The sequence below is a fragment of the Trichosurus vulpecula genome, chromosome 2 (assembly GCF_011100635.1).
Source record: "Trichosurus vulpecula isolate mTriVul1 chromosome 2, mTriVul1.pri, whole genome shotgun sequence".
Classification (NCBI taxonomy): Eukaryota; Metazoa; Chordata; class Mammalia; order Diprotodontia; family Phalangeridae; genus Trichosurus; species Trichosurus vulpecula.
This window is the reverse complement of record NC_050574.1, coordinates 225,588,968-225,834,093: the sequence shown is the minus strand read 5'-3', so window position 1 is coordinate 225,834,093 and position 245,126 is coordinate 225,588,968. Positions and strand designations below refer to the sequence as shown.

General features: G+C 37.4%; 2 protein-coding genes and 1 pseudogene across 3 annotated transcripts; 2 read left to right on the top strand and 1 right to left on the bottom strand.

Moving 5' to 3' along the window:
* Positions 1-37,771: 37,771 nt before the first annotated feature.
* Positions 37,772-159,489, top strand: SLC25A12 (solute carrier family 25 member 12). 2 transcript variants are annotated; one of them, XM_036746647.1, is made up of 18 exons: positions 37,772-38,018; positions 39,034-39,087; positions 53,803-53,945; positions 68,538-68,653; positions 77,963-78,102; positions 81,997-82,143; positions 85,712-85,850; positions 87,305-87,398; positions 89,173-89,257; positions 127,706-127,787; positions 129,086-129,244; positions 133,799-133,851; positions 134,122-134,202; positions 149,548-149,688; positions 152,914-153,052; positions 156,011-156,169; positions 156,268-156,358; positions 158,347-159,489. In XM_036746647.1, the coding sequence occupies exons 1-18, from the start codon at positions 38,007-38,009 to the stop codon at positions 158,543-158,545; spliced, it is 2,034 nt and encodes a 677-aa protein (XP_036602542.1). In that variant the 5' UTR covers positions 37,772-38,006; the 3' UTR covers positions 158,546-159,489. The 2 variants fall into 2 exon arrangements, with proteins under 2 accessions (XP_036602542.1, XP_036602544.1); XM_036746649.1 differs by lacking the exons at positions 37,772-38,018; positions 39,034-39,087; positions 53,803-53,945; positions 68,538-68,653 and adding an exon at positions 74,178-74,250.
* Positions 159,490-170,162: 10,673 nt separating this feature from the next.
* Positions 170,163-241,419, bottom strand: DYNC1I2 (dynein cytoplasmic 1 intermediate chain 2). The gene is made up of 16 exons (XM_036747646.1): positions 241,274-241,419; positions 230,145-230,261; positions 219,581-219,698; positions 211,156-211,246; positions 202,645-202,760; positions 191,682-191,771; positions 191,292-191,454; positions 191,080-191,179; positions 190,454-190,579; positions 189,350-189,496; positions 188,864-188,977; positions 188,459-188,592; positions 187,418-187,562; positions 179,620-179,760; positions 177,342-177,467; positions 170,163-175,651 (listed from the first exon to the last, which is right to left on the bottom strand). Exons 2-16 carry the CDS (start codon positions 230,250-230,252, stop codon positions 175,538-175,540), a joined length of 1,833 nt encoding a protein of 610 aa, XP_036603541.1. The 5' UTR covers positions 230,253-230,261; positions 241,274-241,419; the 3' UTR covers positions 170,163-175,537.
* A 1,242-nt stretch (positions 241,420-242,661) lies between these two features.
* On the top strand, positions 242,662-244,859 carry LOC118840138 (annotated as a pseudogene).
* Positions 244,860-245,126: the final 267 nt, after the last annotated feature.

Here is a 245,126-nt window from a genome sequence, read left to right as displayed (position 1 = left end):
CCAGACTACCAAGAGTATCTATCACACACACACACACACACACACACACACACACACCGGGTTAAGAACCCTTGTTTCAGGTATTTTTACTTACATTGCAAAGACAAGCACTTAAGCTGTACATCGATTATCCCTTGCTCATTCTACAAGATCAGCTTATCTCTTTTTCTGAGCTCACATTTGCATTATAGTGCAAAGAGCCCTTGATTTTTTATCGGGGGAACTATATTCAAAGCCCAGCTGGGTTACTTGTTGTATGACCTTTTGCAAGTTAATCTCTTTAAGCTTTGGTTTCTTAATTTATAAAATGAGAGATTTGACCTCTCAGGTCCCTTCTATCTCTGTTTTATAGTTTTGTAATCTGGACTTTATACATAGGGTATTGTGAGTCAAAAAGACAAGGGTGGTATCATTATCATATAAGCAAAATGTTGCCCGCCCCCCAGAAAAGAATTTTAAACTCTCTCCAAGTGTCTCCAAAAGACATACCAACATTGCAGTTTTGGTAAAAGTACAACTGTCACCAATTTTGAGCTTTGTAGGTAAGAAACCATTAAGAAGAGTTAGTGTTTTTATTGCACTAAATCTTAAAAAAGATTACCAATCCTGTGAAGTTAGAGTTTCAGGGAAGAAATAATAAATACTGGTTGCAGTGTTGAAGTTTAGGTGTGCTGAGACCCTGAAATAGTGACACGACGATCCTGTCCGAATGAATTCGAGGCATGCCTTCTTTCAGCCAAAGAAAAACAAAGTTTATTAAAGATCTGAAGGATTGGATAGATTCTTAAGGAATCTGGGGCTTTGTGATGTTTGCATTGACAAGGAGGCCAGAACAAATCTGAGCACTTTCATGAGTCAAGATGGATCTTATATACAGAAAGACTATGGGAGGGATGTAGGGGTGGCCAGGTAGTCTGGGATGATGAGAGGAGGAGTCTAAGGAGGATCTTGAAAGGACTGTGGTAACTAGAGGTCAGACTCCCAGAACCAAGGGAATGGCATTAAGGGTGGGAAGTAGCTGAAGGCTACCAGGAGATAACAGACCGAGGAGGGCTAGGCTAAGTTAAAGGTAACTGAGATTTGGGCATAGTGATAATGAAAGGCTTATAGCCTCAGGCCAGATCACGTGGGGAGGTTCCAGGAGAGTTGAAGGGGGTTCCCAGAGCCTTTATCCCATCAGCTGCAGCTACCATCATTTATATATTCTTAAAGGCAGTTTCTTCTTAAAAACCTGTGACGTAGGTAGCTAGTATACCATCAGCCCCCGTTTTCAGTATTACCTATATTCTTTAGAATAAATGCAGACTCCTTAGGCTGGTTTTTAAAGGTCTCCACTCTGGTGTCAATCTGCCACTCCAGTTATATTTCTCATTATTCCCCTTCATGTGCTTTAAAATCCTAGGAAACAGAACTGCTAGCCGTTCCTTGAATTCAGCTTTCCATTTGATACTTTAATGCGTTTGCACAAGCCTTACCCCATTCCTGGAATGAAGTCCCTCTTTACCACTGCTTCTCAGACCCTATTTTTCTTCATAGCTCAGTTCCAGTGCTACTTTGTGAAGTTTTCCTCAAGTCTCCCGTTGTTAGTGGTTCCTCCCTCCTCAAACTTCCTTGTATTAATTGTTTATATTACTAGAATAGAATAGTAGATTATAAGCTCTTTGAGGACTGGGGCTTTCAATTTTATCCTTACAGCAACTTCAGCAACAGTGATTTGCAAATAATAGGCACTCAATAATTATATGTTGAATTCATTTTTCCAGTAAGAAAATTGAGACTTATAGTGATTTACCTAAAATAAGAGGCAGAACTGTGACTCAAACTCAGGTTTTCCGCATGTAGGTCCAGTGAGTTTCCTATATGTTGCCTCTAATGTTATGTAATGTATTTATTCACTGGATTAAAAGCAACAGTATCTACCTAGCATGGCATTTTTACAGGGTCAAACAATAAACATTACTGGCAGTAGCATCTTTTACTCAGCATTTACAAAATTGCCATATAGTTGTTAGGTACATAGTATGCTCTGAAGATAAAAGAATTACTGTCCTCCAAGGCTAATTAATGGTAAAACTGTTAAATGCAAAAGTACGTTATGAAAATTAAAGCAAGAAACTAAATGTTTATAATATTGTTTCAGTAGATGTAATAGTTTCAAATAGAATTTGTATTTCTTGTTTCAAGAACTGCCTCTTCACATTTTGGGGGGCATTTTATTTATTGGAGAAAGGATCTCATAAATTTGGGCCAATTCCTTGTTGATTTTGGATGTCAGACTTCTATCAGAAATGTTTATTGCAAATAATCCTTCATCCCAAATCTGTTTATTTTCTTTTATTCTAAAAATTAAATTTTATTATAAATTTTATTTTAACTGCATTACTTTTTTTTTTGCCGTACCAGAGTTATTTAGTTTATGAAGAACATCTATTTTTGTTTCCTGTGATTACTTCTACTTGAATAGCTGAAAATTGTCTATTGACCTACAGTTTCAATTGATAGCATTCCATTATCTTCAATTAAAAAAATATTTAGACAAATTGACCCATTTGGAATTTATTGTGACATATGGCCAATTATGGATCCTAAGCTTATTTTTACAAACTATATTGCTGTCCAATTAGTCCTTTATTTTATTGACCTGTACTTATCAAACACAAATCTAGTCTCATGCATGCATTTGGAACTAGTTCCTGGTTAGCAAACCTATTTTGTTGATAGTTTTGGTAATTATTTAGATATAATTTGAAATTTGGTAATAGAAGTCCCTCTTTTCAGTTTCCCTCTTCTACAATTTCCTTTTAAATTCTTGACCTTGTGTTCCATAGTAATTATATTAATTTGCCTTTTTCTATCAACTATTCTATGGGTTTTTAAATTAGTATTATATTAAAGTTGAGTGATGTCATCATTACTATATTAGCTCAGACTAGCCTTATAATTTGACTCGTTCTAATTAATTGAGTCTTCCTCAGTTTCTGTAAAAATGACATTGTAGGTTGATACCCAAGTATTTGATATTTTCTCATTGATTTAAATGGCATTTCCCTATCAATTACTTATGAATTTGATAGTAATAAATAGAAATTCTGATGATTTTTGAGTGCTTCCTGAGTGGTGTCCTGAAGAAAAGAAAACTAAGTCAGAAACTACTATTTATAAAGAGCAGTGACCATCATTACAAAACTGAAATTCCTGCTGTCATTCCAGCTGTCATCTAGGCAGGTAGGCCCAAGAGTCTTGGGAATAGCAAAGGCCACCCAAACCACCAGTCTTTCTTGCATCTGGAGTCCCACAGCCATGATCCAGGGAAATAATCCCCATCCCTGCTACCACTACCACTAGATGTCTTAAACTTGGTCTTCACCCCATCATCAGTCACAGCTTTTGAAGAATATGAAAACAAAGCTCTCACCAAAGTCCTCAGCACTGTCAAATGGATCAATGGATACGTTTTTGATGGAAATGACACTAAAGAAAATGTATTACTATCTGCTTTTTTGCTGTGCAGTAAAGACCATTAGGCCTTTCCATCTAACGTACAGCTGAAACTTCTTATGTATTTTTTTCCTTTTATTAGAATATGAGTTACTTGAGAGTAGAGCCTGTCTTACTTTTCTATTTGAATCCTCAGCTTTAGCACCCTGCTTTGCACATAGTAAGAACATAATAATTTTTTTTCATTCATCTAATCTAACAGGAAACAGGTTGTTGATGATGGAATAGTTATCATATATCTGTTTTGTGAGATCAATTGATTAGTTATTTTTTTTGAAAAACCTGAAAATTAGAAGAAAGGATAAAGGTGAATAAACAAGGCATACAACTACAACAGCTCTATCCTGACAATTTAAGCAAAACTCTCAACTTTAAAAAATGGAAAAAGACAATTAAAGACTGAATTTGATCAACATATCCTAGAGAAAACATTTAGTCGGTGCAAAACAGGCATCATAGGAAGAAAACCACAAGAACTCAGAAACTGCATTAGCCAAAAATGATCAGTCTCTTTGCCAAGCAGAGAGACATGGGAGTCAAGGGCATTAGGAATTTAAGAGCACAAACATTTTCAAAAGTGGGAAGGATGACTGAAGATTAAGAAGTAGTATTGTCTTACAAAATAAGAAAGTAATGAAGGAAAATAAGCCAGTCAAAAGTATAACATCCAAATAAGCCAAATCATCTTTAGAATGTTTGTAGATTGAAATATGTTTGTAGGCAGAGCCAAGATGGCGTCTGGAAAGCAAGGACGTGCATGAGCGCCCCCCCAGGTCCCTCCAAACACCTATTAAAAATGTCTCTGAACAAATTCTAGAGCTGCAGAGCCCACAGAATAGCAGAGGGCTCCAGCCCAGGACAGTCTGGATGGTCGCTGGCTAAGGTCTATCCCACGGAGCTGGGAGTGGAAGGGAGCAGAGCCCAGTGTGGGCTGCGCCCAGAACAGCCAGATTGGGAGCCAGGTGGAACAGGCCCTAGTGCCCTGAATCAGTGAGCTGTGGCAGTTACCAGACTTCTCAACCCACAAACACCAAAGACAACGAAGGTTAGTGGGAAAAGCTTCAGGGAGTGAAAGGAGTTCGAGGTTCGGCCAACCATCCCCTCCCACCCCCCTGGGACAGCAGAGGTGGTGCAGCTCTGAGGACAGAACTCCAACTGCAGTTGTTTCTGGCCCCAGGCCCACCTGGTGGGAGGAATTAAGTGGTGGATCAGAGCAGGAGTACAGAGCCTGCTTAAGATCCGAGTCCGGGTCCACTGACCTGGAAAATAGATCCAGGAGAGATAATGTAAAAATTATTGGACTACCTGAAAGCCATGATCAAAAAAAGAGCCTAGATAGCATCCTTCAAGAAATTATCAAGGAGAACTGCCCTGATATTCTAGAACCAGAGGGGAAAATAGAAACTGAAAGAATCCACAGATCGCCTCCTGAAAAAGATCCCAAAAAGAAAACTAGGAATATTGTTGCCAAATTCCAGACCTCCCAGATCAAGGAGAAAATACTGCAAGCAGCCAGAAAGAAACAATTTGAGTTGTGGAAACACAATCAGAATAATACAAGATCTAGCAGCTCCTACATTGAGGGATTGAAGGGCTTGGAATATGATATTCTGGAGGTCAGTGGAGCTAGGATTAAAACCAAGAATCACCTACCCAGCAAAACTGAGTATCATGCTCCAAGGTAAAATATGGACTTTCAATAAAATAAAGGACTTTCAAGCTTTCTCAGTGAAAAGACCAGAGCTGAATAGAAAATTTGACTTTCAAACACAAGAATCAAGAGAAGCATGAAAAGGTAAACAAGAAAGAGAAACCATAAGGGACTTACTAAAGTTGAACTGTTTGGTTTACATTCCTGCATGGAAAGATGATGTGTATGATTCATGAGACCTCAGTATTAGGGTAGCTGAAGGGAATATATATATAGGGCACAGGGTGAGTTGAATATGATGGGATGATATCTAAAAAAAAAATAAGAGATGAAAGAGGAATATATTGAGAGAGGGAGAAAGGGAGAGATAGAATGCAGTAAATTATCTCACATAAAAGTGGCAAGAAAAAGCAGTTCTGTTGAGAGGGAAGAAGGGGCAGGTAAGGGGAATGAGTGAATCTTGCTCTCATTGGATTTGACCTAAGGAGGGAACAACATACTCAATTGGGTACCTTACCCCACAGGAAAGGAGGAGGAAGGGAATAAAAAAGAGGGGGAGATAGAAGGGAGGGCAGATAGGGGGAGGAGGTAATCAAAAGCAAACTCTTTTGAAAAGGGACAGTGTCAAGGGAGAAAATTGGATAAAGGGGGTTAGGATAGGAAGGAGCAAAAGATAGTCTTTCACAACGTATTGTGGAAGGGTTTTGCATAATGATACACTTGTGGCCTATGTTCAATTGCTTGCCTTCGTAGGGAGTGTGGGTGAGGAGGGAAGAGGGGAGAGAATTTGGAACTCAAAGTTTTAAAAGCAGATGTTCAAAAAAAAAAAAAGATTTTTCATGCAACTAGGAAATAAGATATACAGGCAACGGGGCATAAAAATCTATCTTGCCCTACAAGAAAGTAAGGGAAAAGGGGATGGGGGGGAGTGGGGTGACAGAAGGGAGGGTTGACTGGGGAACAAGGCAATCAAAATATATGCCATCTTGGAGTGGGGGGAGGGTAGAAATGGGGAGAAAATTTGTAATTCAAACTCTTGTGAAAATTAATGCTGAAAACTAAAAATATTAAATAAATAAATAACAAATTTTGAAAAAGAATGTAGATTAAACTTGGCAAGTTACAACTTCTCTAAGCCTCAGTTTTCTCATCTGTAAAATGGAATTAATAGTAGGTCCTAGTTCACAAGGTTGTTTTGGGGATTAAATAAGAGAGCATATGGGAGATACTTTGCAAACTTTAAAGCACTACATAAACATCAGCCATCTTCATTAGTGTGTTATATGAAGACATAGAAATAGAATATAACATCACATATAGAAGAGTGTCTAGATCTGCCAGAAGAAATCTTTGCTGGAGGCAACAATTTTGAAGGCACCAGGGATCTATTTTTAAGAGTTCTCAAAGGGAAAGAGACAATGTTTTTAAAAATGCAATTACATCTTCAGTACTTAAGTAGATTGGTGATAGGCAGTTAGGTGATTTAGTGGATAGAGGCATAAGAGTCTGAAAGAGCTGAGTTCAAAATCTTCTCTAAACACTAGTATTGTGAGCCTGGGCAAGTTCCTTAATTTCTTTCAACTCAGTTTCCTCATCTGTCAAATGAGAATAAATAGTACCTTCCTCACGGTGTCATGAGAATCAAATAAGGTAACATGCTTTGAAAACCTCTAAAGAAAATACACCAGCCATTATATCATTTGGTTTTTTCATCCATTTGGTACAGCTCAAAACCTATGTATGACTCTGTATCCCATGTGATTTTTGTTGATGTTCGTCCATAAATCCTTCATAGAAGAACCACTCAAAAGTCCAGGGCCTTTTCCATAGGTGTTTTTACATTTTGTAAGTACCAGTTGACCAGTTGGGCTATCTGCCAGTTACTCTTTGCTCTCAACACATAGCTAGCACACCTCCTTTTCCAATTGTGCATTACTTATATGATATCACTTATACCACTTCTTGTGTATGTAGATTATGGAGTTCAGGAGAGAAAGGAGCCTTGTGTTTTCCCTTTCAACATGAGTGAATTCATATTTAAACTGCCCCCCATTTAGCATAGCATCCATATTCCTGTGTTTATCCCAGGATAAATATAAATATCTACAAGGCTGACCACAGGGGAAAAAATTGCCTTTTTCCTCACTTCTGATGCCAAGGACAGCTTATCAAGCCACTTTCTCTCTTTGATAGAAATAAGCCTCCATTGGCCCACTTCCAAGGCCAACTACAAACCATTTGGAATCCAGTATACCTTCCCTTGTTTTTTTCTCTTCATTTTATTCTGTATATACTTGAGGGAGAAATGCCTTATTATCAGAGTTCAGTTGTTATACAAAGGAAATTTTATGAGTCAGCTGACCTTTCCAGGCCGTGGCTTTAAATCTGAATAAAACTTCTATCTGATTTGTAGCCTAAAGTTTGAGTTCCACCATGACAGTGTCATTGGAGATTTGTTGCAGGCATGAAGGCACAAAGACCGTTCTTAAGAAGGTTTTGTTTTGTTGTTTAAAGAAATTATAGACATATGAGTTAGCAATAGTTATGTGTCTTCTTACTTGCCTTTTTCCAAGAAAAATCAATCACAAATGTTATCATCACTCAAAAAAGGCAACCAAGAATACATTAGCAACTTCCAACCAATATGCTTTCCTTTTCATCTCTAAAAATCTTGCTAAGAATGGTTTATTTAGGTATTTAGGGGGTATCCTTTAAAAATATGAGAAAGTGGCAAGTAGATGATTTTCAATTGCAGACTACATCCTCAGTCATGCAATTTAGTGAGAAAAATGATGTATCCCACTGTATTGATTACAAAAAGCATTTGTAAAACAAATGTCCTTAAGGGTCTCCTCTAACAAGATGTGTCCTAAACATACATTAAGTTCACATAAGATCCTCTGATAGATGCAACTACAAAAATAATCAAAGGATCATTGAACAGAATCACCAATATTAAGATTAAAAGAGGGAACAAGACATAATGATGTTTGTTACTATAGTGGAGGTGGTCCTGTATAAAACCCAAACTGAAGAGGGTTTTCCTACAATTGGTAACATCCTCTGTTTGAAGATGATGTGACTTGCATGAAGCCCCTGAATACTATAGCATCTCCTAAATAGGATGCAATTGGAATAGTCTATTCCATCTTTCTGGTTTGGTTCAGACCATTTTCCATATCTAGAGTGAACTTCCTCATGTCTGCCTCTCAAAATCTTTGTTTTCAGTTAATGCTTGGTTCATTTGTGAGGTTTTCCTAGATCCCACCAGTTGTTCGTGTACACTTCCCTCATTATCTTTTATTTATGTGTACACTGTACACATTGTAAACCCTAGTAAAAAACCCTTTCTTTGAAGGAAGGCACTATTTCATTTTTGTCTTTATATAACCAGAACCTTTGCAACATATTATATATATGCTTAATAAAAAATTATTTAATTGAATCTTTACATACTAAGAATAACACATTTCTGTTTTTAGCAAACATGTTTTTATTCCTTCTATTTTTAACAATTAAAATGTTTAAGGTACATTTTTAAGAAAATGTTAAAATTGAAAGACTGTAGAGTTCATCAAATTAATCCTACCTTTTAAACTAGTGATAGAACTTACTAGTCTTAATTTTCTGTCCCCCCAAACCCCAGAAAATACAGAACAAGGCTGTGCCCTTTTCTTTCATTTTAAAAATGGATATATTATCTTGAAACTTCCCAAACACTTCCTTCTGCCCTTACCTTCCAAGAGAGTTAAGCAAAACTATTTAACATTATTTCAATTGATAATGTCACCTTCACACTTACAGTTCATAAATTAACAGAAAAGATGGCTGTTTTCATTTTGTTAATAGTTTATCAACAATGTCCCTGATACTTGATCTGAATTTGTTGCTTTTACTTTTATAGTTGTAGACTTTGTGTGTTTTGTTCTTTTGACTTTCCTTTACCCTCTTACTTCATGCAATTACCCCCACACATTTCTTCAAATTATTCATTCTAAGTCTTTCTTTATGACATAATAATATTTCATTTTGTATGTATGCTGTTCATCTGATTGTTGGGCACATCATTTCTAGCTTTCTGATATAACAAAGTGCTATGAATATTTTTTGTTATATGTAGGGGTTGTGGTATGTGTGTATGAGAGTATGTTTTGCTTATTCAAGTTATATATGTTCATGTGGGTTTGTCTAGATGTGACTCAAAGGGAGGCAAAAATAGGTATTTCTAGAATCCCCTCTTCTTCCTTTCCCCAAGGGAGACTTTGATTCCTTCCAACAGAAGAAGGAGGAGCTTGGGTCCAGAGGCTGGCCAGTCTGTTCTCAGAGAGAGGTGATTTTAGAATAGGATTATATCTATCTGCTGCTTTTAATAGTTAGGCTAAGGAACATAATTTTTAGATTCAAGCTACCCTCCTGATCTCTATCTCTTATGCAGAAAAAATGTCCCAATCTATATAACCAAAGCTTGACTCCCTTACTACTATATGCCATTTCCACAATGAACACACATAGCAGATAGCAAAACAAAACAAAACAACTTATTTATCCAAACAGATAACAAATAGAAATCAGAGAAAGTATACGTATGAGAATATATACTACATCATACATAGAGTAATTGAGCTCTGAGGTAACTCAGATAAACCAAGAGAGACTCTCCTAGATCTCACCCAAGGGGAAAATACCTGAAGTCTTTAGTGCAGTAAGCTAGGAATAGAAATACAATCAAAGTGCTGGCTCCTCTGATGTCAGCTTTTCCCCTGTCTTTTTCTCCCTTCAGGGACACGAAGAGTCTGTAACTTTCTTGAAGTTTCTTGTGACTTTCTTGAAGCTGAACTCTAGAAGACAAGAATCTCTCTTTTCTCTAACTCTTGCCAGTTTTGCCCCTCACATGGTCCAGGAACATTGCCCCTCACACAGTCCAGGAACATTGAGTAATTAGTCTCTACAAAAAAGAACAGTCCCATACAAATGGGTTTTGAGGCTTGGATTACATACCTATGGATTGTTTATTTTTATTATTGACCTCCTTAAGATATAAACCCAGTAGGAGGATATCTGGGTTTGGAGAATATGAATAGTTAGTACTTTTTCTTACATAATTCCAAACTGTACCCATTTTCTATATGATAGCCCATTAAAATGAAGACCCACATTGCCCTTTAATTCTCTTCTCTAAACATTTCCCACTTCCTTTAGTTGTTCCTCCTGTTGAGATGGTTTCCAAGCCCTTGCCATCCTGGTTGTCCTCCTCCAGAAAACACTAATGTGTAAGGATCCCTCCTATAGTACTTAAGCCAGAAAATATACTATGCGGAGTCTATTTAGGAAATAGTATAGGGGGACTGTTTATTTCTATTATCTAGATACTATCCTATTATTGCAATCTAAGATTGGGTTATGGTTTTTAGCAGCTATATTGCATTGTTGGTATAGAGTCTAGTACTTAATAAAAGTATGGTTAGCTTGTTACAGAACTTTTTCAAATTATTTTATGCACAAAATAATTACATTCGTACCTGAAATTGTTGGTCCTTTCAATCAGTCGTCTCTGAAGTGAGATCCATTGTATGACCCCAGATGATATCACATCTGCTAATTGGAGGGTAGTAAAAATGGATTATAACTCACCCTTGCCACAATAGCTGATAGTGGGGCTTCTTTCCAACATAATCATACAATCTCCTTCAATCGTTATCTCCTAACACTGTGTCATTCAGCCTCCTTCCACAAGTGTTCAAGCTCCCAAATTCTTCCCTTTTGCCTTAGTGTGGGCTTATGACGGCTGTTGTAACCTCCACCAGGATATCCACGTGAGTAGCTACAGAGGTGCCATCAGGAAAATATCCTTCCCCTGCCCTCCCCATACTCACATTCTGCCCCCAGATCAACTAACGACTAAAGATTCCCCCCTCCCCATACCAATATCCTTTTTGTTTTCAATGAGTCAGAGTTAGTCTCACAGGATGAACAAGCATAGATGGGTAATAATTTGCATGGCATATATCATTACATTAGCTTTCCCTTCAAACCTACCACTTCCCTGTTATTTTTGAGGGCACTATCATCTTTCTAAATACCCAAGTTTACAACCTCACTATTATCCTAAACTCCTCATTATCACCCCACATATCCATTCAGTTATCTTCACAACATTTCTCATATCTTTCCCTTCTATCCACTCCTAGGACCATCACATAAGCCCAGGATGTCACCACTCCTCTCCCTGACTATTACAATGACCTTTTAATGGTTCTCCCTGGCTAGTTTCTCCCTTCTCCACATCCTTCATACAGCTGTCAATGATTTTCTTGAAGCCAAGGTCTGACCATGTCAGTCCCCTGTTCAATAAATTCCAATGTTTCCATATTGCTTCTAAGACAAATTATTATTTTAACTTTATCTTATTCTTTTTTGTTTCTATTTTGTACATGTTTTATAATGCCTATCATTACTGGTAGGAATATGTGATCAAAAAAGTTTGGAGACCACTGCTGTACAAGATGCTGACAATGTAGAAAATGTATTCTCCTTTGTAAGATGGAAAATTTTGAAGGAAAGCAAAAATGGTTACAAGGTAGATCAACCAGGTTCAATCTTTCTTGGTTTTCAATATAATATTAATAAAACAATTTGCAGAGATGTGAGAAGGTCTAAATAAAGATTTCTGTTCCCTGCCTTTTTTGACCTGGATGTGTGATTTTATTGGTGAAGAGAACTCCTGTTGAGTAAACTCCCTTTACCAATGAAGCAACTATTCTTCAACTTTCATTCTTAAAAGAGTTTCTTAATTTAGGAAAAATAAAGAAGGTATACGCTGTGTTTTTTAGGTTGTAATAGTAGAACCTGGGTAAATGGATACACTTCAGCTGTCTGGCTAAATATTGTGTCTTAAAAGCTAGGGGGAAAATGGACCTGTGAAAAGTCAGTACCCTACATGTTAGGCAGGGTAGGGAAATACCTGTGGGGTACAATATGAGGGATGTGCTCAGGCTGTGCTGGTATATGTTTAACAACTGGTTCTCCAGGAAAAAAAAACCTGTAATTACAATGCATTTTTAAGTTTAATGTGCATTATTAACATTTTCTCAATACTTAAATCTAGACCAGGGGCAGGGAACCTGCAGCCTTTAGGCCACATGTGGCCCTCTAGATCCTAAAGTGCAGCCCTTTGACAGAATCCAAACTTCACAGAACAAATCCCTTTAATAAAAGGATTTGTTCTGTAAAACTTGGACTCCATCAAAAGGCAGCACCCAAGGACCTAGAAGGCCACATATGGCCTCAGGGCCACAGGTTCCTCACCCCTGGTCTAGATAATCAACAATAATGATTTATAGCATTTGCCAAACAATCAGTCTTTGGAGCCAGCTCCTGATGACTCTGGAACACCATCTGAATGTACACATTATATGTGTTTTCCTAGTATTGGCATAAGAGGCCACAGCCAGTTTATTATATGTAAGCAAGCATCTGTTCATTTGTAACAAATGAAACTATCATCCAATAATGAATATTTAAACAGGAAGGGTAGTACCAAATCAACTTTGAGAGTTGAGAGACAATAGGTTTAATAAAAAGAGAGAGAGGTCAAGAAATAAGTGAGTTGTCAGACTTCTATTGCTCCAGTCCCTGACTTGTTCAGAACAGATTCAAGGAGATGCCTAGGAAATAGTTTAGACTGAACCTCAGGGAACAAGGAACCAAGAGAGCCTCATTTCTTTGAATTAATAAGGGAATGGAAAGAAGTTTGATTTCTACTCAGGGTAGAGCCAAAGAGAGCAGATTGCTGTTTCAGATAGAAACATCGTAGAATTGAATGAGTAGTAGAGACCCTCAGATTCTAGATATCTTCATCTAAATAAAACTTTTGTCTTTAAATACATTCAATAGCTTCTTGTTATACCCATAAAATTATTTGTATTTGCCAAAGACTTATGTAAAACCTAGTGAGCATGTATGTACTTAAGGTATATAAGCTTTTAGGATTCATACTGTATAGAGCTACTTCATACTCACCTTCAAGACCCAATTATTAAATATTTATTGTAAGCATTTTACACCTCAGAAAATGACAAATGCTACAGATCAGAGCTTGATATATTGTTTTGTTAATTTCTAGACTTAAAAAAGTGATGTCATTACTATAGATTCAACTTAACAGAAAGCTAATTGTTAAATATTTCCCAGCATACCTGTGTATAAATCCATTGCATCCTATCTTTTGCCTCAAACTGCAGTCTTGCTTCACCGATAGCCTATTGGACATCTCAAGTCTCTTCCAGCTCCAGTCCATTCTCCACGTGGCTGCCAAAGTGATTTTCCTAAAGCACAGGTCTGACCACATTGTTGCTCCCCACTCCCAACTCAGAAAGCTCCAATGGCTCCCTCCCTCCAGGATCAAATGTAAAATCTTCTGCCCTTTTAAATTCTTTATAACTTGAACCCTTCCTGCCTTTCCAGTCTTAAACGTTAAAATTCCCTCCATGTGCCCTGCAATCAATCCAGCTACACTAGCCAACTTACTGTTCCTTACACAAAAATCCTTCTCCTTTTCTTTGCACTGACTGCCCCCTTAACCTGGAATTATCTACCTCCTAATTTCCCTGACTTGATTTAAAATCTAACTCAAATCCTGTCTTTCCTAGTTTCCTTCCTTTACTCCCAATTACCTTCAATTGCACATAGTTATTTGCATATTGTCTCCCCTATTTGAATGTAAGCTCTTTGTGGGCAGGGATAGTGTTTTTTGTATCCTTAGTGCTTATCACAGTTCCTGGCACATAATAAGTGCTTAATAAATGCTTATTGACAAGTAACTTCTCTGTTTTGGACTTCAATTTCTCCATCTATAAAATAAGAGGGTTGGTCTAAATCTCTAAGGCTGTCTAGCTGTGAAGATTCTATGATTCCCTCACCTCTTGATAGCCAAAGGCAATATTCAGCTTCATCTCTAAGATACTAAGAATTCCCATTCTAAGGGCTGTAGAGGTATGTCATGTTTTTCTTACTTTCCCTGCAATGTACTTTTCTTGGGAATATACCTAAAAGTGTTAGTAGTAAGGGTTTCAGAAATGCCTGGTAGTTGTTTTGCTCTCTTCTTCTAGTGTCTGGTATTTCCTATCCTTTCCCAGACATGACTGTGCCTTTTGCAGATTAAAAAAAACAAAAACAAAAACAAACTCTGGACTGTTTCCTTTATAGACCAACAAAAATGTTGGAGGTTTTTTCTTTAAAGCAGACTTTCAAATATTTGTTCCCACATTTTGAATTTTACATTGTTCTTTTGTTAAAATCTACATGTTTGAATCAGGAGAATCCCAGTAACAGTTCCACATGTGGATATTTTAAGGATTTTCTCTAAGTTAATACAGTTTTATAATATTTTATTTAAATTGAGAACTTGTTTTTCATGCTTCCTGTTGAATTAGGCAATCTATTTGAATTTAGAAAGATACTTCCACTTACTACCATGAAATATTTTAGAAAATTTAATTCTATGAGAACTCATTTCCAACCTTTTTTTTTTTCAAAATTGCCTTATTCATTTGTAGTTCAGTAGATTAAGAATATTCCCCATCAAATTGTTTCATTCTAATTAAGTTCAGTCCTACATGTTTACTTCCATCATTTTTGTCACCAGTGGAAAAAAGGTACAGTCATTTAGTACACACTTTACATAATTTACATATTAAATACTGAATGGATGTTTCTGAATGTTAATTTCAACACAGTTGAAACAAGGGTCAATTCACTGTCTCCCTGTGCCACAGCAGGGCATTCCTTTGCAACTGGGCAAAATCCTTGCTATATGATCAAATGTAGAGGAGTTTATGGGATACTAGCATTCCTTATGAACTCCAGATATCCTTATCTCTCTCCATCTTTATTCCCTTGGTCCTCACTAAGTGGCAGGAAGATTTAGTAAATTATAAACCGACTTTAAGTTCTACCAATGAAACAAACTATAGAAACTGCAGATGAGGAAGAGGCTAAGGTAGAAAATTCTACATCAGGTAGGCCTAAAGGAATCAACACTAGAATATTCACAGAAAGAGCTCATGTATTCTTAGCATGATTAATACTATTTATGGAACTGGTATGGATAAAGACAATAGTCAAAGACAAGCATAATTCCAAATCCCCCTGCCACCGTGGAACAAAGGAAAAACCTCAAAATTTGCCAAGTTAATCTTTCTTACCTTCTTTGAAATATTAGAAGAAAAACTTTTTTTTTCCCTGCTGGTACACAAAAGATGATTTATCCCATAATTAGCATGGTTCTTAAAAATTAAGTATATCATATACTCATGCAATCACTTAATTAAGCTGTTTTACTTAATTGTTTTCACCATATGTACATGGTACGAGAGAGAATTGTTTGAATGAGTAAATTAAAAAATATTTATTGAGTGCTAATTGTGTGCCAAGTCTGTTTGGATATTTGTTACAAAGTAATTTCCTTCTAAACAAAATGTATCCATAAAAATAAAAATAATTCAGCAAGGTAAACCTGCTGAATTAGTTTTAAAGTTCGCTAAGACTTTTGAGACACTGTAACAACAATGTTGATTGCAGCTGCTGTGGAGGTATAAGACCAATAACACCAGCACACAGGAGGGCTATTAGCACAAGTTCTTTGACCTGCTTTTCTAAGGAAAGCAACTTTAAGGGATTTACAATCTCATTTTAATCAAACATACATGTATCATTCACTTAGCTCAGGGGGAAAAGCCAGCACCCTGAACTTCAGAGAAAATACAAACACAAATTACAAACAGAGAAAATATAAACAGAGTAAATAACACTATTCAACAGACAGGCTTTGTCTGATCAAGACATCACATACATAGTTATCAAAAAGGGAAACACCAACATCTAGGTTTTCGGGGGAGGGTGGGGTGCTTCAATGGCTTACTCAGAGTCTCATCACCAATACTCTTTCAATGAATGTGCCCCCAAAGGCAAAAATACCAACCTCAGAGCTTTTATACCCTGACAGGGCCCTGATGGCTCAGAGCCTACTTAGCAAAAAGGTGTGGGGCCTGGGGCCTCAAACCTAGTTAGTGAAAGGGTGTGGACTTGCCTCTAATCAGGCCTCCCTTTGTTGGCCCCACTTGAGGCCTATTCAATTGGCAGAAAGATATTAATGGATTGGCCTTATAGACACCCTGAACCTTAGCTTCTTATTACTGTTGTTCAATCATTTCAGATTCTCTGCAACCCCATTTGAGGTTTTCTTGGCAAAGATATGGAGTGGTTTGCCATTTCCTTCTCCAGCTCATTTTACAAATGAGAACACTGAGGCAAACAGGGTTAAGCAACTTGCCCAGGATTACACATCTAGTAAGTGTCTGAGGCCAGATTTGAACTCAGGTTTTCCTGTCTCTAGGCCCTATACTCTATTCACTGTGTCACCTAGCTACCCCTAGAACCATAACTAGGTTTGGCACTATTCAACACTGTGAAGTAAACACACTGTGAAGATAACACAAACTCTGTGTTATCCCAAGCTTGCCTTTTCTACATTTTAGTCTAACATTATGACTGCCTACTTTACCTCCATATAAGGCTGGTACTGGCCATGATACAAATTTCTTACACTTGGTGCACAAATATCAAATAGAGCCCCACAGAGCTCTCTTCTGGGTCTTCAGTGTTTTCTTTAACAGCAGAAAATGGGCATAGAGAATTGTGTGGGATAAGTAGGATCCCTAGATTTGGAGTCAGAAGACCTATGATCAAAACCTGGCTCAGTCATTTACTTTCCTGTGGCCTTGAGAAATCACAATCTCTCTGGGCCTCACAATGAGAGATTTGAACTATATCACATCAAAGGTCCCTTCCACCTCTAAAACAGTGATCTTATGATCTAGATGTTAGGATTTACTGGTACTTTTGTAGGGAAAATTAGAGATCTTTAAGCAAAAGGTGGATACTGTACCAGAGATTGTTGGACAGATATAGTTTCTACTACATGGCTTCAGTGTACCTTGAAACTCAGAGCGTGTGTTTCTGATTTAGCATAAAAATGATTTTGGACATTTAGAAGTATGGTCTAAATAAAAAAAGATGAAAAGGGAAAATATAAGTTAACAACTTGGGAACCAAACTTAAAATATATATTCATATAAAAAAAAGAGAAGATAGGCTGGTCACATATCAAAGAATGAGAGTACTCCACTGATGTTCTTAAAAATAAGAAGTTGAGAAAGACCTCTACTACATTGCGTAGACGCCTTGTGTTGAACTTTTTGGAAGACGTGGACAAGAGTTGAATAGGGTGGCTGGGAATCTGCACCAATGAAAGGACCATGTATATAAATGAGACTGCATATTTATTTGATTATCTTCATTGAGTACATCTGTGTCAGAAATTGTGTAGGTCATTGGTTTTTTTTTTTAATTTCACATTTACCCTGTCCACAAGGAGCTAACTGTTGTTGTCATGTTGGATTTTTTTTTTTGAAGAAAAAGTTAAGTTGGAATTCAAAAAAGGACAAGATCAAAGAAGACACCCTGAGCTAGACCTTAAGGTATCAATATATGCAGATTGGAGAGAGTGGGAAGAGGGTACAATGTGAATAAGGGTAGCAAGGTGAGAAAGAATGTAGTTTGCGGGCAGCATTAGAGAGTGGCAAGAAATAAAGTAACACAAAATTAAAGAGAGCCAGGCAAAGACATTTGGGTTTTTTTTTAAAACAGGCAACAAGGAAGCTGTTAAAGTTCTTAAGGATTCAATTCAATACAAGCATTTATTTAGAGTCTCCTATGTGAGAAGAGGACTAAGAAAAATACTATTTTAGTATTGTAGCACTTGTTCTCTACTCTTCTCCCAACTTGTACTCCTACTTTCGGTCCCCAAAGGCTGGCAGCGACTCCCAGGTTCTACAACCCTTGTGTGGCTATAGTCCTAAAACTATTGCTCATGAGCCCCCACCAATGATATTTCTCTTAAAAGTCAGCTAAGAGATAATATTAGTTCAAAGCAACGGAATTTACTAAGATGGTGTAATAATAGCAGTAGCTCACCCCCATAAACCTGGGGCACACTTCCCCACAAATACACATAGTATCTATAAAAAAAAGTGGGCACAAATTTAGAATACGATGATAGTGAGGCAGAACTGTAGGGAACATGTAGCCAAAGCAACTAATGTTTTCATACTAGTGGGCCTCAAACGTCTTCTTTCTCCTTATGCTCATAGAATCTCCTCATGAATATAACATCTCTACCAGGGAGCTCATTTGTCTGGGAACTCATAATTCACTCCTCTCTCTACCTTAGATCTGTATTCTCCAAGTTTATTCTCTCAAGTTTACATCATCTCTCCTCTTTACCAGCAGAGATACCCATTCTTGAAGCCACTTCCTACCTCAAGTTGTACCACTCCATTCCCTCTGTGTCTTGACAATATGAATCTCTTCTCTCTGCTGGATTTGGTGTCTCCTACTGGGCTAGGAGCTTCCATGTCATGATATAAAGGGGTGAGGAGAGATGGAGGTGGAGAGAAAGTTTCCCTACTCTATCACATTGCCTTCCAGTATAGGTAGAAGGATCACAATCCACAATGCAGCCCACAGCTTTGAATGACTAGAATTTAGCAAGGTAATTTTTAAAAGGCTACCAGCATTATGGCCAATCTAGCAGCTAATCTTTAATTATCCTTCCAATTCTGTCAAGGAAGACCTCATACTTCCTAAAATGTAGCAAAGTATTAATACGTTAACACCTGTCATCTAATATCTGTCTGTACTTTCTATCATTATATCCCTCTGCACACTTATTTTAATACGTTATTACCAGTGATTCTATCCTATGTCTGAAACAACTGAGAAGGGTCACTCCTTACATTAGGAAGATTAGTTTGATAAACTATGAAAGTTTAAATGGGGATGAGGGGAGAAAAAAGGGATGGCAGAGGAATGAAGAAACTATGGAAATTTTGGCTTAAGTTCAGATAGCCAACAATAGCAAGGGTACTAGCAGCCAGGAGAAGTTTCTGGGTAGGAAGGAAAGAAACAGGGGATGTATGGCCACACAGAATACAAAACACTAGTTTTTGAAAATTTGATCTACGGTTAGTCTGAGTCAGGACCTGCTCCAATACTATTGTTATTATTAGGATCAAAACTATCATTTTACAAAGAAAAGAACTTAAGGAAGAGCAGAAAGAAGCAGGGATAGACACAACAAGTTGAAGTGAGATACTTAAAAAGAAAAGTAAGCTGTATATAATAGAAAGTTTTACACACAACCATTTTCTCTTCTACTGTATACATATATATGCACATGTCCATTTTATTTGGTGTTTGTTGAGTTCAGAATAAAAATAATCACAACAAAACATTTTAAAGGCACACAGACTCAATAGAAGTAAAAAGAAGAACTGTGATTTCAATGGTATAGGGAAAACCCAGGTGAGAAAATTTCTTTAACAGTGCACATCAGTGGAGATGGAGCCAAGATGGCAGGGACCTGCCCAAGCTCTCCCCTCAAACCCTCTAAAAACCTTTACAAAATGACTCTAAACAAATTCTAGAGCAACCCACAAAAAGATGGAGTGAAACAAATTTTCAGCCCAAGACAACTTGGAAGATTGGCAGGAAAAGGCTTTTGCAATATGGTGAAAGAGGGGCACAGTCCAGCACCTGGAGGCCAATGTGGACTGGGCCCCAGCAAACCTGGAGCAGGCAGGCCCTGGGGCAACTGAATCACTAGCAGCAGTGGTGGTTTCCAGACCTCTCAGCCCACAGACACCAAAGACAACTTAGAAGGTCAGCAAGAAAGGTCTGGCAGGAAAAGTCTGTCATACCTGGTTGAGAGTGAAGCACAGTCCATCTCAGGCCATGCCAGCAAAGCCCTGGCCACAGCAAACCAGGACTGGAGCTCTCAATCCACAGATGGCAAGGGGGTCAAACAACTAGTCAGAAGATTACAGGGGTCTTTTTGCTAGCACTAAGGCAGGATTCTGTTGCTTTGCCCATAGATCCACTTCACAGCCCTGGATGGCAGTCTCAGTGAAAGGAGGAGCACTAACATAGCAGAGCTTGTAGCCACAGTGGAAGGGGGACCCTCGTCACAGTTCCAGGACAGAAAAGAGTACTTGTGGTCTCTCACAGACCAGCGCACAGGCCAGGAGAGTAGTAAACACCTCTCTTTAGATCATACTACCTTGGACGAACTGAAAATTTACAGGTCCCTAGAAGTATCTCTGAAAATAACTGCACAAAACACCGGAAACTTGGGACAGCGTGCCTTCCATTCAGGAAGCAGAGCCCTGCTTTGATAAAGAGTTAAAAATCAAGTAATAGGCTGGGAAAATGAGCAAATAATGGGAAAAACTCTGACTATAGAAAGTTACTGTGGTAACAAGGAAGATCAAAACACACATTCAGAAGAAGACAACAAAGTCAAAGCTCCTACATCCAAAGCCTCCAAGAAAAAGATGAATTGGTCACAGGCTATGGAAGAGCTCAAAAGAATTTTGAAAATCAAATAAGAGAGGTAGAGGAAAAATTGGGAAGAAAAATGAGAGTGATGCAAGAAAATCATGAAAAACAAGTTAACAGCTTGGTAAAGCAGACAAAAAAATACTGCAGAAAATAGCACCTTAAAAAAAAACAGACTAGGCCAAACGGTAAAAAAGATCCAAAAAGTCAATGAAGAGAAGAATGCCTAAAAACACCAAATTGGCCAAATGGAAAAGGAGGTCCAAAAGCTCACTGAAAAAAATAATTCCTTAATTAGAATGGAGCTATCCACATCCATATTATGGAGTCTGAATGCAGATTGAGGCAAACTGTTTGCTCTCTCTTTTTTTTTCCTTCTTTTTTGGTTTTGTTTCTTCTTTCTCATGATTCATTCCATCGGTTATAATTCTTCTTTACAACCTGACTATTGGGTAAATAAGTTTAATGCAGAGGTATGTGTAGAACCTGTATTGGATTATATGCCATCTTGGGGGAGAGGGGGGAGGAGAGGGAGGAGGAGAAAATTTGGAACTCAAAAACTTGTGGAACTGAGCATTGTAAACTAAAAATAAAAAAGAAAGGAAAGGAAAGGAAAAAAAATTAGAATGGAACAAATGGAAGCTAATGACTTTATGAGAAATCAGGAAACAATAAAACAAAACCAAAAGAATGAAAAAAAAAAGAAGACTGTGAAATATTTCTTTGGAAAAAATGACTGACCTGGAAAATAGATCCAGGAGAGAGAATTTTAAAATTATTAAACTACTTAAAAGACACAATCAAAAAAAGAGCCTAGAAATCATCTTTCAAGAAATTGTCAAGGAAAACTTCCTTGATATTCTAGAAGCAGAGGGTAAAATAGCAATTGAAAGGATCCACCTATCACTTCCTGAAAGAGATCCCAAAATGAAAACTTCCAAGAACATTATAGCCAAATTCCAGAGTTACCAGTTCAAGGAGAAAATATTACAAGCAGCCAGAAAGAAACAATTCAAGTATCATGGAGTCACAGTCAAGATAACACAAGATTTAGCAGCTTCTGCACTAAAGGATCAGAGGACTTGGAATATGATATTCCACAGAGCAAAGGAGCTAGGAGTACAACCAAGAATCACCTACTCAGCAAAACTGAATATAATCCTTCAGGGGGAAAAATGTATATTCAATGAGATAGGGGACTTTCAAGCAATCTTGATAAAAGACCAGAGCTGAAAAGAAAATTTGACTTTCAAATACAAGACTCAAGAGAAGCATAAAAAGTAAAACAGGGATTTAATACAGTTAAACTGTTTACATTCCTACATGGGAAGATGATATTTGTAACTCATAAGATCTTTCTCATTATTAGGGTAGTAAAAAGGAGTATTTATAGACAGAGGACAGAGGTGCGAGTTGAATATGAAGGGATGATATTTAAAAAATAAAATTAAGTGGTGTGAGAGGAATGTACTGGGATAAAGAGAAAGGGAGAAGTAGAATGGGGTAAAATATCTCACATAAAAGAGGGAAGAAAAAACCTTTACAGTGGAGGGGAAGACTGGGGAGGTAAGAAGGAGTGAGTGAACCTTACTCTCATCAGAACTGGCTCAAAGAGGGAATAATATACAGATGCAATTGGGTATAAAAATCGATCTCATTCTACAGGAAAGTAGGAGAGGAAGGGATAAGAGAAAGGGGCAGAGGTGGGGCAATGATAGAAGGGAGGGAAGATTGGGGGAGGGGGAAGTCAGAAGCAAAACACTTTGAGGAGGGACAGGGTAAAAGGAGAAACAGAATAGAATAAATGGGGGAATACGATGGAGGGAAATGCAGCTAGCAATAGTACCTGTGAAAAAAAATTTAAAAAAAATCTGATAAAGACCTCATTTCTCAAACATATAAAGAACTGAGTCAAATTTATAAAAATAAGAGCCATTCCCCAATTGATAAATGATCAAAAGATATGATCAGTTTTCAGATGAAGTAATCAGGGCTATCTATAGCCACATGAAAAAATACTCTCACTAGTGATCAGAGAAATGCAAACTAAAACAATTCTGAGGTACTATTAGATTGACTAATAGGACAGGAAAAGGTAAATGACAAATATTGGAAGGGATGTGGGAAAAATGAGACACTATTAATGCATTGTTGGTAGACTTGTAAACTGATTCAAACATTCTGTAGAGCAATTTGGAACTATGCTCAAAGGGCTATAAAACCATGCATACCCTTACCCTTCCACCTAGCAATTCCACTACTAGGTCTGTATCCCAAAAGAAATAAAGAAAGACAAAACAAAAAGGAAAAGGACCTATATGTAGCAAAATATTTATAGTAGCTCTTTTCTGGGGGCAAAGAATTCAAAATCGAGAGGATGCCTATCAATTGGGGAATGGCTGAATAGGTTGTAGTGTGATTATGATGAATACTATTGTACTGTAAGAAATGATGAGCAGGATACTCTCAGTAAAAAACCTGTAAAGACTTACATGGGCTGATGCAAAGTGAAATGTAACTGTCTATAAAGTAACAGCAATATTATGAGATGATCAACTATGAATGACTTAGCTACCGTAAGCAATACAACAAACCAAGACAACTCTGAAGGACTTATGATGAAAAATGGTATCCATCGCCAGAAAAAGAACTGATGATGTCTGAATACAGATTGAAGCATATTTTTAAATAAATAAATACACTAGCTACAAAACCAGGAGGAAAATACAACGCAGATCAGTATCTTTTCTGCAGCTTACTGTTAAGAGCATTGCTTGGGGCTCACTGAGAGGTTATAGACAAGGCCACAGCCAGGACATGTCAGACAAAGGACTTGAACCCAGTTTTCTATGCACTGTAGAACAGATATTTATACAGTACTTGAAAGTTTTCAAAGGATCTTATGTACATTGTCTCATTTGAGTCTCACAATATACCTACAAGGTGAATACAAGGTGATTATTTTCATTTTACCTGTAGTGATTATATGCTCTGGACTTACTCTCTCACCTTGTAATTGCATTAGCAGGCTAGGTTTCCAGAATATGGCTAGCTACATCACCCTCTAAGCATTTTAGGTGTGCCCCTGAGAGGCAGTGGGGTTTTCTCTAATGTTATTGGTTCAACAAACTTCTTCCTGGGTACAGCAGCAAGCAGAAACCCCTTAATGTTAATTAAAAATAATAAATCGAGCCCTGATTTGCAGTACTTGTGAATTTTCAAAGTATAAATGCTCAGCCGGAAAATCTAACAATTGGCTTTGGAGAGCCAGGTCAAGCTGGCTCCAACATATCCCTGAAGGTCTATTGCAGAAAAGAGGATTCGAACTGGAACTTAAATAAAGCCAGGAAAATTATGAGGGATATAATTTCCGGTATAGGGGACAGCTAGTGAAAAGGCACTGAATCAGGAGATGAGATTTTGTGTAAAGAACAGAAAGTTGGCCAGTGTAACTAGATTGCAGAGTGCTTGAAGGGGATTTTAAAGTTTAAGAAAGGGGCAGCTAGGTGCCATAGTGAATAGAGCACCAGTCCTGGAATCAGGAGGACCTGAGTTCAAATCCAGCCTTAGATAACTTTCTAGCTGTATGACTATGGATAAGTCATTGCCTTCAATAAGTAAACATTAAACAAAGTTTAAGAAGACTGGAAGTCTAGGAAGGGGGTATGTTATAAAGAGCTTTAAAAGACAGGATTTTACCTATGATGTTGGTGGTAAGGGGGAGCCATGAGAGTTTCTTGAGCTGGGTGTGTGTGTGACATGGTCAGACCTGCCTGTGCTTTAAGAAAATCACTTTGGCAATTGAGTGGATGATGGACTAGAGTTGGGAAAAAACTGGAGACAGGGAAACCAATTAGGAGGCCATTGCAATAGTCCAGGGGAGAAATGATGAGTCAGTACTAGAGTGGTGGCTGTGAGAGTGAAGGTAGGGACATGTATGAAAGATGTTGTGAAGGTTAAAACAATAAGATATGTTGAAAGTTTGGATATGTGAGGTAACTGTAAGTGAGGCACAGTGAAAGACAGAGGTTGGGAGCCTCAGTGACTGAAAGGATGGTGCATTTCTTAGTTGTCACAGGCAAATTGGTACGGGGCTATCTCCAGTCATCCTGATCTATATCTTGCCACTGGATTCAGATGGCTTCAGAGGAGAGAGTGAGGCTGGTTACCTTGCAGTGCCATCTCTCACTTAAATCCAAATCACTTGCAAGTCATGGCATCACCTTCCTGATGTCACTGGTCCTCTTCAAGAATAAAGGACAAGCAACAACAACAACAACAAGACAAGTTGGTCAGAGAAAAGAATTTTTGAGGAAAGATGATGAGTTTTGTTTTGGACATGTCAAATTTGAAAGCTTTACAGATCCTCCGATTTGAAATGTCCAAAAGGCAGTGATATGTGACTATAGCTTGAGAGAGAATATAGCTAGGTATACAAATTTGAGAGTCATTTGTATAGAGGAGATGATAACTGAACATGGGAGCTAGTTAGATCACCAAGTAAGATAATCGTTATTGCCATTCAGTTGTATCCCAACTCTTTGTGACCACATTTGGGGTTTTCCTGGCAGAGATACTAGAGTGGTTTGCCATTTCCTTCTCCAGCTCACTTTGCAGATGAAGACACTGAGACAAACAGGCTTAAATGACTTGCCCAGGGTCACACAGTTAACATGTGTCAGGCTGGATTTGAACTCAGGAAGATGAGTCTTCCTAACCCCAGGCCCAGTGCTCCATCCATTGCGCCACTTAGCTGCACCAAGTAAGATAGTGCAGAAGGAAAAAGAAAAGAAAGCCCAGGACTGAGACTTTCAGGAAGACTTGGATGAAGATTATGCAGAGACAACAGAGAAGGACTGGTTAGACAGGTAGGAGGACAACCAGGAGAAAGCAGTATCACAAAAATCTAGAGAGGACATAATATCAAAGAAGAGAAGGGATTCAACAGTGACGAAGGTTGTAAAGAGGTGAAGAAGGCTGAGGACTGAGAAAAGGCCGTTGGATTTGGCAAAAAAAAAATCTCTTGTATTCACAGCCTTTTTTCCTCTGACACTTCTACCACCCTCTTGCAGGCCATCACCTCACACCTGTACTGTTGCAATAGCCTTCTAGTTGGTCCCCCTGCCAGAAGTCCCTCTCTCTCTCCATTCTAGCTCATCCTCCATTCATAAGATCAAAGTGATTTTCCAAAAGCCCAGCTCTGACCATGTCACCCCATACAATTTCATATAGGTCATACATGTGCAATTATGCAAAACATATTTCCCTATTAGTCATGTTGTGAAAGAAAATGACCACATTTTTTTTTAAAAAACACAAAAAAGTGAAAAAGACTATGCTTCGATCTGTATTCAGGCTCCATTTGTTCTTTCTCAGGAGGTGAATAGCATTTTTCATAATGAGTCCTTTGAAATTTTCTTGGATCATTGTATTGATCAGAGTAGCCAAGTTTTTCACAGTTGACCATCATTACAGCATTGCTGTTACTGAGCCCAATGATCTCCCAGTTCTTCTCACTTCACTTTGCAGCAGTCTGTATAGGTCTTATGTTGTTGTGGGTTCTTTTTTTTTGAAACCCCCTCCCTTGTAATTTCTCATAGCTCAATAGTATCCCATCACAATTTTATGCCACAAGTTGTTCAGCCATTCTCCAATTGGTGAGCTTCCCCTCAATTTCCAATTCTTTGCTACCGCAAAAAGAACTAATATAAATGTTTTTGTACAAATAGTTCCTTTCCACCCTTTTTAAATCTCTTTGGGATACAGACCAAGTAGTGGTATTGCTGGATCAAAGGGTATGCACAGTTTGGTTGCTCTTTGGGCATAATTCCAAATTGCTCTCCAGAATTATTGGATCAGTTCACAACTCTACCAACAATGCATTAAATGTGTCAGTTTTCCCACAACCCCTCCAACATTTACAATTTTCTCATTTTGTCATATTTACCAATCTGGTAGGTGTGAGGTGGTACCTCAGAGATGTTTTAACGTGCCTTTTTCTAATCGATAGTGATGTAGAACATTTTTACATGATTATAGAGAGCTTTAATTTCTACTTCTGAAAACTGCCTGTTGACCTTTGACCATTTATCAATTGGGGATGCATGTCACCCTCTATTCAAAAAACTCAAATGACCCCCTATCATTTCAAAATCTAATCCTTGACTTTTAAAGTGCTTTGTAACTTGGCCTCCTCCTACCTTTCCAATCTTTGTATGCCTTATTCCCCTCCACATACTCTGTAATTCAGTGACACTGATGTCCTTACTGTGGCTTACACAATATTCATTATCACTTGACTCTGGAAATTTTCACTCTGGAATTCCATCTCTGGAATTCTCTCCATCCACATTTTCACTTCCAGGCTTCCCCTGCTGGGAATCCTTCAACAGTGTCCCTTAATGCTAGTGCCTGCCCTCTTGATATTATCTCCAATTTATCCTGTTTATGTCTTGCTTGTACAGTGTTTGTATATTATTGCCTTCATTTGATTCTGAGCTTCTTGAGGCCATGGACTGTTTTTCTCTTTCTTTGTATTCTTAGCACTTAGCACAGTGCCTAGTAATAGTAGGTACTTAATAAATGCCTATTGAATGAATTAAGAGATCACTGGTAATTTTGGAGAGAGCAGTTTCAGTTGCATGATGAGATTTGATGTCAGATTGTAGAGGGATTAGAATTGAGGTGATAGGAAGTAGAGATACCTAATACAGAAGCCTTTCTCAAATTTTTTTGAGAAAGAGAGGAAAGATGTAGGGTCATAGTAGGTATGGTAAAATTAAGTGAGGGTTTTTTAAAGGAAGAGGGAGACATTGGCGTGTTTGTAGGCAGCAAGGACAGATCCAGTATTTGAGACTGAAGATTAGAGAGTTTGGATGATAGAGGGAGGAATCTGCTTCAGAAAACGAGAGAAGATGGAATCAAGGGTACATGTAAAGAGGTCAGTCTTGGTAAGCGAAGGGCCACCTCTTCATCTAAGATGAAGATAAAGGAAGAGTTAGTGGCAAGGTCTCTGAGTGGTATAATATGAGAAGGAGGGAAGAAGAAGAAGAAGCTCTCTTCAAATGGCTTAATTTTTTCCAGTAAACTAGTAGGTAGAATTTTTAGGTGAATGGATGCAGTGAGGGTATATGGCAGGTGGCTTAAGTCAGAATAGCTTTAAGGTGAGTGGGATAATAACTAAATTAGGGAGATGTAAAAGGGGTGCCTTCCTGTGGTCAGAGCCTGGTTGAGATTTTGTAACATAAATTTGTAGTGAGGCCAGTCAATATGTTTTCATGATTTCTAACATTCTGTTCAGTAGCATATGAATAGGTTCAAAGAAGGTGGATATTGGGAATAAACCAAAATTGGGTTTGGCAAGGGGTGATCAGACAAAGAGGCAAGGAATTTGAATGTATTAGAACTTCCAGTTTAGAAACTTCTTCTACCCATACAGATTAGCAATTTATCTATAATTTATAATCTTAGACAGTTGCCAGTCCCTCAGAAGTTAAGTGACTTGCCCTTAGAGCATGGCTCATTTGTGTCAAAGGTGTTCTTTGTCCATAGATCTTCCCGGCTCCAAGATTCCAGCCCACTTTTCACTGTTATGCTGCTTCTCTGACCAGTATTTACTTCTATAACTTGCACAGTGGATTTAATCAGTTCTTCCTTCTTTTTAACCTCAAATATTTCCTCACATCAACTCTACACCTTTGCCTCTATTACTTCTTTTGTATAGAATACCTTTCCTTCTCTTTGCCTTTTCTATACTTTAGTAATCATTCAAAGCTATCTCATCTCTGTGAAAATTATCTGGTTTATTTAAATACACTGCTCATTCTTTTGGAGATGTAAGATAAACTGGGACTTAAATAATAGGGATGGGAAAGTATTCTATACAGAGGGGATGAATCACTCTTCCTTTATTAATAATGTATCCTTTGAACACCAACTGTGTGTAAACTACCAGATGTTCCAGGTACGAGTGTATCTATACAAAAACAATCAAGCAAACTTGGTCCTAGATCTCGAATAATAGGGAATGTCTTAGTCCTGTATTTTGCTGTGGCTGCTGCTTATTCTTATCACCTTCCAAGTAGACTCAAGCTCAAAACTTAGACACACTGAGGTAATTTGGAAAATCTTTCTTCTTTTTCCATATAGTCTCTTTTGCCCAGATTTAGAATTCTGTTAACTGTTAGAAACTTTGAGCCAAATACCAAATGAGCAAGTCCTCTGTAAACAAGTATGGTTATACCTTTGAATATACTAAGTGCCTAGCTCCAGCATTTATCAAGTATTTATCATGCTAAGTTCTATAAGTATGCAAGAGGAATAAGACATGGTTCCTGTCCATAAGGGACTTATAATCTAATTAGGAGAGAATACATATGCATGTGAAAGAATTGGTGAATGAGATATAAATATATATAGTATATATATACATATGTATATATATATACTATATATATATATAGTTAATTGCTAAATAAAATGTTGGTAAAGAAAAAAATACAAAAGGCAATTTGACAAAATTACCTTCTTGTGCCAAGAAGTTTTGAGTTTCAGTCTTTCTACTTCAAAGACTAATAGAACTGGCAGCAGCCATAGTAAAACTCAACTGTAACACACTATTATTGCTATTAGTATTGGCAATAACAATAACTTGAATTCTTATCACCTACTATGTGCTGGATGCTGTGCTAAGTACTTCAAATATTATCTCATTTAATATAGTACATATAGTAGGTACTCAAATACTGTGATAAGAAAAGGAATGACTCATACTATGCAATCTTTCCAAAATCCAATAAAAAAAATTGACTATGTTGCCGCTCATGATAAAAAAAAAAGACAGATCAAGAGTTCATTCATTGTTATTTCCAATTCATTGAGGCATATCAAATTTAGAAATGTCACTCATTTTTTTTAATCTTCCCTTTTCCCACCAACATGTCCTTGGTTTAATCAAGGCTAACCTAACGGAAAAAAAGATTTTGCATTTTGAAGGACAAGAGAAGCTGGAGCCATAAAATTAACCTTATATCTAGATGCATGAGGCATGCAAACTTACAAAGTAACTGCAAAGCTGATATTCTTTCTGATTCACTGACTTTCAGGTTAGCTTGGCTCAGGCTCTACAAAACAGAGGTTGACTTACCTGGAAGCTGGACAATGAGTCTTTCAGTTAAAGAAACAGATGATTTTCCTTGTCCTCCCCATGCCCCCACTCACCACCCCCACCCTAATCCTGGCCACACCCCATATGCTAGTAAGAAATAGACTGAAAACAAAACTTAAATGACAAATTTGGTAATGATTCAAAGGAGTGTAGAGACCACTTTAGAAACTCTAGGCAAAGGTTAGGATGAAGTTACCTTTATAAATCCTGTAAGTCCCTTCAAATATCCTTACTGTGCCAAGGTTAGATGGCTTTTTTGAAATGATGACAAGTGATTTGGGCAGGTTGGATTCAGAATAGAGAGATATAGAGTCTAGCTGGTTCTTTTGTATAGTGGTGTATATGCCTTTAAAAATGCAATCCTACATTATAACCCAAGAACAGCTCCTCTTTGAGTTAGATGAATGAGTGCTATTATGGTTTATAGGCTATTATTGTTTAAGTCTATGCACTCATTGGGTTTATTTCTTACAAGATGAGATGCGACATAGTTGTATAAACTAGGAAAGACAAGAAGCAAAAAAATGTTTTTATTTTAATCAACAAAGTAACTGTGCAAGACTAGAAGATATGTAGGAAACAAGGAAAAGGAGTTGGGGTAAGAGGAGGAGACATTTTAGAATTGTCTCTTTTCTGACCACAATTGTATATTAGTATAATAGTGACATCTCTAGCCCTCACTCACTGAGAACCAGGTGTCTTAAGTTTCTTTCATCAACAAAGATTCTTGGGTACCCTTAGGGGACAGAGGGGTCGTCTGGTTTCTGCCACTGGCTCAATTCCCCACAGATTGTGTTCTCCCTAGTTCCATTTAACCAATTAACAATCAGATTAGCTTTTACAGAGGAATGTTTACTTCAAAGATATAACAAGAGCAAACATAAGCATTCCCCTGAAAACCTAAGGATAAAACTCTCATGTATTTCCTTAGTTCTTGGGGAGGAGAAGAGAATTAGAGTCTTAGCTTCACTTAGCTCCTATATAGAATTAGTCCCACCGAGTTCCAAGTCCAAAGTCCTCCTGGGCTTATGTACCCAGACCCTGCTTTCTCAGGGATTCTTTATTGGACCCTGGCAGCAACTTCTGGCTTGGAATCCTGTCTCCAAGATCACCATGGCTTGATCTCCAGGGTAACAGACTCCTCTCCCTACACCTAGAACTGAAGAAGACAAATTAAGACCAAATCCCCAAGCCAGTTTCTTCAGACTACAGGGCTTAAAGGAAAAAGGAAGGTTGTTCTTCTCCTTGCCCTGTTCAATGCATGGTGCCTATGCAGTAGAAGAAGACTTTCACCTCTGGAAAGAGAGTAAGGCTGTGCTCACTCTGCTAGTTTAAAGATAAAATCAGTTCCAGCTAAACAGTCAGTGGAAGAGTCTGCGATCCCTTACATGGTAGGAGAATGCAAAATGTCTTCTCTTCAGAAACAGGTCCCTGGGGGTCTGCCACATGGGTGCCAACATCTTAAGTGATCTGGGTGTGCAACAAAGCCCGCTTACATTTGTTTATGGGGAGACTTAAAATTGGTATAATTCTAATATGTACCTATGAAGTGTAAAGCTGCTTACAAATGAAATATAAAATGAAATGACTGTTTTCCTTGAATATGCATATTTTTGTAAAGGTTTTGTTTTTCCTTTTTGTTCAGTAGGGAGGGCAGAGGGAAGGGCAAAAAAATAAATGCTTGATAATTGAAAAAATTAATGAAAAATAAATTGACTAGGTTTGTAGGCAAAATATCTGTGGATCTATGTAATATGTTCACATTTCAGTTTTATACTTGCCACCAACAAGTTTTCCCAAGGAATAGTAACTTCACAAGCAGATTTAAATCTAGACTACAGTCTAGTCAAATTGTATATCAGTTCTTCCAGGAAGCCAAGTCTAAAAGAATAGTTATTGGCCTTTTTTTTTTTTTTTAAAGACTCGGGCTCCCTATCTCACCCATTCTGGAAGTTCAAAGGTTCATGGTCCTGGTCTGTCTCTGATTGGCCTAGGACTCTTGAGCTTCTCAGTTTCCAACCTAGGGCAGTTCATCCCTCTCTCGTCAACCTGGTAGCTTTGTGGGGTTCACCATATTGATGTGGGACTTAGTGCAGAAACTGGGTCACCTAAGTGTACAGCAGCTCAGAACTTGCTAACTCAAGAGATCCATCTACAAGCCTCACCCTCCCAGGTAGCAGGGATTACAGGCTAGCAATTGGCTGATTTTATAGTTTTCAGAGGGCAGCAATGAATATATGTTAAAATGGCGACTGATTTTTAAATTTCTCTTCCTGAAAACACTTTCACAGTCCCTCCTCCACCCCCAGTGTTTATAAAAACACTTTGTTGATTTTCTGAAAATTCATTTCCAGGTTAGCTATTCAAATTTGTTGTTATAGTTTTGAAATTCTTTCAATCCAGAAAAAAATAGGCAAAATTCTCATTCACAATAAGACAAGTAATAATTCTGTCCTACATTACTATATTTACACACAATGAAAAGAATAACTTACAGATGAAATTTTGTGAAATGTTCTTCCTAACAGATTCATTTTCTGCTAGTCAACTGGTTGATCAACTCCTGCAAAGTGTACTTATTTTACTGTTTAAACAATTTATAATTCAATTTGTGTAGTTCTACCTAATATTAATACATAATCACTACAATGGAAATTGTACCTTACTTTGCACATTTCTTGGAGCCTAGAACAGTGATTTGCACACTCTAGGCTCTCCATATATATTTGTTGATTTAGTTTGATCACAGTTTGCTAGATCTAGGCAAACGTGAAAAATCCAATGGAGTTTTCATCACCTGAAGGAGGGGAGGGAAGTGATAAGTACTCTTAGCTTTTCCAAAGAGCAGGAGCTTTATTTATTTATTTATTACTGGTTTCTACTGCTGGTGCTAAGTAGGCATCCAAAAAAACCTATAAATTCACACAAAATGTAGATACCTTATCAACAAAATTTTTGTTGTGATCTAGTGTCTTCACTTTTAAATGCTGGCTTTTATGGCAGGACAAATATGGTAGGACTGCCTAATGCTAAGCTTTCTTTCTTAGCAATTTGAACAAGTAGAAATTTTTTCCTTTCATTTGAAATAAATAACTCTTATTACACAAGGAATTTTTTTTTCAGTCTGTAAGATTTTGGGCAGCTGGAAAAAAGGAATGTTTTCATTATGAAATCATATAAATATCTTGATGATCTAGTCTAGAGAAGCTACCTGTAGGGAGAGTATCAGGGATGGAATGAGCTTTCTTGCCAATAGAATATTCTATTTTCATTATTTTTTAAACTTAAACGATATCTATTTTGGAATGGAAATGGGGCATAAAGTACTGATGTAATCAAATGAATTTTATTTTGGAAGAGTGGACTTTGATGATTTCAGAGAAAGGAGAGGCAGACTTCCATTACCTAAAATCTTATAGAGGAAGTTGAGCCAAATAGGATGAGAAGTTTGCAAGAGCATGTAATTGCATTGAGAAATGAAATTCTGAAAACAAAAATAGTTTTGACGAGATGGAAAAGTTTGAGCTGTCTGAATAGATTTATGTGCATGCATAAGGATTTGACTGGCTAAGATTTTTAAGTGACATGTACAGTTGACAGAAGAAAGGAAAACTAAGGGTGATTACAAAAGAATGGCATGGCCCGATAAAGATAGTATAAGGAACTTTAAAGCTCCCAATAGACCACAAATGGTGGTGAATACTAAGGATAATAAAAAAGGGCATTTTGGTTCTGTTGGGGAGTAAAATGAAGTCCAAAGAAGGAAAATGTCTATATCTCAGAGTGGGTGAGTCAATGACAGTGTGGAACAAGAAGAACAATTCAGCTATTTCGCTTTTGTTTTCTCTAAAAAAGAGAAATATCTTCAGATTGGGGAGAAGAGAACAAAAAATGGTTACCAGGGAATTGAAACTCAAGATAACTGAGGAGCCAGTAGGAGAGCACTTAACTGACTTCTGTGAGTTACGGTCACTACATCCTAGGGTTCTGAAAAAGAGCTGGGGGATGCAATTGCTGAATCATTGTCTGTGACCTCTGAAAAATCTTGGATAGGAAGAGTGGTGCTGTAACACTGGATATGGGCAAATGTCCCAATTTTCAAAAAAGGGAAGAATTTGTAGACTACATACTAAAGAGAGACCAGGGACCTTGATTTTGATTACTCACAAAAATCATTAACATTATTTTAAAATGTTTTATTGATATCTTTGGTTTTTATATTGCCTTCATTTCCAAATATGTCCAAGCTTAATCCAAAGAGCCATCCCTTATAACAATTAATTTAAAAAAGAGAGCAATGGCAAACAGTTCAACAAAACTAGCCAACACAATGGAATCTGAGAGTATATGCAGCAATACATAACCATACTCCACCTATGCAAAAAAGGGAGGATTGTACATATTCAAGAATATATTATTTAAAGAGATGGCTTATGATCATTTAGAAAAAGAAATGATGAACATTCCATTTTTTTGTTAAGTTTGCTAAGTCAGAGGACCTAGTTTAATTTAGATTTCAAGAAAGCATTTTACAAAGAGTCTCATTCTATCCTTATGGATCCAATGGATTAATGTGGGCTAGATTTTTTTTTTTGATTCATGTGTAAATTGGATTTAAGTGAGGAAGAGTTGCAGGAAGTCTTTGGTCTCACTCTCTCCTCATTTCTCTAGTGGAATTTGTTCCAACAGCCACAAAGGCAGCTGAAGCAGGTGTTGTGGAGTGCTTAGAGCTTGGTTAGACATCGAAGATGCCAAGGTCATCCACTGCATCTTGTGCCATCACTAGTCATCTTGGCTCTGTCCTGCCACTGGACTGTGATGGCTCTGGAGGAAAGAGAACTAGACTGGGATTGTTTGAATGACTGGACCCTAAGAGCAGTCTGACAATTCTATTATATCAACTTGAAGGGAGACCTGTAGTAGAATAATGCAGGAATTTTATCCTTGACTTTGTATTTAGCATTTTTTCATGAGTGATTTAAAAGATCCTTATCAGATTTTTAGGTGCTGTTGGTAGAGCTATGATTGGAAAGCAATTTGGAACTATACCCCCAAAGTCATTACACATCATATACGCCTTGGCTTAGCAATATCCCTAGTAGGTGAATGCAGTAAGGAAACTAAAGAAAGAAGGACTAACAATAGCAGCTCTTTTTGTAGTGGCAAAGAACAGGGAAGTAAGTGCACTAGTCAGTTGGGGAACAGATGAAAAAATTAGGAAATTCTGGTATATGAACATGTCACAAGAGGTCTGAGGCAATCCTGTACATGGAAGAAATTGGGGAACCTGCATCCAGAAAGGTATGCAACATATAATGGAAGAACTCTTTCCCAAAATGGAGCATATACAGATCATCTATACATTTTGATCTACTACCAACATGATGAAGAGATGGGCTGTTAGTTGGTAGTATAACTAAAGCTGGAGCACATTCAAGGTGAGTCACGAGGTTCGGGCTCTTTCTGGCCTGCCTAGCACTGTATAAAGAGGACAAGCTTCTGGGAGGTTGGAGAGCCTTTGGCCCTCCCTCATGTGGAGCTTGCGTGAGGCTGGTGCTTCTGTCTCTTTTGTGTCAATTCTTTCCTGCTCTTGAGACCATCTTCCTAGTCCCTCAGGCTCACCACCTAGGAGTCATCCTGAATTTTTCACTATCTCTTACCCCCTGTATTCAATTTGTTGCCAAGGCCTGTCAATTTCACCTTTGCAACATCTCTCATATGTCCCTTTCTCTCCTCTGACACTGCCAGCACTAGTGCGGGATGTCATCACCTCATGCCTAGACTGTTACAATAGCCACCTCGTGGGTCAGCCTGCCTCACATCTCCCCATTCCAATCTATCCTCCATTCAGCCCCTAAAATGATTTTCCAAAAGTGCAGGTCCAATCCTGTCTCTCACACACATAACACACACACTCTTCCCCACTCAAATTTCAGTGGCTCCTCTTTGCCTCCAGGATCAAATACAAAATTTTCTGGTTAGCCAAAGATAGCCCTTTATAACCTAGTCCCCTCCTACCTTTCTAGTCTTCTTATGCCTTGTTCCCTAATAGGTACTCTTGAATCCAGTGACACTTCTATCCTGGCGGTTCCAAGACCAAGATAGTCCAATCTCTCAGCTTCAGGCATTTTCTCTGGTTGTCCCCCATGCCTGGAATGCTCTCCCTCCTCCACTCTGACTACTGACCTCCCTGGCTTCCTTTAAGTCTCAGCTAAAATCGCATCTTCTATAAGAAGCCTTTTCTAGCCCCTCTTAATTCCAGTGCCTTCTCTCTGTTAATTATTTCTGATTTATCCTGTATATATACTTTGAATATATTTGTTTGCATGTTGTCTTCCCCATTACATTGTAAGCTCCTTGAGGGCTTTTTAAGGTACTGTTGGTAGAGCTATGATTGATCTAGTTATTCTGGAAAGCAATTTGCCTTTTTGAATCCCCAGTGCCCAGTGGCACAGTGCCTGGCACACAGTAGGCACTTAGTAAATGTTTATTGATTGGTTGACTGATGGTCATTATCAGAGGCAGAATTTGAACCCCAGTTTTCTGATTTTATATTCTCTAATTTGAGTTATGTTAATAGAGGCATAGTGTCAAGTATAAGCGAGATGACTGTTCCATGGTCATCATTCTGGCCAGATCACATCTGTAGTATAGACTTCAGTTACTGATACCAGATCATTAATACTTTAACAATATCACTAATATTGTTGAGCTAGAAGATTTCCAGAGAAGAATGACGAAGATGGTGAGAGCATTGGAGGCCATGCCATATGAAAATCAGTTGAAGTAACTAGGGATCTTTGGTCTGGAGAATTGTAATAAGATAATTAACATTTATGTAGTACTTTAAAGTTTACAAAAATATACATTATGTCACTTGAGCCTCACAACAACACCATTAGGAATGAGGGGTATTATAGTGCCCATTTTACAAATGAAGAAACTGAGGAGCAGAGAGGTAAAATAATTTGCCAGCTGTCCCACAGCTAGCAAGAGTATGAGGCGGGAGAAATGAAGTCTGAAGGGCTGACATACAGAGGGATTTTAGATATGTTCTGCTTGGTCCGGGAAGTCAGAACTAGAAGTAATGAGTACAAGTTGCAGAGAGGCAGGTTTTGATTCAAGATAAAGAAAAGTTCCTAACAGCTTAAGTTTTCCAAAAGTAGAATAAAATCTCAGAAGGTGGGAGAATTCCTTATCATTAAAGATTTTCTAGTAGAGTCTGGATGATTGACTGTCAAGTATGTTGTAGACAATGTAGATGGTACTCTTGTTTAGGGAGTGCTTGGACCACATGACCTGTGATCTTCCTTTCCACTTTGTAATTTTTTTGATTTTATAAAGCTGCAGTAATCTTTAGACAATTAAAGGTATATATCGGTTATCATATGGTCAGGGTGTGGTGGAGGGAGGAATGCAAATCTTTTCAAGCTATAAAGAGACAACGAAAATCTTAATTTAATAAAAATCGAGGAGCTGAAGCTGAAAGTGAATGCACATCTGTTTTCTAAGTTGGATGGGGAATGGACTTTGAGGTTGCTTCTAGACTATCTGTACTCACTGGACACAGGCTGAGTCCTGGAAAGGAGGGGAGGAGGGGCGATATTGCTAATAGGACCTTATAATAGTAAAAGGTTCAAAAGGTAATTGGATTTTCCCAGACGAGGAGCCCAGCCCTACTCCAGTCCGAAAAACATTCATCAAATCTTTTCATTTTGCTTTAAAATCCTTCCTAATATAAACAATACTGAATCTTTGTTATCAGTATTATTTATAATTTTTATTTATTGTGTTATTACACTACTTAGTTACAACACTAAGTAGTGTTCTGTAACCTTTCAGAATCTGGCCCAATGTCGGGATTAAAGGACTCGAAGGTAGGAACCCAAGCCTTGCCGGAGTCAGTGTGCAAAACCACACCCACTAAGAGGCCCAAGGAAAACCGGGGCTTTCTCCGTGGTAGTGGCGGCGGCTTCTGGGTCCCTAAGCCGCAAACTCAGCTCAGTTTCTAGCTTGCTACCCTCCGGCCTGAGTTTGTCGGGTCTGAGCGCTCTATTCCTGACCTACCGACCCAACACCTGGACAGCCCCCTGCCCAGCGGGGTCCGAGCCCTAGTCCTCCCAGGGTTCATTTGCATGGGGGCGCGCGCGCCTTGAGCCAGGGAGGCGGCGCGCGCGCACCCTGACAGCTCTACTCGCTGGCTCGTTCACTCGCTCGCTCCCGGCTTCCGAGCACAGCATGGCGGTCAAGGTGACTCCAACTATCTGCTGCTGCTTATGGCATAGGAAATGTTACCGGAGCTTTTTTTTTTTTTTTTTTTAATTTCTTCTCTTTTCGCATTTCCTTTTTTGCTTCGCTCTCCGCTAAACGCATTTCGGGTTTCCAGCTCCTGGGTCGGGGGGGAAGCTGTGCATGGGTTGGGAGGAGAAGATGCCTGTCTGGGGGAGGGGAGGAGGAGGGACAGGGAATTTGAGGGTCTTGTGTGGACCATGAATCTGGTTCGGGCACCCTGCCAAGGGGGTGGATTCGGGGGCATACACCCCTGAGCCTGAGGAAATTGTGGCGGAAAGAGGGTGGGAGGAAGTTGCATGTCAGGCCAAGGTGGTGGGGGGAGGACTTATAGAAGGGGGAAGGGAATGGATATTTTGTGATTAGGGACCTTAATGCAGTAATTAGGGGCGTTAGTTCAGTAAACAGGGGCCTAGATTGGTATTAGCAGTGCAGGTTGCAGAGTTGAAAGCTTTTGAGAATGCTGCCACAGTCTTAAATGGAAGTAGAAGGAAGACAATTTTTTATTTCATTTCACCGGCATCATGTTTTAAGTAGGATCGTTTTCCACTGGGAAGGCTGGTAGGCCATGAGTTTAACTTGGGCATTTTGACTTCTCTGTTGCTGACCCCTTACCGGCCTCTTGGTGTGGAGGTGGGCGTTTGCTACTGTATTGCTAGCAGAATGGGAAGAAAAGTAACTAATTAATCTTAGTACCTACCTTTCCTGTTACAGAAGCACTGTATGTTCAATTTGCAGCTTCCTCCAGTTTTTCACACTATGTTATCCTTCTGCCCTTCAGGTCACAGCCATTCCACGTGACAGCTGTAATCTACAGCTGGTGTCTTTTTATTTTGTTTTGAATTTAAACTAAATACGCTTATTAAGGAGATAAGCGTATTGATTGTCTGAAAGTAAACTCTTACCTGCTTAGATTGTAGTAAATGTCTCTAGTGAAGCATTAACCAGCCTTTTTTTTTTCTTTTTGGCCTTATAGGTGCAGACAACCAAACGAGGTGATCCTCATGAGTTAAGAAACATATTCCTTCAGGTAAACTTGTTTATGTGTCATACTTTTAATTGGGATTCACATGGAGCCATGGTTAGGCCTTAACTTTCAAAAATGGCCTATTGTTTTTCAAAAAGAGGTGAACAATGCATTCTGTGGTTCTGCTTTTCAGACATAGTAGAAAAATCTCATTAAACATCTTCTACATTTTTTTCAGAGCTGTATATACAGAGACCTCAGGGAAAGGGAATAAAAGAATTTCCAGTTTTCCTACCACCTAGTTATAGAATTTGCTTGTGTTCATTCTCTTAAAAGAATAATTAATGTTATATAGTAGCTGAAATTCTTTCTCCCTTGGAAGTTTGTAATGGTTTTCTTGATCGTAAGTAATCCTTGCCTTAATGAAATAAGAAATGCACCTTGTTACTAAGTTGATAATTTATAACTTTTTTGTTTACTCTGGGTTCATTGATATTTCTGCTTTTAGAAACAATTTCTTATTGTTATCTTTGTATCAAAATGTGCCTTTGTAGAATTCTTTAAAGGACATTCCACAATATATAGCAATCTTGAAGTTTGCTCAGACTTCAGGACTAATGACCTTGGCTCTGACCTTTTTTTTTTAACTTAGGGGTGTGTGTGTCTGTGTCTGTGTCTGTGTCTCTGTGTCTCTGTGTCTGTGCGTCTGTGTGTGTGTCTGTGTGTGTGTGTTTTGTTTTACTTTCCTTTCTTATGTTTCAGAAGTTCTTTGTACAGGAAGGTATTCTTTAGACAAAGAACTGAAAGTGAGATAAGCCGAGTTTGTGTTTTACTGTAGTCTTCTGTTTTTCTTTTCCTTTTGGTTTCCTTAGCACTTAGCATGTGCCTGCTGCTAGCATGTAGTAGGCATTTGCTTAAAATTTGGTGAATGAGTGTTGAATGTTGTAAGAGCTTTCTCTAAGTTGTTGTGATCTGTAGACATGGCGATGGGAGTCAAGAAACCAGAGTTCTTGCCCCAGCTTTTGCCTACTCTTGTGACCCCAGGCAAGACACTTAAACTTTCTGTTTGTCAGTAAAATGAAGTGGTCCTGTTAAGTCCTGTAGATATATGAATATGCAGATATGTAGAAACAGTAATAGGTTCATATATATTTTGTAGTTAAAAGATGTGACTTTAAAAAAATGGGAGACATGGCTTGCTTATTATGTGTAAGTGTACTGTAGACTAATTGAAATACATATATGTATTAATGTTGAGATTTGATAAATAAATCGAGATTAAATAAACAAGGTTATTCTGCCTAGGTTTTAGAAATGTCTAATAATAGATGTAACTTCCAACTAAATATTAATAATGTCAATGAGTGCAATAGAAATGTTAGACTTTATTTGTAGTTTAAAAATCTTAGTTCATAATAAATATTCTTAAAACTATTGAACATCTTCCAGCCATTGACGGTTGTTCACACCATTATATTTGTTTGCCAGATGAAGTTACCAGATATATTTTATAAACCTTTGTATATCTGAGAAATCAACTGAATCCTTTCTGATTAATAGAGACTTTTTTCTCCCTTCATGTAACTTTTATCAACATTAAATTGAATATTTTAGATATAGAATTTTGGCACCTTAATATCCTTTCACGTGGCACAGTGGATAGAGTGCCTGACATGGAGTCAGAAAGACTTCTCTTTCTGAATTCAAATCTGGCCACTCACTAACTGTGTGACCCTGGGCAAGTCACTTAACCCTGTTTGCCTTAGTTTCCTGATCTATAAAATGAGCTGGAGAAGGAAATGGCAAGCCACATTTGGGGGTAATGAGAGTCAGATCCAACTGAACAATATAATCATAATATAAAATATCTTTTCAGATTAAAACTTTATAGTAGACAAGTTGCTAATTTGCACCTGTGAAGGATATTCTCCACCCTGATAAAATCTCATCTGGACACTCTTCCCTTCTGCCCCTCACCAAAAAGTAGTAAGGCAGAACTCAATAAGTTTCTTTTGAGCACTTACTGTTGGTAGATGCATTCTTAGAGGCCAAGCTCTCTACAAGGAGATTACAGCATAGGACATTTCAGAATATTTACTTGAACTGCCTTGAGGACAGTTGCAAAGTAACATGTCAGTAAGTGAAAAATAAAAATACATACTTACTGTGTTATTTTGTATCCTTTTGTACCTAAAGGTGAATCAGAGTGGGGTAATACAGGATGTGGTTAGAATCACATATTTTGAGCTGGAATGAACATTCAAGGTCAAAAACTTGCTTGGTCACAGGGAGTAAGTTGCAGGAAAAGGAACTGAACTGAGGTCCTAAAACTCTAAATCTAGAATTCTTTTTACCGTAGGATATGAGTTTTTAACCACATCTTGAGGGACAGTAATTGTATGCAGGTCAGGAAGAAGAGTGTTTCCAAGGACAAAGAGTTGAATGGAGAGGACAGCAAACAGCTGGTTTGGCTAGAGGACAACAGCCATCTTGTGGAATGCTGAGATGAGGTTAGGAAGGTATGGGATGGGAGATTGTTGGCAAAATGCAGAGGTGATACTTGTTACAAAGCTATTAGAACAAACCCTGATATCAAAAGATTTAACATAAATGGTGTTGCACTGCGTAGTAGCCTTGAATACTAGGCAGAGGACTTTGTATATGAAAAAGCGAAGATGACCTGTAGATTCTTAAAGAGGATGTAAAGAAAATTGGGTTTATAGAAAGCTATTCATAACAGCAGCTGTGTATGTAATGGATTAAAGAGGGAAGAACGTGGAGGGAGAAAGGATGACCACCTACCAGACTCTCTATTGTAATAATGCAGGTAAGAGGCTACACAAATCTGGAAGAAGTCTGTCTGTGGAAATGGAAAGAGAGGGATAAATCCTGAGGCATTGTAAAGTTTCCTGTTTAAAGTGCCCTGGGCATTCTTAGGGTGGAAAGAGCACAGGCCTGGGAAACAGGAGTCTTGGGTTCCACTTATGACTTCATGACTGACTGATTTGTTATGTGAACTTAGGCAAGTAAAAAATCTGAAGCTCAGTTTCCTGATCTGTAAAGGGAGGAGAATGGATTAGATAATTTGTAAGGCACCTTTCAACTTTAACATTTGATTTTTTAAATTTATGGAACTTAGTACCTGGATTGATAGTGAGGAAGCACAAGATGAAAAGGAGAGAAAGAAGTGAAAAAAAAAACAAACTTTCAGGAAGGTGAGAGGACAAGAGGGAGTCCTGAAGCAGCTGTATTGTAGTGGAAAGAACATTGGCCCTAAAGTTAAAAGATCTGGGTTGAATACCCAGTTGCTACTAATGAGCAGTTTGACCTTGGACAAGTCACTTCACCTCTATTATCTTCATTTTCTTAATTTATAAAATGTATTGCCTGTTTTTTGGGCTTGTCATTAGAACACAAAAATGTGAACTGTTATTATTATTGTTAATTTATTTTTAACATTTCAGGTTTCAGTTGTCAAATGTATTCCTCATGTCATGGAAACATGAAACTGAGGGAGTGAAGTTGGAGGTAGAGATTTGTACATACAAGAGTTGAACCCATGAAATTAAAAGGAGAGAGTACAGAATGAGAAGAATTGAAGATCAAGATAATAGATTATCCTATTATCTACTGAGTGGTTGGATTTTTGAGAGGATTCTTGGTAGCAGACTAGGTTTAGAATCACTTGAATGACTTTATACAGAATAAAGGCTTACTTTTAAATTTTAATTTAATAAATAAATTTTAAATAGTTCTACCAAAAGCTCTTCTTTGGGGCTACCTAATTTTGCCTAATTCTGATGATATCTGCCTAAATTCTTGCAGGGATAAGATGTCATATTTTATTTGGGTAGATAAGTATTAGTATTTCAAGACTATTAGTGCACATTGTCAATGGAATTGTGTAAAATCATTTTTCTAAGAGGCAGATGCAGGAGAGTGATAAGTATGCTTATGGAAAGTCATGAAATCTGAGTTCCAGTTCTGTTTCTGTCACAAAGTATCTGGCTGTGTTACCTTGGGTAAGTCATTTGACCTTTCAGAGCTTTGGTTTTCTTGTCTTTGGGACTTGATGTCTGAGGTCCCTTTCATTCTGATTATTAATTGTTATATAAAATACTGTATCAATATGAAGCAATATACAACAATACTTATTCATATTTATGTAGTGCTCATCACAAAAATCCAATGAGGTAGTGAAAGTATTATTTTCCCCATTTTATAGATGAAAAAAAATGAAGCTCTGAGAGGTAAGATGATGAATTGTAGGACTTGAGAGCACATTACGGTCAGGCCAGATTTGAACCTGGGTTTCCTAATGCAAAGTCCAGTGTGCTTTCCACTCTATCATTCTGCCTTGCTGTATTTCATTAGCTTTTAGCATCTGAAGGGACCAGATTTTCTGTGTTCACAAATATCATTAATGGTATCTACTAGCATTCCTCATCCCCATAACCAATCTATCTCCCAGATCTTTGGCCTGAGGGGGCAATAAATGTATTAATGTCTATCCAGGTCACCTGTGCAATAATTTCTAAGCTAATTGTTATGTAAAAATGTACTGTTGTTATCCTTAAGGTTGTTTCTTGGTTTATTGCTTCTTTCTCATCCATAACTCTCACTGACTTGCTTTTTGTTCCATTTACAGTATATGGTAGCAAAAGGTGGGGGGCAGGTAGGATGGAAGATAGTAAGAACCTTCAAGACTCTCTTTGATAATTTAAAGATTGTAGTTTGTAGAATTGTTATGTGTTTATTTACTAAAATTATCAGAAACTATTTTTAGTAAAATAAAATTTTTATAAATGGTATTTTTCATCCTCTTTAACTGAAAGACTTAATGCTACTTAGTATCAAAAGAAATGAGAATTGGGGGGTAAGTGCCCATTATTCCAAGTCTACATATTTCTGTATGCTACAACATAAAGGGAGTTAAAAATGATAGTAGGGCTAAATAACTGGTCTGAATATATTTTTAGTCTCCCTATTACCAATGCAATGAGTAAGGAAAATAATACCAACATAGCACTAAATGGAGGCAGGTGATCATTTCTGGGGAGGTATTCATTAGAAAATGCCTTATTTTTGAAGTTGGAGATATTTCCTCCTCTTTGGTGCCTGAACTAATTATTTTTGTTTTTCCTCATGGATGATCGCCTAATTTGAGTCAACTGGAGTACTTCTGTTTCCTTGGATTTTCCTCACCGTTGTTACCTTTTCCCATTCTTGAGCTGGTCCTAGGTTAGCATCCTTAGGAGTCTTCTGCTATTGAATTGCACACTGATTCTAAGACAAGGTAACTTTTTTCTCTCAATTGTATTAGGCTGTTGTTTTGCTTAGATAGTCAGACCACACTGAGATACTTGAACCTAGTAAATATGTGTATATGCACATAACTGCATATATGTATGCATGTATTTATGAAGATGGATATACTAGAGTGCTTCATTGCAAAATCAAGATGCTGGGCTCCCAAAGGCTGGGTTCTTAGACTGTGCTAGCAGAGGGTAAATTTTGAATAGCTAAAGAGTGTGAACCTGATAATGGATTGAAATCCTGTTCCTTTTCTGTTCTGCCAAACTGCATCCTTCCTGTTATATGTGTCAGAGTCTCTACCAGCATTGGCTGGTCTTTCAAGGATGTGGCTGCTTTCATGAGCTGGAGAACTTCTTGCTTTTGATATACTTCAAGGAGTACCAGCTTATGGCCCCTGAAGGAGGAATATTTTTTTAACTAAAAATGGGAGTCTGCATACCTTCCCCCTTCTTCTTGCCAAGAAAAGGCTGCTTTTAATCAGAAATTTTGGTGGTTATTCAGGCTGATCTATTTCTTACCAATGTCTAAGCTTCACAGGTCCTTATGAGCTTTACCTTGGTTGTCAAGAGCCAGGAATTGGCCAGATACACACACACACACACACGTGTATATACATACACATTCTCCTTGTATGTTCCCATGGTTACCTAGACTGAGAAATTGAATGTTTATTTTGGGAACAATGCAGATTAATTATTCAACTTAATCTGCCCTAGAAACCCTTCTAGTTCTAGTTACTCACCATGGTCACCATTTTCCTTTTCAAGGATCTTGGGGGGAAAATATTTTCAGAATTTGTGTATTATGTATACCAGCAGCTAATTTCATTGATTAACAAGTGAAATTAACAACCCCTCCCCACTTTTCCTTTTTTGGGAAAGCAGTATATATAGTAATTTGGCAGTAAGCTTCCATAAAGTGAACAATACAAAACGTATATATATTTCAAAGGAAAATGAATGAATGAATGAATAAATGAATCAAGCAAACAGCATTTGTTAATTGCCTGCTATGTTCAGGCACTCGGCTTGGTTCTAGGGATTGAAATACAAACATAAAACAGTCCCTGTCCGTAAGGAGCATACAGTCTATCAAGGGACACAGCAAATACACATGTAAGTAAATACAGGATATATGCAGAATTTAAGATTAGGTAATTTTGGGGGGGGGAAGGGAGGTAGAAATGGAGGCTGGAGGGAAGGATCAGGAATAGCCTCATACAGGAGGTAGCTTTTGAGTAGAGCTTTCAAGATAGCAAGGGATTTTGAGAGGCAGAGGTAAGGAAGGAGTACATTCCAGGCCTGGAGAAAGAGTCTGTACAAAAACAGAGATAGGAGATGGAATGAATTTTCAGAGTAGCAAATAGGTCAGCTTGTTTAGAGACGTTAAGTTTCTTTGTGGATTTTATTTGTACAGAACAAGAGTGTGGTATAATAGTCCTGGTTTCGTGTGCATGTGTGTGTGTATGTACAAATGTATATGCATATATATGTATGTTTGTGATATATGTGTAAAATGTACAAGAAAAATCATAGAAATTATGCGTGAAATGATATTAATGTTAATGCATGTGAGGATCTTTGCATAATTTTTAAAATTTCTGCTAATATGAATTGTCTTTCTTGATCTGTGTGGCTGAATAGGTTTGGCATTTACTGCTTCTTGTTAGAATATTTTTTACAGTATAACTTATATTTTCATGTTTCAAAGAGACCAGAAGATTGAAACAGGATGACCTATGTATTATAGCCTTAGAAAAGTTTTGTAGGCCTGCTTTGCTCATAACCGATTGTGCAAAGAGTATGCCATGCTGCTAAAGGGCATACATTCCTGCCTAAATTTGGCTTCTGTTGGAAATAGAGCCCAGGAAAGGGGGAATGACCATCAGGAGGGAATAGCTTTGTGTGTTCAATTCTTGACTCAGTACATGCTGTACCTGTTTTTGGTGTCTGGTCATGTATACATTGCTTTATATGAAATACACAGCAGTTAGCTATTTTGTTACCACGCCCTATTGATATTGTCATAATTTCGCTGTTGAAATCGAAATGATGTTAAGAAGCAAATAAGTTCTCAGGTGAAACAAAGTCATGCAATAGTTTGTGCTCATGTTACAGTTGCACGCTGGAAAAGCAGGGAACTTTACCTAGGCCAGTCAGGACTTATCTCCCTAGTGAGCTGAGTGATGCCAAACCCAAGAAACCTTTTTTTGAAAACAAAGAAAAGTATTAGAATAGCTCTTCCCATTTGTTTAGTAAGCCCAATAAGAAGAGACAGATACACAGATACAGAGAGAGTTATTGGCTATCTTGCCCATTAATATGTTTTAAACTCTTACTCTGGTTTGGTTCTTTAGAGTTTCCAGATTACTTTCACTTACGTTATCTCATTTAATCCTGACACCTCTGTTGGGTGAGCAGAGAATGTTGTGGTATTCCCAATTTCAGATGAGGAAATGGGACCAGAGAAATTAATTACTTTGTACAAGTTTTCTGACTTGGTCTCCATTGTTCATTGGACAATGCTGCCTTTCAATGAATGGGAGAAATGTAGTTTTTACAGTATATGCTTTATGTTTCCAGTGAAGAGGCCTTTCCATTAGAAATATTAAGAAATATTGATCTCTGGGAATATTTTCCCAATTTTTGCTCAGAAGTATTGTTTTTGGATATATGGTTATGTTTATTGTATGCATATTTTTAAAGGAAGTTCTTTCCTCAGGCATATTAGGAAACCTGAAGAAACTAATCAGTCATAGTATATGCCCCAGATTTGAATTCTTCTCTTTAGGCATTGGCAGTTATTTTTTTCCATTCAAAAAACTTTTCCCATAAATCTGAGAGAAAAAAAAATGTGCCTGTAGTTTGTTTACAGCACTTAAACAAAGGTTCCATGAACTTTGACTCCTAAACATTCACATTACTTGGATTTAATTTTCATTTTGTTTCTTACACAGATGTGGTTTAAGATTATATATGGATTGTTAGGTTCAGTCCCTAAGCTTAGCTTGTGATAATTGTTTTGTAAATCCCAAGGTCATTTAAGACCAGATTCAATAACTGATAAATTTAGGCAATTTGCCAAATCAGTTTACTTGGGTAATCAAGGTCTTGATGTGTTGGACTGTTGCCAGATATCATGACCTCATTGGAACTGGAAGTGACTTGTTCTTATCACCACATATTTGCATGTGATATTTACCTTTTTATTTTTTTTTATAAGCAACTACTTAGACTTAATGTACCAATATTATCTAAAAGAAATCAATCTAATTTTCAAGCTTCAGAATTAGGTTTTTCTGTCACCTATACAAACATATCTTTTTTTTTTTTTAGTTTTGAATTGTTTGTCAGAGCATGTACACTTTTGCCTGAAAAATGATTGAATTACATTCGAAAAGTTTGACCAAGAAATATCCTCTCCACTATTTTTATACCAGTGCTGCCTTCACACTGGGATTGTCTTTCATTTGTCCTTGACTTGGTGCCCATTTAAGATTCCTAGCTCTTAAGAAGGCATCTTTGAAATAGCAAGTGATTGACTTAGAAATTAAAGTATATTTAAGTTTATATGAATTGTTTCCATAATCATTTGAGTTCACTATCACTGCAGTCTTTTGAAGCTGGTTGGAATCAAACTGGATATTATTATTACACTAATGCTAAATCATTTGCATACTATTGAATTATTGAAACTCATTGTTGGTTGGCCTGGGAGAGGCAGGCCCCCAGACACTTTTTCTTATCTCATTCCATTTGTAGAATTTGAATCACTTTGATTCATTTAAGGGAGAGTCAGTAAAATAATCCAGATGTTTACCTAAAGTTAAACTATGTTCTATTTCCTAGTAAGAAGTTGTATTGTCATTATAAAATATTCGTAGTGGGAAAAGAGCCACATTGGAGGCATGAAGGCTACTTAAGTATGATAGCTTATTTTCCTAATATTTTATCACCTACATTACAGTAAAATGTAAGCTCCTCAATGACAAAGACTGGTTTTGCCTCTTTTTTTTTTTTTTTTGGTGTGCCCAGTGCCAGGCACATGATAGGAGTATAACACATGCTTGTAGAATTGAAATTAATTTAATGATTAAGTATCATCAATTATCCTGGGTTGTTTCAACTATTTTCTTTTCTTTTGTCTTAATCTAATTCTCACTCCAAAGTCACCAGTGATTTCTACCTTTTTTTAATTTAACATTTAATTTTTTCCCAATTACATGTGAAAACAATTTTAACATTCTTTTTTTCAAGTTTTGAATTCCAAATTCTCTCCCTCCTCTCTCCCCACTCATTGAGAAGTCAAGCACAATGATTTCTTAATGGCCTTTTCTGAACTGTTAGTCTCTCCTCAGGATATTATTCTCTCCTGATTTTCTGCTTGTCTGACCATCCCTTAGTCTCCTTTGCTATATCTTCATCCAGATCAGGATTACTAATTGGGTGTTTCCCAAGGCCTTATTTTGAGTCTCCTCCCCACTCTTTCTCCCTCTGTACTATCTGGCTTGATGTTTCATCAGCTCTCATGGATTGAATGATCATTTCTATGTAGATGATTGACTCCCAGCTCTATGTATCCATCTCTCATTTCTTTCCTGACCTCCAATCCTCCATCACCAAGTACATCTTGGACATCTCTTGAACTGAACATGTCCAAAACTGGACTCATTATCTTTCCCCCATACCTTTGCCTCTTCCTAACTTTCCTATTAGTGTTGTGGGCATCACCTTTGCAATCCTAGTGTCATCTTCAGCTCTTTTTGCACTCAGCCCACACATCCAATCTGCTGCTAAATCTTGTCATTTCTACCTTCACAATATCCTTCATAATTCTCCTTCCCTCTAATCATACAACTTCACTGGTATAGGTCCTTGTTATCTTTTGCCTGGATTATTGCAAAAATCTTCTAACTGGTCTTCACATCTTCTGCCCCTGAAGACCCTCCTTCTCTCTGATTAAAGATATTGGAGAACTCCTCCCAGATCTTCTATTTAGAAAGGGCCCCAAGGCAGCCATTTCATAATTTCCCACCTGCCTGTACTTCTCTGTACTTTATTGCACTCCAGTGATGGGTACCTTTATATCCCTTCCTCCCTCTTCCCACATCTTCTTTTTAAGTGTTGTCTTCCTCCATTAGATTGTGAGGTCCTTGAGGGTAGGGACTGTTTTTCTCCTTTATTTGTATCTGGATCACTTGGCTCAATGTCTGGCACAAAATAGACTCTTAATAAGGGTTTATTGACTTTTTTTTTTTGGAGGGGAGAAGAAAGTGCAATTGGGGTTAAGTGACTCGCCCAAGGTCACACAGCTAGTAAGTGTGTCAAGTATCTGAGGCTGGATTTGAATTCAGGTGCTCCTGACTCCAGGGTTGGTGCTGTACTCACTGCACCACCTAGCTGCCCCAATTATTGACTTTTGAATCCATTCTTTTAATGTTCAAGCAAATTGATTAACAACTGTGAGCCTCAGTTTTCTTATGTGTAAAATAAGTTTGAGGATGAATCTTGTCCTACTTGACTCATAGGCTTATTGTGGTATTAAAAATCTGTAATGTTTGTAAATGTCAGCTGTGATTATTTATTTAAGGACCATGTATGTATGTCCAAGTACATGCATGGATTTTTCAGCTCTTTACTTACTAGTCTTAGACTGCCATTCCTCAGACAAAACACCCACTGAATTTGCCAAGTAATTGCCTTTAATTTAATGAGTTAATTAGTTAACTGCCTCCTGTAGAAGTCAAGCACAATACTTCTTGTGAATGAGAAGACTTTTTCACCCTTCTGAGCCAAACCTAAGACTGTTTACACTTTATCTTTCTCTTAAAATCAAATTAAAATAGATTGGGAGGGTTAGGGAAAAAACACTTAAGGGAGAAAGAAAAAAGGAAAAAACCCCAAGGAAAGTGATTTTTCTCTAGCATCATTTGTAACTCTTGGCACTAGTAGGACCTGGCTTCAATGAGTAATAACAATGAAAGCAATTGTTTTCTTGGTTGTTAGCTGTGGCCTTGGTAGCTTGTGGGAATGCAGCCTCGCTTCTTGGCACTCTGCAGGTCATTGCTTCTCTGACTCCAGAAAACTGTGACGTGCTGTTTCTGCAACAAGTGCAATATGTTTCTACCCTCCCTGTATGTATGTTGGTCACAATGTTAGTAATCAGACTCAGAAATTAGAAGACAGATACCCTCTGGTGAATCAGATGGGTTCTTAGCCTCTGAATAGTAAACCAGTAGTTTTGACAACAGTTAAAAGTAGAAAAAACATAACCAGCAGGAATCAAGATAACCACAGAGCCACATTTTTTTCATCATCCTAATTTTGAGTGCCGTCTGTGTTTATGACATCTTTCTTTGAACTATGGTATTAATTTCAGCAAATATTAAGAGCCTATACTATAAGCAAGATTCCAGGGCAACAAAGATAAAAAAAATTCCTTGATTTCTGCTCTTAAGGAATATACAATCTATATAGATATGCAAATATAGTACAAAAGAGAATGTCATGAGGGAGAGTTCCAGAAAAAGTCCTCATAAAATTTGAGGATAGAGATTACTTTCAGCTGAGAAAATCAAGAAGGGTTTCATGGAGGAGATGGTACCCACGCTGCCTTGAAAGGAGGAGGATGTTAGTCAGAGTTTAGGAGGACAAGTGCTTTCTAGCCTTGCATCTCAGCAGGACAAAATGAGGGAAGAGTGTGTCCATTTTGACCAGAATATAAGAGAACATGATGGTGAGTAATAAGGTTGGAGAGGTAGTTTGGAGATCAAATTGTGGAGGGCCTTAAATGCTCATTTAAAAATGCTTACTTTGGGCCAAATGTGTTATTTTGTCCTATGGACAATACAGAGTCAGTGATGGTTTTTGAACCTGAAAGTGACATCACTGAGTCTATGCATTGTTGTTGAGTCATTTTCAGTCATGTCCAACTCTTTCTGAACCCATTGAGTTTTCTTGGCAGAGATACTGGAGTGATTTACCATTTCCTTTTCCAGCTCATTTTACAAATGAGAAACTAGGGCAAACAGGGTTAGGTGACTTGCCCAGGGTCACAGAGCTAGTGTCTGAGGCTGGATTCGAACTCAAGTTTTCCTGACTCCAGGCCTGGAGCTCTATCCACTGTACCACCTAGCTTTCTATCCATTAGGAAGGTCATTTCAGTAGCTATGTGGATGTTGGATTGCAGAGGGAGAGAGCTTAGGAGGCCAGCTGGGAGGTTATTACAGTAGTTCAGTGAATAATATTTTAATGTTACATTTGACATAGTCTTTAACTTAAGGGATATTCAATCCAACAAACATCAATTAGTGCTTACTTTGTGATAAAAACTATCCTGAGAGGTGGGCTGTCTGAGGATATCGAATTCAAATCTCGTCTCTACTACTTTTTAGATGTGTGGCCAGGAGTGAGCCCCTTAGATTTCTAAGCCTCAGTTTTCTTACCTGTAAAACAGAGGTAATAATAGTTGTAGTAACTGCCTCACAGGATTATTGTTGTAAGGCAGCCATGAGATTACATATGTAAATTCTTTTGCCAATTTTAAAGTGTGATAAAAATGTCTGTTGATATAATAATCAAAGGCATCTGTTGATGGGGACTATGAGAAGTAGGAACCATTTTAAATGGGGATCTTAGGTAACATCTAAGATTATTCAGTCAACAAATATTTGTTAAGCACTTATTATGTGTGCCACAAAGTAGTATATTATATCTGAAGGAAATGGGAAATGTAAAGCCAAGAGAGAGTCCTTGCCTCAAGTCTGTAAGAAAATAATTCTAAGCCTCCTAAAGCTGAATTTAAACCTTTTTTCAGTGGACAGTTGGGAACCATTGAGAATTTTTTTTGAGCAGGATGATGGCATGGTTCAAAAATACACATTAAAATTGATGTACAAAGATTGCTTCAGGATTGGTAGTAACAGTTTAGGTGAGAAGGAATGGAGGCAATAAGTGTAGACTTAATGGGGTGTACTGGTAAATGTTTAATAAACAGCTCAATGGAAAAGTCTAATCTGCATTATTAACATTTTTTCTCCATCACTTTTTTAAGTCTAGACAATCAGCTAAATAATAAATCAAGCCCTCATTTGTAGTTTGTGCTTATTTCTGAGGTCTAAATGCTCACACCGAAAATTTAACATCTATACCCAGTTTGAACTGACCCCAGCATACCCCTGACTACACTGTGAAGAGGAATAAAGGAGATGGTATGGTTACTTTATGGAGTAGCTAAGTTGAGAAGGATTTTGTTTGATTTTTAAGATACGAACATGTTTAAGCATATTTATAAATAGAGGGGAAGGGTCCAATGAAGGAGAGTGGAAGTGTTAGGAAGAGGAGGAATGATTGATTAAGCAGTATTCTGGAGGCAAGAGAGGGTGGGATCAAGCAAGGTCTTAGATGGAGGTATTCATCTTGGCAAGAAGGAAGGTTTCTTCTTCCTCTAAGACAGATGGGAAAGAGGAGAGGGAACGTAAAGATAGAGCTATTTTGAGGTAATGAGCACGGTAGTTGAGAATTGAGCTACTTCTGAAGGCTTTATTTTCGGTTGAACTATGAAATTCATGACATCCTTGAATACTTGCTATGCTGTGGAATTTTGAAGATTGGAACTCTCTAGTTGAATGGGCATATTCTGCAGAATTACAAACAGTTTATTAATTCCTACCTTCAAGGAAGGATTCAAATTTTAATAAGAATGAAAGGTAAACCTTCTTAACAAAAGTACACAGAGACCATTATTATATGATTTTAACTTCTTTTCTATGGCATTTTTGGGTCGGTGATTTGACAAGTCATCTTAGAAACAAGAAGTTACAGAAATTAGGGCTTCTGTTATTAACATTTAAGTAGACTCTGATTAAACTATGATTATTTGTTGGCATTGCCAGATTCAGCAAAAGAATTTCTAGAATGAATTTGTCTGCTTAAGATTGATTTGAATCAAATGCGCAGATATTAATTTAATAAGAGATATTTCCCACAGAGCAGAAGTCTTAGTTGATCACATTGGTCATCCTTATAAATAAAATCCATGATATGATTTTCAAGAAATTTCTTAGAAAAGCATCTTTTCTTCTAATTTCTTGTCACCTACCAGAAATTGGAACTAATAAGAAAATTGGAGTTCCCTAAGCAAGAATTTCTATTATGACTTGCTTCTTGACCTCTTTTATGGATAAGAAAGTCTCTGGAAATTTGAAGATTTCTCAGCTTCTGGCCACCGTCTTAGCTGCCCTTCTACTCTTCGTACTCTGAAATCTCTTGTCTTTCTGACATTCTTAAATTAGTCATTAGAATATTGCCTCTTTCTTTCCTTTCACATGAAAAGAAAAGACCTGTTAATGTTCCTTCATTTCTCTGCTGAATTTTAACTTATTATTTCATGGGTTATTTGGTAGGTACAAAATAACATCTAAGTTATTCTTATTCTTATAATGTTTGTTTCTTCCCTCTGTAGTATGCCAGTACCGAGGTCGATGGAGAACACTACATGACCCCAGAGGACTTTGTCCAGCGTTATCTTGGATTGTATGCTGATAAACATTATAATCCATGGACTGTGCAGCTCTTGGCAGGAGTAGCTGATCAAACCAAGGATGGGTGAGAAACTGAAATCATTTTCTGAAAAAATAAATGTTATTTGGACAATCTTTAAAAAGAGAGAGAAGCTAGTACCCACGTAGAACTTTTAAACAAAATATAAGCAAATAATGTTAAAAATGCTTTTTTAAAATCCTGGTAAGAATTATAGTATAAGAATTATGAATTGATTTTTTTGTACATTGTTTCTTTTAGGATTGTACATAAAATTAAAAATATATGTATGTAATGATGGGGGATATAGCACAGAGAGAGGACACTGAATTTTGTTTACTTTTATGTATATAAGGATGAGACCTAAGTAAGTAAAATATCTGTGATTAAATCATATGTATTTCTTACACGATTGCAAAAGAGAATATCCGTTGTTAATATTCAAGATTGTGAGCAGACATTTGGTTTACAGAAATACACGAAAGTTAAAATGGAAATGTATTATTTTTTATATAATGATGTTATGGTAGAAGTAAGTAATATATAAATAGTGGGATACTTATATATATCAAAGTTATAGTACATTCACAGTTTTCTGAATGGTTATATCATCTGGTAAAGTCACTGTGAACATCAGTAAAGAAATCTGCCAGTCTAAAGATAGGCCTATGAAGACCAATTAAATCTACTACAGATCTCTACCTTAAATTTTTTAAAAGGAGCTTATTATCCTGGTGGCTTCTGGAGTATTTACTGTTAATTGGTTTGTTTGTTTTTTTTAACTGTTCTCTAAGTCCAGTCTGCACAGTGTCCCCATCTTTTCCAGTGCTTCCTTTTGACCTCTTCTGCTCCACTGCAGTTTCACTTATTTTTCAAAGCTTCCTGACCTCAGTCGTGGAAGAAAGAACTCTTGATACAGTCAAGTAGAGCCAAAAGTTAAGTTGTTAGAGGAGAGCAGGTCAAAAATATTATCAGAGGAGTGGGTATTGACTGAAGAAGAGTTGGAAAGAGTCTGTTAAAAATAGGATACTGTCCACCTTTTTTTTTTTTAATTTAAATTTATTTATTTAACATATTTGGTTTTCAACATTGATTTTCACAACAGTTTGGATTACAAATTTTCTCCCCATTTCTACCCTCCCCCCACTCCAAGATGGCATATATTCTGGTTGCCCTGTTCACCAGTCAGCCCTCCCCTCTATCACCCCCCTCCTCTCTCATCCCCTTTTCCCTTCCTTTCTTGTAGGGCAAGATAAATTTCTACGCCCCATTGCCTGTGTATCTTATTTTTTAGTTGCATGCAAAAACTTTTTTTTTGAACATCTGTTTTTAAAACTTTGAGTTCCAAATTCTCTCCCTTCTTCCCTTCCCACCCACCCTCCTTAAGAAGTTGAGCAATTCAACCTAGGCCACACGTGTATCATTATGTATAACCCTTCCACAATACTCATGTTGTGAAAGGCTAACTACATTTTGCTCCTTCCCAACCCATCTCCTCCATCATCACCCCCCCCTTTTATTTTTATTTTTTATCTTCCTCCCTCTTCTTTCCTGTGGGGTAAGATACCCAACTGAGTATGTATGGTATTCCCTCTTCAGGCCAAATCTGATGAGAGCAAGGTTCACTCATTCCCCCCTCACCTGCCCTCTCCCCTCCTCCCACAGAGCTGCTTCCTCTTGCCACCTTTATGTGAGATAATCCACCCCATTCTATCTTTCCCTATCTCCCTCTCTCAGTATGTTGCTCTCTCATCCCTTAATTTCATTTTATTTCTTTTAGATATCTTCCCTTCATCTTCAACTCACCTGTGTCTACTCTCTCTCTTTTACACACACACACACACACACATATATATATATATATATATATACACACACACACATATATATACATACATACATACACATACATACATATACACATAGATATATACATACATACACATTCACTTATATATCTATACATAAACATATATATATATATACATATATATGCATATTCCCTTCAACTACCCTAATACTGAGGTCTCATGAATCATACACATCATCTTTCCATGTAGGAATGTAAACAAAACAGTTCAATTTTAGTAAGTCCCTTGCAATTTCTGTTTCTTGATTACCTTTTCATGCTTCTCTTGATTCTTGTGTTTGAAAGTCAAATTTTCTATTCAGTTCTGGTCTTTTCACTGAGAAAGCTTGAAAGTCCTCTATTTTATTGAAAGTCCATATTTTGCCTTGGAACATGATACTCAGTTTTGCTGGGTAGGTGATTCTAGGTTTTAATCCTAGCTCCATTGACCTCCGGAATATCGCATTCCAAGCCCTTCGATCTCTTAATGTAGAAGCTGCCAGATCTTGGGTTATTCTGATTGGGTTTCCACAATACTCAAATTATTTCTTTCTGGCTGCTTGCAGTATTTTCTCCTTGATCTGGGAGCTCAGGAATTTGGCGACAATATTCCTAGGAGATTTCTTTTTGGGATCTATTTGAGGAGGCAATCGATGGATTCTTTCAATTTCTATTTTGCCCTGTGGCTCTAGAATATCAGGGCAGTTCTCCTTGATAATTTCTTGAAAGATGGTATCTAGGCTCTTTTTTTGATCATGGCTTTCAGGTAGTCCAATAATTTTTAAATTATCTCTCCTGGATCTATTTTCCAGGTCAGTGGTTTTTCCAAGGAGATATTTCACATTGTCTTCCATTTTTTCATTCCTTTGGTTCTATTTTATAATATCCTGATTTCTCATAAAGTCACTAGCTTCCACTTGCTCCAATCTAATTTTTAAAGTAGTATTTTCTTCAGTGGTCTTTTGGACCTCCTTTTCCATTTGGCTAATTCTGCCTTTCAAGGCATTCTTCTCCTCATTGGCTTTTTGGAGCTCTTTTGCCATTTGAGTTAGTCTGTTTTTTAAGGTGTTGTTTTCTTCAGTGTATTTTTCAGTATTTTTTTGGGTCTCCTTTAGCAAGTCATTGACTTGTTTTTCATGGTTTTCTCGCATCCTTCTCATTTCTCTTCCCAATTTTTCCTCTACTTCTCTAACTTGCTTTTCCAAATCCTTTTTGAGCTCTTCCATGGCCTGGGACCAGTTCATGTTTTTCTTGGAGGCTTTTGGTATAGGCTCTTGCACTTTATTGACTTCTTTAGGCTGTATGTTTTGGTCTTCTTTGTCACCAAAGAAAGAATGCAAAGTCTGAGACTGAATCTCGGTGCGTTTTCGCTGCCTGGCCATATTCCCAGCCAACTAACTTGACCTTTGAGTTTTTCAGTGGGGTATGACTGCTTGTAGACTACAGAGTTCTATGTTCCACGTTTGGGGGGGAGGTGCCAGCTCTGCCACACCAGCACTGCTCCTTCCCCAACCCCCAACCCGAACTGGGCTTAGATCTTCAGCAGGCTGTGCACCCCTGCTCTGATCCGCCACTTAATTCCTCCCACCAGGTGGGCCTGGAGCTGGAAGTAACAACAGCTGTAGCTGCCCCACCTCCGCTGCCCCCGGGGCTGGAAGCCGAACCGGGAACCCGAACTCCTTCTACTCCCGCAGCTTTTCCCACTAATCTTCTCTGTTGTCTTTGGTGTTTGTGGGTTGAGAAGTCAGGTAACTGCTGCAGCTCACTGATTCAGGGCGCTAGGCCACGCTCCGCCTGGCTCCTGGTCTGGTTGGTCCTGCCGCCACCCACGCTGAGCTCTGCTCCGCTCTGCTCCAAGCTCCGTGTGGGATAGACCTCACCCAGAGACCATCCAGGCTGTCCTGGACTGGAGCCCTGCTTCCCTCTGCTGTTCTGTGGGTTCTGCCATCTTGGCTCTCTTGTTTGTTTTCAACAACTTGTTGCAAATTGTAAAATTACATAAAAAAGGTGGGGGGGGGGAGCCAAGATGGCAGCTGGTAAGCAGGCACTGGAGTGAGCTCCATACCGAGCCCCTCCAAAAACCTATAAAAAATGGCTCTGAACCAATTCTAGAATGGCAGAACCCACAGACAGAAATCAGAAGAGGGTTAAGAGGCTTTCAATTTGAAATGAATGTAAAATGACTTAGGGAGATATAAATTACTTCTAAAACCAGAGATAATAAATTTTCTAGTATTATTAATATGAGAGGATTTTTTTTTAGTCACTTAACGTGTATTTTTTTAAATGTAGGCTTCTTTTTTGGGTTGCTTATAACCTAAATGTAACTTGGGATAATTCAAACAACTTTCTTAGAATTTACTTACATATCACATTACATAATCTTCTTTGATTACATAATTTACTGTGTTTCAGTGTGTTTTTTGAACCAAAGACAACGAAATCAAGGCTTAGGTAAGCCTTAGTTACCTCTTCTGATTTCTGTCGGATGATTGCATCTACCCCCAAAAGATCCAAACAGTGAAATCTACATAAGAGAAGGACTTAAAAATACTAGGGGTCAAATTACATTTGATAATTCACCTTGAATTGGGTTAGACATGAATGCAGTTCTTTTTGATACTAAACATTTTCAAATTGGTATATTGTTCTTTAAATGTCCAATAATGAGTCAGATTTTCATAGCTTATTAGCATTATTTAATTAGAATCACAAGTTTTCCCTGAGACAGCTTATATATAATCTGTTCACAGTTGAATTTTTAGTGTCTTGAACACTAAATCATAATGGAACCATATGTTTTGACAATGTGTTCCTTGACTAATCTCTATACCCAAAGGGGGAGAAAATAGCAATATCTATTTTCACACTGAAATATTTTACACTGATGACATTATATATCACTTGGATACTCTGTTCTGGATATTCCCCTTTCCTTCCATTTTCTTCCCTCATTCTACATATGAGGGAATAAATTTTCTTCTTTCATTTTTCACCCTAACAAGTGATAGAGGGCTTGATCGTATAATTCAGTGAGTGCATTTACCCAAATGCAAGGTGCTTCTTAATTTCATTTTAGTTGCAAACGAAAAAAATGCCACAAATAATTCTTCTGCATAGCACTTCATAATTATATTTGTGCTCATAAGGGACCAGAAATGAAACACTAAATTTAGCCTACATGCCTCTTAAGTTTTTGAATGAATAGGGATGGGGTGGTTTAGATAAATTAGTCTAGCAGTTCCCTGCTCCATGCACAGATCTTTATTGTACTGATTTTCTTATATTCTCAATGCCAGCAAACCCCCAACTTTACCCCCTGAATGGGCAGAACGTAAAAGCAGAGTGTTATATGGGTATTTGCTATGTCCAACATATTATAAAAGAGCAGTTGGGTATGTTATAAATAGTTCAGTTTATTGTCTAAAAGTGGAAGCAATTAGCCTAATGTATATCTTTCTTAGTTTTAACTAAAATTTTGAAGTCCTTCATGTAAATGAAAAGTAAAATTATTTTATACTTTATATGCAGGTATCTGAGGTACTATTGTACAATTTAGATTTGAAATCTAAAATGTTTAGACAGTTGTTTGTTTTAAGCTGTAACTTACAGAATTGTAGGTTCTATATTTGTCCCTACTCAGGATTTCATGGGAAGGCTCTGTTCTCTCTCATAGAGCAGAAGAATCTGAGTTTTCCCCATTTTCAGAAATTTATTTTGTCAGTGTTTATGATGAAAACAGCAAAAAGCTGTGTGTGTTTGTGTGTGTGTGTGTGTGTGTGTGTGTGTGTTGTATAACAGCTGTAAAATTTATATATCAATTATTTAGGGGGGGCCATTAGGTCTATGTTAAATTGAACCTAGGGGACCTGGGCAAAACAGTGAATGTCATATTGAAGTGTGAGCTTAGTTCTGTCAGAGGTATACACTTGCAGATTATAAATTGGTTAGATTCCTGCCAGTAATACCAGAAGAGAATCTATAACAAGCTAAAGGGGGAAAAATAATTGAAGAAAAATTGTCCTAGGAATGTGTTTCTACTTTCATGAGCAGACTGCTTCTCTGTTTTCTTTTAAAAAATGAATAATATGGTTACCTTGTAACAGATTATAAAATGTATATGGGATCAGAGGTGCAAAAAGGCGAGTCAGAATTGTGAAATGATTTATTTTAAAGTCACAAATGCTTCTGTGCATCATTTGCTGACTATGCTACTTGAAAAAAAATCTTATTGATATCCTTTGTTTATACATCATATTCAGTTTCAGATATTCTTATTTTCCTAATAATCATAATAGTAATTGTGATAACAATCTAATATTTATGTAGCACTTACTGTATGCTAAGCACTTTATAATTATTTCATTTGATCCTCACAGCAACCCTGAGAAGTTGGTGCTATTATTATCCCCAATTTACAGATGAGGAAACTGAGGCAAACAGAGGTCAAATGACTCAACCAGGGTGACACAGCTAGTGTGTGAATGAGCCTTCCCTTGTAATAAAGAAAAACCATTAAGTGTAACTAAAAGAAAGTGGCTGGTGACCATGTCTGTCAGAGTATGTAGCATTCCACAGCCAGAATCTCCCCTGCCCCCTACCTCTCTATCAAAGAAAGGGATGTACTTTCCTTCTCTAGGGCCAAGATTGCTCACTATAATTACTCAGCATTCAGCTTCATTTGATCATTTTTGTCCACATTTTGTAGTTACTGTGTATACTATTCTCCCCGTTCTACTTCACTTTGTATCGGTTCATACATTTCTTCCTATGTTATCCTGAATTCCTTAAATTCCTCACAACATAATAAAGTACTGTGAAATTTGTGAACTAAAATTTGTTCAGCCATGCCTTAGTCAATGCATACTGCCCATTTTGTTTCTAGATTTTTGCTACCACACCAAAATGCCACTCTGAATACTATGTGTGAGTCCTTTCTGTCTTTGACCTCCTTAGGGTATATGATCACTAGTGGGATCTCTAGGTTAACAACATGAACATTTTAGTCAGTTATATAGAATAATTAAAAATTGTTTTTAAGAATGGCTAGACCCATTTGCAACTTCATCAACACTATATTAATCTGTCTTTTTTAGCCCTTCTAGCATTGAATATTTCCATCTTTAATAATTTTTGCCAGTTTGTTGAGTATAAGGTGAAATCTGTTTTTTCCTCAAGATTTGGAGCAAGCTTTCATTTGGTTGTGAATAGTTTGCAATTTTTGGGGGGGAAACTGTTCATATGTTTGATTATTTACTTTTTAAGCAAACCCTCTACTTTTTTAGTTGAACATCCTAAATAAAACAAAGGTCATTTGAGTGTTGAGATTTTCTAACATCTTTGTTATAATCCTCTTACCAAACATATTTGAGTCAGTATAGTTTTCACTTCAGGCACATTCTCAGGGATATAGAATTCATAGGTAATAGTAATAGTAATGATGATAATAATAATAACAGCTATTTATATAGCACTTTCAGATTAGCAAAGTACTTTACATAAATGTTATCTTATTTGATTATCACATAAACCCCATTTTATTCCTGTCTTACAGATGAGGAAATTAAGGCTGATATAGGAACAGCAAAACCAGGTAGTATCTTGAAGCAATAATTAAACTCAGGTCTTCCTGATTCTAAATCCAGCTTTCTATTTACTATGCCACCTATCTTTTTGGACATTTTAGTTGGAAAAATGTAGCTATCTCAAAGATACCTAGTTTTAATCAGTTTTGATTGGTCACCTAATCTCTAGTAAAAAATGAACAATTTGTTTATTTAATCTTTAGCTTCTGTGTTTACTGCCACTTTTAGTCTATCAGAATGATTGTTCCAAGTTGTTCTAAGACTGGCAGAGTTATACATTAGGTTTATGTTTACTTATATTGCCATATGAGGAGAGAAAAAGATACTCCCAGTCCCCCATTGATCAAATTCAGAGAATCCCTAGGAAAGATAGAGCAATGATTCTGGTTGTAAACCAGTCTGTGACTACCAAGTAGTTCTTGAACAGGGCAACGGTATATGAACTATATAGTCCAAGGACCCATGTTCAAATCCTAGCTCTGCTGCTTTCTTCCTATGTGACTTTGAGCAAATCACATGACCTTTCTGATCTGCAATTTTATCATCTGTAAAATGTGGCGGTTGGATTAGCCAGCCTTTAAGATCTTTTTCTATTTCTAAATCATAGAATCTTAATGTATACAGTAGATAAATACAATAATTAACCACTGACAGACCAAATTGTGAAAAGGATAGAAGTACAAAAATTAAATAAGTAAATAAATGAATAAATGGCTTAATACCTTTCCTGTTATTTATTAGGAAACTAGTAGAAAAAATGTGGAAGCATCTTTTATTTTTTCAAATTTTCAAGGCATTAAGCACCATCATCAGAGTGAGGAATGGTTGGAAGAGACGTTTTGAATTTTTGTAATGTAGTTGCTATTATAACAAATGACCAAATTCTCCTCTACTATCTTAATTTTTAATATCTCAAATATCATCCTTTGCCACTCATGTCTTTGCAATATTGAACTGTTTTGGATTAGATCTGGATCCTGTGTGCTTCTATGGGAAATATTCTATGGGAATTCCTTGTTTGACAGATAGATCAAGATATGTACTTTTATAGTATGTAGGAATAGAGTAGATAGCCTGAAAACTGGCATTGAAGGAGATTAGTTGGTTTCCTAAGTAATTACTTTAGGAGAAAAAATAAATAAGTTCAGGGCATTCAATAAATTACATTCCATGTGGAGCAAAAATACATGGTTTTTGACTATTTACCACTACGACTATATTCGGTCCTGTCTCAGCGGGTATTTTTTTTATTGCCTTTCCATTCCTCTCATCAGTGAAGACTGCAGAATATTTCAGGAGTACATGATTGGACAATGGTAGGACATAAAAGCAAAAAACAAAATCTATAAAGGAAGGATACAACAGAAGAGGAACTATATAAAGGGATGGAAATTGTATTATAGAGAAGGTAAGGAATGGAAACTAAGATGGTGTAGGTGAAGTAAGAACAAGAATAAAAATAGATTTGTAGGAGGGGCTTCTGAGAAAGAGTAAAAGATGATCTGTGACCAAGTAGGAGTGGTATGTATGGGAGTCAGATAGGAAATGATGTATGTAAGGGTTAAACTTAATAAAATGTATTGTGTTTTTTTTTCCTCCCAGAAAACAAGTCCTCAAATTTCATGCCAAACTTTCAGGTAGTGTCTTATATACTAAGTATGATAAATATTTCCTATAGAAATTTTCTTTCCTTGAAATCTACCTCTGGAAAAATAGCAGTAATACAAAGAATTAAATTTTGTACAGAATACTATGCTTTGCTACCCTATGAGTTTGTTGTTTTCCTATGAATTAAAAAAAATCCCTTAACCTAGCTAGAACTTGAAAAACAATGATCATTACTTATTGTTATAGGAACCTGGTTTTTGTTCAGTCATTGTAGTCATGTGGAACTCTTCGTGATTGCATTTGGGGTTTTCTTGGCAAAGATATTGTAGTGGTTTGCCATTTCCTCTCCAGCTCTTTTTTTCTTCCCCCCACCCCACTTAGTAGTATTTTTTTTCCAATTACATGTAAAGATAGTTTTCAGCATGTACTTTTATAAGATTGTGAGTTCCAAATTTTTTCTCTCTCCCCCAAGACAGCAAGCAATCTAACATAGATTATACATGTACAATCATATTAAATATATTTCCACTTTAGTGATGTTGTGAAAAAAGAATCAGAACAAAAGGGAAAAAACACAAGAAAGAAAAAATTTTAAAAAGCAAAAATAGTGTGCTTTGATATGCATTCAGACTCTAGCTAATTTTTACAGATCAGGAAGCTGAGGCAAAAAGGATAAAGTGATTTGCCCAGGGTCACACTAAGTGACTTTCTCACAGTCACAGTGTCTGAGGCTTGATTTGAACTTAGGCCTTCCTGACTCCAGGCATGGTGCTCTATCCACTGTAGCACCTATCTGTCTAGTCAGGTAGGGAATTAGGTAGACCTGAGTTCAAATCCAGCCTTAGAGACTTCCTAGTTGTATGACCCTGGGCAAGTCACTTGACCTCTGTTTGCCTTAGTTTCCTCATCTGTAAAATAAGGATAATAACAGAACCTACCTCACGGGGTTGTTGTGAGGATAAATGAGATAATATTTGTGATATTCTTAGCACAGTGCCTGGAATGTAATAGGTACTATATAATGCTTCCCACCCACCACCCACTTCTTCCCTTTCCTATCATTTAATAGCTTTTCTTATGCAGATGATAGTTTTAGAATGTAGTAGGGCTGTTTAGCATGGAATCCAAGTAAAGATTAGGTTTTAGTCTGACTTTTAGTCTTTGACAGTTTTGCCCTGTGCTTTTTACATGTGTATACTTCCTCCTTCCATGCATAGTCCAACTCCTCCTGTCTTTTATTCTGTGATTCTTGTAGATGATTGTCTATAAACTCCTGTAGAATATATACCCACTGCATCTAAAACTTTCCCTTTTTCACTTAGAATCTCACTGATATATGACTCAGTATTCATTGTTTTGGTCTCATTCTGAGTTTATGACCCACCTACCACTTTTCAGGTTGTACATGTCCTAAGTAATATCGTTTATATTACATCATACATGTAAGTCTGATTTGGTCATAACTTGAATTCTGCTAAGATCCTCATGTTTGAAGACTCACATCCATGTAGCATCACAGGGAGAATATGGAGTTTAGCTTTTGTTGCAGTACAGTTTGGGATCATTGAAAGCACCGAGTACTAGCAAGTGAAAGCCAGTCCAATGTTCTTCCCAGGTCTGGGCCCAGCTTATTATTGCCTATCTGCAGTACCAATTCAAAATACTTGTATTCACGAACTATCATTTACTTTGTTTTTTTTCTGCAAACAGATCTTTTGAATTGCTGTTTCTCTAAGGAGGGTTTGTAATATTCTGGGACTTAATGAAATTAATTTGTTATCTCCAAATAGAGCTTGGAGAACTTCACCATCAATACAATATTTCTTTTGACCTTATGTAGCATGTTTTCCATGACACTAGTAATGACATTGGGCCACTGAATCTCTCTCTAACTTTTTTTTTTTTGAGGGAGAAAGGAAGGGAGACTGGGGTTAAGTGACTTGCCCAAGGTCACACAGCTAGTAAGTGTGTCAAATGTCTGAGGCCAGATTTGAACTCAGGTCCTCCTGACTCCAGGGCCAGTGCTTTACTCACTGAGCCACCTAGCTGCCCCTCTAACATTTTCTTAATGTCAGTAATGCTTTTGGTTTAATTTCGTTTCTCGTGGAGTCTTATGACTGTGTGTGTATACACTTGGATTTATATCATATTGCCTTGTAGCCTGCTTTTAATTCTACTGAGCCAAATGCTTTCGTATAAATTAATTAGCACAGTGGGATGTTACTTGCTTTTAATTCTATCAGTTATATGATTGCACGGATGTTAAGAGTTGTCTGCGAAAACTACCTGTTGCCCTTTTGTCAAGCATGCCCATCAAGGGCATCAAGCACTCAGTCTATTCTCAACAATTTTGTAAAGATGTAATAAGCACTATGTAAATATGGAGATGTACATTTTTGACATAGCCAATATGCAGATTTGTTTTGCTTGGTTAAACACATTTGCTATAAGGGTTTTGTTTTTCTTTCTTTCATTTTTTTGGGGGGAGTAGAACCAGCATTAGCAAAGTGAAAAAAAAGAAAAGCAAGAAAAAAAAGATCATTGAAAAACATTTTAAAAATACACAAAAGAAAAGGAAGGTCAGTAGGAAATGCAGACAAGTAGAATAGCTTTGACTATAACATGTTGGTTTTATCGTATATTTAAAAAGAAAAGCAATTTACTCATAATGCAGATTTGTAGCTTCATATGCAGACTTCTTTTTCTGTTCTACTTTGTTGTTTTTTTTTTTGGCAGGGCAGTTGGGGTTAAGTGACTTGCCCAAGGTCACACAGCTAGGACATGTGTCAAGTGTCTGAGGCCGGATTTGAACTCAGGTCCTCCTGACTCCAGGGTGGGTGCTCTACTCACTGTGCCACCTAGCTGCCCCTTCTGTTCTACTTTGTACATGGAAAAATGTTAAGTTTAGAACCAAAAAACCAAACAAACCCAACATCAAAAAGAGAAAGTCATATGGGTAGGTAGTTATTAATGCCTCTTCAGTCACTTTTATTTTCCTTCAGTAAAAACACCATCTTTGATCTTTCATTCTTTTAAAATTATCCCTTCTTTGAAAGATCTTGAGAATCAATTTAAGAATTCATTAATTTAAGTTGCTTCCTAAGTAGTGGGAAATGTGATTAGTAGATATAGCATGCTTTTTAATGCTATTTTATTTCTATCACAGTAAGTAGTTGCACTACTGATACTTTTACATGGTGTTGTCACTTCTGAGGACATGTGATCTTGGCATTTCATTTATAATCTGTTCAGCCTCTAGTTTTAAAATCACATGTGTGTATATACTGTAAATTTGGTTTTATGTACCTATTGATTCACTCATTAAAACCTATTCATTCATTTTTTTGTAAATTTATTTATTTTTAGTTTTCACTTCCATAAGTTTTAAATTTTCTCCACCTCCCCTCTCCCCAAGATGGCATGCAATCCGATATAGGCTCTACATATACATTCTTATTAAACATATTTTCCAATTAGTGATGTTGTATAGAAAAACAGATAGGAGGAATCATGAGAAAGAAAAAACAAAACAAAATAGAAAAAGAGAGCAATTAGTCTGCTCTGCATTCTGCATTCGATCTACATTCAGACTCCATAGTTCTTTCTCTGGATGTGGATGGCATTTTCCATCATGAGTCTTTTGGAGTTGTTTTAGGTCCTTGCATTGCTGAGAAGAGCTAAGTCTATCAAAGTCAGTCATCACACAATGTGGCTGTTACTGTGTACAATGTTCTCCTGGTTCTGCTCCCCTCACTCAGCATCAGTTCATTTAAGTCTTTGTAGGTTTTTCTGAAGTCTGCCTGCTCATCATTTCTTATAGCACAATAGTATTCCATTATATTCGTATACCATAACTTGTTCAGCCATTCAGTAATTAATGGACATCCTTCAATTTCCAGTTCTTGGTCACAACAAAAAGAGTTGCTATAAATATTTTTGTACATATAGGTCCTTTTGCTATTTTTAGGATCTCTTTAGGATATAGCCCCAGAAGTGGTATTGCTGGGTCAAAGGGCATGCACATTTTTATAGCCCTTTGGGCATAGTTCCAAATCTCTCTCCAGAATGGTTGGATCAGTTCACAACTCCACCAACATACTCATTCATTTTTTTAAAAGATTTTCTGGGTGAGGCAGTAAGCTACGATAGAAAGAATGCTCACTTGGTTTGGTATCAGAGGATCTGGTTTTGGATCCTGGTGCTGCCATTTATTTTTGCATTTATGACCTTGGGCAAATAATTTAAACTCTCTGGCCCTCAGTTTCCTCATCTATAAAATGAGGTGACTGGATTAGATCACCTCTGAGACTCCATTCTCATAAAGTTATGTAGCTTCATTTGTCCTGTTAGACTAACCTGTCACCATAAACCTAGGATTCACTTTAGGTGAATTCATATGCTGTAGAGGTGCTTTAGCTATCTAGCCTTTGCACTTTGGTGGGGGTAAAGGGGAGGAAAGGTATATTGGTATAGGGAACTCATGGTGTAGAAACTTCTTCCACTACTACAAATTAGCCATAGTACTCAGTAAATAATTTGTGAGTACCTTTTAGGAGTTCATCTTTTTATATGGCCAAACTCATCCTTTACTTGAAGACTAGGCATTTTTATCCTGGACTCTGATAGGATTTTTAGTTACTTGTTTAACAGAAAATTAGGCAGCATGGTGAAGCAGCCTCTGTGTAGAAGAATTGGGTCATTCTCATTAATTTATGGAGCAACACTTTCATAGAACTGCTTTCTGAGCAAGCACCACAGAAGCAGTGTATAATACTTCTGTTATAAAATATAGAACAGATTATATTGCATTTATGTGGTAGATACAATTAAGCCTCTTTAAGTTATTCCAATAAATGTGGAACATCATGATTTTTTTTAACCTGAATTGGGTTTGGAATTAATATAAAATGTAAAATCTTAAAGTATATTTTTTTTACTAATTTTTTATGGAATTTTTTGCTTCTGTGTCACCTTGATTTCCTTTTACCTGTCTCCCCCCACCCACAATAATCCTTTGAATTATAATATTCATTTTGTATTCTAACTGGGAAACCCAGCTAGGGGTTATAGTTAATTCAGTGTTTGCATTACATTGGGGGATGGGGAGAGACATTTGTTTTTTAAATATTTTTATTATTTCTAAAGGTAGCACTTAAAAATTGCCTGTATTTTCTCCTTTTCGGGAAATTTTTTTTTCCTTCATCCAGGCAGAGATTTTTCCTAAGCAGCTTAGCTTATATATTTATCAAAAAAGTATTTCTGACTCATGGTCCATATCAAATTGCGGACATTGCTATCAAATTTTGCATGATATAGCTTCTAAGAGATGATAATTTGAAGAAGGAAAAACATGAACATACCAATAAAGGTTCAGACTCAACATGTGGATATATGCACATTATGCATAATGTTACTGTAATGCCACTCCTTAGGAATCTCAAGTGTATGAGTGTCCATTAGATCTCTGCAGCAAGGTGGTAAGGGAGGACAATTATGCTTTATGTCCCTTTTCAGCTCAATGAGTGTAGCTTCGTAGCAGTTGTTCCCCAGCTGTAACTACCGCTGCTCTTACTAAGTCTCTAGAAATCTGACATTTTTTTTTATATTTTATTTTAGGTTGATCTCCTATCAAGAGTTTTTGGCATTTGAGTCTGTTTTGTGTGCCCCAGATGCTATGTTCATAGTAGCTTTCCAATTGTTTGACAAGAGTGGAACTGGAGAGGTGACATTTGGTAAGGATATTTCAAGACCAAAAAAAAAAAAAGAAAGAAAGAAAGAAAGAAAGAAAAGAAAGAGAGGGAGAGAGAGAAAGAAAGAAAAATGTCTCTTAAGGACTAGGTAGCGAGGTTGGTCCAGTCTTTAACTCCAATACCTACCAGTGGATATAGATTGCTGTGTATTTAGGACCTCAGTCATTAAGTACAATGCTAATTTCCTAAAAGGATTTATACAGATAAAATAGAAAATCTATTTTCTTTTCTTCAAAGCATTAGACTGTTGCAAAAGATTAAGGAATCCAGGAATGTAATTACTCCAGCTCATTGAATCACTGACACTTTCACATTCCTAAAATAGGTGCTACAAAATTTTCTTGTTCTGGGCCAGCCTGGGCAAAATTCTTTATGAAATAGAGCATGAACTGCCTGGAGTAATCCTCCCCATTCTTTAAGGGATTTCTGGGTAAGAAGTTCAGGACTTTTCTGTAGCATCACTAGAGAACTGTTACTTTGCTATTTGAAAAGAGAAGAATGGGGTATGGAGTGAGGGAGTGAATTAAGGTTTAATTAGCCCTCTGTACACCCAGATTTTAGCTTTTTGTCTTAAAAGTAAGACCAACATAAAATAATTGTTATTCTTTGTTGGATATAGAAATTGATTTTATTCCCTCAGTAGGAATACATGATTTCTCAGCATACAAGCCAGGATAAAGACTTGTAACAATGTGTCAGCATTTAAAAAAATTGAATATCTGCATAGTTACAAAGATTGGCATGTGTATAGTATAAAGAGTAGCTGGGTTTTTTTTCCTAATGGACTGTGAAGTATGGTACCTCAGTGGTTTCATGCAACAGAATAAAATTGTTCAATAAAGATAAATGAATTTATTTTCTTGAATTTGTAGCTCCTTATTTGTTGTGGCTTTGGCACCATTTTTTAAAAGGATAATGACGCCATTCCTGAGCCACATATGGAAAATATCTATTGTGGTATTTTATCAATTAAAAAAAAAATCGAATCATTCTTCTCATGATAAGCACAAAGTTAATTTGCCCTTGGTTCTGGAGGTTTACTATCACCATAAGAAGGGTGGGAAAGCATAGGTAACTTGGGAGAGGGCCACTGAGCGTGGTTGGTAAGCCTATAATTGTACATTTTGCCTTGTCCCTAAATGTTCTTTCTCTTAAGCTAGTTGGATTTTGTGTATATCAAAGATCTTTCTTGACAAATAAATATGGAAAATTAAGATCAGTAATCTGAGAATATCCCATGCCTCTTAGAGACACATTTTTTCTTTTGCTTTGTAGCCTTTGTGGCCTTTCTGTCTCATGAAAAATATTAACTTGCTTTAGGAACAACTTTCTCCTGAGCTAGTAAAAATCACAAACAAACCTTTACCCACTGTCCACTCAGCCTTGAACCTGCACGCATTAATAATGCCGCATTTTCTGTCTTTTCCTCTGTAGGTATCACATAAAATCGAGTGTTCCAGCAAGTCTGGAACAATAGTGCCTCAAAAGTGGTTGGAACAATACTTCAGAATTATTGAGAGGGACCTCTGTTTAAACCATTTGCCTCTCATTTAGGTATTAGAATTCCTGAAAACCTGTGCAAGATTGTCTTCTTTCACCCTTTGCATCCTGGCATTATGGTTCTTTGTTTCTTTTGCCACCCATCTTATTGTTTCTCTCAACCTTCCATTTGAAAAACAAAGCACTTGAGTCAGTTGATCCCAGCAGGCTCTTAACACAGGCCCAAGAAATTGCCACAGCTCAAATGATTAGATTTATAACCAGTGGAGGAAACAGCTGAGCAGTTTCTTGATGCCAATTCAGTTTCACAAATATTTATTGAGTGGTTACTAGGTGTGAGGCACTATTTTAGGGGCTTGTGATTTATGACTGCAATTCTTGCATCTTCCCGCAAAGGGCCTCATTTTAAAATTTAATACATCCCCTCAAACTATAATACGGCACAGTATGCCTAGCTATTCTTTCCTGTGCTTCTAATTTTAACAGAGTAAGATTTAAAAGTAAGGATTAAAATTAAATTGAATCCAAATGTAGTATCTGTAGCTCCTGGCAGAGAGAGAAAGCACTTAAGCATTTTGGATTGTGCAGTGCATACTGTTACCCCTGTGGCATCCTAATTTTCTTTTCATGTTTAGGTCTCATGATTGTGGAATGGGAGGATTCTTAGGGAATACGGGGTGAAGATAGTTGTGTCTTGCTATATTGTGACCCTGGTTCCAACACAATTATTTGATCTTACTGGCCAATAACTTGATATTATTGGTGCTGATATCTTTGTGTGCTACCATTTCCTAGATTCATTCCGTGTTTCCCTGCTTTATACACACAAAACAAAACATTTTAATGATCTTAAGTACATGAAAATGTCAGCTTAAAAGTGTAATAAGAGGTACTGTAAGAGAGAATTTTAAATTTGATTCCTTGAAGCAACATCATTTTTATCACAAATTCGAATTTAAAGTTTAATATTACAAATTGTGACAAATACACAGATATTTTCATTGAGTTAGTAAGCTTTCTGAGAACTGATGCTTTCCAATAATGCTTAATATTACAAAGTTCATATACAATAGAAAAATTTAGATCACTAATTCTCAAAGTATGATCTTGGTATTGTCAGGGGTCCCAGAGTCTTTTTTTTGGGGGGGGGGTCTATGAGGCCAAAACTATTTTCATGATATTAAGTTATTTTAATTTCTAACATGGTTGACATCAGTAGAGATAACCTATATAAAAACTCTTTGGGAAGGGGAGTGGTCCTCAATGATTTTTTAACTATAAAGGAGTCCAGAGGCCAAAAAGTCTGAGAACTGATTTAGATATTTGCTTGTACTTGGTTGTAAGGAGATTTTTCATCTTTGTTTCACATTTATTTTACTGAAGGGAATAACAGTCAGATAGCCAGTAGGCAGTTATTAAGCATGTATTATGTGCCAGGCACTGTGGTAAGTGCTGAGGATACAAACAAAGGTAAAAGTATTATACTTATCCATCATGCACATGTTTATATCTGAGGACATTTTAAACCCAACTGAATCCTACCACAATTAATACAGTCAGTTTTATAGGCTGGCACTTGCTCATACAGCTTATTTCTCTCTCTCTCTCTCTCTCTCTTTTTTGTTTGTGGGAGAGATAGAGGATATAGGTCAGGGGTAGAGAGGGAGAATGAAGAGCGGAATAGGATAGGAGAAACTCTTTGGTCATTGCTACCTCACCTTGATAATGATTGCATTACATAACTGTACTTGGGCACTTGGTTTTCATCTATCTGTATTCTTAAAAAAAATAGATCTGCCTTAATACATAAATATAATTATTGTGTATGTAAGACATATGTACCTTGGCCGGTATGCATATAAATAGTTGTGTTTGTATATACATTACACAGAGTTGGCTAAGCTGTACTAGCTTTTTATAGCCTTTGTTCTCATTTGATACACCAGACTTTTGAGCCAAAATATTGAGTTATTATTTTTTAAAAAAACCCACAACACAACCCATACTTTTATCACTGCCCACTTATTGGGGTCTGGGTCTGTATAGTACTTGGGGGAGGTGTACTTGCATTGCTAGAGGTGCTCACCTTTGGGGGAGAGGCCTTACAAAGAAGTCTTTTTGGTCTATTTATGACTATTTCCTAGAGTAGCACAAGATTCCGTGGACTTCTTAAGTGTGAATGTGATATGTGAATGTGGTAATGATTTCATTGTTTCTCCTTGATATGTTCCCTCAACAAAACTTCTAACATTGCAAGCTGCGTATAACTGCTTGATGGCTTTTATAACTCCTGTCCTTCTAGTAGCCTGAGCGCTTGCCCACTGAGTTTGCTAGGCAATGCATGACAGTTTGTTGTATAACTCACATCAAAACTATCTACTTCTGCTCAGTAGAATTGATTGACATGCCCTGGACTAGCAACTATGCTATATGGTGCAATAGTTATCAATAATGGATTTAGCCAAAATGTGTATCGCCTCAACAGTGAAGCATTCATAACTGAAGTCCTACCTATTTACTAATAAGATGAATGCAAGACATTTTGAAAGTGCTACATTCTCTCTGTAAATTTTCATCCACAGAAAATATTTTAATTCCAAAGAGCTGGGGGTTTTACACAGGAAGTTTTTGGAGAATTTTAGTTATTTGCAAATATTCTCTTTGAGAGAACTCTCCAAATGATCTCTTTGGAAGAAAACATCCTCTCCCCTGAAAGTAGCGTTCTCTAGAAATAGGGGCTCCATTTGGTCATTACTTTGTGGTTTAGGGTACAGTAGCTTAAAATGCAATTTTGAGTTTTCTTTTTCACTTCTGCCTGGCTAGAAAGCTTTGCCTTTTTCCCCAGTGGGAAGACCTGAGTGAGGCAGATTAGGCAGATAACTATTATATATCTGCAGTTTCCATGAAGGGTCTGGTAGGATGAAGCATATATCTTATAACTCAGCAGCTACACCTCTAATGAGTAGAACCAAAAATTCTGACCTGGAAGAATGCATAGTTCTGACAGGAACTGAGTCATTGACTAAACATGGGAAAAAGCAAAGGGTATGATATGATGGAATGCCTTTCTTTTGAAGCACCACATGAGCATACCTATGATACCATTCAAGGAGAGATATAGAATTTCTTCTTGGTGGCCTTTAACCATTCCTGAGTGGGCCATATATAATCCTCAAAGCTTGGTCCTATAGTAGCTTGAAATTTGAGGCAAAGGGGAATCTGGTATTATTTTCTTCTACTGGTGTTTTATGATAAAACATGTGTACTTGTTGAAGCATCTGGTTTCTACAGTGACAGATGTATTATCTCAGAGATGAAATGGCATATAGATTGGTTAGAGTTGAGAATGCTTTGCTGTCATTGACAAATCCTCACATGATTTCTTCCTTAAGGTAGGTAATGGGCAATTTAAAATGTCTCTTCTGTTTCCCTCACCCATGGAGACACAGAAGGTGGTAGTGATCTGTGCTAGCTGAACTAATGATGTCCTTGGGAGTAGACCTCAGGTATCTGATTGCTTAGGCTAGTGCTATGTCTTTCTGCCTCTATAAGTTCTAGGTTCCCACCCCACCAGCCTCTTTTTCCTCAACCATTAAATTCCTGAAAATCTAGGTTCCATAAGTCTCATCATTTCTTTTTTCTAGTTGTATCCAAGGATATTCAATATATTCTTACATATGTGGAAGTTCTCAAAAGGCCTTTTTAAGATGCTCAAGGTGGAACTCAGCTATTCAGATAATACATATATACACATGTGTATATGTGTATGTATGTATATGTATATACATGTATATACATATTATATATTTTTTTTTCTGAAAGTAAAAAAAAAAACTGTTTGGTCTCTAGCCTATAATCTCATAGCCATGGCTGCTGGGCTGAAATCCTTGGAATAAACATGACTTCGGACATCTCGTTCTTTGGGCTGATGGTAGGTGGGTTGTGTCACAGGGCTGATGGCTTGTATACCTACAGGAGGAGTTCTCTGGCCACAGCGTTGGTACAGCAGCTCCTTCCAGGCTCATTCATGGAGCAGGCATGGTGGCAGTCTTGGAGAAGAGTGCCAGCCCCGGTCAGAGGTAATTTTGTACTGCAGAAAGGTGAACAAGATTAGTAGGAGGCTCCTGTAAGGAAAAAAGGGGTGGGATGAGGGTGGATGATATGGGGGATAGCAGTTGGGCTGATGGGGAAATTGGAAACCGCCATTAAAATACATTTACATCATATGTGCTATAATATACTTTATCATGTAATCAAATATTGCATTAGTCATACGTGACTAACACAGCTCAAAACACTAATGCTCTGCCTGTGGAAATTTTCTCCAAAACAGTTTTTCCTGGTCTCTACCCCTTTTCCCCTCCTGCCGAATCAATGTGCTGCCTCTCATACCATCAGAGAGAGCATTGTTCTATCTCACTTATGTGTTTGGCTCGATTGTCCAATTCAAAGGAAACTGTACATAGTATTTCTTAAGCCAAATTCTGCAGGAAGTGAGAGGTTGGTTTATTGATAGTGTTGTGTCAGAAAGTTTTAGCATTTCTCTTTCCTGCTTATTTATATTGATTCCTGCTCCTATTAACAATGTCAGCCTATTATTAAAAAACAAACAGACAAAAAAACAACCCACTACTTCAACCCATGGTCTTCAAGACTTAATCATGGGATGTTGATCATCATATCACTTACATTTAGTCCAGAACTATGGTCACTTGAAACAGCACTACAGGTAGTGACCACTCAGACTCTTGTTTGTCCCTGGAAAGACGGGATTCTCTCTTAGAAAAACCTTGCTGTGCTCTTTTAGTCAGTTGCATTGGATGTATTTGAGATTATTGGTGTTCCCTTTCATGTCACACAGGATCTAATAAAACTGGATAAGATAAGAAGAAAGCCAGCTGCTTGAGATAATGCATCACAGGATTGTAATCCGGTCAAGAAAAGAAAGGGGGGAGACACACACACACACACACACACACACACACACACACACACGCTGCCACCTGTGAATTATTCCCCAATTCTGGAGCCTTTGTATGGTTTTCATAAGAGGATCCTGGTAATGGTTAAGTGATGAATAAGAGTTAGACTTTTAAGCCACCAATCAGATAAATGATTCACAATCCACTAATTAATTCTGTAGTGCATCTTTAATCAACCTTATATTAAGCATGTATTAGGAAATCTGCAGTAGGGAAAAATTGGTTAGAAAAAAGAAAAATTATCTTACGTGGCCAAGTAGGTAAAAAACTGTTACTCAGCCCCAGCAACAGTAATTGGATACTATAAAGACAACCCTTTAAAAGATTTTTGGGGTAGTCGACAGACCACATTCTACTCTGATGAGCATAGTAGAACCTTATACTGAGCACTCAAACCTATAAGGTACCTTGGAGAAGTAAGAAACAGTCAAACAAAATCCATTATAGATGACGTTCCTATATCTGGAAACACATAACTATGAGAGCTCTCCAAAGGTGAAAGTGTTGAACTAGGTTGTTTTGTGCTATTAAAGCCATCACTTTAGAATACAGTTGGTATATTTTATTTCAAAGACATTTTAAGAATTTGCTAGCAATAGCTGGAGAGTTTATAAAAATAATATTTCTAATTACCTAGCACTTTCTAATTAGCTTTCTCCTGCCAACAATTAATTTTTAAGTCTCCATTGAAGCTGAAATTCTGCCTTATAAATTATATCTTTGGGGAGGGGAATAAATCAAATTTGTTTTACTGGACCATTAGAATGTCTTGAGCTGATAGCTTTCTGTATCCACGACTGCCAACTTACCTCTTTAATATCCAGTTTCTCCTCTGAGAGTCTGAAATGTTGTAGTTCTATAAAAGAGAGTCTGCTTTATCCCATAGTTTAGTGAAAATTGAGTGTAGGTAACAAATACACACTTTATAAACCAGTAACTGAGGTTTCTAGAAATTGTTTCTTTAAATATTCCCCATTCAAATTCTTTGGCTATATAATAATTCATCTTAACATTTTGTTGTTTAATCATTTAACAGCAGCCCTTTTTGTTTCTCATCAATTCCTTCATGTTCTTTACTCCAGAACATTTGTCTTCAGACATCAAAATGAATTAATCATGAGAACAGAACTAATCCACTTGGAAGTTCCATTGGCCCTGACAGCTTTTGTTTTGGTCTGCTAAAATATTTCTAACCCTCATGGTTTGCAAGAGGTCTTTTAATTTTATTTAACTTAACTAGCTGAGTTATGATGTGCTTCGAAGTAGAAATTTAATAGAGTTCTAGATTTAAGGATAATCTTTTTATGTTAGTGGCTAGGGTTCCAAGTTACTCTTGGGTTTAGACTTTGCTTTTAGAGATCGTAACCCTATTCCTGATTAAGGGCAATGAAAATCAATGTGAAGTAATTCTAGAAATCAAAATCTTGCAAACTGTCAGGGCAAGAAATGAATATTGCGTTCCATTAGATAAAGAGAGAGAAAGAATCCCATCTCCCCAGTGACATCCAATGCTCTCTTCTAACCTTGCCAATTGCTGTGACTTAGTTCAAGACTGGTTATATTAAGTCAATACCAAGAGGATTTCCAGTTCAGGATTCTACTAGTAACTCTTCTGCTTTAATCAGGAAAGAGGAGGTAGTCAAGGTATACATTGAAGGCAGTCTGTACAGCCATTAACAAACCCAAAGATCATCTTAGTCAAGTCAGCAGAGGTTATTGGGGGGAGCCGGAAACAGTATAAGTTGGCTGAGGAAATAAAATAGGTCTGTATCTGATGATTCTTCACTACAATAGGTAGTTATTGGTAGTACCAGCCTTTCACAATAAAATTGACTTAAATTCGGAAATAATTTTGGTTCTTAAGATGTCAGTAAAACAGGCTTCCTGCTTTCTAAGCCTTGTTAATGACTGCTTTTTTGGGCATTAGTTTCTAAATTAGGATACCCAGTTTATTCTCATTAAAGTATCTGTCAATTGTGAATTGACTTTTATTGCAAATGTTGAACTGTGTAAGAAAGTTAATGACATTTTTTAGTGCATGAAGACAGGCCGTCAGAGTAGACTTAAGGGTTTTCGTTGTACAGTACACAGCTTGACTGGTTCCTGTCTAAGAGTAACTGTTCTGTGTTTAGTCCTTCTTTATTTAAAAGTGAATCACTAATTTCACTTATCTTAAAACATTTTAATAATTGAGACTAATAATCATGGCTTTTTATGGGAGTTTTGAAGCTTTGTGTCAAGGCCATATTTTTTTTTGACAATATCAGAAGCTTTTAATAAGGTGCTTGCTGCTGAGCTAATGATATGCTTTTGGTGGCATTCCTTATACCTATCTTCAATAGACATATTCAGGCTAGTGTGAATGTAATAATCAAGCCTCAATCAAACCATACTTAGTATGACAAATATTGCATTATACTGTAATTTAGGTATTCATGCCTCTGATAAAGGGCTTAATTCGACTCCTTGAGGAACGGGGAAAACACTATTGATTTTATACCTGAATGCAAAGTAGCAGCCATTTACTGTGCAAGATATAAATCTCTTCCTAATTAAAATTAAATCAAGAGAAATTAAGAATCTTGTGGCCTTACATGTAATAGTACACAATCTTAAGTGTAAAATTATATTCTGTAGCAATTGTGTTCCTGTGCATGTTTCTGAGAGGACAAAAAAAGTTTGCAGTTAATCTTAATAGAAGCGGATGATATTGACTTTTAAAACTTCTCTTGATTTTCTTCTGTAGGAACATTATGGTGAATTTTATTGTTTATTCTCAATGTAATTGACTTTTTTCTTCCCTCCCAAGAAAATGTCAAAGAAATTTTTGGACAGACAATTGTTCATCATCATATACCCTTTAACTGGGACTGTGAATTTATTCGCCTGCATTTTGGGCATAACAGGAAGAAACATCTTACCTACTCAGAATTTACTCAGTTCCTCCAGGTGAGATATTTCTTTTTATAACTAGAGTTAATAGAATATTTCTTGTTCTGAACTAAGATCATTCCAAGTCTCACTTTCACAATACAATAAGAATAAATGCATGTTCAAGTACACTTAGGCTTTAGATTTTGCTTTTGTTGTGTTTTTTAGTAAGAGTGAATGATTTCTCTAACCTTTCCTTTTCTTATTCTCACTCTCCCAACCATATCATTTGTAAACCCAACTGATTTTTCTTCTTTTTTTCCTTCTATTTGAGGGATGTGCCTTTTTGAACAGTGTTGTTTTTTTTTTTGGTTGGAAAGATCAAATGAGATGATGTATATAAAGGGTTTTGTAGAACTCAAAGTATTATTTCTATATGTCTGCTACTATTTTTAAAAAATCAAATGAGGGACACCTATATTGTGGACCTGTGGACTCCATAAGCTTGTGGATTCCATGAGTTCAGACCTGTAACAGCCTTTCATTTTGCTTCTAAGGTGGCAATGAATAGCCTCTCTAGCTCTAATGCCACCACAAAACTAAAGAAATGCTGATCACTAGATTTCATGGCACCAGCTGTGTGACTACAGTCAATTCACTTACCTTCTCTGAGGATTCTCTATTGTTACCAATGCTCTTGCTAAAGCCCGGGCATAAAAGACTGGGAAAGGTGATGAAATTGAGTGATTTAGCAAGAAATATGGGGACAGTGGAAAAGGGGACATGATATTATCACAATCAGTGAGTAAACCAATGGATCCATGAGGCAGGAAGATGGCAACTGTTGTCAGTAATCCTGACAGGAGCACTATCACCTCTTCCCCTCTGACATTGCCTTTAGCTGACTAATGAAAAAAGAACTATCTTGGCTTCTGGCCTAATGTTCCTAAGTTGGCTCTTATACCACAGAACTGACCATGTTAATATGACGAAGAATTACACAACCAAGTGAAACCTTTGTAGTGAGGCAGTGCACCTGTGGGAAGTTTGGTTAGCTGTATAATATTATCGTTTTGTTGTGTTCCTCCTCAGTCCTGTTTGTCCCTGGGGAGAGTCTTATATAGTGGAGGTCTTGAGGTATAACAGATACTAAGGAGGTGATCTATGACAGCTATGACCTTAGTAGCACTTTCTCAGCTCTTCTCTATTCTCTTGGGCATACCCATGTAAGAGGTTATGGTATACCAGCAGTAAAAGATAAAAGATAATGGATCTTGATGAGGAACTAAGGCCAAACATCATCCCAGGTGGGCATCTTCTGGTCCTCCTCCATGACTACCACCATCACCACCAACACCATCACCAAAAGCTACCTATTTTCTCCTATTCTTTTTATTTCCCTTCCTTCACCTGTAGCAACCATTACCCTCAACTCCCAATACTGGTTTCTACGTTAGTGAGGTTCTCTGCCATCTATCTCTTCTCTTCTAGTCTGTTTCCTCAACAAAGGAGGTAGGTGAACACCTCAGAGTCTATTACTATTTGCCCAAACCTTTCTCCTTTCTCCTTCCTTCAAGTTTGGGAGGGGAACATTTTTCTTTTTCTGAGGTTAGGTTTTGGGGTTGTATTGTAGTATAGTCCTGACAATTCCCATTTCCTCATTAATGTACCCTGCCCACTTGATGGTATTCACCAAAGAAATGGATCTGAATATTTTTGACCATTTAAAAGCTCTTTTTAATCAGATGTTTAATAAATTTATCTAACTCCTAAATCTTTGACATACTTGCCACTGACTGTCTCATGAAATCCTAAAGCAGGGGTGGGGAATCCATGGCCTCAAGGTCACATGTGGTCCTCTAAGTCCTCAAGTGTGGCCCTTTGACTGAATCCAAACCGCCCCTGTAAAGCATAGGCAGTGAGAATTGGGGGGGGGGGGCGCGGGGAGAGGAAGGAGAAAGAATAAAAAAAGGAGAGAAAAAATAGGGTGGAAGATATATATGATCAGGAAATGTCAAGTGCCACTCATCCCCTCTTTATGCAATAGGTACATATGTACTCCCAGCATTTTAAAGTGTTAGGTGTATTACCTCGATTTTCTCTGAGTTTTCCAAAATGTTTTCACAGCAACACTTTATAAAATATGTTATGTTGATGATTTTTGTTGTCATTCAGTTTCCTAGTATAGCTGCTCCATTGAATCTAGTTAAGCCAGATCAACTAATAAAGTATCCATGTCTAAAGGTGTATGTAATATTCTGAACCTGTAGTCGTCCACCTTTTAATGAGAGGAAAGATGTGGGTTTCCTTTCTCTTCTCTGAAATCAAGATCGTTCATTTTAATTCATCTGAGTTCAGCTGCCTTTTCGTGTTATTTCCATTTACATAATTGTAGTCATTGTGTATATTGTTCTCTTGCTTCACAGCAAATGCTTTCTTTCAACCATCCAGTAGGACCAAGTGTCGGCTAAGACTCCTTCATTTTCTAGAGGCTGCTGGGGGGGAAATGACTGGAGTAGAGTGGGGGAAGTGAAGACTGCAAATGCATGCAGGTGGTTTATTCTGTACTGTCATTTGCAATGAGTCCATATGGCTTATTGTTTGGGTTTTCAGTTTCCTGCACTAAATGCTGTTTTGCACATGACAAGCAAATCCAAACATGCCTTAATGTTGAAATTTTTTTTTCTCAGTTTTTACAAATAGATCAGCTTTTTTTTCTTTAAGGAATGTCTGGGGACAAATATCAGCATTCTGAACTATCACTCCCAACTTAATGGCTTGAGTAGCTAGGAAGATAGTAAATTCTTGGGAGTAAAAGAAAGAAAATGAGAAATAAATTAGTAATAAGGGCGAGATTTCTGTAAAGATCTACTTTAAGTACCTCCATCCATCCAGAATGGGTAGTGGTTGTTATTACTGTTAAGAATAATGATAATAGCGTATATTCATATGATACTCTGGGTTTGCTAATGACTCTTCTCAGTAACTGTTTTGTTGTATTTATTGAGACATTAATGAAAAGTACAATATTTTTATATTTAATGCGATGCATGCATATTTAGATATTGGCCACTATTTCCATGCAATTGCATGCAAACAATACCTAATTGCACTATTATTCTATTGTTCTAGTTCCTATGAATCATATTGTAGGCCAAAGAGGAAGGAACCATCTAAGTTGGTGTTTTGTATGATACCCAGGGCATTCATTATTGGTGGCTAGATCTTTATGTGGAACACTACTGATTTGTTATAAAGTTTAGCTGTAGAAAAGTTCAGAAAAATTACTGGTTATTACACTATTATTATTTATGACTCAGGCAAAACAAGATTACAGCTAAATATTAGAGATAAAAATTTTAAGATGGTTTTTAAGTCTGAAGTTCTAAAGGGTAAAGTAACTAGTTGCTGGCTTTTCTCATTGAGTTCATTTGAAATAAAAATTGTTTGAGAAATTACCTCTAATTCATTTAGCGAGAGGGAGAGAAGCTTTGATTGCAACATTTAACATTGGAAAGCCACAAATGAACCTAAACCATTATTTCGAGAAGTACTTGTGGATGACAAGGATACTTCCAAGGAGGTGAGAATAAATTACAACATAATTTTAAAGCTGAAATAAAGAGCTGAAAACATACTCAGTTTATTTTCAGTGCTGAATACTTTTCAAGTAAAATCTGAAGGTTCTTCTAATTTTTTTCCTTCTCTTTTCTACATGGCATTGCTCCGATTCATCATTTATCCTCTGGAATAATATGTAGAGCATTTTTTAAAATATGTAGTACATTTGCAAGAAAGCATGCCTCTTAGGAAAAAAAAATCAAAAGCTTTGTTGTAAATACAGTGCTGTTCATTGTTCATTTCTGTTGTCGGCTTGTGTCTGGAAAGAAACTCCCTTTTCTCCTGCAACATATGCTAATGACATGTACTTTAAGGCCAATTTAATGTTCTGTTTCTAATTATTTCTTATAGGAGCTGCAGCTGGAACATGCAAGGCAAGCCTTTGCCCTGAAAGATAAAAGCAAAAGTGGAGTGATCACTGGACTAGATTTCAATGACATTATGGTTACTATTCGGTCCCACATGCTCACTCCTTTTGTGGAAGAAAACTTGGTTTCAGTAAGTAAAAAGCAAGTACTTTGATTTTCTCAGGATGGAAATGTAGTTCAAGGGAATGTTTCCTCATCTACAACCTTAATTCTTTGCCTCTATCCCAGGTATTCTGATGAATAGTCTAGTCTGATTTCCAAGTGTAGCCTAGACCTGCTAAGCCCCTTAGGTCCAGATTTCCTTACATGGGAATTAAGGCTTGTGTATGTAGAGCAGTGGATAATCTATAAATATTGGATTATGTGTTAATTTCATGGATATAGGGGGAAAATATTGCTTTATGGAAGCATGTTGTTACAATGTTGATAAACATACCCTTTAACTGGGAAATAAAAGAAGATGAATTGCTAGAGCCTTTTTGCTACCAGACCCCTCCATCTCTAGATTATAAGCTCCTTAAAGGCGGGAACTGTCTTTCTTTTATTAATTGTATCTCCCAGTGATTAGCACAGTGCCTACCACATAGTAGAGGCTTAATGATGTTTATTGGATTGGATTGAATAAAGTACTTTGAATATTTTTGCTTTCCAAAAGCCATATAAATTTATTTGTAGGCATGACATGACCCTGATTAGCACTTAACTCTGGTCCTTTAAATCTCTTATAAAGTCACTGCCTTTGGATCCTGCATTCCTTTACCTCAGGCCACCTAACCCCTATTCATTTCAGTTCTTACAGAAGCAAAACTTGCTGAACAATAAGGGTGCGCTTTCTGCATTGCCAGTAAGGTTGTTTCAGCTACGGGGACTCTATTTAAAGCTAACATCTTGCTTTCACTCTTCTCCTTTTTTTCTTTCATTCAATCACTAAATATCTATTAAGTGGCTATTGTGGGCAAGGTCTTGTTCCATATTACATATTTACCATGGTAAATAAAATGTGGTCCCTTGCCCCCAGGGAGCTTATCCAGTAGGAGAGATCAGGTAGATATACAAATAACAAAATAAAATATAATATAAATAAGGTGATACATGGGTTCTAAGGATAGAGAAGGCTGGGAATGAGAGTGGTAGTATGGGGCATTAGAGCTGAATCTTAAATGGTGGGTAGAGTTGAAGGAATGACATGACAAAGACTTCAGAGTGGGAAATAATTGAATTTGATCTTAGTGTAGTAGACAGTGGAGAAACATTGATGTTTTTTGAATAGTGAATCAGAGAGAAGCATCAAAAACTGTTCTGGCAGTGCTGTGTAGAATGACTTAGAATTGTGGAATTAGCTAGTTAGGTTTATCGTAAGAGTCTATGTAAGAGGTAATAAGATAATATGAACTTCCAAAACTTTATCTCCTATTCCAACTCTTGGTTTGGGAGAAGCAAATATAGCTGTAGATTAGGGAGTCAAATTCTTTTTCTCAGTGGACCACATTCCTTACTTCTGCACTTCCTTTGGCAACCTCTACTTTACTAAACTTATTGAGGCCCAAATGTTGGAGCTCTGTTTCCAATACTTGCTAGTGTAGGGACAGTGTGTCTCCTTTATACCTTCATATAGCTTCTGTGGTCACAGCAGAAGATGTATTGAGTTAGGGAAGCCTACATTAATGTAGGCAGCAGCCTGGCATTGACCCTTCCCTCTATGTGCTATTTAACTATTTGGTATGACAAAAATGGCACCCGGTGCCCATCTATGGTCTAGACGTTGCTCATTATTCTGTTAAACTACCAAGCTCTGAAAAATAGCAAGTTAAATTATTCATGGATCAAGTTTTCCCCAAGTCTGGTTTTAAATGCAGAAATAGATTTAGACCATTTTCACATAAATTGCAAGTAGCTGAACATGTTAGATTTTCAGGCACTTCCTCTGAAGTGACCCTCCCTCACTTGTCTATTTTCTTGTGCATGCCTTATACATATGTGTACGCTTTTGATCACTGCTTGTTTTACATGGAGAGAGGCCAGTGAGCCCTTTTGTTGTTTCAGCTGAAGGTCATTATCTTTACTTTACACTGGGGTAGAAAGATCAACTCCTGTTCTTTTTCTCCAGTGAATTTGAACAGGATACGTGTCACTTCTTACATATTCTACACCATCCCCTCCCTTGTCCCCCAAAACAAAGAAAAAAGGGGGAGGGGAAGGCCCCCAAGGGAAGGATTTGATTCTTTGGGGCAAAGAAACACTTTTAGTAAGCAGTTCATTTAACTTCCAACTTGGTTGTGAATTAGAACTCTTTCAGATCCAGAGCTTGAAAGCTACTGGAACTTGTCACCCAGTCCCCTTTGGATCTAAGTCATTGAAGTCCTTTTGGTATATGACTGGTGCCTCAACTTAGTTTGAAGGGCTGGCCTCCAGTTTGGTCTGGGTGCACTTTTGGATAAGGTGGGAGACACTCGTTTTGCAGTTACATGTGCTTTTTTCTCTACACCACTAATTTCTGGGATCAAAACAATCACCCTAATGGCTTTGTAACTATCCTTTTGAATTTTGAATATTTGCTCCAAAAAGCAATTAATTTTGGTTTACATCCATTTTGTAATTCAGGCTTTTGTAAACCTGAAGTGGGTTTATGTAGGTAGGTTTAGGTGAAGTCATCTCCTTACCCAGCAAGAACAGTGAAGATTTTTCCTTCTCTGAGTCCAGAGGACATACTGTTGTTCTCTGTAGAGCCGAAGTAGAAAATTTGGCCAAATATTTCTCCCTGCCAATTAAAAATTTTTTTGTACCTATACTTAACAGTATTATTAATTTACCTATAGCAGGGCAAAGAACAGTGAATTTGAAGTCAGCATCTGAGTTTGAATCCTGGTTCTGCTTGTTATTTAGCTGTATAATCTGGGGCAGGTCATTTTAATCTCTCCTTGGCTTCAGTTTCCTTGTCCACAAAATTAGGAAGCTTTTACTAGAAGAGACACAAATAACAAAACAAAATATAATACAAACAAGGTGATACATGAGTTCTAAGTAGAAAGAAGGGTGAGGAACAAGGGAGGTGATATTGGGCTTTTTAGCTGAGCTTTGAATGGTGTTAGAATGACAGAAACAGAGAGTGTTTCCCCCCACTCTAGAGTGGGAAAGTGTGACATTTGTTTGAATCTTCCAGTTCTAAATCCTATTCTATGTTTCAGGACCTAAGTGAAGAATTAAGATGTTAAGATAAAATTAGAGCAATAGTATCTTTTTTTAAAGTAAGATAATATTGTTTAAATCTTGAAAAATTTATCAATGTGAAGAAAAGCATTTTATAAGATGCTACTTAGATTGTTCCCTGAAGGTCAACAGACTGGGGTTTAGTTGGCCCAGAGCAGACAAGTAGTTCTGTAGATGAGTGCTAGCCAAGAAATGTTTAACAGAAATGTTTTTCCCAGATTGTGAATTGTATTTGGTAGTTCTGACCTTACAGGTGAACCATGAGGTCCAGCTGCCTAATGTTGCTTTTTTTCCTTAAAGCCTAAAATGCAAAGGCTTCCCCTTAGGGCAAGAGGAACCTCCCCCCACCCTTTATTTTAAGCATGACACGTTCCTTATACTTATGGATTGGTTCTTGTCAGTAGAATGATGACTGCTTTGGATCAATTTCAAGAAAAGTCCAAGTCGGATGAAAATGCATTCTTTTTTTCTTCATGTCATTTCATTTCTAGGCGGCTGGTGGAAGTATTGCCCACCAGGTTAGCTTCTCCTACTTCAATGCATTTAACTCCTTACTGAACAACATGGAACTTGTTCGTAAGATATACAGCACTCTAGCTGGCACAAGAAAAGATGTTGAAGTCACAAAGGGTAAGTTTTATTGGAGTTTTTTGTTATTAATATCTTTACATTTTCCATCTAATCTTCTGTAGAAAATGGTTTAAGTTTACTGTCCTCATGTTCAGTTTGGGAGAGTTGGTACTTTCCTAGGTGAACTGCATGTCCCACCTAGCCCACATGCATCTCCAGAAATTCAGCGGGATTTAATGAAATGGTAATAGTGAGGAATGGAGGAAAGGAGCTGACAGGGCTCCGAAAGGAACCTTGGGCTAAGCTGTGAAGCAAGGCGATGATGCTGCAAGAGCAAAATGTTTGGACTGCGGTGTCAGGTCTGCAGATGAAACTAAGTATTTGAAAGAGTGATGGAGGCAACTTAGGAAGATAATTCCTTTTTAGTGAATTCTATTAGGGAGACTTGGATGAGTGGAAAAGAGCCAATCATTTTCACCTGTGACTCTTGAAACCAAAGAGCATGCTAAAGAAAGAATTTTATTTCTATGCTGTTCACCTTTGATAATCCATCATGATAACATTTTTTTTACTTTTGTGGTAATTCTTTAATAGATCTTTGGATCTTTTAGTTCAACAGACACTTATTAAGTATCTGTCATGGGCTAGGCATTTGGGAAACAAAGATGAAAGCAAATAGTCCCAGCCCTTGTGCAGCTTACATTCTACTGGGAAGGAAGTTGTGGACATGACATATATAATTCAGTACATATTTATTCAGTGCCCACTGGGCTAGGTACAGGAGGTATAAAGACAAAAATGAAATAGTCTTTCCTCAGGGAGCTGACATTCCACTGGGAGAATACAACTCGTATATAGAGAAGTAAGTTATTTCATGGTGGAGGGAGAGTACTAATAATAGTAGACTGGGGTGAGAAATGGTCTCAGGTGTTTACCTGAATTGGGCCTTGAAAGAAGCTAGGGATTCCAAGAAGAATCCACAGACAAGCATAATAAAAGGTAGGAAGTGGTGGGGGGCACAGGAGGCATCCAAAATGCTCTAGTAATATTTGACTTAATTTTATTTTTTCTCAATTACATGTAAGAAAAGATTTTTAACATTCTTTTTTTTAAATTGAGTTCTATATTCTTTCCTTCCTCCTTCCCCTCATCCTTCTTTGAGATGACAAGCAATTTGATATAGATTGTACATGTGCATTCATGCAAAACATTTCCGTATTAGCCATGTTGCAAAAGAAAGAGACTAAAAAACCAAGAATAATAAGGAAAGAAAAAAAAAGATGCTTCAATCTGCATTTAGACTCCATCAGTTCTAGGAATTATTTGAGGAAGATAGGAATATATTTTTCTCTGTGTGTATTTGTGTGTAAATGTTTAAATTCAGGTATAGTGTTGGTTGTTTTGGTTATTGTTGTTCAAAGTCCAGTATACCCTTAGCTTTCAGATTGCATTAAAGTAAGAGCTTGGTATGTGTTCTGCAAATTAAAAGACGGTTTATCTTGTTCCCCTCACAGAGGAATTTGCTCAAAATGCAATAAGATATGGACAAGTTACACCATTGGAAATTGATATTCTATACCAGCTTGCAGACCTGTACAATGCTACTGGGTAACTATTCTAATGATAGGATATTTAGTTTGTAAGGCAACATTTTAAAAATTCCATGTACATTTTGGTTGTATGTCATTTGAAAGTAAACACCGGTCTGTAGAACTTGGGTGGGGGTGTGCAGGATTAAGGATTTAGTTATCTGTTTCTCTTAAGTACCTAAGTTATTGTCCAAAGACAGAGAAAATCAGGAGCTCTATTCTGATGGACTGGGTCTTCTTTTTTAAGACTTTGCACATCCCTTAGGGGATGAGGAACAAGGAAGAAGTGGAGTTGGGACTGGTTCTGAAGAAAGAAAAGAAAGTATTATTGATTTACCCTCAGAAGGTGTTATGAATAAGGTATCTATGAAAGTTGACCCTTATTCAAAGAAGAGTGAATCTTCTGTGATGAATGGTCATATGTACTTTGAAAGTACCTCATTGTACTCTCTGAGGCCCTATGAAACATTAGCTCATTTTGGGGTAGAGGCAGACAATATTTTACATGCAACAGAAACCAAACTACAGTCATGTTGTGTGACTTATCAAGGCACCAAAGGATTTAAAAATAAAATGTATTCAACTCTCAGCAGGATAAAGGAATTATATCCTATTAAAATATTCTGACTTTTGAAAGTGGACCTCTCTTGCCCATACCTAGTGGCTCTTTATTTACAGAACTGCTGCATATTTTAATTCTCATTAGAAAAGCCACTAAAATTAAGTCAGCTTGGAATCTTTTAATGAGCCAGAATTCTCTTATCCCAAAGATAATCTAATTAGGTTTATTTTTGGATATTAAATATAAAAAGTAGGTCCTAATGTCAGGACCTGTGGAATAACATGAATTCTCTCCTCAGATTTGTGTATATGTGTAATCTGTTGCCTCCGAAGGACAGAATGGTCAGGCAAGAGATTAGATGGTTGCTATTTATTTATTAGCATGCAGTGGAAAAAGCTCTGATCTGGAGGTTATGAGTCTTGAGTTTTAGTTCAAGCTTTGACATCATCTGTCATTGTGACCCTGGGCAAGTCATTTAAAGATTCCGAATCAAAGCTTTCTTAGCTATAAAATGGGCTAGAGTATCTTTAAGGTCTATTCCAGATCAGTAATGCTCAGTCTTCTTTTTCACCTGCGTAATTGTAATTTATCTTTCTGCTCTGTGGATGACAAAACTCCTGCAAACTTGTTTTTGTGGGCCTAATGTTTTAAGATACCTTGAGGATAACAAATGGTAGTTCTCAAAGTATGACTTGAAAGGATTTTCTAAAGTCAGTACTGTCAAACTTAACTAGAAACCTGGGCCTAATATTGATTTAGAAAATCACAAACTAATATTATCTATACTGTATTGTGTTTTTTTTTTTTTTGTTAAATATTTCCCAATGGCATTTTAATCTGGTTTAGACAACACTTGGAAGTTTTGGGCTATGTGGGCAAGGGACCATAAGTTTAACACCTATGTTTTAAGTGATTGGCAAAATAGACTCATGCAATAATAATACACATAATGCAGTAGTGTCTTTATATTGATTTCTAACATAAATTCAACTTGATTCAGCAAACCTTAATTACCACATATGCAGAACCTTGATAACTTATGATATACTTCATTAGTGTCTCTTCTAAAGCAAAGACCTTTATGATATAATTCCCCATTGTTAATGCTGAAAGTTTTGTTTGTTTTTGTTCATTTTCTTTTATCTATAGTAAGTAAAGATTTTTTTTCTCCAGTGGTTTGTATTTGTTGTTTAATCTAACAATTATTTCTTTTCTATGTTCTCACCTAAAGGCGTTTGACTTTGGCAGATATTGAGAGAATAGCACCGTTGGCCGAAGGTGCCTTACCTTACAACCTGGCAGAACTTCAGAGGCAGGTAGGAGGAATCCCATAAATATAATGACTTTTTAAAATGCTGAAAGAGCAAGTTAATGAGGGTATAAAGCTTCTGGATGTTTGTTGTGAAAATTAACATTCTGCTTCCCATAAAGAGACTTTCACTATGCTTGAAGGATCAAGTTTTTTTTTTAAATTCTTTTTCTTCTTTTCCCCACCCACACACCCAGGAAAAATCCTGATAAAGGGACTAGGCTTATGTTTTTGTTTTTTCCCTGTAACTTATTAAAATAAGGAAAATACCAGCACAAACACACATAGAATTGATCTCTCTGGGATTAGCAATCTTTTTCTTTCAGATGTCTAGTCATGTTTAAAGGTTAGTGTTATCAAGTTCACTTTGTATAATTAAGTTGACATTTATGTGCTATTTAAAAAAACACAACATAACCCAAAACATTACTACTAAATGAAATAAGTCATTCGATGGATGTGTTTTGTAAGACTGCTTGTGAGCAGGTGAATGTGTATACACGCACACATACATATATACATGGAAAACCAAATGACGTGTGTATTCATGAATTGTAGATACAATCATGACTATCATTAAATAATTGGAAACATCCAATTTTTTTTCTATTTTCAAAAAGATTAATATAACATCTTCTAATTCCTATAAATGTAACCTAATTCCAATCTGTTTCACAAATATTTACTTAAAGGGCTGAATTGAATTATTTTAATTTTAAAACTTCAGCTTTATATCGTAATTCCATTCCTTCCTTTTGTAGCCCCTGAAAGTTTGCTATAGTAGAATATATTAAATTTTAAGATGGCAAGAGATACCCAGAAAGTAAGGATTTTGTTGGGAGATGGACAGTCATTATCTTTTTGATTGTTTTCCAGTTTGAGTAGAGATTTTCACAGTGTCTGTCAAAATATTCCGGGAGTTAGCGTTGCCTCCAATGGGCAACCAAAATCATAGAAGTGAAGAGGAGAAAGTAGAAAATAAGATAAAATGGGACTTAATAGAGCAAAATATCTGTACTTTCTGAGAATAGAGAGTAGGGGTCTGCTCAGAATTTTTGGCCACAATGGAAAACTACGTGTGTGTATGTGTGTGTGTGTGTGTATGTATGTGTGTGTATTATTAGTGAATTTATTTAATTGGCTTTTTAAAACAATATGAACTAGATCTTTTTTAAAGTTCCTAATGCTGTTCTGAGTCTCTTACCCATAGCACAGTGGAGGGTTTTCTTGGAGGTCTGAGAAATGTGTTGCAATTTCTGGCGCCTCATGTCTAGATACCTCCTATCTCATTTATATTAGGAAAATGATGTAATTACTGTTCCTGGTATGAATTGGCTTCTGAAGACAGGCTCAGAGATGAATTAACAGCATTTTCTGGCAACCCTGATGCTTTCTAGCTGTTGGGGAGCTAAACAAAGGGTCTAGCCCATTTGTAGTAGGAACCTTTGGAGGCATTTGGTAAAATAAGCATTTGTTCAATTCTTCCCATCACTCAACTAGTACTGATGATCCCCACTCTCTATTCTAAGAGCTTCTCTGTGTGCCATTTTCTCAGCATCAAAAAGGTTGGGAAATATATTTTGAAGAAGAGCCAATGTCACTTTGATTCATGATACGATTTTAATTTTAATTTTTTGAAACAAGTTATAAAAATAATTGGACATATTGAGATCATACAAGCAGATTTGGAGCAAATGTACATTGTTCCATAGAACTATAGGTGGGATTCGAATTTATGCCACAGCTATAGGAATGAATTTTAGAGTAGTATCAATAGATTCCATCTTGGAGTTGCCACCTTTCTCTCCTTTATTTCCATACAGCATTTGTAGTTATAAATTCCTGAAGAGCAGAGACATTCACTTTTTGTGTTTGTATCCCCAGTACCTGTCATGGTACTTTGTATATAGTAGTTGCTTAATGAATACTTGTTGAAATAAGCTAGGGGTAAGGTGAAATAATATACAGATTGGTCTAAATAATTTTTGGCAACCACTATAACATACACAAACTTCTCTCTAGTCTTTACAACAAAGAGTCTTCAGTTTGGATAGTTCACATTCATATAGCATTCAATCAAATTAAATAAACATTTATTAAGCATCTACAGTGTACTGAGTACTGTGTGCCAGACCTTTGGGATATAAAGACAGAAAATTAAAGTCTTTGTCCAAAAGAAACTTGCATTCTTCCTGGCTCATACATAAAGGAAAGTAAGAAAGAAGTTATAGACTTGAAGAGAGTGCTAAAGAAATCATATTTAACAGACACAGAAAATTGAATGGAAAATGTAGAGAACATATTTTCCCCCTCCCCCATACCTCCCAATATACATAGAACATTCACATGTAGGCCTTCCCATACTCTCTATCACTCCTTTCATGATCTCATCATCTCTCAGACTTTAAACTATCGTCTCTTTTCAGATGATGACCAGGTCTACATGTTTAGCCCCTTATCTCTCTTCTAAGCTTAAAATTTACGTCTTCAAATGCCTGGTGTACATATCCACCCAGGAATCCCATGGGCGTCTCAAACTCAACATGTTAAAAGAAAAAAAGAGCTTACTATCTTTCCCTCTGAATCTATCTCCCTTCCCTCACTTCCCAGTGCCTTTCTCCCACCACCATTAGAATGTAAGATCCTTATGTATGAGTACCATTTTTGTTCAGGAAACCACGAGGTCTTGAGACCTATGATCTTGTAATTAAAAAGGCAGAAAATCTGAGACGGCAAGGCATATTAGAAATGAAAGGACTTAGATTAAATCCTAATCCTACCACTTTTTAGCTTAGTGACAGTAGACAAATCACAAAATATCTGGGCCTCTAATTCCTCATCTGTAAAATAAGAGGGTTAGGCTAAATGATATGTGAATCACTTTCAGCTCTAAATCAAGTGAAATTTGTAGAGTAGTAGAAAGTGTGCAAAATTTAAAGTCAGAGGACCTGGGATAAAATCTAAGCTCATTGTTTATTTATTACATGTGTGACCTTGATCATATCACCTAACTTCATTAGGCCTCATGTTTTGTATTTGTAAAATGAAAAGGTTGGGCAGCCTTGAAGATAATTTTCAAAAACTGTTTAATCTGCTTAAATTTTATTTGACTCACAAAAGTTACAATTAACATGTCACTCTCCCTTTTTGGTAATCATCCCAATTTCCTTTTAATTTCCCCTGTATCATCATTCTAGTAAAATATAATCTTTTACCACTAATTGATAATAGCTAATTATTAATATTTTTACTTTGAAAGCAGTAAAAATAAACATTCCATCAAATCCCCACTTGCCATTTGATGAACTTGCCAGGAATGACAAGTATTATTTGGCTTCTTCAGGGATAATTAATTTATTAAACGTCTATTGAGTATGTCTTATTGAGTACTCTTACACATTAGGAGTATTATTCCAGAAGCTTGTGTGAAGGTTGGGCTATCGTGAGGGTACCAGTTAGGAGGTTTCCTCTGGTAATCTGAGAGGCAGATAAAGGCTTGAACCAGGATCCTGGCTGAATGGACAGAAGGGGATGGATTCAACAGGACAGAAGGGGATGAAATCAACAGGACTTAGCAAGTTGATGTAGAGAGAGAGCAAGAAGGAAGAAGATTACAAATAACTCCGAGTTTTGATCTGGGGTGACTGCAGGGAAGGGCACATTTACATGGAAGGTGAGGAGTTTTTTGAACATTATGGACCTGGGCAAACACTTGATAGCCCATGTGAGGGATTCTAAGAAGACAAGGATACAGATTTTGCTTTCTTGATGCTTATCTGCTGGCACGATAGTATATAGAAAGTTTCTCCTGAAAGAGTTGTCCATGAAAGCCAATCATGGAATAATAGTGGGAGCCATAAAGCATGTTTAAAATAGAGATATATATATATACTGTGTAAAAATTGCTAGATTGGGGCAGCTAGGTGGTGCAGTGAATAGAGCACCGGCCCTGGAGTCAGGAGGACCTGAGTTCAAATCCAGCCACAGACATTTGACACACTTACAAGCTGTGTGACCTTGGGCAAGTCACTTAACCCAATTGCCCTGCCTTCTCCCCTCAACCAAAAAAAATTGCTAGATATGAAATTTCACTGGCTTAGATAAATCCAGGCAAGGTGATTCCCCTTCACTGATGCAGATTGGCAGTTCGCCTATAATTTTAATCTTAGTGATTTTTGCCCATCTGAGGCACAGAGAGAGATTAAGGACCTGCGCATGGTCACACAGGCACTATGTGTCAGAAACATTCCTAGAGTCAGGATATCTCAACCTCAAGATCAACATTCCATCCTCTAACAATAACAGCCAGCATTTGTACAATGCTTTGAGGTTTTCAAAGAGCTTGACATGTTATGTCATTACAGTACTAAAATTTTGAGGATTGTTGTCTGATTTCATTGGGCTCACACTGATTTTTCTTAAACATGAAGGATCTCTTTATTTGAATGAACTATTATATGACTATTTGGAATGACTGTGGTTTGTCCTTTGTTTTTTTGGGTTGGTTTGGTTTTTTCTTTTAAATTTATTTATTTATTTTTAGTTTACAACATTCAGTTCTTCAAGTTTTTGAGTTTCAAATTTTCTCCCCTCCCCCTCATACCCCTTCTCCACTCAACACAGCATGCAATCCAATATAGGTTCTACATATACCTTCACACAAAACATATTTTCACAATAGTCAAGTTGTCCTTTGTTTTTGAAGAGGATCTTGACATCAGGATGATGATATCATGACTTGCTAGTGAATTGACTTTAAGTGAGGGAGGGCTGTGCAAAGTCACCAGCCTCATTTTCTCCTCTGGAGCCATCTGGGTGCAGTGGTCAGATATAGATCAGAACAACTGGAGATGGCCTAGGATGCAGTAGGAGACCTTGGGCTTTTTAAGCTAAAGTCTTTCTGGGTTCTCATTCTGACTGAGGTAATGGCAATTCAGTGATTAAAGCTGTTTAAGAAGTGAGCCAAGGGGTGGCCCCTTTTAATAAAAAAAAATCAAATTGGGATGGGAAGACCATCGGGGTTTCTGGCCAAAAGAGAAAAAATTACTATTTGCATTCACTCTAATCCATTGGGGCCCAAACAATAACCATTAAGTGGTACTTGTGTAGGAACCTGTTGTTGGCCAATCAATGAGAGCCAGAGCAAATTTGGGTTTAAGGCATGATCTTTAAAAAAGAAATCTAGCCATTCAACCCCAAGATATCTAGGTAGGTTTCAGCCTTCAAAATTTACCTTTGGGCAGAGAACCCTTAGGTAAGGGCATGATAAAAGAGAAGAGGAAAGGAGAGGAGTTGGCCAACTATAACTGGTCAGTTGGGTCCCCACTGGGGCAGCTCAGATTACTCACAGGTTATGGTTTGTCCTTTGTTCTGGAAGAAAACCATGACATCAGGAAGATGATACTATGAGTTGCAAGTGAATTGGTATTAAATGAGGGATGGCTGTGCAAAATTAACAGCCTCACTTTCATCTCTGGAGCCATCTGGGTCCAGTGGCCAGACATAGATCAGGACAGCTGGAGATGGATCACCATTTGGCATGATAGAACTTTAAAGAAACCATGTAGTTATTTGATTAATAAGGATAGTACTAGCACATTATTGGATTCTTCCTTGTCCTTGGCATCCTCTGGGCGCTTTCTGTCATCCTGTCATTCTCTTCTGCCTTCTATGTTTTCTCCCCAATTCTGCATCCTTATATAAGGTCTTCTATTGCCCCTCAGCATTGAATTGTCACAATCACCATATCTGTTCAAATATGGCTTCTTATAAACAGTGGCAAACAGAAGTTTCCTTTCTGTAATACAAATACACAGTTATACTGATGGACCTCTTTGCTGCAGTACCTTGTATATAGATTATTTTGAAAAAAAAAAAGACTTTAGGGTATTCAAGAGTTCAGAAGAAGAGAAAGCGAAAATGGGGGGAGGGAGAGATTTTGTGATTAGAACCAGGACCAACAGGTGGAAATTACAGGAAAAAGAGTTTTCAGTTAAATATCAGAAAGAAATTTCTTTTTTTCTTTTTCCCCTGTTTCCTTTTCATTTATATCTTTTTAACACTCATTTAAAAAATTTTTTGATTTCCAAATTCTGTCCCTCCCTCTCACCCCTCCTCTAACCATTGAGAAGGCAAGCAATACAATGTGAATTATACATATGAAGCCAAGTAAAATATGTTTCCATATTAGCCTTGTAAATACAAACAATAAAAATCAAGAAACATAAAGTAAAAACAAAAAGTATGCTTCGTTCTGCACTCAGAGTTCATCAGATCTCCCTCTGTAGCTGAATAGCATTTTTCATCATGGGTCTTTTGGAATTGTCTTAGACTATTGTATTAAGTCTTTTGCAATAAGTCATTGCAATATTGCTATTACAGTGTACAATGTTCTCCTGATTTTGCTCACTTCACTTTGCATCAGTTCATATAAGTATTCCCAGGTTTTTGTGAAACCATCCTACTCATCATTTCTTATAACATAATAGCATTCTGTCACCATCATATAACACACCTTGTTTAGCTCTTTTGCAGTTGATGAGCATCTCCCAGTTTCCAATGCTTTGCCAACAGAAAAGAGTTGCTATAAATATTTTTATACAAATAGATCGTTTCCCTTTTCTTTGATCTCTTTGGGATACAGACCTAGTAGTGATATTTCTAGGTCAAAGGGTATGCCCATTTTTAAAGACCTTGGGGCATGGTTCCAAATTGTTCTTCAGAATGGTTAGACCAGTTCACAACTCCAACAGTGCATTAGTGTCCCGATTTTCCCACATCCCTTCCAGCGCTTGTCATTTTCCTTTTCTGTCAATTAGCCAAATCTGATGGGTGGCAAGAATTGTTTTAAATTGAATTTCTCTAATTAATAGTGATTCAAAGCATTTTTTTAATGTGGATATTGATAGCTTTGATTTCTTCTTCTGAAAACTGCCTCTTCATATCCTTTGTTTATCAACTGGGTAATGATTCTTATTTTTATAAATTTGACTCAATTCCATTATAATTTTGAGAAATGAGTCCTTTATCACAGAACTTGCTGTAAAATTTTTTCCCAGTTTCCTGCCTTCCTTTATGTTTTGGCTGCATTGATTTTGTTTATGGAAAGCCTTTTTAATTTCATGTGATCAAATTAATCCACTTTATTTCTCGTGATCTTTTCTATCTCTTGTTTGGTCATAAATTCTTCCCTTTCATAAATCTGGCAGGCAGAATTTTCCATGCTTTCTTAATTTGCTTATATCTCTCCTTATATCTAAATGATGTACCCATTTTGACTTTATCTTGGTATACAGTGTGAGATGTTGGTCTATGCCTAGTTTCTGCCAAAATGCTCTCCAGCTTTCCCAGCCATTTTTATCAGACTTGTCCCAAAAGCTTGGCTCTTTGGTTTCATCAAACACTAAATTACTATGGTTATTTACTAATGTGTATTGTGTACCTAATCTATCCCACTGGTCCACAGCTCTTATTTTTTAGGCAGTACTAGATTGTTTTGATGGCTACTGCTTTGTGATATAGTTTGAAATCTGGTATTGCTAGGCTACTTTCCTTCACGTTTTTTCCATTAATTCCCTTGATATTCTTGATATTTTGTTCATCCAAAGGAATTTTGTTACTATTTGTTACTATAATTGTTTGGTAGTCTGATTGGCATCACACTGAATAAGTAAATTAATTTAGGTAGAATTGTCATTTTTATTATGTTGTCTTGGCCTACTCATGAGCAATGAATATTTCTCCAGTTGTTTAGATCTATCTGTAATTGTGTTAATATAGTCCCTGGATTTGTCTTGGCAGGTAGACTACCAAGTATTTTATAATTTCTGCAGTTGCTTTATTTTATATTTTTATTATATATTTATTTTTTTTGAGTGTCTCACTAATTTATTTTTAATTTTTGACATTCATTTCCATAAGATTTTGAGTTCCAAATTTTCTCCCCATCTCTCCCTCCCCCCCACCCCAAGACAGCATGCATTCTGATTACCCCCTCCTGCAGTCTGCCTTCCCTTCCATCACTCCCCTCCCCCATCTTATCCCCTTCCCTTCTATTTTCCTGTAGGACAAGATGGATTTCTATACCCCATTGCCTTTATGTTATCAGTAGTTATTTTAAATGGTATTTCTCTTTCTACCTTTGCTTCTGGATTTCGTTGGTAGTATGTAGAAATGATTAGGATTTGAGTGGGTTTGTTTTATATTCTGCAGCTTTGTTAAAGTTGCTAGTTGTTTCCACCAGTTTTTTAGTTGATTCTCTAGGGTTCTCTAAGTATACCGTCATGTCAACTGCAAAGAATTTTGCAGTTTTGTTTCCTTGTGACTTGTTTTAATTCCTCCAAGGTTGTTTTTGTTATTGATATGATAGATTATGCTTATAGTTTTCCTAATATTGAACCAGCTCTGCATTCCTAATATAAATCCCAACTATTTATAGTGTATGATCTTTACAATGTATTTCTGTAATCTCCTTGCTAGTATTCACTCTTTTCATTATTTTGATGCTGGTAATTAATTTTTTTAAAATCAGATTAATCATTGGTTATCTATTTTATTGAGTCATAAAACCAGCTCCTAGCTTTATTAGTTCAGTTGTTTTTTTTTAACTTTCAATTTTATTCATCTCTCCTTTGATTTTTAGGATTTCCATATTGGTATTTAATTGGGGATTTTTGGTTGGTTCTTTTTCTAGTTTTTTTTTTAATTGCAAGCCCGATTTATTTATCTGCTCATTCTCTCTTTTATTGATGAATGCATTTAGAGTGATAAATTTCCCCCTGAGTATTGATTTGGCTGTATCCCACAAATCTTAGAATGTTGTCTCGTTATTGTCATTCTCTTTAATGAAATTATTGTTTCTATAATTTATTCTTGAACCACACATTCTTTGGGATTAAATTTTGTTTCCAATTAATTTTTAACGTATGCTTCTGTGGTCCTTTATTGAATATAATTTTTATGTATTATGGTCTACAAAGGATGCGTTTAATATTTCTTCTTTTCTGCATTTGTTTGTGAGGTTTTTTATGCCCTAATCAATGGTCAGTTTCTTTAAAGGTGCCATGTACAGCTGAGAAGAAAGATATATTCCTTTCTATTCCTGTTCAGTTTTCTCCAGAGCTCTATCATATCTAATTTTTCTAAAATTCTATTCATCTACTTAACTTCTTTCCTATTTATTTTATGGTTGGATTTATGTAGCTCTGAGAGGGGGAAGTTGAGGTCCCTTACTAGTATAGTTTGACTGTCTATTTCCTCCTGTAACTCATTTAGCTTTTCCTTTAAGAATTTGGATGGGGGCAGCTAGGTGGTGCAGTGAGTAGAGCACTGGCCCTGTAGTCAGGAGGACCTGAGTTCAAATCTGGCCTCAGACACTTGACACATGTACTAGCTGTGTGACCTTGGGCAAGTCACTTAACCGCAATTGCCCTGCCAAAAACCAGAAAGCAAACAAACAAACAAAAAAAGAATTTGGATGCTATACCATTGAGTGTGTGTGTGTGTGTGTGTGCGTGTAATATATAGTATTCATATTACTTCATTGTCTATGTTGCCTTTTAGCAAGATGTAGTTTCCCTGTTTATCTCTTTTAATTAGGTCTATTTTTGCTTTTATTTTTTTTGAGATCTTGATAGCTACCCCAACTTTTTGACTTGAGCCGAAGCATAATAGATTCTGTTCCACCTCCTTATTTTAACTCTATGTATGTCTCTCTATTTCACCACTTGAAAGAGAACCTAAAATGAAAACATTGTAAATAGTAATCATAAATTACTTGTAAACTGTATATTGTTGGATTCTAATTTCTAATCCATTCTGTCATCTGCTTCGTTTTATGGGTGAATTCATCCCATTCACATTCACAGTTATGATTATGATAACTGTGCATTTCCCTCCATCCTATCGTCTTCTGTTCTCACTCTCTCAAAACTCCATTTTGCTTCTGACTTCTTCCTTCCTTAATTTGCCCTCCATTCTCTCATCCCATTCCCCTCCTACTTCCTTGTTGGGTAAAATAGAAAATTGAATGTGTGTGTGTGTGTGTGTGTGTGTGTGTATACATACATACATATATATGTATATACATATACATATATTCTTTCCTCTTTGAACCAATTCATATGAGAATGATATTCAAGCACTACCCGCCCTTCCCTGCCATTTTCCACTCCACTGTAAAAACTCTTCCTTGCATGCCTCTTTTATGTGAGATAATTCCCCCTATTCTTCCTCTCCCTTTCCCTTTCTCCTAGTGCATCCTTCTTTCTTGCCTATTTTTGAAAAAAGATCATCCCAGCATAATTAACTCACTCCTGTGCCCTCTGTCTATATAGAGTCCTTCTAACTGCTGTAATAATAATAAAGCTCTTAGGAGTTACATATTTCATCTTTCCATGTAGGACTATAAACAGTGTAGTCTTATTGAGTTTCTTATGATTTCTCTTTCATGTTTACCTTTTTATGGTTCTCTTGAATCTTATATTTGAAAGTCAAATTTTCTGTTAATCTCTGATCTTTTCATCAGGAATGCTTGAAAGTTCTCTATTTAATTAAATGTCCATTTTCCCCCCTGAAGAATTATACTCAGTTTTGCTGTTTGTTATTCTTGGTTGTAATCCTAGCTCCTTTTTCTTCTGGAATATCATCTTCCAAGCCCTTTACTTCTTTAACATGGTAACTGCAAAATCTTGTGTGATCTTGACTGTGGTTTCACAGTATTTGAATGGATTCTTTCTGGTTCCTTGAAGTGATTTTTCTTTAAGCTGGGAGCTATGAAATTTGGCTATAATATTCCTGTAAATTTTCATTTTAGGTTCTCTTTCAAATGGTGATGGATGGTCTTTCTTTTTTGTTGTTGTTGTTATTTATTTATTCAATATTTTTTAGTTTTCAGCATTGATTTTTCACAAGAGTTTGAATTACAAATTTTCTCCCCATTTCTACCCTCTCCCACCCCACTCCAAGATGGCATATATTCTGATTGCCCCATTCCCCAGTCAGCCCTCCCTTCTGTCACCCCATTCCTCCCATCCCCTTTTCCCTTACTTTCTTGTAGGGCAAGATAGATTTCTATGCCCCATTGCCTGTATATCTTATTTCCTAGTTGCATGCAAAAAAATTTTTTTTGGACATCTGCTTTTAAAACTTTGAGTTCCAAATTCTCTCCCCTCTTCCCTCCCTACCCACCCACCCTAAGAAGGCAAGCAATTCAACATAGGACACATGTGTATCATTATGTAAAACCCTTCCGTAGTACTCATGCTGTGAAAGACTATATTTTGCTCCTTCCTGTCCTATCCCCCTTTATTCAGTTTTCTCCCTTGACCCTGTCCCTTTCCGGAAGTGTTTGGTTTTGGTTACCTCTCCCCCTATCTGCCCTCCCTTCTATCATCCCCCCTTTTTTATCTTCTTCCTCCTTCTTTCCTGTGGGGTAAGATACCCAATTGAGTGTGTATGTTATTCCCTCCTCAGGTCAATTCCGATGAGAGCAAGATTCACTCATTCCCCTTCACCTGCCCCCTCTTCCCTTCCTACAGAACTGCTTTTTCTTGCCACTTTTATGCAAGATAATTTACCCCATTCTATCTCTCCCTTTCTCCCTCTGTCAATATATTCTTCTCTCAAACCTTAATTTTATTTTATTTTTTTAGATATTGTCCCTTCATATTCAACTCACCCTGTGCTCTCTGCCCATGTATATATATATATATATATGTATATTCCCTTCAACTACCCTAATACTGAGGTCTCATGAATTATACACATCATTTTTCCATGTAGGAATGTAAACAAAACAGCTCAACTTTAGTAAGTCCCTTATGATTTCTCTTTCTTGTTTACCTTTTCATGCTTCTCTTGATTCTTGTGTTTGAAAGTCAGATTTTCTATTCACCTCTGGTCTTTTCACTGAGAAAGCTTGAAAGTCCTCTATTTTATTGAAAGTCCATATTTTGCTTTGGAGTATGATAGTTTTGCTGGGTAGGTGATTCTTGGTTTTAATCCTAGCTCCATTGACCTCTGGAATATCATATTCCAAGCCCTTCGATCCCTCAATGTAGAAGCTGCTAGATCTTGTGTTATCCTGACTGTGTTTCCACCGTACTCAAATTGTTTCTTTCTGGCTGCTTGCAGTATTTTCTCCTTGATCTGGGAGGTCTGGAATTTGGCAACAATATTCCTAGGAGTTTTCTTTTTGGGATCTTTTTGAGGAGGCATTCGGTGGATTCTTTCAGTTTCTATTTTACCCTCTGGTTCTAGAATATCAGAGCAGTTCTCCTTGGTAATTTCTTGAAAGATGATATCTAGGCTCTTTTTTTGATCATGGCTTTCAGGTAGCCCAATAATTTTTAAATTGTCTCTCCTGGATCTATTTTCCAGGTCAGTGATTTTCCCAATGTGGTATTTCACATTGTCTTCCATTTTTTCATTCCTTTGGTTCTGTTTTATAATATCTTGATTTCTCTTAAAGTCACTAGCTTCCACTTGCCCCAATCTAATTTTTAAGGTAGTATTTTCTTCAGTGGTCTTTTGGGCCTCCTTTTCCATCTGGCTAATTCTGCCTTTCAAGGCATTCTTCTCCTCATTGGCTTTTTGGAGCTCTTTTGCCATTTGAGTTAGTCTATTTTTTAAGGTGTTATTTTCTTCAGTATTTTTGGGGGGTCTCCTTTAGCCAGTCATTGACTTGTTTTTCATGGTTTTCTTGCATCACTCTCATTTCTCTTCCTAATTTTTCCTCTACTTCTCTAACTTGCTTTTCCAAATCCTTTTTGAGCTCTTCCATGACCTGAGACCAGTTCATGTTTTTCTTGGAGGATTTTGTTGTAGGCTCTTTGATTTTGTTGACTTCTTCTGACTGTATGTTTTGGTCTTCTTTGTCACCAAAGAAAGATTCCAAAGTCTGAGTCTGAATCTGAGTCCATTTTCGCTGCCTGGCCATGTTCCCAGCCAACAACTTGACTCTTGAGTTTTTCGTGGGGGTATGACTGCTTGTAGTGTATAGATTGCTTTGTCCCAAGCTTGAGGGGCTGCACTGTTATTTTCAGAGCTACTTCTACACAGCAAGCTCTGCCACACCAGCACTTCCCCCCCCTCCCATAACTGCCAACCCAGACTGGGACTCACATCTGAGCAGGCTCTGATCTGCCACTTAATTCCTCCCACGAGGTGCGCCTGGGGCCAAAAGCATCTGCAGCTGTAGTTCTGTAGCTGCACCACCTCTGCGGCCCCAGGGTGGTGGCCTAACTGCAAACTCCTTTCAGTCTTTCCCTGCAGTTTTTTCCCACTAACCTTCTCTGTTGTCTTTGGTGTTTGTGGGTCAAGAAGTCTGGTAACTGCCACAGCTCACTGATGCAGGGTGCAAGGGCCTGTTTCTTCTGGCTCCCTGTCTGGTTGGTCCAGGTGCAGCCCACACTGGGCCCTGCTCCACTCCACTCCCAGCTCCTTGCAATAGACCTTACCCAGCCACCATCCAGGCTGTCCTGGCCTGGATCCCTGCTTCCCTCTGCTATTTTGTGGATTCTGCAGTTCTAGAATTTGTTCAGAGCCATTTTTATAGGTGTTTGGAGGATCCTGTGGGAGAGCTTTAGGGGAGTCCCTGCTTTCCAGCTGCCATCTTAGCTGCTGCTAATATAATAACTTAAAACTATAATAACGACTTTTGGGACACTCTTTATTTTTGCTAATTCCTCCCCTCCCTAACGCCCCGCCCCTCCCCTCGCTCCCTCTCTCTCTCTCTCTCTCACATACACACACACACACACTCCCAGAAAAATATCTTGAATTCATAGGTCTAAAGCTGGATGAACCTCAGACCATCTCTCCTCATATTGCCTGAGATTTTTCTCTTTTCACCTCATTATATTACTTGAACTTCCATTAATTTCATGTAATAGGTACTCTTTTTTCTTAGTATTTTAAAAAATTATAAATGTAGAACCACTACCAATTCAGAGGTCTTACTTCATAGCCTTATTGTGAAGTCAACAGAGGTTGTAGGCTCTGTCAGGTCCTATCATACTAGAAAGGCTTTAAATATAGATCCATAAATGGACAGGTTTTTTTAAGTAGCTTCACTGAATTTAGAGGGTCTTCACTAGATGGTCCATAGGTCGATGAATTTGTCAGTCATAGCATCTCCTGAAGACCATAGCTACTACCTTTCTGTGGTCCTTTTGTTAGAAGAAATATCCAACTACACTGATGAAACTGCAGATTATTAAAATGTTGAAGTATTGTTATTCCTGTTATTATTTATATGTTTATTCTCATTGTTCTTTTTTGGGGGGGGCAGGGCAGTTGGGGTTAAATGACTTGCCCAAGGTCACACAGCTAGTACATGTGTCAAGTGTCTGAGGCCGGATTTGAACTCAGTTCCTCCTGACTCCAGGGCTGATGCTCTATTTACTGCACCACCTAGCTGCTCCTCTCATTGTTCTTTTGATTCTGTTTTCTTTACTCTTCAATGTTTTACATATGTTCCTCTTTTTAAAGACAACATAAAAAAAACCTGGAGATTGGGGATGGATGAGTATGAGAATGATGGACTTTTCTAGTGATATGGTATGGGGATGGCCAGGAAGTGTTGTGGGGGCCTGTTAGACAAGATAAGGTGAACGTTCCCCTATCAGAGTCCTGCATTCCAAGGGTGGAGCACTAAGTTTTCTTGGGGAAAAGATGAAGGTGATTGCCACAATATGGACACCATGGTGTGGAGATGGTGGAGAAGCGGTATGGAGGCCTGTATGTAGACAAAATAAAGTGAAGACTTACCAGTCAGAGCCTGGCATCTGTAGAGTACAAAGTTCAGGTAAGGGGAAGATAGGCTTGGTGACTCATTTCCCTAGCCACTAGATGAATCATTTTTGATTGCATTTGATTGTACTTTTTCAAGCTAGGCAATGGGTTCATCTTTTTCTGCATCCTCGGTTTCTGCTCTTTTGTACTCGATGAAATAGATGTGTTTCTTTATTTTTAAATTTTGTTGATATCTTTCATTTTTTGCATCGTAGTTTTCATTCCATTTCTCCTCCACTCCCAACAAACTCCCTCTAGTAACAAAGAAAAAAAGTTAAGCAAAAATGTGTAAGTACACTTTAAGAATTTCACCCCTATATTCCACCTCTTTTTGGAGAAGAACAAAATGTACTTTAATATCTATTCTCTATAACCAACATTGTCCATTAATTGGGTTTGGCTGCCCTTTCATGTTGTTTTAATTTACATTATTGTAGTTTTTTTAAAATTGTATTTATTTTTTAAAAATTTGCTTTGATTAGCCAGTATCTACCTTCTTGCTCTCCCACCAACTCCCCATCCCCAAATTGAGGACACAAGAAAAACAAAATCAATTTCAAACATGCATAGTCAATCAAAACAAATTTTCACTTGACCACAAGAAAAGAAGCATCCTATTTCCACCTCCCTACCAGGAGATGTGTAGTATGTTTCAATCAATGAATCAATCAATAAACCTTCATTAAGTGCCTGTTATTGCTGGGCACTGAACTAAGGGGCTAAGGCAAAAACAAAACAAAACAAAACAAAAACAGAGGCAAAAGACAATTCCTTCCCTCAAGGAGTTCACAGTCTAATGGGGAGACAACATGCAAACAAATATATACAGGGAAAATAGGAAATAATTAAGAGAGGGAAGGCACTAGAATTGAGAAGCTGTGAAAGGTTTCTTGTAAAAGATGAGACTTTATCTGGTACTTAAAGGAAGCCAAGGAAGTCAATAGGTAGAGTTGGGGATAGAGTGTTCTAGGCATGGGGTACAACCAGAAAAAATGCCTGGAGCGGAGAGATTAGAGTGTCTGGCTTTAGAACAGCCAGGAGTCCAGTGTCACTGGATGGAAGAGTGTGTGGTGGAGAGTAAGGTTTAAAGAGACTTGAACAGTAGGAGGGAGCAAAGCTATGAAGGGCTTTGAATGCCAGAGCATTTAGTGGTGTTTATTGAATGGTGGAGTGACATCATTGTACCTATACTTTAGGAAAATCACTTTGGTGACTGAATGGAGCATAGATTGGAGTGGGGAAAGACTTGAAACAGGTGAAGTTGACAGGCCTTGTCAACAGATTGTCTATTGGGGGGCGGTGACAGTGAGAAATAGTGAGGAATCAAGGATGACTCCTCAGTTGTAAGTATGAGGGATTAGAAAGATAGTGTTGCCCTTTTCAGTAATAGGGAAGGTAGGAACAGGTGACAGTTTAAGGGGAAAGATAATGAGTTCTGTTTTTGACATGTTGAGTTTAAGGTGTCTACAAGACATCCATTTTGAGATGTTTGAAAGGCAGTTTGGAGATATGAGATTGGAGGTCAATAGAGAGATTGGGGCAGGATAGGTAGAATTGAGACTAGTAAGCATAGAGATGGTAGTTAAATCCTCTAGAGCTGATGAGATCACCAAAAGAAGTGGCATAGAGGGAGAAAAGGGGCCCAAGACAGAACCCTGAGGAACAACTATGGTTAGAGGGTATGATCTGGATGATGATCCAGCAAAGAACTCTGATAAGGAGCAGTCAGATAGGTAGGAGGAGAACCAGGAAAAAGTGGTGTCCCCAAAACCTAGGGAGAAGAGAGTATCAAGGAGAGGGTGATCATCAGTGTCAAAGGCTGCACTGACATCAAAGAGAATGAAGATTGAGAAAAAGCTATTGGATGTGGCAATTAAGAAATCATTGGTAACTTTGGGTAGAGCAGTATCAGTGGAATGATGAGGACAGAAACCAGATTGTAAGGGGTTAAGACATGGTTGACAGGAGAGAAAGTGAAGGTATTTAGTGTAGATAGCCTCTTTGAGGAGTTTAGCCACAAAGGCAGAGGAGATATAGGGTGATAGTAGGGGGTGGAAGGATCAAATGAAAGGTTTCTTCAGGATGAGGGAGTCATGGGCATACTTGTTGGCAGCAGGGAAGGAGCCAATTGATAGGGAGGGATTGAGAATAAGTGATAGAGTATTGAAGGAGACAGAATGGAATGGGATTGCTTGAGAAGTAGAGGGATTAGCCTTAGTAAGGAGTAAGGCCATCTCATCTTGTGAGACAATGGTGGGGATAGTGGCAGAAGCCATCTCAGTGAGAGGAGATAAGGAAGCGGGGAGAAGAGGTGAATGAGTGATTTTTTTTTCTGCAAAATAGAGGCACAATTCTCAGCTGAGAGGGTGGGAATAAGGAGAGCCATAGAAGGTTTGAGGAAGAATGAAAAAGTTTGCAAGAACTGCTGTGGAGAGAGGGATGGTGGGTTGACAAGGCAGGTATAGAAGGATTGCCTAGTAGTAGTGAGGGTCCTGTTGAGGTTGTAAAACATAAATTTGTAGGGGATGTAGTCAGAATGTTTGCATGATTTTTTCCACCTTCCTTCAGCAGCATGTGCATAGGAACAAAGGCAGCGAATGGTGGCAATGATCCAAGGCTGAGGCTTGCCAGGGTGTAATTGGTGAAATAATGAAGGGGTGGGGATTCAAGAGAAGAGGATTGTGTAGAGTTGAATTGGTTCACCAGTGTGTCAAGATGGGGAAAAGAGGAGAGAGTAGTTAGCGCAGGGGAGATGGCCTGGGAGATAAGTGAGGTGTCAATGAATTGGAGGTCATAGAGAGGGAAAAAGAGTAGGAGATCCTAAGGGAAGGCAGAGGAAGAAATGGAAAAGCCAATAGATTATGGTTAGATAAAGGGACTTCAGAATTCTTGAATGTGGAGGTGCTACATTTGTGGATGATGGCAAGATCAAGGGTGTGACCATATTTGTGTGTAGCTAAGATGGGGTGGAGGAGTAGCTCATGGAAGTGTGTAGGTTGAAGAATTGAATAATTAGGGTGTTTGAGGGAGAGTGAATATGTATGTTGAAGTCCCCTAGTATGAGGGCAAGAATTGGGGAGGAGAGAAATATAATATACTGAACTCATTAAGGAAGGAAGGGGAGTGAATTAGGGGTCTATAGGGGACAGCTACCACAATTTTGATTGGGTAGTGGGTATGATTAGCATGAACCCAAAAGGCGGAGATATTACTGAGAAGTGGAGGAAGGAGGAGAACCTGGAAGTATCAAGGGGGATCAATGAGTATTTCAACTCTTGCCTCAACTACTGAGCCAAGGAGATATGAGTAAAGGTGCAGCTTATACTTGAATGTTTTATTATTAGTCCTCTGGAATCCTAGTTGGTCATTATGCTAAAAGCTCAGCATAATAGTATTCCATCACATCTATATGCCATAATTTATTCATCTATTCCCTAATTTATGGTCACCCCCTCAGATTCCTACTCTTTGCCACATCAAAAAGAGCTGTAAATATTTTTGTATATCCTTAGAGTGTGTTTTGCCTAGGGCTAAACCCTCCCTTAGTCTCCCTTCCAATTTCCCCTCGCCTTTTCTCCCCTTTCCCTCCTATCTCACTGTTGAGTGAAATGTATTTCTGGCCTCAACTGTGTATGTATGTGTATGTGTTCTTCCTTCTTTTGACCAGTTCAGATGAGAGTGAGGTTCCAGTGTTGGCCATTCCCTTCTACCCAATCCTGGTTTGTTTTGGTATCTACTTCTACACCTTGATTATGTGAGATAATTTTCCCTAAAATGCTTTTTTCTTCCCCTCTGCCCCCCAATATTCCTCTTTCCCTCTTTTCCCATTATTTTCTTAAAATCATCAAGATGTAACAGAACCACTGCCAGACCTTATCTAATTTGATTCCTTTTTTTTAAAATATATTTTATTTTTTCCCCAACTACATGTTAAAACAATTTTTTTTAAAGTTTTGAGTTCCAAATTCTCTCTCTCTCTCCCTCCTTCCCCTTCCCTCTTCTTTGGATGGTAAATAATTAATTGGATTCCTTCTGTGACTCTTGATGATGATAGAATTCCAAGGGGACACATGTACCATCTCCCCATATTTGAATAGATGCAGTTTATCCTTGTTTAATCCTTTATAATCATTCATCCATCTTTACCTTTTTGTGTTTCTCTTCATTCCTATGATTGAACTTCACAGTTTCTCCATAACTTTGGTCTTTTCATTGGGAATACTTGGAAGTCTTCTATTTCATTACAGATCCATTTTTTTCTCTGTAGCATTATACTTAGTCTTGCTGGGCAAGTCATTCCTGGCTGTTAAGCCCATATCCTTTGCCTTCGATAATATTATATTTCAAGTTCTCCACTCCTTTATGGTGGTGGCTGCTAAATCATGTGTGATCTTGGCTATGGTTCCTTGGTTCTTGAATTCTTACTTTCTGACTGCTTGCAGTATTTTTTCTTTGACATTCCTGAAAACTTTGGATTTTGACTATGATGTTCCTGGGAGTTTTCATTTTGTGGTTTCTTTCAGGAGGTGACTGATAAACTCTTTCTATTTCCACTTTGACTTCTGGTTCTAAGAAATTTGAGCAGTTTTCTTTTGAAATATGATATCTAGGCTCTTTTTGTTAGTGGTGTTCAGATAGTTCAATAATTCTTAAAATTTTTTTCCTCAGTGTGTTTTCCAGGACAGTTGCTTTTGCTATGAGTTACCTTATAGTTCTATTTTTTCAGCCATTTGGCTTTGTTTTAGTATTTCTTGTTGCCTCTTAAAGTTATTGGCTTCTATTTAGTCTATTCTGATTTTCAGGGATTTTGTTGCTTGGGTAAGGGTTTGTACCTCTTGTGCCAAATTGTTAATTTCCTTTCCTGTAATTTTTTTCTCTATCTCTCATTTCCCCCCATGTTTTTCCTCAAGTACTTTTATTCCTTTTATTTTTATTTTTGTGTCTTGAGGATCCTTGCCATCACAGTGGCTCATAATATAAGGTTCTTTTTTTGTTGACCATTTTTCCAGTGTATTTCTTGGTTTCAGACTTGATGTTAGGGCTGGGCTCTGCCACACTTATGAAGGCAAGGTTTGGGCTGGTTCTTTTGTGCTTCCTTGAGGTATTGTGTTATGTTATTACAGGATCTTGGGAATTGGAAATCTTTCAGTGCTCCTAAAGTGGTCTGATCCAAGGCAAAGTCTGATTATTGGTCCCATGGTCTGAGCTCTCCAAATTTCTAGCCTGGGTTTAGGTCTGGGCAACAGTGGACTGTCAGCCAGCTGGAAAGCTGTGGTGGCTCAGAGTGACACAATTGTAGACTCTTCTTTGATCTGGGATTCCTGCCTTTGTTATTCCTCTAAAGGCTGGAGTAGATGCCAGAAGTGAGACTATGCTTTAATTTGGAAGCATCTGAGCCACACCATTTCTGCATGCTTGTGAGCTTCCTCTTTTCTCAGTACAGGTATACTGTCTAGGGACACTCTGTCTAGGAAACATCACTCCCCTGCACCAATCCCTTTATCAATCAGTCCTGAATCTGTGACCTGGTAGCAAAGCTACCAGTTCATACTTTTCCCTGTTACAGAGACCCTGTATGGGCTTGGTCCTGCCCCCTATGCGTCTAGGACCTTTGCTTGCTCTGGTGCACAGTTCCTCTCTGGGCTTTAGAGTTGTCCAAAGGCATGGATACTCTGGGCCAAATCCCATCCTCAGTGCACACAGACCTCCTTCTCTGTCTCTCGATGCCAAGCTGGGTTTGACAAATGACTCACTGTGACTTTTTCTGGATTTTCCCATAAAGATTCAGTCTGGTGCATTTGCTGTATCTGTTTAGAGGAGTTGGTGGAGGGAAGCTCACTGTGCTTCTTCCTGTCACTTCACCATCTTGGCTCTGCTTTCTGCATTTATTTTTTCCTGATTCTGTACTGCCTTTTAGTATTATCTTCATTATAGTTATTTTTCATTAAGTCTCTTGTTTTGTTTATTTTTTTCTGTAAGCTAAACTGCTGAGTTAATTCAGCATCTTCATTGCTCTGAGAATCCTCAGTACCAATTCCTTGTTTATTTCACCTCCTAATGTCTTTTTAATTTTATTCTTAAAGATTCCTTTTGTATGTATATAAATTAGTTTTACTTTATCTAGAGAATTCAAATTGTGTTTTTGGTGCTTCTGTTGATAGTATTTGAAAATACCTTCCTTCTGGAATATTTTTCTTCTAATCTGTATTATTGTTTGTTGTCTTATAACATTTTTGTTCATTTTCTTGAGTACTGGGTGTTCTTTTTTCCCCATAAAACCAATTTTCTCTTGAGAGTTTCTGGTATTTGTGCTTCTTTTTGGTATTTCTCTTGTGGTTTTTGAGGAGGATGTTAAAGAACTAGATTCTCTTGTGACCTCTCATTCATCTTCATTTCTTGAAGTTCTTCATATTCCCTCTCTCTCTCTCTCTCTCTCTCTCTCTCTCATAACATTTAGTGGGTTTTGTTAACTTTTACTTTTGATTAATCCCTTTTATTGTTATGAATATTTCTATGGGTCTTTCCTTGATGCTATGCTTCTTTGGTGGTATCAACTTGTAGTGAGATCTCTGGCTCTGTGGGCTCAAACTATTTAGTACCTTTTAAGAATATAATTCAAAATTTTTTTCCAAAATTGTTGGAGCAATTTATAGCTCTACAAGATGTAAATTAGTCTATCTTATTCCACAGTCTCTACAAATTTTTTATCCATCTTTGCTGATTTTGTGGGTGTGAGATGTGTCTCAGAGTTTTAATTTGCATTTCTTTGAACAGTACTAATTTTGGGTTAAAAAATTTTATTTATAAATTTTATTTCAACACATAATGCAAACCTTAGCATACTTCCAATAGAATCTACTACAGTGTCCAGCCCCCAAAGCAGTTATGTAAAAGAAAATGTGGCTCTTTAAAATATACAGAACCTTATTATTTCTTAGTAGTTTTCTATTGGTTCTCATAGGAAAGGATAGGTATATGTTTTGTAAATCTGTACCAGTTATCTAGTGATTTTGATCTCAGTGTTACTGATATTTGAAAGTGTCATCTTTAGAGTTATTGCAGTTGTCTATGCTGTTTAGTTTTGCTTTGTTCATTCTGTATTATTTCAAGTCTTTTCATATTTCTTTAAGATTTTTCTGTTTCTTTCTCATTGGATCATAGATATAGAGCTGAAAGAGACCTCAGAGGTTATCTGCTAGAATCCTCTCATTTTATTGATTCCTTATGGTCCAGTAATATGTCATTACGTACATATACCACAATTTGTTTGGGCATTCTCCAGTTGTTGGGCACATAATTTATCTCTTTTTTTTTACTATGACAGATAGTGCTGCTATGAATGACAGTAGATTGTTATTAGATAAAGCAATTTCAGGGTTCATGAACATGGAAATAGAATATTTGTGGATGATAGCAACATCAAATGTAAACTTTCTTTTAGTATTCCTCAAGTGGAGTGGAGGAGTAGGTCACAGAAATTGAGTAGATCTATAGTCCTCAAAGTTTTTTGTTCTATGAAGCCCTTTGAGTAATAACAACAACAAAAATATATTGTGAACTCCTGGAGTAATTTAATATACTTCTTAGAATATGTATTTTTTTATAATTTATTGCTTAAGGCATCATTAGTGGATTTTGTTCATAAACTCCTTGGGCAATCATCACAAACTCTCCAAGGAGTTTCTTGAACCACCAAATGAGAACCACTGGAATAGTCCAAGTAATGAGAAGTTAAGGTATCTGAAGGAGTATTATATGCATGTTGAAGTCTGCTAGATTGAGGGCAGGAGTTGGAGTAAAAAGAGAGACTGAGCCAGGCAATGAAATTATTGAGAAAGGAAGGTCCATCCTGCTGGTCTTGGGGCTCTGTAGATGCTGTCCACTAGGATCTGGATTGAGTGATAAATTTGGATAGCTCGAAGTGCAAGGAAGAAGAGGTTGCTGAATGATGTAGAGAGAGAATCTGGAAGTGATAATGAGGGTCAAGGAGTATTCCATCTCCTCCACTATGACCAGTGAGTTTGGGGGGAGGGAAATGTAAGAAAAAAATTATAGCCAGTGTTGGAAAGGGTTGTGAGCCAAGCCAGATTTCAGTGCCAGAAGATGGAAGGAGGGGAAAAGGAAAAGGTTTCAGATAAAAGGAAGTATGTTACTTAATAGCATTTATTCTACAGGGCACAGTGGAAGAGGGAGAATGGGAATGAGAGACTGGAAAAATTAGAGTAGAAGTGGATGAAGTAAGGGAGAGGGCTGTCGGGGATGCAAAATGTCTTTTGGGAACTAGCATAAAGCTGTTTAGAATCACTGAATGAGGAGAATGTGAGAAAGTCAGGTTTGCTAACCACTGACTAGTGAATTCAGATAGCCTGTCAGTGCATGGGGAGAGGTCACTGAGGAAGGCAGATGGTTATAGCGTTCCAGGCTAACTTCATGGCAGGTGGTGTTGTGTGCTGGGAGGGCCCTGAACCACATATGCCCTCTTCTATTCAGGCTAATAATACTGATTTTTGTAGTTTGGGTAAAAAGGCTTTTGTTCTCCTTCTCCACTACCTTTGAAATGGTGTCCTCCATGCCTAGAAATCTATGAAATCCATGCCTAGAAATAACGTAGCACCATTGTATCTCAAGACCTCCCTTTTCCTTTTCATTATTCTAAACCCAAACACTACACTCTGTAAGAAGTCATTGTTTTTGGTTGTGAGATACATGGAGCAGAGCTAATGATGTCACATATTGACCAAGTTACTCTTTAATTCCCATGCTATTTTAAGGCAATAAAAGTACATAAAATTACCCAAGATGTTTCTGTTTATCATTGAGCCAAAACACTCTTCCTTAGGCAAGAAATTAACTATGACTTAAATGTCCTCACCCTCAACTTTTGTTTTTCAATGAAACCCATGGAAGTAGTTATGTTAACAAAAAAAACCAACCTCCTTGATCATAATTTAACTTTATGTAAAGGTGAATGTTTCCTTTGGCTCAATTGCTGATGGTCGTTTTTCTTCTTAGTTCCAAGTATTTTCTTTAAGTCTGAGTGCTAAAAAATCTAGCACACAGTAGTTAATGGGGATGACAGCTACAGTATCATTCTGTTTATGAATATTCATGAAATGAAATCTATAGCATTAATTATATTAATTTACATACTTGAATACAAGTGAACCATAAGCTATAGTGATAACTAGGCTTTTTAAAAAACACATCTTAGTAACGACATATTGTACATTATCTTATAAATGCTATTTAATAGGATGGAGGTGACATTTCTTTCAAAAGGCATTTGAGTATTTATAGCTAAAGACATTTTAAGCCAAGAACTAAAGCACAATGTAGTCCTAGAGTTTTTGTAGGATTTTATAAAGCTTATGGAGAAGAGAATGCTTCAAAAGGGGGGAAGAATGGATGTGACTGAAAATGGGACAAACCTATATAGCAATAGGCAAATATGTAGTTATGTAATTCTTATTGGGGTTTCTATTTTAAAATATTTTTATCCTTTTTGCATTTTAATTTCATATTTTCTATATTGTAACAGAAATATAGAATGAGAAGAATAATATAGGGACAAGCTTCAATTTAATTATTTCAAGAGTTTTTTAATTTTGGAAAAATGTGTATTTGGAAAATCATTCAAGTATTTGTATGTTTAAAAGATAGCATATGAGCTATACAATCAAATAGCATTTGTAAATTTAAACTCTCTCTAGCTAGTGTTATTTGTATCTGGTTTTGTAGATTTTGTTAAGGCAAAGTGAACATTGATGGGATGAGTTTTTAAAATACCTAAACATTTAGTTTGTTTGGGCATTCACATCTGGATTTTTTGGCTCTCCAAGGTAAACATGTAAAATCTTAGGTATGTACATATGGAAGTTGCCATCCCTCACATGCTCAGTGGTGTTAATAGCATGTATTCACCCTGGTCACAGAACATTTTTCTAATTTGCTGTGAATTCTTTTTCTTGTGTGACATTTCAGTTTTGTTAGTATACGCAGCTAAGTATTATTAGTTGCCTATAGTGCTAGGGCTTCAGATCACAAACTATCTGGATGTGACCCAAAATATTTCTAAATAAAGAGTGGATTTCTGAGAAAGAGTAAAAGGAAATCATCAGAAAACAAAAAAGTTTGTTAATTTGCAAAACAGAAAAGATGGAAACATAAATCTCTTACATTTCTATTTCATATATATAGTCTGGAATGGGGCATTGTATTGATGGGGGAATCTGACCAGCACATATAGCTATAACTACACAAATATAGATATAGATATGTATGCATGTATCTATATAGAGAGATACATATATCTATATTTCTGACTAGCATGTATATACATATACACAGGTACACATATGTACATATATATACATATACACATTAATGATTAATAAAACCAGTCATGGATTTTAAAATCCTAAAATGATATTTATTTTGAATGAGAACAAGATTATTTTGATTAGATAAAATTCTTTAAAGTATGGCACAGGGGGTTTTGTGGCAATGGTCTATTGATTCAATTACATCTATAATTTCATCATACTTCCCCTTCCACCCACCCTCCACCCTGTAGAACTGTTAGTCACTCAGTGCCACTGTCTCTTTCCCCCACTTCCCATCATGATTGCCAATTATATTATTTTCTAACGTGAACTCCTACTTCTGATCTCATTCCTCTTCCTCAAATTTCTCCTCATGAGCTGTTTTTGATAGTGGACATCCCCTACCCTGGGTAGGCTATATGAAATTAGATATTTAAATCCAATTTTAGAACATGTATCCTCATGTGACTTCCAATCAACAAGCATTTAAGCGTTATATCTGTGTAAGGTTATTGTACTAGTCCCTCGTCCCTAGAGGAGATTAAAAAATATATATATATATATATACATATATATATATATGTATATATATATATATATAGATAGATAGATAGATAGATACATACATACATACATACATACATACATAAATGATCCTTCCCCTCACTTGTAGTAGTAATTACACACATAGCTATTATACAAAATAGAACGTGAAAGAGGTACAGAGAAAGCATTATACACGGTTTTAAGGAAGGAAAGACTAGGGACAATCAAGGAAGGCTTCATGGAGGAAGTAGGTCTTAAAGGATGGATAGGATTAAAATTAAAATTTAAGTTAGGTCTTGAAGGATAGGTAGGATTTCAGTTGGTAGGGATGTAGGCAAGGGCATACCATTTATAGGCAATAAAATGAGCCAAGGCATTGAGAAACAGAATAATAGTTATTTTCCTATTGAATCCTCACAATAACCCCTTGAGGAAGGTACTATTATTAGCCTCATTTTATAGATGAGAAAATTGAGGCTGACAGAGGTTAAATGACTTGCCCAAGGTCACACAGCTAGTAAATATCTGAGGCTAGATTTGCACACAGGTCTTCTGACTCCAGGGCCACCAACATTCTAACCAGTGGGTCACCTAGAAGCATTGACCATTTTCAGAAGGCAGTTGAAAAGTCTGGATTGGCTGGTACATACAGTCTAAGTGTGAGGTGAGGCTGGACTAGTAGACCAGACAGTGGAGGATCTGATCCACAGCTACTATCCTTCCTTCACCGTTTCTTTGTGGATTCAGTTAATCTTAGGCTCTGCATTGCCTTTATAAATACATTTTCTTGTGTGATTGCTGCAAAGGAAAAGAATGCTTCAGGATGCCACCATTAGTACCTCTCAGGGAGACCCATGGTTTTACATTACAGCTTTCTTGACAGCCATAAACCAATTTTAGAGGAGATGGAATTCTGCTTCCTGTTTCCAAGTGGCATGTCTATAAGCATACAATGCTTTTGACTATCATCTTTGGTGCACATTTAGATGAATGTGGTGAAATCAGATATTCTCTGTGGAAATCTTTTGATCAGCTTGCCTTAGCATACCCACAAGTCTACTTGCCTCCGTCTACCTGATGTGATCAAAAATCAAAATAGTCCCTTAAAATAAATAAATCCAGAAGTCTCTTTTTAGAACCAGATTTCTTATTTACATAGAATGGTTTGATGAATAGAGTACTAAAGGAGAAACCAAAGTCTCTTTTTTTTTTCAGATTTCATATGGATTACTCCTTAATATAGGAACCTCACTATAATACTCACTAGATAAGGACCTTATCTAAGGCAGTTAGGTGGTACAGTAGGTAGAGCACTGGGCTTGCAGTCAGGAAGATCTGAGTTTAAATCCAGCCTTAGACACTTACTAGCTATATGACTCTGGCCAGGTCACTTAACCCATTTGCCTCAGTTTTTGTAACTGTAAAATGGGATAATAATAGAACCTACCTCCTAGGGTTGTTGTGAGAATCAAATGAAATAATAATTATAAAGCATTTAGCATAGTGCCTGGCATGTATATAAATGTTCTGTTGTTGTTTAGTTGTTTTCAGCTGTGTCCAACTCTTCATGACCCCTTGTGGGGTTTTCTTGCCAAAGATACTGGTTGGTTTGCCATTTCCTTCTCCAGCTCATTTTACAGATGAGGAAACTGAGGCAAACAGGGTTAAGTAACTTGCCTGGAGTCACACAGCTAGTAAGTGTCTGGGGCCAGATTTGAACTAAGATCTTCCCAACTCTGAGCCCAGCGCTCTATCCACTCATATAGCTTCCCATATAAATGTTATTATTTCTAAGAGAATTAGCATGATGTCCTTTGGAGAGGCTGCATGTTTTTCTACCTTGTTCGCTTTGTGTACCTTGTCTGGAACTCCCAAGGCCCAGCTCAGGTGTCATCTTCTCTCTGAATCCTTCCCTAATTCCCTCCCTCTGCTCTCGCAAGCTAGAAGTATTTTCATCTTCTTCTGAACTACTTTTTTGCATCTCTTTTGAGTCCGTTTCTTCATCTTTAAAATGGTCACTAAAGTTCCTTCTAGCTCTAAATCTTATGATTCCATCATCCTGAATGTAATGGGGTTAGTTTGATGTCATGTTCGATCATATGGGTAATAAGTTTAAGAAGCATTTCCATTGGGAACGTTAAAACATTGCTCTGATATGTATTGTTTTTTAACTTCTTTGATTCCTTCCATTGATATGTGATCTCATCAAAGTAGTAAAGATAACAACTAATTCCACAACTTCCTTTGTCCTGTAAGACCCTTGTTCCTGTTCTGTAAATCATCGACATGGAGTCCACAAGGCACTGAGGCCTTCATCTAAATATGCTGATATCACATATATGCCATTGGATTATTTGTTTTTCAGTTGCGCTCAGTTGTGTCTAATTCTTTGTGACTCCTTTTGGGGTTTTCTTGGCAAGGGTACTGGAATAGTTTGCCATTTCCTTCTCCAGGCTGTTTTACAGAGGAGAAAACTGAGTCAAATGAGATTAAGTGACTTGTCCAGGGTCACATGGCCATTAAGTATCAGAGGCCAGATTTGAACTCAAGAATTTGAATGAGGCTTCCTGACTCCAGGCCAGGCACTCTGTGCACTATGGCACCACCTAGCTCCCCCAAACATTGGATCCTACAGACTGTCAATCTCCCCTCTCTCACAGCTAGACTGGCTCACATCCTTTTCTGGTCTCTCTGATGATCTTCATTATGATACTTCTCCAGTGCTAGTCATTGATGATAATATGCTGCATTCTGGTGATGTAATTCTTCTAAGACAAGTATTTCATAACTTGCACAGTATTAGTGTAAAAATATTAATAATAAAAAGATGAGCTTTTGTTTTGAGGAGAAAGCAGGTATAATCTGTTTTCCAGACTATATTCAGAGCTTTTCCAGTATGGCAGAACCTGCCAAAACTTGTACCACACTGGCACAGCCTTTGAGAACCGTGGGCTGTCCTCAAGCTATGATGAAACATCAGAACGGCAGATATATCTTATTTTACCTTTGTATATATTTTAGTCATGTATTTAAAATAAAAACTGATAATGATGTCCCAACAGTGGTCTTGAGACTTTCCTTTTTGGTAAAATCACTGTTCTTTTTAAGTCATCTCAAACATTCATTATTTGAGCCCATTGAATAATAAGACTGCACTACACATAGACTTAGGATATGGAATTTATTTTAATTTTTTTCAATTATAAGAAAAAATCTACCTTCTCTCCCTCCTATTCCTCCCTGATGAGGAAAAAAATAAAGGAAAAACCCCCTTTTAACAAAATATGCATAGCCCTGCAAAACAAATGTCTGTATTGTTCATATTCAGAAGAGTATTTGTCTCGATCCGCATCCTGAGTCCATCACTTCTTTGCCAGGAGGTGGTTAGTATGCTTCATCCTGAGTGCTCTGGAATTGTGATGGCTCTTTGCTTTGATCAGACTTCTTAAGTCTTTCAAAGTTGTCTTTACAATACTATTATTATTGTATAAATTGTCTTGGTTCTCATTTCACTTTATAACTGTTCATACAAGTCTTTCTATGTTTCTCTGATGTGTGCCCCTTCATTGTTTCCTACAGCACTATAGTATCCCATCACATTCCTCTCTGCATAGAGCTACAATTGGATATTCTTCTTTGCCAAACTCATGCTTTCCTTATTCTATGTAGGATGTAAACTGTGCATAATAATTTTGTGAGTTGTGGCCAAAAGCTTCCATTACCTCAGTTGTGAGCCTCTCTGAGCTTACCTAGACAATCTCCAGGCCCATACCAGAAACCTCTCCACCTTGGCAAGACCTGCCAGAACTTGTATTTTACTGGCATAGATTTTGTGTACCCAAGGTCACCAGTAGACCATGACAATCTTTTCTGATCTAATAGCTCTTTCCCTACTACCTATAAACATGCCAAAGCCACTTCATCCTTAAAAAACACTCACTTGCTCCTACAACCCTTCCAGCCCTCAAACTCTATCTTCTTCCTGTTCACAGACAGATTTCTAGAAAAAGCTGTCTCCACTCTGTCTCTACTTCCTCTTCTTTTACTTCTGAATCCCTTGTGGTCCAACTTTCAGCCTCACCATTTGACTGAAGTTGCTTTCTCTAAAGTCACCATTGATCTTTTGATTGCTAGATTCTATGGCTTTTTTTCTCAGTCTTTATTCTTCCTGACCCCTCTGCAGCATTACACTATTGACCACTATCTTTCTTTTGGGTAATCTCTCAACATATTTCTAATCTGACACCTCTCCTCTCATATAGCCACCATCCTAATTTTGGGTCTAAATCATTCCTTGCCTGAAATTAGTTTAGTAGTCTTATCTCTGGTCAAACCTCTACATAGCTATTGAGGTAATATTCCTCAAGCATAGGTCTGACCACGTAACTTCCCTTGTCAAGAAGCTGCTCTTCCTCCCCTCTTGACTAAGATAAAATACAAACTCCTCAGTTTGCCACTTAAAACCTTTCACAAAAGGCTCTATCTCTCTTTACAAAACATATCTCTTCTCCCATAGAAACATTTATTAGTGGAATCCCCTTCCACCACCAAAGCTAGGTCTTCTTCCTTTCCATCCCCCTTTCAATCCTTTTCCTCACTCCTCATCACCCACTTCTTCCTGAGACCACAGGAGTCACCTTCCCTTCTCTGCTAGCCTTTGCTTTGGCCTGGGCAAATCCCCATTCCACTCGATTTCTCTTATTCCCTCTTCCATCTTATGTACCCTCACATGTTGTAATGTAGTCCCACAAAAAAACATTGATTCACCTATAGTCAAGATGTTGCCAGATTCTGTCCCTAATGCCTCGGGCCTTCTTCTTCACTTTTACCTCCATCTGACTTCCACCGTCATCCCTGTCTCCTTGTGTACATCTAGAAAGAAGTCTCTTAATGTCTTTCTGCTTTCATTCTGTTGCTATTACTGTCCTTCGTTGCTGCATTTATTCATCCCTCCTGTATTTCTGTTGTCTGGGGTATTTAAGAAGCAAATAATCTCTTCAGTTATGGTTTTTATTGTAAGAATGTTCCTAATACTTCTCTGTTATGAAATGTCCATCTTTTTTCATTTATGGTTAAGCTCAGATTTTCTGGGAAGGTCGTACTGGGCTATATTCAGAGCTCCATGTTCTTTGGGATACATTATTCCATTCCCTTGTGCATTTTCTAGGGGGTGCAGAATAGTCTTGCATTATTTGAATTTCTTTTTTTTTTCTTAACTTCTGGAGGCGATCTGTGAATTCTTTCAATTGGTATTTCATTTTACGTGTTCAGAATTTCTGGGCAGTTCTCTTGTATTATTTGTTGTGTTATGGTATTTATATTTTTGTCTTGTTTTCTTCTGGGAGACCTATGATTCTTAGGTGTCTCTACACAGCGTGTCTTCAAGATCAGTAGGTTTTGCTTGTATAATAAGCATATTTCCCTTTTATTGTTATTGAGGTTTGGGTTTTTTTTTTCTTCTCCCTTGCTCTTTACTTCTGTGTGGTTGCATTCCCAATCCATTGTTCTCTCTTTTGTTTCTTTGGTGAGACTTGCCATCACAGATTCAAGTTTTTCTCTTCTGCCATTAATTTTGTTTTCATAATTCTCATTTCTCTTTTGAACCACTCAAGAATAGCATATTGTGGTTCCATGGTCTCACATTCCATTGGGTATTGTTTTCCTTTATTTTGTAGTATTTATTCATAAATGCCCAAGTTTACTAGATCTGGAGGCCAAAATTCCTTCTTTTGTTAATGCTTTCCCTGTTGGTTTATCTGCTTATGTTTGAGGTCTTTGATTTTCTTCTACCTGAGATCTTTAGTGATTTCTGTCCCCCCTCACCCCCACTGATGCTCACTTTTTACTCCCTCCCCTCTGATTCTAGTTTCTTTGGGGGCTGGATCCAAAAGCATCTCAGTCTTTTCCTACACTGGGCAATTCATAGTTCCCCAGCCTAGGTTTCTGCTCCATGTGACTTTTGGAGGGACAGAACTGGCCCCAGCTGGTCTTGAGCCTTTCCCTCAGGCTTAATAGAGGCCAGACAGACCTCTTCCCCCTCAACACACACACACACACACACACACACACACACACACACACACACATATATATATATAGTGGCCTCACACAGTCCTTTCCCTACCTCCCTACCCCACCCCCAGTGACCCATTCCAGTGTTCTGTCACACTCTCTCTATTCCTCTATTCTTTACCCCTTCATTGGCAGTTCAGAGTGTTGCAGCACTGGTATTGTTTGTGTGGGGGGCGGGGGGGAGGTTCCTGTAGTTTGGGTTTCCAAAGCTCTAGGAAGAGGTGGAGAGTGTGGTGTGATGTTGAGCTCTATTTTGAGCTCATACATATGTCTTCCCTCTTTCCCTCTGTTCCTCTGCTCTCCTGTAGAGACCTTTGGAAGCACAGACCACTGCTTGCCATGGTACCGACTGTCCATTGCAGTTCTTTGTGGCCCTGGATCACGACCACAGGGCACCTACTGTGTGCCAGCCACTGTGTCTGCAGCCTGTTGCTGGGATCTTCAGGGCATTAGAAAGAGAAAGTAGGGACTGGGATGTGGAGCTTGTTTTTGTTGAAAACTCTTTTGTCAGATCCTTGGGTCACTTAGTGCAGCCTTATTCCTAGTAGTGTAGGAGGCAAGAGAGTGGAGCCAATGAGTCCAGAGTAGGTATTATTTCATGGTTGTTTTGTACTTAATCTTTTGGATTCCAAGAATCCTAGATCTTGGAGACAGCTAAGTTGCTCTATCTTTGGCAATTAATTTCTGTTTTGGAGAGGTTTGAGAGGTCATGGGGATCAGAGAAAATCTCAAATCCTCCATCTTGTTCTCCTCTCTCTGTATATTCTCTGGTTTGTTGCATAACTAAATCTCTCTTCCACACATGTTTCAGACAGAATGCTATGCTCCATATATGACATCCCATCTCTGTGCCTTTGTTTAGGCTCTTCTAGAAACTTCTGCCTTTCCTTTGCCTTCTATAATATCTAAAAGGTGCAGCTCAAGCACCTCCTCCTTTAAAATATTTTCCAGACCCTTTCACATGCTAGTACTCCCACTAAAATTACTTTGTGCTTTGAGGGTAGAGAGTTGTCCTTAGAAAGATCTGAGTTCAAGTTCTATCTCTGATACATACTGATTCTATGACCTTGGACTTAATCTTTCAGTGGGGCACAGTGGGAGTACTGGATTTGGAGTTAGGAAAATGAATCTTCCTGAGTTCAAATTCAGTCTCAGACACTTACTAGCTATGTGACACTGAGAAAGTCACTTAAGCCTGTTTGCCTCAGTTTCCTCATCTGTAAAATGAGCTGGAGAAGTAAATAACAAACCACTTCAGTATCTTTGCCAAGAAAACCCAAAGTGGAGACACAGAAAGCTGGACATGACTGAAAAATGACTGATCGAAGCTTCCAGGCAATTCTCTAAGATTAGTTGCTGATCTACATTGGTAGAAAGCAATTTCTTGCCTGTTGTTTCCTCTAGGGAAAGGAAGGAGCAGAAAATAGGCATGATTGAGCACCTACTACGTGCCAGGCACTGTACTAAGCATTTTTCAAACATCATTTCATTTGATCCCTGCAACAGCCCTGTAAGGTAGGGGCTCTTACCTACGTTTTACTGTTGAAGCAGCAAAGTTATATGGAAGTTGAGTGATTTGCCCAGCATCACGCAATTAGGGAATGGCTGAGGCCAGATTTACAGACTGAGGCCTGACTGCATGCCTAGCACTCTACCTACTGCACCACCCAGCTGACTACACCAATGAAATCACAGGTTTAAACAACAGCAGCAACAACAAAACAATGCTCAGCTCAGGGCTTGGCACATAGTAGGCACTTAAAATCGCTTGTTGAATGAATATTGAATGTATTAGTGAAAAGGAATTTGAATAGTACTTGAGTAGAAAAATTAAATTTCAGATGATATTGACAAACATTAAAATGTTGCTACTGGCACCAGCTGTTGGGGGGAAAATCCATCAAATAAAAAGGCAGAGATAAGACCCTCAGGTGATCACATTCAAATTGCTTATTAAAAAAAACAAAAGTAAATGTCTGGATCTTGAACTTACCAGTTAGTTGGTCAGTGCAGATCTGGAGATACTGTGACTTAATCAGGAACACAAAACAATAATCAACCAGATCCTTAGTCCCTAGGTCTCTTATCTTGTTGCTACTTACTTTTTTGCTTTTGAATTTGGAGTATGTCCTTCCTCTTTCATGTAGATGACTTGTGTAAAATTTCACACGCAATTTGGTTTTTTGAGGATTATTAGAAATTTATAGTCGTATGGAGGGCACCAACATCCTCTTAGCCACCCAGGTTTATAAACTTAGGGTCATTTTAAACTCATCCCTCTTCTTTATTCCTCCTGTGGCCAAGCTTCTCTTCTTTTTCTTTTTCCTGTCTGTCTCCTCTTCACTGATAGGATCACCGTGCTAGGGATGTGGCTACTTATTGATCTCCTTGCCTTTAGTCTGTTTGCTGTCAAATTATTTTTCTGCACAGTAGGCAGTATAATCATCCTAAAAGAGCTGGTCTCACTATGTCAGCCCCCTGTTAAAAAAAATCTTCAGTAATATTCCATTGCCTCTAGGCTGAAATACTCCAGAGCCTTACATGTGAGAGCCTTCGCAATCTGGTTCCAACCTACCTTTCAAGATATACAGCTACCCCTTGCTTCATATTACTCACCTCCAAGCACTCTGTGTTCCAGCCAAACCGGAATGAATACTGGCTGTTTCCTGACTACCAACATTCCACCCCTTGCCCCTTTGTGTTCTTTGCCCAGGCTGACCTAGAATCCATTCCCTCTTTCATTCCATCTCTTAGAATCCTTGTCTTCCTTCATCGCTCAGTGCAGGTGTCTGCCTCTGGGAGGCCTTCTCTGATCTCACCACTTGTTGCCACCCTTTTCCCTCTGTGTGTTACTTTGTATCCCCCAAGAGTGCTGGAGGGGAGGGACTATTTTAGTCTTTGTAACTATAATACTTAAGTGCTTAGCACAGAGCCTTGCAGAAAGTAGGTACTAAGTGCATATACTTTTTGAATTAAATTTACATTTTCAATAGCTTCCTTTGAGATATGGCAGATCTTGCCTTGCTATGCCTGGAGCATGTTGTAATAGTTTGATGGAAATCTTTTGTGGACAAGACTGACCCCTTGGCATATGATAGCCATATGACACTAGGCTTTCATCAGTAGTAATAGAATGACTCAAATCCTTATAGCATTCTAAGGATTTTATAAAGCATTTTTACTGTACATAATTGTACTTTGAAAAGTAGTTCCCACAGAGAGTTGACCTCAGAGTTAGGACGACTTGGATTCAAGTCCAGCCTTTACCACATACTGGCTCTGTGACCTTGGACACATCACTTAAAACTCTTAGGGCCCCAGGCAATTCTTTCAAGTTATAAATTGTCATGAAGGTAGTTATCTGCATTTTAGAGATAATTTCTCATTGATAAGCTTCCTATACCAATGAAATCAGAAGTCTGGTTTTTAAAAAATGTGCTTTGAGGACCAGGTGACAATAGCATTTTAAACACTGCTTCCAGGGGGTAGCTAGGTGGTGCAGTGAATAGAGCCACTGGTCCTAGAGTCAGGAGTTCAAATGTGGCCACAGATACTTACTAGTTGTGTGACCCTGGGCAAGTCACTTAATCCCAATTGCCTCCAAAAATTTAAAAAAAAAATTGCTTCCACCATATATATTTCTGAACTATAAATGTGACCTGTACCCTCTTGCATTAACACTTCACTTATCCAGAAATCACATTCCTGGCAGCCTTAAGCATTTCAGAGAGAATCAAAAAATAAGAAAGGTCTCCAAACTGTAGAAACAGATATATTGAAGTACATTTTACTCCACAAGCCTATTTACTGTTTATTGACTCTTCGTTTACACATATGTCTAACTTCTTAAGTCCCAGCTGACTTGAAACAGGAAATTGATAATGATAACAACAGTAATAATGATGAGGATGATAATCACAATAATAGCAGGTAATCAATAATAAATAAAATATATTTAAAAAATAAAAATAGGTAATAGTAACAATCAATATCTATCCAGTGCTTTAAAGACCACAAAGCTCTTTTCACATAGTGTTCCATTAGTGCCTCATAGCAGTTGGGGGAGGTAGGGTCTGTCATTATTAGTCCCATTTTACAGGTGAGAAAACTGAGATGCAGAGAGTTTAAGTGACAACCATTTGATCACATAACTAGTACCTACCAGAGGCAGGATTTGATTCCAGGTCTTCTTAACTTTATCCGCAATGTTGTGCTGCAAAGGCAGCTAAGTGGCACCAGAGTGCACAGAGCTCTGGACCAGCAATTGGGGAAGATCTAAATTCAAATCCAGCCTCAGAGACTTCCTAACTGTGTAACTCTAGGCAAGTCACTTAACCCCTGTCTGCCTCAGTTTCCTCAACTGTAAAATGGAGGTGGTAGCAATAGCATTTATCTCCCGTGCTTGCTATGAGGATCAAATGATGTAATACTTGTACAATGCTTAACACAATGCCTGACATATAGGAAGAGCTAAATAAATGCTAAGTATCACCATCAGCCTTATTATTAATTATTATTATTACAAATCAATGAAGGCAGAGTTAGAAACAGTGGTGTGGAAGAAAGTTTTTGCATCAAACATCACCAGTTTTTTCTCATATCCCAATTATATAGGAAATTGACAATTTCTGATGCCAAGCACCAGTCCCCTATAGGTAACTGGTTAAAGGATGTGTTTAAACAGTTTTCAGGAGAGCTGCAGCATGCTCCAAATCACTAATATTAAGGAAAATGTACATTAAAACAACTCTACAGTTTCCCCTCATACCATGCAAATTGGCAAAGATGACAAAAGATGGGAAGAGTCCATGTTGGAAGGCTGTATGGGCATGCTGATACACTGTTGGTGTGGCTCTTAAGTGATTCGGCTATTGTTTGTCTCAGGTTGGAATTATGAAAGAAAATAGCTAAATTGTTCACATTCTTACTCCTGGGCATGCATCTCAAGAAAGTTGACTGAACTAAGGACTAATGTATATATCAAAATACTCATAGTAACACTCTTTGTGGCAGCAAGACTGAAAACAAAATAGGTTTCCATTGATTGAAGAATGGCCAAACAAAACCAAAAAACATAAAACCTGATATTTGAATGTGATAGAGTAGAATTGTGCAGTGAAATGTGATGAGGAATTCAAAGAAATGTGGGAAGATTATAAGAATGGAGGTCTCATGAAGTAAGCAGGGCCCAGGGAGCAATATACATAGACGATGATGATGAAAACGAGATGAACTTATTATTAAAAGGAAGTTGGATACTGAGTAATGAAAAAACTAATAATGGTCCTGGAGATCTCATGAAATGTATTTCCTGCTTCATGGCAGAAGGTTGGAGGGGAACTACCAGGACAGAATATTGACTACAGTGTCAGATTGTCTTAGATGGTTTTCTTATTTGGTATTTATCACAAGGATGATATCTATTTGGAGGGGCATCAGTGAAGTTCATTAAAAAAAATATGTATATATCTCTGTATGTGTGTATATATATATATATACATTATATATTGTTAAGATATGAACTTCTTTTCCAAATTCCAGAATGCCAAATTAGGGGTAAACGCCTAAAAATGAAATAGTTTTAGGACAAATGGAAGTTTTATTTCATACTAAATTGGATCATACACTTATAAAACTTGTTAGTTCATGAGGTGGCACAAGCTACAAATGTAAATTAGATTCAAAAAGGGTTTTTTGAATTCATCATGTATAAAGTTAGAGTGGGTATTTTTTTTTAATTTTAATTTTATTTTTAAAATTTACATGCATTTATGACAATTGAGGAAAAAAAAAAGAAAAGCGAAACTCTTATAATGAGTATGTATAGCCAAGCCCAATAAGTTCCTACACTGGCCGTATCTTAAAATAATTCACAGTAGGTAATTAAGGGAATTTCCAGATGTTGGAAAATCCAACCTTTTAAGAATCCCAGAAAATGTTCCTTGGGGCGCCAAGTCATGTGCTACATTATAGTGCTTAGCAGTGCATAAGATACCTCAGTAGACCAGTTTCTTATATTTTATACTTTTTCAAAAAAGTTTTTTCATTTTTATTATCTTCCAGAACGTGTAGCTGATCTAGCATGAAATTTCTTGTATTCTAATGCTTACTGAAAGTGGGCTTTCAAGAGACATAGGCAATAAATACAGAACCTAGACAATTATATACTATAATGCCAACCCAGTATAGTTACTAGTCAAAATGATGCCCAATGCAATTTTTGGGGGTAATTTGTTCAAGAAACTGGGAAAAGAATAGTTTTTTTTAAAAGAAAGGTTTCTATTTTAAATTGCCTAAAATATTTTTAAAATTTTTATTCCTAAAATACCAAGCTTCAGTTATTGGGAAACTTCATTTATATGGATTTTTTTCTTCTATAAGATTAGGATAAATGAAGCATTACTGTTTTTAAAATAATGAAAATATAAGAAGTCAGAAATTAAGTTAAAAAATAACAAAATTACTTGGTTTTCAACACAAGCAAACTGGTGTATTATGAAAGAACCTGAAAGATAAACATTTAAAATGTACAATGTTATATCAACATGAAAAAAATGGGGAGGGGTATTTGTTTCAGAAGCGAAGGGATAGGACTTATCAAATACCTTGCTCACAGGCCCTTTTTCTTCTGATTTTATAAAAGCTGCCTCATAGCTGCTTTTATTTCTCACATGCTTTTCTAAATTTTTTACATTTTTTTTCTCTCCCCCTTTTCCCAACAGCAATCTCCTGGGTTAGGCAGGTCTGTCTGGCTCCAGATCGCTGAGTCTGCTTACAGATTCACTTTGGGTTCAATTGCTGGAGGTGAGTGACGTGCTGTTTCAAGCCTGGGTTAATGTAACATTATCTCCTCAGAGCAGGGCAGATCACCAAAGGTGCAGTTCATTGTTCCGGCAGGCAAAGGCGGAAGGCTCTCTGAAATGCCCTTTATTTTTACCGATGATCAGAGGAATTGACCTAGCACTGCTCTGGCATTTCTGGCTCCAAAAAGTCTTCAGGCCAAAACCTTGGTAATGACCTGGAGCTCGCAGATACAGTGCCCTTTTCACATGAATGATACAAGGTGGGGCCCATACCAAGCATGGGAGCTCAGAACTAAGAGAGAAATATCAAAGATTGAGAGACATGTCCTACAAGCTGCAGGAAATACAACCTCTCTTTCTAAAACTGTTTTTCCCCCTTTCTCCACTTTGGTTTGGACTGTAGTTTATTTAATAAAAGAACATCTCTGCTGATTTCTGAGTTAGTTTTTTTTTAATTAAATGTTCATCACACAGAAGGTCAAATAATCTGAGGAAATTTAGTTAAGAGGAGGCAGCAAGAATAATTAAAATATTTGTGTATGTATATGTTTTTCTCTCCTCAAAACATACTTGCAGGGATGACTGATTTTCCTGTCCCTGTTTTCAAACAGATGATTCTGAGTATGGTTTTCACCTGCCACCCAATAATCTAAAATATAATACTGTAAGTTAAAGTAAGATGAGTTGATAGGACTCAGATATGCCCTTGTTCTCATGTAAGTCTGTTGCATATGCAGAGAGCAAGGTTTTAACCTTTCTTTTCTCTTTTTTCTTTGATGTTGTTTTCTTGATATGGAATTCCACTTGCTAGCCCTTTTTCCTGTGGCTGCAGCTAAGTGTAGCCTGTGCTGAAATGCTTCAGTAAATTAAATTTAAAGAATTATAGCAGTATATGTGTAATAATTTTTAAAAGGCAAAATCAATATGGTGTTTAAGTGCCTTGCAAAGATTGAAGGAAAAAGTGAAATGTTATAAATAGCAGTCTTATTGTTACAGGAAACTTAGTGTTGCTTATCTGATGCTGATTGATAATCCGTCCCTTAAATTAAATACCTAAAATATCGAAGAGCATTCTTGGCAATTATCCCCTGAAGAAGCTTGTATAGAACTTGTATTTATGGATCCCAAAGGTAGCCTGTCATCCTTCGGCTGCGTCTAGCAGGAGGAAAGTATCGTGTTCTCTGCAAGAACAAATATTGCGGAGACTTTTCTGGTCTTTTGGCGATTGGATTTATTTTCATCTTCTCCTCTCCATTTAGTTGTGCTGTTCCTTAAGTCTAAAAATTGTTCTATTTGTAGCTGTGGGAGCCACTGCAGTATATCCCATAGACCTGGTAAAGACACGTATGCAAAATCAGCGTGGGACTGGCTCTGTCGTGGGGGAGCTGATGTATAAAAACAGCTTTGACTGTTTTAAGAAAGTCTTACGTTATGAAGGCTTCTTTGGACTCTATAGAGGTAAGTAAATGAATTTTAGCTACTCAAGTCAAATGATTGTAAAATCACTAACAGCAGCAGCAGCATTTCACATCCTGGAAACCAATGAATGCCTAGTTCAACCTAAGCAGACTATTCCTGTTTCTTTTTCCTTCAGTCTCTTTCTGTGTATGTGTGTGTGTGTGTTAAGAGCCAAAAATTATAATAATAGCTAACATTAATATAGTGCCTACTATGTGCCAGACACTGTGCTAAGTACTTTTATCAATATTATCTCATTTGATCCTCACAACAACTCTAGGAGGTAGGTGCTGTTATTATCCCCATTTTGCAGTTGCTTTTTTCTTTTTGTTCCACCTCTCTCTTTCTTCCTGGCTGCTAGCAACGTTAGCCAGGGAATGAAAGCTTCATTTTTTTTTCTTCATGCTATTTATTTCTCTTGAACTTGTAATCATACATTTGTAATAACGTAGGTCTGGGGGATACCACAAATCTTAAAAAGGCCCATATATCTACAGGTGAGAGATAAAGAAAAGCATTTTTTTAACAGATATTTTCTTAAAGAATTAGAGAAAGGAAAAATACATTGCATTTTTGCATCATAGAAGTTAAATTCCTTGAAACTAAATTTATCCATTAGTCTCCTGTTTCCATCCACCATTTTGTGTTTTTGGAGAGATATTTTTTCTCTATCTTAAGGGAGACATTTATATATTCTATTCAATCTGTCATCTGAGGTTTAAACAACCCCTTTGGCTCCAAGTATTGTGTCTTCTTTTTTTCCCTCCTGGGACTCCATTTTGATTTTATTTTATTTTCCACTGCTTTCTAAGATTGGGAAAGTTGGAACATGAGATCCTGTCGGTGGGGAGGCATCAGAGCAAACCACAGGTGAACAGAATCAAAGCTGGGAGATTTTATTTTTCAAGGGAAACTTTCCCTCAGGTCCAGACTGTAGTCCTGACTGAGTTCAGCACTCTCAGCATCAGAAGCAGCAGTCCAGCCTGCATTCATTTTCCTTGGCTCTGCAGGAACTTGTTTCTCTTTTGGAGTGAGAATGACTTTCATGTAAATGTTTTCGCATTAGAATTTTGTGTTTCCTTCTGGAGGGAGATTAATTTTATAATCCCCTTGGGCGCCACTTGGGATTCTTTGAAAACATTCTCTGCCTGCTCAGGTCCTGGGTATTTAGATGGTTTACAGTACTTGTTTGTTTGCAGAAACATTCTAGTCAATCCCTAGCTTATTATTTGAGTGCCCTGTTGAACTGCTCTCACAGAAAAGATGCTCTGGGCCTTATTTGTGGTTTATGCTTAAACACGTGAAGAAAAAAATGTTCTTGTTGAAGTTTGGCATGGTGAAAAGAGCCTTGGGTTTTGGAGTCCAAAGACTTGAGGCCTACATAAAAGATGTAGCTCAAACAAATTTGTATTGGAAGAAGAGAATGGTCATTGTTAGCTATGATTACAAGTTAAGAGAAAAGCCTATCTTTCAGAAATAGGATGATATGTCATGCCTTCCTAACTCAGAAGAGCCAAGCTGACTCTCCTTCCTATAAGGTCCAGAACCCTGGGCTTTTTAAGTGTTTACCTTTATAGACAGTGAGTCCCCAGTATTTAGCCATCAAGAAAATGGTGGCAGTATGTTATAGGTTTCTGTGTGTGTGTGTGTGTGTGTGTGTGTGTGCGCGCGCGTGTGATTTCCCTTAGGTGTTTTCCTAATGATAACTTGTCCTCTTTCCTTTCCCACTACCTTCTTTACCCTTTTCATATTTAATATCTGCCTTCCTCTACCGTGATAAGCTTTAAAATTGCAGATAAGAATAAGAGACTATGCTGAAGTCTGTCAAATATATATATCTAGCCCTGATCTCTCACCTGGACATTAGCTCCATATCACCAGTTCTTTCATTGACAAAGCTTCTTGGATGCCCCATAATTATCTTAAACTCAACATGTCCAATTTAAAATCTATTCTCTTTCCTCTTAAACCTGCCCTTCCTTCAACATTCCCTTTTTCTATTCAAGTCACCACTCTCCTTAGAGTTATCCAGGTTGGTAACCTCACAATCCTCCTCAATTCTTCATTCTTCCACACCTTCCATAGCCGATCAATTGACAAATCTCAGTTAATCTATCTCCAGCATCTCTTGAATCTCTGTCCTTCCTTCCACTTACACAGCTACCACACTCTAGTGCAGGCTCTTATCCCCTCTCACCAGGACTATTCAATAACTTCCTAATTGCTCACCATTATTTAAGTATCTTGCCCATCCAGTCCATTCTCCTTAACTGCCAAAGTAATCTTAAAGCATAGGTCTGTGTTCTTCTTCTGCTTAAGAATCTTTGGTGGCTTCCTATTGCCTCTAGGATAAAATGAAAACATTTTGGCATTTTGAGTTTTATAATCTGTGTTCAGCTTCCTTTTTCAGACTTATTTCACATTAAACTCCTTTGCATGCTCTTTTGTTCCAGCTAGACTAATCTGTTTGCTGTTTTCTAAGCTGAGCCTCCCATCTTCCACTTCCATGACTTTGCATAGGCTGGTTTCAGCATTGAGAATACTTCTAACTTCCAACTTAGAATCATTAGCTTCCTTCAAGGCTCAGTTCGGGGGCTTCTTCCAATGTTTGAACCCAGATCTTCCTGATCCCAGGATCTACATTCTACCCATTACACCATACTTGCCTCTCTGCCTTACGTATAATAGACACTTAATAATTGTGGAATTGAACCAAAGAGACCTTGGTACTAAATACATTAACCACTTTTCTAGTGGGCAACGTTTACTGGTGGCTACTTTGGGGAAGATGTCATGTTCATAAAAGTGGTTTTGGTCTGGGAAGGGGGCGATCTCTGATCTTACTCAGGATGTGAGCTGATAAAATCAGCTCTTTTAGATGAGAGACTGAAGTATTAGGAAAAAGACAGTGTGAACCGTGTACACATATACACTGTGATTGTTGAGATTGTCATATATTACATAGAACTGGCCCATTATTCTGTCAGATAATTGACAAAATTGTTGACAGATTAGCCCAAGATTCTTTACAAGCAACAATGAGATAAGAGAATGACACAAATCAGTACTTTATTAAAATTCTATGAGCCTTTATTTAGGCAAGTTGGACAACAAATGCACATGCTGACATGGCTGTAAGGGAGAGTTAGATTAAAAGTAATAGGTGCTGATAATCACGAATGTTAGGAAGTTAAGACTGCCATCTACTGATTTCGTCTTTTAAATCAGTCTGCTCCATTAAAGGTATGTGAAGATTATGCATTTGTCATTGATAATTCAGTTTGACTGACAGTAGCCTGTGTGCACGATTACTTGCTGGCTCCCAGCTCACGGAAAATCACTCAGCAGTGTCTTTAAAGTAGGCTTAAGATCAGCAGTGAGTGTGCAAATACACACTGTTCTCCTGTTCTTCCCTCCTTCACCTCCAGGGTGATTTAAAGGGGAGAGACCAGTTATTGGTAGCATCTTTAAAAATCCATGCCAATAATTTGGATAAGCCACAGTTTTTAGAAAGCTGAGTCCTTTGAATATCTGCAGGTGTTAAATTGTGGATTTTCCTATTCCAGTCTGTTACCAGCACATGAAAATCCAACTTCCCAACAATGTAGCATTCCTTGTCATTTTATTAAAGACTTAACTTTGACATATATTAGTGAATAAGTATATTTATACATGTAGGAGATTCAAGGAATGCTGCATTTTTTTCCTACAATGCTTGGCTTCCTCTTAAATGATTTGAATTCATCCCTTTTGTTGTCTATTTATTATTATAAAGGAGAACCTTGTGAGTTAGTGTTATAACCATCCCCTTCTATCCTACTAAATGGGGAATTCCAATAGCAGTAAGGGTCTACTTAACAAGAAACTTTCAGCTGTTTATCAAAACCTGTGGTTTTAGTTTAGGAAAGAACCTTTCTTGATTTGTTTAGGTATCTAGACTGATCAGTATAATTTTATTTTATATTGATGCTGACTGTGTCTTAGGTATGGAGAGGTCCATATTTTTCATGCTTTCCTTATGTATTTTTGGAGAGGTGCTGGATGAATAGACAGTACGTATAGAAATATAATTGGTAAGCTCATGAAAAGAGAAAATTTATTTTTGACACAAGCAGTCACTTTGTATACACATATGGAAATTTCTATTATGATCTAGTTTTGTTAGTTTTAAGGGAATTGCTAAAGAATTTGCAGGATAGATGATGTGAGTGATAATGATAATGATAATAATAATGACAAATAATAGAATTTACATGCATTTAAGGTTCCATGGCTTTTACATATTTTATCTCATTTGATCCTCATGGTGACTCTGTGAGATAGGTACTGTTATTATCCCAGTTCTACATATGAGCACTGAGAGAGATGAGGTGACCCTTCCAGAGTCTCAGAGCTAATTGTCTGAGGCAGGATTTATACTCTCGTCTTCCTGACTCCAAGCCCAGCATTCTAGACCCCGTGCTACCTAACTACCTTCCTCTTCTGAAAAATGGATTCTTACTGGTTTAATCTTCACAAGTCGATTACTCCTGATGATCATCTTTGTTTGCCTAGGTCTGGTGCCACAACTTATAGGGGTTGCTCCAGAAAAGGCCATTAAACTGACTGTAAGTAGTGTTCTTTCTTTTAAATTTGGAGTAATTCACTTTGCCTTGTATCATTTGTTCAAATTTTATTAAGAAAAAAAGTGAGATTTGGGTTATTGAGACCAGCAGCTTTAAAAAATGTAAATTTATAAATAGCCACATACCGATTTTGAATTATGACATACGATGCGCCCTTGATTGGAGAAAGAAAACAGTCACGTGTCTGTAGAAGGCAAAGAATATGGGAACTGTTGGGAGAATTTTTCTTACTACTCTTGTCTTTTTAATCAGGTTAATGACTTTGTTCGAGACAAATTCACCCGAAGAGATGGCTCCATTCCAATATTAGCAGAAATCCTTGCTGGAGGTTGTGTAAGTGTTAATCATGGGCTATTTACTCATTTGAAAAGAAACTAACTTCTCATAGTCTTTCTTGCCAACAAAGAAATGTTCAGTTGCTCTTTTATCTGATCCCAGGTGAGATGAAGCAGTTTCTTCTTATTCTGGGCTGTCCCCCTGTGAAATGGCCATCAGACATTTTGAGCAGCCTCATTGGCTTTGAGTGGACAGAGGTGGCAAGGGGGAAGTGTTATCAGCTCTTTCTCTTAGAATCTGCTGACAAAACCTCACAGGGCTCTTTTTTCCCCCTTTCTTCTAACGTTCCTGTTCTGAATCACCATAAATATTGCAGAATGGAAAGAAGAGAAACTTAGTTGGCCTGCGGTAGTATATTTACACTGAGTAGAACTTAAAATCAATGTGAGGTGACTGATTAATTGGGCTATTATTACCTTTCAGGTAATAGCACTGAGAAATACTTTGTGGTGTAATTTTCATTCCTTTTAGGGGAATAAATTCCTTTTTGGTTTTAGCTGCACTGAGGCTATTGACACCAATCTCAAACCCAGTGATACAGTTTTGGCATTTATTTAAATTAGAGAGAGCAGGGCAGGGAACAGAATCTCTGTCCTCATCATTTTTTTGTGAGCACACTCTGGGGCTTAGACATAATCACAAAGGTAGATTTTCAGCTCAGCTAATTTTGCTTGTGGGATTGGCCCCACATTTGGTAACATTATGGTGTATTTAAGGCTAGTTTAGCCCATTTTGTCCCTGAGAACTCTAATAACTTCCAGTTGAGTTGGCTGACAGGCCAGAATAAACCCTCCTCAGCTGGTTGTGGAACCCAAGGTGACGAGGTTGATGACCTCTGCAGTTTTTAATTCAGGGAAGATGCCCTGGAGGGCCAGAGAAAGAGGCTGCTTCTGGTTCTCCCTGATTAGATTTGGCAGCATGGCACATACCTGAGTCCTCACCTGTCAGCAATATATGTTCTTATGGAAAAAGCAGCTGTGTGTGTTGTGAGGAAGGAAAACCACCTTCACTGCCAAAAGCAGCTTCTTTTTCTGGAGGATAAGTGGTGTGCACAGATTGCAACATGTGCCCACGTACAATTCTCGTTTCTTGGGTCTTCTACCCCTACCCGTATTGGATACTGTCATGTTTTCTTTGCATCATTTTCCACTATTCACCAATCCTTTCTCCATATTCTTTCTCTTTCATGATACTTCTCCTTCTCATCTAACCACTCCATAATCCCTTTTGTTGGAGTTGTTAATGTGCTGCAATGGATGGAGGTTGGAGCTAGGAAGACCTAGCTTCAAAATTCACCAGAGATACTTAATCCACGTGTAAGCCTGGGAAAGTCACTTAAGCTCTGGTGCCTTAGTTTTCTCATCTTCAAAATGAGGGAGACTGGACTCAATGGCCTTTCAAGTCCTATTCAGCTCTAAATCTGTGACCCTATGTTCATTATTCATCTTCTGTCCCATTAGTGTGGGTGTCCTCTCGGGCTCTGTCCTGCACCTTCTCTTTCTATACTCAGAATCACAGGCTTTCAGAACTAGAATGAATCATCGAGCCTCTCTTTGGGGAACTGCCCTTCCAAATTTATATATTCAGTCCTGATATCTGTCCTGAGCTCTGGGCTCATATTAATGACTGTCTGAGGGGGCATTCCCTAGATGTTCCAACAAAATTCAACTTAAGTAAAATAGAAATCATTACCTTTCTCTCTAAACCAGAGGTTCTTCCCCTTTCTTTGTGTCATGGACCCTGGCTCCTACCTACCTTTCTCACCTTATTTCATATTGTTCTTTTTGAAGAACTCTACTTTCCAGAGAAATTTGACTATTAACTGCCTCCCACACTTGACATGCCATCTCAACTGCCTTTTTACATCTATACATTGCCTGAAATGCACTCCCTCCTCTCTATGCCTTGAAGAATCTTGGATCTTCCTGGGAAGGCTCAATTCATTTTCAGCCATCTCTGTGAAGCCTTCCCAGAATCTCTCCCAGCTGTTAGTGATCTAACCTTCCTCAACTTGTATTGTAGTTATTTTTGTCTTTGTATCTCTCCCTTGGAGAATGGAAGCTTATTGAGGTTGGGGCAGTATGATTTTTTCTTGGTTATCTTCAGAACCTTGTATGTTCGTTGGCTTGTGTTGTTGAATTTATAAGAGAACATTTTCATAACTTCAGAATATTGGTTTTGTTTTTGCTTATCAAGTTTTCTCTTGCTAGTTCAATATTAAATAACTGCATAGTTAGATGGATAATATATAGAGTTTGTCTATCAGTCTGTATATGACTGATGGAACAGATAATGACTTGGGCCCAGAATTAAACAGGAGGAAGGAGGGCTGGATTGCCTTCATGAAAATTACAAAACTCCTTTAATGACTCTCATATACCTGCCAGAAACAAAGGCCTTTTTTTTTAAATGCTAGTAGTTGTATGGTTGTCTGTGGGTCATGGAATAATACACTACCATCTCTGGGAATTAAAAATGAGTGGCGCACAGAGGGCAATGGAGAGGTGCTGGTGAGTGTGAGCAGGTAGCATCCTATAACAAATGAGGAACTTCAAAGAAGAGGTGGAGCAAAAAATGTCAGAACCCTCAGTAAGTGAAAAAGAAGATAGATTGATCATGGGGCTAGACTGAGGGATAACAGGTAGATAGCCCTAATTCTCCACTGGTATATTCTCAATGGCAGGAGAACAATGAAAGCCTCCAGTACATTGGGTGGCCCCTTGTGGCAAATTTTGGGATGACATGGACAAGACTTGCATAGGATGGGCGGGCTTGGACAGGTAAAGACCATAGCTACATTTGAATTTAAGGATTTGAAACTAAGAGTGTGAGAAATATTTGGATTGGGGGCATTATTACTTCTGTTGCTGCCATTTTGGTTTTCATTTCTTTAGAAAGTTCACTTGCCCATTTCACAACAAGCAGGGTTTTTTCCTAGCTAAGAAAGAAAGGAAGGAAGAAAAAAGAAAGAAGGAAAGAAAGAGAAAAGGAAGAAAAGAATGAAGGAAAGATTGATTCTTCTGCTTTGTGTTGCTAATTACTGTTCTGTTTACATTTGTAGAATTTCTAAAGATTCTAGTCCAGGTGACTAAGCCATTCAGATGAGATGAGAAACTGAGCCACAGGAATGAGGTGGTTAAAACCTAGCCAGCTTATTTTCTCATTAGTTGCCTTGGTCTTTATAGGATGTGTCTTTTCTTTAGAGAGCTTATTTAGAGATTGGGGCTTTGGCTAGGCTGGGCCGATAATCCCCTATGAAACTTGGAAAGTGTTGAGGGTTATTTTGATGCTCTAAATCTCTTCTTTATTTGTGATTCATTTCTGGAAGACCAGACCTACTGTCCTGAGTAGTGTTGGACTGACCGATTAAAAATTGATAGCTCAAGGAATAGAGTCAGGGTGGAACTTAGATAAGCATAAAGTTAGGGACAATTGGTCTTCCCCCTCTTCTTACTTTCTGACCCTTTCTCTTTTTACCCTCCCCTCTCCTTCCCTTTCTCAGATGCCCAATGTTCTCATGCATGCTCTACCCTTACTGCTCCCTCCCAAATCAAACTCACCGAGAACTGAGTTATTAAAAAATGAACAAGGCTTAATATGGTACCTCTCTCGGGATTTGTACTTTAACATGGAATAAAACTATTTGCCAAAGGAATGCACTTCCAATTGCAAAATTTTCAGGCATGATTTGGATGGCAGGGAAGGTATTCTTTTTGTGGGGAGATTTTTTTCTTCCTGAAATCATCCCCCTGGGAATTCTTAGTCTTGGGATTTAGTTGGTAAAGGTGTAGTTTTAAAAGTCCCTGGAGCTGTAGGGCTGGATGTTGTTGGCACAGCCAGCACCCTGCTTCGAAGGATCAAGGGCACAGCATCTTCACAGTTAGAGAAAAATGCTGCCATTCTTCCCAAATAACCTAATTACAGTTTTTAAAATGTAGCTAATGCAAGTTAATCAGGAAGAGACGACCTAAGCTTTGGCACAGTGGAGATTGGCTCCTCAGGGAGTTGGTCTTTTGCAGCAAGACACTTTTCTTAGAGCTAGGACTTGGGGGTTTTGTGTGTGGGAGAGAAAATCCAAGGCCCCAACTCTGATCTCAGGGGAGGTAACTTTTTTTTTTCTTATCATGTCTGTATAAGTTGGAATAAGACTGTAAAAGTTGGAATAAGACTGTAAAAGTTGGAATAAGACTTTCTTCTCTTAGTACCTTTCGGTGGCTGGTTGTCAGGACTGTTAGAGTTTTTGCTTTGCTCAGCTCTAATCTCAGCTAATAATAATGAACATTTTCTAAATCATTCTCTTTATAGACTTAAAAAAATGAAATAAGAAGAGACTTGTACTAAAGTTAGGCACAAGCAATTTCAAATACCTATGATTTCACAGGTGTGGCTTTTCTTCCTACCCCTGCAGTTTGTAAGCTCTCCTCATCTTAGTCTTAATGGGTTTCTGGGCCCCAAGATTCATTCCTTGGTCGACAGCCCTTTCTGAACTAAATTAAGCTGGTTTTAGGGAAAACAGGCTCACAGTTTCCTAGGTCTGTTCTCTGAGCTTTTGTAGCTTGTTAAAACCTATATAGTTTTAAGAACTCAAATTCTCTGTATATGTAGAGCCTGTATCAGATTGCATGCTGTCTTGGGGTGAGGGGAGGGGACAGATGGGGAAAAAAATTTGGAATTCAAAATTTTATGGAAAATGTTGAAAACTAAAAATAAGTAAATAAGTTTTTTTAAAAAAACTCAGATTCTCTTACACACACACACACACACACACACATACACACATACACACATGAATTGTGCTAAGCACTGGGGATGCAAAGAAAGCCAAAGACATGGTCCCCGCCTTCAAGGAGCTCACATTCTAATGTGGGAGATAACATGTAAATAACTGTACATACAAAAGATATACAGTGTGGGATTTTAGTGGTGGGCACACTCAGTCGTAAAGCTAGAATTGCAATTAATCAGCCTCCTGACACAACTCTGTGAATACAAAAGATACTGAATAAATCCTAATGCATTAATGATTTGTTCCATTGGAATCAGACATCTGGCTCATTTTTGCATTCACCTTGCATCTTCTCTCTAATATAGACAGGCCCAGAGCTTATAGTTAAGGCCAGTTACTCAGGGTTGAGATTAGAACAGCTTGCCCTTCTTGACCTCTCTTTCCCCAGTAGAGAGTCTTTGTTCCATGAGCCATGTCGGAGCTGGGGAAAAAAAAAAGGAAGGTCCTCATATAGAAAACTGTAAATGATCATGATAGTTGATCTCAGCCGTGGTATATCACACATCTACTTAAAAAGAGAGAGCCACTCACAGTAGCTTTCACTTATTTCATTGTGAAGATTCGAAACAAGTTTCCTTGGAAAAGTTTTATTCATTTCGCCACGTTGCCAGAGAGAGAGAGAGAGAGAGATGCTCATGTGTGGGCTTCACATGCACGCACCCATACTTGCCAACATAAACGTTTGCTTTTGGATAGGTTCCTATTCTCAAGGTTTATTGTTTGCTTGATTAGAGCCTTTTTTGTGGTCAGAGGTATTTCCATATGATGATATTTGATGAACCTGTTTCCTGGAGTGAACTACAAACCTCTTTGAAAGTACGTACCTACAAGCAAGGCGTAGATTTTTTTTTATTTTAAGAAAATTAACTTTTTAAGTAGAAAATATACAGAATCAAATATAATGATGGAATTGATAGAATAATGGAATGGACTATTAAAAAATATACTTTTTGAAACTTTCAGATCATTAATTTGTAAACATTAGCCAGCAATCTTGACATATATGGCATTTACAGTAAAACCTTATGATTCTGAACTTTGACAATTTAGAATTTATAATAATTCAAACATGAATTTATCCTTATATTACTCACAAACTGAACCAGTTCTTTCTTACTGTCAATTTTAGGAAATGTAATTATGGTTTATATATATGTAAATATAGCACTATCTAGGTGACTCAGGGGATAGAGTGCTGTAGCTGGAGTCAGGAAGACCTGAGCACAAATCTAGGCTCAGGTATTTTCTAGCTGTGCGATCTGGGCAAGTAATTTAAACTCTCAGTTTTCTCACCTGTGATATGGGCCACATATCCACCAGGGTTGTTGCGAGGGTAAAAAAAAATAAGAGAGAGAATACTTGTAAGGAGCACTTTACAAACCTTAAAGTACTATACAAATGCTACTTTGTATTACTCTATGGCACATGCCCACAACAGATATGTAACAATAATGATAGTGATAATTATAGCTAACAGTTATATTACACTTATTATGTATCGGGCACCATTTTATTTGTTTTGTAGTTATTACCTCACTTAATCCTCAGGACAGCCCTAGGAGGTAGATGCTGTCATTATCTCCACTTTAGAGTTGAAGAAACCGAAGCTAATAGAAGTTAAGTGACTTGGCCAGGGTCACATAACTAGTAAGTGTCTGAGACTAGACTTGAATTCAGGTCTTCCTAATTCCAGGGTTGGCCCACTTTCCACTGCACCACTTAGTTGACCTTTTAAACATTTATAAAGCACCTACTATGTGTCAGCCACTGTGTTAAGCACTTTACAATCTCATTTGATCCTTATAATAACCCTGTAAGGTAGGTAATATTATTATCATCATCATTTTACAGATGGGGAAACTAAGGCAAATAAAAGTTGATTATTTATCCAGGGTTACGAAGCTAGTGTCTGATTTGTATTCAAGTCTTCCAGATTCCAGGTCCAGCTCTATCTCCTGCGCCACCTAGCTGCAGTACTTATTATTACATAAAAGTTCTGAATGAATCACAAACAAAGGCACTTTTAGAGATACCAAAAACAAATCTAAATGTGATTTCTCATTTTAGGAAACTTGTGGAAAACAAAACAAGTGAAAGAAAATTACATAATTTTCCTGCAAAAATTCAGGCATCTTAGCAGGAACTAATTCATTTGCCTTTTTCTTTCTTTTCTCTTTTTTGGGGGTACTTTTGAAGTCTTCAAAGCAGAATTCTGAGATGTGTATGCAATATAAAGCAAATTATTTTTTTCTTTAATATTACTTGACTTTTGTTACAGGCAAATTGACATCTGTTTTCTAGAAGTCCTCTTTTGAAATGTGCATGATTTCACTTTTTTTGAGGGATAGAAATTTTGTTTTACTTTGTAGATACACTTTTATTTTTTTAGCTTTTATTTAATATTTTATTTTTCCCAGTTACATGTAAAAACAATTTTTAACATTAGTTTTTAAAACTTAACTTCATTTCTTTTTCAAAGATTCTCAGTTATAGTCATAACTATATGTTATAGGCATAACTCATTTTATTGTGCTTTGCTTTATTGCGCTTTACAGATAGTGCATTTTTTACAAATTGAAGGCTTGTGGCAACCCTGCATGAGGCAAATCTATTGAAGCCATTTTCCAACAGCAAGAGCTCCCACATTGTGTCTCTGTGTTACATTTGGTAATTCTTGCAATGTATACATTTTTTTCATTATTATTGTATCTGCTGTGGTGATCTGTGATCAGTGATATTTGATGTCACTATTGTAATTGTTTTGGGTGTCACCAACTGGATGAACTTAGCCTGTGAATGCGGTGTGTGTTCTGACAGCTCCATTGACTGGCTATTTCCCTGTCTCTCTTCCTCTCCTTGGGCCCCCCCATTCCCTGAAACGAAACAATATTGAAATTAGGCCAATTAATAACCTTGCAATTGCCTCTAAGTGTTCAAGTGAAAGGAAGAGTCAATCAATGTGGCAAATCTCGCGGTTGTCTTATTTTAAGAAATTGCCACAGCCATCCCACCCTGATCAGTCACAACCACCACCCTGATCAGTCACAACCACCACCCGGATCAGTCAGCAGTCATCAACATCGAGGCAAGACCCTCAACCAGCAAAAAGATTACAACTCACTGAAGGCTCAGAAGATGGTTAGCATTTTTTTTTTTTAGCAATAAAGTATTTTTTAATTAAGGCATGTAAATTTTTTTAGACATAATACTATTGCACACTTAATAGACTACAGTATAGTATAAGCATAACTTCCATAGGCACTGGGAAACAAAAAAATTCATGTGACTCGCTTTATTGCAATATTCGTTTTATCGTGGTGGTCTAGAACCAAACTCGCAATATCTCCGAGGTATGCCTGGATTTTGAGCATGGCCCATCTGGACATTCTTAGATAGGTGGAGATTTAGAACTTTAAACCTTTTTAGAGCTTGTAGGGACCTTAGAAGTTAATCTAGTCCAATCCTTTCCCTTGATAGATACTTGCCATACTGTCAATGACAGAACCAATTCTAGAACCCAAGTCACAGATTTGTAAAGTTCTTGGTGTTTGAAGAGTCCTTGGAGATCTGTTCTGACTCCCTCATTCTACAAGTTATGATACGTATCCTAATTCTGATCTCTGGTGGCTTTAGAGAAAGTTCTACCCTGGTAAATGTCTCTTGACCATTATTCCCAGCCATGCTTCATTCCTGATTCTCTGACCATCTCAGTTCTTCATAGGCTCACTAACCACTTTGCTATGCAGGGCAGCTAGCTACCTTTTCCTCCCTACTTCCCTAGTTCTGGGACCATGAGCCATTATCAGATCACTGTTTCTGGATAGGGTGGGTTACTACATCCCTATAAATTTCTGGGCCCAATGCCTGTCCCTGAATCCTTGACCACTACTCTCATTTGTGTATTGTCTCCTCCACTAGACTGTAAGCTCCTTGAGGTCAGGAAGTGACCTTGCTTTTTGTATTTGTATCCATAGTTTATAGGGGCTCTTCACTCATTTTCATATATTTTCATATAAATGCCTTTTCATTCATTCACTTACACCAACTACACCATTCAGTGGCCATCATGTTTTCCTTTTCTTTCAGATTATTAATATTACAGTTTTACTACTTAAAGGAAGGTGGCATAAAACTGTAGAAATGGAACTCTGTGAGCTTCAATGTTACAGAAGTAGCTGGTTTAGTGGATGCAATGTTGGACTCAGACTCAGAAGACCTGGGTGTGAATCCTATCTCAGATGCTCACTAGCTTTGTGTAAAATCAGGCAGTTGGGTTTGATGGCTTCTAACATCCCTTCCAACTCTAAATCTATGAGGTAGCATAGTGGGTAGAGTGCTGAGTCTCAAGTCAGGAAAGACATGAGTTCAAATTCCAGCCTCAGACACTGACCAGTCGTGAGACCTCGGGCAAATCGCTTAACCTGTTTGCCTCAGTTTCCTCATCTGTAAAATAGGGATAATGATAGCACTTACTGTGAAGGGTTGTGGTGAGGACCACAGGAAATAATAGTTGCAAAGTGCTTAGCACATAGTAGGTGCTATATAAATGCTAGCTATTATTATTAATCCTTGCATGGTTGTGCCTGTTTATGGGAAAGAGACAGACATCCTCTCTACCTTTTTCTCATTATACTCCTTCCCTCCAGTAGTATGATTAGACTGAGTCTGTCTCAGCTACTAATTCTGTGGGTTTTGTTGGTTTGAGTTACAACTTTAAATGTATGTATTTTGTGGTCGGTGTTGTGCTGGGAGATGTTGAGTAAATTGTGGTTAACTGCATGTTTTCCAGCAGGAGTACAAGGACCTTGTGATGGAGGACTTTGTTTTTACCTCTTGTTCTTTAAAAATTTTTTAAAAATGACTGGATTGAGCATTTGTATTCACATTTTTGTGGCTAGTGGGACATAGCTCCAGTCCAGGAGGCAACAGTTCAAAGTAGGAAGTAAACAGGGGACTGAAGGGAGGCAGGATCTGGCCACTCCTTTGTAGACCTTGCCTCTGGGGTGGAATCAAAAGGGCAAAGGTCAAATGTTGTGGGATCCTTTCTGTAGCCCCTCCAGCCTCAGGCAGGTCAGGAAGGGTTTGTGCCTGGATCTCAATCTGCTGCCTTTTCTTCCATAACCTTTGTCGTCAGATTTATTTGGTTTATTTTCTCATGGGATTGGGGGTTGGGGAGAGGTGGTGGAGAGTTAGGAAGAGGCTTATTTTAAATGACATGAGGTTAAATAGAAGCATTGATGACGATGTTTTCCTTAAATTTCTGTTGCATAGGAATAACCCTTATTCAAAATGAAATTTGTCAACTGTTGAGTTCTCTCGTAATTGATTTAAAGCAATGACAACTTTATGTGGAAAATAAAAGGATAGAAATCAGCTTGAATATGAGTATTTGTCCCTCTTTCAGAAAAGAGTCTGCCCTGTGTGAGTGGGTACTCAATGAGGACCTCATCTCATGATGATTAAATAAAACAATTTGAAGCCCTTGAGCCATTTTTTTGTGTGTGGAGGGGAGCAAAACCCCCAAAATTTAATAGTAGGTGGCTTATCATCTATTTTCTACCTCAGCATAGGGGGAAAAACCACCATCAAAAACATCGGGCTTGAAAATCTCCATTTAAGATAGTGGAACTGCCTATAATTATGGGTGGTTGTTTTTTGTTTTTTTTTTTTTTTAGCTCAAAGCCTAGTACTTTGGGTTCCATTGTTTCATAGCATCATAGAATCAGAGCTAGAAGGGTCCTCTGGGGTCATCTGGTCCAACTTCCTCATCTTCCAGAAGAGGAAACCAAATGAACCCTAGAGAAGTGACATGACCCATCTGAAGTCACAAACTAAGAGACAAAACTCATTTTCAAACCTAGATTATATGACTCCAAAGTCAGTGAGATCTCACACTGCCTTTCCTGTGTCTGGCCATTAGAAAGTGGCAGAACAGAAGAGGCATAGGAAAGGAATGGAATTTTATGGTACCTAAAAAAGGGGACAGATCTGAAGAATACAAAAAAAAATGAAAAAGAGGAAGTCAATATTGGGTGATGCAGAGTAAAGGGACTGGGGAGGGTGGTTAACAATTTTCCCATAAGACATATTTAACTACCTAAGTTTGAAATTTTAGGTACATACTTAAACTAAAAGGATGCCTCTCCCATGAATGCTTTATTATTATTACTAATAATTAATTAGATACCTTAATGAAAATTGATTTATTATATAGTGTTTTATAGTTTTGTAGCATTTTACATGCATTATCTCGCTTTTCAGGCACTAGCTCACAACAATCCTATGAGGCAGGTTCTAGAGGTATATTACCCCCATTTTATAGATAAGGAAAATAAGTCTGGCATGGATAAGTGTCAGAAATAATATATAAATCCAGGTCTTCCCACTTCCCTCTAAGGCACAAGTGTCAAACGTGCAGGCCACAAACTGCTCCAGGGTGGCCCCAAACCAGATTAAAATATCATTGGGAAATGTTTAACAAAATAAATAAAAATACAATATGACAGATAATGTTAATTTGTGGTTTTCTAAATCAATATGAGGCCTGCAAGGATGCCTTTCTATTTGAATTTGATACTATTGCTGAAAGGGATTTAAGATTTCAGTGCTTTTAGAAATATTTTCTTTTCTCTGAAACCATCTTCCCACCTCAGATTGTGAAGCTCAACACAAGTTGATATTTCTTTTCATTTTTAAAAGCCTAAAGAAGTAATGTAATTGCAATATGCTCCTCTGGATCTGGTAAAGCACAACCCATAGCTGTGAAACATATTCATGATTGTATGAGTACTTTGAACCTAGCAGGGACTCAATGAGTGTCTTATGGCCTATTGGTGTCTTGGAAGGAGCATGTATCTGTACATGTGAAGGTACACTAGTCAGATTTAGTTTTGTAAAACACCTGAGACATAATTGTACACACTATCGCTTGCTAAATGATAGTAATGAAGAGAACCAACAATTAGTTTAAAAAAAAAACAACCTCTTTGTCCACCTAATTGCCTTACTTTATCTGTGAGTCTTTTTCATTTTCAAAGAAAGCCTCAGGCTGGTGTAGTGAATAGAGCTCTGGGCTCTGTCAGGAAAACCTGGATTTGAATCCTATATCAAGACACTTATTAATGGGGTGATCCTGCAGGAGTCACTTAACCCTTCCTGAGCCTTACTTTCCGTATATGTAGGATGGGGACAATAATAAGATCTGCCTTACTGGGTTGTAGTATACTTTTATATACATCAATGAGATTCTATATACAAAACACTTTGTAGACCTTAAAGGGCTATAGAAATGTTAGCTGTCAAGATGATGGTGATGATGCATAGATCTCATCTTTATTCTCCTCAAAACTCTCTAGTGCCTTTTAAAAAAATTATTTTTATTTTTAATTTATGGAATAAAACAAGCATTTCCATAACATGGTACAATAAAAAAGATTGCACATGAAACTGCAAATCTGTTATGTACAACTTGCTATTCCTTTTAAATATATAACAAAGTTACCATCTAAATTTCTTTTTTTTTTCCCAGTGCCTTTTTATTGTCCCCCAAGTCCATGCTCCTCTGTCTGGTATTCAAGGCCATTAACATGTTCTCTTAATACTCTTAATATACATACCAATCTGGACTATTTTCTTTTCCCAGAACACTCTCTGTGCTTTTCCTCTTCTTTGCTTATCCTGTTCTTTATATGTATACATCTCATTCCCCCAATAGACATTATAGTTGTCTACATATATATCCCAAATTCTGTCCTCTCTCCAGTCTGTAAAGTTCATGAGAGCAGTGACTATGTCTTACCTAAATTTGGTATCTTCCTCCATGGTGCTCTGCATGTAACAATCGCTTTAAAAATGTTTGTTGGGTTGTATACTTCAAAAAGTAATTTGGTGAGTTGCGTAGAGGAGCGGAAATATCAATTTAAAGAAGAGGGTGAGAGGGAACTAGTTTGAAACTGGTCCCATTATGGGAATGAGAGTGTATGTGTTCATGGAGGGAGATTACTTGTTTGCCTGGCAAGATGTTATTATTTATAATTGATTAAAACCATAAACTAAGTTCCCATTTATTTAAATGTAATGTCCCCACTTAATGAACATTACCCAAGGGCTGACAACATCTAGTAGTCCCCAGTTTTCTGTATTATGATCAAAATGTGTGGTTTTGTCAGCTGTGGTTTTGATCTGCTTTAGAAAACAGAAAACATTTGGACTAAGGTTCTCTTTGTTACTATTATTTTAAAGCATGACTTCAGGGAAGTCCATATACTTTTCCAATTGGTTTGGTCTTTAACACTCCATCAAGAGGAATTACTTGGATTATCATTTTAACATAATTTGTCACCCAGCAATCTCTTAAAAAAATATTGTTTGCTGAGACTGAAACATTGAAATGTTTCCTCCTGCTGGGCAACAGATTAAAAGAGGGAGAGACCCACAGAGGAAAATCAAGATGCAAAACTGGGTCAAATCATTGTGTTGGGCCATTGTGCCAATGGCATTATGGGGGTGTGGAGCTGGGCTGTTGCATATGGCTCCAGTCTCAGGAGATGATGAGACTGAGCAGCAAGAACTTGTTGCCTCTCTGGGCTCTATAGACAAAGAAGGGATTACTGTCCTGGGTCATAATGAACAGTAGGTTTCCCACGAGGGGGAGAGGGCTCAGGATCTAGCCCCAACATAATCATTTCCAAATAATTGTGATAGTCAATTTACAGAAGAACTTGGGGAAAGAAATTTGTGGTTTTTAGCCAGAGGAAGGCAAGGCTATTTAGCTGCAGATAGTCACCATTCTAGGGGGTGTTTTGTACATATTTTATCGTTTTAGGAGAAATAAAAGAGAACTTGGACTCTAAGTTAAAAAAAAATCAGAGCCAGATTGTATGCTCCTTCTGCTTAATAGAAAGCACAGGACAGGACCTGGGTCACCTCCTGACGCAGTCTTAAAAAGGATGCTTCTTAGGCTTTCTTTCCATCTTCATCCCTCATTGAGGATGTCACTTAATATGTGAAATGCTGTTCGGCAAAAGGCCTCTTGCAGCAGGACAGGCTTTTGTGAATAGCTTACCATTATGGGATGGAGATGTGCAAAGAGGAATTTTCCTCCTCTGTGAGGGCTGAGGTAATTGAAACTAAACACACGCGCGCACGCACACATGCATGCAAAACACTGTAGAAACCAAAGGAAGGGATGTTAGCACTCAAGTTAAACTTGTTTGTGCCTTTCCTTCTCTTCTCTGGTACTTTGCAAATTTCAGATGCAAAACACTCATTTTCCCAATTGAGGTTTCTGTCAGTCAGACTGCCAGAGCATGTGTTGTTTTGGAGGGGAGGGAGCTGGGGTGTAAGGCTGTACTTCTGGTGACTAAGCATTCTGTTTCTGAGCTATGCCTTGGGAAGTCTCAGCCCCTCTTAAGTAAGTGGCGATCTGTCTCAGAGCTGTGTTCATGGTGTTAGATTTGCCCAAGAGTGGCTCATTCCCCCTCTGATGAGCCCTGAGGATGCCTGAGTTAGATTGCTCTCTACAAGGCTCAGAAATAAAAGCCAAGAAGGATTTTCAGAATGTTACATTAATGCTTAGAGGGAGGCAAGCTACTGAACGATTAATTTGAAAAGTATTAAATGCCTACTGTGTGCCAGGCTTTGAGGATACAAAAGCAAAGCTAGGGGAAGACGGGCATCCGTGACTATCGCCTGGAAGTGTGTAGGTAATAGAACTAGGAGGCACCTTCCAGCTGGCCTAATTCAACTCCCTCATTTGGATGGAAGAGGAAAGGAAAGCCCAGAAAGGTTAGGTCATTCACACACGTAAGGTTGTAAACAGCAGAGTGGGACCCTCTTGAGGAGAGGAACTCTTGTTTTTGTCTTTGACGAGCACCTAGCACAGTGCCTTGCACCCAGTAGGTGCCTTGTTAAAGTGAATGAATTAAATGCTATATATAGCTATGTAAATATAAGCTTTTGTTAAATGTGAAGGAATATCATTATAAGCCTTGTCTTGGAATCAGAAGATCTAGGTTTATATCCCATCAACCCGCATCATTTTGGGCAAGTCAGTTCACAACTTCTCTGGACCTACGTGTAGATCATGTGCATCTATGCCCCATACGTAACTAGATTTTTCACATGTCATAGACTGATTTTTGGGAAAAGATTTAGAGTAGTAGAACAGAAAAAGCTGTACCCTTCCATCTATTTCACTTTCCCTATAGAGGTCCTTACTTAGTTACCATAAAAGGGTGGTTAGGGACAGACTGGATTGGAAAAAACAAACCCACAAACAATGTTCACATTTCTAGCCTAGGGAATGAAAAGATCCAATACAACAGGAACTGGGCCAGAGCCAACAGTGGGGATTAGTTCCTTTGGCCTGGGTTGGAGAGACCAGCTGCAAACCAACCCAGGTAAGGTAGGGAAGATTTTCAGGGTGTTGTGTTTAGCACTGCCTGGTACATAATAAAGGCTAGTTGACTGAATGATGTTTTTTGGGGCCCCTAGCATCCTCCTCCCCCTCCCCCCACTTGGGAAATTCTTAGTTTCTTTCCTTCCTAATCTTGCAGGCTGGAGGCTCTCAGGTCATCTTTACTAATCCTTTGGAGATTGTGAAGATTCGATTGCAGGTAGCCGGGGAGATCACCACTGGGCCCAGAGTCAGTGCCCTGAATGTTCTTCGAGACCTGGGGCTCTTTGGGCTCTACAAGGTAAGGTAGTCACTGACTACACCTTAGATGGATGGGAAAGACTGTGAAACAAAACTGTGTAGAACAAGACCTTTTCACATTTAAAACAAACAAAACAACCCCAATGTTTTCCTGCCGGGTGGCCCCTGGAGGAGAAAAAACAAAAGGAAAAACACCTGACGCTCTAGTCGAGGTAGTGGGATATACAAACATTGTCTCTGACCCCCAACCCCAGTCACTGGGCTTTTATTTCTCTCTCCAGGGAGGCGTCTATTGCAGACCCGCTGGCTTCAGCCGCTCAGCTTTTCATTTGGTGGGGGTTTGTGAAAAGTTTCTCTGCTTTTCCTTTGTGCTTGTTTTGGAGTTCAAATTGTCTTACATTTATTTTGAATCTGTTATCTCCATTGTTATCTTCTCAGTGGGAGCCTCCCTTTGTCTTAATAATTTGACGACCGGGAAACAGTAGTGGAGTTTGGTAGGATTCAGATGTTTAAGAAGTTAAGTGGTAGGATTTGTCAATAATGAATTCCATTTAAAAAAAAAAGCCCACACCGTACTGTACTTTAGCAAAATGCCAGTCAACAGATTCCTTCCCTGCAGGTATACTTACTCCCATCATTACAGATCAGATGAAATGGAGCAGAAGCTATTAGTTTTCTTAAACAAGGAAGTCTTTCTTCCCATCCCCTTCACTGGTACAAGGGGGTAAATTCTGCACCTACAGGCAGCTGTGCACTGTGCTTCCAAAGCATCCTCCTGGAAGCGGATTTATTTATAGAGCTAACACTTTAGAAACGTGTAAACGTGCCTCTGTAGTGGCAGCTTTTATTAGGAATTCTGTAGATTAGAGTCACACAGCTCTGGTGTTGTCTAGAGAGCACTGCCACCACAATTCCATGGCAGGATGAGAGCACCCATACTTGGGACTTTGGGGCCTGGATTTGGGATTTCCTGCTTCTTTCATTATTTCTTCCCCTATCACACCCCCAGCTTAATGTGTGGACACTTTAAATTATTTCTCTTTATACAGTGCCTTAAGGAGATCTTGGAGTTTTTCCATGACTGACATTTGTCTTTTTAAAAAAGTCAGAAAAAAAATTATGAAAATAGAGTTCTCATCTGCTCTGGTAAAGACCAGGCAGTTGGTAGCTCATGGATAATTGATGATGTAGCTTGGAAAGGTACTCACTGAAATTGGGTGGGGCAGGTTGTCTCTGGGTAATTTTAAACTGGCAGCCAGAGCTGAAAGTCCTTATTTTTGCCACCTCTATTCCCCCCCACCGGATGAGGGAAATAGATGGGGTCACTGTTTCTTGTCTCTGCTTGCCAGCTTTGATGCCTCCCTTCAGTAGGAGGCCAGTAACAGTACCCTCTATGGTCCCTGGTAGTTACTATATTTTGCCATGGACTGACTTAGTTCTTTGTTACCCCACTTGGCTTTCTTTCATTAGCAAAGGGAGGCTCTGCTGGTGATTTTGAACTAAATCATGACCAGGATTTCTTCTATTCCCCAATATTCCTCTTTCACCAGAGGTAGCTACACATTAAGTCACTTGACCCACCCAGATCAACCAGCAGTGAGGCTGTGTGAGATAGTGAATAGGGCCCTCTTGTTGAAGTCAAGAAGGCCTGGGTTTAGACCACCCCCCTTCAGATGTTTAGTAGCTGTGTGACACTGAGAAGTAACTTAACCTTTCTGTGCCTCAGTTTCTTCATCTGTAAAATGAGAATTGATAGCTGCTAAGGTCCATTCTAGCTCTCTACAATCCTATAATGTTATGGAATGCTATTAATCTCTTTTTAAAGAATATTTTCTCCCAATTATATGTAAAGACAATTTTAGCATTCATTTTTATAAGATTTTGAGTTCCAAATTTTTCTCCCTCCCTCCCTCCCCTCTTCCTAAAATGGTAAGCAATTTGGTATAGGTTATATATAGAAATGCTATTAATCTTAAAAATAAGAGTCTGTGACAGAAGCACCAATAGCTCCTTAGTTGTTTATAGTGTTCCACTCTTCAGGTGGCCAGCTGAAGGTACCTATATTCATTAGGGTTTAGAGAACCTTAGAAAGAAGTTATCTTCTTTTTCCCCTTCATCAAGAAGCATTTATTAAGTACTTTCTTTTCAAATTTTTTTCATTTGACTTCATAATAACCTGGAAAGACTTACATGATCTGATACTGAGTGAGGGGAGCAGAACCAGGAGAACTTTATACACTAGTACAGACACACAGTATCTGTGATGACTGACTTTGATAGACTTGGCTCTTCTCAGCAAAGCAAGGTTCTGAGACAGCTCCAAAAGACTCATGATTGAAAACGCTATCTACATCCAGAGAAAGAATTACGGATTCTGAATGCAGACTGAGGCATACTATTTGCTCTCTCTTTTTCTTTTTGGTTTTGTTTCTTCTTTCTCATGGTTCTTTCCATTGGTTATAAATCTTCTCAACCTGACTATTGTGAAAATAAGTTTAATGTGAAGGTATACATAGAACCTATATCAGATTACATGCCGTGGTGGAGGTGGGGGGGAGAAGGGGGGGGAGAAAATTTGGAGCTCAAAATCTGTGGAACTGAGTGTTTTGAACCAAAAATAAATTTAAAATTTTTTTCCCATTTATTTTATTTACTATTTCCCAATTATGTGTAAATTTTTTTTTAAACATTTTTTAAACTTTTGAGTTCCAAATTCTCTTCCTCCTACCCCTCCCCCCGCTAGAGAAGGCAAACCCTTTGATTTCGATTATATGTGTAAGGTCATGCAAAACATATTTCCATATTAGCCATGTTGCAAAAGGAAACACAAAATAAAATAATAAAAATAAAGAAAGTTGAAAAAGCATGCTTTTATCAGCACTCAGAGTTCACCTGTTCTCTCTCTGGAGGTGGATAGCATTTTTCATCATGTGTCCTTTGGAACTGTCTTGGATCATTGTCTTGAGCAGAGTAGCTAAGTCTGTCAGAGTTGTGGATCCTTGCAGTATTGCTCTTATGCTGTACAATCTTCTCCTGGTTAGGAATAAGTTATCTTAAACCTTACTATGGGTGTGTACCCCTCCTCAGAGGCCCCCTCTCTACTAACTACTGCCCCTACTCTTATTCTCCTGCCAGACCCCTGAAAACTCTTGAAGTTGTGAGTGGCTTTTCACCTGGAGACCCTTTTTTCCCACTTGGGTAACTTGCTAGCTTAATTCTCCCTGTTTAAACAACTGGTGTGCACTGTTTTCTCTGTATGTGACAGGGTGCCAAAGCGTGTTTCCTCCGAGACATTCCCTTCTCTGCCATCTATTTTCCTGTTTATGCTCATTGCAAACTCCTCCTAGCTGATGAAAATGGACGGGTTGGAGGCTTAAATCTCCTGGCAGCTGGAGCTATGGCAGGTAACAGTAATTTTTTTTTAATCAAAAGAGCCTTTTATTTCCTCTTTGCAGTTGGAAATATAGAATCTACAGGTACCTGTTCCCGTTATAGAGCCAGGATTATTGTTTGTAGATGACTTCGTTTAAATATGATCACTAGTCTCCTTTGTGGGATGTACTTTAATTCTGATGAGAGCTAATTACATTTGCATAATGTGGATAAACAGCTTAATGCCGCTTAGCAACTTGTAGCCAAATTAGATCTGCCCATCTAAATTGGGCTTTCATCATTTACATGTTTCAGAAACTTCTACCCTACTGTAAATCTTGGGTGAGGCAAACCCCTAGCTTAGAAGGTGATTGGGGCTGGGGGAGGTCGGGAGCATTCAGGAGGGTGAAGACGTTTGTCTAGTTATAAATCAGGTACCAGGAAAGGTTCCAGTTTAAAAGGTGTCTTCAGTAAGGGTAAGAGTCTGTTTTCTTCCCACTTCAGCCTATAACCTCATGCTTCTGTTGCTGATGTTTGATTTGGAGTGGTAAGTGAAACAAGGTTTCCTCGTGCACTGTCCGTATACAACAGAGACACAGCGGAGAGAGTCACACAGTCCCAAATCACTTAACATTTACTTGCATGTCAGTAAATGTAGAGACGCAGCGTCTCTACATTTAGCAGCCAGAGTGTCAGCCTCATCCAGGGAGACAAGGTTCATGTGCCACCTTTGACGTATACTGGCTATAACTTTTCAGAATTCTAGGAAATTCTCTAAAACTGTAATTTGCAAAGAAGGAACGAACCCAAATTAGTGGGAGATTCCTCATTTAGGTGTTCCTGTACCAGTGAAATCTCAGGTCTAGTCCCTATTCCCTATCCAGGAAGTATAGTTACCCCTTCCACATCTCAACTTTCCCCATTGAAGTTTCGATGTATCATGAGTTGGCATTAGAAACTAAATGGGAATTTGGGGGGAGTTTTGCAGACAACACAGAAAAAGTTTAGAAACTCAAAAATGCATAAAACATATTTATGGTATTGTATATCATCAACATATTTTATCTCTTAATACCATAGTGATTCAGACTTCTTCTCTGGTACGAAGGGAGGGCCAAAAATTTTTACCTGGATTTTCCCGATCATGGGGGGTACACTCCTACCCCCAAGATGTGGAAGGGATCTATCTATCTATCTATCCATATATATATATATATGTATGTATAAAGGGGAAAGGAGGAGGAAAGAGCATGACCTTAAATTGTATTTCCAGCCTGAAAAACATAACCTACCAGCCCTGACTCCAGGGTCCAGACACTGCTTTCATAGGAAATGTTTTCTGGCAGTATGACTCTGTTACATTTAGCAAGACAGTCTGAAGATCCCTCTCCTCCCAAATTTAGGTGTTTAGGGGCTTCCTCAGGTCCTTCAGGACAGGGGAGGGCCATGCCAACATCTATAGGATAGATGCCCGTGGCTTTTCAGCTTGTGATTGGGAAATTCCTTCCAAGGTTGGTTACTCCCAGAGCTGCAGGAAGGCATTACCATGTTTCAGCAAATTATTTACTTTACTGTGCCTCTTATCTTTATTAACGTGGACAGTTGAAAGCCAGAGAGTTTATTTGCTCTGTACTTGCTATGGTGTGCTGGCCTAGCTCCTTTCTGAAGCTCACTCATTCTGACTGAAGTCTCCCCATTTTAAATTGGGGTCAGCACTCCTATGCCAAGCTTTCTTCATGTAATTTCCAAATCAACAACAAAAAGCAGCAAGAGATGAACTGTCCAGGCCCAGCCAGGCATTTTGCTTTGGGTTGAGCTGTGGTTGGTTTCTTTTTCAGTTGGGAGAGCCAAGTAAATAAACCAACCCAAACTTAGATGGTTCTCAAAAATGTCACTGCCATGAAATGCTGTCAATCCCAGCTTCTCACCCACAGCCATTTGATGTGAATTTTCAAAATTAGAAGTGAATATTTCTAATTTTTACCCATAAATGATTGAAGTGTATGTGGCCACTGAGGAAAGTATTGAATGCTGTACTTAGGAAAGTTATTTACCCCAAGTTGTAGTTAAACTGAGTACAAGAGTGAGGTGGTATTCGCTTTTCTCGGTAACATATCTGCCCCTGTATTGGCCCTTCTAACTTTGGTAAGCTGTTTCAGTGGTATTCTGATCAAATTGATTTTTTTTTAAATTCTTTTTGTGTTATTCCTTTGTTCCCTGTTTTTGCTTTTATAAATGTACTGTGTGTGTGAAATCCATTTTCTGGATCCTGCTGATCGGTCTCAGTGTAACCCCAGGAATCTCAGATCCAGTAAATGATATGCCCTTTAAACAGCTAGCTGTCCTGTTTCTCTTAAACTGATGGTTTGTCCTCCTCCTTGGCCTGCTTTACTGGCCTTCACTTCAGAAACTGCTACCAACGGGGGTCACCTACTTTTATGTTGGCCCATACTGCAGGTGGGCTGTTCTAATTATTAATATTCACAGTGCAAGGTGGGGTTGACAAGAGCCAGCTAACAACACAAGTTGGTGTCAGATGTATTTAGCAGCTCATTAAATACATGCCATCATCTTACCATTTTTTTATTACCTATGAAAATATTTGCATCTTATTTGAGAAGAAAAAGGGAGGTATTTAATGTGATTGATAAAGCAGCTTGAAGGAACCTTGAAAAGAATTGTTCTGTTTATATCACAGCATAATTTTTCGTATGGCTCTTTTGACTCATATATTGTAGAATTATTTTCAATTCTTGTCACAAAATATGACATTTGTAATTTAAGAGAAACACAGAATGGTGTTGCTCTGACCCCTAAAGCAGCTAACAGTCATCTTATGCTTTTTTTTCCCCATTAGCACCCAAGTGCCTGTTTAAGAAAGTTTAAGTTTCCCACAAGGGTTAAAGTTGGTAGTTATATTGTTAGAGGTTAGAAGTATTTCTCTCTTACAGGATACTTTGGGTGAATTAAATGTGGTTTTCTCCTGAAAGGTGTACCTGCTGCTTCTTTGGTAACCCCTGCTGATGTCATCAAGACAAGGCTGCAAGTGGCGGCCCGCGCTGGTCAGACAACATACAGCGGTGTTATTGACTGTTTCAGAAAGATACTGAGAGAAGAAGGACCGTCAGCGTTCTGGAAAGGAACCGCAGGTAGGGACTGAGTTAAAGTAGAATGCTTCCTTCATTACTTTGCCAGATCCATCCTTGGTCGCTAAATTCAGCCAATTTGTTTCCCTCCCTTTCGGCAGCCCGAGTGTTCCGATCCTCTCCCCAGTTTGGGGTTACGTTGGTCACCTATGAACTTCTACAGAGATGGTTCTATATCGATTTTGGAGGCCTGTAAGTGCTACTACGGATTTTCTTTTATAAAGAGAGAGCTGAGCTATGCTAAGTCTTGTGAGGTTATTAAAGGGCTGGTAGAAAAAGACTTTCTGGGATGCATACTTGTAAACTAGTGGTATTGAGAGACCAAAGAGAATGACATGGAATATCTTGTAGGTTCTCACTTAACTATCTTAAGGAGAACAAAGGGAGGTAACAAAGTGGTGTCTGGAAACACCTGCATTTTAACAAAAATGTTATATTTTTTCATTCTTCATGGCTCCATTAATCATGAATCCCTTTGTCCTGTCACTCAATAACATAGTTTTCTATTTCAAAGTAGATAAATATCATTACTATAAGTCAGAGTAGAGTACATGTAATATTTTTTTTGCACTGATATAAAAAAGATTGAGAATTTCCCATTGTAAATAACTTGTTTCAGTTCAAATAGTGGTAAAGAGAGTCATGACTGTGCATGGGAGGATAGGTGGGGTTTCGAGTAGTGGGATGGGTAGAGTACCACCTGGAGTGAGGAAGACTTGAACTCAAATCTAGCCTCAGATACTTACTAGCTGTGTGACCCTGGGTAAGTCACAACCACTGTTTGCCTCCGTTTCCTCGTCTGTAAAATGGGTATAATGATAGCACCTATCTCCCAGGGTTGTTGTGAGGGTCAAATGAGACAGTAATACTGTTTGCCTGGCACATAGTAAGCTCTATATAATGTTAGCTTTTACTATTGTCATTATTATAGTTGGAAGAAGGGCTTCAGTAGTTACAGAAAGGAACCTCTGAGGTCATCTAACCCACAGGTCGGGGCTTGTTCTGTGAAGTTTGGATTAAGTCAAAGGGCCGCACTTGAGGACCTAGAGGGCTACATGTGGCCTCAAGGCTGCAGGTGCCCTACCCCTGATTACAGATGAGGAAACAGGCCTAGGGAGGCCAAGTAAGTTGTCCAGGTTCTCATAGGTAGTATTAATGGGATCACCATGGGTCTAGGACCAAGAGAAATATGATTTTGTTCGTCTAGGAAGGGAAGGGTAGTACAGTGGAAAGATCACTGGCTTTGGTGGCCAGGGTTCAAATCCCACCTCTGCCACTTATTATCTGTGAGATACTGGACGTGTCACTTAACTTCCCTGGGCCTTAGTTTTCTCATTTTACAAATGAGGAGGTTGGGCTTCACAGCATCCAAGATCCCTTCTAGACCTAGATTTCTGATCATTTTGAGGGTGGAGGCAAGGGTATGGTCCACATTAACAAGTTCCACAAAAGGTAAATTTGTTAATTTGTGGTAGCAGTTGTATGTGGTTGAAAACTGGTTCCAGTTATCTATAAAGAGCTACTTTCCAGGTAAGTCTGCTGCGTAGGAGGCCAACTCACAGAATCAGGAGGTTGCTTGGTGAACACTGAATCCAAGTAAACAGAGAGGGATGTTCTCAAGGGAGGTTTCCATCAAAGGACAGCACCTCCCGCTATAGCTTTTTTGCATTTGAGAGCTTCTTCTGTCTAAGGAACCTTTGACAGTTTCTCTCTCTCTCTTTCTCTCTCTCCCCACCTCCCACTCCCCCCCCTTTCCCCCCTGGACCACATAGGAGAAAGACAAATTCTTGGCATTCAGCCCGTTTCTTACACAACAGAAACCTTGATCACGATACCCCTCTCCTCTGCCATGTGCTCCAATTTCCAAGATGACAAGTTTAATCTTACGTTACTTATACTCTAAATCGATGCCTTCCCCTTTGGGAAGGCCCCTTTTGCCCCTTGCTGAGATTCAGAAAGCACCCCTGTCTTAGCAACAGCATGTTTACAAACGATGTCTTGGGGGTGTAGCTTCAGTAGGGGACTTCCCTTAGAGGGTAGTACTTTCTGGCCTTGCCCACTCATTCTTGGGCAGTGCCCTCTTTGGAGCCTACACACTGTATACTTAGTACAACTGTTACTCACTAAAGCTCTGTTTTATGGATCACATTTGTTTTCTTTCTACCACTTTCTACCAATAGCAAGCCCTCGGGCTCAGAACCTACCCCCAAATCACGCATCGCTGACCTTCCTCCCGCCAACCCTGATCACATCGGTGGATACAGATTGGCAACAGCCACTTTTGCGGGCATTGAGAACAAGTTTGGCCTCTATCTTCCCAAATTTAAATCTCCTGTTGTTGCTGCAGTTCAGCCAAAGGTGGCGGTGGCACCCCAGTGATGAGACAAGTGTTCAGCGTGGCCAAAAGTTGTGATGGAGAAAGGCGTAGGAGAGCAGCACTGTCATTTTCCAGTCAGCTGCATGGTTCTAGCTGAACTGAGAATTTAAACCAGTTCTTTCTATATGATATATACATATATTTGTTTATAAAGTAATCATTTGCACAGAAAAACAACCGCAAAAGAGTTTCAAGCTTAAGTCTTGTGTTGAAATGTTTTTGTTTTTGTTTTTTCTAACCCTGGCATGAATTAGCGCCCTAGACTCCGCTTGACACGGCTTGCACTTAGTGACTGTACATATTGTACATCTTTGTACAGAGACATCTTGGCACCTTCACCCAGCAAGTGACATTTATAGAAGGAAGAGCAGTTCTTAGTGGCTGGAAATGTACAGAATGTTTTGAAAGTGTTTTATGAAGAATCACATGACAATAAAATGTATTAAAATTAAATTCATTTTCTTATTGGTGACAAGGCAATAAAGCATCAATAGAAGACGTATTGAACTTATGGTAATGGGTTTTCCATTCTAGTATTAAAAAAAAAAAGTATTTGCTAACAAAGGCAGAATGAGTGCCATCGGTGACATGCCTGGAGAGCACTTTCTTTGAAAAAAGATGCATGCTAGTGGCAGCCAGAGGACTAGCATGATGACTTCTGTGTGTCAGTTTTTGGTTTTTTCACTTGTGTTTAACATATCCCCTTTCTATCATGGCTTACGGTATAATCCTCTCTGTTCAGTCAGTAGGTTCCTTCCTGGACAGTGCTGCTTTTGCCAGGTTCTTTTCTGGCAGCCTTGCTTTATTCTGATACTGCAGGGGTGAGGCTCCACCTTTCGGAACAGGAAAGGCTGCCTTGGCAACGGGCTGGGAGCTTTGAAGCTGTACCTTCATTTGCCTTCAAATGGACATGATTCCAATCAAAAATAAACTGCGCACCAAAATGTATGCTTGTACTTGGATCTTCCTTAGTAGATAAAATATGAAGTACTTTCTGGTCTGGTTCAACACCCACCCCCAAAAGCTGGTGTATAGATTTGTCCTCAGCCTGCTTTTATAAGGAATATATGTGTTTTATTTCCCCGTGTTTAAAAACAAAGAAAACAAGTATAATGGCTGGCTTGGCTGGCTATTGTAAAGGTTTTTATTAAGGTGCTTTTTCCTTTGGGACTCTTACTAGCCAGAAACTCACTCTGCAGAGACCAGATTATATGTAAGTATGCTGTTTGTCAGCTACATCCCCCATTTGGAATAGGACTGGTTTGACTTGCAGTTAGGGAAATTCTGTTACTGCTACTGATGAGTTAATATATGATTGGCAGTCAGGGCTAGGTGTCTGTGTATAAATGTGTATCTCCAAGGAGCAGGCTTGCAGACACAGAAAACCACCCTGTGTCCTACACTGGGGCGGAGGTGGGGGTGGAGATGCTCTAGCTTGAACAGAGACGTAGCTGATGGCTCTCCCACCATCAGTTCAGGATTTCAGGCCACAAGGCCTCAAAACCCTTGCTCTGTCAACAGTAAGTTATTTCCAAACAGCTTTCTTGATTAGATTGGACCCAATGTGTTTAATGGCTGGAACTACTCTGAAGAAAAACTATGGATTTGGGGAGGGGCAAAGAAGAGATCATTTCCTTTCTTAATAGGTTAAAATCTCTTGGAGGACAGAGTTGCCAGTGTTCCCTACTTAAACAAAATATGCTGTGATGATATTCATAAGAAATGAGGGGAACGAAGCTGCAAAGCAGGTTAGTGAAACATCCGTTCTTCCTCATCCCTTTGTTCCCAGGTTCTACTGAGTGTCGGGACAGTGCTGACTTTCTTAGGACCAATAATATTTTCATGAGTCATACCAGGGCTGTCACTTTGATTTGATTTGGAACTAATCGGTGACTGGGTCTACATACAAACTCAATCTGGCAGTGACTACTAAAGTGTATGTGGAAAGCCCTGAACCCTAGGCCTTGGGTAGTCCTACCTACCATCTCCAGGGGAGATACCGAGTTGTATGATAGGGTGGTAGTTGCCTTTGTGGTTGCCATAACACTTAATTCCAACCGTTGGTTGCTCTGAGAAGCGTCAATGGTAAATTCATGAATGTATAACCCAGAGCTAGCCTGTTCAGAAGCTCACCTTCTACAACTGAATAAGCAAATGTGTCTGAAGCACCATTAAAAAGTGAACACTTCATTTTGTAAAATGTGTCTAAAAAGGCTCATAGGAGCTAGAGTTGCAAATTTAAAGGTTAATTAATAATCTTAGCTCTGCCTTTGCTTTCCTGAGCCACCATATTAATGCCTGTGCACTTGGTGCTGTAATTGGTGCGGTGTAATAATAAGCAATTTCCTTACAATAGCATTAAGGTAGGCAGTACAAATATCATTACCTCTCTTTCATAGATGGGGAAAGTCCCAGAAAGGTTAATTGATTTGCCTGGGGTCACATAGGTCCTAGGCTGTGGAGCTGCTCTCCTGGTTCCAAATTCAATGACCTTTCTGCTACAGAACACTGACTTCCATAAAACCATAGTTCTTGGCTTCAGGGAGAGGCCCAGGGTGTCTGAACTATAAGGGCCTTACTGCAGAGGCTTAAACAGGCCAAGCCTTAAGTTGCAGAATGGGGTAGGAAAGTAAAGCCCTTATCTATTAATTCAGCCTTTTGCTAATTTTAAAGAGCTGCGAGAGTATGAGCAGAGACCTCTAGGACTCCTTAAAACACTCAACTCTACATTCCATGTGCACACAATACCCAGGAGCTGCATCCTCTGACCTTGTTAGAAATACTCACTTGTTAATGTTAGCTTGTTGAGTGTTAATTACTCTCAAGGCTTTGTCTCGTTTAAGAAAAGTGCAAAAGGCCTTCGTTGGCATAAATACTGGCCAAGTAACTAGTGCATTTCAGAGGGGACTAGATATTCATTTTGCAATGAAAGGGTGGGCCTTTTCTGAATTTCTGGCTGTCAACTTGAGCATCTCAGATTGAAAAGATGTGGCCAGCATCCATTAACCACAACGACCTCTGAAGTATCGTCCAAGTTCTTTATTGTATCTAGAGTTTGAAATTAATGGGCCACTAGTTAGGCCTCGGAAATCTTTACATTAGAGGAAGTCTGTTGTAACAATAGACATGATGAAAGGTTTGGGATGCAATTAGAAAGTGGAGTTTGGATGAACCAGAAAGCTCTGTCACTGGAGATCAGAAAAAGGCAAAGCAGACCATCCACATAAGGTGATGCTCACCATTTAAGCCAAGCAGATCCAGGGACCCATAAAGTCTCAGACTGTCTTTCTCTTCTGTCTCCCAATTCAACCCAACAAGTATTTATTAAGCTCTGTGCAAGGCACTGAAAATACAGAGGCAGAATGAAATGTCTCCTACTGAGAGCCCTTTTCCCCCACTGGGAAGATTTAAATGTCAACAGGTAAGTTAATGGAAGGTAAGTTTAATTTTTTTTTTCTTTTTTTAAAATTATAGACTGACACACGCAAACATCCACAGGTAACAAGACAAAACAAAAAAGAGGATTGTATATGAACCAATGACCTTCAGTTATGCAGGGTTTATTTTAAAAGACGTTATGCAGGATAACTCGAGGAAGGAAGAAGCCAGAACTAACAACTGAGGAGAACAGGAAAGACTTCCACAGGACCTAGTGAGTGAGCTAAGCCCTGAAAGAAGCTAGCAATTTTGAGAGGAGGAGCTGTGCAGAGTATGCATGTCAAGCAGGGAGGACTAGTTTTGCAAAGGCCCAGGTGGGAGGTAGCATGCTAAGCTGAGGCAACTTCAAATAGGCCAGTTTGGCTGGAACTTATTTTGTGCCATAAGCCTGGAGAGGGAGGAAGAAGCCAGATTATAAAGTGGGTTGGCAGAATGTGAACTGCCAACCTGAGGATTTTGTACCTTATCCCAGAGGCAATGGGGAGCCATTGGAGTTTCTTAAACAGCCCAAAATGGGACCTATCTAATTACTGGCTGGGAGTTCTGGGGTTCCTTAGGCAGTAATTGAACATTAAAACACAATTTACACATTTTGCTCTGTTGGCTGGGGCCGGGGTGGGGGGTGGGGCCGGGCACGATACTGGGTTTTAGTCCCAGTTTTGTCAATAAATTGCTCAGTGTGTGACCTAGTGCAAATTATTTAACCTTCCTGGTCCTCAGTTTATTCATCTGTGGAAATGAGGTGATTGAACTAAAAGACCTCTGAGGTTCCTCCTGGATCTGACTTCCTATCATTTTGCGTCTTTGTAGGAAAATTCAAGTTCAAGAGCAGCAGTTACACATTGGCCTAGCAATTAAAAAATCTAGTATTAAAATGCATCCGTTAATTATCCTAGCCCTTTATTTTCATGTGTCTAAAAATGGACCATTGTTCAGTCATGTCCAACCCTGTGATCCCGTGGACCACATTGTCCATGGGGTTTCCTTGGCAAAGATGCTAGAGTGGTTTGCCATTTCCTTCTCCAGTGGATTAAGGCAAACAGAGGTTAAATGACTTGCCCAGGGTCACAGAGCTAGTTGTCTGAAGTCACATGTGAACTCAGGTCTTCCTGACTCCAGTCCTAGCACTCTATCCACTGAGCAATCTAGCTGCCTTATTAAAAAAAAAAAAGGCACATAGGTCGTTTCAATTTATTCCATTTAACATCAACTTGCAACTTAAGCACAAGATTCTTTTTCCCCCCAGAGGTTTCCTCACACTTTATTTTACTGACTATGATTCAGTTACTCAATCATAAAGTGAGAGCCAGAGATTGAGCAAAGCATTTATTTATACTTTGTATTTAGGTCTATATTTCTTTGTAAAAATGCTAACTCATTGGGGCAAGAACCCATTTACTCCTTGAAAGGTCAGGTCAGGTCATATCTGATAAGACTATACAGGCATTTGTATACCTCTTCTACTCCTGATTCTAAAAGGAAAAGTCTAAAATTTTATGCAGATCATTATTACAACTTTTTTAAAAAGGATTATGCAGTGAGAAAATTCAAAGACAATAAAATTACTCTCCATGAACAATAAATGGATTTTCTGGTGGTGTGTTAGCTTTCTGGAATCCAGTCAGGACATGTTCAGTAACGAGTGTATGTTCTCCACACTTCCCCATTCAATTCACCATCACTGCCTTAGCACATTTAGAACCAAGTCACCCACCACAGAGGGAAGGAGAGGTACTGTTCCTTACCATTTACCTCCACAGCAGTGACCACACAGGTTGAGGTCTTTCTTTCAAAAGCCCAGTTTGAATATAAGCTGGTTCATGCTTTGAGTTAGTAATGAACAGAAAGAAGTCAACTTGAGATATCAGTTAGGAAACAAGCAATGCTATGATTTTGAAAAAGTTTGCAAAAGGGGAAAAAAAAAGCCTACTAATTGACTGTTCTGAAGTCATTCTAGTTTAAAAAACTGCGTAATGAAAATCAACCATGTCTAAGATCCATTTGACCTCATAAAGAGTATGAGAGGAAAGTATGCCTTAGTTAGCAGGCATATTATTGGTACCAAAATGTAGTCAGCTGTACCTTTCACTTTGCCCAGTTTGCTGTCAAACGGACTACAATCTGGATGACTGTTAAACCTCCTTTTGGTTCTGGTCAGAAACCTGGGAAGCTTTTCCAAAATGTAAGACTTGCTAACAGTTTCTTGTACGTGAAAAAGCTTTGAAAAATGTAATGCTCTACACAAAGAAGAGAGATTTTTTGAGGGGGCAACACTGTGACTGAAAGAGCAGCTTAAAGGATTGCGGGTGGATGTGGTCATCTTAATGCCCCTTTTAAAGGGCGGATAATGGACATGTGCCGGATTACCTTTATTTCTGTGAAACTCGCTCTTCAGCAAAACCCAAAGTGCCCCCAGATCTGTAAAACAGTAGGAACTGGCACTAAGAAGACAATTTCTTATTTACTTCATTTGGTCGATGAGAGTAGAAGGAGCATCTGGGTTCAAACCCTGACTCCATCATTTCACCTCTCTGGGCCTCAGTTCATCTGTAAAATCAGAGGAGTAGAAGATTTTGAAATTCCCTTCCCACTCTAAGAACTGTGAAATAAAAAATTCCACTAGAGTTTTTCTCTACAAACTCTTCCCATGATTATTCGGAAAGCCCTAGCCAGGGTCCACTCCCTCTTTTTTTTTTTTTTTTTTGGCTTCTGAGCCAAGTCAGGATAAAGAAAAAAACACCCTAAAGGGAATCCAATGATACCTTCACAAGAGATGAGGCATCTCCATGCAGCCTCATCTTCATTCTAACCAGGACATGGGCCCAAACTCTGGAACCTGTGGGGCTAAGTCATGTTGAAAAGAACTCGGCTCCCCCAGCATTGGAGCAGCTGAAGCTGTACCTAGCACTCTGTACCATCAACACAAACTTAATTATACAGCTTTTTATATTTAGAAAATGTCAAAATACTGACAGATTGAAGATATAAACGTTCAATGGTGAAAGTCAAGAAAAGGGGAAAAAAAAGACAAGGCACAAAAGAAGGGGAGAAGGGGGAAAAGCCAAGATTATATGCTTTACGCTAGATTTTCATTGAAGACCTTCCTTCAAATTAAGAGGGGTGGGATAGAGGTGTGTGTGGGGGTGTTATGGTCTATCAGTATTAGAACAAAATAGAATAAATGAGCCGATGTAGTTTCACAACATGGAAAAAATAGGCTCATCCTGAGCACTTTTTCCTCAGTCCCTCCCTCTAAGAGTTTTTAAATCCTTTTCTTCAACACTTCCACATGAAAAGGTTGTCTGAACTTTCTAAAGGACTAAAATGTGCTCTGTGGAATGGATCAGTGAATAGCTTCTATGAGTGAATTTTTCGATTTTATAAAAGACATCAACCTTTTCCTCTAAATGTACTTTTATCACAAAAGAAGTAAAAATCCTTGACCCTGAAAAAAAATCCCATTTATTAAAGTGATCATAGCTCCTCCCAGTTCCTTTCTAAATGGAAGAGCAGAGTGCCTCACTCTAGCCCCAGTGAATGTAAAGTTGGTCTTTGTAGCTTTAAAAATCTTGACACTGATTATGGGCACCTGGAGAATCAGGCTTGGATTAGGAAGTGTCATCTTCCTAAATTCAAATCTGGCCCCAGACACTTAACTGTGTGACTCTGGGCAAGTCACTGTTTGCCTCAGTTTCTTCATCTGTAAAATAAGCTGGAGAAGGAAATGGCAAACTGCTCTAGCATCTTTGCCAAGAAAACCCCAAATGGGGTCACAAAGCGTCAGACACGACTGAAAACAACTAAACAAACTCATATCTAGTTGCATAGTAGTTCACATTTACAGTGTTTTATGATTTACAAAGTACTATATTATCTCATCTGACCCTTGCAACAGCCCTGAGATAGCTAATATTATCACCCTCATTTTGCAAATATGGAAATTGATTTGCATGACTACCCATGTATAACCTATATCCAATTGCTTGCCTTCTCAACGGGGGGGGGTAAGGGGTAGGAAGGGAGAGAATTTAGAACTCAAAGTTTTGAAAATGATTATTAAATAAATAATTAAATGTAATTAAAATTGTTTTTACATGTAATTGGGGGAAAATAAAATACTTCAAAACAAACAAAAACACATAAATATGGAAATTGGGGCTGAGGGGTTAAATGACTTGCCTAGTTTGTAACTGCTAGTATCTCGTGTGGGATTTGAACCTAGGTCTTCCACCATGCTGCCTTTGTGTCTGTCCACTCTGCCTCTCTCCCCAACTATTCTCAATTCTAAAAGTACCACACGGCTCATTTATTCTTTACATGAGAGAATCCCAGATAATGTTATGTCAAGAATGTTATCGCATCCCTTAGAGATAACTGGGAGGGCCAAGTGTCACCAAAGCAGCTTTAGGAATTCTCTTTTTTCTTCATTCCCTTCTGGCAAGGGAGGAGAAACGTCATCACCGACATAATCATATCTTAGAGGGTGCTTTAAGGCTTATAAGGAACTTTCCTCCCAATGCCTTTGTGAGTCAGGTATTGTATTATCATTTTACAATTGAGAAAACAAGCTGAAATCCTAAGTAATTTCTCAAATGTCACACAGCTTGTAAGCACCAGACAGGATTTAAGTCTCCTCACTGAAGTCCAGGTTTCTCTTCCATTTCAACACAATGACTCCTATATACATGACACACATATGACACATACATATATGACATACCACATACACATGTGTATACACACGTATAACATATGGAGATACGTGTCTAAAAACCACGTTCCTCACAATCACTTCGGGGAGGCGGTGGGGCAGGAAATGAGAAGTAAAAGTATTATGATCTTCATTCCTACTTTTAACTAAAGCAAGAGGCAAAGACAAATCAGGCAAATTGCTGAAGGTTTCAGATCCAGTAGGTGGCAGAATGAGAACCTGAAGCTGGACCCTCTGACTCCAGATCCTGGGCTCTTTCCACACTGCCACAGGATGAAGCTTCACTTTGAGGTTCCTGTCCTGGAAAATGAGTACACCTTAGCCAAAAGAAACCGAGTAGACAAAAGAAGGGAGAGGACGGCACTGAATATTATGAAGATGAGAAAATCCAAGAACCAAGTTTGGAAAAGTGTGACAGAGTTTTTCGATGAAGATCAAGGAGGGAGAAAGAGAAGCGATTTTGTCACTGCAGTATACTACAGACCACCTGGACAGAAAGAGGAATAGTGGAGTAATTTGGGAAACAGATCATGTCAGGTACAGGGCATAATAGCAGTGATGAGGAACTTCAATTATCCAGACAACTGCTGGAGTTCTCTCTTGGCCAATACCAGAGTAGCTGATAACTCTCTGACCTGCCTTTGTGATAATTATATACTTCAAAAGATGGAGAATCCAACAAGGGAGTGATTCTATTCTTAATCTGGTGCTTATTAATAGGCAAAAGCTGGATGCTAGGATGGAAATATGGGAATCCTGAAAGGAGTGACCATTCCATCCTTGAGTTTAAACTGGAAGGATGTAAAAATGCATACACAGCTTTACATACACTCTAGATTTCGGGAAAGCAGATTTCAAAGGATTCAGGAGAAATTGGGGTGAGATCTCATGGACTAAAATGCCTCAGAGGAAGTTTGCCTAACAGGGTTGGGAGAAAAAAAAAAGATTTGTTTTAAGACCAATGGGGATGAAAAGAACTCTTTAATTAGCTTAGATTTTTAAAAAGAAGTGTTCTGAGGACGGAAACAAGGCCACGTAACAGAGTAATAGGAGTATGGCATGGTCACGCAGAAATAACATCAGAAAGGCTAACATTCAGAATGACTTGAGGCTTATAGAGGGAAAGGAAGCTAAGGATAACAAAAAGCAGGATTTTGTAAAAGCAATACTGGAAGGAAAAGGAGGATCAAAGAAGGGAGAATGTTTTTTGCTCCAAGTGGATGGGTACAATGAAGGAAAAAAAAGAAAACAAGCGGTTACTAGGCGCCCTGCAGGTACCACACTAAGTGCTTTACAAATGTTAACTAATTTGATCCTCACAACAACCCTGAGAGGTAGGTATTTTTGTTATTTTCTCCATTTTACAGCTGAGGAAACTGAGGCAGAGGTTAAATGACTTGCTTAGGGTCACACACTAGTATATGTGGAGGTCACATTTGAATTCAGGTCTTCCTGACTTCAGGCCTGGCACTCTAACCACTTAGCCACCAGCCCCCTTCAACACCTTAACAATAATTGATAATAGGGTAAGAAGACAGAGATGCTCAATTCTTATTTTGTTTGTTTTTTCCGCCAAAAGTGACTTTTGCATTGGAAAAGAGAAGACAAAAATAACAGGGATGGAGTACCCAATATAATTAAGGAGTTAATAGCACCTTATTGTCCTTGGATGAATTTAAAGTCGCCCAACCAGGAAGAACCATACCCTTAGGTCCTGAAAGACAGATGACCATGAAGTCACTGTCACTGATATTCAAAAGATTATGAGCAACATTTAAGAAGAATTTTCTATTGGTTAAGAACTGCTAGGAAAGCTGGAAAACAGTTAGGCAGAAATTAGGCTTAGACAACAATCTTCTTCCATATTCCACAATAAGTTCAAAGTGGATATGCATCTTCTATATCTATTTACTTAATTTTGCACTTAATAGTATTTTATTTTTTCCAATTACATGTAAAGATAGTTTTCAATATTCATTTTTGTAAGATTTTGAGTTTCAAATTTTTCTCCCTCCCCGAGAGCAATCTGATATAGGTTATACATGTATAATTATGTTAAATATATTTCCACAACAGTCATTTTGTGAAAACAATCAGAACAAAAGGAAAAACCATGAGAAAGAAAACAAACAATAAAAAAGTGAAAACAGTATGCTTTGTTCTGTATCCAGACTCCATAGTTCTTTCTCTGGAAGTGGATAGCATTTTCTATCACAAGTCTTTTGGAATTGTTTTGAATCATTATATTGCTGAGAAGAGCTAAGTCTATCATAGTTGATCATTGCACAATGTTACAGTTACGGTGTATAATGTTTTCCTGGTTCTGCTCACTTCACTCAGCATCAGTTCATATAAATCTTTCCAGGTTTTTCTGAAATCTGCCTGCTCATCATTTTTTATAGAACAATATTATTACATTATATTCATATACCACAACTTGTTCAGTCGTTCTCCAATTGATGGGCATCCCCACAATTTCCAATTCTTTGCCACCACAAAGAGAGCTGCTATAAATATTTTTGTACATGTGGGTCCTTTTCCCATTTGTATGATCTCTTTGGGATACAGACCTAGAAGTTGTATTGCTGGATCAAAGGGTAAGCACAGTTTGGTTGCCTTTGGGCATAGTTCCAAATTGTTCTCCAGAATGGTTGGATCAGTTTACAACTCCACCAAGCATGCATTAGTGTTCCAACTTTCCCACATCTTCTCCAACATTTATCATTTTCTGTTTCTGTCATATTAGCTAATCTGATAGTTATGAGGTGGTACTTCAGAGTTGTTTAAATTTGGATTTCTCTAATCAATAGTGATTTAAAGCATTTTTTCATATGACTATGGACAGCTTTAATTTCTTCATCTGAAAACTGCCTGTTCATATGCTCTGACCATTTATCAACTGGGGGAATAACTTGTATTCTTATAAATTTGATTCAGTTCTCTATATATTTGAGAAATGAGGCCTTTATAGGAAACACTGGCTGTAAAAATGTTTCCCACCTTTCTGCTTTCCTTCTAATCTTGTTTGCATTGGTTTTGTTTGTGCAAAACCTTTCTAATTTAATTTAATCAAAATTATCCATTTTGCATTTCATAATGTTCTCTATCTTTCGTTTGATCATAAATTCTTTCCTTCTTCATAGATCTGACAGGTAAACTATTCCTTGCTCACCTAATTTGCTTATGGTGTCACCCTTTATGTCTAAATCATGTATGCATTTTGACTTTATTTTGGTATAGAATGTAAGATGTTGGTCTATGCCTAGTTTCTGGCATACCATTTTCCAGTTTTCCCAGCAGTTTTTGTCAAATAGTAAGTTCTCATACCAGAAGCTGGAGTCTTTGGATTTATCAAACAGTAGATTACTATAGTTATTTACTACTGTGTCTTGTGTACCTAACCTATTCCTTGCGCATCTATTTATCAAAAAGATAATACCATAAAAATTACAAGAAGCAGATCAAACACATTTCACAGTCTAGGTAGGAGATGTATTTTTAAGCAAACAAGGGATAATTACAAAAGATTACATGGCAGTTACAAAGGATAAAGTAAATAACTTTGGTTACATGACATTGAAAAGCTTCTGCACAAACAAAATTAATGCGAGGATAAGATGGGAAGTAGTTGAATGAGAAAAAAAAAACACCTTTCTATCAAATTTCTCTGATAAGAGTTGGGTGTACGAGATACACAGAGAACTAATGGAAATGTATATGCCCCCAAAATATTTCACAATAACTAACTGGTCAGAGGATATGAACAAACAGATCTCAAAAGAAATGCAAATTACTAACATCCATATGAAAGAATATTCCAAATCACTAATAAGAGAAAAGCAAATAAAAAAATACTGCAGTTTCACTTCACATCCAGCAAATTGTGAAAGATGGAAAAAGATGGGAATAATTAATGTTGGAGGGGTTGTGGAAACAGGCACATTAATGTATTATTGGTGGAGCTGTGAATTAGTACAACCAATTTGTAATCATGCAAGTGAAGTAACTAAAAAGTCCATACCCTTTAACTAAAGAGAGTGCACTGCTAGGAATATACCCCAATGGAGATCATACACCAAGATGTTTATAGCAGCACTTTTTGCAGCAGCAAAGAAATGGAAATAAAGTAGATGCCCATTGAGTGGACATGACTAGACAGTGTTACATGAATATATGGAACAGCACTGTGCTATAAGACACGATGAATACAATAAATACAGCAAAGCATGGAAAGACTTACACGTACCGATGCAAACTGAAGTAAACAGAGCCAAGAGAAAAAATACACGACTATAACAATGTTAATGGAAAGAACCACCATCACAAAACAACAAAAAATGAATATTGCAAAATTACAAAGAACTTGCTGGGTCTCAAAGAAGAGATATAAGACATCTCCCTCAAATCCTTTTCAGAGTAAGGAGTCTGCAAGTATGGAATATTGCATATATTTTCAGAGTTCCTTGATGTACTGATCAGTTTTGCTAATTTAAAAAAAATCTTTGTCTTGTTATATGGGGTAGCCCTCTGGGAGGGATACAAATGATGTAAATACAAAACATAGAGATACAATTTATTTTAAAAGATTATGAAAAATGGGACAGGTACCACAACACTGTAGAAGGGCAAATATCTCAACTTTCAAAAAAGCTAGGAGAGCCATCTACAAACTATAGGTCAATGAGCCTGACTTTGATTCCTGGGAAAATTCTAGAATGGATCATCAAAGAAATCGTTGGTAAATATGTAGATAGGGCAGCAGTGGTTACAAAGAGACAGAATAATTTCATCAAGAATAAATTGTGTCAAAAAAAGACTCATGCCAGACACCTCATTTCTTTTTATGACAGGACTCATAAAATAGTAGATGAAGGGAATGTAGTGGATATAGTTTCCTTAGTTCTTTAGCAAAGCTTTTTTAGAAGTCTAATACAATTCTTTTGGAGAAGGTGGAGAGATACAGAAAAGGTAGTAATATAATCAGATGGATTCAGAACTGGTTTGATGGCTGGACTCAGAGTAGTTGTTTATGGTTCAGTTTTAGCACAGTAGGTCTCTGGTGGAGTACCTCTGCAATCTACGCTTGACCCACTGCTGTTTAACAGTTTTATCACTGATTGGGATAAAGCATAAATGTTACGCTCCTCAAATGTGCAAATGACAGTAAATTAGGAGGTAAAGCTAACACAGAGTTAGAATCCAAAGAATCTTCACTGGTTAGAACACTGGATTTAATTTAATAATGTGAAATTCAGTAGGGGTAAATGTGAAATTTTGGATTTGGGTATGAGAAATCAGCTTCATGACTATATGATAAGAGAGGCATAGCGAGATAGCATAATGAAAAGGAAGTAAATGTCCATTAAAAGTGGACTGCAAACCCAATACAAATCAGTAGTGTGATTTTGCCATCAAAAAAGTGCTATCCATGCCGTCTTGGGGAGGGAGGGGGGAAAATCTGGAACTCAAAATTATGTAGAACCGTGTGTTGTAAACTAAAAATAAAAAAAATAAAAAACAAATTAAAAAGTGCTATCTTGGGTTGCATTAAGAGAGCTGTAGCTTCCAGGAACAGTGAGCTCACAATTTCACTACAGAAAAATCCCATTTTGTCTGCTCTCATACGTCATCCTTTGGAGCATTGTGCTCAGTTCTGGGCATGATGATTTAAGGACACTGATAAACTGAAAACTGTCTAGAGGACAACCAAGATGATGAAGAACCTTGAGTCTATGTCATGCAAGGATGAGTTAAAGGAAGATTTTGCCTGGTGAAGAGAAGGTGCTGGTGGGGTCATTGTTGGCTTCAAATATCTTAAAAGCTATCACGTGAAGGAGGGATTGTACTTGCTTTGCTGGGTCCTAAAAGGGCCAAAGCAGAAGCAATGGGTAGTTGTTGCAAAAAAGCAAATTTATGCTTGATGTCAAGAATAACTTCCTAGCAATTAGAATTGTGAAAATGGAATGGTGGTGGTGGGTGGTGGTTTTCCTTTCTTTGGAGGTCTTTAAGCAGTGGGTAACATATCCACTGGTATGTTACAATGGGGATTCCTTTGGTGTTTGAGGTGGCCTAGATAGCCAAAGAGGTCCCTTCCAACTCTCAAATTTCGTGGTTCTGTGAAAAGCTTTTTTTTTTCTAATATATTACTATGGTAACTCACAGAAGAGGAAAATGGATTCGGCCACAAAATCACCAAAAAATAGAGCCTCTGTATCAAGTACTAAAGAGCAACACACCACCTAATAGTTTTTAAAAGCACCTTTTGAAAACTGAAGTGAAAAGGAAAAAGGATTTATTTGTATTATATATAGTCTTCTCTAAGAAAGAAGTGCTCTTTTATTCTCTTATCTTTTATATCCAAGCAAAAGTTGGTACCAGGAATACACATCAGTTAATAAGATAACTTTCAAAGAAAAATTGTTCCCATGCCAATAAAAATGTGATATGAAAGACTGCAGGGCTAAGTAGTAGCCTATTCTGGAACTCAACATTTGGTATTTTCTAAGATGAAAAAAGAAAAGACCAAAGAACTTTCAACCCACAGAGCACAGAGAAAGAACGACTTGCTAATTCTTTGAGCAAAAAGTTTCAGGAAATTCCATATAAATAGTATAGTAATTATTTCAAAATGGTATTGCAAAATGGGCAATATGCAGACTTTAGCTTAAAGAAAAACCACCGAAAGGAATACATTTTGATTCTCCATTCAAAATGCATCTATAAAAAAAAACTAAAGGGATAAATAAAGGAAATAGAGTTTATATTTCCAGATCAGAAAGGAGAGGTCATTGCTGGTAGATACCAAAGGAATTAAAGTCTCTGTAGGTGTCTGGGTTGAAATTCAGTTCTTAAAACCTTCCAAACTTAGTGATCTCTAAAAATGCCAGTGACTGAAGGAAGACATTTTTTCCTAAAGTCTCACTTTGCACATTGTTATTTTCAAAACCTCCTTTAGTGGTTATATTGATGTTCTGTGTCTCAAAAAATGCAAACTAAAGGGGAAAAAAAGCACACTCTAATAGTCCTGATTAGAGATAATAATTGGGAATAAAGAGAAAGAATCTTAAGACAGTCTATCAGGAAAGGTCTTCATTTCATCTCTGACTTAAAGCTCTTCATTTTATAGATGAAGAAAATGAAACATGCAAATAGGTCACAGAACTTAATCAGGATAGGGCTGCAACCAGGCCCCTGACTCTCAGCCTAGTGATTCTTCCACTTAAGCATATCAGAAGTGAAAACACATAAAATACTCAAAACCAATATAATATTTTTCTTCAAGACCTAAAGAATCTGCTTTCATCAGTGTAGTTCTAACAGATAACAGCAACCCTCGTACACCTCAGGAGACAATCTTTACTTGTTACTGTACTTGCTGCATACCCTGACCCTGACACTTTCCAAAACATATGCAGTGAGTCTCTCTGAAAGAAGTGGTTCTTGGATGGCAGATATGGTCCTTGGCTAGGTCTATACTTGAAGTATATGACCTGTCAAACCTCCACTGGTCTAGTCCTAAGAGACCTAAGCACTGTAGTAGGCTTTTAGTAATTTCATGTCTCCCAAATTTTTTATGACAACTGTTACCAAGATAAAAATGGAGAGATTCTTGAATTTTATTTCCTCTTAATTCACTGTTCACTTTTCTTTTTTTGTAGAAGGCTATAAACATGTTGGCAACAGTACGAATGAAGAAAAGGTAATTCCTTAGATCTATACTTAAAACTGATTCTTCTCCAACTCTATAGATTGTTACACAAGCCTTTAGAACTTGTCACCTGCAAACAAATAGCCTACACAGAAACACGACAAGGTTAAATTCTCAATAAGGAGGACCTGACTTCTTAATCTGTTGTGTCTTCCATTTCTATTGAAATTATAAAACTGATTCAAGTCAAAAGAATTCTTACTTTCAGAAACTATATGTAGACAGACCTCTATCTATCCATACATAGCTATACAGAGAAATCTATCTAAAAATTAGTAGATATAGTAGGTAATTTGATAAAATAGCTATAAATAGAGCTAGCTATAGATAGTTACATCACAAACAAGTGGAAAAATTACAAGATTTGCCTGCCCTTTGAAATATGTCCCGGTTGGAAGAAAAATAGCAAAAAAAAAGTCAACCTAGAAAAAAATTACCACTTTCATGCCCTAAATATCAATGCATGATGTACTGGCATAGAATACTCAGTAAAAGATTATGCAAGCAACTACTGGAACCAGAATAGAAACAAAGAGGTGTAACAGTGATTGATAAATTGAAATTTCATGCAGTGACTCAAAATGAAAGTCTGGATCTGACATAGACTGATTCTTTTATTTGTAGCCATAGCTATCACTACTTTAAAGAAGCACAGCTATGAAAAAGGACAGAAAAGATGAAAATTTGAGTGGGTACATGCATTTTAATGGTTAACAGTAAACAATGTTCTTACATATTAGTGGTCAGAGATTAACTTATCTTGTGTTTACCTGGAGAAGTGATTATTGAAAAATATGTGGAATTTATGCAATCTACACCTTTCAGAAATAATTGTATACTGTTACAGGTTGAAAAAAGTTCAAGATACTAATATAGCAAATATATGCCTGTGTAAGTATTCAGAAAAAAACTGCATATTGCAAAAGTCATTTGTATTAAAAATTACACAAATCCAATAACAATATGAATATAAAAAGTGACACTGCAAGAATTTTTTGCATTAAAGAGCTATGTGTGTTTTAAGTCCATAGTTTAATCCACAAGATCACCCTTCAATTCCCTTTAGACAGAAGCATGCTATGAGTTTTAATTTCTACTTAGAATCAGTCCTCAATCCACTGCTAGCATAAAGCCCATTTAAGCAGGTATGCGGGTGGCAGCTTCCTCCTCTGCATCAGCTCGGTTTGCGTTAATTTCTGCCAGCGTTCGCCCAAATCGAGCCCATTCATCATTGCGGGGAACAGCGATTTGCTATTAAAAGAAAGAAAATGTTTTGTGTATGCTGAAAGAAATTAAGAGATCATCTTACCCACTATCATTTCTGTTTGTTTTCAAATAGTTTTTCCACTAAAAAATAATCATTGGCCTGAATGGCCTTTCTATAATCACAGGGACTATAACAATGACTTACAACATTTACAGGAAAAAAAGAATGGTGTTTGTGAAATGTGTTGTGACAGCGCTAGAAACGACTTCTCTATTATCACCATCAGCACAAGATACAATAATAATGATGCTTTGTAAATATAATGCCTACATAGCACTTTATGGATTTTCTTTTGCTAGGCTAACTTCTCTACTCTCTGATGACTAAGCTTTGTAGAGTACAGAGCCAACAGCAAAGGTGGAGGATGTGTAAGCCACATGCCATTAAAAAATGCTGATTCTGTGTTTTGCTCTTTAGAAGTTTGGCAGTTGGATAGTTAAGATTAAAATGCTTACTAGGAAGGCTGTCTATTGATCATTTATATGGCATTAATTACTTTAATGAGATAAGTCTTAGCTGAATTCAGCCTCAGTGAAAAGGATTTGTAATATGGGAAGTAGTTTAGGGAGGAAAGAGAAGGAAGAGTGAAAGGAAGAAGAAACTAGAAGAAAAGGAAGTATTCACATGCACTAACAAAGGTCAGATTCCTATTCCCTTCTCCGGCTTTCCTCCCTGCTCTCCTAATTTCTCCTCCTCTTCCGTTTTTACTAGGGGGACTTAGAGATTTTCCTACTAATCCTTCCCCTGCCATGACCTTCTCAATGAGAAACTGATATATCTGATAATGACCGAAATAAACTGTGTTTGGTTTGGGGCAGAATGGACATTGTGAAGAGGGAAGATAGAAGGAACCTGTTTTATTTATGACTCGCAAAATTCAGTGACTCAAATTAGTAAGAAAGACAAGAATAAAATCTAGATCTTTTGACAACCCTGAATATTAGTTTAAATTTCATTTCTCAGATTACACTATTTCCTGAATGTAGGAAATATGATATTAATGTAAATCTCTCTTTCTTTCCCTACCAATGTTGTTAAATTCAGACATGGAATAATTATAGACCTGAAAAAGGAGACAGAACATCTCATTCACTAAATTTTGCCAGCATCTTTCTACCTTTCCAAATTATAGTGCCAAATGTGATGATTTTAAAATCAGTCTCTGGATTCTTAATTCAGTTCACACAATCACCAAATAATAGTGTTAACATTTTGGTTACCACTGAGCTAATCAAACAGAAGAAAATTCTGGTTGGACCACTGCCTGGTCTGATTAAATCCAATAACAAGCAAAAAAGCATTTCTGTACATTACTATCAACGCAGACACACCAGAAAACTTGGTTCTAATTCTTTATAAATTTTTCTGGTACTGCAGCACATTTAGTTATTAGAAACAAAATACATTATCAAAGAATCCTTTTAAATCTTACTCTATTGGGAGGTGGGGTGGTGTTGGTGTCACATTATCTATTTTAAAAAGAAAATGCAACTAACTCCAGAATTAGCCAGCTCAGGGGGAAACTTTACTCTGGTCAATCTGTTTAGTCTTCACAACCACATACAGTTTCGTAAAGAGCACAAACCACCACCATGATGCCAGAATCACAATCACAGAGACTTTTTGCTATAATGCAAGTACTTGTGATAGAATTATGAAGAATGAACCACATACCTCTCCCACGTCATATATAACTATCTGTCCTTCAGAATCGCCTACAGCAATCTCTCTCCCAGAATGTGTCCATCTCACACGATTAAGAGCAGGATTACCCTCCACAGAAATGCTTGCAGTCGGCACCTGAATTCATTTAAAATACAGTGCATTGTTAAAAGTTTCATCAGGATTTCTATAAACATGTAAAACAGTATAACTCTTCTTTCCTCTAGTCTGGCTATATTTTTGGAAAACAAACATTAAAACAGATATAGAATTTTTCCAGCATTTGTTTCTGTCAAAACATACTAGTTTTATGAATGAGATTATAACCAATCCTTGAGAGTAGTTTGAGAAAATTATTTAAATCTTTATACAGAAAATTCTTCTATAACCTAAAACCTAATTTTAAAGGAAATTTCTTCCTTCATGATCAAATAATTGTTTTTCCGCCTCTTTTCAAACTTCTTAAAAGAAGTAAGGCAATTTTAAAATACGTAATCAAAATTCCTTTTAGGAAGACCATGGTCTAATTCTAAACTACAAGTGTGCCTTTTGTGGCTTACATCTCCTTCACCCATAACCCTCAGTTTCTATAAACCACCATCCCAGGCTTCCAGTGGTATTCCATCTTGTTCCACAAAGGAGTCAATGAATTAACTAAAGCAACAGGGTAGGCTGCTAGCATGACAAATGACACCAAGACAGTGACAATCAACGGAAATAACAAAATTTCTTCCCTTCTAACCAATGTGAATGAAGTAGATCATAACTATTAACCCCTATTCTATCTATACATGACAAAGAGGGATTTCTTCATCACACAATAAAAAGTGTTTGATTTCCTCAAAATCTTCTTGTATAAAAATAGTATTTAAAGCAGCAATCTAATGTCAAACAAAATGCAGCATTTGTAGTTCTCTTCCTAAGAGTATGGTATTTAAACAAACAAAATTAGTGCTACTTGTCTAAATCTGGTTGTACTGTATAACACAAATGACCTACATTTAAAAATGATTCCCAAAATTTATCTCCAAAACTATCTGGTTAAAGATATAAGGTTATAAGGATATAAGGTTAAGATTATTCTATGAAATTTAAAAGTAAATAATCTAAAATACCAGTCAAGTTGCTTTATTTCTCTGGGCCTCAGCTTTCTCATCTTAAAAAAAAAAACAAGGAAAAAAGAGGGGTTTGGACTAGATCTCCTCTAAGCACTCCTCCAGGCCCGAGTCTGGGATACTATGGTACAATAATAAGCAATGGTTTACACTCCTCTGTGAATGAAAAATGTTACTAACTTTCACCATATTAAGCGATAAAGTGCTCAATAAATCGATTATCATTATCATAATAATCATCACCAATAATTCCCTACATTATTAGAGACTATTAAAACCCTCAAATTACTCTCTTCTTGCCTATAAATAACTCCCTGGCTCTTGGGAAGCAAAATAATTAAAACTTAAAGGCCCAGAAGTTAAATCACTGGTCATAGAGAGGGGTCCTCAGAAAATAGATGAGAACACGCAGGAGACTAGGATATGTACAGACAGTACAAAAAGCTCTGCTCTTGGTGGCAATGCTAACATTTGGTGCTAATGCTATAACATCATTTCGTTACTGTACAGTAATACAGAATCTTAAGAAAATTATAAGCTTCTCTTCAGCTGGTAAATTGCATGTGGCTATAATTTGAGAGGAAAAAAGAAAAGGAAATCTCATTTATGGTTAGATTTCATGGCAAATTCTAGCATATAAATTAAGAGTTTGGGTGATTTTTCTATTTATTTCGGGATAAAAAATAGTAGTTTTCAATTACTTATGAAAAAAACATTAAAATATTTTCCCTCCCAGTCAAATACAAGTAAGGCCTAGCCAGTAGTCTATGAACAATACACAATTCTAACAGAAAGGCTAACAGTCACTTTAGAAACTCAGAATTGAGGTTAACATACAGTAACTATTGGCAATGATCAAACTTCTATGTTCCTAGTGTAAAGTACCCCAGTTGCCTTGTGAATGGAGACTTTGCCAGGGCATTAGAGACATGATAGTCCTTTTGAGAAATAAAAGGAAATTCCCCAGTGTTCTTGGACAACATTACTCCTCCACTCAGTTCTTCACAGCGGGCTCTTTTTTATTTAGTGTACGAAGCTTATTTGGCTTCTTTGTGATGAAACTGCAATCACATAGCCCCTTTTACATTCCTTGGGATAAAGGGAATTTCACAAATTATTCAATAAATCTCCAATTTTCTGTTTTCCAGTGCAATTTTTTTCATTTTGTTGCTCACCTCTGTGTCATTGTTGAGATTCCACAGATCCAGTCTCCCCATGCCATCTACACAGGCAAACAGGGCAGGGTGGGTGGGCGACCACATCACATCATAAACATAATCTGAATTGTCTTCAAATGAGTATAAAGGTTTGTTATTCTGAAACAGAAGAGTTAGTTTTATCACATGCAAAAAATGTTTCAGTCAAGAAATAGTGAAAATATTTTACATTATTAAGAAATATAATATGCAAAAAATACTACTCTTATGATTTATGTTACCATGGTATTAACCATGGCTATGAATTAAGATTATAAGGCTATGGGTTACTTTAAAAAAATCTCCTATTTGCTTCCACTAAGGTCCTTCTGATGCCTCATCACAAAGAGGTGACCATATGGCTGTGCCAGTCAAGCAGAGGCTCTGGCTAGTGCTACCAAGTTGGGGAGAATCTGAGTTTGGACCTGTGATGCTAATGTCTGCTGCCTAAAAACTAGAGTAGTTAAGTTTGCAGAAGTTCATCATCAGGAGATAGACCACAGGGTTATGGGTCTTTAGGACATAGCTTTCGACATTTCCTTTTGCTCTCTTCTTATATTTTTAATATTTTATTAATGATCTTTTTTTGCATCATTCTCATTATCTACCAATTTTCCCCCTCCTCCCAACACAAGCCAAGCTCTTTCTTGCAACCAAAGCACATTCAAGCTGAACTGATAGATCGGTCTGTTGGCTATATCTATAAATGTGTGTCTCTTTTTAATACCTCTAGCCATCACTTCTCCGCCCAAAGGTAGGAAGCAAGCTACTTCATCAGTTTTTCTGGAATCCTGACTGGCCACTACACTGATCAGAGCTCTAAAGTCTCTCAATGTGGTTTTACAAAACAGGTTTTCTCAAATTTCTCAGACTCTATCATATTCATAATTTTTACATTTTTACTACATAATAATATTCCATTGCATTTATCTCGTGATCATTCCACTGTATCATGTACCACCTTTTGGGGATAAATTAAGATTTCATGATTAAGTTCCAGACAGCTTTGGGAAAAGAAGAGTGAATTGGAATATAGCGTAGCTAGAGTAGAAAGAGTAATAGCCTAAGGAGTCAGGACCCCGGGTTGTAGTTCTACCATTGCCACTTGTTAGCTCTACAAACTTGGACAGGTGGCTTGATCCTCCAGGGCTCAGCTTCCTCATTTATAAAATGAGGGGAGTTGAACTAAGTGATCTCTAAGGTCCTTTCTGACCCAGTAACATTCATTTCAACAAATAGGTTTGGGAGTAGCTGGAGTATTTACTAAATACCTTCCATGTGTTTGGTATTATAGTAAATAAAATGGAGGATATTGAAATGTGAGGCACTGCTCCTGCCTTCAGGTAATGTATAATTCAGGTGACTGATAAGACTAACACGTGAAACAATGGTAAACAACATGAGGCTAAATGATAAAATGGTGCCAGGAGTGGAGGCTGGCTGACATGACTACAAGTATTCTAGATTAGAGGAGTTAATGAGACTTAGGAATCTGAAGAGTGTATAGGAACCAAGAGAGTTGGTTTTTTTTTTAAACCAACCACCCAAACAGAAGAAGAGGCTAGATGAAAGTCCGTATTAAAAAAAAACGTGGTGTGACTGGAGAGCTGTGAGCTCAATGGGTCAACAGTATGATGTGGTAGCCAGCTGGTTTGATATGGGCATAATTCCAAAACAATGGAGGTGACGGTACTGCAGCTATCTGCAATCTGCATTTAGTTTTGGGTGCCACACTTTAGGAAGGACATTGACAGTGATTCCAGAGGGCAACTAGGATGGTAAGGACTGTGGACCATGTCATATGAGCATCAGTTGAAGGAATCTGAGTGGTTTAACCAGGAGAGGACATGACATAAAGGGAGACGTGATAGATGTCTTTCTGTATTTGAAGGGCTATGACATACAAGAAGGAAGAAACTTGTTATGCTTAATCCCAGATGGCAGAAGTAGGACAGTTTTGGTTTCATGGACCTTGAACAAATCATTTGATCTCAATAGCCTTCATCTGTAAAATGAAGGTATTGGACTAAATGATTTCCAAGAAAACAAATTCTTGCACATAGGAGGCACTTACATTTCCCTTCAGGGAGGCACAAAAGAATGCTAGACTTGGAATAAGGAGAGGCTTGGTTTGAATTCAGTCTAGTAACACTAACTATCTACATAACCGTGGCAAGCCACAACTTCTCTGTCTCTAGTTCCTCATCAATAAATACATGGATAATAATTCTTGATACCTCCCTCACAAGGTTTTTTTGAGGAATAAATGAGATAATGCATATGAAATGCTCCATAAAACATAAAGTGCTATATGAATGTTTGTTATTATTAACTGAATAAATCTATGATTTTCTGTTATCAGAGAAGACTATATTGCTGGTAGTCCTTAAAGAAAGAAATATAGGGCTAGAAAAATTGGGTAATTATAGCTGTATTTTTAAGTAGTATACTCAAAGGGGAAGTTAAGTGGTAGTTCTGAAGAAATGCAAAGACAATATTCCTGTGATTTCAATGATCTCTAAGCAGCTGACTCTTACATGTCCATTCACAGCCTCTATCTCCCTCCTAAGCTCAAATCCCACATCAGGAAAGGTCTGCTGGACACTGGTCACGCCATAAGCATCTCAAACTCAACATGTCTAAAATGAAGGTCAAATCTCCCTAAATCCACTCGTCATCTGAACTTCTTTATTTCTGTCAAGTGATACATTATTCTTCCAGCCACCAAAATTTGCAATCATGGAGTCATCCTCAATTCTTCAATCTCACTCATTCCCCACAGTCAACACCTCTCACATCCATACCCTCTCTCCACTCTCATGGCCGATGCCTTCGTTCAGACCCTCAAGGACTGTTGCCTAGACTAGTAGAATAGTCTCTTACTTGGATCCCTTGCCTCTAGTCTCTCTCCTCTCAATCTATACTCCAGATAATTTTCAAATTGGAATTTCTGAAACACAAGCCTGAGCAGGGTAATTCTCTATTTCAGAAGCTCCTGTGGCTCTGTTACCTTCAGGATAAAATATAAACTCCTTTGTTTGACATTTAAAGGCCTTCAGAATTTGGCTTCGACCTAATTTTCTAGAAATGATTTCACAATAATTCCCACCCCACCCCCCCACTACTCAAACATGTACTTGATATTCTGGCCAAACTGGAGTAGCTGCTGCTCCCTATACTCGACATTTCATCTTCTGCCTGTGCGCCTTTGAACAGACTGCCGTGCATGCATGGAATGCTCCCCCTTTCTCACTTCTGCCTCTTCTGTTATGGCACATCTCTTCTACTCTATAGTCCCAGTGGCCTGATTAGTGATTAACCCTCCCAGACTAATGTTTAAGGAAGGCCCTAGCTACAAGTCTTACTTCACTTACCACTCTCCCATCATCTCTTCTCCCACTATGCCACCACACAAATGCCTTTACCTCTTCTGCCCCACCCCCTTTCCACTGCTGGGACCATGATCTATTATCAAATCAACTCTGCTATTGTTCTTGGATAGAGCGTGTCAATCTGTTCCCCAGAGGACCCACTCATTCAACATGGATCGTTACCTCGGTAAGAACAGAGCTCCTTGAAGACAGGGCTGTCTTTGCTTTTGTAATCATATCCCAAGAGCTTAGCCCAGTGCTTGACACACTGCTTAACAAACAGTTTTCCATTCATTCAAGTATAACCTACAGAAGCCCTTAGCAGACACTCAGCTTCCATCAGCTATTAGCGTTCCTACCACCTCTCAAAAATTACTTTAAATTTATGTTATACATGTTTTGTATTTACTGGTGTACATGTTCCCACTCAATAGCCTGTGAGGTCCCTGACAGCAAGGATTATTTCCTTTCTGGTATCCCCCATGTCTAACATCCTGCCTGGCACATAATAAATGCTTGATAAAGGCTCAGTGAATTGGTAGTTTAATCTTACTTCCCTCAAACACTAGATAAGGCTCTCTGATCCTATTCATCTAACTCTAACATAATTTGCTTTGAGAAAGGTACCGAGATGAGGTGTTCTGTTTGTTTGTTTTTAATATGAAAAGGGTCACAAGAGACATGAGAGACTGTGGACACTGCCAAATAAGAAATTCTGAGAACCAATATTCTAAGCAGTTAATGATTATCAAAAAATGTCAGAACAGTCAACTTTAAGACAGATCTATCATTGAATGTTTTATTCAGAGACTGAAATGTTTTGTACATACACTAAAGATTTATTTCCCCAAAAAGTTAGCTATATTTTAATGGCAACATGTAATGAGTAGAGTTAGGGTAGAGCTCTAAAGTAATCACCAATTTTACTTGTAGAATTTTTTTTTTGGAGAAGTTCTTATTCTCACAACAATTTAAAACCTCTAGTATTCTTTGGTTCCTAGCCTCCAAGTCCAGTATTTAATGGGGACTGGGAGTGGAGCTCTATCAGAAAGACTCATCTCTAGAATGCCTACATCCACATATCAGAGGTAATTTCTTGGCCTTAAAACTTTAATTTAAGGACCAATTTTTGGCCCAAACAAACTGCATTTTTGCTACTTATTTGCATTATTGAAAACACCTAAATAACTGTGCTAGGAAAAAGAAGTAATGAAAACAGTTAGATGATCTGGGACTCTGTGCAACTGCCTTATAAATTTCCTGACTAGGCAGAGATTAAAGGCTGGCTACACAAGCAGAACTACTTTAGACCAAATTAGACACAGAGCCAAATTGAGATTTCCAGGGATTATAGAAGACTTGGAGAAAGAAAAAGCAGAAAAAGAAAAAAGGGTGTGTGGGAAGAGTGAGGGAGTGCAGGAAATCTTGTTTTGATGCTGGGGCTATGCCAGACTTTTCGGGGCACAAAGTTTCAACAGAACAGGATGTCTAGTACTCCCAGTTTCTCCAAGCTTAAATTTGAATACTGAAAACTGTGTTGGGAGATCAAAGGTCTTAAAAGAAGAGGTGTTGAATGGAATTATGTCCTCACTGCTAGAGGACATACGAAGTAGTCAATGTTTGTTAAATGCACAAAGTTGAAAATACTGGTTATGAAAGTCTGGCATGAAACTGGCATGATATTCTGTTTTTAAAAAGCTGATCATAAGCAAATTATTAAGGAGGACGGAAATTGATATTGCTAAGTTAAATATGAGAAAGCAGAATTAATTACATGATCAAAATAATAAACTCTGGAATTAAGTTGGGGATCAGAATTTAAATATTTACTCACAAGGTTTCACCTGAGGGCATTTTTTAGAAGAGATAAGGTTGTCATTCACACATCCCTAATGTTCTCCTCCTCTTGTGCAAAGCAGAACTATGGTGTATTGATGTGTAAATGCATATGCTGAATAGATGAACCCTTAATATTGTTTGGAGTCAATGTGAAGATACATGATGTCATACTTGGTTCCAGTCCTTGGGCTACATGAACCCAGGAGGGTGGTATGTGGTGGGGGCAATCCTTAGGAATGGAGTGTGGTTATTAGGACACACGGGTTATTCAGAATATTAAGCTGGGCCTGTGAACCAGCAGCAGACTTCATATCACAATCTCTGAAATAGCATGAGTGACCCTTTTCATATAAAAAATCAACTAGAACAGCTTGCTTGAATACCTTTATGAGAAAGCATACTACAGTCAAAAAAGTAAAAAGCCTCGTAGAGCTTGAAGAAAGAAAGATGTGTGGAAACTCTCTTTGTGACAACAGCAAAAGGTAAAGTGATATGAAGAATAACATAAAAAAACCCAGCAGACAATCATGCCTGTCCTTTGGTGCTGGCAGCAACTTGAAAGGTACAGGTCGAGAGAGTTCCAAGAACAATCACTGAATCTCAAAGTCCAAAGTTCCACCAGAGGCCCTCTAGTCTAACCTGTACTCAAGAAGAATCCTCTTTATACCATTCTTCACAAATGTTCACTGAATGGGAGAATTCCTCTTTGGCCTACTCAGCTAGAAGAGAGGAATCTTGTTGCGTTGCCTATAAAGGAGATCGTTCCATACTGGAAAAATGAGAGTTAAATTATTTGTGCGGTGACCTTGGGCAGGTGGGGTCTTATACCTCAGAAGCAGAAGCTTGAAATGTTCTTTAAGGTAAGATCACTTCCTACTTAAAGTAATGGACCAATTAGATATTTACAATCTCAGAACTGATGCTATTGAGGACAGGGAAAATTGGAGGTCTCAAATTAAGGACCAATAAATAGATAGTGAAGACATATGAAGCCAATGAATTTTGGAAGTCAATCAATTCACCCAATAATCTGAATTAAAAGGAGGAGATGGCCTTGGAAAACACATTAATTTCTATGGTAGTTAAGGCTAAACCTGGACATATTGCTGTAACTAAAGATTTCTAAGCTAATTTCTGAATTAGATTAAAAGAAAAAGTCAGGGGGCAGCTAGGTGGCACAGTGTGTAGAGCACCGGCCCTGGAGTCAGGAGGACCTGAGTTCAAATGCGACCTCACACACTTGACACACTGTGTGTCCTTGGGCAAGTAATTTAACCCTAATTGCCCTGCCTTCCTCCCTCCAAAGACCAAAAAAAAAAATCAGTAAATGGCATTGGTGTTTCATGGAATGTTTCACCTTTAGTGCTTATTTTGTGAGGAAGGAAAAGGGACAGATCTAGGTGCAGCTAGGTGGCACAATGGTGAGAGTGCTGGACCTGGAGTCAAGAAGACTTGAGTTCCAATCCATCTTGAGATATTTACTTGCGCTGTGACCTTAAGCAAGTCACTTAACCTGTGCCTGCCTCGGTTTCTTCAATTTTAAAATGAGGATAACAGCACCTACTTCCTAAGGTTATTGTGAGGATCAAATAGACACAGGTATTTGTAGAGTACCTGTCACACGGTAGGCCCTTAACAATTCTTTCTTTCCTCACCCTCCTTCCATAAAAGAACAGCACCCTTGGAGAGACTTGAGTTCATAACTCGGCTCTAATGGTTACTATGTGTATAATCTGGTTAAATTACATAATTGTACTTTACCTCAGTTTCTTCATCTGTAAATCAGTACTTGGCACCATCTATCTCAAAAGGTTGTTATAAAAAAGGTAATTTTAAAATTGTGAACTATTAAGTTCTTGAAGAAAGGAAGACAAAAGTGAATCTAAAACCAACCTTTGCTTATTTTTGCCATTTAGGACAGAAAACTCTCTAAGATATCTTAGAATTCTCTGCCTTTTTGAACCAAAGATATCGAATACAATCCATTCTTTTCTTGATGATTCATGATCTCATTGCAGCCATTACTGTTATAGGTTTTAAAACATGATGTAGTTGCACACACTTTGGGGTTTTTTCTATTTTGTCCTTCACTGGCAGTTGGTACTTGCTATCACTATTGTAACTGCCCCAACAGTCCATATCCTTTCTAGTCTGAGGATTCTAATCTGCTATGGGTTAGTAGATAAAGAAACTTGTTAAGAATTTTATGCAAAACCAAAGCAAAGGCCTTTTCTATGCAGCTAAGCACAGGGCTTGAGTGCGAGGCTTTGGGACATCTTTTTAGGGTACATATAAGTCTTCTCACAGCAATGTTCTTGAGTGTGAAGGTCACCAGAAACTGGATGTCTGGGTAAGTGTGGCATTACTGGATTTGCTCAGTATATTAAGGTAAAAAAACGCAAACTATACAACATGTAGCATATCACTGTGTTTTATCTTAATCTAATCTGATTTAACAAATTAATATTCCCAAACAATTTGAGAGTTTAACTTCCCTATGTGGCTTATATTAGAGCACCACCTTGTGTCAAAACATTGAGTAAATGACCAGAAAACATTTTAGGTACCTTGGTTGTCCAAAGCTTCACTGTCCAGTCAAATGAGGAAGTGACAAAAAGATGTGAGAAGTCTACAGCTCCAACTGCTGCATGGCAATGGATACCAGTTATTGGTCCTTGGTGTCCTTCAAACATCTCACTGATTCCAGCTTTGCTGTTTTAGAAAACAAAAGCAATCAAGTTTGTCTCTTTGCAGCCAGATTCTCTATACACAGACAATACACACGTATTTAAACACCAAGCTCTGGCAGAATTTTTCTAAACTTACTGTGGGCATGACACATTGAAATAATTCTAAGAAAAGGGCAACATTACTGATATTGGATGTTATCCTGTCGAAATTTAGCAACCCTTCTAAAGCTGTAAGTAAAATTTGGAACCACAAACATTAAAGTACTGACAACATATCCTGAGCAGTTCAATACTTGAATTGATGGAATAGTGAAAGGCAAAGAAATGCTACAGAGAAGAGATATAATTTTGGCTACTTTTAACCTAAGAGCTCTGAAGTAAGAGTGATCTGTGTTTGAGATGAAACCTAGATGCTCAATTTTATTTAAGGAAGAAATTGATAAGGTACAGCTAGACAATTTCAAAACAGATGGAACAGCAGGAGAAATACTAGTCAATTGAAGATGTGTGCGTGATGTTACTGTACAATTATCAGGAGGACCAGGATAAAGTTCAAATTCAAATGAACACTGACTGAAATGCAACTGGTAATTTTTACCTTTCTATGTATATCTGAAGGGTCAGTTCTAGGCATGACAGCTATAACATTTATATTTAGGAAATGTTGAGCAGAAAAATAAAACTGCTAATCTATATATATCAACATAGATGGGAAAACAATCCATCATTTTCCTTTTGGTGTGAAAGTTTACATTTTGTAAGTTTGAAAATAATGCGGTTTTTCCACACATAGTAAGTAGGTCCATGTAAATTTCTACTAAAAAGGGGATGTAGTTAGTTTAAATATGGTTATAAGGGAGAATCTATGTCAGCATTACAAGCTTAAAAATAAACAATAATTCAAAAGTTTCTAATCACCTGCCATGGCGACATGCTGTGTACACAGAGCCTTCTTCACTTCCAACAACAAAGTTGTTGACATCTCCAACAGGGAAGGACATAGAAGTGACAGCTACAGCTTTGGACTGCTTATGAACCAACTCCATGCTATCCTGTAGAAAAAAATACACAGAACTATTCAGACAACCAATAACTATTACTTAAAAAAAGATTTTTCTGATCTTCATTGCTCTTTCAAAACTATTTTGTTCCCATTTTAATCCTACCCTTGCCTAAAGTACTTTTGCAGGTCACTGAAATTGAATATCATGAATTTGTATGAAAAATATAAGCTATGCAGTTATTTTTTTTTAATTATACCTTTTCATATAGCTATAAATAACTAGTCACACAGAGTTTTAGGTTGTCTCAAGTGAACTCTACCTGTGGATGGGAAAGCATGTCCAAACTCCATGAGCAAATTTTTCCATCAGTGGAGATGCTAATCAAATTATGAGCATTTTGAGTTCCAACTACATTCACACAATACACAGGGTGCTAAAAGGGGCACAAAGCAAAAAGAGTTTAAACAGGTTATTTTGCAAACAAAGCCTCAAACTTCCTAACTAAGGTTCAATTGTAGGCATTCTCCTTTAGACCAAACCATCCAAATATATTTCTAAAGCATCTTTAATATGAACAGCTTTGCTGTTTTTTAAATCACTACACTTAAGAAAGAGTACTGTCTTGGAAGAAAAAAGGGCTTCTAGTAAAAATGGATTTTCCGTAACACAGAACGAAATATGGCTGCTGAATGCTGATGAATTCGTACATGAGAGAATGCTTATTCTAGAAGTCCCTGATAAACACTACTAGGCACCTAATAACCAAGGAGTGAAGAATCTTGTAGAAGATGTTTTATTTCCCTACCGTATGTGCAGCAGCTGAAAGTGGGGTTCTTTGGACCGGGGTTCTCTTATTGCTTCGATTATCCCACAATACAATTTGGCCTGAATATGTACCACCAACAACCAGATTTGGATGAAATTTTGCAAATGTAGCCGACATTACAGCTGACTGCAAATAAAAAGGTGAGAATTTTATATTTAAGACTTAAAAGTGGAAAAAAAATTTAATAGTTTACAGAAATAAACTAATCCCTTCCACTACAATGGAACATTTTCTTTGTTTTGTTTTTTTGGTTAAAATATTTCTAATTAAGTCAATTTAATGGCTCGTTTCACTACAGTAGTTCACATTTTTATTTAGTATGGAAAAGTTTTTGCTTTTAAGCTCTTTAGAATTTTCTTTCTTAAGAGAATGCTATAGAGAAAAAGGAATTAAATATAACATTTTACATAAATATAATGAAGTAATTTCTGAAGTAAAAAATATTTCACATCATTATAGTATCAAATTGTAAGATAATTAGCCCCACACTTCGTCTTGACAGTAATCTGACAGGATCAGATTATATGCTAGTTTTCATTCAGTTAAGTGATTTTTCAGAATTATGACATTATGAAAAGACTTTGTCTTATTGCAAACAGAAAAGGTTTGCAAATTTTACCTTTCTACTAAATTCATTTTTAAAATCTGCATCTGTTTCCTACTTTGAACATATGTTTCTACTTAAAACTATCTAGTTCCAGCTCCTCAGGCCATGTATAAGTAACTCAGTGGGCCAATAGTCTAATTGTATATTCAGTAAAACCATTCATGAGAAACTTCCCATGGTAAAGGCATTTTATAAAAGCTTTCCTTTCATATAATCAATTCAAATAAAGGAAAAAACAACATCAAAGGACAGTGTAGGTGTGATTAAACAAACAATATGAAAATTGTCACAAATGCTACAAAGGGAAGACTATTTTGAACTAATTCTTAATTTTCAGTCAACATCTGCTTGCAAATACATGTGGTTTAGTGAATGCCAACCCAATGAAATCATGTTGACAAGAGAAAAGAAAAAGGGCACTTACACATTCATCAATAGAGGTTCAACATGGGGGAAGACAGTTTCTCACATCCTACCTGGCAATGAAACACATACTCTGGGGTAGTTTTTTTGTATTTCATATTCCACACGAGGGCCACCCCATCAGGCTCATGAGGAGCATCTTCATTGTTGTTATAGGAGGCCACAAGCAATTCTGGGTACTGGTCACAAGAAATCAGATGGAAAAGAAACTTAGATCAATGAAAGTAGTTCTATGTTCTGACTACTTGAATTTTCACTAACAAATTAATTTGAAACTACAAATGTCTGTTTCTTCTCTCCAGAAAGTACTACTTTTATGCTCAAATGCAGTATCCCACTACATTTATGCTTATAAGAAAAGTTTAAATTCTGTTTTTATGTTAAAACTATATTTTATTCAAACATACATTATGTATTACACTGTCTTACGTTCTATTAAAATTGGCAAAACTGGTATTCAGCTAAGTTTTACCCTGGATTATTCTCCCAAAGGATTAAAATTTTTAGTCCCTTCTTCCAAAGTCTAGAAAATGAGATGAATGTTTGTTTACTCTAGAACTTTGCATGAGATTTTAATAAATATATATTAGCAATTCAACAATGATCATTTCTGCCCTCCAATAATAAATAGCCTAATTCATACAAAATGAAACATAATTTAATTTTTGTTTTCTTTTACCTGAGATGACCAATCCAGACAACTAACAACACGATGCTTTGACCAACGTTCATCAAAAAACTGCCTGTTTAAGGACAATTTAGCACCTGCTTGAATTTCTCTGGAATTAAAAAAAACCCCAAAAACATAAAGGATAAGACCTTATATCAGACTTTTTCATCTATAATAATTCAATTCTCATCATGCCACAAGTCTTAGCAACTAAATATTACCCTTCTTTATCTTCCAAATCTCTCCCACTGTAGTCAAAGAAGATGTTAATCTGCTCAGAAAGAGCTCTTTCTACAATTCTTGTGGAATGATCAAAGAAACTTAGAAACTCTTCAGAGTGCAGGATCTGTTGTTTTTCCTCTTCAGTGAGCTCATGAGGGGGGACTGAAAAACAAATATTTCTTTCTCTCAGATTTACTTATATCTGATAAATCACTTATAAACCGACTCTTTCTCATTAAATACCCGTTTTTTTAAACAGACCCACATAATTATCTTTTGTTCTCTAATAATATTGTTCTCTTATGTAAATATATGAACAAAAGTAAATCCCAATGAAATACATTCAATTTAAAAAGTGAAATTAAGATATTAAAAAAAATCATTTGTACCTTCTTCTTCATCATCTTTCTTTAAAGTTTTCTCTTCTTCAGGTTCAATGGGTGGTTTGGGGGTTACAACATCATCATCTTCTTCTTCATCTGAAAAAATAAAACCATTGCAAATAATATATTTCTACCAGAATGAAAAAAACCCCCAAACCCTGTACTACAAGATAATGCTTCACAAATTATCATATTAATACAAAAATAAATCATTTTAAAGATGAAGCAAAGTGCAAACAAAACATGGTGATTTCTAAAGTTTTGTCTTTAAAAATAACAAAATTTTGATTTCTAATTCTATCTCTAAAAGTAAAGAGTGTTAATCAGATCCTATTTTGGATAAATTTTCATATATGAGCATACAGTATGTTGACAGTCATACTAAATTCTGTAGCTGTGTAAAGAGAACTAAGCAATTGTAAAGAATTCCCAGTATAAAGTTCCGAAATCCTAGAGGCATTTATCATTCAACACAGGACAACATACAACTACTGTACAGTTTTGTGTAACATGCTTATACCTTAATGTGTAGAATATGGAAAATCAAAAGTCTGAAATAACCTACAGAGTTACTTGCTTACTTGTGATTTAAAACTCCTCAATAACTAATAGATCTTCATGTGAAATAACAATGGCCTAGATTAAGCTTTCCAGTTGCTATTCCGAAAGGCAGATTTTGTTAAAGCTCACGGTAATGTGACCATATTCTATTTTCTATTAATATAAAATAATTTCCATCACAATCATCATCTTATTTGGCAATAAACATTTTTTAAAAAAAATGTTTTCTCTTAATTCCAATAAATAACAGTCAACAATGATGTAGCCTAATGACAGGCAAGGCTTATATGACTTTTGTATTCCACCTGTCCTATCAAATCCTGAAAACAAGAAAATTACATCAAATTACTTATTTAAAGTGTTATGGAATACACAGTGCCTATTTTATCTTCCTCTGCATCCTAGAATGGATCTGTGGGAAGGACACATTCATTTTTATTGGTTAAACAGATTTCTCATCTGTCTTTAAGGGAATGGCAGCAGGAGTCTGCAGCATGTTTCATCTCAAGTAATAAGACTATTCAACAGGGGGACTCTACTTGTTAGTCATAGTCATCTCCCTGACCCATGTTCAAAGTTATCTAACACACATATACACACAACATACACAAAGAGTGGTCAAAGGATGGGAACCAGCTGCCAAGCCATGGTCCCAGCAGCCAGGCCAGCTGACTAGATAGCAGCAACCAGATGGTACTGCTGGGATTGTGTCTTTCTGCTATGAGGTGGCAATGGGATGGCATAACATTTTTCTGCCTGACTGCTTCCAATCATGTCTTTCCCCAATGGCAAGCCTGTGCAATTACCAACACTCCAGGAGGTCTACAGACAAGCCTTTACCCTGCAAACAAAATACAGCTTGTAGGCCATACCAGCTGCCAAACCACACACATAGTGTTAGGTTTAGAGAGCTCTGAAAATCTTTCTAACTCTATAGTATAGGCAATAAAAATATAACAGTATCTGTAGGAAAGAAAGCTTTAAATGACACTGCATAATGCACACAATGATACAACCTCCAACTTAATCAAAATGATAATGACGTATGCCAATCCTACATTACTTGAAATTGAGCGATTTTTACGTTCTGACAAGTTTACAGAACTAGGATAAATGGCATGAATGATTTCAATATATGCTCCTACTTTTGAACCAAATGGTGAAGGTTAAAATTTTTCCTTTCAAGGGCCTCAATCAGCCACAAAGGAAAACAGTAATCACTGTCTTTTCAGCCAGCCCAACCGCATTTGTCAGCCCTTTCTCCGTCAATGCAGCCAGAGCAATCAACCTGCCAAACATTCAGAATGGAAAAACAATCTGAAAATACAGGGTATAATGCACCTGCCAGTGAAAATGGCCATTTCAAGAAAAGCTAGTGATCTCAGTGACCCTGCTGAGGAGGCGGTGGTGCAAAGGGGAAAGAACGCGTAAAAGAATTCTTAGTGATCTCCACTCTCTTGCACATTGACACTTCCTTACAAAGCATGCCAATTACAGCTTTTGTGCTACTTAAAAAATGAAAGCTTTTTTGGGCAAAATAATCACACAGAGAAACAGAAAGACACCACTCCTTTTTAGATGAATTCTCATGTACAACGGACTATTAATCTGAAAACAGTATAACCGGTAGCAGCTCTATACTGCACTGTTCAAATATAAAGCTGATATCTAGTCTTTACAGGTAGAAGTAATAAAAATTATTTAATTCCATTTAATTAAAAGATGACATTAGACTAGAAAAGCAAATATTTTAAAATTAAAAATCCAACATGTGGAAATATAGATTTTTAACTTTCACACTATTATTAATTGCTACTCTAATCAACTGCATTTAATCTGAATTCAAAGTTCTAAATTCAAAAGGTAAGGGTTTTTGCCACCCTGAACCAGTCATTCCTTAACATCATGCATTATACACAGTAGCCTCCTATTCTCATCCCTTTCTCCTCCCCCAACTTTATTGCATTACACTGCTTCTAAGTACCATTTTCAATGACAGATGTCAAATTCCTGTCATAATGCATGTGGTCAGCACTTTAGTGCTAAGTGACCTCATAATCTACATATTTTAGAGAAAAGATCTTGTAGAAGATCTTCTCTCTTTTAACATTTAAAATGTAAATGGAATATATTATGCAGTGATCTGTATCCCTCCACACATGACACTCTCAATACCAAATATCCATATATAGTATTGTTTGGATCTGATGATAGTACAGCAGCTATTTAAATATATGTCCTCCAGATTTTAGTTTTAGAATGATTATGTTTTAGAATTTATTTAGTTTTAGAATGATCTCCAGTTTAAAAAACTGATTTTAAGCTACTATCAGCACTAAAGTTTAGGTCTCAGAAATATTAATCTATAAAAATTAAGAAAAATGGGAAAAAGCCATGAACTTAATAGTTATAAAACAGATTAAGTAACATTAGTATCCGTGTAAAGATTAAATCTATTGAAGTATCCAATCTCACTAACTGGATACAATTCTTCAAAAGGAAGAATCCCAACATAAAGCAATTGAAAATAATATACTTCATTATATCTGAATGTTCTGGATATTGTTTATTACTTTCTCAATTAATATACAAATACATGTTATTAAATTCATTCCATGCTAGTCCCTGCTGCATTAGAACATATTTAAAACTTGAAAAAACTACACAGGAGTAGGAAGACTGAAAAATGGGACTGCCATGTCACATCAATTTATTGATGAATATTCATTACAATATGCTAAGTGGTTAACTCCATGCTTTTTCTGACAGGGGATCTAAGGTTATAAACCGAGCAGTAAAGAGTGCACAAAAGTAGCAGTTACTTTTAAAATGACAAATCTCTTGTCAATGAATGCTAAAACTAGGTTTAATGAACCACTGAATTTCTACTTTGAGTTAACATCAAAATTGTGATGTATTTTGGTGAGATGGAAAGAAAAGCTGTGCTTTAAATTAAGCTGTATCTAGCAATAACACTATAGAGTGAAGTTCCAGTTGTCTGAGTAATCTGTTGCTACAGAGTAGGTTAATCAAAGTTAAATCATCTGTGAAATGGGTGGCTTTTGTTAAGCTGAAGGTGTCTTCAGATCAAGTTTTCCCATCTGTATTTCGCTGTACATTCAAGACATTTTCTAATAATATCCTAAAGCTATAATACATATTTTACCACAAAACTATTTCAAAATACCTCTGTAATACACACTAAAATTAAATATCATTTAATAATAAAATATTCCATTAAAATGAAAGTTCTCTTTAAAAAACCCACAAAGTATCTTTGTTATAAGTATCAATCCCTAATCAAATATTAAATTGGATTTATTCATTAAACATTTCTAATTCTATAATTTACTGAATCTCTTCTCTGTCATAATAATGCTAGTCTCCAGTTAAGTTCAATAATTGTACATATGTGTACTCTGCTCTATATGAATGTATCACATTCTCTAGCTTTGTTGGGCACATGTACCCTACTTTAAGATAATGCAAAACAACCCTGCAACATACAAGATACTAAATGCAATTATTTACATTATTAAAAGGATTTACTACAATGTTTCTTTAAATAGGACATTTCTATAGTACCTTTAAAATGTGATTGAATTTAGAAAAACTGAACTTATGTAATTTCTGTGAACACATCTAATTCATAAAATGAGATGGCACATAAGTACTAGGGAAGGAGCAAATAGTCCCTTGCCATAAGGATGTTTTTTCAGTTTTTAAATCATTCTACTTTTTACCTTTGAAAAATAAAAAACCAAGTTTTTAAATACAAATAGAGAATTGATTTTCCATTAGTATTTATGAAGACAGCACTTCTTTTCTGTACCATTTTCATTTTGAGGAATGTCATTTTCCACTTGCCTGATAATTTCCTTTTTCCATACCTCATTCTGTCAAAGCAAAAATGAATAACAGGATCCCTATACCTTCTAACAATGAAATTAAGCTAGTATAACTTGAGACACACACAACAGAACCAATTTCATTTGTTATCAATGATGTATTGACATGTCCAACCCTCTAAGGTCACATGGTCTTTTTTAATGATTTTGTTCCTCAACAACAGCAACAAAAAATACCAATCAATGGCTGACTTTTCCACTAAGGAAGAGCCTGTTATTTATGTTCTGATGGCAGAGCTACTTTTCTAACAATACTATAATGATGCCTTTAATGATTCTATTTCTTTTACTTAGTTACAATAGCTTATGAATTTGATTCCTATCCCTCTCCCCATAAAAATTCTACTTTGGCTGGTAACCATTTATACCCAAGCAGTGATATTGTAAAATCTTTATATCTTCTCAAATAATTCATTTTATCATAACCAAATTTCCCATTTATTCAAATTAATGCTTTAATCAAGCATAATGCTCAATGATACCATGTTTCATTACATTCTTTGCAAATTCTTTAAGAAATGAAACATTTTGATTTACTATTATTAATATGCACTTGAATAACAATAAAAGTTTTTAGACAATATATCATGTAGAAGACCATTCAAATGAGAACCAGGAAATACAGATCATCTGGCAGGCAAAGCCTATGATGTAATGGAAAGCACTTTGGATCTGGAATCAGAAGTCCTAGATTTGAATTTCAAGGCTTCCACTTGGGTACTTGATGACCTTGAGCAAATCATGGGACCTGAGTTTCAATTATTTCAAGTAAAAAAAGTATAATACCTGTTATACTTACCCCCAAGGTTGTTGTGAGCATCAAATGAGAATGTATTACTAAGTGCATTGTAAACATAAAACATCACATAAATGTGAGTTGTAATTCTCATTGTTGTAGCCTTGCCTTTACAGAGGAATAAAAGAACAAGAGCTGTGTACAGCCTAATTCCCAAAGTTAAAAAATATATCTGAGAAAAAAAATCAAACTTCCAGATCAATTAGAACCAATATCAATATTCAGTCTCAAATCAAAACCCAAAACAATTCTGTGATAAATGCTGTCAAATTGGTAGAGGTAGAATCCAATTAAAAAAAGCAATTTTCGAAATGGTCACAAGAACTTTTACAAAAGTAAAAGAAACCCAGTAAGTAAGCTAACTTTTCCAGTAGTGTATCCACTGGCAACCACTGCTAGAAGGTGGAGAGTACACAGCTCCATGTTCCTACAATGAAGCTCTTTACCTGCAGTGAGTGAAATTGACTGAGATCACATGATCCCAGTCCATTTCACTCACAGCAGGTGTTTTAAGTGAAGCACCTCAGTGCAGAAACAGCACTACCAACTTACAGAGTAAACTTGGAAGAAAGAAAGATGGCCAAAGGGGGAAAATAAGGAAAAGGGACAGACAAAGAAAATTACCTTTTTTAATTTGGGGATGGACGGGGAGGGGGGAAACAGATCTACATAAAAAATTTTGAAAGGAAGATAGACAATGGGTTAAGGCTAACATTTTTGTGTCGATATTATTTTTGCGCTGATTATCAAGGCTCCCCAAGTTTAGACCAACGACTTAAATTCACTGTCTCTTACACTCAAATGGAGATTTGGGCAATTCTGTTTCATGGTGAGTCTTGAAAATTTGTTATAGCTCTTAAATGGGAACCAACCAGGATAAGTTTGAGAACCGCTGTATTAAAGCAATGGCTAAGCATCGTTATAGTTAAGTCTAAAGTGTTTCCATTATAAAAACCCTAATTTCAGGGTTTCTCTCTTCCCCTTTCCCCCCAAGCCCCACAAATTATGCCATGAAACTTAATGTAAGAGCCCTGGACATGGAAGTAATTTTCTTTCTACATCATTTGATAACACCCCCTTTATTTCCATAGTTTAAGAATAGCCCAAGGATCATTCTACTCCAATTATGCACCTCAACCCTGTCATAGAGGAAAGACCACCTCTGCTGAAAAGAGGGCAATTTAGTGTACCACACATAGTAGGCACTCAGTAAGTACTTGTTGAGTGTTTGTGGCCCCTATGAAATTTGCAACATGATGTAATGAACTGAGCACTGGATTTGGGGCCAGAAAACTTGGTTTCAAATCCCAGCTTCCTCATCTGTAAAACAAATGGTTTGGAATAGATGATCTCTATGCTCCTTTCCAATTCTAAAATCCCATGAACATATAAGCTTACTAATAAATGCACCCATCCCATGAAGAGCAATTGTAAAGTTAGTTGTGATGAGACAGAAACAACTTTGAGAAAGTGCTTTAAGTTCACCAATTTCACCTTTCATTAGTCAGGCCATAGTGACTTCTATATCTGCTAAAAAAAAAAAAAAAACCCCACAAAAAACACAAAACCATGTTTCTGGATTCAAACTGTTCACATAACTTGGTTCTCATCTGGAAATACCTATATGTAAAATTCACTTGCTTTACTCTTTTATCTCTTCCCTTAAATTTATAAAACATTTTACAGCTATAAAATACTTTCATGTACATTATCTCATGATCTTGACACCACTGTGATGATGTAAGGCAGGGGCAGTTATTACTCTCTTTTTGCCAATAAGAAAAGTGAGAGTCAAAAATATTAATTTACTTGTCGAAACTGAGACTAGAACCCATATTTGTTCAAATCCAAATTAGAATGATGGATTAAAAAGAACCTGATAAGCTCAGCTGAAATCAGGTTATAGTTGTTAAAAATATCTCTATTATTAATATGACTGCTACCTTTTAAAAACAGCATGTTTTCCTTTTATTGCAATCACTGAGAAATTCTGAAGGAAAAAAAAACACCTCACTATAATAGTAACACATCATTAAAAAAAATCATAGAATCACAAAATTGGAAGGAACATCAGAGATCATTTAGTATAAGCCATACTACAATAAAATACCCTCTACAACCTGTAGTTGAACGTGTTATCTAGCCTCTACCTGAAGACCTTTAGTAATGGGGTACTCATTACCAAGCAAACTCATTCCCTTTTTGGTTCTTAGGAAATTTTTCCACACATCAAGACATCAATCATACTTCTGCCCTCTGGGGCCAAGCAAAAAACAAATCTAATCTCTCTTCCACAGTATTGCCCTTTAATTACTTAAAGACAATTATATTCTTTTCCCTACCAAGTCTTCTCTTCTCTAGATTAAATATCCCTCAGTTCCTGTAAATGATCAGCATATAACACTGTTTTGAGCCTCCTCACTATCCTGGTCATCCTGCTATGGATGCACTCTTAACATGTCCTTGTTCTTCTTAAAATATGACCATAATATTGTAGATGTGCCTTAAACTTTCAGAGTATGAATAGTCTGGGGCAGAGAGGTGGCACAGTGTATAGAGCTCTGGCCCTGGAGACAGGAGGACCTGAGTTCAAATCTGGCCTCAGATACTTACTAGCTGTATGACTCTGGGCAAGTCACTTTACCCAGTTTGCCTCTGTTTCCTGATGTGTAAAATGAGCTGGAGAAGGAAATGGCAAACCACTCCAGTATCTTTGCCAAGAAAACCTCAAATGGGATCACAAAAAGTTGGACATGACTAAGCGACTAAACAATAGTGAGACTATCATATCTTTTATTCTGTGCCTTGCACTTAATAAAAGGCACTTAAAAATGGTGACCTGAATTTAATTCTGGATACCATGTTCAGCTAACATAGCCTAAGATTGCATTAGATTTTTCTGGATGTCATGTCACAATGATGACAAATACTAAATTTATAGGAAGCTATAATCCCCGACTCTTTTTTTTAAATATGTAAGAACTATTATTTAGTCATTTTCCCACATCCTGTAGTAAAATAGCTGATTTTTTAAAACCTCAGCATAGGACTTACTATGTTTCCTTCAGCTTGTTGAATTTGGTTGTTGTGATTTCTTCTGATCCTGATTTTGCCATCCAACATGTTAGCTATCCCTCCCAGTTTCATGTCATCTGAAAATATCAAATTATCTGCCAGAGGAACACTGATGACCACCAGGTTCTATATATTATGGCATATATATGACTGAACACTTAAATGATTTGTATCTATGTACTTTTTCACATGATCTTAAAAAATTTTAAGATATTCAAAGTGATTTAATCATAGGACAAAAATGAAAACATTTAGTCTATATAATAGTCTCATTCTAATAAAAGTATGATACTATGTTTCTTTCAAGGTCAGTGGAGTTATTCAAGGTCACTTGCATTAACAGTAGAAAACAGCTGAAATTTAATTTCCCTTTAAATTAGTGTTCAAATAAGATTCTAGAGACATAACATGGTATAATAGATCACTGGACTAGTAGTCACAGGGCCAGGATTCTAGTACAAATTATGTAACTAGTTGCATAAAATGTGGTCATTTAGACACACTTTCTGGGGCTCAGTTTCCTCATTTGTAAAATGAAATGATTTCACTTATTAAACAAATATTTACTCAGTTATTACTTAAGCAAGACTTGGTTCTAGAGACTGGAGATATAAAGGACATAGTCCTTATTCTCAGGAAGTTTCCAAACTAAAAGTTGGGAAGACATATGGAAATAGCATGTACAAGGGACATAAGTGGAAAGGAAAGATCTCCAGCAAAATGTTATAAGTAATCTTAAGAGAAATAACTTTTTTATTTCTGGGTTGGGCTAGATGACCTTTAATGTTTCTAGATCTAAGACTACGGAATCATCAAAATAAAACTCCTTATATACAGTCTTCTTCTGAATAGCTGAAAGCAATTTACTGGCATCATATCAATGATCTTCATAAAAATTAAATAGAATTATTTATATTTTACCAGCAGGGAAATTGATATATACAGAGGCTAACTGGCTTTCCTAAATTACTGAGTGAAAAAGAACACAAATCTCTCAATTCTCAATACAATAATTTATTCAGAAGACCATGATGCCACTCGTGTAATTATTTAAGTCATTTGAATAGAATGGAAAAAATGGTGGGTAGTCTGTGCAGTCTTACTATAGTAGGTACTTATTCAAATCTGCTAATCAAATTAAATGCTATAAAACACTCATGTTTTCATGTTTGCATGTCAAAAATAAGCTTTAAACATGTAACCACACGAATTGAATCTAGTTAACATATTATGAAAGTTTATAAAAACAGCATTAAGGTACTTTTCATTTTGAAAATCTCCAAGGTGTTTAACAAATTGATTTTTATCATCATGTCATTAAAAACACCATCACTAAGTTTTAAGTTAAATGATACTTGAAAAAGGGAGCCTTGTTCTATCTGCATTCCATTTTCTAAGTAACACATCTAGTAATGTGGCAGTAAAAATGTATATTACTGATGTAGGTTATCTTGTACCCAAATTAAAGCACTGGCATTTTTATAAACACTATAAGCATTTCCTGGATAAATATAGAGAACATTAAGTGTTGCAGGACTTAATTTTTAAATTAAATGGGCCATAGTTTTAATTAGTATCTGTGTTTTAAACCATTTCCTTTCCCTAACCACAAAAAGGCTTTACTATGAAATTTAGTCCTTTAAGACTTTTATAAATTAAGTCTACTCTCTGTGTGACCTTACAAGTGACTCTATTTCTAGGGGCATAATTTTTGTGCCTTTCCAGTTAACTGGAAAAGACAATTTTTGCAGATGTGAAAGCTTGAACATACCAAAAAAGAAGGTCACTGGCTGGAGAGTCTGCAACAGACTAAAAGAACAGATAAAAACAACTATAGGTGAGAGCATTCTCTAACGGAAGTTTGTGTCCTAAATTTATGTGCTCTTTAATAAGTGAATTATAAGGCCAAATGGAAACTGAGATTATGATTCTCCATCCATTTTATTGGACATAGTCAAATTTACTATGAGGTATTTGATCAGGATCATTTCTACACATGATCCCCTATATCACCAAAGTGCAGAAAAGTATCATTTCGGTACTTTTCAACTTAACCTACATTGCTTCCAATAAGATTTTTGTAACGGTAAAAGAAAATGTCTATGACTAATGAATAAAAATGCTTATTTACAAGTCCAGTCTATGTTAAACAAAGGTGGTTATATAAAAGCAACATAATAGAGCACATAGCTAAAATGGGGGAGGGGGGGGTGTTGGAGGGAAGAGGAAGGTTGGACTAGATGGCCTCTGAGGTTCCTTCCAGTTCTAGATCAATGACCCTATGAATGGGTGAATCTATCATTCACCTTCATAGATAGACAATTATAGAGAATATCAAAATGAAATTAAAATAGAGATATAACAACAAGAAATAATTGTTTTATATTTTGAAAAATTGTACTCAAACAGGAATAAGACATTTCAATTAATTGACTGTTGTTAGTAAAAAATATGACAAAATGGAATGCATAAATATTAAGTATTACACAAAATATGTCAAAATAACAAGGTAGACCAATTTAAACTTCTATCAATTTCTCAATTAAAAAAATAACTATATTTCATAAACTGTCAAAATGAATCAATACAAAATTGAGAATCCATGGAAAATACAAAAATTGATATTTACCTTCTTTTGGTTGTGCCACAACTGGTGTCTGAGTCTCCTTTGTGTATGTAACAATTTCTCGTGGAGGAAAGTCAACTTGTGTAATTTTAGCCATCCCAAGTTTAATTGGCCCTCGTCTAAATAAAATGAATACAAATGTTTTTTAATACAACAAATGGTATACATTTACAATTTCAAACCACTTTAGTTTGGGAAATTAATAATTTAAAATGTATTTTCATCCCACATTGCTAAAAATATTTATAATTTAAATAAAAATAAAATTACTATGATCACAAATTTTCAATGAATTTAAACTAGCCTCATTTTAACAAAAAGAAAAATAACTATAAATAAGGTCATATAAAAAATAACATATAAATAAGGTGAATTTATAGAACTGCTGATTTTCAAATGCATAAAATTATTTTTACTGAGTGAACAGAATAAAATAAGATTAAAAGACATTTCTTTAAGAAATGAATTTCTGGATAGGGGCATTTAATTAGACTTATTGGTTAAGGTATTTTCAAAAGAGTTAACACTATTTGAAATAGTTATATTTTCTAAGTGAGGGAAAGAGGACAATTGAGATTCACTCAACAATAGGTTCAGTTTCTGTAGATTCAGAATGACCCAAGTAACTTTAGGGGTTCTATTTAAAATAATATTTTTTATGTTTTTCATTTTGCAGAAAATTGGTAATCATGATTATTTCTAGCTTGGGTTTTAAAATTTTAACCATTCTCATCAAACTTCTGCCTAATCAGTATTACTCTTAACTTTACATAAGGCCAAACTGAAGTATAGGCATATTTATTAAATAAGTTATCTTTTGAGAACCACACATAATAAAATCATATAGGTTCCCTAATAAAACACTTTTTCATCCCTTAAGGCAAAGGAAGACTAAAAACTGAAACATTCCTTTTCTCATTTTGGGGATGGGTATGGAAAGACAGGGTGGTGGAGAAAAAGGATAACAAATCATCCATTTTAGGCATTTGAACAAACGTCTCCTCTGGATGTTATGTTAGGCCTCAAAATTTAGAACTGCAAGTGATTCCAAACTTGTGTTTTCTAAGCTGGCATTTATTTAACAAATTCATGAATAAGTTCTCAACAATAATGTCTTAAGGAAACTTTCCCTCAAAATAAATTATATTCTATATATATGTACGTACATATATATATATATTTTTTTTTTAAAAATATTTATATTCTCTAACATATAGGATGGCATAGTGGATAGAATACCAGCCTTGGGTGGTCACCAGTCTCAGACAGCAGTCTCAGAAAGACCTAGGTGCAAGTCCTTTCTCTCACACCTAGTGGCTGTATCACTCTGGGCAAGTGCCTTAACCTTTCAGTGCTCTAAGCAACTTTCTAAGACTGTAAGTTGCAGAGAAGGTACTAACTTGCCTTGGCAGAGGGAGTTTCCTTTACCAATAAGATCACAGGTACAGCCCCTATCCCTATATATGCTGTAATTTCCAGATATATCATAGTAGTATCATCATAATATTCAAACAAGTGTCCTGCTAACAAGGGGTTTTAGACTAATTTTTTAATATATAATGGTGCATTTTCCAGTATTCTGAAACCAAACAAAAATCCCCTACATGGTTGGATCCATGGAAATTATTAGCCAATTTAAAACTCTTTGCAACAAATGTTTTAAGTATAGAAATTCAATATTTGGTGCGGGGCTTAAGAAAATTTAAAATGTATTCTCTACTTTAGGACTATATTAGCCTTAAATAAAGAAAGGAATAGGTGGTAAATGCGATGAAATTAAGTATTAAATGGGAAAATTTAGGAGAACTTTTAAGTAATCTGGAATTGCAATGATCACAAGTTTTAAAGAATGGGAAATTAATCATTTGAACTTCTGAAGGGGGAAAAATAGATCAAAAGCTAATTCTAAATCAATTACATTAGGGCCAGATTACTGACCTGAATGCATTTGGCCCTTATTGCAACAAAATTATAGTATATTAAAAATGTATCTTCCCCCTCCCCCCAGTACAGTAAAATCTCATTTATCTGGCAATCTCAATAATCTAGAACAAGTGGTAAAAATTAAGAAGTAAACCATAAAGGTTTCTGAATATAACAAAATTGATGCCACAAAACTTAGGCCCTAAGGCTTAGGTTCTCAGAATCCATTTGCTTTTATTTGACAACTGAGTTTCTTATAAAATTCTTAATCTCATTTCCCAGACCACAAACAGATTAGAAGCAGCAATACAAAATTATGGAAGGGCTACTGGAAGCAGGCACACTGATGGCATCAAGAAATGACAACTAAATGGGGAGAGAAATGGAAAAACTAAAAAAAATCAGACAAAAGTATTCAAAAAGAATAGCATTTTGAGATTTTGGCAGAGGGACAAACAGCCTTAAACACCTCAAAAACCACTGGGAGCATTACCCAGTTAGAGCACAGTGCAATAATTAATATTCAGGACAATCCTGAATTATTTGGAAAAGGTTATATTTATGTTCAGCATATACTCTGTGCCTGATATTGGCTAGCTTTGTGGATCTGGGCAAATCATCTAGGGGGTCATTGCCTCATGCAGCACCCTTGAACTTGATTTCTATTAAGTTACATGTATTAGAGCAAATTTTAGGAAGGTAGGAAAATTTTAGAAATGTTTATATCCAAAAGGATAAAAAAAAAAACCACCCAAACTTTTGGTCCCTTAATTGTATAGAAAGATTCATTTATGTGCCAGATAAATGAGCTACCAATTGTAAAACAAACACTTTTCAATCAGTACTGCTTTATATTTTATACATGAGAATAACTTCACAAAATATCAAATTAACTTATAAAAAAATGGAAGATAAATCTATTCAATACCCCAAATCAGAATCGGAATGAAGCTGGAGAACTGATGGATCAGTATCCCAATGCAGCGTCCTGATTGGTTGTAGGCCAACCATGCAGCATTAGTAAAAAAGGTCATAAGTTAGTGAAGCAAATAGTTTCTATGAATGTGTAAGAAGCATTGTTTATTCATTATTTAAGATTTAAACTAACATCCTGGTTAGTAGAAACAACAACAGTTAATACTCAAAGCTTTAGTTCATGCAGTAAGGAAAATACGGTTAAAGATCCAAACATATAATTCAGAGCAGTTAAAAGATATACCCAATATTTTTGGAAAATATAAACTGCATAACAGCAGATAAGAATAGCACAAAGCAAATAAGATTGGCCCAAATTGTACGTTATTTGTAAAACAGCAAGTTAAGGTACAAACGTTGCATCCTTATCACACAAAATTACTAAAAAAAAAAAAATCTTAGCATAATAACAATCTTGCCCAGAGCATTAAATATGTGCAGGAAATTGTCATATTGGTTAAGGAAATGAGTCAACACATAAGCCTTCTGGTAAGGAAACCAAAAAAGAATATTCCACTGGGATTCTGAACGGCTAGAGTTTCCAAAATGTGACCCTGCCGTAATTTACAGGTTAAGCACCGCCTTGGGCTTCTTCTGTATGTCATCTGTTTTTGAAAGCAACTAAACTTAATTCAGTCTTTAAAAATTACATTAGAATATTTAAAATATAATTATATATATTATATACACATACTGTTTATGTTATTTTTTTAAAAGCAAATTTAGCCTAAATTAATCTTGATTTGTTTTTTGCTTTGCTAGAGGATAAACAAAAACAATTGTCTGAATGAGCTCAAACTAGTCTAGCTAGCTACTTCCAATTCTACTAGAGAACAAAAAGACATTTCTTCATACCAGCATTCTTATGATTATGAATGAAAGCTCAGTTATACATAGCAATACATGAAGACCACATTCCTCATACATACATTAAACATAAACACGTGCAATCCATTAATGCTGTAATTTTAGTAAAATATATTTCTGCACATTTAAAGAAAATACAAGTTACATATGTACCAGTAAAGACACTACGTGATTTTGTCTATTGTATTTACTAATTTAACTGGCTTATAAAAGAACATAAATACTTAAATAATTGGGAATTCAGTGAAACTTTTATTTTTAAAATGCATATAGTAGGCTTTGGAAAACTTTATGTAAGATAAAACTAAACTATAAAAGTCCATTTTCTGTTTATAAGAAGATTCTGCATACTTTGCAGAGAGAGAGAAAAAGAGATGACAGGGAAGATCTGCTTTGTACTAAGCAACGAAGGCAACAAACTTGGGCTTTGTTAGACTAAAAGGGGATTTCAAGAGATGTTCTACAAGGAAAGTTCTGCCTTCAGACTCTGTGTTATAAAATGACTGCTATAGCTGCTATCAACGACATAAAATTTCATGTGGAGTGAGAGGTGATTTTAGTTTGAAATAAAATATGGTTTTAAATGGATCAAGGAGCAGACTTCAAAATGCACCCGGAAGTGAAAAGGCATTGCAAAGCAGAGATGCAATGTGTTTTCTACAACCAGCTTTTGATTACAGAAGCTTACAGACAGAAAAAAATGGAAAAATGAAAATTCATAGATAATCCAAAACTCTGATCTTAGTCAACTCCTGCAACATCTTTTCCTGACAAACCTTTGACCACAGCTATTAAAAATTAGCAAAACTGATTGCCTTTTATATGGCTCTCCCCCCCCATCCCAGTCTTCTTCAAGGAAAAGATGGCCACTGAGGCTTAAGAAAGGGAAAAGGATGAATGGAGAAAAGGAATACAGGGAAGTAAAAAATCAGAACTTAAAAAAAAATTTGATTGCCGAGAGGTTTAGATTCAGGTTGAGAAACTACTTATTTATTAATAAGATACAATGTTCATTCCTATAGAGTTGCAAATTTCATTTCTCATAATCTCTTCCATTTTTGTACTAGAAATGTTCTCAGCACTTTTACCTTTTCACTTTTGATTGACTATACTCCCTACCTATTCCTCTATAACCCGGGGAGTCTATAAAATACATCCCAAACATTTCTCTCCTCTCCCTTCCCCCTTATTGCTCCATCACTCCTCCCAAAGGGTTTTTTTTTTTCATGCAATTACAGAATCCTGGTATACTTGCTAGATCCTTTCACTTGTTGAACTTTGGGGGCTCATAATTTTCCTTTCAATATTTCTTCTTAACATCTCTATTCTTTTACTCCATTTTCACATATCTACTTTCTGGTTTTTCAATGCTCAGCACTTTGCATCCTTTTCTATTAAAGAATGTCTTGTGTATTGGCATTTGGAAACACCATTCATCTACCAATTCTTTCATTTCTCTCAATGCTAAATTCCCTTTGCTTATTTTAACCCTAAGACATCTCTGAAAATTAGGTAGCTATTTTTCCCTCCATTCTTTTGAGAATTTATGTCTCTAAATCAGACTATAATTTTAACAAAAAGATAATATAAAATGATAGGACCAGAAAGGACATTAGCATACTCTACAATGACATACTTACATGTTTAACTTTAAATTATCAGTGTTTAATATATGTAACAATCATGTCAAATATTTATTGGAATGGAAGAGAAAAGTTAATGTAATATGACATGCTTTGGGTTAATCACTTATTTTTCAAATGAGCCATATTTCCAAGCAAATATTCTTTTGTTTTACCCTAAATGTTTAAGGATATTTCTGTCTAAAAATAAACACTAAATTCTCTCAGACTAATGTCTATTATGGTTTATAGAATTCAGGTTAATATCTACCAAAATTAAATGAGGTACTTCATAGGACTTCTATCAGTTATAATTATGCCAGTGGAAAAGGTACATCAAAATTCAACTTTTCAAAAATTCTCACTATTACAAAAATAATTTTTAAGATGGGTAACAGTAAAATTATTGAGACAAATTTATGAGAGGGCATGGAGAGAGTTTCAGGAATGAAGAACAACCTGGATCATCATAGAGAATGCTTATATTGATGAGATGACAGATCTATTGGAGTATCTGAGTTAATAGTGAAGTAGAAAAAGCCATCATGAAGAAGCAATTCCAAAACCTGGTCTTAGAGCCCTGCCTACTACTATGGTTTTTGAATTTTCTTTAAGATGTATACAGAAAAAAAGTTGGGTTTCTCTCTCTTCCTTTGTGGGCAACTACAAAATGGATCTGGGAAAACTTGCTAGATAATATCACTTCTTTCTCCTTTTTTTAAAAAGTTGCTACATAATTCCATGTCATTTAAATTATTTGATACTTACAAAGTGTATTTCACAGTAAATATAATGTAACATACTGTTCTTAGAGAATTTGTTATGTTTACATGTTAAAAGTGATAGGGTGAGCAATGAGCTTAAAAATAATGCCATCTTTTTCCCTAAGAACACTAACATTAATAAAACATATAACTTATATATAGATAAAATTCTTTAAGTTTTGAAAAGTGCTTTATATATAGTAAGTTCCATACTATTAGTCCTATTTTACAGATGAAGTAACTAAGGTTTGAAGTACTTTAAGTGACTTGTCCATGAACAATGAGTATCAGAGTGAAGATTTGAGAAAAGTTTCTGAGTGAATCTTACAATCTGTCCTCAATAGCATGTATCTCCAGCTACTTTTGCAACACTTCAAGAAATCTAATATGTTGTCAAAAAAAATTTCAAAAGATAATCAATTTAGAATTATTAAAATTAAATTATTAGAATTATTAAATTTAAAAATTAAGAAACTAAGAAGGTAGGGAAGGTACTATTGTGAAGTCAACTATGATAGCATGATAAAATTCCCACTCCCCAAATCAGAAATTGAAAACCAATTTTAAATGTAATATTTATATAATAGGTATGCATTATTAATGCACACATTTATAAAGTATAATAAATTTTTCCATTATTTTGGAAGGATGTTGATTGTGATGATGACGCAAAAAAAGTAATCACTTTATTGTTTGGAAATTTATTTGACAAACAAAAGAATCATCACATAAAATACGAAATGCTGACTATTGGGATACTATTTGCAAGGGTATCCCTATTAAATACTTTTGACTTTTATTCCCTGTAGTTTTTGAATGCACTAATTTGATCCAGAACAGATGAACTATTTTATTAAATTATAACACTGTTGATTTTTGGAACTATTTCCCTTGTCTTTGTTAGGAAGGTAAAAATGATTAGTTTTACAATCATCCACTAAATGTAACCACTCTCTATAGCAAGTTATTTTGAGTTGCTTAATTACCATGCTAATTGCCTCATCTTTCCATTTTGCTCTACGTAAATGGCCATGGCTAGTGGTAGGGTTCAAGTGGAATGAATAAAGTCTCAGGAGACACATTTTACTAAAGCAATTTACACACACAAATATACACACAAGCGCATGCGCAACATGTATGTTTTGATCTAGCCAATTATGATACTACTGGGAGATTAACACTTTGAACTTTGGTTAAGACTATAGAACAGTCCAGGGAACCAACTTCATGTCATTTCATTATTTGGACTGTTAAAAAGAACTCTTTAATTATTTAAAGAATAATTATAGCATCCATCTTATGGATCACCCAAACCCATTACTTCTTTCCTTCCTCCTTCCCCCCCCCCACTTCTGGACCTTAACTATTTGTCTCAACTTCAATCAGCAAGGCCAAGAAAGGCAAAAACTAATATTTAAATTGCCTCTATGTGTCACACAAACTAAAGAATTTTGCAGGGGAGAAGAAAACTAATGCTTGGTAAAAAAAATGAGAGCTTTAGATTAGATATGCATTTTCGTCATACACTTAGCTTTAACTGCCAGAGACGGCAGAAAGCTGCCTATATTTTTAACCGTTTTCGATACCTAATTCAAAGTACCAAAACGCACAATTCAAATACTATTAGATGTCACGAAGAAAAAGGTTAAGACCAAAGTAGAAGGATTTGGAGGGTTAATACACAAATCCTAAAAGGTTCTTCAGCAGCAACTTAAATTATAACTGAAATTCTTTGCTGGGAAGTTACATGTGTGCAGGATCCTAAAACAAATCTAGAAAGGATTTTTTTTTTAATAAAGGGAAGGTAAGTTCAGGAAATACTAACAATGAAAAAGGTTGAGTGCTTTCTTAGCACTTATTCCTTTATTCCTAATGCTTTGTGCAACATTTTTTTTCCTCAATGAGTAAAACCAGTAATTAATAAAACATGCTAGTACTGAGAAGAGAGAATAACCCATCTATTACACGAAGAATTTATCCCAGAAGAGACTTTCCATACTATCTTTCATTGATTCCAAAATAAACAAATTCCAAACAATTCCAAAAATTCCAAAAAAAGATCACATAATAAACAAGTTTTCTTAGGGTTTAAACAAAAATATTTTAAAGTACATTATCTGAACCTATTTTTATCAAAACATAAAATGGCATGAAATCACTGCTGCTGATTTAACTCAGTATAATAAAATTAAAATATTTTAAAATAAATTTTCCCAGTTTAAAACAAGCAACATTTATGCCAATCAGATTTCAAAATATCAACACTAATTCAACACTGTTATTTAGAATTCTTCTAAAGTATCAACAGAATTTGGGCAATGAAAGCATTCCATCATTAAAATATTAAAAGAAAATTACTGTACCTAGATCCCACGGCGCCATCTCCAGAGTCTTGGCTTCCAGCCTCACTTGGAGTACTCACAGATTTGGAAGATGGAGACATAGGAGGAGGGACTAAATAGTGAAATAGACAGGTATCCGCTGTTACTACTCGAAGAGGTTGTACAGCTTATGATGTTTCAAAATTAATTTAACATGAAATAATTAACACAAAGGAAAATGGCAAACAAAAAAGAAAAGAAAAGAAACATATGAGTGAAAATGAACAGTAGAAAAAAAGGGAAAAAAGACAAAGTTAACAATGCATGCTGGACATTCGTGCAGTTCCTTTGACATAAAGCATTTGGCCTTGATATTAAAAACAAACAAACAAACAAAAAAAAAACCCTAAAGACAACTATGGAAGTGCATTCTGATCTGAGCCACCACTAGACATTAGCACTACCTTTCAAAGGAGACCATTCCTTCAATGCTAACATTTTTCTTTTAAAATCACAAAATGGTAATTAACATTAACAATTACTTACAAAATTACAACTACAAAGTAATTCCAGACCATAAAGTTTCACTTAAGTATTATAAGAGTTCTAAGTCAATGGCAATTATCCCTAATATAATAATTTTAAACAGCAAGATTCATGTTCAAGTCACTTCAGTTCTTTTTCCTTTAAAAGTATAAAAATTTAGAGAAGAGGAATGAATGTCTCCTTTAAAGAGTCCATTAATTTCCAGCAATTTGGGTAAAAAATGCAAACAAGCCATAAAGCAACATGCCTTTTAAAAGTAATGCACAACAAAAAAATGACAGCATGCAACTTGAAGAAGGCAAGACTAAAGTTAACTTTCTTACCCCAGTATTCAGATTAATAACTGAAGTGTACAAAGATATAGACCCCCCAAATATTCTCAATCCCTTCTTATAGAGAAATGTACATTTTTCACAGTAGATAAAGCAAAAAGAGCAAAAACTTATCCCATGAGATGGAAGATTTCAATGCCATATTATAAAATGCCAGTTGGATATACATATTCCAAGCAATTGAATTTAGTAATATTTCACAATTATTATTGCAGGTAGCACAGGAGGATCATCGCTGCCATCTTCTGGTTAAATTATACCATGACGGCTTCAGAGCTCAAGTATTTTTCAGATAATATTTCAATATGCAATATTAACATATTTTTAATTGACTTTATATCAAATGGCTTCTTCACTGTAATATTCTTCTGAAATAAAAACCATATTTTTCAGCTATAAGTGAATTAAATGTTTGAACATTTTTTTCCAAAGTTACAGTATCTATAGAAATATAAAGTCACTTATGCACTTTAAATTGTTAAGTTCTTCTATATACTTTCTTTAAACCAGCAGGTATCAAGAGTTTGAGGATCTAAAATATAGCCTGATGTCTTGCATGTAAAGCAGGCACAAAACAGTTACTCGAATGTCTGTAATTAGCCTAGCAAATCAACTACTGGATTAGAGAACTTCAGATATCACGGGAGTGTCTACAGGAGTACAGCATGGTGGGAGGTGCTGGGTATAAAGGAAAAAATCCAGACTGGCTCCAAAGAAGTTAATGTCTGAAATGGGAAAGGGTCACATCAGGCTCACCCTATGTTCACCCAGGGTGTATTTCTAACCCTTTGTTCACTCACTGAAATTTAGGAGTTCTTCTGTGACCTGGCCTAGTGAAAGCAATAAATAGTTACTTATTTCAATAACATTCTTTCAGGGTCTAACACTCAAGGGACAATTTTAAATACATATATATACATATATATGTGTGTGTGTGTGTATATATATATATATATATATATATATATATATATATCTTAGATTTCTAAAGAAGAATCATCTCTAAAGCTACTTTTAAATTTACAAGGAACATTTTTAAAGACAAGACATGGATATCTTTTACTTGTTTAATTCTTTGTAAATGACTAAGATCCTCTTTCAATTTAATAAATTTATACTCATTTCACTTATCAATGACTATCAAAAAATTAGGTTAAAAAAAAACAGTACTAATTTGGGCTTTCTAGACAGAAATACCAAATTTGCCAGGTAGCCAAAAATCTTTTCCCCCAACTTCTTAAATCATAAATTAGTAAGATCCTACTATTTGGTAATCAAAATTTACTAAAGGGACAAGAGGATACGTCATATATGTATACACACACATATATACACATATATATACACACACACATATATATAATCTCAATATATCTCTTTACCAATATCTATCTATCTATCTATCTTATCTATCTATATCATCACCACCACCTCTCCACTGAACTACTCAATGCAGTTAATGGAAAGGAAGATCACTCTGAGTTTCCATAGTGGTCTCAGAAGCTTAAATCAAGTCCACTTCCACATTTGAAATAATGAATATTCAATAGCACAGCCAAGCAAAAAAGAAACTTTACATAAAAAAAGGAGAATTCTACAGAGCTCACTGTAAGAGTAGCAGATCTGAGGACTAACAGGAAAAAAAATGAGATGCAAAAGTAGCTATCATCTCTGTATTTCCAGATTTTAATAAGCCATTACTGAAAATATATCGAAGCCTCAATTTTCAGACATGTAGAAAATATATTTGAACTTCAGACTAGTTAGACACAAGTTAGAAATTCATCCTCAATGATGATGTTCTAGGAGTGTCCAGTCGTACTGGTCTAGTGGGGACAGGACACCATTAACATTCAGCTTCTGAGGTAAGAACGAGAGATATCAGAGGTAAGAATAAACATTACTACATGATCCCTCTAGTAAAACAATGCCTTAATCAGATCATTTCAAACATTATTGATGAATTTCCACCTGACATGGATATTATATGTGAATTAATCCAAACTGGCCCAAAATAAATCTAAAACAAATGGTATCATCAACCTAATTTTACATATGTGAATAAATTTAAGTGTCTTGTCAATTAAAAAAAATCCAAGCAAAGGCATTTGCTTGTGTTAGAGACACCATAACGCCCTAGAATAATAGTTAAGTAAAAAATAACTCTTCCCATGTAGGCCATCATGAGGATCTTAAAAACTAGGTACTTTCTTTTCTCTGCAACCAAAAGTCAGTCACAGCATGTGGCGATCTTTTCATATGTGCTCTCTCCTCATCTTTGTTTCCTGGCCACTTCCTTCAAATCCCAGCTAAAATCCCACCTACAAGAAGCTTTTCCCAACCTCCTTTAATACTAGGATCTTCCCTCTGTTGATTATCTCCAATGTAGCCTATATAGCTCTTGTCTGTACTAGCTGTTCCCATGCTGTCTCTCCCATTAGACCATGAGGTCCTTGAGGGCAAGACCTGTTTTTGCCTTTCTTTGTATTGCCAGCATTTAGCACAGTGCCAGGCACATAGCAGGTGACTGATCTATAAATGCTTGTGCCCTTGACATGACTTGACCTCGGACACTAGTCCAGCATCAAGGATAAAAAATAATATAGCTGCCTGTTAGCTGGTTAAGGAATAGTAATGAAAATTTAAAGTAACAGTTCTTAGACTGCTGCTGGGTAAAAAATAAAAATTGAATCCAATGGATGAGAATCAATTATGTTGAACCTCTAAGCTCCAAAAGAAAGGAAGTGGGGATAGACAGCTTTTCTGGTCTCTAAACTATGACTCATATGCTCTCACTAAATATCCTATGTTTCTCCCCTCCTTCACAACTGAGTGAAATGTTAATTCTTCAATGAAGACTCTTCAGAATAAGTTCAGAAAAATTTCAGTAATCTCTCAAAATTTAGCAGTGTGTATATTAAAATTCTATAACAGGGGCTCCCAACTGTAGGATGAGGATGGCAGAGTGACCATAGGCAATTTGGGATCTTTATGTTCACTTGGCATTGCCATTTCCATTTTAATTCATAATAGATTTTAGTCATCATGGATGAGCTCAATTAACACATATGAATTGTATAGCTCTTTGTTCAGTGGGGGCCCTGAAATGTTTTTGTTAAGAAGGGGTCTTCATGCTGGAAAAGTATGAAACAATGTTCTATAACAAAGATTCTGATGATAAGGAAAATGTTCTATTTGGCTTTCTCTAAGGTCCACAACCTTTGTCACGCTTCCCAAAATGTAAATCTCAAATATTTAGCTTCTGCTATGCTAAAGAACAGCAGGGGAAATATAATTAAAATGTGCTATGAAAAATACAGATAAGGGGTCTTCCATCTCCATTCTTCTTTCTAACTACTCAGTGCTCTAACACTGAGTTACATCTCTTGACAACTAAGGCTAGTTTTATATAAAGTGTAAATATGCACATATTTACTCTCCCCCTCCCCACCTACTCTCTCCATTTAAATTTCAAGCCCCTTGGGCAGGCACACAATCTTCCAATCTTCTACTTCCTTTGTAACCACGTATGGTGTTGGGCAAACATAACAGTGGTTAGGAACATTTACAGAAGAAATAATTAAGCTTGTTGGTCTAGATCATGAGAAGGCTTCATTTGACTGGTTAAAAGAAACCAAATACTTCTTTGTTAACTAAAAGTTGTTATATCTTTTTGAATGACACCACATAAATTAAGATTTTCTTACATTCATCTGCTTGCTTAATCACAGTTGAAAAATTTCAAAGATAATGTGGCATTCCATGACTTATTCAGAGATACTTTGTGAGAGAATAACTTGCTCTGATGAAAAATGGATAATTGCTAAGAAGCTACCCCACAAAACATTAAGTAATGTGAATTTGAGCAAAAAATAAAAATTAGTCTTAGTCATTTGGAGAAACAGCAATAAAAAATGGTCCTCTGAAAAATTTCCTAAATGTATCAGTAGGGAAAAAATTTGTCTTTTCAAACAGTTCATAAATAATAATATAACCTAGTGACAAAACAGGTAGCCAGTTCTCCTTTCTGCAAAAGGCCTTTCACATTTGCCCTCTCCTTACTGTTAATGGCTTCCCTCTGAAATTATGTCCCATTTGCACTATATATATCTTGTGGGCACACAGTTGTTTGCATGTTGATTCCTCCACTATATTGTGAGCCACCTGAGGGCAGGCACTGTGCTTTTGTTAGTACATTTGCATAGGCCACTGCAGTGCCTGAATGGGAAAAGAAGAGAAAATCTCCTCCTACAATACCCAGTTTACCTACCACTACTTTCTCCACTCTCTTCTTGATGCCCTAATGTGTAATAGTCTTTAAATATACTTGGTGCTTAATAATTTTAATTAACTCAAATGGCTTAAGGGGTGTACTTTAAATTAGAATAAAGCCTTATTATGTATCATGTATACTGTGGTTATATCCTCTTTTGTGGACTGTTTGGGATCACAGAAAATTCAATAAAAATTGAATATCTAGAGAAAAAATATTAGCACTTTAGTCCCAAAATGTTACTGATTATAATCATCTATTTAAATAATTATGCATCACAAAATATTCCAGCATTTCTCCTCCATTCATTGAGGACCTTAAACTGGCATAATGGCTTAACTAAAGTTTGGGGTTCAAATCCATCCCTCTCCTTTTACAACAATATCCACAAAAGAAAACTGAACTTTGGATAGAAAAAGATAATAAAGAAACAATCTGTATGTAACTTCTATATACATATATACAGAAATGCAAATACCATAGTAATAATATCAAAATATTCATTTTCCACAAACTTTTTTTTCCAGTTTCACATTAAAACAATAGTTACTTCTCTCAAATATTCCAGGTACTCTGAAAGATGGAAGGCCATACACCATCTTAATCATATACAATTTAAATGACACAAAGCATAAAGTCTTTGTCCAAATACCTAAAAAAAAAAAAATCAAGGGTTGACCATAGAGCTCCTTACCAAAGGAAAAAAAGAATAATTCTTTAACCTACATGTGTCTAAAGCACTAAGGCACACAGAAGGAATCTCTCCCTGCTATTTAAAAAATTGTCAGTAAGGGCCACAAAGAAAGATGAAATGGTCACCTGAATCATGAATATGTGCTTATAGCATGTTAATTCACAGTATAATCCTAGAGAGGATAGAGAACTCAATTAAGCAATCACTTATGGAGTCGACTATGTGCAAGCATATTAGGCACTAAAGAATAAGAATAAAATCATCCTCTGATCATACATACCTAAAATAGCTATCACCAGCAATCTCTCTCTCTCTTCCCCTTTAGAAACACTGTGCAACGCAAGTTGTTACAGATACACTTTAGCAGGGTGGGAAGAAAGATACTAGTAACGACTCTCCATAGTCCAAACATGTAGGGAAGCCTCCAAACCATGCTTGCATGGTATTCTGAAGACATGCATTTACAAAGACATATTCTTCATAATGTTCCTTTAACAGTCTGATAATCTGCCTTGGAATGAATAGGAGTCACTGTAGCCTATTCTAAGACTTGAGTCTATCTTTGGAATAAAGCATACTTTTGTTTCTTACCAAAAATTTCAAAAGAATGTAGAACAAACATTAATCTTTATTCCCTACTGAATATTTAAGCTGTCTCCACATCTTTGATTTTAATCAATCAAATAAGCATTTCCTAAGTACTTAATAAGTGCCAGGTAGCATACTAGGCACCAGGGGTATAAAGACAAAAATGAAACAATTCCTAAAGTATCTATTCTATAGAGACAACACGCATAACTTGCACATATTTTGGGAGAAAGTGATAAACAGAAATTTACATTCAGAGAGCTTCATAAAGGTTCTGAAACTATTCTATCTGATCAAGAGCAGAGCTGAAATATGCTATTTTACCTATCATCTTAATCTTTATTATTTTAAAAAATTGGAGGTAAGAGAGGGAGAAATATGATTTCTATGATTTCACTGGAGTAGGGAACTTCCAGTGAAGAAAACTCTCTCTACCAATATGGACAAGCAACTTCTGAAATGTACTGTCTTAAAGAGTTGCTTGGGACACTAAGAAGTTAAGTGACTTGCACACAACTGCATATCATAGAGACAAGTCTTAAAGCCAGGTCTTCCTGACTATCCTATCCTATTCCATGCTCCCATTTAATAACATTCTAGCAGATGATAAATAAAAAACATGACACAATGAAAAATAAGCAGAAGGAACGATGGAGACATTGAGAAACATACACATACACACGTACAAAAGACAGAGAGTTTCATATAGTAATACCCAACCTGAGGCCTTTTTGGGATATCCCCTCAAAAACTTTAAAGTCCTGTTGCACTTTTGTGACCAAAGGCATATGGATTCCTCACTCTTGCTATATTTACTTCATTGGTCATATGAAATTAAGCCAAGGTACAGGCCAGAAGTTCCTCACCCCTATTTTACCTGGCCAAACTTGTAAAATTCTTGTCTATAATCTGTAAATAATTTTTAGGCTTAGGAGAGGCATTTTCCTAATACAGTGGGGAGTTAGTTACCTAAAGTAAATTGATTTTGTTCTTGGCTACAGCTAGGTTCTATAGAGCACCATAAGGATTTCTTTATCGTACTGACTTGGCAACAGTATGCATCTTTAGTACGGAGCCTGGGGATTACATTATATCAGGGGTTCAGTACCTGAAACTCATTTTCCCTATTAGTTTTTAACATTCATCACTTCTAATCAGGCATGTAAACGACCAAGCGATGGCATTATTTTGAGAGCCACTTTTAGGCAACTAGGGGAATTAAGGGCAACTAGCCAGAGATGAAGATTTTAAGGATAACCAGGCCTGCCGAAAATGTCATCACTGGAGTTACTCCAAATTCAAAACAACACTGTAAGCCTTTGGAGAGCTGGAGTCACCCATGCCTAAATTATTCTGCAGCACAACCAATTAGCTGGAATACTTCTGTATCAGCACAGTACAATAAAAAATACTTTTAAAATGCTTTCTCACAATAACGTGACTGAGTTTTCCTCAGGTATACTTACTACCATTTCAGGATTTTTATTGGTTAGGTCTACTAATAGCTTTAAATAATCCAGAAAAAGAGCAAAGAGAGCAGTGAAATCATCGTCCCAAGGGATACAACCTCTGCATAATCTCCCCTTATAAGCCGGGGCAGCGGAGTGAAGCTTTAAACATCTTCTCTCTACTTCTATTCTCTTGAGTATCAGCACTGTCAGAAAGTCAACCCATTATACCCCTCCTCCAGCTTCCAAGCAGGCGAAATCTCAGGCATTTTGATGCAACAGTCACTTAGCCTAATTTAACTAGAAAAGTCAGCATAATGAATTAGCGAGTCAGTAAATATAGCGAGTTGGTAAATATAATTAAGTCTGCAATACTTTGAACATTTGCCCAGATATGCATGTGTTGGATACATTTTAATACATGAAGACAATTCCAAATAAATGGTGCATGAGATTAATGCTCCTAGGGGTCAGACACAAGGAAAGTGTGCCCCCTATCCCAAACCTGTTCATTTTCTTGGCAGTTTTGCTTTTTAACTAAACTAAAGACACAATCCAGAATGTAGGGACATGTTCCCACTCTCACCCAAAGGAGACTCTGGTGTCAGCCCCATACTCTGCAGCAATGCTTCTGCTTCTCGCCTCTTTTTTTCAAGGTCAGATTCTTCCTGTACTGGAGCAACCGCTTCTTTCTTCTGATCAGTCTAAATTTAAAAAGCAAAAAAAAAATAGAAAATTCAACTTACTTGTGGTGTGGGACATTTAAAATTTCTTGTGGAAAAACAACTTAAATGGGGGCAGAGGAGGAGAAGGAGAAGGCAATGATGACGACGCTATCTAAGCAGGGCACAAGCTCTTGCATACTCAACCAAGCTAAAAAGAAGACTGGGTCTCATGTCTGGAGACCAGCCAGGACATCAACAGGCTCGTTAGCAGGAGGGTAGCTATTAAGTAACAGATATCCCTAGGCTCTGGTAACAGAGGTGCTAGGTGGTGCAGTGAATGAACACTGGCTCTGGAGTCAGGAGGACCTGAGTTCAAATTTGACCCCAGGCACTTGACATGTACTAGCTGTGTGACCTTGGGCAAGTCACTTCACCCCAACTGCCTTGCCTTCCCTCCTCACGCCCCCCCCCCCCAATTCAAACTAACAATCCTGTGTTGTATCTTTCACACGTATAATGATGGTGGCAAAGCAGCAGAAAAGGATGCTAAGAATCATGTTTAGACTACCAACAATTTAAAATATTGATAAAGGATCTAAAAATTGTGCGATTCTTAGGCTATTTATTGGAAGAAACTAAACTCCCTTTAAATGGACATTTTATTATAAAAGCAACCAAAATATAAATAAAAAACGGTAGTGATAATGATTTACTTTATTACTTACTTTAAAATTCACAAAGTACTTTCCTCACAACAACCTGTGAGATAAACCTATGATCTCATTAATCGGATACTCCTTCCAATGGTGCAGAAGATAAGACATGTGCCACAGTTTCTTAACTTGTGTGACTACTGTCCATGTCCTTTCATAAATGTTCCTAGGGATCCTACCCAATATGGGACCATAAACCAGTAATCTGCTTTCCCATAATCTGCTCATGGGACTACTAAGAACCTCAGTACATGATGTGCTCAATGAGCAAGTAAGATTGACAGTAAAGAAGATGAAGTGAAGATGAATGATTGGATCTGACCCAATACATACAGAAGAAATCACTGTCAGAAGTGATACACTAGGTATTCATAGATCCATTTTCATAACTCAAAAAGAGGAAAATTCCAAAAGAACAGAAAGATTACCAGCTACATTACTACCCACAGAGTGGTATGCCTACTTTCTCATCTCTGTAAAATTTTTATAAGAATAGTTTATGTGCATATTGAGGGTATCCTTTTGCAGAAGACTTTCTGCAGCAGGTCACATCTTCAGTGTCACATAACATAGAAAGGAATAATGACTACAAGATCCCACTGTTTTAATTTGTTGATTTTTTTTTAAAAGCATGTGATTTGGTAGAGTAAAATGTAGCTTTAAACATTCTCTAACAAGGTGCCTCCTATGCGTGCATTAAATTATACAAGATTCCCTTATACTGGCAGCCACAGAAAACTTTGTTCAACTGCCATTGATTATCACTATCAAGCAGGCATAAAACAGGAATATGTTCTTCAAACATTATCAGAGGATATCTTAGGCAAAGGCCAAATGTAAGCCAGATTACTTAAAAACGGAACTTCCCAGGAGCTTCTGTCAGGGGGAGACATTGTACTGATTATATGGAATCCAAGAAGACTACAGGGATTTCTCAATTAGATCTAGAGTCACTAAAAAAAAAACTGGTTTAACAATCAACACAGAAATCCAAATGGATGAAAAATACATATTGCCTAGGTTATGACATAGTTGCACAGGCAGACCATTGTGCTTAGGGCATCGGTACAAATGTTCTGAATCAGCCATTAAAGATAATATTGAGCTAGGACCAGCTGATTCACATTTGAGAAACTGCCCAGCAATTTTTAATGATCTCAGTCTGTTCCCTGACACAAAGACCCACCTTTTAACACTAAGTCTCCTGGCGATACTATATATTACTATGAATCACGGAACAACATGGTGTCAGTAGAACGATGCAGATGAACCAAAGGGTAATGGAAAGTCATATGGTAGGTTTAATTAGATTGCAACACATTAAGAATGATGAATTCTTTATGCGGAAGCAGCATAAAAAATATCAGCAAAGATGCACGGCAAGAAAAAGATGTGAGCTGATCACATAAGAATGATGGATAATATGATGGCTAGCCTAGCAATACAAACAACATTAAAATACCTAGAAGGCTTCTGTTACATTCAGTTGATCATCTGTGGAGGATTTATAAAAGGATACTACAAGGACCAGAATCACACAGGGTATGAAAGCAGGAACGGGGCTGCAATCCATACTGGTCTCAAATCAGTGAGATCGCAGATTGATGAAAGTAAGTTACTATTGCATGTTCTCAGGATATGAACCAAGTTTGGCATGAGATTAACAAATCTTTTCTAAAATACTTAAATGAATGCTTTACCTCTTCTACCAAAATACATTTCTAGTAAGTTGTAAAGGAATGAATTGAAATTTTAAAGGTCCACATTAATTTGTTTTCCAAATATGGCAGAGGTTTTCATGAAGATTTTCATAAAAGTAGACCTAGCCAGCATTCAATTTCCAATAAAATGCATTGTGGAATATCTGTATACAGCTCAGGAATTGTAGTTATAAATAATCCCAGTGCGAAGTGCAGAAGCAGTACTAGACATCAGAAAGAATACTGGATTTGGGGTCAAAGAATCCAGGATCAAATCTCATTTACCATCCATATGATGTTGAGCAAATAATTTCACCTCTTTGGACCTCAGTTTCCTCATCTGTAGAATGAAGAGGTTGGGTTAGCTGATCTTTGAAGTCCCCTCCAAACTCTAAATCTATGATCCTCAATGCAATGACCAACCACCAATTCTAGGGAAGGAATGATAAAGTATGCTACCCAACTCCTGCTAGAGAGGCGACAGACTCAAGATACAGAATGAGATATATTTTTGGACATGGCCAATATGGAAATTTGTTTTGCTTAACAAAATCCTTGTATAAGGGTTTTGATTTATTTTTCCCCTCACTTTTGACTACCACCTCTATGCTAATGATTCTCAAATCTATCGATCTGGCCTTAACCTTTCTCACATATCCAACTGCTTATTAGACATCTTAAACTGGATGTCCTGTAGACATCTTATACTCAACATGACCCAAAATGACTTTATTATCTTTCCCCACAAAACCCCTCTTCTTCCTAACTTCCCTATTATTGTCAGGGGTACCACCATACTCTCAGTCACTCAGGTTCACAATCTAGGTGTCATCCTCAACTCCTCATCTCTTTGATTCCCCATATCCTATCTGTTTTCAAGTGCTGTCAATTTTACTTTGCAACATCTTTCCTTATATGTCCCTTTCTCTCCTCCGACACTGCAACCACACTGGCACAGGCCATCATCACCTTTTACCAAATGATAGAGTAGAGAAAATATGAGAGGGCCCAAGGATAAAACTTTCAGGAACATCCAAAGTTAGGGGCCTGATATGGTCAATGAATCAGAAAAAGAGACTGAGAAAGAGATGTCAGAGAGGAGAACCAAGAGAAAACACTGTGAGAAAAATTCAGAGAAGATAATGTACCCCAGAAACAATGGCCAACAGTACAAGAATAAAGCCTGAGAAAAGGTTATCAGAAGTAGCAATTAAGAGATTATTGGCAACTTTGGAGAGAGCAGTTTCAGTTGAGTAATGAGAAGGGTTGAGAAGAGAAAGAAAAGGAAATGGAGGCAACAGGCATAAATAGCTTCTTTTGGAAATTTGGATATTAAATCTAGGAAAATTTTTTTTTCAGGATACAGAGTCTTGGGTATGTTTGTAGACAGAAAGGAAGGAGCCAGCAGACGGGAGGACTAAAGATAAGCAGGAAAACAATTTGTAGGGTACTTTCCTCCAGTGATAAAAAATAAATAGGTTCATCAAACTTAAATCTATGTTTAAGATGTTTGATCTCTTATGTACAAAGTAATTTCAAGGGGGGAAGAGTGCTTAACAACTGCATGGATCAAAAAGGTCTTTGGTAGGGAGGTGGCCCTCAAATTCTGTTGTGCAAACACCCATGAAAGATACAAAGAAAGAGGGCAGCAGAGACAGGAAGTATATGGGAAGTGAAAGCAAAGGCACTGAAGGAGGATAAGACAGGGTAGTATGCATAAAAGAGACAATGAGCCTTCTACTTTGGCCAGGGGATACAGAGGGGAACAGTTTCAGATAAAACTGAAAAGGTTGTTCAAATTCATTCAAACCCTACTAATATAAATTTAAGGAAATCATCAGGGGAAAAAATTCCATCAAGATAGGTGAACCATCTGAGCTTATTTTACCAACGAAATTATTAGCTTAGTCTTATATTCTGTCCCCTTCACATGAATATGTATGTCACTACCAATTCATGGTTTAATCCCATTAAATTAATTCTATGAACATGTTTCACAAACTCTCAATTGGATGCCAATCATATTACAGACAGTCCTGGAAAATTAGATGCCAATCATAACATGATCATCCTTGAAAACTGGAAAGCAATAATTGGCCATCTGTCATCTTTGGATAGATTCATCCTATAGATGATATGCTGGGATAGCTCTTCCAAGTCTGAATCATGATTCTGGCAGTTGCTTATTATTTAATCAAGTAACTGGCTTAAAACTCCAACTAGCTTATAACATAGCACAGAAAGTTATGCTGGATGCAAGAATAACTTCAACACACATCATGAATAGAATGACTGCTAATGGTGAACTTAAGCAATTCCTAGCATTTATTTGTGCTACTAATTTTTCTACTGCCCTAGGCAAAGAAACAGGAAGTAATGGCTACTGTATGAAGGATTTAAGAAAAAAAAAGGCAGACAAGAATCCCACAAGATGAAAAACCACAGTGGGGCATCTGTAAAAGGAGTGCCCATGCCAAAGAAAACAAATCAACAAAAGTACCATGGAAACAAATTTCTGAACAGACTTCAGATATAATATGCCATTTAAAATATATCATTAGCTTATTCCCATCTATCTAAAAAACATTTTCTATAAAATAAATACAGTGATTAAAAAATATATTTGATTGCAACACATATAAAATCATGTTGCTAGGGCTTTTCTATATATCTAGCACCTTCTTCATCAGTAAGAAATAAATATGTATCCTCTATCAAATACTTCCTATAACATTCTGGATATGGCCACTATGCCACTAATTAAGCCCATACTATCAGGTTATTAGCATCTTAGATTAATAAAATATTAAGATGAGAAAAATCATTTCAAAACTCAAATTAATTGGTTTGCCATTTATTTGTACTTTGTGGCTTGAATATGTTAATACAATACAAATGTACATTGCTTTGTGGAAAATTGCAAGTAAGCTCAACTTTTGTAACTCAAGTAATAGGATAAATGAGTTAAAAGCTTGCCATTTAAAGGAAGCCTATGCTGAGTTCTTTCCTTTTGGAAAGAACCCATTTGGAAAAATGAATAATTATTTCCTACTTTAGCTTTGTAAATCTTCATTTTTGTTATATTAGGTTATTGCCCCAAAAGTCTTATGCTAACACCTCACCAAGGCATGGAGGTGACTTGGGCTCTTGAAAGGTAAGCAGGAGGAATACAGCCTCTGACAGGTTCTACCATGATGGAAAAGCTTCAATTATAGTCCCAGCAATAGATGGTATCTGTATACTCTCCAAGTATACAGAAAAGTTAAGACAAAACTAAGAATACAGTAGCCTGGATATTAGGTGATGAATTCTCTAGTCACAACAACCCATGAAATAAATAACAATACAAATAGATCCTTAGTCCTGGGTGGCTTCCTTCTGCTTTTGTTTCTGAAGTGACAGTGAAAAGGGGAGAAGAGGGTGCTAAGAACCACACAGTTTTTTTTTTACCATCTACAAATATTAATTTAACTATTAGTACTCTGTGTGATCCTTAATGACCAATAATTTGGCATATTATTGAAGGAGGTGTATCAAGTCAAACTGACATTCTCACCATAAATGAAACCATAAGGAACTGCAGCTAAATGGAGGTATGGTGCCTAGGTTCTCCTTGAAGAAATAAATTAAGAACCGACAGAGTTGGTTTTAACCCGTTCCTCTACCCTCCACAATTTAAGTTTCTTGAACAAAGGAACTTTTCCTTTTTCTTCGTATCTCCAGCATCTTAGTATAGTGTTGTATAGTACAGATAACAAACACTTAAATGCTTGTTTAATTTGTGGACCTCTGTGCCACAAAGTAACAAGAAGCATCATTTCATGGCACAATTAGTGATCCTGCCTTCGGATGCTCATGAACAGCTCATGCAAAAATTCCATGAGGTTTATGTAGTAAGATCTATTGCTGAGAAATTCTATAAAGAATACAAGATTCTCTAAATCAAATTAATATAAACATACACAATGATGCTTCATGATTTCAGTGTGAAAGTGCACAGGAGAAAAGGTCAAAAATATGTTGGAAAGTATATTTTCAAATTAAAAAACAAAGGCTTTTAGATTCTGAAAAACCACATGTATCATGGATTCTTTCTTCCAAAAAAGTTGGAAGGTCCTAGGTACGGTGAACACTGAATATTATAAGAAATGAAAGTAATTATATCTTAACAGATAGGAAATAACTATTTGCTGATGTGGAAGCCCTTTCTGAATCATCTGTCTGTATGCAGACCACCCATTTACTAGATAAAATGTCAAAATCGACACCAAACTAGAAGAATAAGGATGAAAAGGTAACAACTGACCTATTGAAACAAGCTACTGGAAAATGGATAAAGGAAAAGATACTGACATGGGTTATCATCATTTTTATAGAAGTTTAAATGATGTAAAGTAATCGCCCAAATAAGTAGGCTCAGAAGCAGCCTCAGCCAATAAGCATTTAATCACCTTGCCAGGTAGAAAGACATGGAAACCAAAGGCAACACTGATGGGGTACGTGGGTCCCAGTCCTAAGATCATGTCTCTGGAAGCCTCCCAATTTCTCAGTAGGCCCCTGCTCTGTGAGAAAATTTTCTCTTGTTGCAGAACACATTCTCTTCTCAGAATAGACAGGGGGATACCTGGCCCAAGGATTTTTGTTCCTGGTTGGCCCAAGGACTCTTCCTCACACCAGGTCCCCAAGGTCGATGCCTCTGACAACTCCCTCAATGTCTGGTATCAACAAAGTTACCTCTGAAGATTCCCTGCATTTTCCCATCCATAGCTCCCAGACACCTGGACCCCTAAATTACCTAATTAGAATCCTTTTCATCCTTTCCCTTATCCTTTTTCCATATAGATCCCAGTACTATCCTTACTAGCTTGCAGATTCCCTAAGAATCCTTGCCCACTTCTATTGGTGTCATAATAAACTTTTTGCCACTTGACTAAAAGAAGGCTTGAGTGTATGAATTTGTTCCAGGTAACTCTAACTTAGTTTTCTCAGGGTCCCAGCACCCTTTTAGAATATAAACTCATTTTCAAAATGTTACAGCAGGGGATGGTAGAGCACTTGTACTTTAGAAGAGAACAAAGATCAATGGAAGAGAAAATGAATCTGAAGAAAGTTTGTCCTGATACAAAACTATGCCAGATCATCAATCAATCAATCAATCAATCAATAAGCATTTATCAACTGCCTGCTATGTGCCAGGCACTGTGTAAGGCCCAAGGGATTAAAAATACAATAAATGAATCAATCCTTACTCACAAGAAATTTACATTCTAACTGGGACAGAAAAAAAAGGATATATAGGATAAGTGGAAAGAGAATAAACACAAATAAATAAAAAGTGTTTATACTTATAAACACAGTGTAATATACATAAGTAAATACAAGTTAGTTTGAAAGGGAGGGCAATACAGTTGAAGAGATCAGGAAAAGTTTCATGTAGAAGGTGGTACTTGAGCTGCATCTTGAAGGAAGAAAGAGATTCAAGGAGGCAGAGGTAAGGAGGGAAGACACTCTAGGCATTGGCAACAGCAAAGGTATACATACTGAAAGTGGGGTGTTATTTGTGAGAAACAGAAAGAAAAAGGCAGGTGTGGCTAGGTCATAGAGTGAGAGAAGGAGAGTTACGTCCATTAAGGATAGAAAGGTAGTTCAGGGTCAGGTCATACACGGCTTTAAAAGCTAAAAAGAGGAGTTTACATTTTATCTTAAAGGCAATAGTGAACCACTGAAATTGAGCAGGTAAGTGATATGGCCAGATCTGTGCTTAAGGAAAATTCCTTTGACAGCAGTGTAGAAGAAGAAGACAGAAAAGAGGGAGTGAAGGAGGGAGAGACTTAAGGCAAAGAGAATAATTAAAAAACTGTTACAATAATCTAGGTGAGAGGTGATGAAAGCCTTAATTAAGGTCTTAGCTGTATGTATAAAGAGAAGGGGCTAGGTGTGATACATGTTGTGGAGGGAGAAATGACAACAGTGGAAACTGATCAGATATGTGGGGAGAGGAGCTGAGGATAACACCAAGTTTACAAGCCTGGGAAACTGGAAGAACAGTGGTATCTTTGAGAGAAACAGAAGTTTAGAAGATAAGTGGCTTTGGAAAAAAAAGATAACAACTTCAGTTTGGGACATACTGAGTTTGAGATGTCTCAGCAACACTGAACTTGAAATGTCCAATTAGGCAAATGGTGATGCAGAACTGAAGGTCATCGGAGAAACTGGAACTGGATTTCTAGATCTATGAGTCAGCTGAATAGTGATGATAATTAAACCCAAGGGATGATGACATCATGGAGGGAGAGTATACAGAGAGCAGAGCAGAGGGCCTGGGACAGAGCATCTATATGTGAAACTGGGAGAAAAGCAAACAGATGAAAAATGAGACAAATCTGACTGTATTTCTATAATGACTAACTTAGGACTGTGGAACCACCACATCTGTACTCTTGTCAACTCAGTACCTAATGTGCGTGTGGGAAGTGAAAATGATACTTAAGAAAATGAAGGAGGCACTGTACACAGTAACAGAAACACTGTATGATGGTCAACTATGACTGACTTAGCTCTTCTCAGCAATACAATGATCCAAAACAATTCTAAAGACTCGTGATGGAAAATACTATCCATGTCCAGAGAAAGGACTGATGGAGTCTGAATATAGACTGAAGCATATTATTTCACTTTATTTTTTTCATGGTTTTTTCCTTTTGCAAACTGTAATTTTTCTTTTGCAAACTGTTTCTTCTTTCACAACATGACTAACATGGAAATATATTTTACATGATTGCACATATATAACCTATATCAAATTGCTTACCATCTTAGGGAAGGGGAAGGAAAGGGAGGGAAAAAATTTGGAACTCAAAATTTTATAAAAAAAGAATGTTAAAAATTGTCTTTACATTGGAAAAAATAAAATAGTATTAAATTTCTGTTCTGAAAAAAAAAAAAGAAAACGGAGCAGGGAAGAGTAGCTGTATTATACCAAATACGTACACACATACACTCAAATACACAAAGATATTCATGCTTGAGGAAGCAATTTTGAAAGCGCTGATGGATCAATTTTCAATATATTTTAAAATGGAAAAGATATCAAATGACTGATAAGGGGAAAAATTATACATTGTTGGGACCTCCTTGATTAAATTTCTGATTATTTAAAAGAATAAATAGAAGAAAGTCAAATAACTGAAAAACACCTCTTGTCCAGACTACTATACAACTGGGTAGAGTTCACTGAGTTAGTCCATTAGTATATTAATCTTGGACAGCAATTACAGATGAACTATGAGTGGGACCCAGGATTAAAGAGAAGGAAGAGAGAAGCTGAGCAGAACGTAAATTCCTTAACTGCAAGACCTATTTCATTCTTACTTTTGTATCCCAAGCACTGTGCACATAGTAGGTATTTAATAAATGTTTTCTGAACTGAACTAACTTGTACTTGGGAAAGTATTTTCAACAATCCCACAGAAAAAAGCTGACACAAAACCTCATCTTTTTAATAGCGATAATCTGATAACTATGTGGCTGTGTATGTGAGCTACAGAATACCCAAATCTCCAAAGAATAAAAATTATAGGTAACCCACAGTTCAATGTGCAGGGTGGGTATAAATGGGCTACGGCAAATGACCAATGATGATCTGTACATAGTAAACAGCATAAAAGGCAGATTTTTCCAAGGAATACAGGCTGGGCAAAGGAAGTGGGCCAATCAGGAAGTGAGAGTAAAAAGGTGGGAAGCCTAAGAGATGCATTCACTACCTGTTTCTCTGTGTTTAAGAGACCTAAAGAGGAGACTTCAGAACACAAGGCAGATCCCTTTGGAGAAGAGAGGAAGGAATCTGAAAAAGCATGGATGAGTTGTTATCTTTAATATGGGATGGAGCACCCACATCAGTGGAATAATAGATCCACTGAGGGATTCAAGGTTTGTTTAAAATGAGATAGACATGAAACTAGAGTTGGATTCACAAAACTAAAATTACTACAGTTTAAAATACTACGAAATCATGAAGCAAATGAATAAGCAGGTTATTAAAAACAGATTAATTAAAACATAATCAAGCTTACTTCCTTTTTCTTTCTTTCTTCTTCCTTTCTCTTCTTCTCCTCTCTGATTTGAGCTAACCGCTGCTTCTTCCGCTCCAATTCAGCCTTCAATTCACTTTTGTCTGACATGGTTGTCACCTTAATGAAAATACAATTATTTAAAATAATCAGAATGCTGGCAATAACTTAATTTTGCTAAAGTTAGATTTATAAAAGAAACACACTTTAAACAAATGCCATCAGTAAAGCAAAAGGTTTCATAATTTCTTAAGAGCTGGCAGTTGGAAAGATTACAAACATGAACAAGAAACAAAATCATTTCTATTTGAATAATAGTATATTTTATGTTTTTTAAAACTAGAAAATCCTCAACTCTTTAGCTCTCCACAACCTGACTTTCAGCTACATTTTTAGACTTATTTCACATTATCCACCCTTGAGTAGAGAGGCAGGATGGCCTAAGAGAGAGCCTCAAAGCCAATCAGACCTGGGTTCAAGTCCTGCTCCTAACACACACTGGCTATGTGAATTTGGTCATGTCATTTATATTCTTAGTTCTGGCAGGTCTCTTAAGACTATAAATTGCCAAGAAGATGTGGGACTGTGTTGATAAAAGGGAGTTTTCTTGTTTTGTTCTGTTTTTTTTGAGGGAGAAAAGGAGGGCAATTGGGGTTAAGTAACCTGCCCAAGGTCATACAGCTAGCTAATGTGTGTCAAGTGTGCAAGGCCAGATTTAAACTCAGGTCCTCCTGACTCCAGGGCCAGAGCTCTACTCACTGCGCCACCTAGCTGCCTCAAGAGGGGGTTTTCTTGAGGTGGGGGCAAAGTAGGGTGGGGGAAACGGGAGGTAGAGAGAAAGGATCTCTATAACAATGAAATCACAGGTCTGGTCCCCAGGTTATACCCTTTAGGCACATTTAGCCAGTAACCTAAAAATGCTTCCCTTCTAACTCAATATATTTCATCTTCTATCTCCACACTTTTAAAAAAATTTAATTTTCACAAGTGTTTATTATCTCTCTCATACTGCCTACTCCATTACAATTCAAATCTAAAATAAATATCTTCACAATAATTATGCACAGTCTAACAAAACAAATTCTCACTTTGTCCATGTCTAAATACGTATGCCTCATTTCTCTTCAGTCCTCTGGATTTATGGTTTTATCATTTGCATTAATCAGATTTCTAAAATCTTTCCAAGTTGTTTTTTATAATGTTGTCATCGTGTAAACTGCTCTTAGTTCTGCTCACTTCGCTGTGCATCTGATCATGAGTCTTTCCCAGTTTCCATCATTTCTTATAGCACAATCATATTCCGTTGTATTTATATACCACAATTTGTTTAGCCCTTCCCCCCTTAGTTTCCAACAAAAAGAGCTGCTACAGATATCTGTGTGCGTATGGGCTCTTCTCCTCTTTCTTGTACCTTTTTTGGGGCATAGTCCTAGTCAAAGTGTGTAGTTTAACAACTTTTATTCAATAAAGTTTAACAACTTTTGGGACATGGTTCCAAATTGCTTTCCATAATGGCTAGACCAAATCATAGCTCCATCAACAATGTATTTAGTGTGTCTGTTTTCCTGAATTCCTCCAACATTTGGAATTTCCTTTTTGCCAATCTGATGAATGTGAAGTGGAATATTAAGAGTTGTTTTAATTTTCATTTTCCTAATTATCAGTAGTTTTGCAATAAAAAACTGCAAAGATTTTTTTACCAGTAATCTGTCTCCCTATAAATTTTAACTGCATTAGATTTGTTTGTGCAAAATTGTCACAATCAAAATGATTTTGCTCTAATCATCATCCATTCCTGAAATATACACCTTCTTCATTACTGCCTCTTGGAATTCCTAGCTTCTTTCAAAGCTTAACTTGGGTACCACCTCCTATATAATTCCTTTCTCCACAACCTTGGTTGGTAGTGCTCTCTTTCTCCTAAAATTTCTGGCTATCTACTTATCTGTGTATATTTTTCCCCTCTCATTACGGTTTGACCTGACCTCTCCTCTTTCATGCCAGCCTCAGAAGGAGAGGTGAATCTCTTTGTCAATACCAATCACTCTACTTCTGCCTTTGATCTTATTCTCTCTTTTCTCTTCTGAGAACTTGATCCATTGACCTCTCCTTCAATGCTGTCAACCCTTCATGTTACAGTCCTATAGACATTCTGATCCGTAAAAATAAACTTCTGAAAAAGAGTAGTGTATATTTGCTCCCTCCACTGACTCACTATACTTTCACTCCTAACTCTTCACTATTCTAATGAAACCTCTCTCTCCAAGGTCACCAATTACCTCCTAGTTATCAGAAATAATGGCTGTTTCTTAGTCTTCATCCTTCTTGGTCTTTCTGCAGCAAATAACATAGCTGACAGTGCCAAAAATGACAACAAATGATAACAACTTTTGAATCCTCTCTCCTCTCTTGGGTTCCCTCACAACAACCTTTTCTGGTTCACCTTTGCTGACTCATGATCTTCCCACCCCCTAAGAGCGTGTGCGCTCTATTACTCTGTCTTTGGCCTTCTTTTCACTCTCTGAGTTATCGCATCTATTCCCAAGGCTTCAATTATATGCTTAAAGCAGATAACTCTGAAATCTGTATATCTAGGCCCAAGACCTTTCCATGCTCTTCAGTTCCATTTCAACTATCTGTGTGACATCTTTGCCTCAATGTCCTGTGGACACTCTGAACTCAACATGACTAAAACGGAACTAATCATTTTTTAAGGCTTTGTGCTCCACCTCATAGAGGACATTCTACTGCCCTTTCCTCACTTCCACTTCATAGAAATCCAAGCTTCCTTCAAAGCTCAAGTGTCAGCTCTTCCAGGAAGACTATCCTGACCCTGCCACTTGCTAGCGTCCTCCTCTTTGTAAATTAATTTGTATTTTAAGTTTTGCATTTACAAATATAAAATGTATTTGTTCATGTTGTTTCCCTGACAGAGTGGGAAGGTCCTTGAGGACAGAGAGTTTAATTTTTTATTTTATTTCCCCAGCATCTAGCACAGTACCTGACACTTTCTAGGCACTTAATAAATACTTCCTGAATTGAACTGGTACCCTTGCCTCTAATCTAGCTTTCATACAGTTTCCAAAGAAACTTTCCTAATGCACTGGTCTGCCCAAGTCATTTCTGTGCTGCCAATTGTGTAGAGAGAATAAAATATAACTAGCATATAAGTCCTTTCCCAATCTGACTCCTTTGTAGCTTTATTTCACTCTGCTCCTTCTCTTTCTGTACCCAATGTTCCAACCAAAGCAGGTATTTAGCTTTCTCTTGATTCCCTCTTCCCATCTCCAACTCGATGCATTTGTGCAGACTGAACCCTTTTTTCTTCTTTTGTATTTCACAATGCCTAGGAAATACTGTCTTCACTTCCGTAGCTCAGATGGCACCTTCTGAATGAATCTTTCTTTGATTGAAGAATCCTAGATTTAGAACTTGAAGGCACTCCTCATTGTGGGTATTCCCCAAGGTTCTGCCCTAGACCCTTTTCTCCTCTTCCTCTACAATCTCTCTTGGTAACCTCATCAGCTCCCGTGGCTATTGAAATAACTCATATCTATACATCCAGCTTCAATCTCAATTCTATATTACCAACTGACTATTAGATATTTCAGACTCGATGTCCTGGAGACATATGAAACTCAATACCCTAAAAAATGAACTTACCTTTCCTCCCAAATCATCCCCTCTTCCAAACTTCACTATTTTTGTACAAACCACCACCATTTCTCCAGTCTCTCATGTTTATAATATCAGCATATCCTCAATTCATCATTTTCTCTCATCCTACTCTCATCCCGTTCAATGTGCCGTCAAATCTTGCCCTTTCTATCGCCAAAACATCTCTCACTGGACCTCTTCATTCACTCAGCTAAGACCCTAGAGTTAGTTCAGGTCCTCATTACTTCTGCCTAGATTGTTGCAATAACCTCTTGATTAGTCTCTAGGTCTTCCAACTTTTACTACTGTTCTTCTTCTAAACACTACTGTCAGTGATTTTCCTTACGCACAGATGTGATCATGGTCCTTCCCTACTCAGCTCCAATGGTTCTCTATTGCCTCTAAGATAAAATGTAAACTCCTAGTATTGTTGTTTTCTTAGCTTTTAAAGCCCTATACTGACCCTAAACTACCCTTCCATCCTCAATGAACATTATGCCTACTCCTTCACACTGTGATCCAGCCAAACTGATTTATGCTTCTCACAAAGAACACTCTATCTCCTGTCTCCACACCTTTGTACTGGCTGTCTCCAATGCCTCTCAGAATCTTTTTCTTCCTTTAAGATACTACTAAAGTCCCATGTTCTATAGTGAAGCTTTTCCTGAACTCTTCAATTGCTATTCCTTTTCCTCCCAAATTATCTTGTATTGAAAGGAGTACAAAATATTAGATTCTGCTGTGTTTACTGTTTGCTGATCAGGAGCAAAAAAGGATTGACCAGTAAGAGCCCTAAAGGTTCATTTCCAACAAGGTACTTCCCATGTATATGTTATGATCATATAAAATTCTTTGATAGATGCCAATCACAAGGATCGTTTTATTCCATCATCTTCTGATTATCAATATCAAGTGAGGTATAAACAAGGAGTCTGTGGAGAATATCACATGCAAAGTCCAAAAAGAAGAGGGATTCTCTATAGATGGCAAAGCCTTTTATTTCTGAAAAAAATATTTTATAAATTCTTTTGTTAATAATTACATGTTAATTTTTTGTCATTACTATGAGCAGTATTTTTTTTAGTACTTCTTGGTTTCTGTTGCTAGTATCTAAGAATGAGGATGATTTGAGAACTCATCTTATATTTTGCTACCCTGTGGAACTAATTTATTTTTTGTCAAGTTCCTTTGATTTCCCAGACATATATGAGTTATCACGCTGATTTTTTCATGTCTTATTAACATAGGGGGCATTTCTAAAACTATTTTACAGAGTAGTAATACTGGACAACCTTGTTTTGTACCTATTTATAGGGGGAATGCTTCTATTACTTTCCATCCCATGTGCAGTCGGCTCAGTAGACTGTTTCTGTAATGCCAAGGATGTACACCTATATTGTCACTAGGGACTCAGCACTTTTAAGCTGACCTGAAGAACTAACATTCAGTCTATGGTGGGAAGAGAGAGATAATAAGCATTATATATAGTACCCCAGAATGATTTACACAACTCTGCCCTGTGTCTATCCTGTAAGCTGTTGAATAATTAAGCTGAGGGGGCAGGGGAGAGAAGGTGGACCAGTGACAGGTAGTTGGATGGAGAAGAAAAATCAAAAAGGGGGAAGAGTCCTAGAAAATGGAATATTACTCACCTTAACTGAAAGAGGAATCTACTGAAACTGTAGCAAGTGAGGTGAGCTCCCAGGATGGAACAAAATGGATGGAAAAGAAAGGAGGAGTATATTCTATGTAGAATGGCGAAACCCTTGTTTTTGAGTGGTTTGGGGGGCACCCAGAGACTGTGGGAAAACAAAGTATAAAAAAAGGAATCGCTGGTCTGGTAATTGGTTTTAAATTCTATGACAATGACCAGATCACTCCTTTATCTGTACTTTCAGATGAGATGAAATGAAATATAGAGACTGAGGTAGCAACAGGAGGAACCTGAGACAGAAAAATGTTGCTTGTGTTGCCTTAGTCCAGGGATGGGGAACCTGTGGCCTCAAAGCCCACGTGGCCCTCTAGGTCCTCAAATGGTGCCCTTTGACTAAATCCAAACTTCACAGAACAAATCCCCTTAATAAAAAGATTTGTTCTGTAAAACTTGGACTCAGTCAAAAGGCCACACCTGAGGACCTAGAAGGCCACATGTGGCCCTGAGGCCACAGGTTCCCCACCCTAGAGGCTTAGTCCATTAGACTGTGAGCTCTTTGAGAGCAGAGACTAATACTATTCATTCATTCTTTCATTTTTAACTTTTTTTTAACATCCCTAGCTCTTAGCACAGTTCCTGGAAGACACTAGAGAATTACTAAATTCTTGCTGACTGGGGAGGGAAAGTGGGGATTGGGGGAGAAAAGTCATCTAATCTGGCCTTCTCATTTTACTGATGAGGTAACAGGCACAGAAAGGCAAAGCAACTTGTTCAAGATCACACACATATTAAGTGGCACAGTTCTCATTTAAACCAAGGTCTCTCAACTCCAGTCTCATCATTTTTCTACTACACCATGTCCCCATTTTAAAATGGTCAATTTCTCCATAAACTTTTTGCCTCACCACATTCAACCTTTCCCCATCAGATGCTAAGTTTCTTGCGAATAGGAACTGTATAATTTTTCCTATCTCTTCTCCACTCCCCACCCCCCAAACTGGCACAGGACCTTCTACACAGAAGATGCGTCATAAATATTTGTTCAAATTAATTGACGCTCCATTCTGGAGAGCAATTTGGAAGTATGCCCACAGGACTATAAAACTGTGCATACCTTTTGACCCAGCAAAACAACTAGGTCCGTAAGCCAAAGAGATCATACAAATGGGAAAAAGACCCACATGTACAAAAATATTTATAGCAGCTGTTTTTGTGGTGGCCAAGAATTGGAAATTGAGGAGATGCCCATCAGTTGGGGAATGGCTAAACAGGTTGTGGTATATGAATGTAATGGAATACTGTTGTGCTGTAAGAAATGATGAGCAGGCGGACTTCAGAGAAACCTGGAAAGACTTATATGAACTGATACTGAGTGAAGTGAACAGAACTAGGAGAACATTGTACACAGTAACAGCCACAGTGTGTGATTTCATAGACTTGGCTCTTCTCAGCCATGCAAAGATCTAAGACAATTCCAAAAGACTCATGATGGAAAATGCTATCCACATCCAGAAAAAGAACCATGGAGTCTGATTGCAGATTGAAGCATATTATTTGCTCTCTTTTTTGTTGTTGTTTTGTTTTGTTTCTTTTTTCTCATGTCTCCCATTGGTTCTAATTCTTCTTTATAATATGACTAATGTGAAAATGTTTAATATGAATGTATATGTAGAGCCTACATCAGATTGCATGCCATCTTGTGGAGGGGGGAGGGGAAGAAGGGAAGGGGAGGAAATTTAAAACTTAAAAGCTTATGGAAGTGAATGTTGAAAACTAAAGAAAAATAAATAAATAAATCTAAAATAAATAAATTAACACTCTCAATCACCCTCTTCTCCTTGATACTCTCTTCTCTCTAGGCTTCCAGAACATTATTTTGTCCTAGCTGTCCTTCTACCTATCTGACCTCTCCTCAGTCTCCTTTGCTGGATCTCCATAAAGGTCACCCTTTGCTGTAACCCAGAGCTCTGTCCTGGGTCCTCTTCCCTTCTTCCTCTATACCATTTCACTTGATCACCTCATCATCTCCCATGGGATGATCATCCCATGATGGTCACCATCATCTCTGTACCAATGATCATCAAATCCAGCCCTAACCTCTCTCCAGACCTTCAGTCTTGCATCTCCAGCTGCCTACTGGACATATCAAACTGGATGTCCCAAAAACATTCTTAACTCAACTTGTCAAAAACTGAATTCATTATCTTCACACACACTCCCACAAACCTTCCCCTCTTCCTCACTTCCCTGTTGCTATCTCCACCACACTCCCAATCAAGCAGGCTTACAACCTAGGTGTCATACTCAATTGCTCACTATTACCCTCCATATACAATCTGTGGCCAAGTCCCATAGATTTTACCTTTGCAAGAACTCTTCTAGAGGCTTCCTTCTCTCCTCTGACACTGCAATACTCTGACAGAAGCTCTTATCACCTCATGCCTGAACTACTGCAATAGCCTTCTAGTCTCCCTGTCTCAAGTCTCTCCCTACTCCAATACATCCTCAACTCATCTGTCAAATTTCTTTTCCTAAAATACAGGCCTTACCATGTCTAACTACTTCCCCCCTGTTCAACGAACTCCACTGGATCAAATATAAAATCCTGTTTGGTGTTCAAAGTCCATCATAATCTGTCCTCTTCCCCCGACCCCCCCCTCCCAACACACACGTTTCCAGACTTCTTATACCTTACTCACCCATTTACTCTGGAACCCAGTGACACTGGCCTCCTTTCTGTTCCTTACACAAGACATCACTGCACCTTCACTGGCTGTCTCTAATGCCTGAAATTCTCTTCCTCCTCCTCCACATCCTTCCTTCAAGTCCCACCTAAAATCCCACCTTCTACAAGAGGCCTTTCCTGATTCCCCTTAATGCAAATGCCTTCCCTAGGCTGATTATCTCCAATTTATCTTGTATATACCTTCTTTGTATATAGGTGTTATTATGTTGTTTCCCCATTAGACTGTAACCTCCTTGAGAGTGGGTATCATCTTTTAGCTTTATTGGTATCCCCAGGGCTTAAGTGTAGTACCTGGAACATAGTAAGGGTTTAATACATACTTACTGACTGACTCATTTAATTGTTAAACTGAATAGTAACAAAAAATTCCTCACGATGCAAAAATTGCTGGTGAGTACTACTTTGATAAGGAGGGCAAACAAAAATAAATTGTCTTATTAAACATCAACCGAGACGGGCATTAAGGCATCTCAAAGGTAACATATACAAAGCTAAACTTAATCCCTTCTACACTTAATCTTTCTCTAAAGTTCCCTATTTTCGTTGGGCCACCATCTTCCTAGTCACCCTTATTTCTATCTCTGTCCCTCATATGCAATCAGTAGCTAAGTCATTTCAATTCTACTTCCACAGCACCTCTCACTTCTATCCTCCCCTTCCTTTTCATTCACATGACTACACTTCTTTAGGGCCTTATTATCTTTCACTTGGCCTATGGCAAGAGGCTCCTAATTGAGGCCTTTCAGTATCTCCCCTTTCCACTCTATCTTCCACACAGCTGCCAAAATAATCTACCAAAAGCACAAGTCTCAATGTGTTGCTCCCCTCCTCAAGAAATTTCAGTGGCTCCCTACTGCCTCTAGGGAAATGCAAAACTCCTTAAGGAGCTTGGCATTTAAAGTCCTCACAATCTGGCTCCAGGTATTTCCAGGTTTACTGCACGTTACTCCCCTTGACACACTTACCATTCCAACTAAATCGGCCTACTTGCTAGGTGCCTGTACGTGACATTCCATTTTCCCACTCCATGTGTTTGCCAGGCTGTCCTCCATGCCTGAAATGCAACTCCTCTTCTCCCTTCTACCTCTCAGAAACCCCGGCTTCCTTCAAGCTCAGTCCATGTGCCATCTCCTACTGGAAGTCTTTCTTCATCCTCTTAACTGTTGGTGTCCTCTGCTTCAAATCCGATTATTAGGTACCTACTTTTTTGTTTTTATATTGCAACTGTCTCAAGTCTCTCCCCACTCCAGTCCATCCTCCACTCATCCCTCAAATTTCTCTTCCTAAAATGCAAGTCTTACCATGTCCCACTACCTCCCTCCCATTCAAAGAACCCCACTAGATCAAATATAAAATCCTGTGTGGTGTTCAGAGTCCATCATAATCTGTCCTCCTCCCCCTCAACACACACATTTCCAGATTTCTTATACTTTATTCCCCCATTTACTCTGGGATCCAGTGACATTGCCTTTTTGTTCCTTAACTGTTGGTGTCCTCTGCTTCAAATCCAATTATTAGGTACCTACTTTTTTGTTTTTATATTGCAGCTACTCAGTAGAATGGAAGTGACTGGAGGGGTGGAGGGAGAAGGGTGTTGTGCCTTGTCTTTTGACCCAGACCTAGCAAAATGCACTGCACAGATTATTTAATGAACACTTAAAGACGTGGATAAATACCATTAAGACATGGATCTGTATGTACAAGCTGGGCCTCAAGAAATAATTAAATGGGCACAATTTATCATTCTTGGTTTCAAAAAGAGCTATTTAGTGAAAATTTAGGGGTCATTGCTGAGATAATTTTATATTAACAGACAATAAATTGTATTCTACTTCAAACCACTAATTTATTAAATAACAGCCAATTTCTCTGCGTTTCTCTTTAAAACTGTATTAATGCTTTTGAAAACTGTGGCTTTAAAAATGTTTCAAAGTATTTGGGAAAATTCTAAAGAAACACGAGAAATTGTCATTGTTATTATACTACCAAAAATGGCAAGTTAGGAAAGAAAAAAATCCAACTGTTAATTAAAGTGCAAAAGAAATTTCAGGAGGTAACACTTCCCCAGGATGGGTAAGGAAGGCTCTGAACTTCAAACTGACAACCGTCCACTCCCCCAAATAATAGAAAGTATTTCCCCAGTATACTCTTAAAAAAAATAAAATCAAAGATGAAACACTTGTACACACCTGAAAACAGAAACCGAACGAAAAGTATTTATCCTGTTTTCATTTTTCTCTAGCTCTGTACTACACAGATGTGGTCCAGGGGTTCTTGGATCCCTACAGCAGTCTGGCACTATGGAACCCTTCTCAGAATATTTTTAAATGTATCAAATAAAATACAAAAGAAACCAAATACATTGAAATAGTTATATTTTGAAAGCCAAACCAAATTCACGGCCCAAGGTTATGAACCTCTAACATAGAGTCCGCTATTGATAACTACTGAGCATCTCCTATACTGCCTATGTTCATCCAACAAACTGCTAAGTTATATCCGAGATATCGTAGTAAATGCAGAGCAGAAAACATCAAGTCGCCTAAATCCCGGCTCTTGTCCTCAGGGAGCTCTCCATCTAAGTGCATGTTTGCTTAGGAGCTGCCTTTATTTTAGTTACAGACATGCAACTAGGGCTCCGCGATCTCCCCGGGGGGAAAGGGGTCTCCGGGGCGCACCCCTGGGGTAAGCTCAGGAGAGTTTGGGGCGCTCAAGGAGGTTCCGAAGCTCGACCGGCCAGGTCGGAGCTGGAGGCGCCCCCCCGGGGCGTTTTTATGGGACCGCAGGCGGGGTCGGAGCCAGGGCCGGAGGGAGAAGCAGGGGAGCGAGTGTCCCCGGGATGCAGCTGCGGCAGCTCGGCGGTCCCAGCGCACAGCTCCCGTAGGGAGGTCCCGGGTCTGGCCGGGCATGGGCGGCTCCCGGGGGCGGTGCCCTCCTCCTTGGAGCCGCCCTGGGCCCACGCAGGGCAAGGCCGACTGACAGCGACGACCCCGTGCACGCAAGCGGGAGGCTCTCTTCCGGCCTAGCCCAGGGGCTCGGGCGTGAAGGGGCTGCGGAACGGAAAGGCCAACCCACCTGACGGGGGCGCGGAATGGAGAGAACCCGTCTGACTGACCACGGCTCGCCCGGAACTGGGTCTTCTGCCTCCGCCGCTCCCCGGACGCTGACGGGCCCAGCGGCTCTCGCCGGTTCTTCGGCTTTCCCGATCACACAAAGAGGGATGGGCGTCGGCTACGGCCAGCGCCAAGGGACAAGCAGCTTCGCTGGGACGCGGTTGTTCGTGGGACGGAAGGGCGGAGCCTTTTGGATGTCCTCGAATTAGCCTCAAGTAAGGAGGGAAAGAAGGAACTCACCGCCCTCGGGCCCCACCAAGTTTACAGCCTTTCGAAAGTCAGAGGAATCGCCCCGAATTTACACAAGCTGGGAAGGCAACCCCGGCGCTGGAAGCAGGTGATTGCCCAGAGAACTACAATTCCCAGGATGACGCGGAGGCCAAGTGCGATGCGCGGGGCATTCTGGGAAGTGTGGTTTTTTCTTCGACCGTCTTGTACGCTGGGACTTGTAGTATGTAAACCGCGAGTCTTTGCCGAGTCGTGGCTTCTTACTCTTTGCTTTGCCTTGTTCTCTTAAAGAGAAATTAATAACAGTTTTAAGCACCTCTTTAGAATGTATCTCTGTCCTTTTTTTTTTCCCCTCCAGAATTTGCTACAAATAAGAGAGGCAAGTGCAGCTGGAAGACCTGAGTTCAAGTGCTGCCCCCAACACATAACTGGTTGTGTCTCTGGGCAAGTTACTTAACCTCTGTTCTGGGCAATTCTTTAAGACAGGGGATCTCAATGTTTTTGTCTTATAGTCCCCTTTGCTAGTCTAGTGAAGCCTATGAACCCCTTCTCAGAATAATGCTTTCTCTAAATTTCAGTTAGAGATGATTGAAAATAAAGAGGTAATTTCCCTCCCCCCCCCCCCCCACCTTCATGGAGTCCCTGAAGTCTAACCATAGATCAGGTTAATGCTACTTGCTAAATAGATTTGAAAAAGTATTGCCAATTCATTGCTCTATGTAAAGCAAAAGTTCCTGAAACTTTTCCTGCAACAGCAAAAACAACTTAATTGTAAGGCTGAGATATCCTGAATGGAGGGACAGCCTTAAGGCCCAGAAGATATATGGTCAAGTCCTGCCTTCCCCATACACAGGCCATCTTCTCCTGTACAGGGTGCATTGCCTGAGACTATAAATTGCAGAGAAGGTACCAACCTGCAATAGCAGAGGGAAGTTTTCTTCCCTCTGAGAATTTCATATGCCAGTGAAATCGCAAGTTTAGTGCCTTTCCTTAATAAGGTTGATATTCAACAAATATAGAAATTTAAGACGTATTATAAATATTCTTTTAAAGAATGTTATCTAGACCCCTTGGCCTCTGTTCCCTGAGCCCAGCAGAGGAAGCCCCATCCAGAAACTCAACATGTGTATTTGCAAGATCCAGAGAAGAGAGATCTTTGACTCTCACGGAAACCCTGCTGTTGAAGTTGATCTCTACACTGAAAAAGGTCAGTTCCGAGCTGCTGTGCCCAGTGGTGCTTCTGCCAGTATCCATGAAGCCCTGGAGCTCTGAGAGAATGATAAGACCAGCTTCATGGGGAAAGGCGTCTCAAAAGCAGCTGAGCACATCAATAAAACTATTGCCTCGACCCTAATTAACAAGAAACTGAATGTTGTGGAGCAGGAGAAGATTGACACTGATGATAGCTCTGAGAATAAATCTACATTTGGTGTAAATGCCATATTGGGAGTGTCTCTGGCTGTTTATAAGGCTGGAGCTGCTGAGAAAGGTGTCTCCCTCTATCGCCATATTGCTGACCTTGCAGGAGTGATGAAGTCATCCTTCCAGTTCCAGCTTTCAATGTGATAGATGATGGCTCCCGTGCTGGTAACAAGCTAGCCATGCAGAAGTTCATGATCCTCCCTGTTGGAGTAGCAAACTTTTTTTTCTTTCTTTTAAAAAAAAATTATTTGTTTTTAGTTTTCAACATTCATTTCCACAAGATTTTGAGTTACAAATTTTCTCCTCATTTCTCCCTTCCCCTCCACCCCATAGTAACAACCACACTGACACACCCAGGATGGCTGCTAGTGCAGGTTCTTTTAACTACTTTACTAGGAAACCAACTTAAAAGGGGTCAATGATCTTCTTTAATTAAACAGAAAAAAATACAGAGAAGAGAAATAAAGACCAACAGACAGGGCTCTACTGCCTGAATCAAAGCTTTACATCCACCATTGGATTGAGAAAGCCTTTACCTCTGAGCAGTCAGGGAGCTCTGAACATGCGTGGAGCAGCAAACTTTAAGGAGGCCATGCGCATTGGAGCTGAGGTCTATCACAACCTGAAGAGCATAATTAAACAGAAATCGGGACAGGACACCACCAATGTAGGGGATGAGGGTGGCTTTGCTTCTAACATGCCGGAGAATAAAGAAGCTCTGGACCTGGTAAAGAATGCTATTGGTAAGGCTGGCTGTACTGATAAGGTCATAATTGGCATGGATGTTGCTGCCTTAGAATTCTTCCGATCTGGGAAATAAGACTTGGACTTCAAGTCTCCTGATGATTCCAGCAGATACATTCCCCTTCTGAGCTTGGAGACCTCTACAAGAGCTTCATCAAGGACTATTAAGTGGTGTCTATTGAAGATCCCTTTGACCAGGATGATTGGGAAGCTTGGAAGAATTTCGCTGCTACTACAGGCATCCAGGTTGTAGGAGATAATTTCACAGTGACCAATCCCAAGAACATTGAAAAGGCTGTGAATGAGAGGCTGCCTCCTACTCAAAATGAACCAGATTGGCTCCATGACCGAATCTCTACAGGCCTGCAAGCTGGCCCAGTCCAATGGGTGAGGAGTAATGGTTTCCCATCATTCTGGGGATACTGAAGATACCTTCATTGCAGATCTGGTGGTGGGTCTCTGTACTGGGTAGATCAAAATTGGTACCTCCTGCCAATCTGAGCATCTGGCCAAGTATAACCAACTTCTCAGAATTGAAGAAGAACTGAGCAGCAAGGCTAAATTTGCTGGAAGGAATTTCAGAAACCCTCGGGCCAAGTAAGCTCTATGGCCAGGAGGCCCAAGAGCTCCCAGACACCAGTCACCTCTGTAGAAGTCTGCTCCTGTCTTAAGAATGGGCAGCACCAAGTACTAGACCAGTTTTCTTTTGGGGGCAGGGACCTCTGCTGCTTAACTTCCCTCTCCCTTCCACCTTTCCGTGATGTTCTCACTGCTTCGTAAAAACTGTCTTAACACCAGAGACTGCCTGATCATCTGGCTCCCTGTTGGAAGACCCTTATCATCTTGTGACTGGACAGAATCACCTGTTCTCACCCCCAACCCTGGTATTGATGTGTGGAGCCCTGTATTTGTAACGCAGCCCCGACGAACCCACAGGGCAGATCCTTAGTGTCTTATATGTGTAGAATAAAAGTATTCAGTAACCCCCCCACCAAAAAAAAGAATGTTATCTAAAAAAAAATATAAGGGCTTTTGGGGAGGCTGATGCCAGAAAAATCTCATCATTCTTTTTTTGACAGTATAACTGGACTAGCACATTTTGAGATAGTGATATGTAATAGTTGATGATTATAGCTGATATTTATCAATAAGTAAATAAACATTTATTAAACAATATCATATTCCAGGCACTGTGCTAAGGGCTAGGGATACAAAAAAAAAAAGACTTAAGACTGTCCTTGCCCTCAAGGAGCTTACAATGTAATGGAGAAGACAGCATGCAAACAAATATAGACAAAGTAAACTTCATACAGGATAAATAGGAAATGATTAACAGAGGGAAGGCACTAGAATTAAGAGAGATTAGAAAAGGCTTATTGTAAAAGACGGGCTTTTAGTTCAAACTTAAAGGAAGCCAGGGA

Excerpts from the sequence above, each read along its gene's own strand:
- SLC25A12 (XM_036746647.1), top strand. Across the intron at positions 78,103-81,996 it reads AATTTACTCAGTTCCTCCAG|GAGCTGCAGCTGGAACATGC; the intron begins GTGAGATATTTC and ends TATTTCTTATAG. Across the intron at positions 156,359-158,346 it reads TATATCGATTTTGGAGGCCT|CAAGCCCTCGGGCTCAGAAC; the intron begins GTAAGTGCTACT and ends TTCTACCAATAG.
- DYNC1I2 (XM_036747646.1), bottom strand. The coding sequence starts at position 230,252 with ATGTCAGACAAAAGTGAATTGAAGGCTGAATTGGAGCGGAAGAAGCAG. Across the intron at positions 191,180-191,291 it reads GATTTGGAAGATAAAGAAGG|AGAAATTCAAGCAGGTGCTA; the intron begins GTAATATTTAGT and ends TTTTAATTCCAG. Across the intron at positions 188,593-188,863 it reads ACATGCTTTCCCATCCACAG|GATAGCATGGAGTTGGTTCA; the intron begins GTAGAGTTCACT and ends TTTTTTCTACAG.